Source organism: Myotis daubentonii, chromosome 18 (genome assembly GCF_963259705.1).
Source record: "Myotis daubentonii chromosome 18, mMyoDau2.1, whole genome shotgun sequence".
NCBI lineage: Eukaryota > Metazoa > Chordata > Mammalia > Chiroptera > Vespertilionidae > Myotis > Myotis daubentonii.
Window position 1 is genome coordinate 36,631,962 of NC_081857.1, and position 275,805 is coordinate 36,907,766.

At 47.2% G+C, this 275,805-nt stretch overlaps 6 protein-coding genes, 1 non-coding gene and 2 pseudogenes across 28 annotated transcripts; 4 read left to right on the forward strand and 5 right to left on the reverse strand.

Moving 5' to 3' along the window:
* Positions 1 to 38,209: 38,209 nt before the first annotated feature.
* Positions 38,210 to 148,107, reverse strand: LRIG2 (leucine rich repeats and immunoglobulin like domains 2). Of its 8 annotated transcripts, none has more exons than XM_059674829.1 (22): positions 147,740 to 148,107; positions 144,613 to 144,690; positions 128,616 to 128,713; positions 116,218 to 116,369; positions 108,042 to 108,099; positions 63,606 to 63,671; positions 61,572 to 61,646; positions 61,261 to 61,395; positions 60,597 to 60,740; positions 60,338 to 60,481; positions 59,682 to 59,825; positions 59,333 to 59,476; positions 58,164 to 58,244; positions 57,185 to 57,256; positions 56,981 to 57,049; positions 51,276 to 51,439; positions 50,496 to 50,816; positions 49,008 to 49,289; positions 47,269 to 47,718; positions 46,497 to 46,646; positions 44,643 to 44,933; positions 38,210 to 43,221 (listed from the first exon to the last, which is right to left on the reverse strand). In XM_059674829.1, the coding sequence occupies exons 4-22, from the start codon at positions 116,333 to 116,335 to the stop codon at positions 42,995 to 42,997; spliced, it is 3,135 nt and encodes a 1,044-aa protein (XP_059530812.1). In that variant the 5' UTR covers positions 116,336 to 116,369; positions 128,616 to 128,713; positions 144,613 to 144,690; positions 147,740 to 148,107; the 3' UTR covers positions 38,210 to 42,994. The 8 variants fall into 8 exon arrangements, with proteins under 8 accessions (XP_059530812.1, XP_059530810.1, XP_059530811.1 ...); XM_059674827.1 differs by lacking the exons at positions 144,613 to 144,690; positions 147,740 to 148,107 and adding exons at positions 123,906 to 123,997; positions 129,221 to 129,628; XM_059674828.1 differs by lacking the exons at positions 144,613 to 144,690; positions 147,740 to 148,107 and adding an exon at positions 129,221 to 129,628.
* LOC132220990 (small ribosomal subunit protein uS2-like) lies at positions 76,378 to 80,145 on the reverse strand (annotated as a pseudogene).
* Positions 116,210 to 116,372, forward strand: LOC132221494 (U1 spliceosomal RNA). Its single transcript, XR_009450023.1, has one exon. It is a non-coding gene; the product is annotated as a U1 spliceosomal RNA (small nuclear RNA).
* Positions 148,108 to 149,522: 1,415 nt separating the features above from the next.
* SLC16A1 (solute carrier family 16 member 1) lies at positions 149,523 to 188,481 on the forward strand. Of its 6 annotated transcripts, none has more exons than XM_059674838.1 (7): positions 149,524 to 149,694; positions 159,456 to 159,615; positions 175,185 to 175,445; positions 180,380 to 180,523; positions 181,154 to 182,017; positions 184,787 to 185,072; positions 186,786 to 188,481. In XM_059674838.1, the coding sequence occupies exons 3-6, from the start codon at positions 175,229 to 175,231 to the stop codon at positions 185,053 to 185,055; spliced, it is 1,494 nt and encodes a 497-aa protein (XP_059530821.1). In that variant the 5' UTR covers positions 149,524 to 149,694; positions 159,456 to 159,615; positions 175,185 to 175,228; the 3' UTR covers positions 185,056 to 185,072; positions 186,786 to 188,481. The 6 variants fall into 6 exon arrangements, with proteins under 6 accessions (XP_059530823.1, XP_059530821.1, XP_059530819.1 ...); XM_059674836.1 differs by lacking the exon at positions 186,786 to 188,481 and adding an exon at positions 160,211 to 160,316 and having other exon boundaries at positions 184,787 to 186,725; XM_059674837.1 differs by lacking the exon at positions 186,786 to 188,481 and adding an exon at positions 162,842 to 163,011 and having other exon boundaries at positions 184,787 to 186,725.
* LOC132221469 (U2 spliceosomal RNA) lies at positions 177,247 to 177,425 on the reverse strand (annotated as a pseudogene).
* Positions 188,482 to 217,900: 29,419 nt separating the features above from the next.
* Positions 217,901 to 231,443, reverse strand: TAFA3 (TAFA chemokine like family member 3). 4 transcript variants are annotated; one of them, XR_009449774.1, is made up of 6 exons: positions 230,627 to 231,443; positions 228,213 to 228,328; positions 227,433 to 227,582; positions 226,470 to 226,594; positions 224,220 to 224,939; positions 217,901 to 218,396 (listed from the first exon to the last, which is right to left on the reverse strand). XR_009449774.1 is itself a non-coding variant. In XM_059673407.1 (6 exons), exons 3-6 carry the CDS (start codon positions 228,325 to 228,327, stop codon positions 224,928 to 224,930), a joined length of 402 nt encoding a protein of 133 aa, XP_059529390.1. In that variant the 5' UTR covers position 228,328; positions 229,503 to 229,560; positions 230,627 to 230,759; the 3' UTR covers positions 222,264 to 224,927. The 4 variants fall into 4 exon arrangements, 3 of the variants coding, with proteins under 3 accessions (XP_059529390.1, XP_059529389.1, XP_059529388.1); XM_059673407.1 differs by lacking the exon at positions 217,901 to 218,396 and adding an exon at positions 229,503 to 229,560 and having other exon boundaries at positions 222,264 to 224,939; positions 230,627 to 230,759; XM_059673406.1 differs by lacking the exon at positions 217,901 to 218,396 and adding an exon at positions 229,503 to 229,620 and having other exon boundaries at positions 222,264 to 224,939; positions 230,627 to 230,716.
* Positions 231,444 to 233,870: 2,427 nt separating this feature from the next.
* On the forward strand, positions 233,871 to 239,108 carry PPM1J (protein phosphatase, Mg2+/Mn2+ dependent 1J). 4 transcript variants are annotated; one of them, XM_059673347.1, is made up of 10 exons: positions 233,871 to 234,241; positions 235,568 to 235,682; positions 236,191 to 236,481; positions 236,766 to 236,878; positions 237,131 to 237,215; positions 237,744 to 237,862; positions 238,066 to 238,129; positions 238,282 to 238,389; positions 238,504 to 238,599; positions 238,784 to 239,108. In XM_059673347.1, the coding sequence occupies exons 1-10, from the start codon at positions 233,916 to 233,918 to the stop codon at positions 238,880 to 238,882; spliced, it is 1,416 nt and encodes a 471-aa protein (XP_059529330.1). In that variant the 5' UTR covers positions 233,871 to 233,915; the 3' UTR covers positions 238,883 to 239,108. The 4 variants fall into 4 exon arrangements, with proteins under 4 accessions (XP_059529330.1, XP_059529331.1, XP_059529329.1 ...); XM_059673346.1 differs by having other exon boundaries at positions 233,873 to 234,241; positions 236,194 to 236,481; positions 238,504 to 238,655; XM_059673345.1 differs by having other exon boundaries at positions 233,874 to 234,241; positions 238,504 to 238,655.
* Positions 239,109 to 241,562: 2,454 nt separating this feature from the next.
* Positions 241,563 to 247,684, forward strand: RHOC (ras homolog family member C). 3 transcript variants are annotated; one of them, XM_059674319.1, is made up of 5 exons: positions 241,563 to 241,741; positions 244,750 to 244,913; positions 245,444 to 245,564; positions 245,870 to 246,000; positions 247,031 to 247,684. In XM_059674319.1, the coding sequence occupies exons 2-5, from the start codon at positions 244,758 to 244,760 to the stop codon at positions 247,202 to 247,204; spliced, it is 582 nt and encodes a 193-aa protein (XP_059530302.1). In that variant the 5' UTR covers positions 241,563 to 241,741; positions 244,750 to 244,757; the 3' UTR covers positions 247,205 to 247,684. The 3 variants fall into 3 exon arrangements, with proteins under 3 accessions (XP_059530302.1, XP_059530301.1, XP_059530303.1); XM_059674318.1 differs by lacking the exon at positions 241,563 to 241,741 and adding an exon at positions 243,499 to 243,622; XM_059674320.1 differs by lacking the exon at positions 241,563 to 241,741 and adding an exon at positions 243,509 to 243,530.
* Positions 247,685 to 248,079: 395 nt separating this feature from the next.
* On the reverse strand, positions 248,080 to 271,785 carry MOV10 (Mov10 RNA helicase). Of its 2 annotated transcripts, none has more exons than XM_059674317.1 (20): positions 271,428 to 271,785; positions 259,352 to 259,525; positions 258,849 to 259,084; positions 258,392 to 258,650; positions 256,640 to 256,774; positions 255,808 to 255,976; positions 254,934 to 255,088; positions 254,498 to 254,674; positions 254,257 to 254,404; positions 253,641 to 253,799; positions 253,305 to 253,408; positions 252,841 to 252,938; positions 252,528 to 252,744; positions 251,343 to 251,460; positions 250,955 to 251,146; positions 250,611 to 250,685; positions 248,998 to 249,123; positions 248,827 to 248,915; positions 248,491 to 248,612; positions 248,080 to 248,404 (listed from the first exon to the last, which is right to left on the reverse strand). In XM_059674317.1, exons 1-20 carry the CDS (start codon positions 271,559 to 271,561, stop codon positions 248,313 to 248,315), a joined length of 2,979 nt encoding a protein of 992 aa, XP_059530300.1. In that variant the 5' UTR covers positions 271,562 to 271,785; the 3' UTR covers positions 248,080 to 248,312. The 2 variants fall into 2 exon arrangements, with proteins under 2 accessions (XP_059530300.1, XP_059530299.1); XM_059674316.1 differs by having other exon boundaries at positions 258,849 to 259,111.
* Between the last annotated feature and the right edge of the window lie 4,020 nt (positions 271,786 to 275,805).

Sequence of the window (275,805 nt, forward strand, 5' to 3'; positions counted from 1 at the left end):
GTCAGCCGGACCGCCTTTGGGCTAATTTGTCTTCCTCAGCATCCAAGGAGGAAAACCGGCCTCGTTGCTCAGCCCTCAATAAACATAAAATTCAGTCTGGAGAAGCAGAAGCAGAAGCAAGCAGCGGCCCTGTCTGCCCAGCGCTCTGCCTGCTTCTCACCGAACCTGATGGGTGGCTGCACGAGCAAACAGAAACCATGGCACTTCGTGGCCCTCGAAAGGCCTCGTTCTGCGCTTTACCGCCCCCTGGGGATGGTCAGCAGCGAGCGGTTCAGGGGAAGGAGAGGAGAACCGCAGAGACCTGGCTGACGAAAGGCAAGGAGACGGAGGGGCGGGGAGGGGCCAGCTGTCCGCGTCCACGGCATCCCCGACCCTGCAGTTCTCACTCGTTCTCGTAGCTCCCAGCCCTCCGGCCAAGCAGGATGCTCCTCACTCACAAGGCAGGAAGCTGCGGTTCAGAGAGGGTAACCAACGTGTCCAGGCCGCACAGCCAGTGAGGGGCAGGGCCGGGTTCCGCTCGACTTTGTCCCGGAACGACCAAGCCTGGGCGCTTCCCAATCTGTCAGGCAGCCCGGGGCGAGGGCCGCTCTGAGCTTGACCTGGATCCGAGCGACAGATGTTTGGGTCCGTCTGCCTGCCCATGGCCCCTGGCGCTGGCTGACCCAGCCACAGTCCTTGCTGAATGGGTGAAGGAAACATCCGCTCCAGCTGACAGTCAAGCGGGCAGCAGGCAAAGCCAATGCCCAGACGCCCCAAGCCGGCGGCCGCGCCCAGCCCGTCTCCCCCGGAATCACGAAGACTTGGCTTTCCTGAAGCCCTCCCGCCCACCCCGACTCCTGGCTCATCTTTGCTCCTCAGTGCTGCTCTCCCTCCAGTTGCCGCCTTTTCTACTCTTTCCTTTCAACATTTCACAGTGGCCGCCTCCTCTTCTTTCCTGTTTTCTTTCTCAATCTGTTTTTATGAATATGTTACTAGTATTAATATGTAATAAATATATTTTTATTGATTTGAGAGAGAGAGAGACAGGGAGGGAAGGAGGGTGGGAAGGAAAGAGAGAGAAACATTGATCAGCTGCCTCCTCCACGCCCACTACCAGAAATTGAACCCACAGCCCGGGCATGTGCCCTGACCGGGAATTGAACCCGTGACCTCTCGGTGCACAGGTCAACGCTCAACCAACGGAGCCACACAGTTTCTTGTCCCTCTGCCCCAGCAGAGGACTTGCTAGACGAACTCTCCCCAACTCTGCTAAGCCCTAGAGCTACCCCCTCCTCCAAGACACTTCTATTTCCCAGGAAACAAAAAGGGCTTCCGCACAAGAAATGAACTTAGAACTGAGGAGTCTTTGGAGGCGATGGGGTAGGGAATCGGGGAGAACGTCTTCGCTGGGAAGCCCTGCAGGTGCCAACAGGAAAACTAGTCCCTTCGGAGGCAGCGTCCAGACGGCACCCTGGGCTTGTTCTAACCACTAGGCCAGGCTCCCCGAACTCTGCCCTGTGTCCTTGAAATTCCCGCGGGGCGAGCTTCGCCTCTGCGGCAGCTGCCGATCTGGCTGTTACCTGCAAAGGGACACGGTACCAGGCAGCCGGGGTGCGTGCCGAGCTGGTGCAGGATGTGCCTGCGTCCCGGCCGGGACCACCTGGGAGTCAGGCTGGGCCTTCGGGGAACAGAGGCCACGCCTAGTCCCGCCCTGGGAGCTTCCCGGCCCAGGGCAGGTGCCTGGCGACTCTCAAACACGTCCACATGTTGGGTCCCTGGAAGCGGGGTTCTGCCATAACCAACCCTAAAATGTGAGCCTGGCTTTGGAGCTGGGCCTGTGGAGTGGCTGCATGAACGGATAGATGGCTGGTGCATGAACACTGATTTTAGAAAGAGCGTGGCACGTCCTGGGAGCTGACATGGTGCTGGAATTGCTGCAGCACAGGGTCCGTGTGGATGGGCTTGCAGAAGCTCCCTTCACTCAAGAGTATTTACGGGCTGTTGGCTCCTGATTCGACGCTGCCTGATTCGAGGCTGTGGGCAGGGGCCCGGACCAGTCGCTGAGGCTGGGCAGGTAGCTGACAGGACCGGGCACAGAAGTGCTGCCTTCCTCAGGGATCCCCCCAGCTCCCCTCCTCACTCTTCAGTGTTTCGCAGAATGTCCCCCCCAAGCTCTCTGACTCGACCTCCTCATCCGTGCCCATGGCCCCCAAATCTGTATTTCTGGCCCACCCCTGCCTGAGAGCTGGTCCCACACAGACAAGGCCTGAGCCTGCTGGGCGGCTTGTGACGCTCGCTGGGTGTGCGGCCTGATGAATAGCTCCATTCATGGGAGGGCGGAGGGGCCTCCTGGGGAAAGAGAACGGGGAGGCGGAGGGGAAAATATTTATGTTTCCACTAGCGGGTGGGCAGTGTCATTATGATTCCCTGGCTCCCCTTGAGATCTTTGGCATACTATCTGTTAATCTATATATAATACCTATTTATCATGACTGTACTATCTCATCTATTCATGTATTATTAATGATTAATGAGTATATTATTAATAATGAAGGAGGGAATGAATATATTCATTGATACTAGTGATAATACATTAATATACTATCTAGTTATAATAGAGTATCCTATGTGACCGGCACAACGGTGGGGGTGGCAGTGTGCAATGCAGGGCTACGTAAAGCATCAGGGTGGATGTGGGCAACGGCCAAGGTCTTCCATGGGGAGCCCCCAGCAGAGGGTACCCCCACTCATTCCAGAGATAACCATTGAGCACCGCCCTGTGCTGGTGCTCCTGTGGGTACCGGGGCTGCTGGCTGGGCCGAGGCAGAAAGCCCCGCCCTCCTGGAGCTTGCCGTCTCCTGGCCTGTCCGTCTACTGGCCGTCTCTGGGGGTCCCTGCCCAAAGGCAAGGCACCCCGTGCTGACCTCGCATCCCTGCATCACCCAACATGCTGCGTTTGTGCTTTTCGTCTGTTTGTGGCACCTGTGCCCCAAGTCTAAGCAAAGAGCGCCCTGCGCATCTCCCGCGGCGCCATCCATCAGAGCAGCAGTGACTGCGCCTGGCACAGAGGAGACGCTCAGTAAATGTTTACCCAGTGGACGAGGGAAGAGGTGGCGGTGGAGTCGGCCTGGATGCAACGGATGCCCCAGACCTCGGGAACCGTGCTGTCATTATCCTCCTCCTTTCCTTCCCTCTCCCTCCTCCCTCCTGCCTCCTCCCTCCTCCCTCCTCCTTTCCTTCCATCCCTCTCCCTCCTCCCACCTCCCTCCTCCTTTCCTTCCATCCCTCTCCCTCCTCCCTCCTGCCTCCTCCCTCCTCCCTCCTCCTTTCCTTCCATCCCTCTCCCTCCTCCCGCCTGCCTCCCCCCTCCCGCCTTTCCTAAGGCCCTGGCTCTGGTCAGTTTGCTGTTACACTGCCATGTGGCAGCATCAACCACATCACTGTCCCTGCCCCTAAAGGTCCCATCCAGGCCTCTCGAACCCACGCTGCACCCTGCCTTGGCCGCCTTGGCCTGGCTCACCCTCACTCTGGGGGCACCTGCTCAGCATAAAGGCGTTTCTCAAGCAGCCTCCTCCCCCCGCTCCCGCCATGACACCCCCCCTCCCTCCACCAGGGGTGCCGGACGCTCTCTCACCAGAACCGCCAGCTCCTCTCACTTAGCAGTGGGACAGCCTCCTCCAACATCATTCATTCCTTCCCTCGTTCACCCGTCCATCCATTCTACTCCTCGCCTCGCTCTGGAAAGCGTTTCCACCGCTGACAAAGACGTAAGGAAATGACAAGCCGACCGGCCACCACTCTCAGCTGTGCAGGTGCTCACTGCACGCGAGCACACGCCGAGGGGGAAATGGGGCTGAGGCCAGCCTGCCGTCCGCACACCGGGTCCTGCAGCCCGGCACAGCCGACACCTGCCTGGAGGGGCTGCCCTTTCCAGTTTGCACAGTCTTCCATGGCCAGGGTGGAAGGGCAGCCGGGTCATTAAGATGAAAAAGCCCCCCTCCCCCCATCGGCCCCCCTCCCCCCATTGGACATGTGTCCCAATCCCTGCCCAAGTGTGTCCCCGGGAAGGAGAGAGCCATCGGTGACTTCCGAGACACAGCCATGAGCGAAGAACAACGGGAAAGGGCGAGCTGGCTGCTCTGGGGGAGAGAGGAGGATTTCCGAGGCGCCTGCCGCACTGCCTCGCTCTCCGGCTGCCTTGGCCTGGTTTCCCGTGACACTGGGACTGGAGAGGACAATCAGGTGCGGAAACGCTCAGGAAGGTAGAGGCGGCGCCCGCTCCTCCTCGCGTGTTGAAACGTCAGCCTCCCCGGTTCACGTGACTAGATTGGCACTGGTCAGTGCTTGGGCCTGGGCGCTGGCCCCGTCCTGCCAGCATGGCTCCCAGGTGGGCGCGGGACTGCGGTGCTTGCTGGCGACTTCCCTTGCCACCTTCCTGTTTCTGACTCTGGTGTGAGGTCTGTGGGAGGGGAGACCGGGAACTGGTTCGATCCCATAAGCTACAAGGCTCTCAAGGCTGAAAAGAAGAGATCTGTGGCAGGTCCCCAGCCCGCCCCGGCCTGATCCCTCCTGCCTGGCTGCCCTGCACGTGGCCAAACAATTCAAAAGAGCTTTCGCTTGAGGATCTAAGAGTCGATACCGCGGCGTGCATCTCATCCCAGCTGACCTCATTTTATTGACATGATGATAACTCAGAGCTAGTCGAGATTTAACTCACCGATGGGTCTCAGAAAGGATAGGAACCGTCTTACTGGCACAAGCAGCTCAGATTAAGAATGGTATCAATATCTTGCTTTGTTCAGTATGTGTAATGCCTGGGGATAGCTATTACGATAAACCAAACGATGCTTTTGACCTAAGCCCACATCTTGAAAGACCGATGGGCACAAGAATGTATGAACAAATGTAATCCACAAAAATGACAGTCTACCATGAACTCAGCAGGTGTTTCTGGAAGGCGACACAGCCCCTCCCCTGCCTCCCCACCGGCGAACGTGTCTGGCTTTGTGGGTGAGCTGCCTACCCCCACAGAGAGCTGGGATGAGGGAGGTTCCCACACGGCCACCTTCCTGGAGCCTATCCCAGGATCTCTAACTTCTGGGGGTCCCCACCCAGCACCCCCACCTGCGTGCTGGCCGCCTGCCAGCCCTCAGAAGCCCGGGGCCACCTCTGCTTCTACAGCAGCTTCACCATTTCCTTCGGGTATTTTCGCAACATCTCTGAGTCTGTTCGCTTACACAGTGAGGCTAATACTCCCTCCCCGATACACTTCTTTTGAGGGCTTTTTGGTTTTGGTTTTGAGTTCACATATGTCAAGCACTTACGGTACCTGTCATATGAACAGATCCTCAATAAATTACAACCGTTATCAATCCCAGCAGAAACACGAGGGTAGAGGGCAGGGGTTAGGATCCGGTCCTCTCCTCTGTGCTCCTTCCCTGGGTTGGCTGGAACTCAGAAGCTACGGCAGAAAGCGGCGTCTGCCTGCTGCACGCGGTTAAGGCCTGTGTGCGGGGCTCGGGCAGGGACGGCTGCGTGTACTCATGTCGCCGAGGGGCTAGAGGCTGAACACGCCTGGGGAAAGGTGTCCGGCTCGGACCTGCATGAGCAGGCGAGGCTCCAGGAAGAGTGATCTTCCTCAGTAATAAAAGGCTTTTTATGTAGCCGAAGCTGGTTTGGCTCAGTGGATAGAGCGTCGGCTTGCGGACTGAAAGGTCCCAGGTTTGATTCCGGTCAAGGGCATGTACCTGGGTTGCGGGCACATCCCCAGTGGGAGATGTGCAGGAGGCAGCTGGTCGATGTTTCTCTCTCATCGATGTTTCTAACTCTATCTCTCTCCCTTCCTCTCTGTAAAAAATCAATAAAATATATATTTTTTTTAAAAAAAAGAAAAGGCTTTTTATGCAGATGGGGCAGAAGACACACCACCACATTTTTCCCATCCGCACCAAAGAAAGGAAGTAACCTTTCAGAGAGCAATTTAGTGACAACACAACAAGCACAGGAAGGGAAGAAGAGCAGGCCCCTGCCCAAGCCCATCTCGGGGCAGACTCCCACGGGGCCGTGCCTAGAGGAGGAGAGCCCCGTGCAAAAGGAAGGAGGATGCTGGGCCCGAATGTTCTGGGGTGACTCCCGGTACCACCTCTGGAAACTGAGTCAGAAAAGCTGCGTGAAGGCCTTGGAGTCAGGCGGGCTCTCCATGTGCAAGTCGAGGCAAACGTGAAATTATTCGGAAGAGGAGCCACGCCCCTCAGAGGATGGGAAGCCCACACCCCAAAGTCGAACCCCCACGTAAACTTCCCTTGTCAGTGGTGAGAGAATCCCTGAGTGAGTCCGGATCCCAGACTCTGCCCATCATTAGCTTTACAAGGGCCAGGGATCCAACCAGGAGGACACGCGACAGGCTGGCAGGAGGAGGTCCGAGGAGTCTTGGTGCCAACCCTGCTGCAAACATCAGGATTGCTCCCACCCGGATGGAAACCCAACTCAGAGGAGTGTGAACAGACTGGGAGATGAACGGGCTCCTGAGAAGAGATGGATGCGGGCGCAAACACCGTCTTTCAGGTTCCCTGGAGCTTCCCACCGCTCAGCGCTGCTTCCCTTTGCACACTGGCTTCCTGCTCTCCAGTGAGATTTGCCCGGCGCCTCTACACGGGAGAAGACGGCTGCTCGCAGCTCCAAAATTCTCCAGGGCCTCCTTAGCCAACACAGGGCAGAGCCGCTCTACCCGGCTCCCACATCAATGCCTGAAGCAGATCGGACTGGCTGGGCTTGAGTCATGTGCCCAACTCTATGCCAATCACTATGTCAAGGGCAAGAGGGCTGCTCTCTCTGGCCAATCTGAGGACAGGTACCCTCCCCGCCTGAACCACGTGGAATGGGTTCCCCAAAGGAAAGTGTGGTTTTATTTCCAGAAGAAGCAGGAGGTAAGCTGAGCAGGCAAAAACAACCAAAGTCCTCTACTTCCGGTCAACTGGCGAGTTCCATTTCGGAGGGGGACAGATTAATACAATAGATCCTCTCTCTGCTGGAGTAAATCCTAGGTCTTCAGAGAGGGCCAACCTGTTGGCCTTGAACTGGAACCCAGGCTTCCATGAAGACTGCAGAGCCCTCTCCCCACCCACTGCCTGCAGGTACTGGGACCTAGCGTGAGGCAGTCTGCAGGGAACCGGCCCCGTGCCGCTCAGGGACAGCTTGTGGGTAATCGGGGCCGTCTCCGCCTTACGTTCATAAAGAACCAGAGAGCCTGACTTCCTGACAGGGCATCCTGCGCCCCCACCCGCACCCCCAAGCAAATTCCCAGCTCCCGAGGCTGCCCTGGGCCCTCTCTCCTCCTGAAGGGTCAGAAAATGTCTGTTTACTAAACAGACTAGACGTTCCTCCCACCCCCCCCCCCCGACAGCGCAGCTAGAGGAGGTCCTTGAAAGATGGTGGTGAGGCCTCCCCAGCAGGCAGAAGTCAGTACTTTGGGAAGAATTTGAAGGAAAGGTGCCTCCCTCTTGGTGGTCTGTCCTTCAGCCGAGGAGAGCTTCTTATGGGACCTGGATGGGGTGTTCCAGAGACACTTCCGTGTAAACAAACACCCACAGCCCATGCACACCTGTTTCCCCCTGAGCTGTTAAGTACTGACACTTCCTCTTCTGAAAAAACAAATAAATAAATAAAACAGGAAAATTCCAAAGCCAAAGGAAGCCAGCTCACTCATTTGCTGAACAAGACTGGAGACAGCAGGCCTCGGAGATTCCGGCCCCACAGTAGCAAGGAATGAGCTCGGTAGGTCGCCTACCCTCTCCTACGTGATGCTATGATGGCAAACATTCAGCAAGGTATTCCCTATTGTGTCCTAGATGCCCAGGGTGGGCAGCCCTGGGGGATTCCAGAAAAATAGAGTGTGCTGTTACAGCCGAGGCACGTCCACACCCGGCTCATATGTTGAAATCCTAACCCCGGTAACTCAGAACGTGGCTGTGCTTGGAGATGGGGTCTCTAAAGAGGCGATGAAGATGAACTGGGGTCACTAGGGTGTCCTTATGAGAAGAGATTGGACACAGACAACACAGACAGAGGGAAGACATGTGACCACACAGAGAGAAGGGGGCACGCTACATAAGCCAAGGAGAGAAGAAACCAACGCTTGATCTGACACCTTCATCTCAGGCCCGTAGCCTGCAGAATTAGAGAAAATAAATGTCTGCTGTTTAGGCCACCCGCCTAGGGTATCTTGCTATGGCAGCCCTCGCAAACGAAGACATGTGCTTTACCACCAACAAAGCCTTTTTTCACTTAACGTTCACAACGATCCAGGTGAGTCGAGACTATTACTTCCCTTTACTGAGGCGGAAACTAAGAAGCTATGGGCTGAAGTCACACTGCTCCTGGGCTGAGTCCAGCCTTTCTGGCTTCCGGTCCCGCCTTCACGCCAACGGACTTGCTTCCTGTCCGCAAAGCGCTCGGTGCCGTTGTTGCCATTGTTTTTCTGCCCATCGGCCATTTAGGGGCGGGCTGCAGTGGGACCGCTCACCTGGAGAGCGGCTGTGACCGGCTCTGGCTCACACAATGAGTTGGTGGCAGGAATGGTATCACAGGGGCTCCTGGAATTCTGGGTCATGGTTAAGCGATGATGTCTTACATCTCCTGCTCACTCAGCCAAATCCATCGGGTCAACAGCTTCCATGGGGCGGCTTTGTTCCCTGCTCGGAGCAGCCACCGGCCACACCTCTAAGGCAGCCGAGCCCCTGAAGGGTCCCCGTGTGTGACAGGCCTCAGTGCGGGGGGGGGGGGGGGGGGGGGAGGGGGGTGTGCTTTGTCCCTGAAGGAGCTGCTTTCATCAGTCACCCCTCCTGGGAGGAGAATGAAACAGGGAACCCGCTTCATCTGGGGTTGGCTTTCAACTTAAATTGGTCACATCGTTTCCTGAAAATATTGATTGAAAAGTTGCAATCGAAGCAAGCGAAGGAGCCAGACCAGCAAATTCCAGTGGTTTAGGCTCTTTGTCCTTTTTGGGAGTGGGGTGGATGTGCATGATACAGTAGTGAGCGAGATTTTTTCTTTATATATTTCTTGATTTCAGAGCGGAAGTCAAAGAGAGAGAGACAGAAACGTCAGTGATGAGAATCATTGACTGGCTGCCTCCTGCACGCCCCCTATTGAGACGGAACACAAAACCCAGGCATGTACTCCAACCGGGAATCGAACTGTGGCCTCCTAGTTCATAGGTCAACGCTCAACCACTGGCACTCAACAATCCTATTACCCATTTCTCCCCTTTGGCGTACCTTCCTTGCCCATATGCACATATTGTATTATCATTTAGCATCAGAATATAAGCACATTTCCAAGTCGCCGCATCACCTTCGTGCTAATCCTTTGAGTGGCCTCGTAACATCCCTTGGAGTGAGAGAACCATCCTCTGCACGCCACCCTTTCCGCAGTCATTTAGGTTGTTTCTAACGTTTCGCTTCCCATGAAACATCCCCATGTAGTCTGCAGGGCGGCGACTCCGCTGGGACTCTCTGGTCTCAAGCAGCGGCTCCATTTACAGGTGAGCACCCAGGAGTCGTCCCCCTGCCCCCGCCGGGCCATGATGACTGATGGAGCGGTCAGCCTGGAGGAAAGGTGAGCGGAAGGGAGCCAGCGAGCGGAGCCGGGTGTGACCATCCATTTCCTCACCGTCTGTGCTGCCTCTCGGGGACCTCGGGCAGCCGCTCAGAGGCACTGAGGTGGGGAGCAGCCTGTGAACACGGAGGGTGACAGAGGGTCCAGAATCACCTCCTGCAAGAAGCAGAACCAGCAGCAAGCTACCTGGCAGGAGGCTCGGTGTCCTCAACTCCTCCCTGCCCCTGGCACTGGGCTCCTGAGAATCAACACCCAGGATAGTGGGGGGACCTACCAGCTAATCCCAGGATCCCCAGCAGAAGAAAAACAGTGCGTTGTGCTCATTTCGTCAAGCTCCAGTCTCTCCTGGCATAGTCTCTGCTTCTCTGCAATTCTGCCCGAGGGGATAGAAGTCCCAACCCAAACACAGCCCAGGTACCACCCCCCCCTTTTCCCACCCCCCCATCCCCTCAGGCCCTGCCGAGGCCAGAAATTCCTTGTGGCTCTGGGGACTCCTCACCCTGGACCTTCTCGCCTGACCCTTTGGGAAGGGCACCCCGTGGAGGAGAACTGCTGGCAGCTTTGGGAAATGGAAACGAGCAGGAAGGCAGAGGATGTTCCCGCTGCATCGAAAGCCAGCTCCCTTTGGACGCCATTCAAAAGACAAGCATGCTAATGCAGTCACCGCAGGCCAAGTTCCTTCATGGCCTGCTGGGTACTGCATCGGTCCCGCCCTCTTAGGATGACTTGGGTTTTGGAGCCTAGGGGCTGGGAAGAATCCAATGGAACCTTTTCCACCCTTCTCTTCATGGTCAGTGCCAGGGTCACTCGGGCTGGCCTTGACTGGTAATAATGGAAGAATCCAACACTGGTAGAGTATTTATTGTAGATACTGCGCTAAATGCTTTACATAAAATATCTCAATACTACCACAACCCTATGAAGAAGGGATTATTAACCCTGTTCTGTAGATGAGAAAATTAAGGCTCAGAAAGGTCAAGTAACTAACCCCAAGTCACAGTGGTGAGTGGCACTAGCTAAGACTCAGATTCAGGCCGGTCGACTTGAGCACACGGGTGTCCGGCTAGGGGCACCCTCGCCACACCAAAGTAATAATAGTAATAACTGACCCCTTAGTGCGTGCCGGGCAGTTTGCTAAGGCATTTGCTTACATTCCTTTAACTCGTGAGTGAGGGAACCGAGGATCAGAGAGGTTAATTCACTTCTCCAAAGTCACACAGTAAGTAAATATGATGGAGACTGTTTTCCTCTAGAGCCCAGTTTCTCCTTCTTGTAGAATAGACTCTCATTATTAACCGAACATGGGGCTTTCTAGAATTAAGACTACATTCTGCAGGATTTGTGGAAGCGAGGTGTTTCAATGGGACTAGATTATGGGTAATAAAATGTAAGCAAAAATAGGATACACAACTTCCTTCTCTCCTTTCCTCCTTCCTGCTGGTAGAATGCTACGTGACAGCGGGAGCTGCAGGAGGGCCAGCCTGAGCTCTGACATGGCCAAGGCCACAAACAGCAGAGCCACAAGGTAGAAGGAGCCTGGGTCCCCAGGGAGGCCATGGAACCAAGTCAACTCAGCACTCAAAGTGACCTCCTCTGCACTTTTACAGGGAAGAGACATGAACGCCTAGCTCACTTAATCCATTATTGTTTGGGTTCTCTGGCATTTACAGCCAAACCTAATCCTAATTAGCATAGTGGTGGAGCTGGAATTTAAACCAGTTTGACTCCAAAGGCCACACTTAACCCCCATGACATGACGTGCAGTTCTACTGTAAAAACCCTCTGCCTACTTGGGTTCATCTCAATCGTTTCCTTCCCTGCTTGGGGAGAGTCATTCAATAAGTACTTTTCAAGTGCCAGGCTCGGTGCTGGGGGACAAACCGAGAATATAAATATGAATAAAGCTTGGCCAGTGCCCTCCAGGAGTTGGCAGTCCATCTTGGAAGACAGATGGCTAAGCTAATAAATAAAATACAGCGCAGTGAGCCCTGGGGTAGAGACAGGAGCCAGATGCTGTGTGAGCACCGAAGGGGAGTGACTCACTGCCCGGGGCTCAGGGAAGGTTTCAGGAAGCGCAGCAGCTGATCTGGACGTGCCAAGTGGCTGCGAGAAAGTGTGAAGTGTGCTTGGTTCTCAGGTCCCGGCCATGTAAACCGCTGGGCTCCAGTGACCACCTCTTGCCTGGAAAATCAACCCACAGTCCTCCTTCTGGAACTTCAGACTCGAATCTGCAGCACTAAAGGCCTCCCTAACCCCTTTGGCAATCTAGAGCAGCGGTCGCCAACCTCTCGGACCTCACGACCCCTGGTCTAGGCTGTTTCTGCTTCCTGGGTCCAGTCCATGTGGGACCAAGACCCACCCCCTCCCAGCGACAGGGCTGGATAAATAAAGACTCTCGGCAGGGCTGTGGAAGCCAGAACGAGTTCCGTCCATAATTACTCTGCACTTGGAAGTGGTGTTTCCAATGTGAACTTTTTACCCGCAGTCCTCACGGTAAGGCTGCTGTCACTGTTAATAACGCCCGGACCCGCTCTCTCTGATTGGAGACAATTAGAATCACCGGAGATGGCAGCCGGGGCAGCCTCGCCGCTAATGAGGGCAGCTGGTGTGTTGGCGCTGGCTGACTCGCCCCTCGATGGAGGGGCTGGACAGTCTATCCCCCCCAGGGCTCCCCACCCCTCCCACTGCCTCCAATAGCTCTACTCCACTTTATTTATATATATATATATATATATATATATATATATATATATATATATATATATATTTTTTTTTTTTATTGATTTTTTACAGAGAGGAAGGGAGAGAGATAGAGAGTTAGAAACATCGATGAGAGAGAAACATCGATCAGCCGCCTCCTGCACACCCCCTACTGGGGATGTGCCCGCAACCCAGGTACATGCCCTTGACCGGAATCGAACCTGGGACCTTTCAGTCCGCAGGCTGACGCTCTATCCACTGAGCCAAACCGGTTTTGGCTCTACTCCACTTTAGACCAGGGCAAGGAATCTGCTGGGGAAGAGAGTATCTCCTGATAACGAGGCCAAGCAGCACTTCCCCACACTCAGCATGTGTTTACGAAGCAACTACTACGTGCCAGATGTGGTGCCGGGAGCAGCACGTACTAATGAATGAGACACGGAGGGAGGCGAGTTTACCATGCAGTGAATGAAGCTTAAGCCGCAGCCCCCCCAACCCCACCCCACCCCCACCCTTCGCACGAGTTCTGAAAGGCGCCCTAGCCCTGTGCTCACCGGGCCCCATGTTTGTGTAAACATTTCGGTCAAGTCTCTTGCCACTCAGACCGGGTCCCACTTTCCCTAGGGTAGGCGGCTCTGAAGAGACCACAGGCATGTGTGGAATCTGGCTGAGGGAAGTTCAGTTGGGTTACAGCTGGGTTTGTGTCTCGTGGGCTATTTCAGGTGCCTGGCAGCCCCTCTGTGTACAGTAAGCGCTTGCTAGCCACCTCAGTGTGGAAACGACTTCCAGGAATCCTCCCACCGCCCCTGGTTCCGACTCACCTGGCCTGGTACCAAGGAGCAGGGCCAAGGATCCCATCAGATGGGAGAGAGCCCCGGGGAACCCGGCCCTGGAAGCGGGTGGGGAGCGGAGGAGAAACAAGGTTCGGATTGTCCAGAGCCAAGAGCTGGCCTGTGGGAAATTCCTCCCGTCGTCACGCGTGTCGGACCCTAAGGGCAGGATTCCGTTCTCGCAGACAGGCTGTATACGAGGGACGCCCAATCATACAGTGACACCACTCTACGCTGAGCTTCTTTTTCCTTTTCTGATGGGAATTATGCCAACCATGCCACGGGGCGGATCAGACAGAACGCGTAGGTTTGCAGGGTACAAACTGCTGCAGTCCCAGAACAGCAAGTGTGTCTGGTGGCGAAGTCGCATGTTTTATGCATCCATCCCAACCATCAATAATAAATATAATTTTTTATGATGCGGAGGAAAGGCTTCATTCTCTTTCCTTTCTCGATATAAAAAAATATTACAAAGTTGTCATATGAAGGTAGTGAAGGAATATTCAGCCCCAAAAAGATGCAGAGGAAAGTGTTACAGCAGCGTGCGAGGCCATTAATTAATTAAAGTCATTCTATTATTACTTTTCTGTATTTTTGTGACATTTGTGGTATTTTTCAGCTTTAAAAATTTGTATAGTTTGTTGCCATTTCTTTTCTCAATCTAAATAAAGGTCCACTTTCAGTACCTACGTTTGTTTTTGTCATTTCGTATTTTCCTCAAAGAGGGCCCTTCAAAATGGCTACGGTTCTGTTCCCACAAGACCTGGGCTCAGCCCTGCAGCACACCCACAGCTCTTTATTCCTTGTTGTGGTCTAACGGAGAACTCTGTTGCCTTTACCACATGCGTGGCCAGTGCCCACTGCATACCAGGCCCTGAGCCAGGGGTGGGCACACAGCAGTGGATGAAGCAGATCTGAGACCTTCCCATGGGAACACAGACATCAAATAAACCAAATCATAGAGGTTGCTGTGGGGAGAGAATAGGAGAGGGACCTTCTTATAGGAAATAATATTTCAGCTGAGACACACAGAATAAGAGGAAGAACAGGCTATGCAGAAAGAGCAACATGAGTGAAGGCCCCGAGGTGGGAAAGGCTTGGTGCATTACAGGTATTCAGTAAATATCTATTGAATGAATGAAAAAGGTAAATATTAGGATTTGGGCTGGGCCACAGTGCATACAGGAGAGGCACTGAACCCTGGCCAGAGGCAGTCAGGAATGAAGGAATGAGGAATAAGAACAAACTGGTCAGGTTAGAATTGACTCCCTGCGTTTCAGGAGGAGGAAGAGCATGTGCAAAGGCCCTGGGGTCAGAGGGAGACTGGAAAGCAGTGCTGCAGGGCTGGACCCTCGGGGGCTGGGTTGGGGGAGAAAGGTGTGGCTGAGGGGAGGTTGAGAGAAGGAAGAGAAAAGAGCTGCGGTACAGAATTGGTCATTGATGAGGCTGGATAGTAAAACCACGGCCAGAACATAAAAAGCCTTATAAGCCATGGCAAGATCTTGGGCCTTATGTTGGATACTATGGTGGGGTGGTTTTAGGTAAGGAAATAACATGCTCTGATCCTATCTTGTTCAAAGACCTGGTTGAAGGTCAAGAGAGGACTGGATGAGGGGCAAAGCAGGAAGACCAGTAAGGGAGCTGTTAAGAGAAATGTGGGCAAGAGAAGGCGGTGGCCAGAGGTAGTGGCAGTGGGGGTGGGAAGAGGTGGACAGATCCAGAGAGTTCTTGTGTACAAGAGGGTTTCTTTCCAGGAACGGGACTGCCTGTGGCCTTGGCTGTTGGTCACCCTTGGCTGCCTGTCTGCTGACCCCGCAGACCCTGCCTCTCTCCTAACTTCTCATAGGGTTTGGCCCTTCAGCCTCGTAACCAATCAGGATCTTTCGGCGCCTCTTCTCCCTGGTCCAGTCCCTTCCCAGCTCTGCCCCTGGCGCTTTCCTCTGCCTGTGAGACCTGGAGAGCCCGCCCAGTGACAAGTGACCCAGCTCCCGCCAGCCTCTCCTGGGAGGGCAGACAAACTTGCCAAACTGCTGTTCTCAGACTCACCACCCTCTAGGCTCCCTGCTGCCCCGTAATCATCTTCCTTGTGTCTGTCTGGGTCCACGTGTGTGTGTCCTATGTGGGTAGTATGTGTGTGGCATGTTTACGTTTCTCCACCCTCACCCCGGGGGCAGGGACAACCACGTGTCCCTGCTGAATCCCAGTGCCCAGCCCAGTGCCTGGGACGTAGCAGTTACTGGGTAACTACTTGTTGACCAACGGGCTGACCTCCCACCATCTGGTTCTAGTCTCGCCCTCAGGCAGAGCACCAGGGGTGAGGCTTCAGGTTTTCTGATCACAATCCTTTCCCGTCTTGCCTCCCTGACGCCGGCCTCGTGCAGCATGAATATTAATTGCCAGCGACTCCTCAGTCCTACATCTGGGGTGTATGCTTTAGGGACACCCACCAGGCCCGCTAATGCCTGCAGCCGCCCTGAGCCTTGACAAGTTTGCAGGGGCTGATGCCACATGAAATTCAAAGTAAACATTTACTTGTTTTATCTAAGGATAAACATTAGTTTATGCTAAAATTCAAAAAAGCCGCTGTCTGGGTTTTCCGCCTGCAAAATTGTGAGCAAGCTCCTCCCAGCTGAGCGCACCCTTCCCCTGCCCTGCTGGGGGGGCCCCCCGGGCGCGTGCTGAGTGTCTGCAGGGCCCCCGGAGGCACAGCACCAGGGCAGTCCATTCACCGCGTGCCGACTTCACTGGTCAACTTGGCAAAGGCGAGCCCAGGGCGGGTGGGGAAGTAGAATCCTTTTTTCCCCCCTCAGTTTCCTGTCGGGAAGGTGAAGGTGGCAAGAGGGAATCAGCAAGCCATTGTCCCCCCAGGCGCTTCTCATCCCTGGTGCTACTGTCGGGACAATGCTTTGCACCAGCCGAACCCACTCACTGCAAGACATTCATCATCCCCATTTCCAGGTGCTGAGTGCTAATAGCACCCCTCAGTCATTGTGACAATAAAAAAGAAAAAGCCTCCAAAATCTCCCCAGGAAGCAACGCCACCTCAGGTCAAGAAGCTCCGAGACCTGTGTGGTTGAAGGCAGGTTGGGAAAAGTCCCTGAATGGCCCTACTTCCCCTGTTCTTCTTTCTTTCTTTTATTTTTTTTTTTGCATATATATTTTTATTGATTTCAGAGAGGAAGGGGGAGATATATATATATATATATATATATATATATATATAGAGAGAGAGAGAGAGAGAGAGAGAGAGAGAGAGAGAGAGAGAGAAATATCAATGATGAGAGAGAATCGTTGATCAGCTGCCTCCTGCAGGACCCACACTGGGGATCAAACCCACAACCCAGGCATGTGCCCTGACCGGGAATCGAACCGTGACCTCCTGGTTCACAGGTTGACACTCAACCACTGAGCCCCGCCAGTGGCTCCCCTGTTCTTTCCGTCCGGGGTAAACGCCCCTTTCTGCCCCTCATTCTTGCTGAGCCACATCCAACATGACCTTCCCTGGGAATACAGACAACAGCCTCTCCATGCATCATAAATACGTCCTCAGTGAAAAATACCACTGACGAGCAGGCAGGAGGTCTCAGCAGCACATTCACTGAACACTTTGCCATGTGTTATGTCTCATCATAGCACCACCTTTAATATGATTGACTCTCAGAGCTGTTACCGGACATTTCAAATCTGTGTGTGTGTCTCTGCTGATATTACAGACTCCTAGAGGGCAGAGCCGTGTGTGGGGCCCCTTTCCTTGGGGGAGAAGATAAGGTGGGTGCAGGTGCAAGGTCAGAGACCGTGTCGGAATGTGGGCTGAGGATGAGAGGCGGTGAGAGCCAGGCCCGGGCTGAGGGGGCAGCTGCCCACGGGCAGAGCTGACAGGGGAGAAGGTGCCCTGGGTCCCAAGACACCGCTCTGAGGAATGAACGCCCGTGGGGCGCGGGAGGAAAAGCAAAGCTCGATGAAGGGAAAGGGAAGATGAAGGGAAAGGCGCCGTGTCAGGGCTGTGGGAGGCATGGCGATGCTGAGTCATGGCACCCACAGGGAGGGAACGGCCACTGGGCCAGGAGGCAGGGCTGAGCGGAGGCTCCGTGCCTGCTGGGAAGCCTGCGGGGACCTGTACCCCCACGCTGCAGGGCCCAGGGAGCCAGGGAGCCAAGGCGAGAGCGCAGCTCGCAACAGTCTCACTCTGGCAGGTATGATGGTCTCACCACCATGCTGTACACATGAAACCAATACAGAATCATGCTGCATGCACACTGTCATTCTTTTTAAAAAAGAAAAAGTTAAAGTCAAGAATATGTAGATAATTCAGCAGGCCTCAGAGCTTGAATGGAAATAAAATTGCATCATCAAAAAAAGGGGGAATTTCGGAAGGGAAGGGAAAGGAAGGGAAGGGAAGGGAAGGGAAGGGAAGGGAAGGGAAGGGAAGGGAAGGGAAGGGAAGGGAAGGGAAGGGAAGGGAAGGGAAGGGAAGGGAAGGGAAGGGGAGAGGGGAGGGGTGGTGACAAGAAAGGATGGCTTGGCATAGGAAGCATCCATAAACCTATCTACTCACATACATGTGTCATCAGTCCATTTGGTTATTTTTTCTGACTATGTCTGCGTGTTACAGGAGAGGCAGAAACCGTGCTGGGGCAGCCCTAGAAGAGCCATTGGCGATGGAGTGTTTGAAGGCAGAGCCAAGCCCGGTCTGGGTGGCAGAGCACGGGACCCAGGGGAGGCCTTAGACTGGTACGCAGGGAGGGGGGAGAGGGGGAGGGAGAGACTGCTCTCCTGGCAATTTCACCCAAAATGTGAACTAGCTCTGACCCTTTCGCGTCCACACAGAGGCAGGCGGTGGGTCCCAGCCCCTCCTGAGCCTCTTGCAGAAGGCAGACCGTCTCCATTGCTTCCCACACCTTCCCCTCCAGTGATGGCGAACCTTTTGAACTCGGCGTGTCAGCATTTTGAAAAACCCTAACTTAACTCTGGTGCCGTGTCACATATAGAAATTTTCTGATATTTGCAACCATAGTAAAACAAAGATTTATATTTTTTATATTTATTTTATATATTTAAATGCCATTTAACAAAGAAAAATCAGCCAAAAAAATGAGTTCGCGTGTCACCTCTGACACGCGTGTCATAGGTTCGCCATCACTGCCCTAGAGCCACAGCTCCAGCCTCACGGGCATCTGAGGGCAGGCTCAGGAGAAGGAGGCAACAGCACCGAAGTGTCCAGAAAACCAAACAAAAGTCTCCTTCATTCCAAGCACGGAGGTCAGTAATAAAAAAGCGTTTATCGCCGATTAATCTACAGCAGAGGTGAGATGGGGGGGGGGGGGGGACCTTAAACTCCACAGCGAGCACTCTTCCTTTTTACAATCTTGGCAACAACAAGCAGGAGACAGAGCCCATTTACAAGGACCGCGAAAGCTCGTCTCCTCGCTGACCCGAGTCCTCGCCATGCATCGCGAAGATTCGCATCGTCATAAATATCCCTGATGAGCAAGCAGAAGGCTCTTAATTGGTTCCGACTCATTTCATGGTGGAGGAAGCCGGGGGAAATGCCCTGAATAAGAATAAGAGGGTGAGGGATCTCCCAGGAGGGGATTAACATCGAGTCTTCTATCAAAATGATGCTCCATGTCCGTGCTGACCTGAGCCGGGAAAGCGCTGGCCAAAGGCCACTGTGAGCACGGTCTCCCACTGGCCCAGGGCCTGTCCTCGCTCAGAGGTGCCAACCCCTTGCAGTGGAGTTTTGTGGTGGTTGATATTGTTGAGGAAACACTACCATAAGGAGATCAGGGAGACGACTGGCATTTATTAAAAATTAATTGCAGTCCTAGCCGGTTTGGCTCAGTGGATAGAGCGTCCGTCCATGGGCTAAAGCTGTGGTCGGCAAACTGCGGCTCGCGAGCCACTTGCGGCTCTTTGGCCCCTTGAGTATGGCTCTTCCTAAGCCTTAGGAGTACCCTAATTAAGTTAATGACAGTGTACCTACCTATATAGTTTAAGTTTAAAAAATTTGGCTCTCAAAGAAATTTCAATCGTTGTACTGTTGATATTTGGCTCTGTTGACTAATGAGTTTCCTGACCACTGGACTAAAGGGTCCCAGGTTCAATTCCGGTCAAGGACATGTACCTTAATTCCCTCTCGCACAGGGTGCATGTGGGAGGCAACCAATCGATGCGTCTCTCTCACATTGATGTGTGTCTCTCTCTCTGACTCTCCCCTTCCCTCCCAGTCTCTCTAAAACTCAATGGAAAAATTCCCGGGTGAGGATTAACAACAACAACAATTGCAGAAACCCACGCATATATGGTCAATTAATTTACAACAAAAGAGCCAGGAATATACAATGGGGAAAGGACCGTCCCTACAAGAAATGGTGCTGGGAAAACTGGACAGCCCCACGCCACACAATGAAACTGGGCCCTCTGTTCCACCATGCACGGAAATCAACTCGAGGTGGATTAAAGACTTAAACATAAGACCTGAAAGCATATGGCTCCTGGAAGGAAGCGTAAGTGATAAGCTCCTTAACATCTGTCTTGGCAATGAGTTTGGGATTTGACACCAAAAATGCAAAACGAAACAAGTGGAACTACATCAAACCAAGAAGCTTCTCCACAGGGAGGTATCCACAAGATGAAAAGCAGCCTCCTGACTGGGAGACGATCTGTGCAAATCATTTGTCTATCTGATAGGGGGTTAACATCCAAACTATAGAAGGAACCCAAACGACTCAGCAGCAACCAACCCAAGTGTAAAAGGGGGAGGAGATCTGAATGAACGTTCTCCACAGAGACATGCACATGGCCAACAGGTGTACATTGTTAATCATCAGGGGATGCAGATCAAAAGACAAGAGACGGCAGGTGTTGGCGAGGCCGTGGGGAGAAGCAAGCCCTCGCGCACGGCTGGTGGGAATGGAAATTGGTGCAGCCATTCTAGAAAGCAGGATGGAGGTCTCTCGAGGCATTAAAAATAAAACCACCCCAGGACCCCGCAATTCCACGTCTGGGTCCTTCTCCAAAGAAAACAGAACACTATCTCGAAAACCCCTATGCACCCCCGTGTTCATTGCTGCACTATTGACAGTAGCCAAGACGTGGAAACAGCCTACGTGTCCATCGACGGATGACGGCGAAAAGAAATTGTGATACAAATGTGCAATGAAATATTATCGAGCCATAACAACAAATGAGATCTTGCCATTTACCACAACACAGACAGACCCCGAAGGCATCACGCTACGTGAAATAAATCAGAGAAAGACAAATACCATATGGTCTCCCGTATATGTGGAATCTAAAAATAACAGCAACAACAAGACATAAGCAAGCTCGCAGATACAGACGACAGTGGGAACTGAACAAAGGATACCTCAATCAGAGGAGCGAGGCGGAGGATCACTCACCGAAGCGCTCGGACCCCAGCAGCAAGAATGAGGCTCTGCTTCCCCCCTGCGCCCAGCAGCCGCCTGCTCACAGCCAATAAACCCCGCCACAGCTTTCCCCAATTTTCTCCTAACGCCGAATAAAAACTGGCCTCCCCTTTGTCTCCCAGACTTGTCTAGGGTTTGCCATCGTGGGCTTGTCCCGTATTGCAATGCCTCTGCGCTACCTGAATAAACTCCGCTTGGCTAAGCTAAAGACTCTGTTATTTCATTGTTAAGGTCCACAGCAGATTGGTGGTTGCCAGGGGCGGGGGTGGAGGGCGGGCAAAAGGATGAAGGGAGTTGAAAGTTACAAACTTCCAGTTATAAAATAAATAAGTTATGAGGATACAGTGTACAGCATGGGGACTATAGTTAATAATACTGTATTGCAGATCTGAAAACCGCTGAGAGAGTACACCTTAAATGACCTCATTATGAGGAAAAAAAATAATTTTCTGTGACCATGGCGATCATTTCCCAATATATACAGCTATTGAATCATTACGTTGTACAACTGAAACTAAGATGATGCTTCGTGTCCACGATACCTCAATCAAAACACACGCTTTACTAAATACTTAGTAAAACCCTATGCGTATCTTTGCAGCACTACTGGGCACGTGGTTGGCCACGTGCAAATTCCTAGCTGCACGCACCGTGCCACACAAGGAGGCTTTGTATGGTGCAATATGAAGAGCGCTCCTCCATGGGAAAAGGTCAGTAGCTGGGTAACCATGAACAAACGGTGGTATATTCGTACAGTGGAATACTATTCAGCAATAAAAAAAAAAAAAGATGGACCACTGATCACACAACACCGTGGATGAGTTCCCAAAACATCCCGCTGAGTGGAAGGAGCCTTACGTAAGAGAATACGTACGCTAGTGTATGGTTCCTTTTCTATCACGTTCTGCACTAGGTGAGCTGGAGTCGGGGGACTCTCCATGGGGGTTACCTCTGTGGTCGGGGAGGGGGGGGACCTTCTGGAGTGAGGGAAATGGTCTGTGTATCTTGGTGGGGGTTTGGATTACACAGGTGTTTGCACTTGTCAAAACTCAGCAAACGTACGTAAGACGCGTGTATGTTATTGTATCTAAATTTTACATCAGATGGAAAAACTAAACAAATATTGAACTCCGGCTAATGATGTGCGTGCTGAAGTCTTTAGGAGAAAGTGTGCTGATGTCTACGATTTACTCTGAAGTGCGTCGCTAAAACAAAACAGATTCGAGGATGGATAAAGGGATAGAGAGATGGAGAGGTATGTGGAAAAGCGATTTTAGTAAGTAAGGCCTTCATGGTAGGACCTAGGTGGTTAGTAGACAGGTGTTCGTTGTAAAATCTTTCTAATTTGCTGTGCGTTGGAAATTTTTCACTCTAAAATGGAAGAAATAAGAGTGATGTGAAACCTCCCCCCAAAAATGCAACCATTTATTGGGTGCCTCGCTGTAGTCGGTGTTTTACATGTTTTCCTAACCCTCATATTATCCTGATTTTACTGACCAGGGGGTCAACACACAGGAAACACGGCCCAGGGTGGAGGAGTGCTCCTGGCCCTTCCTTCTCGAGCGCCCTCTGGAGGCTGGGTCTTGGGGGGGCAGGCCCCGGCGCTTGTATTTTGGAAGCTGCCCCCTCAGTCTTCATTTTCTGCGCTGGCTTCCGCTTAACCTCAACAATGCAGAAAAGTCTTCAACCACCGGTTCATCACCACCACCCCAGAGATTAACTGAACACCTACTATGTCCAGGGGATTCAAAGACATATACACACAGCCTCTGCCTTCCAGAAGCAACCAGAAGGCATTTGAGATCTTGCTTCCCAACAATGTTGTCAGTTTCGCTCAAACTCATTAAAAAAACATTTTTTTTTAAAGCAGCAACCAGAGTATCCAACCCAGCCTGGGGGACTGGACGCTCTGTGACTTGGGCGCTAACCTTGGGCAAGTTACTCAGCTCTCAGGCTTCATCTATGAAATAAGGGCTTGAACTAGGCCACCCCTCAGGTCCCCGGCAACCCTCCTGGCCCTGTGACTCGAGACCCACAGTGACTTTGCAGGTCAGCAGCTGGTCTGGATGGTGCAACACCTTAGGCTGGAACTGGGGGTGTTGTCTCACAGAGAGTGGGGTCTCCGCAGGGCCTGGCTGATCTGGGGGGAGGTGCAAACGCGGGGCCTGGAGGGGGACACAAGGGGACAGTGAGGAAGGAGAGGGCCTGCAGGGGGGTTAGTGTCCCAGGAGCAGAGACAACACCGAGAAAACAGTGTGACTTTAGCTCCTGGGAAGCGGGGGTGCTACGCAGGGGCAGCGTGTGATAAGACGCTACCGAAGGAAGGCTCATCCACGTATTTGCAGTCGTGGAAGAAAACAGCGGCACAAATAACCACTGATGGCAACACGCTGCTATAAAACTGTGTGGCGGACTCCAGGGTACCTTGCGTTTGTGGTTTTAGGGCAGCATTCTGAGAATGAGGGTCCTGGGAAGGACCTCGGGGACACGCAGGGGGGCAAGGGGAACTGAGGGGAGCAGGGCTCAGCTCCCTCTCATACCTGAGAGTTTCAGATTTATCTTGAAATGAGAACTTAGACCTCAATTGAACGACATCAATTAATCACAGAAATGAGTAGCCAGGCAAAAGGCGTCAGGAGCGGGAGCTGGAGGATAAATAACGTGCGGCACACGCCTCCCGCAGCTCAGAGAGACGCTGCGCATCCACCGGTGAGGGGCCGGCTCGGACAAAAGCCGAGAGTCTCGGGAAGAGGGCGGATTTGGGGTCGGCTGTGCCTCAGCCCCAGGAAATTACTGAAATGGTCTCACTTAGTGCAACACGCGTGCGCAAAGCACTTGGTGGTCTTAGGCCCAGTCGTGAGTCAGGCCCAGTGGGGCTCTCGGTCCAGACTTGCTTCCCTCGGCAGGCCCCAGGCCCCACCTGCTTGCCCCCAGCCTGGTGGCTGCCTCCAGGGAGCGTGGAGTGGGACAGCATCTCTCCCCACTTTGTGACCGGGTACCCTCAACATTCAAGGACTCTTCTCCCTAAAACTGGACCAGGATCACAAAACCACAAACTTGGGGAAGTCACACAGATGACGGGGATTCTCGCAGACACAGAGTTTTGGTTGGATCCCCTGGCTTTGGTCTCCTTCATGGGAGGTTGATAATAAATCCTGCCCTCCACATTTAATCCTAAATGGTAGCATTAATGTTCTCTTCATCCCCACCTGACCTTAGATGCCCTTGAGCAGGCGTAGGGAACAATGGCCTGTATAAAGCCCGAGAAATCATTGGGTCTGGCCCGCCAAGGTGTTAGGGGTGAGTTAATTAAATGTTTGAATAAACATAGCAGGCTGATTGGTAAGCTGATAATTGTGTATGGCCTGTAAATGATGTTGTAAATATCCAAATGGCCCTTGGCAGAGAAAAGGTTCCCCATCCCTGCCCTAGAGGCACAGCTCTAGCCCAGCCCTGGTCTCAGGTGTCCCCTGACCTCTGTCCCACCTGATGAGGGCTCCCTTTGGGACTTCCTCATAGCTGTGCCTCACCCACGGCTGCGGGCGTGACCTCACACTGTGCCTTCTGGTCACCTAGCCCTGCCTAACAAACCATCCAAAACCTAAAGGCTGAAATAAACCATCACTCACTGCCCCTGGTTCCTGTGGTTGGGAATTTGGGAAGGACTGGGCTGGGCGGTTCTGGCCTAGCGTCTCTCCTGGGGTTGTAGTCACATGTCAGCTGGGACTAGACTCGTCGGAAGGCTCGGCTGGGGATCCACTTCCAGGTGGCCACTCACATGGCCGGCTCTTGACCGCGCACTCAGTTCCTCTCCGTGGGGTCCTCTCCATGTTGCTGCTCAGTGCCATCCTGGCAGATGCCCTCCCCCAGAGCAAGAAACCCAAGAGACCAAGCCAGACGCTGCGACGACTTCAGGGCTTAGCCTTGAATGTCCTACACTGTGCCTCCTCCCTTATCGTCCTGGTCACACGGCCAGCCCTGATTTAGTGGGCAAGGGGCCACCCAAGGAAGCAAGATGGCTGGAGGTCACCTTGGCAACCGGCCCACCACACTCTAAAGCAGCGGTTCTCAACCTGTGGGTCGCGACCCCTTTGGTGGTCGAACGACCCTTTCACAGGGGTCGCCTAAGACCGTCCTGCCTATCAGATATTTACATTACAATTCATAACAGTAGCAACATTACAGTTATGAAGTAGCAACGAAAATAATTCTATGGTTGGGTCACCACATGAGGAACTGTATTTAAAGGGCCAGAAGGTTGAGAACCACTGCTCTAAAGGCTCAGAAGAAAAGGACCAGGCTCAAGCATGAAGTCACTTACAACTTAACTGGGGGGGGGGATCTTGCATACCTGTACATATACTACAAAGAGGCTGAATAATAACAATGATGATGATGAAAAGACAGTACAGGCCCTGGGATGCAAACTAGGTATTGAAAGAACAAGACGGATCGAGGCTCTGCCCGTTTGAAGCTTGTCATCTAGTGAGAAGGACAGTTTTCGTAGCATAACTGCCCTTGGAATAAAAGCCCATCTCCTTACCCTTGCCATTCTTTTCCGCTGCTGCTCACCACCTTTCTCCCTGGGCTCCCACCACTCTGGCCTCGTCCGCATCCCGCCAGCAGACCACGCTCCCGCCTCCCTGGGGGCCTTTGCCCTGGCCGTTCCCCGGAATGCTCTCCCGGTCTTCCCAGCGCCAGCGCTTCCTCACCATTCAGGTCCCTGCACTTGGCTGCCACCTGGTCTTTCCCTGAGCGGTTCTCTTTCTCCTCCCCCAACTCGAATGCAAAAGCTGCGTGAGAACAGAGACTGGGGATGCCCTCACTGGCGTCTCCCGACCTGCAAGGTGAGTGGTGAGTGAACGGGAGGATGAAGTGCCCGCTCTCTGACCAGGCTGTAAAGTGTAAAGTGGAGAAGGTCTCCCTTCTGGAATGTGGTCACCGGGAGCTCCAGGCCTGTGGCTTCGCCGCCCTGCGGTCCCAACCTCAGCCGGTGCATCGCAGACGCAGTGTGAGATGGAGCCGCGCTGGCTCCTTGATGCCGAGCCAGGAGCACGTGTCTGCCTCCCAGGATGGTCCACGTTCGTGATGCCGCCCAGGCTGACTGTGTGACTTGCGTCTGTTCCCTGGGCGGGCCCTCAGCTCCCGGCCGCCTCGGCTCGGCTCCCCAGCTTCTCCCGCCTTCCAGGGAGGGGCCATTCCGGCCTGTTTTGCTGCCCTTGCGTTTTCAGCTCTCCTGGCCTGAAATATGGAAAACAGTTTTTTATTAACACCTCGGCTCTCCTGCCTTTCAGGAGAAACAACACGACAAACAGAGGCGTATTTATTTTGAAAATATGTTTTTTCATCTGGGAGCAAATGGACGCTGCCAGCCTCCGGTCATTTCACCTGCTGCGGCCTGTGATGAGCGAGGCCTTTCTCTCTGGGTGGTGGTGTCAGCGGATGGACTCGCGCTCCACACGGATGTTTTTGTCTTCAGTTAATGAAAACGTTGCCAAGCCTTCCGTTCGGCCCTCGTGCGCAGCAAGGCGGAGCCGTGGCCTGTGGCACTGATCCGCGCTGGCAGGCGGAGTGGGGGCGGTCACCCTATTAAATATTAATCTAAGAGGGCATCAGGCCTGTGGGCTTCCACCCCTGAGGCCCCGCTGGGAGGTCACAAATCAATGCCAGAGCGCCGGGCCGCAGTCAGCAGCAGGCGCAATCGTTCGGAACTGTTACTTGTCAGTTAGTCTGAGCAGAATTGTGGGAGATCGCCCTTAAAAACTGGGATGAATTACCCGCACATCTACCGTGGGATGGGGTGCTACCCACCATGTGAAACTGAGTCTTATAAATGATGAATGGGCCAGGGCCAGGCGGCCCACATTCATTTCAAAGCTATGAGCCAGGTTAACACAAGCACTGCAGCCTGCACTTCTGATGTTTTGAAAATCTGCCTCCACCAGGGATGGGGATGAGGACTGAGTTGGCGCTCAAGTCTCCATGCCTCCATTTTGGGGGGAATGTGGAAGCTGCTGCCCACATACTCACCTTCCCACCCGCTCCCTGCTCCCGTCACTGTTAGCTGTGTCTCGATTACTAAGTCGTTTTAGCGGGTGCCCTTGCTTGGCAGACTTTGAAGCTAGGGGGAGCACTCCTATGTGTGTTGAAATGTGTACCCCCCAAATAAGTTGAACCCCTAACCCCTGCGACCTGTGACTGTGACCTGACTTGCAAAGAGGGTCTTGCAGATGTGATTAGTTAAGGTGAGGCCATACTGATTGGGTGGCCCTGCACCAAGGACTGGTGTTCTTGTGAGAAGCGGTGAGAGACATCAAGACACACGGGTGCTCCCTGGGATGTGGAAGATGGAGGTTGGAGTGATGTGTCTACCAGCCAACGAAGACCAAGGATTGCCGGCAACTCCCGAGCCAGGAGGCCAGAAGGGACCCTCCCTCCCCTGGACCTGTCAGAGAGGCCTGATGACACTTTCATGTGGATTTCAGCCTCCTGAACCGGGAGGACGCATGTCTATTGTTGTGAGGCACCCGTGGGTGGTATTTTGCTATGGGCGCCCTGGGAAACGGATGCACATGCTACTCCTGGCCCTTCTGCTGACCCTCCTCACCGGCTCTGTCACCCGATTCCTTTCCTTTTGGGGGAGGTCACATACAGTGAAACCCCAACTTGCTAGAAGGCTTAAAAAGTGGGGAGTCAGGCTGGGAAACAAACCTCATTGTATGTCAAACCTTGCGTATGATTTTTTATTAAAATATATATTTTATTGAATTTTTAGAGAGGAAGGGAGAGGGATAGACAGTAAGAAACATCAATGAGAGAGAAACATCAACCAGCTGCCTCCTTCACATCTCCCACTGGTGATGTGCCCGCAACCAGGTACATGCCCTTGACTGGAATCGAACCTGGGACCTTTCAGTCCGCAGGCCGACGCGCTATCCACTGAGCCAAACCGGTTTGGCATGATTTTTCAAAACATCTCAGCCCCCATTCTTCCTTAGCAGAGGTCAGTGAACATGGTAAGATGGCTCTTCGATGATGGAGATGTCACTCTGTCTCCAGGGCCATCACTTGGAATTCAAGTCTCCCTGGCTGGCTCCACCGAGGCAGAGAGGACACAATGTTGGCATGAGTTTGTACTGACCCCAGCACATACCTGGGAAATTGAATTTTTATTTTCATATTCCTAACCTTTTGTCGCTTCTAAAAGTTGAATGTAATCAACAAATAATGACATTAACCTGAGGGTTCCAGCTAGGTCAGTTTCTATTCATTGAGATGCTCCACCATTCTGTTGTCTTGAGATAGCTATGGGAAGAGATACTGAACTCCGGGTCGGGAAACCTGGGCCTGAATTCCAACTCTGCTCATGCTCACTACAGGCTTGGAAGGTAGGTATAATTAACCCCCCTGTATAATTAGCCATCTCCTCTGCCACCTCCAAAGAGACCCATTCAGGGAACCAAAAGCATGGTTTATGCTTGGCCTTTGTTTTGCTGAGTGGAGCACACCAGCCAAGGGTAGAGATGAACTGCTCAGGGTAACCCAGGGAGTTTCAGGATGTTGTGCAAGTTAAAGAGGGGGAGGAGCAAGTTGATGATTGCCCGGGAAGAGGCACTGGGAAGGGGAGGTGGTAGAGAAGACGTCCTGTGCAGGATGGGATTTGGTTTCTATTGTGGGGCGTGCGGTCTGGGTCTTCTTCCCCATCTCCCCCTCGGAGCAATGGAGGCAAAAATCCCAACCTCCCAGGCCTGCTGGGTGGATCACAGAAGAGGACACAGGTAAGACATCTGGCACATCTGGCCTCCTCCCTTCCCCTGTTGAACGAGAGCCTACTGTGCTTCTTTAAGAAGACAAGAAAAAGGAAGAGCAAACTCCCAAATCCACATGCTGTTTAATGATCAGCTTTGACCTAATTCCACTTCAAAGCGTTCCCTTCCTACCTCCCACCTCCTCCCACCAGGCTGCCAAGCACAGAGACGACATGAAAACTTGGGCCCGATGGGCGCCGGGAACGTTAAAGCCTTTGAGAAAACAGCTGTTTGTTTGTTCCTGTACCATGTTTCTGCCCCTGTCTCTTTGGATGACAAGAGCCTGTGGGGAAGAAGAAGAAGGTTTGCACTTTTTATAATCGTCTACGCACGGCTCTGGCGCCCTCGTTTCATGCCACAACAACGCTGAAAAAAAAGCAAAACTGCGTTTCAGAGACTAAGTGCTCTGGCCAAGAGGCACATGGCAGAAATGGGGCTAGAACCCAGGTCTTCTCAGCAATTTCCTTGCCTTTCGCTGTCTCTGGTAGCTTGTATGTGGAACCACTACGGCCTCGGTTAGGATGCATTTGGCTGCAAGCAGCAGAAAGCCCAAGTGCCCAGGGGCTGGATGCTGCAGAATCAGCGTGAGCCCGGGCTCTGGGCTATCGCTGCCCCTCCCTGGCTGTTCTGCTCCGTGCGGCGACTTCCCTGTCAGCCTGGCTTGGCTCTTGCCAAAATGATTCACTGCACTCCCAACTCGGCATCACCACATCCCGGGAGCAGAGGCAGGGTCTCACCCTGCGCCTCTTTTACGAATTAGGAAGAATCTCTATACGCAGCCCCAACGAACACCCCCGTGTGCCTCACTCTCTCGAACGGGAGCAAACTTGTGGCCGGCATCTGTCATATTTGTGGTCACTCTGGCTCTTTTGAACGCTCATCCTTTGTTGGGACAAGTTTGAAATTATAAGTTCCACCTTCCCAAGGTGGAAGCCAGATTTGGCTCTCCCTGTGTTAGGACAAGTTTGATCATAAGCCCCGCCTCCCCAAGGTGGAAGAGAGACTTTGCTCTCCTGGCACAGAAATGGGGCTTCTACTCCGGAGTTGGTGATGCAAGGACAAAAGTACAGAGAGGCGGCCCCTCCTCTCCCGCTCACACAGCCCACTTCTCCGTGGTTGTGGTGGTCAGCCTCCCGGCACAGGAGCAGCGGGAAGACAGCCCACAGCACCAGAACTTGGTGGCGGGGGTGGTTTTCCTGTCACCTCTGACCTGTGGAATGGTTTGGGCCAGCCTGGCTCCCGGCAATCCCCATGTCCTTTCAATAAACCTCTGAAGGGCTGAATCACCCAGAGGTGGCCTGTTTTTGCAGCTGAGAACCTGACTGATGGACACACCCTCCCAGAGCACAAGGCTGGACCCGCGCCCTCTGCTGACCTGTGCACACCTGAGCTCCCAGCCAATGGGTGGCAAGAGAGTTGGGGTTACACCAATCAAGACCAGCTCTGAAGATCAGGGGGAGGTCGGCTTCCCAGAAATCATAGGGGAACCTGTGGGAAACGTACGTAATACTTAGACAAGCCCGCAGCAAGGGACAGGGCTCGCCGCTGTGCGCAGGCGCCCTGCGGCCGGCAGGAAGCTGTGAGCCCTCAGCCGTGGACCCGACATGGACCGGCATGAATCCCGCAGCCTCGGCCTAGCCAAGTTGTTTCTCTCCTATAACCCTGCTGGCAAAGAGCCACCTTGGGCTACCGTGAACTTCTTGAATTTTTTTGACAGGGGGTTTCCCAAACTTGAATACCACGAAACGCCCCCTCCATTCATGGGACTCGGTTTGGGAAACACTTCCTATGCTCTTCCGTCTACTTGCCAATGGCTTGACTCTCTGTTTGGGGATCTGGCCAGGTCTTGAGCTCCAACTCAGAACCACCATCTGAGGTTCTGGCGCCAGCGCTCTCTCCGTCTGACTGGACAACTGTCAGGTTCTACAGAGACGTGGAACCAGAACAGAACTCTGTCCCCACCCTTTCTCCTCTTCGCCTTCCTTCCTGAGCTGGTACATTCCCCCAAGAGGAGACTCGCTCGTGGTCCATCTTGGTTTGCTGAAATGAGCATAGTTAACCATTCCACCATCTCTTCCCTCACTTCGGAATAAACAGCCTCCTCTTCTCGTTAGCAACTCAAGCAGGAAAATGCCTACCCCTCCCGGGGCTACCTCCCTGCCCTGCGCCTGTGACAGACCCCGCTCGCCCAGACGTGATCCTGTAGACTCCGGATCCTTCGCAACACAATTCCCCAGGCAGCTATTATCCATCAATCAGAGCTGGCGTGCCAGGTGAGACAGTCCTACTTACCATCAATGACCTAGTTGATTAAATAGCTAATGTGTTTACTAGAAAAGCTCTGTTGGGTTTCAATTTCAGCTCCCTTATGGAACCTTAAACTAGAGTAGTCTCTAGTTACATCCTATCTACCCCAGGCCTTTCAGGGGGGGAGAAGGATCTATTAGAAGTCTACTTTGGCATAAGAACTGGAATAAGACTGCCAAGGTCAGCAAAGCTTCTACCAAGAATTGTTCTAGAGCATTGCCCACTTCCCATTTTGCTCTGACCCAAACCCACAGAGGTATCTGGTGAGCTGACTCGGCCATAGACAAGAGCATCTGAGGCTACCAAATAAATGGCAAACTACCCCAGGAAGATGCATCTCCGGGCAGACAGCAATTGGAGAGGCCCACGATGTCCCCGGCAGCGGCAGGGTTTTCAACTTGGCCTGAGCCAATGGAACCATGTGCAATGGAACCATGGGCCGTGGACAGACTGATACCTTCAGTCAGATAACAGGCTGCTCCAGTTTCTTCCTCTCCTCCCCCGCCGTCCCCTCCACGCTGATCACATTTCCTTGGTGATTTTCATGCTTAGTCAGTAGGTCTTAGGGGACAAGTGCGTATTCCATAGGGACCTTGTCCGCATACACTGCTCTGTGCTAATGTTATCCTCCGTACAGTATCCTCCTGCCTGCCTGCCATAAGCACTTATTAAACACCTATGATGTGCTACGTGGTGAGTCCTACTGTGGAGAAGAACGCCCTTGAACTCTGGAGCCACGGAGGAAGGTTGTCTATTAAACAAAGATTATAGACAGAAAATTGTTTTTCTGACCAGCAGGAAACTGTTTTTTTCGGTTGCTTCCTCTCTTCCTTGGGTCTTAAAAGAGCTGAAACTGAGTTTGGAGAAAATGGAGAGCCAGGCAGCTAAAATGCAGGGATTCCAGGGAATTCTGCAAAATAATGAAAAGCCCCCATAGGGCAGCCGTGGGGAAACTACGGCCCGCGGGCTGGATCCGGCCCGTTTGAAATGAATAAAACTAAAAAAAAAAAAAAAAAAAAAAAGACCGTACCCTTTTATGTAATGATGTTTACTTTGAATTTATATTAGTTCACACAAACACTCCATCCATGCTTTTGTTCCGGCCCTCCGGTCCAGTTTAAGAACCCATTGTGGCCCTCGAGTCAAAAAGTTTGCCCACCCCTGCCATAGGGTGAACATAAACCAGTTCTCCATCCAGGACACTATAAAGAGGGTGCAGCAGAACACTTTCTAGCCTCCGCTGATCGCCAAGGACTATTTAGTTTTATATACATTAACTCCCCAAGTCCCCACAATAACGCTATGAGTTAAATGCTTTTATTAGCATCATTCAAAAGATGAGAAACAGAGGCACAAAGAGGTTAAATGAGACCTGGCCAGGCCCTGACTGGTTTGGCTCAGTGGATAGAGCATCGGCCCGCAGACTGAAGGGTCCCAGGTTCGATTCCGGTCAAGGGCACCAAAAAAAAAGAAAGAAAAAAAGAAAGGAGATACCTGGCCAGGGAGCTCAGTTGGTTAGAGCATCATCCTGATATGCCAGGGTAGTGGGCTCCATCCCTGGTCAGGGCACATACAAGATGCAACTAGTAAATGCATAAATAAGTGTAACAACAAATCTCTCTCTCTCTCTCTCTCTCTCTCTCTCTCTCTCTCTCTCTCTCTCTCTCAAATAAATTTTTAAAAAAGAGAAGTAAAATGACTTGCCCAAGGCCAGCAGCTAAAAGTGGTGGAGGTGGGATTTGAACCTATGCAATCTCCCAGCAGAGTCCTAAGCTACCTGAAATACATACAACAAACCAATATATACAGATCATGGATTGGAATGGGGTGAGTTGAGTAATACCTGGATGGAGTTTTTTGTTTTTCTTTTTTTAGCCCCAGACTTCTATCAGATAAAATAGAAAGGTTATAAATGGGAAGCTCAGAGTGCCAACCCTCCCCGCTTCCCCCTTACAGGCCAGCCACTCCTCCAGACACACCTCTCTAGTGCCCCTGACACAGCAGACCGGAGCCCCAGGGCCTGACGGACAGTTTTCAAGGCCTGAGTGCCAGATGTGGAGATGCATCTGCAGGGGTCCCTCTGTCACTAGCAAGCTGTACCTTTGACGGGGAAAGCACATGATGTAATTAGTACCTATTGCAGCATTGCTGCTGGTCCTAGAAGCCTGAAGCCCAACTCTTAGACTGACCCTTCTGTCCCTTCATTGTTTTTGCATCAGTAAATATTTACTCATTCACCAAACAATTGTGAGCACCCCTCCTGGCCAAGCGCCAAGTACAGAAGCCCTGAAAACACTAATTTGAATTCAAGAGCTGCCCCCAAGGAACTGGCTGTTTGCCGGTAGAGACAGACAGATGGGGAGAGTGGGTTTTAGGATGCAGTGCCCTAGGAGCAAGCCAGGGAGGGCAGCCCGCCCTGTCCCTCCTCCCACCCTGCCCTTCCTTCCCCTGAGGGTTGATGAGCAGCAAATGAGATCACACTGGGAAAGTGCTTTGTAAACAGCGGAGGGTGAGAATGGGGTGTGTAGGGAGGAGGGGAGGGACTTACAGCCAGGAGCTGTCCTCCAGGTCTGGAGACCTGTGCAGCCAGAGGGCCAAGCTGGCGGCCCAGTCCGGCCGTGAGCCTGGGCGAGGCCTCCTGGGCAGGACAAAGCCCGAAGCTCTGGGCTCACCCTCCCAGCAGGCCAGGCCCACACCTCGCCGCCCTGGCCACGCTGCTCTGGGCTCGGTGGTGGCAGGAGCCTGAACCCGTGTTAAGCTGCTTGGAAGTAAGTGCTTGTGCAGCCCCGCACCGACCCGACCTCCTCCCATTGTCCCACGGAAGTGACAAAGGCCAGTCTTCCCCCTGATGCGAAGCCGTGAATTCCCTTATATAATGAGATCCCCAAGACAGGGTGGCCCGGTGACGCCGGCCACTGCCATTCTCTGTGCTGAGGCGCCACCTTGAGGCCAGTTCTAGCTCAAACAAAGGTGTAGGGATACTTTACAATTTGCCTGGCAGGTGGAAACAAAGAGGAAAAGATGTTCAAAGAACTAAACGACAAGAAAATGGCAGAGGAGCCCTAAGAGGACCCCAGCAGTCCTTTCACCAACTCCCCTGATGCTCGCTGATCAGACAGTAAGAGCTGAAATGTCTCAGCTTCTTGGGGCAGGATTTCCTCCACGTCCAGGGACCAGAGTGAGAATGGCACCTTCTCACAAACCGAAAATCTAGACCTGAAGAGCAAACATGCCAAGAAAACCCTCACTTGCCCTGCCGCTCAGACCCCAACCCATCTGCTCTTTACCCCAAAGTTCCGTCGCCCTGGCCAGCTTGGGAAAAGGGGTTTTCTGTGGATAAGGCCTCCTTTGGGGGAGTTCGCAGATTCTGCTTACAGTTCTGGAACTGGCTGCCCTACGCTGAGCATGAACACACATTTTCATGCGCCATTTATTTAGAAGTAGCTGGAATGGTTCTACAACGGCATCAAAGATACGCCAATGGTTCAAATCAGCATGGAGTTATTTTTGCCTGAAGAAAATCCAAGCCAGATGGTAGCAGCGCATCAAGAAGAATATGCCAAGCTCCCAAGCTCCCAAACTGAGCAAGGAGGGTTTTTTATACATCCTCTTACTTTAGGTTTTTCTGTGCAACCCTTTGCCAGGCCGGCGATTTAACTTCCTCCTCCGAGGCTTAATGAATTGTTATGTGTAACTGGAAAACAAGGTCCATAAAATATCCAAGCTCTCACTGCCCACCCAGCATCCTCGTTCACACTGCTGGGGGGCGGCAGCTGTGTGCAGTACCCAGGGAGTGACCAGAGGTGACAAGTCTTTGCCTGACAGCGGCTGCTGGCCCCTCTCCAGACCAATGACAATTCAGACAAGGGGCTCCCTTTACGGGAACCCTGAGGAGCCTGGGGAAAAGTAGAGTGCTGGTTGGATCTATTAAGAAGCTACAGCCGTTCCTTATGCATGAAGTGCAGTCCACTGACTGGCCATAGGGCCCAGACAAGTGAGGTTGCCGTTTCCTTTGCCCATACTCCCAAACAAGTTAGGTTTCCTGAAACGGAAGTGTTTGCTCCTCCAGTAGAAACAACTCCACTGATGCTCACAGCAGTCTTCCCATGAGATCTGGACGTGAGCATTAGCATCACTGCAGTCTTGCAGAGGAGACAGAGTCTAAAGCAGTGGTTCTCAACCTTCCTCATGCCGCGACCCTTTAATACAGTTCCTCATGTTGTGGTGACCCCCAACCATAAAATTATTTTCGATGCTACTTCATAACTGTAGTTTTGCTACTGTTATGAATCATAAATATCTGATATGCAGGATGTATTTTCATTGTTACAAATTGAACATAATTAAAGCATAGTGATTAATCACAAAAACAATATGTAATTATATATGTGTTTTCCGATGGTCTGAGGCGACCCCTGTGAAAGGGTCGTTTGACCCCCAAAGGGGTCGCGACCCACAGGTCGAGAACCGCTGGAGAGATTGAGTAATTGTTCTGTGCGCAGAGCAGCCAGGATTTGATTTCGTGTTCCGGTTCCAGTTTTCCAATGCCGCCATCTCTCTTGGCATGAAGCCAACATGGGAAGTACGGAAAGAGTATTCTGAAAAGCAATTCAGTTTGCTACAACCTTCTGCAAGAATTCTTACAGAATCACTAGGACTACACTGTAATGGTGGAATCTGTGGGCCAAGGTGGACCCTCAATCAGGAACAATGCTCATTGGAAGTCAGTTCACACAATACACATTTGGGGAGGCTCAGCGCTTCACAATTAAACTGAAAGATTTCCCAGCTTTGCTTCTTAGCCTCGCTCCTTTCCTTCAGGTCCCTGTAAAACCCCACACCAGTGTTTGGGGGGGGGGGGTGAGGACGGCCCCCCGCCTGGAAAAGCTATGGCACCTCAGAGCTGGAAGGGCCTCCTCGAGCCTCTGATGACAGTGTCAACGCTCTCTTAGCAGAGGACACCAAGACCCAGCAGCCAAGAGCACACGGTCAGTGAGTGCCGCTGGTCAGAATCCCTGTCCCTGACTCAGAGCTGAACTGAAGGCACTTTTCACTTAATCATAGTTTCAGGAGATTGTATCTTGGTTCTAAATAAAGCCCAGCTGGGAACAAAATCTCCAGGGCTACTCCTAAAGTGACTTTGGGAAAACTGCTGACATTCCTGTCTGGAGATGTGCTGGGGAGGGGAAGAGGGCCGGGGACAGCAGGGGAGGAAAGTGCAAGGCTCTATTCCAAGTGCCCATAACAACAGCCAGTAGCAGCCAAAAGTCACCTCGTGCTGAACTGGGCACTGTGCTAGTACTTACTCTGCAGGCATTAGCACATCGAATCCTCTCAACAACCATGTACAGTGGGCATGAGTGTTTCCACTTTACAGATGAGGAGACTGAGGCACAAAGCTCCTACAGAACTGGCCTAAGTGCCCCACAACTGGTAAGAGGTCCAGGTAAGAGTGGAGCCCAGCGGTTCCTAAGGCAGTGCTCTGACCCACTGACTTTAATCACCATGCGCTGCGTGCAGGGCCCAGGGAAACTCAAATTCAGTTCTGGCTGAGCATAGGGAACCCTCAGACACCAGCCAGCTGTCCCAGCACAAAGCTGCAGCCAGGCTACCAAAAGGGGAGGTCCACCGCGGGGGACAGGTTGGGGACCTGGGAGTTTAGTTTCTTGATTCTCCTGCCAAAACTCTTAGGCGTGGGGAAGGGGGGGCAAGTGAGGGGGAAGGCAGGAAAGGAGAACAGCAATAAGGAAGCAAACAGGACTGTCTAGAGGGGACAAAACAGGTTTGTTTTCTAAACCAAAGGTCTTCTAAAAGGCACACCCTGCCTTCCAGAGCTACTGGAAACACTACACATTCTCACATTCCTCCACCTCCCTTGGTAACCATTTCACTAACAAGTCTTGCATCTGCTAGGACTTAAATCAGATGCAAGAAAGGACTTCTGGGCAAAATGAACCAGTCATCTCTGTAAAATGGAAGCCCTTTTGTAAAGGAAAGGAGGAAGAGGAGGGAGGAAAGTAATGAGCCGCCAGCTCTTGGGCCCCCTCTACCTGAAAGCTGTGCAGAGGAAGGAACATGGCCACAGACCTTCCATGGGGAGACAGGAGGGAGTCTTCACACTTCTTACCTCCCTAGGAACCAAAGGCTTTTGTTCTCAAGGACCCTCGGGGACTGGCACACACTCGGCAGGTGGGGCAGGCGACTAGAAAAGGAAAGAGGAAAAGCTGGTGCCTATGGAGGAGTGGGGCCCTGGAGGCAAAACTCGTGCCAGCAGGATGCTGCCTTCCCCCAAATCCGCAATTTACAGTGAGTCTGTACTTCTCCACGTCAAGTTCTCCACCCTGCACGTGAATCTTAGCTGTGAGCTCCGTCTCAGAAGCACTCACCCCAGATTACATGCATGAGCAGAGAGGTTACATGCATGAGCAGGGGGTTACATGCATGAGCAGGGGGTTACATGCATGAGCAGGGGGTTACATGCATGAGCAGAGGGGTTACGTGCATGAGCAGGGGGGTTACATGCATGAGCAGGGCCTGGAAGCAGCAGGAATTCAGCTGACGACGATCCTAGTGCTCTACACTGTTTCTGGGTTGGAACAGACCCGAGCACTTGTCTCTGGAGCTTGACGAGAATAAATAATTCAAGCTAGGCTCCATCACGGCCGACCTCAACCACATGCCCATTGTATTTGAGACGGAGGAATTCACATTGGCCTTGATGGAGGATTTTAAAAGGACACAAAATTAAACGACTTGATCCAAATAACTCAGAATAGCCAGTGACTCCACATATGGGATTCTACTTATTGATTTAAAAACCTGTTTTCTCCTTGGAAGAGAACAAAATAGGAGCTTAAAAGCACTTGCTCCAAACACCTTGCTCCTTTGTTCCCAGATGCACTCAACCTCCAGTCACTTATGCTGCAGACGCACGTTAGCTTCTTGCTTTCTGGGCAGCATCATTCAGCGCTGCGGCCGCCTTTCGTTTAAACTTCTATGCAGCTGGGGCTGTGCAGTGTCGGAACTGCAAGCACACCAGCCAGTGTGTCCATCTCTGCAGTGCTTTTCAGTATAAAAGGCTCCGGCTGGGGCCAGAAGATTGTATGACTCAGTCCAAAGAGCATGGGCTTTGGAGCCTCTGACCTTAGGCAAATCCCACAGCCTGGGGTGTAAGAAAACTATCAACCTGGCTCGGTTATCAGAAGGTTGTATTAGCTTGCTCAGGCTGCCATAACAAAACCCCACAGATGGGGGTGTAGACAACAGGGTTACTTTTTCACATTTCCGGATGCTAGAAGTCCACGGTAATGTCGGCATGTTTTTCCGAGGCCTCTCTTGCTGGCCTGCAGATGGCTGTCTACTCACTGTCCTCTGTGCAAATGCAGGTCTGGGCTCTACACTCTCCCTTCTTACTGGGGGCACACAAGTCAGGCCGTAACAAAGACTACGTGACAAAGTAAGGGGAAGAAGCTGTGCTTGGGAATCATGAAGCGTAATGCACCATTTCGTCCTGTACTTGAGGCAAGAAAAGACCAGAAAATCATAATGTAGTTTAGCTTTATTGAAGACATATCACAGTAGACAAACAAGTAGACAAACACATGCTTTATAAAATATACATTCTCGTGTGAGAAAATATAAATAGATACGAGGAAAGGGCCACACTGAACAACTTGGCTTACAACTCTCTCAGGGACATCTAGTACCAGGGCTGCTCAGACTGACATCCTCTGATGGGGGTGGGGGAAACACAGGTGGAGCATAGTGGGAACATAGAAATAGTCTACGGATCAAGAGGCCACTTCCAGTAGCTAAGGGAAATTCTAAGAGCAGTTGACCACATGATGACCAATTTCTCTTTCAAGACAGTTACAGCTGATAATTATACTCCTTACACCTGTTTTTCACCTTCACCCCACCCGTTGGTGAAGATTATTAGGACTGATAAACAATACAAACTTGAGGGAACAGGTCCAAATATTACTCTTAAAACACACACACACACACATACACACACACACACACACCCTTTAGTACCCATAAAACCTTCAGATGACTCATGGGCTTTCAGGTGTTGTTTTGATAAGAGCAGCTTATAATAGATCTCTCAATTCAGAACTTGTTATTTTTGCAACAAACAAGGCAGTGTCCAAAACAGAAAGAAAATGAAAGCTGACTGATGTTGGTGTAGCTTGTACTCCCCCAAAAAAGGTTAGAAGAGCAGGAGGGGGAAACATCTGCCAAACTGAACTGGAAAGAGACCATGTAATAGAAAAATGAAACATTCCTTGCAGATTGCCAAAAAACCTTAGCTCGACTGTTTCACAATTGCCTGTCATCTGCATCAGGAAGTAAAATATGAAATGGAAGACGTAGCATAAAATGACAGCAAATTTACCTCTGTAGCTCCATTACCCTCTTGGCATTTCTGTGGATAGTCAAGTGATTAGAACAGGCCACCACACACTTGAGTGAAATACTCGGTATAAAATTAAACACTACAATTCCAACCCCATTCTATATGGAGCCCACTGATAAGAATAGGGATCAAAATTAAATATAGAGTAAAAGGGAGGGATATAATACATGATAGGCTTTAAACTTTTTATTATGGTATTGCTGTCTGTGTTAATTACTAGTTACAGATTTCCTCAGAATAAGCCCACTTTCATGTTTTCAGCCATTAACACAGAATAGGCCAAAACACAAAATACTTTAGTTTAAAAAAATTCTTAAGTGCTCTATACTTTATATAAAGGATTCTGAAGGGCACGGTTTTTCTGGAGATTTCCAATGATAAAATGAAAGTCATCTTGCCCATATTCCATCTCAAGACAGAAATTTCCTCAAAGTTATTAGCAAATGATTATTCAGCTTCCGTGTGTGCTTTTCCCCCAAAGGCTGATCATTCCAATTGTCAGGTAAATCTAACAGTTAGGTTAGCAAGTGAGCGTATATGGAACTAGAGGCCTGATGCACGAAATTCATGCAAGGGGCTTGGCCCTCGCAGCCCGGGCTTCATCCGGAAGGTCCTTCGGCTGTCGGGTCTAATTAGCATATTATGCTTTCATTATTATGGATTACTGGCCAGTGTATTCTGCATCTCCTGTAGCTGCTGCCCCACTGATATGACCCAGGTCCTCTGGAATCAAAACAGTGAATCTCATAGGACAACCATTTAAAGTAATTAAAGACTTTTATCCTATCTCCCTTTTCTTAGGAAAATGGCTCAGTCTAAGCTGCTTAACATCTTAGTGTTTCTTTTACAACCTCCAAATGGGTAATGTGAAGGCAACTGTTTTTAAACATGAAAGTTACCTTACAGAGAAACATGCATCCTAAGCATTCTGAGATGGCACCTGGAGGGAAGTGCACGTGGCTGGGTCCTCGGAGTACTGTGCCTTCTAGGGAAAGCACTTTAGAAGCTGCCAAGGACGGAAAGCCAATGGCTTGGGTGTGGAGCCTGTGCCAGTGAGGCTGGAGTTCAAGGACAAGGCTAGTTCTTCCAGGCAGGCCTGAAGAATCGGTCTGAGGGGTACCAACACATGAGAGAATTTATGCATCGCTCCTGAGAGGAAGTGGTAATTGGGTCCCAGCATTTTCGTTTGCCTGGGTCAGCCACAGCCCGTATTAAACTGGCAACAGGCAGACATTACGATGGAAAGAAACACTGCTGAGCCACTAATCTGGGTTATAGTAGAGAGTTAAATGCTGCTTGGTCAAGAAGAGATGCAATAATGAAAAGTTTCAGGTATTCCTCCTAAGATTAGAATTTATTAAATTCATTATCTTCTTTAAAGACCAGGGGTAGGCTATTCACATTTAAACAAATTCCTGACTAGTATTTAGGTAAGTTTTTTAGTTATGTACCAGCAGACAAGCTAGGGATAGCTGAGAGTTGACAAAACGGAATCCCTGGCCATCAGGAGACAGACTGATACTGCAGAGAATGGCCATTGCCAACACCACGGCAGCACCATGTAGCCATGTTTCCTCGGGCACTGGCCCAGCCTGTTTTGTCCTCTCACACGTGAGAGCCAATGCTCACTTGCAGTCTAGCTCTGTCTCCACCTTTTTCACTCAAGAAAGTCTATCAGCATATGAGAAAGAGTACTGTCATTATTGGGATAACCTTGAACACAACAGAAAGGTCACAAACTAGTTACAAATTAGCGGTGGCACACCCTCCAACTGATTCAGATTCTGTGGAGTATTCCAACACCAGCGCTCAGACCTGCTGTGCTAGAGCGCACTGGTGCTTGTCAATGCAGTCCAGTGTCCTTGTTTACTGACACTGTTTAGAAGCAGAATATTTCTTCCCAGGAGTGTAGCTTATACCATTTCTCCTGCTATAGAGGAAGTAAGTCTGGCTCAAGTCAGAGTAAGCAGCATCGCTCTTGTTCTACTTAACAAACATCTCATGAAAGCAGCTTTTTATTAGAGTAGCATAACCCTCCTTGGTTCCTGGAGGGATCACAGGTTCATAGAATGTTACAGCTGGAAAGGGCTTCAGAGCATCCATAAAGCGCCCTCATTTCATAAACAGGCTGAGATGTAAAGGGACTGGGCCCTGATTACACAACTAGTAAGTACAGGGCAGGGAATACAATCAGGTCTCTTGATTCTAAGTCAGTACAAATTATACTACAACCTAGTGAGCACAAATTGAAGGGTGGGGGAGGGGGGGAAGATATTTAAGAAGTTCAAAGTGAAAATGAAGAAAGGCTGATAGTTTAAAAAGGGAAAAGAGAAAGGCATGATGGTACGAAACAGCTCAAGAGGTGCTGCTGCCTATGGGAGATTTAGGATTGAAAACAAGCATTAAATTCTAGCAAAAAGCTAAGAACTTATGTGAGTTTAGAACCCCTGAAATGCACAATGACTTATTTTCACTGAAGGGACAGGTTGTGTAGTACATAGCTAGCTAGCACTTACAAGATGTAGAGGACAGAGTCTGACCGCCTGCCTGCCTATGTAAGGAAATCTGAAAGCACAAAGAACTCCAGTCCATTCCATTCCATTAGTGTCAAGTCCTTTGTTTACGTAACGCTATCAGAAATTCAGGAAAACTTTTAGGCTTAAATAATCCTTGTACTTAAACAAGGACCACTCCAAAGCTTTATAGTGTAAACATTTCTGCATGTCCTTCTACTTCCAAAAGCCCTTTTCCCTTCTTAAGATGCAATGTGCATTGGTAAAAGAGACATTATAAAAAAACAAACAGAAAAGAAACAATCTTTGGTTTCCTCGTCAACTAAATCCTTTGTTGAAAGAAGATATTCCCCAAACGAGTTTTCCTTTATTTACGTACATATGGCGATGACAGGACTGCTAGTGTTTTCAAAGAGCCTTTCTACCCTAGAAAGGTAATAGTGTCTGGCACTTGTAAACAGGTGGCAAATGAGTAGATGTATGAACCTTTAGGTACGAAGTGGTTAATTACACCAAGACTGTTCGTGTGCACCCAATCACTAGGTACCCTGCCTCTACACATAGACTTCTTAACAAATACATTTTTAAAACTTTAAACAGCCTTTAAAATCACTAAACCAAGATATATACAAAATCTGTCTGTGGTCTGAGAAGCTGCTGTCAACATTATAACTAGATGTCATATATAATTTTGGCATATCAAAAATATTTACATTGCAGCCAACACTTACGGTCAATGAATACAAAAAATTATTTATAAATGCACATATATTTACAATGAGATTCCAGGGTGATAGGGATCCCCTTCTCCCCCGCCCCCCAAGGAAAAAAATGATTCACATGAATACAAAACTCCTTGACCTGGTAACAGCTGGTCAAGCCTGGGATACTTGCCAAAGACTTTGAATATCAAAGCCTCAACGACCAACGACCGGCTCGCTAAAACCTGCTAAAACCACTGACAAATCCCCGAACACGTCCAAGCAAGGACCAAAGTTATTTTTGTTCTTTGGAAGGCAAAATAGATTCTGTTTTCTCAGAATCATTCTGCGGGTTGAGACAATCAGCATGGTAAGCAGCAATGAGACTCCTCCCAATATGCAACACACCCGGGCATATTGCCCCGGACCCTCAGGAAGCACATCTGTCCTGTACCGTCGTCCTCTGCCCCTGCGGCACACTGTCTAGTCCATGTACCCAGGTCTGTCAGCCATTATCTTTTCTTTGTCAGGTGTAAGCCCAAACAAATGCCTAGCCCACCTTGGTGTGGTCAAATGTAATTGTAGACAAAGAGTGAAGCAAATGCTGACTTTGGGGTTTCTTCTGAACTCTGAGGTAGTAAATACAAAATTAATGAATTTGGGTCTTTGCCCAGATTGCATCCTAGAATATTTCATGTGCCCTCGCTTCCCTCTTGAATGTTCCGAGTCCTACTAAAATCAAAAGCGTGGTCGTGCAACCTGTGACAGGGTGTGGGGGAAGTGGAGCAAGCGGCACCACTCTCCGCCAGGCCCTCGTGCTGATGGGGCTGTGGTGCCGCAGGGACGGGCTGCTGGGAAAAGGGAGCAGGAGGCAGGCCTAGTTCTCCGCTCGTGTTCCACAGAGGCCGCTGCAATGTTTCTGAGAATCAAAGACAAGAATCGTCAGTGGCAAATACAAGTTCAAAATTAATTTCCTAAAGCTTAATTTTCTTTAACCCAAATCCTCAAAGAAATAAAGATGCCCAATATTCCTGTATAAGGATGCTGAGATCAAATATATACTTGCCATCTTCTTAGCAACACTAAAAAAAGAAACAAGACGAAAACTGGAACTATGGTCATGCAAACCCTTCTATTCAAACTTAACCAATTATTTGCTGAATCCATGCGATATGTCTCCTACTTTTGCCTCTTGTTAATGATTCTGCTGCTACAAAATTTGAGAACAAAACTCTTTAGACACATGGAAACAGACTAAGGGACTAATAGTATTCACACTGTAATGGAATGCGTAATAAAAATTCAGAGAAGCCATACCGGGTGGGGCAAAGGTAGGCTTACAGTTGTGAGTACATGAAACCCAGGATTTATTCGTTTTATTATTTATTAATTATTGTATTACTTTCATTAGGAACAACTGTAAGCCTACTTTTGCCCCACCCTGTATGTTTTTAAATAACAATTAAATGCCTATGTTTTAAAAAACTATCTTAAAAATAAATGATTTCCCTCTGGCTTCTAGCATTCTAATAATTCCAACAATAAGATAACCAAAAGCAGTGATTTTAAATCAGATTGTCCATACTCTGAGTTCAAAAGTGTGCATCTCTCATTCTCCTTATTTATTGCAAGGTAAGCTCTCCCCAAAGATCATTTACTGAAAGTTATGTTAACTTCATGGGGATGCATTTTGGAAAAAGCTTTTTCAAATATTCTGGAAACAAATGCTCAGAAATAAAATTTTTAAAAAACCCATGTGAAGAGTAAACGCCAGCAAGGTTTCTCAAGCTTTATATGCATACAAATAAGCTGGGGTCCAGTTAAACTAGACTCTGGTTCACTGGTTCACTGCTTTCCCACTGATGACTCTGATCATCATACCTCACAGACAAAAGCAAACACCTGCCAAGTGATGCTGGCATTCAGTAATTACCTGATAGTGCAGCAACCAAATAAAGCATTTAAAGTTTCCTCAGCAAAAACCTTCATCAAATTATATCCTTAGCACTTCAGATCTCCATCATTTAAGTAAGATGAAAGGAGAAAAGTAACACCTACGTGAAACTTTTTAAAAGCTGTTGCTATATGGCTTCTGAATTTTTAGAGTCGTGGTATTGCTATTTCCACAAAAGCTGTTTTCATCCAAAAGATGCAGACTTCTCTGTAACTCTAGTCTCTAAAAATCTCTTGCTCTAGTTCATACCATGTAATAGCAGCTAATGACTCTATTACACCAACTGGACTGCTGCTTCCTGTCAAATAAGAGTGCTAACTACATGACAAAAAAAATCAAGTAGGTGAAAGTGAAAACAAAATGAACAAAAAAACAGTGCCCTTTACCACTGCTCATCTGTGTGGAGGCAAGTGTCTTCTCATTCACCCTCTCGTGGTTGGTGGGAAAGGCAGACGTCTCTCTATCTGCTGGTAATACCAGGCTCTCCAGCGTTGTGGCATCTTGGGAAGGATGTGCCAGATAAGTCTCTTTGGGCATCTGGACCATGAGGCTGGACAGTGTCTGATCTAGAACATCCTCCTCAGCAATGTAGGTATACGGACAGTATTCTCGTGTCCTGGAGTAGATGTTGGCATTGTCATAACAATCTGAGCAGATAACCCGGGTTCCAGAGCCACCTAGGTCAACAGGGGATAGAAGCCGAACAGCCTTCAGTTAAGGAACCAGCTTTACCATCATCAGTTTTCTCCAACAGTTGCCGTCATTATCATCAGAACTGGCAATTATTCCACATTTACTTTATAGACAAGGTGAAGTTTGAACGTCTTCTGTCAATTAACTGTGTAATCCTCACAACATCCCTGTACGGTGGGTACTATTATTTCCCCATCTTCCAGATGGAGTAACTACAACACAGGGAAGTTAAGTAACCGGCCCAAGCACACGGCCAGAGTGAGGAGCTGAAATCTGAACTCGGCACTCTGGCTCCAGCTCGTGCTCTTAACTAAGCCATCTTTGTCCAGCCTGGATAAGGTCATGCTCAAATCAAGGGCGCCAAAACAAGGCTGGCACTGTGCTACAAGACATGTTTGGCTTAAGCAAACTGAAGCAGAGAACAAGGAGTTATGATCGCTTCACTTCACAAAAGCCCGTATTACTTTCATGAGTCAAGAGGTTAAGCAACACTAGCTGCGGAAAGTACCCCTGAGAAAGCCAAGAGTCCTGCCCAACAAATATGTGTTTGGCAGAAGTAAAAGTAACAGTGAGCTCCCTGGGCTGTTATGTGCTTTGAAAACTGAATGATGAAAGAGAGTGAGGAACAAAGCGCAAGGTACTTAATTCACGATCAAGCAACAAAATTTTAGAGCTGGAAGAAATCGAAATGTAATTTTGTTTAACCCAGAAAGCAGTGTTTATTTCCCACAAATTTCAGAGTGAAGGCTTTACATATTTTTTTAAAGGCTAAAAATACCCCCTTTTTCATGGAGAACCAAAAAATCCAACTTGTCAATTACATACAGAAGTTCTGTCAACACTCAGCATAAAAAATCTCTAGAAATGAAATAGACCTTTCATTTGTATAGGACTTGAAGTACTACACAGATTTGCTGAAAGAATCTGCTAAAACTTGAGGAAACTGCTTTATAAAATAGTTTATTTTAGCTACAAGGAAAATAAAGCTCAGATGTTAACTTGTTCATGGCCACAGAGCTGGAAAGAGGGACTAGGAATCAAACCCGATTCTATCCCTTCATTCACCTTCCTGTGGGAAGGACGGAATGGGAAGAATAGCGATGTTGAGAAGGTGGGTTCGATTAGGGAACATTTCATCTCTCTGATATATGCTGAAAAACATCATCACCGTTTAAACTTTAGTGACTATATACCTGTCAGCAGGAGAAACAAACCTCCCCTAAACATGGTCTGAAGGATGTTCACGCCTGAAATCAGATAAAAGACACCGAAAAAACACTTCCAGGGCTTCTCCTTCCCACAGTAACACTGGTGTGGGAGACTGTGCGAGGTAGTACTCTCACTCCCATTAGGATGTGTTTCTCCTACCTGTCAGGTGACTTTCTTCTGTTTAAGACTTTAGTCAATTTTTATCCTATTTTGCATGGGGCCAAATGTTTTGAGTATCTCTTTTAAAATACTGCTTCAGGTTAAAGGGCAAAACTAGACACTAAAAAATAAACTCAAGCGGGTAGGGCTGCAATGTAAGCATAACGAAGAGTCATTACCATCAGTGCCTTTGTGTAAATATCCATTGGCAGGAGGCATGAGCTGCTGATGACTGCCTGCCTCAGAGTTGCTGTAGCCTTCCTGTGGCTCAGACAGAGTTCCTTGGGAAGACAAGTAGCTGGGAATGTCTGCAGGCAGGTTAAGCTCCTCTGCAAAAGAGAAATCTGTATGTAACTCACAAATAAAGTTAGGCAATTTAAGCCAGTGCTCAGAAGACCACTGTATAAATGTGTTCCACTTGGATTCTATTGGCCAGGAAAACGTTTTATGTATACCTAGGAACTTAAAATTTCCCCTAAAATCATTTCTCACTAGAATTTCCCCTAAAATTATCTCACTAGACTTATTCTCAAAGCTTCATTGTAATAGTATTACCAAGAGGAACAAAACCTAAAGTCGGAAATCTTATCTGTGGGTACTTTCACAGTCTATGGCTGCAACTCCTCTCACAGAATTTCAGAGTGAGGAGTATGAAAGACTGATCAGTCATAAGGGCTCCTCTTCCCTACAGAGAAACTACAATGGAAATGAGCTGTAGGCATTAGAAAAAGAAGAGTAAACTTGTAAGGGAGTGTCCACAAATTCTTAAAACTATTTATCAGAGAGGTTCTGTTATATCAAGGAAACTGGGTATTTTAACAGAAAAACTCTTCCTTCTACCACATACTAGTATAAAGTAACAAAGTTCCCCAATTTTTATACTTTACAGTGAATTCTATACTACACTCCTGACTGAAGTACAAGCCAAAGGTGTCAACTGGTGCCACTCACCTGTGTTCGTAATACTATAGTCTTCATTTTTCCTTCTCATGTGGTAAATAACAATGACCCAGATCAAAGAGGTGCCCACAACACAACAGACCACAACGATGATGACAATGCCAACTGTGGTCCAGCCATCGTCTTCATGCCCAATGCTACTCTGGGAAGAGTCACAATTGGGGGATGAGATGACATTTAGGTAAATGTGACCACGTTCTGTTCCAAGAGTGTTAGACATAATGCAGGTGTATTTCCCGGCATCTTCTAGCCCAGCATCTACAATGATGAGAAGCTGGTTGGCTGCAGCAAAGAAGTGCCGTTCTGTCACCAGCAGTGGTCCATCATCTTTGGTCCAGTTGAGGCGAGGGGCAGGGCTCCCTCCAGCTATGCACTGTAACACTGCAGTTTCACCTCGTGTTACTGTCTTGTCCTCCAAGGGTCTAATAAATGAGGGCGTCTCTAACAGAGAGATTATATAAAAATCATATTAAGCAATTTTATTCCTTAAATCCTATTGGATTAATGAGGTGAAAATGAAATAGGCAATTTCTTATACTCATGGAAGGATTACAAGTTAGTATTTCAGAAAAGCAAAAGTCTCAACAAATCTAAATCTTATCTCAGTAATTCCACCTTGGGCAAGCTATCCTAAGCTAAGGAATTCAAAAATTTCTACACAAAGATATTTATTATAAAATTAGCTGTAATTTTAAAAATAAAGGGAAGATCTAAAAACCTAGCAGGAAAATGACTAATTAAATTACAGTACACAGCCACATGATATTCTATGAAGACCAGTAACAGGGTAACCCTGTGATAAATATTAAGTGGGGAAAAAGCAGGTATATATAACTACATAAAAATGAGTTTAAAAAAAAGTCCAGAATATGACAAAATCTTTAACAACTGTTTGAGTGACTTTCCCTCTTTTATTCTAATTTTCTGTGTAGCTAATGTTTTTAAACACAATAAACTTATTTTTTTTATTATACAATAACACAAACCAATAAACTTTTAAAAACCTTAACAACTAAGGGAATAGAGAACTAAAAATAGAATTTCCCAGGGAGTAAAGTCCATAAAGAAAAGCATTCTCATAAGAAGAAACAGGCCTGTCAGGAGAAATCTTTAGGGGAAAGACATTTTACAGAGCATAAAATTAAAAGGAGCACACTGGATGGAATACGGGAAATACGGGAAATCTAACTAGAGGACAGGTCATTCTGTCTGTATTTAAAAAAATTTTAAATGACATGGAGGGAAAACAGTTAAACTGTTTCAAGTTCCCTATAAAATAACTGAAACTCATGTGTATGAAGCAGGCACCGTACAGAGGGAGATATAATAGGATACACTTAGGGCCTTGAATTTTCATTTCATGTGGTAAACCTCTCTAAATCCGCCCTCAGCATTCCCCCAGATTTCAGCTACCTGATCCACTAATGCCCTAGGCCAGTGGTCGGCAAACTGCGGCCCCTTGAGTGTGGCTCTTCCACAAAATACCACGTGCGGGGGCGCACGTACAGCGCGATTGAAACTTCGTGGCCACACTGAAGGGGCCAAAGAGCCGCATGTGGCTCGCGAGCCGCGGTTTGCCGACCACGGCCCTAGGCTGACATAACCTTGCATAAACTGACAAAACAAGGTGATGAGATGTAAGGATCACAGCTGAAATATCAGACTTTTCTTGTCGTTAAGACTAATAAAAAGGCTGCTACAAAAGCTGGGACCCACGACAATAAACATACCTAACACTGTGAGTGAGGCATTTGCTGAGAGGCCTCCTGCTATGTTTTGTGCCATGCAGCTGTAGATCCCCATGTCTTCTATCTTCACGTTTGCGATGAAGAAGACATCGTCCTCGGGCATGACATGCATTCGTCTTTCTCGGGCTGCAGGAAAGTCAGTCCCGCCATCTTTCTGCCAGGAAATCTGAGGTGCAGGGTGCCCTTCTGCAGCACATTCTAATCTGGCCATGGCACCGGTGCGAATAGTTAGATCCATTGGGGTTTTCAGAAATGAAGGCATCTCTGTTCCAAGAAAGATCACCAAGAAAAAGTGGGTGAGGGAAAACACACACCAACAGGGAGAACCTGCTAGGCCAAATGACAACTGTCATCATGCTGCATTTCTTAAGGAAGACATGCTCTCTGGACGGACAGTAAAAGCAACTTGAGAGGCCATCTTTTCTCTCAACCTGAGTATCTGCAGCACAGTGATCTCACCCTTCTAGAGTACTGATGGGGACAGGGAAAGCAGATGGCCACAAACCTTTCTGAACCCCGTATTTTAGAACCTGGTATTTACTGACTTCCTTACTTAAGAGACTAAACGGTGCTTCTCACACTAACCTCTATAGTGCTGTCAAAGGAACTGTATGATAAAAAAAAATTATGCCTTCAAAAATCTCATAAGACAACACACAAGCAAAACGTAAGTATATCTTTTGAGTGCACAGTCTAACATGTTGTAGTTATTCAATCTAATGGGCAATAAATAGATCAAGCTATTTTGGAGAAGTTTTTTATAGCCACAGTGAAGACAGCATTAATTTCAACAATGGTTGTGTGTGACTATATTAACACATTGTTTGCGGGTAGTTTTTATCGCGCGCTAACAGGTGGCGCGGTCCATTTTTGCTAATTTTTTGCGCAAATGGCAACGTTCAGTAAAATTACGATAACTTTAGTTTACGTATTTATACGTTACCCGCATTCTACCGCTAGTCTATAAAAAACGTATTAATACGTGTCCCGCGCTCTACTACACTGGTAGAACGTATAAATACATAAAACGTGTAAACACGTTTCCCGCATACAATGTGTTAAGACAATGATGATGATCATTGGACCTAGAAATGTGCTAAATACTCCGCTATTGAAAGGCCCTGTGAACAATGCCAGGAATAAATTTCATAGTTCTCAAAAAAGAATTATGGTCTGGAAAGAAAATGGAGAATTTCAAAAGAATTTTCTCAAAAGCATAAATAACAGTATAAGCAGCTTCTCTCCTGGGGACATGGAATTCACATTTACCCCTCAACCAATGACCAATCAGGGATAGGAAATGGACAAACTGACAATCCAGTCTATACATGATCACAATCCTAAAGACAGAAACAGTAAGATCCTCCTCAAATGTCAGGTTTCGCCTAATTTTCTTGAGTCAAATGGTTCAAAATGGATGTGGAAAATCCTCCCAACTACAGAAAACTATTAGGGTACATAATTCCTTACCATTCACAGTCAGTTTGGCTTTATAAGAATAATTAGAACCAAAGTGATTAGTAACGATGCACTGATATTTTCCTTCATCTGTGAAATTCACATTGAAAAGATGTAAGACACTAGTATATTCCAGAGCTTCTCCAGCTTGCTGTTGAAAACGAACAAAATTCTCAATGTCAGCATCATACAGGATTTCACTGTCTTTGCGCCACACAGTAGACATGGGTGAATCACTGCTGCTCACTGCAGAGCACGTCAGAGTCACGTTCACACCTCTGAGAGCAACTGTGGTTTCAGGATGTCTTCTTATCTGTGGCTTGAGAAAATCATCTAAGGGAAAATAATAGGGCAGGAGACAAGTCAGTTGTTTATTTTTGCTTCTACAAATTCAATTTTAAAACAAATAATGTAAAATTGTGTGTTCTGTTTACAAGATGGCATATTAAGATTGAAAGAGACTATAGAGCTAGAATCCAATGCCTCGTTTAAAGATGGAAGAATGAGGCCCAAAGGGTCAAATGACTTGCTCAGAGACATGTAAGTCAGTATCAGAGCCTGGACCAGAACCCAGGTTTTCAAACTTCAGGGTTTAGCACTCTTCCCACTATCCCTTACTGACACTTATGCCTAGAATGTACTTCCTAAGCATAAGCAGTTAATGGGAATAAAAGAAAAACATATATTAAAATTTCAAGATAAGTTCTTAATCCTATAACCATCTTTATAAAAAATTCTATTGTTAAGATATAAGTGTGTAATATAGAAAATTTAAAAGACAAAAATACGAACCACAGACAAAATCCTTCAGATCCACATTCAGGATGCTCTGCCCTGCTAGCCACTCGGGGTGTGCACAAGTTGCATTCACGGAATGTTGAAAGTTATTATCAACGAGCCATTGAAGCAGCCACTTCAAATGGCAGTCACAGAGCAAACTGTTTGTGTTCAGAATCCTGTAGAAACAAAGAGGGAAAAGAGTGCTTTTTACTTTTCATTCTAAGTTTCTTCAAGCATTAAAAGCTGACTAGGTACCTATGCATTTTTCTTGCCAAAATAATGTTTAACCTGAGTCTAACCATGAGAAAACAAATTGAGACGGTCAGCCTGAATTCCTCAAATACTGTGTCATGAAAGATACTAATGGGGAGGAGGGGCCGTTTTAGACTAAAGGAGACTACAGAACCATCACAACAAAATAAAACGAGGGATCCTTGACTGGAAAAATAAATCTACCAAGAACATTTTCTGACACTGGGGAAATTTGAGTATGCATATTAGATATTATTTTATCAATGTTAATTTCACTGGGTGTGACAACAGTGCTGTGGCAATGTAGGAGAAGATCCTTGTTTTATAGGAAATACATGCTGACTGATATTTAGAAGTGAACTGTCATGATGTTTCCAACTTACTTTCAAATGGTTTAGCAAAATTGCAGTGTGTATGTATATGTATCTATCTCTGTGTGTGTAGAGAGATAGACAAAGATGTAATGGGAGAGAGAGAGAGAGAAGGAGGGGGTGAGAGAGAGAAATAGATAACAAATTTAGCAAAAAGTTAATAATTGGTGAACCTAGGTAAAGGGTATTTGAATGTTCCTTTACCTTTCTTTAAATCTTTAAGGTTTAAAATTCCCCCAGAAAAGTTTAGGGAAAAAAGCTTTATATGTTGGAGCATAAACACATCTTTGTTGTGGAGAATATAATTTTTTCAAATTACTTCATCAAGACTGAACACACTTCAGCCTGTGGCAATGTGTGCTATAACTTAAACTAAGAAACTTTGAAAAATCATTTGTGGTCTATAATAGGCCTATAAAACATACAGTGTGGGGCAAAAGTAGCTAAAGTTTTGAGTGTGTGAAACAAAATTTATTCTTATATTAATTATTAATTATTTGTACTATAACTGTTAACCTACTTTTGCCCCACCCTGTATATAAAAAAAAAAATCAGTGTTTTCTTTTAATGGTCCCTCATTTACTTTTAAAGTTTGGTGTAAAGTACCAAAGATCTATTCCAAAGAAGTTTCAGTCTTTAAGGATATATCAAAAGCCATGTTTTATCAAGGATAATTTTAATTAAGCAGGCCAAAAGTTACCTTATGCATTTAAGAATTCTTATGTTACATTCATTCATTCATTCAATCATAGAGAAATACTGAAGTCTACAACATGCCAGATATTGTAGGCTGTGGGAATATATCCTTCACAGAGCTTTTGTATTTAAGCCAAGCAAAAAACAAATAAATGCAAGTGTAATGTCAGAAAGTAAGTGCTATCAGGAAAAACAAAGCTGGGCAATGGCCCTGAGACAGCAGCTACCAGTTTAGGTAGAGAGGTCAGGGAAAGGTTCTTTGAAGAGATGACATTTGGACGACGACCCAAGGAAAGTGATAGCAAATAGCAAAAAGACCTGTGGTTAAGGGTGTCACAGACAGAGGAAACTGAGGGATAGAGACAGAATGAGGTCAGAGAGCTGGACATGAGAGCCAGTCCATGCAAGTGCTTTATAAACTGAGAACTTGAGTTGTTTTTTTCCTTGTGTGTGATGGGAAGCCACTGGACGGTTAAGAACAGAGGAACGATGTCTGATTTACGGTTTCTTCGGTATAAACTGGACCCATGAGGCCTGGACTAATTCCGCTACTTACATTAGGCAAGATACTGCATGTCTCCAAAATCTGTTTCTATCTCTGGAAAATGGGACTGAAAGTGCCTACCTCAAAAACAATTTTAAATAAAGTATTTAGCACAGTGCCTGGCCACAGAAACCACTGAATTCACTTTAGTTCCCTTCACTTCTATTTCTCTGCATCGTTCTACCTGTTGCATGCTAACGGACCCTGCCCACAAGTGCCTAAGAGAGTACCCGGCAGTCTCTCAGTATGAGGATAGATACCAAAACATTAGCAGTCCTTGGCTTTAAGTAGTAGAGATTTGGGATCTTTCTCTCCCTTTTGGTTTAACGGTACTTTCTAATTTTTCTACCATGATAATTTCAATGCAAAATATTTTCAATTTATATGCAACTCTCCCCTCAAATTTTCACAAAGTATTGTAAACAATATCAAAAAAAATGTAGAGTTTTAATAAGTGTTGATGTAAAAAGTATTATAAATATGACCTAGATTTAAAGTAACCATACACCAAAAGGTGGCAGGTTCAATTCCCGGTCAGGGCACATACCCAGGTTGCAGGTTCCATCCCTGGTCTGGGCATGTGCAGGAGGCAACAGATCTATTTCTCTCTCTTTCTCCCCACTTCCCTTCTTCCCCATCTCCAACCCCTTCCTCTCTCTAAAATCAATTTTAAAAAATTAAATAAAGTAAGCAAAACTTCTCAGTAAAAAAAAGCTGTAGTATAGTTCCTGCATTAGCAATTTGTTCAAATCAATTCCCATATTACTAAAATGACTCTCTGAAGAATGAACTATAATATGTGCTTTCATCTACTACCTAAATTACATTTTGAACTGAGCTCATATACAAGAATTAAAAAAAAAAAAAGGCCATTTAAAAATTCTGGCAGAAAATAACTAATGATAATTACCATAACGTTTTATTTTTAATATTATTTATTCAATTTTTTCAATGTGCCAGGCTCTGTGCTGAGCATCTCAAAACTCTCCCAAGTTTACTAATGTGTTGGGGGGTGAGAGGAGAGGGGTCCTAATTCCTCATGACCTATAAGGTACTACATCCTACATGCCCTGGCTCTTGCTTATTAACTCCCTGACCTTGTCTCCTCCTACTCCTCCCCTGCTCTTATCATCCAGCCACACCAGTGTCAAGCACAAGAAGCAAGCTCCTACCTTAGGGCCTTTTCAATTGCTCTTCCCTGTGCCTGGATGCCCTCTGGCCAGATTTCAATGGTTTGCCATTTCATCCCTAGCTCAAATGCTCTTTATCTTCAGAAAGCCTTTTCTCTCTACTTCATATAAAATAGCAATCCCTGCCACTCTACATACCTTTGACCCAGCTTTGCTTTTCATCAGAACATTTATTACCTGATAATATAATACACTAGAGGCCTAGTGCACAAGATTCATGCACTGGGGGTGGGGAGGTCCCTCAGCCTGGCCTGCGCCCTCTCTCATAGTCCAGCTTGAGGGATGTCCACCTGCTGGCTTAGCCCGGTCCCCCTGGGGCTAAGCTGACAGTCGGAAATCCCTCTTGCAGTCCGGGCTCTCACAGTCCAGGACCCATCGCTCCTTACTGCCTGCCTGCAGCAGAAGCGGGAGAGGCTCCCGCCACTGCCACTGTGGATGCCAGCCCTGAGCCTGGCTTATGGCTGAGCGGCACTCCCCTGTGGGAGCACACTGACCACCAGGGAGCAGCTCCTGTATTAAGCGTCTGCCCCCTGGTGGTCAGTGCGTGTCATAGCAACTAGTCTTCCCCCATTCAGTTGATTTGCATATTAGGCTTTTATTATATAGGACTAGAGGCCCGGTGCATGAAATTCGTGCACGGGGTGTGTGTGTGTGTGTGTGTGCGTGTGTGTGTGTGTGTGTGTGTGTGTCCCTCAGCCCAGCCTGCACCCTCTCCCATCTGGGACCCCTCGAGGGATGTCCGACTGCCCGTTTAGGCCCGATACCAGTGGGATCGGGCCTAAACGGGCAGTCAGACATCCCTCTCACAATCCAGGACTGCTGGCTCCCAACCACTTGCCTGCCTGCCTGATCACCCCCTAACCACTCCCCTGCCAGCCTGATCGATGCCTAACTGCTCCCCTGCTGGCCCGACTGCCCCTAAGTGCCCTCCCCTGCTGGCCTGGTTCCCCCCCAACTGCCCTCCCCTGCCAGCCTGGTCACCCCTAACTGTCCTCCCCTGCCGGCCTGATTGCCCATAACTGTCTTCCCCTGCCGGCCTGATCGCCCACAACTGCCCTCCCCTGCCGGCCATCTTGTGGTAGCCATCTTGTGTCCACATGGGAGCGGCAATCTTTGACCACATGGGGGCGGCCATCTTGTGTGTTGGAGTGATGGTCAATTTGCATATTACCTCTTTATTAGATAGGATACCGTTTATTCAAAATTCTGAATGTGTACTCCTGTAGGATAATATAATGCACTATAGTTGGCAAAAGCCACTTATGACCTTATATGAATACTAGAGGCCGGATGCACCAAGATTTGTGCAAGAATGGGCCTTCCTTCCCCTGGCTGCCGGCACTGCCTTTGCACCAGCCGGAGCCTCCTTTCAGCCTTCCCACACTGCCCAGAGGCCCAGAGCAGCGCGGAACACCTGTGTCATCACCATGGTGATGACGCTTTCCTGTCCCATCCCGCCCCTGGCCACTCGGCGCCTGTGTATGCAAATTAACCTGCCATCATTGTTGGGTTAATTTACATACTCCTCATTGGCTGGTGGGTGTCATGAAGGTATGGTCAATTTGCATCTCTCTTTTATTAGTGTAGATATCCACTGATTCATTGCCTATCTTCCTTACTAGAATTTATTGTAATATCCTATGAAACAGAGACTTTGCCTTGAACAATGCTTTACATAGAAGATGACAATAAACTCCTTGAGTGACTAAATTAATCTCATATTAAACTCACCAGCCCTAAGGAAGGTGCTATTGTCATTTTAAGTAGGAAAACAGTCTTAGGCTAATCAGTTTGTCTGATGTCACATAGCTGTGAGTAATGGAGCAAGAATCTGAACGCAGGCAGTTTGAACTAGCACACTTCCAATGCATCTCAAACTACCTGGTGAAGAACCGGTTCTTAAAATTTCCCATCTGTTATAGAGCAACATTATTATAAAGTTGAGCAAGTGTCACAGTAATGTCAAACTCTTTTAAAAGTTTTAAAACACATTTCTATCCATATCCCATCATGAACCAGTTCTGGTCTACAGACATTCCTTTAAATAGCTTTCAGGTAGGGCAAGATAAATATTATTGGCCCTTGATTCTAACCACTGGCCGAACAGTCGAATTAGTTACCACTCCACCCCACCCCATCCCAATGAAATCTCGAAACCATTAAAAGCAATTTTTTTTTAAATCATGAATGAAAAAAAGGTATAATATGTATTTTTCTATAACAACTATATGCAGTTTTGAACATTTCAGTAGCTTGGACAGATCAGAGACATCCTTTCTGACCATTATATTGAAAGTGCTAGATCGTCTCCAAAAAATGACATAATCCCGAAGTGTAACCCACCCCAAGGTGTAAGGATTGGATACACGTTTCTAATAATCCAAAAAGAAAGGGGGGAAGGGAGGAAAGGAACAGTCAGGTATACATAAAGCACAAGAATCAGTGCCAACTATAAGCACAGGCAAACTGAGGTCCTGGTGCCACACTGCGCTTTTCAATGTTGGGTTATTTTTAAATTATATCCAGCCACTAAAATAACTGCATATTGACACTTTTTCCTGCCTGAATTGTGTGCTTTTGAAAACATCTGGGTCACATTCATCTCACTTTAGTACAAGCATGGATAATGATCTAATTGATAAAAAAAATACTTCAGTTACGTACAGTTCTTTCAAGCGAGTCTGAGAAAAAGCATTTTCTTGGATAGACATTATAGCATTGTTGTTCAAATCTCTGAAATGAAGAGAAACAAAATATTATTAGTCACCATTTCTATAATTAAGTTCTATAAAGACTTTAAATAGTCATGAAAACCTCTGCTAATAGCAAAAATTATTTATACAGTAGAAAAACATGCAAAATACTTACAGATGCTCAAGGGATTCAAGACCAATGAATGCTTTCTTTGTAATTGACTTAATCTGATTTCCTTGTAAGATTCTGAAATACAAACAGACCTTTCTAATAAAGTGCTCCACTAAACAAAATTAAATTCATTAAATCAAACATTTACCTATAAAAGGTGAAAATAAGCTAAACATGCATTTTTATGAAAGCTGCAAACATTTATGACTAACCAATGCTTAGCAGAGAATGAAGGTCTCTATTAAGATGTGAGAACTCAATGAGGTACCTGTGAACGACCCTCCTGACCACTGACACACAGGCAGTTTTCATGTACGAAACTGAATGACAGTCCCAGTTTCTCCCTTCTTAGGGAAAGATCACCAGGTCAAAGAAATTCAGACAGGTGTGAAGCCTTGAAAAAATTCTCATGGGAGAATAGCTAAAATCTTACTTGAGAGAATCCTCTCTTGTTAAATTACCCATCAATCTCACATGATTAAGTAGATTACTGGTTCAACTCTTGTTTCTCAGTGCATTTTTCCACTTAAACAGAAATTCTAGTTCCATAAACAACTTTTCTTTATGTGCCCATAGGAATGCTCTTTTGTTAGAAAGTGCCCCACCACAAAAAAACAAAATTTAGAAAAAAAAATCTCAAAACAAAGAAACTTAATAATCAACCAAGTTTCTTCCTTTAGCCCTTGCCAGGTGGCTCAGTTGGTTGGAGCATCGTCCCGTACATAGAAAAGGTTGCAGGTTTGATCCCCAGTTGGGGTGCGTATTGGAGCCAACTGATTGATGTTTCTCTCTCACACCAATGTTTTTCTCTCTAAAAATCAGTAAAATCATATTGGATTTTTTAAAAAGCTTCTTCCTTTAGTGAATAAATCAAAAGGCTCAGACCTCCCAGCCACAGCAAACAGATATAATCCAATCACATTTACAATTGGTTCCTGACAATATACCCTCATAGATATACATAAATATTTTAAATACATACAATTTAGTAAGACTTGTGAGTCCAGCAAAGGCTTCACTAGCATCTTCTATGGCCCATGAAATTTCATTGTTTCTTAAGTTTCTAAAAAAATGTCAGGGAAAAACAGGCTATATTAGTCAACGTGACCTTTATAACACTGAGCACCATTCTGGCATGGCAATGATAATTTTTATCTTTATTTTACCAGTTAAGTTATGATGAATAACTCTTTTTTTAAAAAAGGAATATCTCTGATAAGCATATAAAAACTGATCCTCATAAGCTAAGAATTAAGCTGGCCTTAATAAATTAAGCAACCTGCTAAGAGTATCAATCACACTAGCTAATAGCCACTAGATGTGTTAGCATATGAAAAGTTATAGTCAGGATCCTGCAAAAAGCAGGAGGATTTCAAGATACAGGAGATATAGCCTACAAATCTGATGCAGACTAATGGGATTTCTGGGCGATTCAAGCCTTCCCCTGGGCCCTTAACCTAAAATGGCTGACAAAGAGTAATGTCCTCTCCTCGGCAATTAAACATGTCCCCTGGGAAGCAAGTATGATATACCCATGTGCTTAGGGGGAATCACTGTTTTCTTTAAAAGGGAAAGTATGGATCTTTTAAAATCCCCTGCTCAACTCTCAGAGGAAATGCAACTGCACCACACCATGTCCTGATGGAAGAAATACCAGTTAAAGGTGATTACTTGCTTCCTTAAGTCGACTCATATTAAAGCATAAAGCTTTTCTCTTTACAAGACATACATAATATCACTAAGGAGATAGGAAATCACTCTTCCCATTTAGCTATATCTTTACTTGAGGTGAAAGCTAACAAAGCTCATTTTAATTTTCTAAGAAATAACATGGTTCAAGGTCAGAGGAAGAAGAAAATGTGCGTTCCTGACACCAGCAACTGTGTTTTGTTCCACAGTAACGGGCACAAGAGGTGCTTTGTTGTGTAGTTGGTTAAGTCGGTATTAAAGTATAGACAGAACTGGCTAGAGATAAGTAAGATTTAGGCATGGGGATAGAGACAAGTAAGACTGTCTTCCACTGAGGCATAGAACAGAAGAACCACAAAATATTACCATGTATAAATTTGCAGACTGATTCATTGTTTTATTTGCTTTACTACTTTAAAAAAAAATTAGCAAAAAAGAAAAAAAGAGGACAGGTGTACTTACAGTGTCTGAAGATTGGAGAGAAACCTAAATACACCGTCGGCAATGTGAGTGACTCTGTTGTCCCCTAAATTCAATCTCTCCAGTAAGCTCAGACCCACAAAGGCAGATTCATCCAGGCGGGTCAACTGGTTATAGGACAAATCACTGAAAACAGGATACATGAAAGGTAAGGAATTCACTCTATTTTAATTCAACTTTCATAGGCTAATTCTATTTACATGATAAATTTAGAGCTTTCAGCAAGCTTCTAACAAAGAGGGATGTCAGATTTTATTACTGGCCGTGGGAATGATTTATTCCAACCTGCTCTAGCCTCAGAGGCTCCGCTGAAATGCCAACCAACACTTACAGTTCAGACAGTCTTTGGCAGAACTCCCATGCATCAGGGCTGATCCTTTCAACAGCATTCTGATTCACATAGAGCTGTTGTAACATTCGCAAGCCATACAACCACCCCTTGTTCACTTCTGTAAGGTTATTATGCTCCAGTTCTCTGCAGAATTAGAGAAATAAAGGAGAAAGTATGTTTCATAACAAGCAGTGCAATAGGAAGATTCCAAAACTCTTCATTAAGTCTTACTCAAAGAAACATATACCTTTCTTCAACCCAAGTGAGCCAACGAGTTCTATTCAATAAATATTTAGATCTTACTTAAGATTTAGTGCTAGAAGGTAATAAGACTGTCTAAAATATCAGATCTATAAAATCAAGACACCAAGAGGTATAGTATACCTATTCTGGGTAAATTCTAATGAATTTCATCAGCCAAAACAGTAAAGGAACATGAACTATTTAGAGAAAATGTTCATGAGAATGATGGCAAAAATGCCAGTTATTTAATAAAACTTACAGAGCTTTGTGTATACTTATTTCACATCAGAGAAGGGAAAAAGAACTAATGTACCTAAGTATAACTATCGCAGCTATCCTAGCTATTTGACACTAAAAAGTCCCAGTCAGACCCCCATTCCTAACAGTCTCCTATGCTAGTTCATAGTACTTACAATTCTTCCATGTTATCCAAGCCAAAAAAAGCGCCATCCTTAAGTTTGCTAATTCCATTCCGCTGCATTTTTAAAGACTTTAAGGAATCCAGACCTTGGAACGTTAGACCTTCCACAACTTTAATCCGGTTTCTTTTAAGTTCCCTTTAACAAAAACAGTTTTACAATTACAAAACTGGTTTGCTGATTTGTTCTAATCATAATTAAAAAGGAAAAGACACTGTAAGAAAAAAATGATATAATCTATTCAGTTACTCACAAGAATTGGAGGTGAGGTAGCTTGAAGATCTTGGGTGGAATCATGCTAATTCTGTTACGGTTTAACTTTACCACTAATAAGGAACTCGATAAATTATCAAAGCAACCAGCCTCCAAAATGGTTATCCTATTATTACTCAAATTCCTAAAATGAAAAATGATTAACAAAAAATTAGTGGAACAAAAATTCTACCAGAGGAAAGCTGCCCAAAGTCTATGACTGAGCCCCAGCTCTACCACTAGGCAGTGAGCACAACTTTACAAATCATTTAACTGCTTTGTTTCTTCAACTACAAAATAAGGATAATAACTACTTCATTTGGATTAAAACAGTATGTGTGATTATGCTTGTAAACTGTAAAACACTAATGCACATGCTAACTATCATCATCATTATATAGGTTAAGCTGCTATTTAACAAACTACTCCTAGCTATATTTTACAAAACTGTTAATAAACACAATCCAGAATTTAAAATTATCCTGGATACTTACCAATATTTTCTGAAAATAATGCACTCTTTCTTTAAGGGGAGAGAGAGAAAAAAAAACATTCCCCCTAACCCCAAAAAACTGACCGTAGGTTTGATTCACGTAAGCATATCATAATCACAGTAACAGAAATGCACTTTAAAGTAAATCCAGTTTAAACTCTATTTCACTTACAGGTATTTAAGCTGCATTCGAGGAAATGAAGCTGTCTTGATTTCTGATATTATGTTTGAACTGAGATCTAAACTCTCGAGAGCAGGGTAAAACTGGAACTCCTCTGCATTTATTTCTGCGATTATATTATGGACTCTACAAAACAAAGATTATACTGAAGTTACTGCCAGTGATCCACCCAAGGCCACAAGAATGTTAAATAATTGGGATCAACAATAAGGGTACTTACAAAACAAAAAAAACCCAACAAACAAAAAAATCTGTATACTATTTATAATTTCAGTAAAAGATCTGAAATCTTATTTACTTACAATGACAATGCAGTAATATTGGAGGTTGGTTCTCCAAAATATGGGATTTCTGTTAGTTCATTATAATTCATTTTCCTAGTCAGAAGGAAAATAAGATTTCAAAGTTTAGTGAGAGAAATGTTATGTCTTCAGTTCTGGTTTACTGCCTAATACAGAGGTTATCAACCTTCCTAATGTCACAAATACAGTTCCTCATATTGTGGTGATCCCCAATTTCATTGTTACAAATTGAACATAATTAAAGCATAGTGATTAATCACAAAAACAATATGTAATTATATATGTGTTTTCCGATGGGCTTAGGCAACCCCTGTGAAAGGGTCATTCAACCCCCAAAGGGGTCGCGACCCACAGGTTGAGAACCGCTGGCCCAATACATATTCTTTAGGACGGGTGCCACATCTGAAAGAAGCCTGAATGACTCAGAATGAGTTAGACTAAATGTCTTATACTGAGAAATTAGAGGTTTTAATAAGAAATGCTTTTTCATGGTATATATCTATGACTGATCTCAGTATTTAAAAGGTTAGGAAATATTTTGCACATTAAATATTTTTAATCCCACCAAGAGTCTTTGAATAGTTATGTTTATGACAGCTGATCTGGGTCCTTCTTAAACAAAGAAAGAATAATTAACACAGCCATATCCATTTTATATATTTATGATGGAATTATAAATTTTAAAAATACAAACACATGCACATATGTGAAAAAAATACATATATATTTTAAAGTTATTCTAAGTAGGGAGAATTGCTTGAGAATGATGAAATTAACCAACCCAGAGAGAGAGAGACTGTGCTTAAATTTTACAGATGGCATGACATGTCACCATCTGATCCCAGCAGCTCTTTAGAACAGATCGTCTCAAATGTTTTTGTAGAAAATCTAATATAATCACATCCCATTAACCTAGTTTTCAATCAATGAACAACCTCAACAATAAAAATACAGGAAAAAACCTGAAGCAAAAGGCCTCCAAAGAACCCACTGAAGTTACAAAGCCCATGTAATGAAAGCTCATGCGCTTCCAACTGAAGCATTTTCACATCTTTCCTCAGTGCTGCTCTCAGCTAATAAGCCTATCAATTGTCTATTCACTCTGCAGAAGAACAGAAACATTCACTTCGAGACAGGCAAGGAGAGAACGCAGGAACAATGAGTGCACAACTTACCCTGTCAGCAGGAAACTAAAAAGAAAAATAAATCTGAGGGTTCTAGGGGTGTTTAAGGTAAAGGTACAATAGGCTCGATACTTGTGCCTCTGGGAACATTACAATGCAATAACTGATATTAATAATACCTATTTTAGAAAATTTCCTCTAAAGAATACATAATAATACATCTCAGTATTTAAGGAAGCACTTCAGTAAAGTGGAAAGTTGAATTATTAACCATCACATTCCAAATGATACCAACAGTATTATATTTCATGTAAATCTACTTTAGACATGATGCTCCCATTTTAGATGAGTCAAGACATAAAAAAAAAAAAAAAAAAAGCCCTGGTCGGTGTGGCTCAATTGAGAGCACGTGATCCCATGCACCGAAAGGTTGCTGGTTCGATTCCAAGTCAGGGCACATGCCCGGGTGGTAGGCTCAATCCTCAGTAGGGGGCATGCAGGAGGCAGCCGATCAATGTTCCGCTCTCACATTGATGTTTCTCTCTCTCCCTTCCTCTCTCTCTAAAAATCAATAAACTATTAAAACAAAACAAGACAAAAAAAGACATAAAAAAGAGTTTATACAACAGAGAATTTTAATGGCAAAAAACAAACCCAGCATATTTACTCTCAAAAGAGGAAAAATCTTACTTTTGGCGCTAAGGAAGACTGTTTCTACAGTTTGCAATTTAGGGTTGGTGATCCCTACCCAACCCAATGGCACAATGCCAAGAGTTTGTGACAATAAAGCTAAAGATGTCAGTTTATATTTTTAAACAATGTCTTTTAATGTAAATGTTTTTCCTTCAAATTTTTGACAGCATTTCTAAATCATCTCGAATTTAATGTAAATTTAAGTAAAATAACTTACACTTCTTGTAATGTCTGAGATTCCAAGCTGATGTTCCAGTTAGACAACCGATTATGACTCAAATCCCTAATAGAGGACAAAAAAATATTCGTAAGTTAGTGTTGGAAAGCAGACTTAAAGAAAAAAACTAAAATAGGAATCTAAAAGCCCTATCAAATGTAAATTTGAGTAGGAAAGACAAAAAGAATGTTTATAAAGGATGAATAAAAATTTACCTTGTCTCCAGCCATCCAATTTCCCTCCCCCACATCAACAAATGAAAATATCACATTTCTGTGTAACTCATGGACATCTATGCATGTATCAGAAAATTTTTATGTAAGTGGTAGAATAATTTGCACCCTACTTTGCCCTTGCTCTTTTCTCTTAACAATACATTTTGTAGATCATTTCACAGAATGTTATAAATTTCTTCATCCATTTTAGTGATAGTTTACTTTATTATAATATACTTTACTTTTGAAATAAATATATACTTTTTAAAGTAATATAATATAAAGTAATATGTACTTTTTAAAGTAATATTTACATAATATATGGTATAATATAACACTGTACTATACTATATCACACTTTAGCTGAAGATAAACTTGTAGATTTCACAAGTCAAGACAGTGAGCTTCTATATTAGAATTGGGGTTGACCACATCCTTGATAGAGATGTGGTCTTCCTTTAAAAAAAAAAAAAAAACAATCTAGCTTCAGGGAAGGTAAATTTATCTCACTCCCAATTATGTAGATGATGATGGCAGTGGCAGCAGCTAATGTTTAAGTGCCAGACACTCACTCTTCCATACACTTTATACATATGAACTGCCTAATTCCACACAACTTTATGAGGCAAACACTCTTATAATCTTCCCTTCCTGGTACAGAATGGGCAGAGATTAATAATTTGTCAATCTAAGGTCACATAGCAGATAAGTGAGGAAGCCATAAACTTGAAATCTCACTTCTAGCAAATAGTTTATTAAATATAGCAGAGATTTCACTAAAATTAGCCATTAGTCTAAATATTTAAATAGGCTTTAAAAAATTCGCCTTGATGCTTCCAGGCATCTTTACAAGACTGAGGTGGAATCCAGCCCACACAAGCTGTCTGCCCAAGAGATTCATTACATATTACAATATGGCTAGTAATAGCGGCACACCAGAGAAACATTACAGATCATTTTATCTCGCTCTGCCACCCAGGCAGTTGACAGATGCATGCAGGTTTGAACAATGTCTTTATCACGGAATAATTTGTTCTCTGCTAGATTCATGTCTGTCCATCTATAAAACCAGTCACCTTCATTTAAGAGCTTAACTTATACCATAACATAACTAAGGCTAGATCAAACCATCACTTTTCCACAACTGTTCTAAAACCTTTATTCCAAGATACCTGGCGCCAGGTATCAGCTAAAAAACACTCATAAATGGAGAAGAGTATTGAGAAATATAAGGGAAAAATATATGAATTCGTCCCACATAAAAATCTTATATTCAGAAACTTGATCCAAATCATATTTGCTACTAAACAACAAACACAAACACACAATTTCATACAATTGAAAGATGCTTATTTATTACAATGTATCAACTGAAGGAGAAATACAACTGTTCTAATTTAAGTTAGATATTCCACATTCTGCTACAAGGTGGCTGGTCTGGTAAACAGAACTAGTATTATCTGTATAGAAGACTAGCACACTATGGCTTAATTTTACATCACATGCTTGCTGAAATTTAATTTTTTTTCTTTTACAGATTAATGACAGTGCTTCTAATGCCTTTCTAAACTCTAATCTCCCTGGCAGTGTAACTCTTGACTGTACCCATCACTGACACCTGGACATAGAAAGCAATCAAATTAAAACTCAACTTGGTATAAAGTTGGTAAACTCAACATGGTATAAACCACTTTGAATTTAGTATCAGCAAAAACCGTCCAGTGTCTCTACTGGGGGAAGAACAATTTTCTCAGTCTCTTTAATGAACTCCTAAGGCATTTCAATGGAACCCAAAGGATACCTGGGACTCTTTGGAGCCTCTCTACAGAACAATGTTGTCTTAAAAATATATGCTTCATAGGTCAGACCCCATATAATGAGGTTCTCTGGACCCTCCTGCAACGAATCCACATTACATCAATTAAAAATCACTAAAAGTGAACAGGAATATACTCCCAAAGTAGTATTATCGTAGAAAGCAACTAGTATAAATCGGTGTAGCTGTTTAACTTATCAAAACACTAGATTTCTAACTAGAATTATATGGGGTGATTTCAGCATCATGTATGTATGCAAACTTGTACTGACCCATGTGCCAGGCACTGTGCGAAGTGCTAGGATTACAAATACTGTCAATGTTACTAACCTTTATGACTTTTTTGAAAGCAGTATTTATAGTACTAAGAAGTGTTGTCACTCCAAAACTGTAAACATAAATTCAACATCAACTCCACTATGACCCTTCACTGGAAACGTGATTATCTTTCTTTTATAGCTAAATTTCACCCTGGAATTTAACTATATGACATGTGCATATATGAGTGTACAAACACACTCCTGCTCTCTATGGCATGCCTTTCCTATTTCTTTTTCTTTCTATTTTTTTAAATAAATTTTATTTACTGATTGATTTGAGAGAAGAAGTGAGAGGGAGAAATGGGTGAGAGAGGGAAGGAGAGGAGTGGGGAGACGAAGAGCGAGGGGGGAGGGGGGAGGGGGGGAGGGGGAGGAGGGGGAGGAGGGGGAGGAGGGGGAGAGGGGGAGAGGGGGAGAGAGAGAAAGAGAGAAACATCAATCTGTTGTTCCACTTATTTATGCATTCATTGGTTTCTTCTTGAATATGCCCTGACCAGAAAGAGATCAAACCTGCAACCTTGGTGCACTGGGTCCTATTTCTTTTTTTAAAAGTACTCCCAAAAGGCTGAAGAAGACTGATTCAAAGACTTCAAATATCAGATATAAAACTCTTAGATTAAGAATTTGGATAATTTTGAAAAAAATAAAGAGAGAAAAGAATTTAGGTAATTTTTTAAAGGTCTCTCACTATTCTTCCCAGTGGCCAATCATTAATTCCATTTACTTTGGATAACTTAATACTAGTTTGCCTGTTTGTTTTTAAAGCAAGAGTACTGAAATGGAAAACTGTCTTTCAAAGATTTTTTCCCCTTTGACATATCCCTAAAATATACTAAAAAACTTGAAGTAATCTATGCTTGATAAACATCACCTAAAGAGCCCTAGCCGGTTTTGCTCAGTGGATAGAGCGTCAGCCTGCAGACTGACGGTCCCAGGTTCGATTCTGGTCAAGGGCACATACGTGGACTATAGGCTCGATCTCTGGTAGGGGGTGTGCAGAAGGCAGCCAATCAATGATTCTCATCATTGATGTTTTCTCTCTCTCTCTCTCTCTCTCTCTCTCTCTCTCTCTCTCTCTCTCCCTTCTTCCTTCCTCTCTGAAATCAATAATTAATATATATATATTTTTTTTAAATCACCTAAAGAGTCTAAAGCTGTGTAAGAGTCAATAGTCTTTCCCTTATTTTTTAAATACGACTAAATATTTATGGATATAATGTTTGGAAAGTAAAAGTTTCAGAGAAGGCCTTATCTCAGTGTTGTAAACTCAGCTCCCACTCATGTTAACCTACAGGGATGTATCTGTAATAAATGATGAATTATTAAGGTTCTTGATATCATGTGGAGCCAGAGGTGCCATTAATGTAGTCATTTAGTACCATCAGGGCGTAAATAATTTATAGGATGTACAGAGCAATCCCCACAGTCTGAGGAGAATCGTTCCGCAAGCTAATTGCAAAATCTAGCAGCAAGGAGATGTAGGGGTTTTCTTCTCCCCAGTCCAAGATACATTTTTGAGTCATCTGCAGCACTGATAGGCCAAACTGTGAACTTCAACAATAGCAAAACTTCTTTAAAGGAGCCCTTTGTAAAGTTAAAAGATAAGGACATATTGTACCCAACTGAGTATGATAATGCTTCATGCATTTATCCAGCATAATTTGCCTTCTTTTGTAAAAATGAAAACCCATCTCATTAGAGTCTATCTAGCATAATTTACTTTCAAAAGAAATACTCAGGATTGTCATTCTGATCAATTACAGTACTGTGATTTAATCGGCTGATGATCATGAGTACTACTCTTGGAGTGCACTAAAGATAAGGATTGCAAAACAACTCTTAAAATTGTCTTTTAGGTTTGCTTTTTCTTTACCACTAAGCACTTTATACCAAAAGTCAGCCCTTCTATCTGTAACAGCGCTGCTTGGTATTGTCCTAGATTTGTTACTTCTAATCAATTGTCATAGCTAGGAAACCCCAGTGCATGTTGAAATAGGAGTAAATGAAATCTGAGTCTGAGAGGCTCCTTTATGAATAAATGCTTCCTGGAAACATACTTGTTTTTTGGGTGAACTAGAGATGGCTGGAAACATTAAGTAAATATATTTAGGATAAATAAGATTTTATTAAAGCATAATGCTATTCCAAATTAAACTTTCTACCCTTCATCTGTACTACTTATTTGTAATACACTGTATAACACTTCCATGAATCCAAAAAGTTGAAGGTGGTAGGAAGATGAGAGCATTCATTTCAAGAATGAGGCATGGTTTATTTTCTTCCATTATCTTTCCTGAGTTCTCAATGATTGAAAATATACAACCACAAAACAGGAAATATAAATTCTACAATTACATTTAAGAATAGAGTTTTGCATGCCCAATTCTGGGACCTTGGGCAAGTCACTTAACCTCTCTAAACTTCAGTCTCCTCTACTGTTAAAAGAGAATAGCAAACCTCACTGGATAGCTTAGAAAATTAAAAGGTATAAGCAAAATGCTTAGCATACAGGTGAGTGTGTAAATAGTAAGTTATCGTATAATACCAGATTTGAAATAGAATTATGGCCCAGTATAATCACCTTTTCTGAGTATTTATCTATTGTACATGCAGCCATAATCCACTTCCAAAGGTAAAATCTTAATTGATTGGAACTACTCCTCTACAATATATTAAAGTAATAAGCTAAATATTGCTTCTGGATTCCAATTTCATGAGCTTACTTCTTCTGTTTACCATTTCCCCAGACAGACCAGGATAAAGAAATATATTAACATCTTTAATGCAATGAAAGAAAAGCACATTGTACATGCTTCGAAATGATTATTGGAAGTGAAACAGTTTATTAGAATAGTATACAAGCCCAGCACAACAGACATTAGATCCTGCAAACATGGTAGTGCATCTCCCTTCCCCCCAAATGTGCTTTAGACATTTATCAGTAGGTCTGTCTATTTTAAAGAAAACTGGTGTTTTTGCTAGTGCTTAGAAAGATGGGTATGTGAAAGCCATCCACAATGCCTTTGAAGTATCCCAACTTTAGAAATGCATGTCTGGTACACAGGCTGGAACGAAGTTGTAGACTATTAAAAACTCCTCAAACTACAGGTCTAAGCCATAATGACACTCTGAAGTCAACTGATTATTCAATAATACTTAGTAAATACCTAATAGATGCTGCAAAGTCCTGTTAAAAACAAAGATGATCAGCCCTAGCTGGTTTGGCTCAGTGGATAGAGCACTGGCCTGTGGACTGAAGGGTCCCGGATTTGATTCCAGTCAAGGGCACATGCCCTGGGGGCGTGTAGGAGGCAGTGATTAATGATTCTATCTCATCATCGATGTTTCTATCTCCCTCTCCCTTTCTCTCTGAAATCAATAAAAGTATATTTTAAAAAACAAAAACAAAAAAACAAAGATGATCAGAATAATGAAAAATTATTTGTGCATGCAAAAGTTTTTGTGAATTTTGGTGCAATTAGACAAAACATTCCAGATAGTGTGAGATGGGAACTAGAGTAAGTAACTTAATGTGCCCATATTTCGAGAAATTTTTAAAGATGATCTTAAAATAGCCCTAGCTGGTTTGGCTCAGTGGATAGAGCCTCCAGACTGAAGGGTCCCAGGTTTGATTCCAGTCAAGGGAACATGCCCGGGTTGTGGGCTCGATCCCCAGTAGGGGGCGTGTGGGATCCTCATCATGTTTCTATCTCTCCCTCTCTCTTCCTCTCTGATATCAATAAAAATATATTTTAAAAAGAAAGATGGGGAGAGAAATCAACCAAAGGACTTGTATGCATGCATATAAGCCTAACCAATGGACACAGACACCAGGGGGGTGAGGGCATGAGTGGGGTGGTGGGGGGGCAATGGGGAGGATAAGGACACATAGGTAATACCTTAATCAATAAAGAAGAAAAAAAAAGATGATCTTAAAATACAAATAATTACCTAAGATAATGCTCAGATTCATTCACAATGTTTACTACAGAGAATGAGGTACCCTAAAAAAAAAAGAAATCACTTAATAAGATATGAGAGCCCATCCGGGTTAAGCATCAACCCAGGAACCAAGAAGCTGTCAGTTACCGGTCAGGGCACATGCCAGGATTGTCAGCTCAATCCTCAACAGGGGTTGTGCAGGAGGCAACCGATGGATGATGTGCCTCTCTCATTGATGTTTGAATCTATCCCTCTTCCTTCCTCTCTCTAAAAATCAATAAAACATTTTTTTTAAGTTTAAAATATATATTAGAGAAGCAAATGAAAAAGAACTGCTTTAATTGCTTTGAAAGTTTCTCCTCATTTCCCTCAAAAGACATAGCCACACACTTTCTGTAGTTAATTTACTGCATTCATTCAACTATTATTTTTTAGTATCTACTGCTGGTCACCATTCATATACAGCAGCGATTTTCAACCTTTTTCATCTCATGGCAAACATTAACTAATTACTAAAATTCTGCATCACACCAAAAAATACGTTGTATTTTTTGCCGATCTGACCAAAACAAAAGCATAATTTTGATTCATTCACACTGGACAGCTATTGTGTTGATTGTTGTCATTTTTTTATTTGACAATCTAAGGGAAAAAAGGTCAGTGCCCCTGGCTAAACAGTCAGGTATTTCATGTTTTAGAAATTCTTGGGGCACACCAGTTGAGAATAGCTGATCTACAGCAATGAATAAACATAGAAAAATCCATGCTTTTAAGCTATATTATAATCTACTGAAAAGAAGACAAAGTAAAATATGTAGCATATCAAAAGATGATGCCTTCTAATGACAAAAATAAAGCCACAAAGAGGGTCGGGGATTTCTCTGGGAGAGACAGGTAACCGGCAGGTCCTGAGATTCTTGGGGAGCCTGTTAAAGAAGAACAGAGGGCATAATGAGACCGGTGCTCATAGTCTCATGGCAGATACTGGTTGGTACTGAGCATCTGAGGGTTAAGAGCAAAGAGGGGGTGAGGAATCTTTCCAGGAATAAGCATGGTTCTTTATTCTGGAGTACAGACTTGGAACAGGGTGGCGTTATCCAAAGCAAGAAGTTTCTCTTGATTTCTGCTTATGGAGGCCTAGAGGCCAAGAGAGAAGAGGCCTACCCCATGCTGAGCAGAGTGAATCGGATTCTAACCCACTGTACTAGTATGCTCAGCCCCATGGCCAATCTCACGTCTCTGTAAGAAGTATGGTGAAAATATGACACAAATGAAAGGAAGAAATGGAAAATAAAGGTAGGTACTAACAATTGAGGTACACATGAGGGACCTTAAGTGGAAGGAAAATTTAATCTGTATCTTTTTTTAAAGGACTCATTTTCAGTTCACCACCTTGTGGTTTGAAGCAATTAAAGAAAAATTTCAAAGACCAAATATTAGAACAAAAGATGCTCCTATAGTGCTCTTATCACTTAGGAAATTAGAAGGCTTTCAGGAGCTCTGTGCCAGGAACCCAGGGCAGAGACCACAGTGCACCCTCTCTTGGTGTGTGGCCATACACCCCCTTATAGCAAAACAATATACAGGCAAGGCCACTCAGGTTTGCAGGCTTCCTTCTACTCAATCTTGTCAAGTTCCAAAGCAGTAGTGGTCTAAGCAAACACATGGTTTCACCCTTTCAGTCAACTGGTATAACTGAATTAACAGACAATACCATCTCTTACTCCGAGCCTCTCTTGAGGGATTAGTATTGAATTTCCCTCATTACAAAACCATTTACCCATTCCTTTACCCTCAGCTGTTATTGCTCCATCTCTGCATTTACACCCAAACTCTTCCACCTTTGGATAGGACATCAGGTACAGGTGCTGGTCTAGATTACAAACAGCAATACCAATAGCAAGTATCTCCCCCTCAATTCACTCTATTCAGTTAGTGTAAGGTTACAGAGGTTCAGAACTACTGAGCTATTTTTACTACCAGGCAATATATTGGTATTCATTATTAACCTCAATTTTGGTAGATGGGGTGCAGGCACAATCTACCCAATTAGGCATTTAGGAATTCTGACCCAAAGCTTAAAAATATAGTTTCTTGCCCTGGCTGGTTTGGCTCGATGGCTAGAGCGTCGGCCTACGGACTGAAGGGTCTCAGGTTCGATTCCGGTCAAGGGCACATGCCTGGGTTGTGGGCTCGATCCCCAGTGTGGGGTGTGCAGGAGGCAGCCAATGATTCTCTCTCATCATTGATGTTTCTCTCTCTCCCTCTCCTTTCCTCTCTGAAATCAATAAAAATATATTTAAAAAATAAAAAAAAATATATATATATATATATATATATATAGTTTCTTGCTTAGGAATCATTACTGTTTCCGGCACCTGTATTTGCAGCCATAATGCTATAACCACTTCAACAAGTAGGGGAAAAACAGTTGAGGTGTACGGAGAAGAAAAAAGTAGTCATTATGCCAGCACACTCCTCCCTTGGTAAGAACTGCATCATCATTCCAGCATCCTTCCCCACTCCCTCTTCCCCATCTCCACCAGAAAAAGAGGCCTCTATCTAGTGGGGTCACTTCTTTAGCACCACCTGATGATGAATGTGAGCACACTAACAGGAAGGTATGTAAGCCAGTCCTTCCCATATCTATCTCTTCCCTTTAAGACAACCAATGTTTTAACTGCCCAGTCCAATTCTCTATCAAACTGACCATCATTTATGCAGACCAGGGAATACACTTTTGCAGCTTGGCCAGTGTGGCTCAGTGGTTGAGCATTGACACATAAACCAAGAGGTCGCCTCTTAGATTCCCGGTCAAAGCACATGCCTGGGTTGCTGCCTGATCCCCAGTAGAGGGTGTGCAGAGGCAGCCAATTGATGATGTTTCTCTCTCATCCATGTTTCTCTCTCTATATCCCTCTCATTTTCTCCCTCTCCAAAATTAATAAAAACATGTATTTAAATTAAAAAAAAAACTAGTACAGCAGGTCCTCAAAAAACATCATTTCTTTATAGCATTGATGAAGTGCCATCTACACTAATAAAAGAGAAAAATGGTAATTGGCGTACGACGATACCCTTTTCATTGGCTAATCAGGGCTACATGCAAATTAACTACCAACTAAGATTGGCAGTTAACTGCCAACAAGATGGCGGTTAATTTGCATATGTAGGCACAATGCAGGGAGGCGAAAGGGAAAGCAGGAAGAAGCCCCCTGCCACTGACAGTGATTGGAAACCCAGGGGGGAGCTAAGAGCTGGGGGGCAGGGCAAAGGCAGCTCTGGGGCCGCCTTTGCCCTGCCCCCCAGCCATGATCGGAGAATCAGGTGCCTTTGCCGCCCTGGCCAGTGATAGCAGGAAGTAGGGGTGGAGCCAGCGATGGGAGCTGGACACGGTCAAAGCTGGCAGTCCCGGGAGCTAGGGGTCCCTTGCCTGGGCCTAAAGTGGAGCCCACGATCGTGGGGCCGCTGCAGCTGCGGGTCCCCGCTGCCCAGGCCTGACACCTCTGCCGGAGGTCTCAGGCCTGGTCAAGGGGCCGATCCGGTGATTGGTGATCGGAGGGTGATGAGGGCCAACTCCTCTGGCCGAGGCATCAGGCCTGGGCGGGAGGCTGAGCTGGGGATTGGGGGGATATGATGGTCCCCTTGCCCAGGCCTGAAGCCTGGGTCAGAGGTGTCAGGCTTGGGCGGGGCGTGGAGCAAGCGATCAGAGGGAGATGGGGGTCCCCTGCCCAGGCATGATTCCTGGGCCAGAGGCCTCAGGCCTGGGCGGGGGCCAGAGCCAGTGATCGGGGGGAGATGGGGGTCCCCTGTCCAAGCCTGACACCTCTGGCGGAGGCGTCAGGCCTGAGCAAGGGGCCGATCAGGTGATCAGAGGGTGATGGGGGTCTACGCCTCTGGCTGAGGCATCAGGCCTGGGCAAGGGGCAGAGCCAGCAATCGGAGGGGTCTGGGGGTCCCCTGCCCAGGCCTGATGCCTGGGCCAGAGGCATCAGGCCTGGGCTGGGGGCAGAACCAGTGATGGGGGGAAATGAGGGTCCCCTGCCCAGGCCTGACGCCTCTGTCAGAGGCATCAGGCCTGGGCAAGGGGCAGAGCCAGCAATCGGAGGGGTCTGGGGGTCCCCTGCCCAGGCCTGATGCCTGGGCCAGAGGCATCAGGCCTGGGCTGGGGGCAGAACCAGTGATGGGGGGAAATGAGGGTCCCCTGCCCAGGCCTGACGCCTCTGTCAGAGGCATCAGGCCTGGGCAAGGGGCCGATCCTGCGATTGGAGGGTGACGGGGGTCAACGCCTGAGGGCTCCCAGTATGTGAGAGGGGGCAGGCTGGGCTGAGGGACACCCCCCCACACACACACACACACACACCCTAGTTTATATCAATTAGCCTACAGTAAAATTGGTTTTATCATCTGTTACTTCACCACGTTCCAAGAACCTATCGATGACATTAACTGAGGACTTACTATACTCTAAGGAGGATACCTGTCTGCCCACTATTGAGCATTATGGGCTGTAAAGTGTATTTCCTGGTCAGCATAAATGATGGTCAGCCATCCAAATTGGTACAATTATCTTCTGTTCTGGTTCTTTTATAGCACTCTGATCATTTGCATCTACCATCAGACAAGCAAAGACAGTCCACAGTCAGTAACTATTCCTGCCAGGACCCATTTGTAGCCGCCTAGGGCTGTATCAGTATCACATGCCAGCTACGTTCAGGGCCTTCACACCCAGGAATGTGCCACATAGCCATCTGCGGTGTATCTTTCCCCAGCAGACAGAAGAGAGCTTACTGGCATTTTGAGCTCAAAGGGTGCAAGAGGAACACGTGTAGATGCGGCCCATCTTGCACGGCTGCAGTGCCTCCATATCCACCCATTTCACAGACCCAGGTGGCCATCTCAAGCAAGCACACAGGGATATTTACTTGTTGAGTCCAATCATCTTCTGAACCTGGAAAGGGTCTGATGGTAACCAACATGTCCTACTTTAATGCACCCCTCAAAGTCTCACAGTGATTTCCACAGGACTATCTGTGTTCCATATGGGCAGCCCTTTAATAAGCCAGGTTTTCATTGCTTTTCTGCCTGACCATATACTCAGACCACTGGCCATTGCCCATGAGTCAGTAAAAACCCAAACATTGCCCTGGTGGGTGTGGCTCAGTTGGCTGAGCCTTGTTCCATGCACCAAAAGGTCACCGATTCAATTCCCAGTCAGGAGACATGCCCAGGATGAGGCTCGATCCCCAGTAGGTGGTGTGCAGGAGGCAGCCAAGGGATGTCTCTCTTTCATATGGATGTTTCTCTCTCCCTCTCCCTTCAAACAGGATGTTGTCTAGTCATCTTGGAACTGTCATCCACAAACCAAGCAGCTCCTTTCGGTCACTTAGGAGCTGTTTGTAGGACACTGCCCAAGGGACAATAGCATCTAGCAGCTCCTCACACAGTTCCAAAGTCAGTAGAGGGGAAGAGGCTCTCTGCTTGTGAGCATCTCCTCCTTGCGTTCCCCAGGTGGCATGATCCTGCATAAACCATTTCCGTTTTATTATGGAAATTCCTGGGCACTGTCCTCCCTACTGGAGTGTTATCTGACATTATGCAAGACGTCATGAGTATTTCAGGTTTCAAGATTATTTTATGACTTTTAGTCACGATGGTGGTTTCAATTAATGTCCAATAGCAAGCCAATAACTGCCCTTCAAATGGAAATGCTCTAGTTCAAAGTCCTAGGAGTCGTTGCCAGTAGGCACTCACAGGCTTTTGCCGTAAGCCCAGCCTACCGTATGCATAGAGTTATCCCACAGAGAATTTGTCCATACCAGCACTCCAGTTTCTACTCTACACTGTGTAGGCTGGAGCAATCTTACTGGTTCCCATTTAGAATGTCCAACCAATATTGCCTGAAAAGTAGATTTACATACCTTCTATTCTACAATATTGAGTAGAGAAAACATTCCCCAGTCAGACAGTGTCCATCTCCATAACCACTTCTCCTACAAACTTGTACCTTACATTCCTCACTGCAACCTCCTTTAAGACATTATTAACAGGCTTTAGTTTTACAATACCAGGTAAGGATAATGTTCCCCAGCCAGACTTAATGTCCATTCCCACAATATATTCAGATAAAGGAGACATAACTTCTTTAAATAAAGTCTATTTACATTCCAACTTTTGCCCAGCTGGCATGGCTCAGTGGTTGAGAGTTGACCTATGAACCAGGAAGTCACGGTTTGATTCCCAATTAGTGCACATGCCCAGGTAGCAGGCTCGATCCCCAGTGTGGGGCATACGAGAGGCAGCCAATCAATGATTCTTTCTCATTGATGTTTCTGTCTCTCTCCCTTCCTGATATCAATAATATATTATGAAAATTGGAATGTTTAATTTATATGTATATTAATACATGTATATGTATACATGTAAATTAAACATTATGAAAGTTGGATTATGTATACATATAAATTAAACATTCCAACTTTCATAATGTTCTCTCAATTACATCATGGTTTCACCAATGGGTTTGGTACCACGGTATAAGAGGTTCCCATATTAAGGAATCCTGAAAATGTCTCCAATTCCTGACCATTGTACCCACTCTTGTGCAAGAAGCTTTGGATCCCCACCACCACCATCACCACCCTCATGAGCTGAACCAAGGGAACCTGGCCCTTTAGTCAATTTTTATCTAATTTAATCTGCCTTACCAATGCCTCAAGAAATTGCTGGTCAGGTTTCTCATGGTAACCTCTGCCTTTGGGTTTTTAAATTTCTCCAAACTGAAGTAAATAGAGCAGACTTATCCGGGGCTCTGTAATGTTGGAGAGCCGCTTGGCCTGCTCAAACTTAGGTAGTCTTATATGAAAACCTTTGTTTTTACCCTCTCAATGTCTGCTTTATTCACCCCATTTTTCTTTTTTTAGAAACCGTTTATTTGCTATCAATTTTATTTCCATTCTGTTACGAGGCCACGGGAGAACAGCTTAAGACACTCAGTGGCTATTCCTACCCAATTGGTGGCCTGAGCATGGGGGCTGCCGACAAGTCCTCAGTGGCAGGCTGAACGCTTCTTCAGCAGGAAGCTGCGCACCTTCACCTGTCTGTGACCTCCATCTGCAACCTCAGGCTGAGCAGCAGTGAACTCGGGAGCTGGAGCCATCCATTCACCCTGAAATTCCTCCTTGGTCACAGCCTTTCAATCTCTTCACGATCTCTGTAAAGGTCAAGATCAGGCATGACCTCCCCTGGGTGTTCGCAGACGGTGTCATGCATGTGCAGTACTTCCTAGGGCAGCACACACCACATCAGACCCATTGAGGGAGCCCCCGTGTGTTGCAATGTCCTTCAGTGCAGAGAAGAGTCTGTTACACAGACCAATGGTGGGCAAGTTAACATAAGACGCCTCTGAGAAAGGCTGGTGTCAGCCCTGGGATCAGTAACAACCAGAAGTCTCAGCTTCCAAAGGCTCCCTGGATCTGGTTGGTGAAGGTTCCAGGAGTGAAGTGGCCGGCAAGAGGAGCGGCTCCAGTGGCAGCAGCAAACTTCAGCGCAGTTCACGGACCAGTATTCCTGGACCATATGACACTGACATCAGCGAAGTTTTCAATGGCAACAGTGGCACCAGCAGTTGACAGCAGAAGCTTCTCCCAGGTTCCCTTCAGATTTATGATGCAGATGCCATCACTCTTCCTTTGTGGATGTACTGTTCCATCTAGTACTCAAGGTTGGTGCCACCAAAGTGGGTTCCTGCTGCAAGCAATTTGAGGACAGCCTCTTCTTTCATTTGCAGGACATCAAGGGGTCTGAGCATTGTGAAATTTCCCTTTAAGTTACCTGGGAACCAAGACCAAAGCCAAATGGGCCCTTCCCTGGGTAGCACAAAAAGACTGCTGCATTTTTTAAAACTATTTTTATTGATTTTTAGACAGAGAGGAAGGGAGAAAGAGAAACATCGATGTGAGGGTGCACATCAATCAGTTGCCTCCTACATGCCCCTCCAGGGGATCAAACCTACAAGCAACCCGGGCATGTGCCCTGACTAGGAATTGAACCGGCCACCTTTTGGTGCACAGGATGACGCCCAACCAAGCAAGCCACACCGGCTAGTGCCCACCATGGCTTTTAAGGAGGAGAGAGAGGGAAAGCGAGAAACATCAATGATGAGAGAGAATCATCAATCAGCTGCTACTACTAGAGATAGAGCCTCAAACCCAGACATATGCCCTGACTGCAAATCGAACCCTGACCTCCTGGTTCATGGGTGGACGCTCCATCACTGATCCACACTGGATGGGCTCACCTTCTTTCTTAATAACCATTTAAACTTTTCTGCCTTGCTAAGACCAGTCTACTGACTCTGTCCATTGCTTTTCTTCATTCTCTTATTAATTAACCTAATATTTTTATTAGCATCTATGAAACCCAGAAGCAAAGCTGAGAGAGCAAATTCACAAGGCTTCCCCAACTATCCCTTGGTTTTACAGCAGTTGGGACTCTTTTACATGGGGTGTCCATGTAAAAGAGTCCCCCTTAACCATAGCATTTACCATGAACTCAGTAACAGGCACATTCAGCAAGTGCCTATGGGATTATCATAAAGATAATCCCACAAGGTTTATACAGAAAACATCTACTTCATCTGGGGTGCTCCACTTGACATTTATGGGGGAAATGGGCAGGCAGTCCCCTTTCTCAGGGTAAACAGATCTTACAGTGGCTTTTACGAAGTCCACCAGGCTGGCTGTTCCCTTGGGAATGACCCACTTTGTGTCTGGATCACATATAGCCATCTGTGATTGTTCCATAACGAGCTATAAATCCTGCATCAACCCAAACATGCTCTTTCCCCCATTGTGGCATTTAAAACCAGATACTGCTCCTAAATCAATCACTCTCACAGAACATCTTACTAAAGGATGTTCTTCAGAAAGCTATATGATCCACAATATGAAACAACTTCTTCACACTATACTCCCTGGTTTCAAATAGTATCTTGGTTTTGCCCTTACCTCACACCAAGTGCCTTCTTAGTGACCAGAAGTCTAGAGGTACTTTCTGTTGTCCTTACCTAATTTTTCCCTTGGGGTTAGTGGCCAAAGCTCAGACTCACTGAAATTTGAGTTTGGTCTAGGATCAAGGTCTGACTCAGCACACTCTTTTAGTTTCATTTTAGCTATTACAGATAATAGCCAAGGGATTGAACCAATGTCCTGGTAATTGGATCCATCTCTAATCTCCATTGGAGACTTTTATGTTTAGTACCTAAGAGCAGCAGAGCTACTGCTTCATACCATGGGCAACCAAATGGCCAACGAGGAATCAAAGGTTCCACATTACCCACTCCTTTATCCTTTTATCTTTTTCCCCAAACTACATTTCCATGAGCCAGGGTCATTCTAGCAAATCTCACTTATGTGACACCAAATGTCCAGGAAAAATTCCATGTTAAAAGAAAAAAATATCATTTGTTAAAACCCAGTAAGGAAGACCTTATTCAAAGTGGTGCCCTGATATGTAATCTAATGAAAGCTGTGGACCAAATTTTAGGTGAGTGACCAAGGAGATATCTAGCAGCTGTCTGAATGTCTCCAAAGCCCATCTAACTAACCAAAACATCCAGTTTATTCCAGGTTTTTCAGCCTTCTGAGGGTCCCTAAGTCCCTAGACAGCCCCCAGTGGAGGGCAAGGAGCCCAAATTTTAAGTGACAATAGAGACGGGCAGGGAAAAAGGTCTGGCCTGGTGGACAGAGGAATGGAGGAGAAAGGGTTTGGAGGGAGACATATCAAAGGACTCAAGGGAACTAGAGGAAAGACTGAAGGTGGTATGAGGAGAAAGGAACAGCTTCTACAATGGGAAGGGAGAGGTCTTAAAGGAGCCAGCTTGAAACGGCAAGTTTCCCCAAGAGGCCAGTGAAGTTTCATATTATTCTCAGCAAAAGCATGCCAACAGTGATGGAGGTAGACAGAGTTGGTGGAACAGGGGTTCAACCAGAGAGAGAGCCAGGAAGAAGAGTCTCCCAGCCCAGTTGTTACTCTTCAAACAAAGAAGCCTAGAACTCTAACCCATCTTTTTTCAAACAGCTGCTTGCTTGGGACTCTAACCCAGCCTGTGTTTATCTAGGACTCCATCTCATCATCTGGAGCAGTGGTTGCCAACCTTTCGGACCTCACGGACCACCAGTGGTCCGCAGACCACTGGTTGGCGACCGCTGTTCTGGAGTACACACAGAATCTAAGAATCCAATCAGTCCTTACCAGCTTCCACGGACGTTTGTCCGGAGCAATGGTTCAGGATTCGGACTCACCAATGGATCCCCGATCCATCAGTCAGGAGGAAGATAAAGGCTTCAAAGGTATGCACTTTTAGGGTCCTGGGTGAGAGGTCTGGGGGTCCAATGATGAATCTGATCCTATGGGTGTTGTGGCACACAACTGTTAAAGGAAAATAATATTCAATGATACTTGTTAACGCATGGTAAGAAAGACCTTGGGGAATGGAGAGCTAGGCATAGGGACCACTGCAATGAAATTTTTTAATGTAGGTAGGAGACTGGGCTCAATGCCGAATGCTGCCTGTGTATATGGGAATTTAAAGCTAAGGAGCAGAGTTGGGTCAGTGGATAAAAAATACTAAGAGAAAACATCAGGGGTAAGAAGGCTTTAACTAAACAGACCTAACAGGATTCTTGCTAAAAAGTAAAATAAAAAGGTCAGAGTGATCAGACATCACCTGGGACATGGCACAGGGAAGGACCCCAATCCAATATCGAGGATAGGGGCTTCTTGCTAAACTGACGTGGCAGGGTTCTTGCTAAAATTGCATTTTACAAGGACGTGCATAGATGGCCAAGGAGAAGGTTCAGGAACCTGGCTAAACTTTGATCAAGCAAAAAATGTTTATCACCTGTTTCTTCCTTTACTCACACACATAATACTTCTGATGCCAGATGTGTGAGTTTTTTCTCTTCCCCACACCAATCATTTCTCCAACACCAGCCAGATGTCCTGCAATTCAATGCAATTCCAACACTAACTACAGTTAGTGCAGACCTCACTGAGTAAAGGCTCAGTCCCACAAGACGGCATCCCCAGTTCAGGCACTAATCACAGGTAGTAAGACCCCATGTTACCCAGAATTTCTGTCCAACTTGGCTACAAATCCGAGGTTCCCATGACCCCGTCATTAGACTCAATCACCTGCACAGCTCACAGAACTCAGAGGAACACTGACATTCACTGGTTTATTATATATATAATAAAAGATACGACAAAGGACACAATCGGCAGGTGAAGAGATACACAGGGTGAGACCTACAGGGGTCCAGTAAAGGAGCTCCTGTCCCTGTGGAGGTGGGGTGCACCATCCTCCTGGCACGTAGATCTGTTCACCAACCCGAGATTTGGGGATTTTTTTAAAAAAATATATTTCTTTATTGATTTCAGAGAGGAAGGGAGGAGAGATACAAACATCAATGAAGAGAGAAAATCATTGATTGGCTGCCTCCTGCATGCCCCCTACTGGTGATCGAGCCCACAACCCAAGCATGTGCCCTTGGCTGGAATAGAACCTGGGACCCTTCAGTCCGCAGGCTGACGCTCCATCCACTGAGCCAAGCAAGCTAGGGCAAGATTTGGGGATTTTTATGGCGACTTCATCACATAGGCACATTCAACTATTAACTCAATCTCCAACCCTTTTCCCCTTCCAGGATGAAGGGGAGAGGGGCTGAAAGTCCCAAGCTGCTTATGACAGATCGGTCTTTCTGGTGACCAGACCCCATCTTGAAGCTATCTATCCAGGAGCCAACCAAGAGGTGTCTCTTTAGATCAAAAGACACTCCTATCACCCAGGAAATTCCAAAGGATTTAAGAGCCTTGTGTCAGAAAACAAGTTCAAAGACCAAATATTAAAAAGAAAGAAGCTTCTAGTACTCTTGTCGCTTAGGAAATTACAAGGGTTTCAGGAGCTCTGTGCCAGGAACCAGGGGCAGACATATTTCAATATCCAGGATTAATAAATTTTGTCCACGATCTTTTTGATGATGGCCACAAATTTGAGCATTGGAGTTTGAAGCACTAATATATTTAAGCACTGCATGTGTTTGAAAATTACACAAAGAAACCCATGTGCATCGGGTGGATTTTATAGCTGAAGGCAACTTACGAAGACAGTTAACGTGCCTCAGTTTAAAACAGCACAAGCCCACCTTTTAAAATGTTAAGAGTTGTTCTGCTTTTGTAAGACTTCCCTCCAATTACATTTCTACAACAGAATTGCTCTCCAAGGCATTTCATTTCAACTGAAAAATGTCAATTTCATTCCGGAACATTTAAAAATTTTGAATGTCATTTGGCTTTAGGAAATTTATCTCAATTAAACAAAAATCATACCTAGACACAAAATACATGTTTCTTACATAAAACTATTTCTAATTATTGTTTACCTACCAATGGCTCATCTTAAAAAATGGGGCATATTTATTTCAATTACAGCTAAATGAAGTTGTGTTGTTTTGAAACCTGCACCAAATTTATTCTATCATAATCAGTTAGCTGTTCCCCGAATTTTTTAGAAAAAGGCACTTGCTGCATTACAAAGATGCTGTGCTAGGTTTAAAAAGACTATGCTGAACATTGATATAAGGTTTTAAATTTTATTTGCATCAAGAGAACCAAACTAGCTACCGGTGTCACATATTAAAGGAACAGAAAGCATTTTATTATACTGCACACCTACGCTATTACAGCATTTGGTTTTTTAAATAACTTCATTTTCTCAAGGAATTTATGAGGCAGCTGTCTTTCCCATCTATCCTAACCTATTTGCGAATGTGTCAACAACCTCCGGGGCAGAGAGAGAGACCTTCAATTTGCACACTACTTTCCACTGAAAATCCAAACAGACCCTCACATTTAATTGCACCTCAAGCTATTCTTTTCTGTGACTCTTTTTTGGAGACAGCTGTACCGGAAGTCCGCCAATTAATAAATGAATGACTCAGTTAGAGGCAGAGAAATAGCTGTACACTGGAGGCTAAGAAGGCCCATCGCTTCAGCATTTAGTAGCGGCTGTGGCTCCTAATGCCCCAGGCTGCCTCGGACCCATGAGCTCCCCAGTCAGTGCCACGACACAGGCCTGTCAAAAGCAGCGCTCGGCAGGGAGTCGCCACAAGAATTCAACCAATCACTGCGCTTGCTTCTCATACATAAACAAAGAGGGCTGCTTTTGGGATGCTCTGCCACGAGAAATGCACCTGAAAACAATTAAAACACAACATGATCCTGGAAAGAATACTCCTTTTCTAAATAATAAAGGTATCTGTCGGGGTAGGACTGGCTCTCCGACCACATTTAGTTTTAACCTTGTAACCTATCAAAACTGCAGCACAGAAGGAGCCAAAATGCGAACGAGGGACAAAAGGCAGCCGGTGTCTTCGGCGGTCGTGTTTCTAAAACCCACACGCCCGGGACCATTCGAGCCGAGCACACACTGGATGAGGCAGCCCAAAGTGGGCGAGGGCCGCCCGCCCCCCGCGTCCACAGTCAATGCGGGTGCCCAGGCCCATGGAGCCCTAACACCCCCGCCGCAGCTCCACAGCCTCCCGGGCCCCGGGAACCTTAACGCGGGTCTCCATGAGTCTCCAGAACCTCCGCTGCAGGTTTCTGAGCCCCGTCCCCAAAGTTCACAGCATCCTAAATGGCGTTTCCCTTCAGAACCTGGGCTCCCGACCGCGCCCTCCGACCAGGCCTGCTCCCCACCTTGGAAGGGGAGCGCCCCTCTCCTGAGACGCCCCCACCCCCGTTCGGCCACTCTACTCACAGGCTGGCGGCGTCGGGGGGCAGGGGGCTCGACAGCGCCCTCCAGCTCGGCGCGGGCAGTTTCCTGCGACTGCAGTCCAGCAGAGGGCTGCGGCAGGAGCAGGGCGCGGGGCAGAGGCCCGCCCGGGCGGCCGGCAGCAGGAGGAAGGCCTGGGCGAAGAGAAGGAGCCGGCAGAGGGGTCCGCACCGACACTGCAGCAGCGGCGCCTCCCGGACGCCTCGGGGCGCCGGCGCCATTTTCCTCCCCGACCTGGACTCGGCCGAGAAGAGCCGCCAGTTGCAAAGGACGGCTTCGCGGAGACGTTCGTCGGCTGCACGACCACCCCGAGCCCTGCGGTCGCCCGTATCCTCGAGACAGGCGAGGGGCGGACACAGCGAGGCAGCGGGGGCGGCGACCCAGGACACACCGCAGCAGCCCTACAGACAACGCTCCCCCCCCCGCCCCGCCCCGCGACGCAACGTCTTCACGCACGGGAGCCGACCAATCGGTGCCAGAGGAAGGGATCGCGTCGGAGGCGGGACTCCGTGGAGGGGGCGGGGCCGGAAGCAAGGAGGTCCTCAAGGAGGACTTTCGGTGTCTGGGACTGTGGGGCGCCCTTCCGTGGTTCCCGCACCGTTCCTCCGCAGGAGGGCGCAGTTGCCCCTTAAGAGGGAGCAAGGAGCGCCGGAGCGCTGGGAGCTGGAAGTCCCGACTTGGAGTTTATCTGCTACAGCAGCGGTTTTCAACCCGTGTGCCACAAGAATTTTTAAAACGTGGAATACCTATTTAGCCAGGGGCACTGACCTCTTTTCCCTTAGATTGCCAAATGACAGCAACCAACACAACAGCGCTCCAGCGTGAATGCCCAGGCTTGAACCTTAAATATATAGGTCATATAAGAGAGTCGCATCTTATTGGTCACCCCGCCTAAGCTTGCGTCTGATTGGTTAATTCTTTGGTACCAGAAATCCTTATAGACAAGTATAGGCACTTGATTTTCTTTGTAAGTCACTTTGGAGCAAAATGGGTAGGTAATTACTATTATAATTATTTGTTGTATACCAATCAAAATTATACCTACTTTTTGTCAGATTGTCATATATATATTTTGGTATGCCGCAGAATTTTAGCAATTAGTTGATGTGTGCCATGAGCTGTAAAAGGTTGAAAATTGCTATACTAGCCCTAGCCGATTTTGCTCAGTGGAGAGAGCCTCGGCCTGGGGACTAAAGGGTCCCGGGTTCATTTCTGGTCAAGGGCATATGCCTGAGTTTCGGGCTTATCACCAGTAGCGGGTGTGCAGGAGGTAGCCGATCAATTATTCTCTTATCATTGATGTTTCTATCTTTCTCCCTCTCCCTTCCTCTCTGAAATCAATAAAAATATTTTCTTAAAAAAGAAAGAAAATTGCTATACTATATCGTTATAGAAAATAGTCTTTTATCTTCTCTGGGTTCTAAGAAAGGGAAATGGCAGAGGGACTACCTTCCAAGTCACAGACACAAAAAGGATTCTGGGGCCTCCATCTGGCCCCTAAGCCTCCAGAGCCCAGCTGGGGCCTCCTCTGCACCCTCCTACTTGTCTTCAGCTGCTATAGTCCTGCAGGTGCTGACAACTCCGCTCTAACAGGAATCATGTCGTCACTATGGGCAGATGGAGCACGGACCATCCTGAAGGCAGAGGCCCTGTTCATTCATTCATCTGTATACCTCCAGTTTCTATTCTAGCTTCAAGTTCAATAAATGATGGGACAGCACCTGCAAGGCACATCTCTAAGGAAAATACTCTTCTTTCCTCTGTTTTGGAGAATGCTATCTTATATACACACTCACAGAAAGGCAAACAGAACATGTAGATAAAGAGAGTGTTGAACAGTCAACAAAGTGAAGGCTGGGTATGAGGACATGTTTTATTTATCCTGAAGCAGAGGCCATGGAAAGCCTACTAGGAACAGTGATGATCAACCCACCTTATGCTCACTCAGCTATGTATTATATCCAAGATTATGAATAAGACTTTAGCTTTTATACTTTTCAACGAGCCTTTGCATCTGTTACTTTGTTTATTCTCTCAATGACTGTGAAATTGGTAAGACAGTTATTGCTGAGGAGGAAACAAATTCACCCGAGACAGGCTGGCTGACATGACTATGGGTTTCCTGATTCTTCAAATTAAAAACCTGCAGGTTAAAGAGATTGGCAATGCCTAGGTCACGGGATTGTCCTAGAAAGTAACTGAAATCAATCTTTCCATGGTAGGTTTAGAGTCACAATTATACTTTTAAAACTCTTTTTCTGTTTTTTATCTGGAGAAAAAAATCCAAAAGAATCTTCAGGTAAATGATTGGAACCAGTAAAAAGGTTCAACAAGGTTATGACTACAAGATCAACATACATCAATGTTATTCTAATAAATCATCAACTATAATATATGTTTTTTCAAAGCTAGCATATGCAATAGCAATAAAATCTAAGATACCTAGATCAAACAAGAAGAGCAAGAGAAAAAGTATATGGAGAACACTACAAAATGTTATTTAAAAGTATTTTAGCCCAACCGGTGTGGCTCAGTGGTTGAGCATCCACCTATGAACCAAGAGGTCACGGTTCGATTCCCTTTCAGGCCACATGCTTCAATTGCAGGCTCAATCCTCAGTGTGGGGTGTGCAAGAGGCAGCCAATTAATGATTCTCTCATCATTGATGTTTCTCTCTCTCTCTCCCTCTCTCTTTCTCTCTGAAATCAATAAAAATCTATTTTAAAAAATAAAAACATATTTTTTAGAAAGTATTTTTAAAAAACCTAAGTAGATGGAGCGTTATACTATGATTTTAGACTGAAAGAATTATTATTATAAAGGTATCAATTCTTTCAGGTTGCTTTGTAGATTTATACAATTCCAATAAAAATTCCCAATGGACATGGCAGTGCAAGGACAAAATAGTAACCAAGATACTCTTGGGTAGTTGGGGGGGGGGCGGCGGGGAAGGCGAGGGGGGGGTGGATGGGGGGGCGGAAGGGGGGAATGTAGAAGAACTTGCTTCACCAAATATCAAGATAGGTTTTGAAAGCTATAGTAATTAAAAAGTATAGTGTCTCCAAAGCATAAGTTTAATAGACATTGGGTGCATATCAGAGACTTCATGGGACATTTGATTTATGGCGCAGGTGGAACTTCAGAGCAGGGGAGAAAGGACAGGCTTTTCAATAAATGGGGCTGAGATCATCAGATAATCATATGGAAAGAAATGAAACTGGATCCTTTCTCACATCACATTCAAAAATCAATTCAAGACCTAAACATGAGAGGCAAAACCATGCAGCTTTTAGAAGAGAATTAGTGAAGACTGTCTTTTTCACTTTGGAGTGGCAAAGGATATCTGAAAAGAGAAAAAAATCATTAACCATAAAAGAAAAGGATAAATTTGAACAGATTAAAATAAAAATTCACTCACAAAAGACACCACAAAAAGATATTTGCAACGTACATAACCAACAAATTACCCAGAATTTGAAGAAAAAGAAAAAAAAGGCCTACAAATCAATGAGATAAAGGCAAACAACCCACATTCACCTGGGAATGAGGCCAGCATTGGAGCTCATAATTCTAGGTGGTGAACAGGAGTGCTGACAGTGCAGCAGGGAGGAGCCAGGTGTCAGCAGAACAAGTTTGATATGAACCCCCTTTTGCCTAAATATAGGCCTGAACAGGTATGTACAATGTAACTGATTGCGGGAATAACTGGGCTGATTTCCCAACAAACCATGACCGCATGATACACCTCTCTCTCTCTCTCTCTCTCTCTCTCTCTCTCTCTCTCTCACACACACACACACACACACACACACACACACACACACACACACACACACACCTGGCTCCCTCCCCAGCCTCAGCATAATCTCATTTTGGGGTTGAAATGCTGACTCCATTGTGCACCCAACAAACCAGCCTGTCCCTGTGCGGCCTGAGCTTCTGAGCTAACTTGTTAGTCCCATTATCCTTTATCCTTCTAAGACTGGGAGAGAACGTGCTGTCACTCTGGATGAGGCATTGTGACGGTTTAATAAGCTCTTGGGAACCTCGGGGTTTGATTATTCTCAGCAATCAGCAGGCGCAGTCGTGCGTGCGTTTCTGGGCCCTCCAAGCTCACCCTGTTTGCCACCTTCCAGGCCTGGAATGTACCCACAAACTCTTTAGCTGAGTGAAAGCCCAGGGAACTGGCGCGCATGCCGGCACATGCACGTGTGTGTATGCGCATGCCCAAGAGAGAGCTGAAGGCCAGAGGCCTCAGGGTTGTCATTATCTCCAGGGCAGAACCTTCCAGTCCCTGAAAGGGACCCTGGTGCTCTGCCAAACTGCCAGACTCTCATTCTGAATAATGAAGCTCTCACTGATTATCCTGATGATGTCCCAGGAGACCCCACCCAGGGAGGCCCATCTGCTGTCCCTGCAGCTCCCCCACCTCACTTCCCCAGCATAATGCACATCCCCAAGGGACCCTGCTGAGATGACAGTAGCGGTTTATTAATTGGACTAATGAGAGGCCTCCTGGCAGGGAGGTAAGAGAAGCCGGAAGAGTGAGAAGGAAGCCGTTGAGACAGGAACATCCTGAAACACAGGAGCTCAAGACACCTTCAGACTGGAACCAGCAGCTCGTTTTCTGAGAGTCTGAGGCCAGGGCAGGCAGGGATTTGGAAGATGGTTTTATGAAACTTGTATTTTTTATAGGAAACATGCTAATATTTCATCAGCAAATTGTAACAGCCTATGTTCCAGGCATTTCACTGTTACATGTACCTATCTCCGTTAACCTTCACAAGGGTCATGAGATGGGAATCCTTACGCTCATATTGCCCATGAGAAAACTGAGGCCCAAAGGGATCCGTCCAAAGTCACACTTGTAATAAATGACAGAGCCCAAATTCTTAATCACAGCCACTGCGGGGAGTGGTAGGAAATGAGGCTCCAAGCAAACATAACTGAGGCATTAACTGAGCATCTTCTATTCCAGGCGGAGAGAGCTAAGCCCTTTAGAGGTAGCAGCACCTCCAACCCTATAATACAAGTAGGCTGGTTTGCCCTAGCTTACAGGTAAGGAAATATAGGTTCAGAGAGGTGAAATAATTTGCCTAAGGCCACCCAATTAGAAAGTGTCAGAGCAGGGATCTGCTGTCCACCTACCTGAGTCTTACCCTATTGTATTGCCGCCCCTAATCTCTCTCTGCCCTGAGGTCCTGCAGGCCTCTTGCATAAGAGCAGAGAGCTGCACGGGGCCTCTGGTCTTGCATAAGAGGAGAGAGCTCCAGTTAAACCTAAGGGATCAGGACTGGGTGAGACTTCGCCTGTGGACCCGCAGCCTCACTAAGTGCGGAGGACCCGAGGCGGGAAGCTGGTCATGCCCGCAAATGCAAGGCTTCCTTCAGGGCCACCTCTGTCTGGCTCACTCCCCTCTCGAGGCAGAGGCAGGAAGTTTTCCTCAATGCTTTAAGATTTAAATTATTTTCCTGTCAGTGAGGCCACTGACAGCTGCGTCCTTCCTGTTTGTCTTCCAGAAGCAGGTTCCAGCTGACCAGCCACCGGGAACCTGCTGCTTAAGCAGCTAGTAATGGACTGCAAAACAGCCGGCCGAGGGCCTGCCAGGCAGGGGTCAGCGCCCTCCTGGGACCGTGGGCCAGGGAGTAAGGACACCGGAGCACAGCTGACCTGCGCACACCCACTGGCCTCTGCTCTGGGCTTCTTTTGTCTTTTTGCAAAAAATAATAATAATAAATGCTTGTCTGCAAGTTCAAACTGTGCAGAAGAATAAACAGTAAAAAGTGGAACTTCTCCCAGGGATAGCCACCGTTAACTATCTGTTGTCTATCTTCTCATACCTTTTTTTCTACTAAATCTTGGTAGAAATATGAGTTTACACTTTTTAATTTTTTATTATCTAGTACAAATGGGATTGATATGTTGGTCTTTAATTTGATAACTAGCTCTCCAAAATTGTAGACCAATGAACACTCCCACCAACAGTGTATAAAAGGGCCCATTTCTCCCATCCCAGCCAACAGTGACTTGCTTTGTAGTAAAAAATAAAAATTAAAAATAAAAATGCTAGTCTGTAAGTTGTAAAAATGCCTCTCCCACTCTTTCCTTCTGTTCTTTCCCTTGCTTTCTATTTAAACTCGCAACGCCTGACCCACGCACATTACACAGAACTCCAGAGGTTTGCCCGTAAACAAGGGGAGGGAAATTTATGGCTCATCAACTGGGATGCACAGAGATGCAACGTTATCTATAAAAGGTGAGGAAGACACGTCATACACATTTACTAGAGTTCACATGGACAGCTCATTAGCCAGCAAAAAAAAAAAAATGTATGGTCGAGACTCCTTGCTAGGTTTGGGATCTCATTCAAACCTCAGATAGTCACAGTTAGAAAAAGCAAGCATTGTCTCCCCATTTTAGAGATTATAAAAGCAGACTAACAAATATGGGTGTTTGTCTAAGATCACAGTGCTAGTCAAAAGCGGAACTCTAAATCAACGTTCTGTCCCTTGTACTACATCTATAACTTTTATATGTGTTTAAATACAGGGTGTGTGTATAGACATAAACGCTAAGTGTAATTTGTGAACACTTGGATCACACCCCATTTTCTACCTATAGATAAATACTAGGCGTGATTACCTTGAGTACAATACAGTGTGTATAAAAGGTGGTAGATGGTGCAGGAGACTCTAAGAGGTCATTTAAAAACAAAACCTCAGTGAATGTCACCTTACAGGCCCTGACAGATCCCTTACAAAAGTGTGAGAGATCGATCAGAAAGGATTGGGAAATGAACTATAAATTAATCTCTTATAGTTATGATTCTGGGACAAACACTGTGTAAAATGAGTTAAGTGCAAGGGATTTTGGAGTCAGAAACACCTGGGTTCGAGTCCTATCTTAGGCACACACTAGATCCGTGACCTTGGACAATTAAATTAAGTTCTTTGGGCCTCAGTTTTCTTACCGGTGAAAAAGATAATATTCTCTACGGCATAAGATTGCTGAATGGATGAAAGGAGATAATGCATGTAAAACACCTTGCAATGTGCCTGGAATATATATGTCTCCATAGTGTTAGTTACTGTTAATTTTAAGTATATCGTGGGGGATAAAAAAATATTAATACTTTCCCTCCCACCTTCTAAATTCTGGCTGGACTGATCATCAAATTAACAGATTAACAGGAGAAAATCCAAGTTTTAACTCATGTGCATGGGGAATTCACATGGAAATGAAAATTCCAAAGAGAGTGAGACAACACTGGGGATACGAGACAGTTTTGGACAAAGGAGAAAGAGGAAGGGAATGAGGTATTCGATCTGAGAAGTGAGCATGCGCGCTTGACGGGAAGTAGAGGACGAGCACACGGGGCAGGAAAATGCCTGCTGGTGACTCGGGAGCTAGGGACACAGGGGCGTCTAGCTGATGGGCCCTCTTCAGAAGCCCTCTACCTACCCAGCTCAGTTCAAATTAAGCTGAGTTGACACCCTAAGATCTCCTTCCTGAAGCAGTTTCTCTTTCCAAATCTCTTGGGCGGGAAAGGGGAGAGGGTCAAAGGTTCTTTCTGAGTCTCATTTCTTAATAAACAGCTTAAATCAATGTCCCCCAAAGCAGCCTTGGTGCCGGGAGCCGGTCCATGCTTGCTGTTTCAAGGGACCTGGCATATATGGCATACTGTTCTTAATATGTTTGCTCACCTTCTTGGCGCTGTTTTTTAACCAAGGTCACCTCTCCGAGAAAGGTTGAATCCCCAGGTAGGGATTTTCCCCTGAAGTTAGGGAGGGAATAAAACCCCTCAACTAAGTGCCAGGTGGGTAATTAATCCCTTTAACTACGAACAATCATGCTTAAACTACATAATCTTTTCTCCCTGGAATGGAGATAAGAAACGCCCTAACCTTTGTAATAGAGATTGATAGGATTGAATCAACTGGTATAAATACAGTTGTAACAAGACAGAAACACACAGAACTCAGAATCTAGAGACAGAGACAGAACTCAGAACACAGAACTCAGGAGAAAGAATTCAGAAGACAGAACCTACGCGGAACCTGAAGATGGAGGAGCTTCGCTGGAGAGAACATGGCAAGGGATCCTGGACTGAACCTGACTGCAGAGCTTGGCAAGAGATCCTGGCTAGGCTGCTGATGAACTGAACACTGTCTCTGAGTCTTTCCCTCTTCGCCGACTCCGTCCACACCTTTGGGGACCCCTGGACCTGCTGGGGTTGGACCCCGGCACCTTGGGTGGCAGAACTTTGGTCCCTTCAATATGTTGGCCAAATTCTTCCTATTTGTTTACATTCAACATAGTTCAGCTACATGCTCTCGTAACTATGACTGAAGACGTGGCAATAATGAGAGTAAAGCAACGGTCCTCAGCCCAGCTGCCCACTGGAATCATCGGGTGAGCTGAAATCAGAACACTGAAGTCTCGGCTACTGAAATCACAATCTCTGAGGAGCTGAGAATCACAGGATTAAATAGAGGCTGCCATGAGTGTGACGTTTGGGAGGCTACTAAGAACCAACGAGCCTGGCCAGCGTGGCTCAGTGATTGAGCATCGACCTATGAACCAGGAGGTCACATTTCGATTCCCAGTCAGGGCACATGCCCAGGTTGCAGGCTTGTTCCCTAGTGTGGGGTGTGCAGGAGGCAGCCGATCAATGGCTCTCTCTCATCATTGATCTTTCTCTCTCCCTCTCTCTCCCTTCCCTTCCCTTCCCTCTGAAATCAATACAAATATATTAAGCCCTAGCTGGTCTGGCTCAGTGGCTAGAGCGGACTGAAGGGTCCTGGGTCTGATTCCAGTCAAGGGCACATACCCAGGTTTCAGGCTCTATCCCCAGTGTGGGGTGTGCAGGAGGCAGCCGATCCATGATTCTCTCTCATCTCCTGCATCCCATGAATGATTCTCTAAGTTCTAAGTGCTAATTACTCATTGTTGAACTTGAACAATGACCAGGTTTCTTAACCCCCAAATCTCTAAGGCAATCCCAGAGAGGCAGGCGGCTATTCTCTCATTGCAGCTGAGTCCCCAAGACTTTGCTGCAAGGGAAGAGGACCGAGAGGAGACCTTTGAAAGAGCTTCCAGATCAGCCTTTGCAGTCTCGGTAACTAGGTCATATCTGAACAGATCTTATAGCAGCTTTTCTGTTCTACATGCAACCATTTTGAAGTTTTTCCAAATCCATTAACGTCTGGGCTCCAAACAGCCTGATTTTTATTTATTTATTGTTGCTTGTATAAATAGTTTTATTTTTTAAACTTTTCATTTGTTACTTATTTTTCCCATAAAAATTTAAACAGCACAAAAAGGGAAAATTAAGTAATTCTTTCCACAGTCCTAACTTCAGAGGTCACGGCTGCTTACCGTGTCCTATATTGTCCCTTTCCACATTTTCCGTTTTAAATTTCAGCTTTATTGAGATGTAACTGACATATCATTAACTGCCTACATATGTAAAGTTTACAACTGGGTGAGTTTTGACACATGCATATACACCTGTGAAACCATAACCATGATCAAGATAATGTACCGCCCAGCCAGTGTGGCTCCGTGGTTGAGCATTGGCCCATGAACCAGAAGGTTAGGACTCGATCCCCAGTAGGACGCGTGCAGGAGGCAGCTGATTGATGTTTCACTCGTCGATGTTTCATCTCCCTTCCTCTCTCTAAAATCAATAAAAATACACATTTTTAAAAAGATAATGTACCTTTCCTTACTCCCCAAAGTGTCCTTGTGCTCCTTGTAATCCATTCCCAACACCCACCAACTCTATCCACAGGCAACCTCTGATCTGCCTTCTGTCACTACAGATTAGTTTACATAGTCTAGAGTTTTATGTAAATTAAATAGCACAACATGTTTGTTTTTTTTTAGCCTGGCTTCTCTCATGTGATATAATTATTTTGCGGTCCATCATGCTATTGTGTGCATCAATATTTCATTCCTTTTTATTGCTGAGTAATATTCCATGGTATGGGATGTACCTCAATATGTTTATTTATCATTGATGGACATTTGAGCATTTCCAGTTTTTGTCTATTACAAATAAAACTGCTCTGAATGTTTGTGTACGAGACTATGTAGGGGAGGTGGGGGAGGTATGCATGGGAGGGGATAAAGGTGATGGAAGAAGATTTGATTAGGGTGGTGAATACACTACACAGTGTACAGATGATGTGTTGTGGAATTATGCACCTAAACCTTTATAATTTTGTTGACCAGCGTCACCCCAATAAATTCAATAAAAAGGATAACAAATACATAAATAATCTTTAAAAAAGATAATGTCGACATATAGGCCAATCTTATTTGAATAACTGTTAAACAAAAACAGCAACAACTGTGAATGACTAAAGAGGGAATGTGGCTAGAGTGATAGTGGTAACATGTGAGCTAACATTTGCATAAAACCTTAAAACATCAAATTATCTAACTATTTACAAAGAAGAATCATAGAATTCACCAGTCCAAGTTTCCACCTCGTACAGACCCAACTCAAATGTCATCACTCCTGGGAGGAATCCAGAGTGAGTCACCAGCTACCTTAAATACACTTTGTAAGAAACTCTGAAACACTGTCAAGAAACTCCCTGAGGGCGGGGACTTTGGTCACTGCCACATCCCAGCACGCAGAGCCTGGACACATGCACACACACTTTTTTCCTAAGCAGCTCAGTCCATTCTGGGACAGTTCTAGGTATCAAGTCTTTGCTGATACTGATCAACATTTTTGTCCTAATTATACCCCCTAGCCTAGAGCCATATTTTCCACATGACACTAAAAATATTTTTAAATGCATATCCTGACTCTTAACCATTTGTGTTAAGGCACAGTTTAATTTAGGACTAAGGAGGAACAGAGTTTGCCACCCCAAAAGATGCCTCTTTGGGATAGCGATTATTTTAAACTGGCTATTTTTAAGAAACAAAAGGCTCAGAAAAGCCTATGACCTCTCCCCTAAATGCCTAAAAGAATTTAGATAGAGGACCTGCTCCAGGACCATACAGAGCCATACTGACCTGGTCATTCTTCAAAGCATATGGGTGGGAACATCTGCCAGATCTGTGTACAAACCTGAATTATAATTGTATGATTTAGGACAAATGCTTAATCTTATGCCCCAGTTCCTTTGCTTGTGAAATGATAGGGATAGCTATCACACAAAATTATTGTAAGACTTATATATGAGAGCCAGGCTGGTGTGGCTAAGTGGTTGAGTGTCAATCCATGAACCAAGAAGTTACTGGTTCGATTCTCGGTCAGGGCACATGCCAGGCTTGTGGGCTCAATCCCCAGTATGGGGATGTATGGGAGGCAGCCGATCGATGATGTTTCTATCTCTATCCCCTCTCCCTTCCTCTCTCTAAAAATAAATAAAAACTTAAAAAAAAAAAAAGAAATTATATGAGAAAATGTATTCTAAAGCCCCTTGCACAGTGTTATCACCATTGAATATCCCACAATTTTTAAGGATCTTCCTAAAGAATGGCACATCAATCCATATACAGGGCTCCAGAGGGGCCACCCAGGGGCGAGTTCTTTCCTTTTTTTGTTTGTTTGTTTGCTTGCTTGTTTTTAGCAGTTACACTGGAAATAATGAAGCCCCACCTCAGAGACTGTCATAGGGTTTTCTTTTGAACCATCATCCAAAAGCTCCTACCTGTTCAATTTGTTTCTAGATTTAATTCCAGGATATAATAATATTCTTATTGGTTTGGAGTAATTATTCCAAAATAACAAGACTTTTTAAAATCTTAACCCTACTATGTAATTCATTAAATTTTGCTCCCAAGTTTGTCATCTACAAATTTAATTAAAATGCTTTCTTAAGTCCTTGATAAAAACACCAAGTAGAATAGGGTCAAAGTCCCTGAATCAGTTCACATTGACACAAGCTATTCAACCCATACAGCCCAGCAAACAATATTAGAACCTTGTCACATCTTTCATCATTTCCTCAATGATGTCAACTTACTCTGTAAATGTCTTGCTAAAATCAAGACAGAATGTAACTATGGCATTGCTCTAATTTACACTCCTAGTAACTTTATCATAAAATAAAATATAGATAAATTGACATGAAATAGTTCCAGAAAACTCATATTCATTTCAAGTGTCAACATCTTTCTTTTTGAAGGGTCCACAAAACAACTATTTAAATCACTGGAATTTTTCCCCCCGTGATCAATATCCTACTTCCTGGTATGATTTCTAGAACCTGTCATTTTCCCATTCATGACATTTATAATGTTTTAATGTTTCCGTCTGACACCCTTATATTTTTACCACAACTTCTCAAGAAGAAATTTTTAAATATATTTTTATTGATTTCAGAGAGAAAGGGAGAAAAAAATGGAAATATCAGTGACGAGAGAGAATCATTGATCAGCTGCCTGCTACACCCTCTTTTACTGGGGATAGAGCTTGCAACCTGGGCATGTGCCCTGACCAGGAATCGAACCATGACCTCCTGGTTTATAGGTCAATGCTCAAATACTGAGCCACGCTGGCTGAGTTAAAGTACTTTGATTTTAATAGAAATAGATAACCAGCATATATCTGGGGGCTTACAGATAAAATTATCCAAATGTGGTTATCTGAAGATACAGATATTGGGTCTCATGTAGACCCAAAACCAACCAAACAACCCAATTTTTATCCAAAGGTATCTCCTTCGGTTGTGGGGCTTGGCATCACATAGATTGCCTTACTCTGTACATGAGGATGTTTGGGAAGAGCCAGAGGGTCTCACTGCACTCCCATCTTCACCCCACTCTTCATCTCCCCTTCTCCCACCCTCTCCTCCTCCTTCCTTCCTCCACTCCAGCCTAGCTCCTTTGGGGCAGGTTCAGCAATTTTCCAGGTCTGGCCCTGAGGGTATCTCCCCAGGAATCCTATGCTCTGCAGGAATCCAAAGGGTGAGAGTGCAGGGGTGTGGCCCGCTGGTGGCCAGCTCCAATCAGAGCTGGGAAGGGGCAGAAGCAAGGACTACGAGGAAATGGGTCACTGCCCCAGGCTGGCAGCAGCAACTGCTGTGCTTGAGCTTTTCTTCTCAAATCTTTGCTCTCTTCCTGACCCACATGAACCAGCTCCCAAGAGCAATAAAATGGGGCAATAAAGAAGCGCTGACTCACATCTGTGGGGTAAGAATTCCCTGCCAAGAGAAGAAAGAGGAAAGACCCAGTGCTTTCATGGGGACAAGAGGAACACGCTGAAAATTAGATTTTTTAAAAATATATTTTATTGATTTTTTACAGAGAGGAAGGGAGAGGGATAGAGAGTTAGAAACATCGATCAGCTGCCTTCTGCACACCTCCCATGGGGGTGTGGCAGCAACCAAGGACATGCCCTTGATCGGAATCAAACCCAGGACCCTTCAGTCCGCAGGCTGATGCTCTATCCACTGAGCCAAACCAGTCAGGGCCGAAAATTAGATTTTTAAAAGGTCTGAGACTTGACCAATTGCCCCTGGATGCCTCCACACCAAAAATTTGCCCCCCCCCCCTTTTTAAATCCCTCTTCCTATTTTAAACACTCCTTCTTTTCAAGGTGTGGTAAGAATAAGAAGGGGGAAACCATGGTTGCAGAGCCAAATCAAATGGGAGCTTGGACTCATGGGAGCTGGTGGAGATGCTGGCCGAACCCACTGTTGGGGTTTGGCTGGGTCCTGGAAACACCCACTGAACGGGCTACTTCTTCCTTCCCTGCAAACCAGATCCTAAGAAGAGTCTTCTACTGCCTGAAGTGGTGACTCTGTGACCTCTTGGCCTTGGTCACGTCTTCTCTCCACCCCAGCCCCAGGGACTCTTCCTCTTTCCTGGACAGTTCCCAAGTCCCTAGTGTAATTTATCTGTCGGCAGCAGAGGGCGAACTGGCCCTAGAGGAAGACCAGGTCAGCTCACCGCCCTGTGGCTGGGTTGCTAATGACTTGCAGCTCCATCAACATAAAGCTTACTCTTCACAAAGGAGCATTGTCACTAAGCATGTTCCTTTTCATTCTTGAAATCTCTACTGCCTTAGTTAGCTCTTCCCCCTCCCTCCTGCCTTCATTCTTGCTCTCTACCCTCTCCCAGCCTCTTGGAAGCAGCAGGAAATGAACAAGGTCCACAGTGGAGAAAAACAAACCTCACGGCCCTGCTGAGGGAGACTGCAGGGAAAGGACCCAGTGGCAGTAGCAGCCGCGGGAGCTGAAGGCAGGTGTGTGTGTGGGGGGTGGGGGGGGGTGGGGGGGGTGTATCCAGTATAGCAGTGTTCTCCAAACTTTCCTAGAGAAAATAATCGCCTGGACACTTGTTAAAATACAGCTTCCTGGGCCTCACCCAGGAATTCTGACCCAAGGCATTCATGCGGTCAGTGGTGGACCCCATTTCAGCAGCACTGTTACACATCAAATGCGCTGAATAGACTGTGAGGATCTGGTTAAGGGCTTGCTTGGATAAAATCCTGATAAGATGAACTCACCCAGAAGAGTCAGTCCAGACCCTCCTAAGTCCAAGCCAGAAGGTTTCATAGGTCAGTCTATTGCTGCTCCCTCCCCTTGGCAACTGAGCAGAGAATGTATCAACCCAGCATTGTTTGGAGGAGGATGGCTGTCCACTGACTGATTCTTCATCTCAGCTGTCAGGATAATCACAGAAGGTGCCCCCTACACCTCTGGGCAGATGTAGATTCTACCTATGTGACCCCAGCTGTGTTCGACAGCTTGTGCCCAGAGCCTCTGTCTCCTCCTCAGCACCCTGAACACTCAGAGCCTCTAGTCACAGACTTGTGGAATGAGCTGATTAGCCTCAAGAGCAGTGGTTCTCAACCTTCCTAATGTCACAAATACAGTTCCTCATGTTGTGGTGACCACCAATTTCATTGTTACAAATTGAACATAATTAAAGCATAGTGATTGATCACAAAAACAATATGTAATTATATATGTGTTTTCCGATGGTCTTAGGCGACCCCTGTGAAAGGGTCGTTCGACCCCCAAAGGGGTCGCGACCCACAGGTTGAGAACCGTTGCACAAGAGGTTCAAGCACTCAGAGGCACTTAGAGCCATTCAAGGACAGCCACTCACTTCTGTTCATGCACCAGAAGATAACGAGACAGAGAAAAGTATCCATGGACACTTCCTACCACCTCCCAACCCCATTTATGACATCGTCCAAAACCGAGGGTTCGCTTATCATCTTTTTTCACTCTAAGTTTCTCCAAATGGCATGACATTCAATTCAACAATCTTCGTCTGAGCACCTACTCCATCCACACCTCGAATTAGACACTGGGCATGTATATTCGCTGATACACCTAGTCCTAGCCCTCAAGGAGCCCTGGTTGATTGGAGAGACAAGCAAATATGTAAGAGCAAACGTACAGAAATGCAGTAAGAGCACAGCATGGAGATAGCAAAAAGCCCGCAAGGCCATCAGAGGGCAGGGAAGGCATCCTGAAAGAGGGGGCTGCACTGAGATTTGAAGGGGGGAAATATGAGTTCACCAGGAGACAAAGGGGCAAGGCCAAGAGAAGTCTTGGGGTCTGAAGACATTTGGGGTGATGCTGAAATGCAATGAAAAATGTTAGATGTCAACTTTAAAATGTGTAAGTGAGTACATGGTTTTTAAAACTCTTTTAGAAAGAAGCAGGAGAAAAACAGTTCTGGCTAACGTCATTTCTGTCAGCAGCAGAGGCGGAAATCTACAGGGGCTGTGACTCAGAACCAGACTCTTCCAGGAAAGGGCCAGACCAGTCTTCAGCTTCCTCTTCTCCCACTTCCACCCCTGCTCTCAGCGAGGAACACCACTTACTCACGTTGGAGTCAAACAGCCTCAGGTGGTTGCTGACTCACTTCTGTACACATATACGTGGGTACCGGTGGTAATTGAAATTAGTGGGTAATGGGAGACACTTCTGACTCTATTGACCAGTGATTCTCAAACTTAAAAGTTCATGATCCCCTTTGACTCTAAATAATATAAACTCTTGCTCAGCCAGCGTGGCTCAGTGGTTGAGCGTCAACCTATGAACCAGGGCGTCATGGTTCAATTCCCAGTCAGGACACATGCCCAGGTTGGAGGCTTGATCCCTAGTAGGGATGTGCAGGACTGCAGGAGGCAGCCGATTGATGATTCACTCTCATCATTGATGTTTCTATCTCTGTCTCCCTCTCCCTTCCTCTCTGAAATCAATAAAAATATATAAGAGAAAGAGAGAAAGAAAGAAAGAAAGAAAGAAAGAAAGAAAGAAAGAAAGAAAGAAAGAAAGAAAGAAATAAAGAAGGAAAATAATAATAAACTCGTATACCTTCCTTTAACATGAGCTGAAACAAGTTTGGGATTTAAATATATGTTTTCAATTTATACTGATTTGCCTCTGTGGGAAGACTTGGGCTCCTGCAGATAATCATTCCACCCTGTTATTCAACCTGCCCCAGACCCCATTCCAACACACACTTCTTGGCTCCAAGCGTGAGAGGGGCGCATGTGCAGACCACCAAAGATGGGTAGAAAGAGGTGTGAGCCAGACACCCGGCAGTATTTAGGCCCAGTGCCTGCAGAGATATGTGGTGCACCAGGATGGGGGTAGGGAGGAGGTGTAAAGGGGCCGGAAGCGGAGTGATATATAACCAAAGGAGAAGAGCAGGGGCGGGGCTGGAGGGAACAGCTCCAAAAACGTCAGTGTTCTTCCCAACTTGGAGAAATAGAGGCAACAGACAGATCAGAGATTTAAGGCTGGGAAGGTGGGGAAGGATTCTTTTTTTTTTATAATTTTTTTTTTTATTGATTCCAGAGAGGAAGGGAGAGGGAGAGATAGAAACATCAATAATGAGAGAGAGTCACTGATCGGCTGCCTCTTGCAGGCCCCCCCACTGGGGATCGAGCCTGCAACCCGGGCATGTGTCCTTGACTGGAATCGAACCCAGGACCCTTCAGTCCACAGGCTGATGCTCTATCCACTGAGCCAAACCAGCCAGGGCGGGAAGGATTCTTTCAAGGATTTCTATTTTGTACCTTTCTGGTGTTCCTCTGTTCCTTCCCCCCTTTTCTGTAGTTAGCTTACTGTTTTGTGCTATTAAAATTGATCTCTCTTTATTTCTTGCCAGTCCATCTTTCCCCTTGTTTGGCTGACCACTATCATATACTAAAAATATCTGAGGTCTTTCTAGTTTATTTCAATGATTACTTCTCAGAGATAACAGACTTGAAATTCATAAGAAAGTGTGAATTATGCAAGTTGTCTAATTCTGAGCTTCTTAAACCAATACAAAATGGTAGTTCTCAAGACTTTTAATAAATGGCCTTTATTCAACACCTGCTAAGCCAGAAATTCTCTTTAACATATTCTATCTCAGATGGGACAATCCTGCGAAATAACTATTTAATTCCATGAGATGCAGAAATTATACAGGTAGTGAGGAAAGGCAGGAATTGAAATCTGAACGTGACCCTCTTCTGAATCCTCCCTCCCACACTGCCTTCAGGACTGAACTGAAACAGGCTCTAATTCCATCAATTGGCTAAAAGCTACAGGCATCATCCTCAAGGCAGAGAACTGCCAGTCCAACATCCTACAGGCAACATCCTCAAGGCTCTCTCTCCCTCCCTGTCTCTCTCCTGCCACCCCTTCCTCTCTCTCGTCTCCTCAGGTGCCCACTCTTCTGTTGCAGCTCCCTCAGCCATCACATGGCGCTCTCTAAATGCCAGACACTCAAGCATTCTAACATACAAGGTTGGAGCAGGGATTTCCAGTGGTGGTCCAGGACTTCTGCTAACCTACAAAAAGGACTGAGAGCTGTTCTCTCCATCTCAAAGAAGCCGCATAAAAACTGTCTTTTTAGGCTACTACCATTCCTTGGTTTTTGTCTGGAGTCCCATCAACTCAGTGCAGTAGGCCTGGTTGTCTTATGGGAAATGGAAGTAATTAATAAATGATACTTATCTGGTAGGCTAAAGCCTGAAACATTAAGATCCACCCTTGAGCCCTAACCAGCTTGGCTCAGTGGATAGAGCATCGGCCTTCGGACTGAAGAGTCCCAGGTTCGATTCCGGTCAAGGGCATGTACCTTGGTTGCAAGCACATCCCCAGTAGGAGGTGTGCAGGAGGCAACTGATCGATGTTTCTCTCTCATCGATGTTTCTAACTCTCTATCCCTCTCCCTTCCTCTCTGTAAAAAATTAATACAATATATTAAAAAAAAAAAAAGATCCACCCTTGAGCTCAGCTGGCATGACATGGGACCTTTGAACCAGGAGGTTATGGTTTAATTCCTGGTCAGGGCACAGGCCAGGGTTGCGGGCTTGATCCCCTGTGTGGGGTGTGCAGGAGACAGCCAATCAATGATTCTCTCTCATCAGTGATGTTTCTATCTCTCTTTCCTTCCTTCCTCTCTGAAATTAAAAAAAAAAAAATTTTTTTTAAATAAGATCCACCCTTGAGAGCTACTTAGCAGTGAAAGGTTAGGACTTGCAACTTAATCACCAGTAACAAAATCTTAATCTGAAGCATCAACTCCTTCAGTAAACTGCTACTATGTTAGAAGAGAAAGGAATGGATTGAAGAACTGATTCAAATCCTGAGTCTGTCACTTGTCATCAGTTATTGACCAAATTACGGAACTTTTCTGTGCATCAGCTTTCTCATCTATGAAATAATAGTTGCTATCTCATAGGATTGCTAACTGGATGCAATGAAATCATGCATTTGAAGTGCAAGATGCCTGACCTAATATCTGCTTAATCAACGCTCTTAACTTTTTTTTTTTAAAGGACCATAACCCAAAGTTGGTGTTTGACTATGACACAGGCACATCTCTTCCTCCCCCATCTGCCTACTGATTATTTTCTTTTTTTTCATCCTCAGAATTATGAATGTTTTGGATGAGGTTGCAAATGCCTGAAACAAAAGCAGAAGGAAAGTGTAGGCTGGGTCTGGAGGGCATGTGCCAATCTCTTCACTCTGAATCACAGTTTAGAAGGCATTTGGGCTGCTGGCACACAGGAGGAAGGTGAAATAAAGGCCCTGTTTTCAGGAAGCTCAACCTCTAATGGGGAGTCAGGAATCATGCTTGGGAAAGACTCACCCAAATCAGACTTGGGTAAGTATAAATACTGAATATGTAAGTGCTAGGAGGAAAGTTCTCCCTTTCACAGAATTTGACACAGAGGTTCACTGTGGGTGACCAATCAAGGAAGACTTTGTGATGCTCTGCCATTGTTAGCAGGTATTAGGCAGCTAGATATTAGTAAAGGGAGGGAGCAGGGGAAACAAGACATTATTCAGCATAATCTACTAGGGGACATAGGCTTGCATCCCTAGGAAGTCTGAGCTTCACACACTCCCCCAGAACTACCTTCCTTCCCCACAGATCACTGGGGAGGGATAGAACAATAAAAGGGAGGTGAGCACATGCACAGTAGGAGCCACAGTGGCCACCACAGAGGCCTGTCAGTCTCGCCTGGGAAAAGAACAGGCTGGTTAGGAGGTGGACCCATCGGAAGGCCACGAAAGCTTCAGAAGTTGATTGATCATTTTGAAAAACTTCTTGGTCCTTCCCAAGCCCAAGATAATATAATCCCAGCTAACGAAGAGCTCTCCTCCCCGCCCCCGTCCCCAACACTGGCTCATCGTGTTTGTTTGCATGTTCTCTCTGAAGTGGCCATGTGGCTCTGGCAGTCCCCTGGGGCCTGGGGCAGACGGCTCAGGCTCCAAGTGCAGGCCTGGACACAGCGCCAGCCCAAGTGCAGCTGGGCAGGGAACACAGACTAAGCTAGCCGATGGGGGAAAGGTTGAACTGAACTAGCCTTGACATGGCACAGAACTCTGGATACTGGTCCTATTTCTGGCCCTGACGAAGGCAAGATTGGACTTTTTCCATGCGGGATGGACGGAGATGGGACACTGGGACCGCGGGGGCACTCCTTTGATTTTGCATCTGGTGCCACAAGTATATCTTATCACCAGGCCGCATTCTCCCTTGTGGGTCCCCGAAAATGCTTTTCTCACAACACTGCAAGGGCCCCACTTCCACCGGCAACGCCGTCACCCTCACTCAAGCACCTGCTCCTTTTATCTCTCCAGTGTGTGCCCTCCACCACTGCAACTGCCACAGAAACTGCCATGAAGCACTACTTTCATCAAGTTGCTTGCTTCTAGCTGAACATCTGTGATACCTATGGAACTAAGCGCAGACCTCACATAACCTCGCCAATGTGAACCCAACTTACCACCCATTTCTCTCTGCCTACACCAGATTGCTCACTACTCCCCTGAACTCATCTTCAGCTTGGGTTCCTCCACATCTTTCTTTATTCTTTATTCTCTATCTCAAATGCTGCTCCTTCCTTTGGATCTTCCCCCAGTCCTCTAACTCCTTCAACATCCTTCAACCTGGGCTCTTATCATTTGCTGCCTGGGGGTTAAGGTTCTTTGTAAATTTTTGTTTTGTTTTGTTTTTTTGTTAACTAGCTACCAGATTGTTAACTCCTTAAGGGTAGATATCTTACTCTGTTGTCTACCAGCACTTAAAATATATTGCAAAAATAAAATAAAACAAAATAAAATAATAGACTAGAATAGAATAAAATAAAATAAATTAAATATACTCCAAGCCCTGGCCAACTTTCCCAGTGGTTAGAGCAGTGACCCTCAGACCAAAGTGCCTCAGGTTCAATTCCCAGTCCAGGGCACGTACCTCGCTCGCTTGTATACTTCGAAAGTGACAACTGAATTGCACCATAGCTGAATAACCCTTCCTGCCCCCCTCAAGACTGCACTCATATTTCTTCTCCTACCAATACCTCTCCAAGTGAAACGGAATTGCCTCTTCCTATTTTACCGAGCAGGCAACTGAGGCCTGGAAAATAAAAATCATTGGTCCAGAAGGGGTTAGGGGTGTGAGTGCAGCAGAGGCCAATATAGAAACGTCCAGATCCAAGCATCTCAGTGACCCTCTGCTTGTCATTCTCCTTTAGTCTCTCTCTCCTCAAGGCTGTGGTGACAGCCTGGAACGGGTTAGCAAATGCAGGTCTCTAGGCCTGGGATGAAGTAATAAGTCTCTTTAACTCTCTCCTAAGAGAGAATATTTTTAAATAAATGTGGATTTCAATTTATATTCTTAAACAGATAAGCAAACAAAATCACAAACGGCTGGAACTTTGATTCTCCACCAAGATTTTGTTTTTTCTTTTTCCACCAAGAATTTTTAGAAATGAAAAGAGGAAAGTGAAATTTAGCCTCAGAGAAATTTACTGCAATGTAAAAATCATACAGACCTTTAAACTTCAATGTTTTTATTCTCTGGCCATACCCTGGCCAGTCTGTCTCTGCTGTTTCTCATCATACTAATTGCTTTGCCTGAAAGGCAAGTAGGGGTAAATATAGCAGCAGTCTCTCTGATGTTACATTCTCTGACCAGGTCTGAACATGTCCTTGACACTGTCCCTTCAAAAGGAAAGAGGCGAGAAAGTATGTCCTTGCTACTGTATATAAAGAGAAACTCCTGTTGCCAGCCATTACGAGGGTACAGGGGGATTGGTGAGTAATAAAGAATAAAAATAAAGAAGTGAAAGTTGCTAATAATTTGTCAGGTTTCCTGTGTCTGGCTGTCCCTGGCAGGCGGGCCAGAGCCAGACCCAGTCAGTCAGCAGTATTTACTGAGGTGGAGGTGGCCTGCTGCCCTGCACTGGAATTCACACGTGGTTCAACTTCCAGTTCTGCCTGTTGCATTTTGAAAAGTGTCCTGCCTAAAACGCTTTGTAGTCACTGAATGCGACTTTCTCCTCACTCTTTCTAGTCTCTTTTTTCTTTACACACACACACACACACACACTAGAGGCCCAGTGCATGAAATCCGTGCACTCGGGGTTGGGGGGGTGCCTCAGCCGGGCCTGCACCCCCTCGCAGTCTGGGGCCCTTGGGGGCTTTCTTTTCTTTTCTTTTTGCTCATTTGTAATTTATGCGTGAAACTTGATTTAGATATATTATGAACTCTAAATTACCCCCAAGTAAAATATGTTTGGCAGGTTAACTGTGATTATTTTATTTCCAGTGTCTAAGATAATGTCTCAACTCTCTTTTAAAAATTTTACACCTCCTGGCCAGTGTAGCTCAGTTTGTTGGGCACTGTCCCATGTACCAAAAGGTTGCTGGTTCAATTCCTGGTCAGGGCACATACGCAGGTTGCAGGTCAGGGTATGTGCAGGAGGCAACAGATCAAAGTTTCTCTCTCACATCAACGTTTCTCTCCCTCTCCCTTCCTCTCTTTCTAAAAATCAATAAAAATGTATTTTAAAAAATAATAAAAAATAAAAAATTTACACCCCTAATGTAAAATTTAAATTAGGCACCACCCATAAATATGTAATTTATATATGTAAAAATTATTTATAGTAATCATATTTATAAGTATAATTTATAGCCCTAGCTGATTTTGCTCAGTGGATCAAGCATCAGCCTGCGGACTGAAGGGTCCTGGATTCGATTCCAGTCAAGGGCACATGCCCAGGTTGTGGGCTCAACCCCCAGTAGTGGGTGTGCAGGAGGCAGATGATCAATGATTCTCTCTCATCATTGATGTTTCTCTCTCTCCCTCTCTCTTCCTCTCTGAAATCAATAAAGATATTAATATATATGTATATATATAAATTTATACACACACTTCTTTGTCTATTGCTTTATTTTCTTGTGATAGTACTCCTGGCTTGTGTGCTTACCTGTTTGAAGACAACTAGCCAAATTAACAGAGCAATTCTGTGCTAGGAGTTAATGTATACATTAATGTACATAAAATCTCTCACACAGTGCCTAGCATATGCTAGTTGCTCAATCAAAGCTAGGACCCTTAATCTCCTCCCCCTTGTCCATAGAAGAGGACAGGGCTGACCCAGAAGAGTTTCAATTTGTAAGCATCTGGCTTAGGAATGTTGGAGCTAAAAAGTGTTAGATATTATTTCACCAATTATCATCTTAAGACAGGAAAACTGAGGCCCAGGGAGAGTAGATTGTTTAAGAAAGGTTACAAATCGACTGAGTGGCTAAAGTAAGTATCCTAATGAATTCTTCTAAACTTCCACTTATACCTCTGACTTATTTTTTTTAACCCCTCCTGATTCATCTCTAAACTAATTAAAATAACTAGTCTTTAGGTTAACTGTCTTCTCTTTATCCATCTCTTAGTGTGTTTCCTTCAGAACTTTAATTTTACACCTAGATGTGCCTGTAGAAGTAAAACTTCAGGGGAGATAGACATGAAATAAAATCCTATATAATAAAAGCGTAATATGCAAATTGACCGAACGGCGGAACGACTGGTCGGCGAGCAGGCGGCACCAGGCCAGCCAAGGTGCGTGCCAGCGGGCAGAGGGAGAGGATGGCGATCAGGGGGCAGTGGCAACCAGCAGCAGAGGGGCGATTGGGTGGCAGGGCTAGCTAAGGGACCCCACCCCCCCCACCCCCGTGCATGAATTTTTGTGCACCGGGCCTCTAGTCTTTAATAATACAATTAAGTACTGGGCTGAATGCATTCTGATTCTTCCAAATCACAGCACGCAGAGTGAACAGCAGGTATGGTTTATTATTATTATTATGATGATGATGATGATGATTAGCATTATTACTATTATTAACATCATCATCACCACCAATTTGGCTTCCATGTGTGAACTGGGTCTTAACGGTGTGTTTTTTTTGTTTGTTTGTTTGTTTTTCCCCATCCCTCCCCCACCTTAACGGTGTGTTTTAAAGGCCTGAGCTGCTGCTCTTGCCCTGAGGGAGTAAGGCAGCACCCAGGTGGCTCCTCAAAGCAACACCCAGGTGGCTCCTGATGCTGAACCCTTTGTGACAGGTGGGGAGGACTTTTGGAGGGAAGTCCCACCCCAGCATGCTGCTGGGTGGAGCTGCAAGAAAAGCTTAATTAAATTCCTTCTAGAAAAACAGAGCTCCCCTGTGGCATTCAAGCGCAATTTAGAGAGGCCAGAGAAATTCACAGCCTGGGGCCCAATGTCTGCCTGGTGCTAAACCAACCAGTTTACAAAGCACCCTGAAAGGTAGGGGGTCGCAGTAACAGGCAGGTTTTACAAAGTTAAAGGAAACAGAAAGAAGGTGGAGAGGAAAGAAAAGATAGACGCTAGCACGGCTTGACAGCTGATATGTCCTGGAAACATCTCATATCTCTCATCTCTCTTTTCCAGTCTCCCCGATAATAAGATTTATCTCCATTTTCTAGAAACAGACACTTACAGGCCAGGCATGTCCAGGATCGGACAGCAACAAAGTGGCAGAGCCAGCTGAACCCACACCCTTTGATTCCTTACCTTGTGAGTGCACCTTCCACAGCCCCACATGGGGAAACTGAACCCCAGAGTATTTTTCCTAAATTAAATGTATTGGGTAACATTGATTAATAAGATTATATCTGTTTCAAGTATACAATTCTATGATAGATCATCTATATATTGCATTATGTGCCCACCACCCAAAGTCAAATCTTCTGACCCCTTTTCTACCCCCACCCCCAAAAATGTTTTACATGATCAGCAAGGTCGAAGAGCTACTAAACAGCCGGGCTGACATCTGCCTGTGATTCAGATCTCAAGCTTGTCTAACAAGGTGTTTTGTTTGCTGATGAAAAACAAAAGTGCAGTGGAAGAAAAAGAGATGACACACATAAATTTACTGATTTAGATGACATTTGTTAACTTGGATTGGGGGTGTGGTTTGCCGAAAGAGGTCCCTAAGCTAAAACTTCAAAAACACTATGAAATCACAAATCAAATGAACAAATAGGGTCTGAAATGAAGTAAATCCAGGAGGCTATGCTGATCAGCAAACAAACCCAATATTTCTCTTCATGACCTTAATCAAGTCTCTAAAACAACTTAATTTTTTTGAATAATGTTCATAATACAAAATTCAAAAGATATAATATGAAAAGTCACTTTCTCTCCCTCCTCTGACCCCGAGCAAGCCTGACCCCCCATGAAGGATCCAGAAGACCTTGATTCAGCCTGAACAGTGAGGTTTCTAGGTGCTCTTTACATGGTCTGATTTGAGAAGTGTGGAAAGATGCAAAGCTTTGTCTAAAATAGATCTGCACAGGTCTGGCACCACCTTCCCCTTGGACCTAACAGGAAATTCCTCCCAGCGAGGGATAATCCTTACAGTAAGCAAAGATGGGAACGTTACTTCCAGGACTACACAGGAAAAGGGTAACTGCCAAACTCAACAGTTTTACCTAGAGGCATTTCTGTTCAACAACGTAACTACCATCTTTTCCTGTGATGTGTTCTCTCCACTCTCTTCCTCAAAACAAACAGCCTTCTGGGGAAGCTCTAAGGCAAGCATGTCAAACTCGAGGCCACTGGACCGCAAGCCGCGAGTTTGACATGTTTGCTCAAATCTGACTTCAGGATTTGAAGTGTACCTCATTTTTCCCATGGCCCCACATTTTCTCAAAGAGCCAGCTTGACACAAACAAGTTTTGCTAATGGGTGAAATGTGAGGAATTTACAATTGAATGGCTTTCTCCTTTCCCCAATTACCCTGTTTCTCACCTCTCAAGAACATAATTTATGAAGACTCAGCCTTCGCTCCCTTTGGAAAGAAACAGAAAGAAAAAGGTGGAGAAGCTCTCTGAGGATGCTACCAACTCTCCACTGTTAATCTGCTCCTCTTTAGATTTACAATCGAAATAGCCGAGGGGGTAGAGTTTACACCTGTTTTGTCTGTGCCTTTCCAAGACCGAACTAAGGCTTTGCCCAACTTGATAGCTCTTTTAAAGATTCTGCCCTGTTTGTACTTGTCTTTGGCAAACTCCTCCAACAACATCTGCCCGGGCAGTTACCTTCACTTCTTAACTTGCCTTTGGTCTCTATTGAAATTGTAATTAGGGGCCATTATCTACTCCTGAATAGGCACATTCAAATGCCCCTTCTCAGTCATTCCTGACTCCCAGAGAACCCTATTGAATTTATTACTACAAACCACACCCTAAGGGTTGGTTCTTTTTCTTTCTTTCTTTTTTTAATTAAAGATTAATTACACAACAGCATAGCAACATTAATACAGTTCTAAATAAAAGGCAGGAAAAGTCACCCACAATGCCCACTACCCCCCCAAAGATAAATATTCATATAGTTCATCTTGTAAAATGTTATGCAACATTTGAAAACAATGAGATAAATCTATAGGCATGAAAAAAAACCCATAGTAATTACAAAGTGAATAGCATGTTGAAATCTGTGTACTTATTGATTTGTGTACTTATGAAAGTCTATCAAAAATATAATGACCTAGCCAGTGTGGCTCAGTGGTTGAGCATCAACCTATGAACCAGGAGGTCACAGTTCAATTCCCGGTCAGGGCACATGCCCAGTTGCAGGCTCGATCCCCAATGAGGGGGAGGGGAGTGCAGAAGGCAGCCAATTATTCTCTCTCATCAGTGATGTTTCTATCTCTCTCTCCCTCTCCCTTCCTCTCTAAAGTCAATAAAAAAATTTTTTTAAATAGAATGGATAATTAATTTCATTTTATATTATTCATAAAATGAACTACTGTACAGCAATAAAAATGAGGGAACTATTGCTATGTGCAACGTGGAGAAACTTCACAAAAATAACATCAAGGGAAATAAGCCAGACACACATACAAAAGAATACATACTCCATGATTCTATTTCTGTGTATTGCAAAACTATCCTCTTGAGGAAGGAAAAAGGGAGCAATGATTGGGAGGGGACATGAAGGCTTTTGGGGTACTGGTAATGTCTATTTTTTTTACCTGGGTGGTGGTGATATGGATGTGTTTATTTTCAGCATTTCACTGATCTGTGTACTTATGATTTGGGCACACTTTTACTTGTGTGTTATACATAAATTTAAAATTAAGAGTAAAAGACACATGGGAGATGTATTTAATTAACAACTCAATGTGTAGTTTCTGATTTTGAATTAAAGTTTTACCATTTTGTCATTTAGGATTAGATTTACTATTGATTCGTAGTAAATTATCTTTATTATATTTAAGTATTTTCCTGGAGTTCTTGTTACATGGGGATTTAACTAGAATGGGTGCTAAATACACTGTAGGGATGTGGGGGAAAGGGCATTTTCATGTACTGCGATTGTAATATATAATGGAAAGCAATCAGGCAACATCTATTATTTTAAAAACATTTATACCCTTTGGCCCAACAATCTCAGTTCTAAGAATCTATCCTATTGAAATAAAACCACGAGTTTCAATAAAACTATTGAAGTATAAACATGGTGAAATACATGTACAAGGATATTTATTAGTGCAGCGTTGTGACAACACACAAACTGTAAGTACTATGCATGCCCATCAATAGGGGAATAGCTGCAAAAATTATAGTACATCCACATTTTAGAAGATCCAAAACTAGGGAATGAACTGGTACTCCACCAGCTGATTTAGAGAGATTTTACACAAGAAATTGTTTTAATTAAAAGAGGCAAAATGTAGTCACTTTTCAAATGACAAAAATATCTATATTGAGTACGTGTGCATTTGTGATTTGTCTATATGTGATTATATGAGCATGGAGAAAAGTGTTAACAGCTAGGGTGCTAAAATGATTGCTAGAGGTGTAAGAGCTGGTGGGGTGACAGAGGAGGAGGGGAGAAGAGGGAGTGAGTCAAGGGGAAAAAGAAAACAAGAACCAAAGGATTTTCTGAAAGCTCTATATGAGACAGTAATCTATCACAGATGAAAAATCAAACACAGTCCAAGGGGCATTATTAGATTGTCCTGTGTCCAGATCAAAGGGTGTAATCATTGCAGTGTACTTTCCGCGGTTCAGATCAAACGGACATACTGTATCAATTTTGGGACACCACACTAAAACAAACAAAAAGAAATAATGGTTTTTCTTGTTATAAGAGGGATGGTTAAGAATCAGGAAAGCTGGGTTCCAATTTCTTTTCAGCCACTGACTTAGCTGGGTGCCCTTGGCAACTTACTTAATCCCTCTTGTCTCTTCATGTGTACAAAGGAAATAATTATAGTTCCTATCTCTCGGGGTTACGGTAGGAAAGTTATATACGCAGGCCAGGACTGGCATCTAGAGTAAACTCAATAAAAAGAATTGCTGTTGTCCTTGTTACTAAATATTCATTGTAAGATTAGAATTTACATATAAGGAGGAAAATAAAAACAGAACCATAATCTTGCCTTCCAGAGTTAACTGTGGTTAATTTTCAAGTGTTTGTGCATTTAATTACTCGATGTGATTTGAAAAATCATTGCAAGACCTGGTGACAGCTTATTGGGATGCATTACCAGCCACCGAATGTGTGAAGGGTTGTGACACAGAGAGGCGTAGACATTCTCTGAGGCGCCAAAGAGCCTCAAGAAGCAAGTGTTACAATGAGAGCTGTCCAGCACCGAGATGGGCTGCCCGACTCCATGGGGAGCTCCTTCTTATAACAAATAACAGTCTTGGCTGGTGACCATTTGTCAGAACTGCCAGTATTGGACGAGAGGTTAAGCTATTTAAAACTCTCCCTAAAGCTAACATTTTATGATCAAGAAACACTTGCTGAAGGTACACATACATTAGATTCACCGCCCTCTTAAGACAACCAGTGTGGTTCTTGCTATAATACTGGGTGGGAAGGATAGTTCTAAATTCATCCCGTGAAAGTCAAGAGGAAATTCCTGGCATAGGCCAGGTAAAGGGCCTCTCCCTCATACAAAACTAAGGACGTGCAATTCCACCAATTAATCTAATTCCATGTGGAGAACGAAATCAAAGAGAGGGGTGGGCCTGAGAAAGGTTTACATTTTACCTTCAGGTGCTGTTTGTCTTCTTAATACTCATGGTCTCTCCCTGGAAAAAGGCCCTGATCTGGCAACAATTCATAGTAACTCCTCAGGGGCAAGGGAAAAGAACAAACAAACAAACAAACATACAGTCACGTGGCCGGGAAGAAACCTAAGAACATGGTGTTGGTGGGGGAGGAGGCCAAAGGCCTATGCAAGAACCACCCAGGTGCTTTTGATGTTTGATCAATTATTATTATTATATTAGGCTTCCTGCTACAGATGTAGCTACAATCTCTGTAACAGGATGTTTAAAAAGATTAAAGAGAAGCTGTAGTGGGGTCCTGAGGTGATAAGAGTCCCTAGTATATGTATTTTTGGACGTTTAGAGTATAAGTTCCTGTACATTCTTAAAATAAACCATTTATTTGTTATTCTGTTTTTTGTTTTTTGAAGAAACAAGTAAAATTTGTATTTCAATATGGCTGCTTCCTGCCCACAGTGATAGAGAAGTAACAAAGCAAAGAGAGGGTGGCGGTGGTTCGGTCATGCTGGTTTTTCATCAGCTTTGACTTGTGTCCCTATACTAGGTAATATCTTATCCCTACCTTAGAAAAATGTTTGGATTTATTTAGATTAAACTTGTTCATCAGAAAATGGATTATTCTATTTTGGAGAGTTGGGTGGAATTTGTGAGCTCAATGACTCAATGTGAAGTTAAAGAAACAAACAATTTTGGGTGCCCTCTCCCTCCCGGGAGCAAGCTCCAGCCCTTCCCGTTCCCCTCCTCTTCCCCCACAGGCGCATGCCTCCTAAACTCTAAGGGACCCCATGAGACTGACAACCAGGGGAGCAGTGGCAGCAACAGCTCATCCCGGGCTAACCCCCTGAACCTGTCTCCAAGGTACTCTTTCCTCTGACTTCTCAGTGAGCCAAAGCAGCCTCACCTAGACTCATTTCTTCCCCAGAGCATTTCTAGAGAGCGAAAGCAGCCCCGCCTAGGCTCTCTCCTGTTACTTCTTCTACCCTAAACCCTTTCTTGCTTCACTGTCTCCAGCTTTAATAAGTATACTCAAAAGGAAGGAGGGAAAGAAGGAAGAAAGGAAGTAAGGAAGGGAGGGAAGGAAGGCGGGAGGGAGGGAGGAAGGAACAATTTTTGGTAGAGGAGTCTGGAATTGAAGTTGGTATGGGCTGAACTGACTTAGGGTTAGAGGAGTGCTCTCAAACACAGGGAATGACTCACTGGTATTTAAGACTTCCTGCCATGCGGGCTGCTTATCTTAACTCACACCATACATTTTCACTGGGTATCCAATAATAGCATTTGGAGGCATGTTCTCAGAACTTCTGACATTAGTTATGAATAAGCTGCTTGTTACTTTCAATTCTTTTTTCTAGCAACTTAGGCCAATGTCTAGTGTGTGCTTGTACACTCTCTCTCTTTAAAGACTCTCTCAGTGTATGTATCTATTTATTTATATATTTTTCTGAAATGTTTTGTCTTTGAGAATAAGCTGCAGACATGATGCCCTTTCCCCCTACTTCAGTGTGTATTTCCTAAAAACAAGAACAATTCTCTTTCATAACCACAGTATAATTATAAAAATTACGTCAATACTGATTCAATAGTATTACCTAAACTACAGACCTCATTCAAATTTTGCAATTTCCCCAATAATGTCCAATATAATAAAAGAAAATTACAGACCATGTCGTACATTCAGTTGTCGAGTAACCTTGTTTCAGTCTCCATTAACCTGGAATAGGTTTTCCACACTTTGTCACCTCTCATGACCTTGGTGTATTTGAAGAGTTACAGGCCAGTGTTTTGTAGTGTTTCTCAACTTGGGCTGTCTGTTATTTCCTCCTGATTAGCTTCAGGTTATGCATTCTTAGCAGGAAAACCTCAGTGGTGTCCGGCACACAGCATCAGGGGTTGATTTGTCCCATTACTGTTGAAATTACCTTTCATGACTTGGTTAAGATAGTGCCTGTCTGGTTTCTGCACTTTAAAATTACTATTTGGGGGGAGGGGAGGAGCATTTGAGATCTCGCTTCCCAGAATATCTAATCCATTTAGCTCAAACAAACTCTTAAAAAAATAAAATTATCATTTTTTTCATTTTATTGTTAAAAAGTAGTTTGTGGGGAGACTGTAAACATTTTGTTCCTCATCAAACTTCATCCACTAACTTTAGTACCCATTAATGATTCTTGCCTGAGTCAATTATTACTGTGATGATTGAAAATGGTGATTTTATAAGTCTATAGTCCAGCGGTTCTCAACCTGTGGGTCGCGACCCCTTTGGCGGTCGAACGACCCTTTCACAGGGGTCGCCTAAGACTATCCTGCATATCAGATATTTACATTCTGATTCATAACAGTAGCAACATGACAGTTATGAAGTAGCAACGAAAATAATTTTATGGTTGGGTCACCACATGAGGAACTGTATTTAAAGGGCCAGAAGGTTGAGAACACTACTATAGTCCCTTCTATATTTTTTAGTTGGCATTCTACTGTAAGGAAAATGTTTCTCTTCTCCATGAATTTGTTTGGCTACTTATTTATACCAGTATGGACTCATAGATTCCTGTTTTATTCAATGGGTCATAATTTGTTGTTGACACTATTTATTATGACGCTCAAATTGTCCCATCACATTTGTCATTCTCTTATTATTATTATTTTTTTAATTCTCACCAGAGGATACATTTTTATCAACTTTAGAGACAGGGGAGGGAAGAGGGAGAGAGACAGAAACATCGATGTGAGAGAGAAACATTAATTGGTTGCCTCCCATATGCATCCAGACAAGGGACTGAACCTGCAACCTGCGTATGTGCCCCAATCAGGAATTGAGCCTGCAACCTTTCCATGCACAGGACGATGCTTCAATCAACTGAGCCACACTGACTAGGGCTTGTTATTCTCTTAAATGATCTGAATTAACTGTTGAATTCAGGGAACTCTTGAACACTATACCGCAGAAGCAGCACAGAAATGAAAGGACTACAATCCCATCCCAAGCAAATCATCCAAGATAAAGAACTCCCTCATGATTTTCCTGGCTGGTGGAGACACAGGAAGCCTGGAGAGCTTTCAGTGTGAAGACTGCCCTGGCCACACTTGATCACAATGACTATTGTCTCACAAGCTTCTTAGAATACCAGCATCTGGGTGTGGATGTTTTTCCAATAGTGCTAATAGACAGGTAACCTTGCCTGACTTCTCTTGTTTTCAACTGCATGCATCTGAAGGAAGGCTGGCCAGGTTAGTAAATTAGTCTGTGGGTATGAGCCTGAAGGGTATTAACTAATTTCTGCATAGAATAAGCCCAAGAGTTAATGACTTTGATGTCATTATGCCCTTCCCTGCCTCTTGAGCTAACTAGTCACAGACTTGTTACCTTTGAACATCTTATTCCTAAGTTGGTGCTTTAATAACATGCAGTTGAGATAAAATCTCCTGATTACATGAAAGTGTACATTGCAAGACAGGTAATTCTGAATTAAAGCCAGAGTATATTAAATCTTCAGACTACAGACAGTGACAACAGGCTGTCTACTGTGGTTACTGAAATTGTTTCCTTTACTAGAATGCAGGCCTCATGAGAGCTGGAGCTTTGTTTTGTTTATTGCTCCATTTCCTGTTTGACTATGCCTGCCTCATAGTAGGTGTTCAAAAAATATCAGTTGAATACTTACCTAGCAAGGGAGATACCGTGGTCACAAAGGCGGTCTTCCCAGAGCAAGGTTTATCCATTGCACTCCAGATGTGCTGGCCCTCGCAATTTCCCAAGGGTGGGAAACTCGACTGCATCATTTGTGGTAGTGGGGGACTGTGTTCATGCTCTCCTCTGAAAAAAAAAATGTTAAACATATCAAAATGTTTGGTGGCATAACATAAGGAAATGAGAAATTATTAAATGAGCCCTGGCCAGGCAGCTCAGTTGGTTAGAGCGTCTGCAGGAGACACCAAGGTTGCAGGTTCGATCCCACATCAAAGCGAGACAAGAACTATTTACAGAGCCAACAGGTTTCCTCAGAATGGCCTTTACACACCTCAGAAATTTATAGATAACTGGATCATTTAAGTACACTGTGTGGGATTTTGTTCCAAAGGGAAAAAAAAGTTAAAACAATTGGAAAACTGGAACACTGCAAAAACACTTGGAAGACTGGAATTTGATTCAGATCATAGGAGAATGCATGTAATGGTTCAGGCACCTTTAGGTCGAAGTTTTTATTTGCTAAAGGAGCTGAATCATGAATTCTCCCTAAATGTATAGGAGGACAAATTAAAAAAAACCCACAGAATTTCATGTAAATGAATTTGCTTTGAAAGGGCTAAGAACCCTGTGCATGACCACCTACAGTTGACATCTAAAGAGTATGAGGTAATAGATGTCTATTTGAAGCCAGGACTGCCTTGTAGGAATGGGAAGAGAGCATGGCAAATGTCTTCCAGTTAATAGAGAAAGACGTGATATTACTTGGAGCTCCAGCAATAGAAGACAGACTACAAGATAAAGTTCAAGAAACTAGTGAAGCATTGAGAACAGCCGGTCTCAAAGTATAGGGTTCTTACTGGAGATAAACATGGAACAGCTGTTAGTGTGAGTTTATCATGTGGCATTTTCACAAAACCATGAATATGGTTGAACTTATAAACCAGAAATTAGACAGTGAGTGTGCTGAACAGCTGGGGCAGCTTGCCAGAAGAATTAGAGGGTCCTGTGATTCAGCACGGACTGGTGGTGGATGGGACCAATCTATCTCTTGCACTCAGGAAGCATAAAATACTATGGATATTTGCAGAAACTGTTTAGCTGGATTGCATTGTCATATGGCACCACTGCAGAAAGCCAGGGAAATAAAGCTGATAAAAATCTCACCTGAGAAACCTATAACATTGGCTGGTGGTGATGGTGCTAATGATGTAACCATGATACACATGTTGGATAGGAAACGTGGGTTAAGGAGGAAGACAAGCTTCAAGAAACAGTGACTATGCAATAACTCGATTTAAATTCCTCTCCACGTTGCTTTTTGTTCCTGGTCATTTTTATTGTATTAGACTGGCTACCTTTGTACAGTATTTTTTTTAAAATAAGAATGTGTGCTTTATCACATCCCAATTTTTATATCAGTTCTACTGTTTGCTTTCTCAACAAACACTGTATGACTATACAATATTTGGTTTACTTCCCTACCTATTCTGATATATAGTCTGGAACAGCGTCTAGATCCACATGTATTACAGATTACAGAACAAGCCCACTCTCTATTGAGACATTAGTGAAAACCATCAACTAAGAATTAAAACTTTTCCTTACTGGACGCTTCTGGGTTTCATGGGTCCTATTTTCTATATCCTATACCTATGGATCCTATATCCTATAGTCATGGTTATTATAGTCACTGTAAAGATGGCTTTTAGAAATTCATTCTGGGACCTGGGTCAACCATCTTGTACTTGGAGATCTATTACATTCCATTTGTATTTTCTCTGTTTTATGGAGGGATTCTCTGGCCATTTGGGGGCTCCCAGAATATGTACTTTGTATTTTTTCAGCTATCAAGTGGTTGTTTGGTTTGCTATATCCTCATGGTTGTTACATGTCTATTTCTTGATATTGTGAAGAAAGTATTTGACAGACAGCTCCATCCTACAAATACTGAAAAGGCACAGCTTACTGTCCTGGTTGGGTAGCTCGGCTGGTTGGAGCATCATTCCAATACGCCAAGGTTGCGGGTTTGATCCCTGGTCAGGGCACATATAGGAAGTAACCAATGAATGCATGCATGGGCGGAGCAGCAAACCAATGTTTCTCTCTCTCTAAATTAAAAAATAAAAATGTTGAAAAAGAAAAGGCATAGTTACGGGAACAAATTCAAGTATCAAGTGCTTGGACTCCATGCACAGGTAACAACTGTTGTTCAGTTGTCACCCTGGTCAGGAATAACACCCTTGACCCCAACATCTTCAAGAGCTATAGTCCTGAGCAAGAGGCCATTGTAGTCCATAACTTTTGCCTCATCCCTTCTCCAGCAAAGCCATGTACACAGGTTCTCATGTGCTCCATGGGCAACCTATCAGGTAACTGACAGGGAGGGTTGAACTTGTCTTGTATAATAAACGAAAGGTGCACGAATTCATGCACCAATGGGGTCCCTCAGCCTGGCCTGTGGGATCGAGCTGAAACTGGCTCTCCAACATCACCCAAGGGGTCCCTGATTGAGAGAGGGCTCAGGCCAGGCCGAGGGACTCCCACCAGTGCAAGCTGGGGCTGGGGAGGGACGCAGGAGGTTGGCTAGCCAGGGAGGGACTGCAGAAGGGCTCCAGAGGATGTCCAGCCCACCTCACTCAGTCCCAATTGGCCGGACCCCAGCAGCAAGCTAACCTATTGGTCAGAGCATCTGCCCTCTGAAGGTCAGTGCACATCATAGCAAGCAGTTGAGCAGCCTTAGCATATCATTAGCATATTATGCTTTGATTGGTTGAACGGACGACCGGACACTTAGCATATTAGGCTTTGATTATATAGGATGTGGTATACCTCAGCGTAAGGTTCCCTGTCTTAAAGAATTCACCACATCCAAGAACATCCATTTCTACACCCAATGCATACTAGACCTCTGGTCTAAAGTAATTACACCATGATGAGTAATCTAGATTAATAACAAACTTATCCTGTCTTCTGGCAACATGAGGTAGTTTCTCAAGAGCATTATTTAACTGGGTAGAAGTCATTGTCATTAAACAATGATTAGTGGCATGATGTGTTTTTTGATATTCATCTCTACTACCTTGATATACTTAGTGGTGTAATGATTGAACACTAAAGTATTTCCCTTTTCTCTTGAGTTCTTTCTCCTTAGGAAACAGACTGCGATATGCATTTCAGAGTCCAATTTCCCTGCGCAAATGGAACCAACATTGCGGGAACATTATCCAAATGACCATCAACCAAAGCTTTGACAAGACATTTGAGGCCATGTTTTGCTAGATGTTGTTTGGGTTGCTTGTGCTTTTCTCTGTATGCCACAATGTGAAAGTCAAATGTCCAGTGTGTCCTTGACTCTGTTATGGACTTGGGGGATACTAGATTGTTGATATCTGGATTTAGATCTAAGGGAATATATGATGCATCTAAGGAAATATCTTGGAAGTCACACTACTTGAACTCCATTGGCCAAGTCGCAATAGAGCAGTAGCCGGCAAGGCTTGGTGATGAGATCTTGCACAGAAGCCATGAGTTCTCCGTGCTTATGTAGGTGCCCCCTAATATATTCAGCAACAAACACAATGCACAGCTGAGATCAATATGAAAGGAGTGAATGTCTCCTTTCTCAGCTCTCATCTTGATGAACTGCTCAGTAACACCAGATTCTAAGTCAAGTCAATCTCAGGAAAGACGTGTACTTTATTTACTGAGCTTATTTCCACAGCCACAGTTGGTATAGTTGTTGAGAGAGTCTCTATAGTCTGCTTACACTGCTGGGATAATTTGCTTATGGCACTGCTTGTTACTTCTTTTAAGCTCGAGGAAAGTGATGCACTATTATGTACTTCCATAACACATCCTTGATAGAAAGGTAAAATTGATTTTAGCCCTTCAAAGTAGCCATCTGTTGCAAGGACCACAGTCGCGCTATCAGTCCATTCTGAGGTTTTTAGTACTGGCGGATAAGTAGATATCAAGGTCCTGTGAACGAGTCACTGATGGAACTGGAAGTCACAAAGTTCATCTGCGATTTGACAGTATCAGCAAATGCAAGGAAATGGCTATAAGTCATTAAACATTCTTGGTTTGTATAATGAGATTTTAACATAACTGAAGACTGGATGAAACTTAGTTCAAACTCCCCAAAGCCGCAATCCAGTGAAGCTTTTTGTATGGGTGAAGCTGATTTTCTTTATAATTTCTTACACACAAATATGCTTCTCAATAATTGTCATAATGTCTAGACAAGAGAGACAACTTTTGATTGCTTGTGATACAACTTCCTTTAAGCCTATATCACATTGCCATGCTCTGGCTGTTATTGCCCAGTGCCTGCTGCTATGACAATAGCAGTGAGATCAAGGTCTGAGAGAGGATATAAGAGATAAATATTTGATAGTATAATTCTGATGGAATCAGAGTTAATGTTGGTCACAGATTTTTGAACATGTTTATGGTGGTCAAGTTTAATTAGAGAGATTTGAGGCAAAGCTCTACTTTGGTAGAGAGTATAGGAGACTTTAGAGGCTTTTTGTTTTATTTTGTTTTTAAATATATTTTTATTGATTTCAGAGAGGAAGGGAGAGGGAGAGGGAGAGGGAGAGAGAGATAGAAACATCAATGATGACAGAGAATCATTGATCAGCTGCCTCTTCCACATCCCGCACTGGGGATCGAGTCCGCAACCTGGGCATGTGCCCTGACCAGTAATCAAACCGTGACCTCCTGGTTCATAGGTTGACGCTCAACCAGTGAGCCAAGCTGGCCAGGCTAAGAGTTTGATCAGTTCTATTGATCTGCTTGGTTGTAACTGATAACTCCTCTGTTTCCATTGTCTTCATAGGTTGGGTGTCCCAATACCAATGCTTCATATTAAGAGTAGTAAGGAAGGACAAAGAGAGAAAAAGTTATAGGCAGAGTCTCACAACCAAATAAATTAATCTTGAGTAATTGAGAAATAATTGCTCAACTAGAATACCTTTTCTGTGACCTGTGCCTCTTGTTCTTGGTAGATTCTCATATGTGACTTGACTAGGGATTGAACCCGCAACCTTGTATATCGGGACAATGGTCTAACCAACTGAGCCACCTGGCCAGGGCCCGTTTGAGTTTTCTTGACTGGATAAGTCACACTGAGAGAATGACCTGCTGGAAGCACCAAGAGACAGTTCCTAAAATGAAACCAACTAGAACTTCCCAAAGGGAGATGGACAGCCCCATGGCAGAGCTCTTAGACTGGGGGTAGGGTATAAAGACTATACATTGGGTTATCTACAAGGCCATTTCCTTGGAAGGGTATAATGTCTTGTTAGCTTTCCTGGGACTATCAGAAAGGTCATTTAGCACGATTATCATTGAAATACTAAAACTAGGATGTAGAAAAATATATAACTTGGTCAATCAGTATTACCAATCTCATTTTGTTCTCCAATCCTTGTCTTCTTCTTATGGTTGAGGGTGTGTGTAGGGCATTTAATTTTGCTGGCCTCCCTTCTATAGACTTTTGTGGGTTCAGCAGGCTGAAATCACACTGACATGAGAAATTTTAGAGTGGAATATGGACTTTGCTCTTGAAGCAGCAATTCTATTGGTCATGAATCTACGTTTCTATTTAATGAAATTAAGCGGAGTATTGATGGGACTTCTAGAAAGACAGCTTACATAGCTGTAAAGAGAGTATGATCCCTGATGGAGCAAATGGTCAGTGAAGAGCAGATGATGCAGCAGGCACCTGGGAAAAGCATATAATTTCCAAGTAGGAAGGGGACAGCTCAGAAGGGACATAAACCATTATGCCTCACCTGTTTTCTCCACTTACACTAAAGTAAGGAGGTCAGGGTAATTCTGGCATTAATTGTGATAAGCCCTGTTCTTTTGATGTGCATTAAAATCATACAGAGGATATAACTTATTACATTGGTAAGATGTCATAAGAGGGGTGGAAGAAAACTGTTCTTCAACTTCCCTCAGCCTAAAACAGCTTTGTACATTACTGTTAACAGAGCTTACGGGGCTATAGCTAAAATAATCATATATTTCACAAACTGAAAAATTTCTGCATGTCACATAGGCAAACTCATGGACATGGATTTACTTTCACATTCTTGAAATAGTAATTCATTAAGCTCATTAATAAAGGATTCAGATCTATCACTTAAATATTAAAAAGTAAGATTTAAATTAGGGTCAGACTGGGTTATCTTTTCTTTTTCAGTTCTGGGTGGTTTTTATAGTAATCTACAATGGGATTGATACAGAGACATGGGAGTGAAAAAATTCCTGCTATTTTTTTCCTTTTGCCTTTTAATCATTAAGTGAGCTTTAGCCAAATGATTCAGGAGGTTGTCTGCCAAGTAAAGACCAACCCTTCTGAAATTTGTCCCCAGCTTTTCCTAGACCTAGGTAAATGCCCAACGGCACAGTATCTTCTATGACTCTCCTAATATCACTGATCAACTTGGAAAACATTCTGAGAGGTGAACCAAACTGTGTCCATGTTCTCCCATGAAGGAGGCTAGCAAAGGGGAACTGAGACCTCTACTTTAAGAGTGAAGGCCATTGTATGACAACTATGCTTTAATTTTTTTAAAATGCTGTGGTTACTTAGAAAATCTGAAAACACTAAAGAAAATATTACATGAATTTGGTTTGTATGGGATCTTCAATTTTCCATATTAAATAAAATTAAAGCTAAAAGAAAAAGAGTGAAGGCCATATTCCATTCACAAATGTTTCTATTGTTTCAGCCTAGTGAACTTTTACCCACAAAAGTCTTTCTTTGAACAGTCTGATCAAAAACAAGGTCTTTAAATTTTTTTTAGATTGTTTGCTTACAGTTAAACCTTTAGACAGAAGGCCAATTCCCCATGGTTTCAAATAGGTTAACTTTGGACTGAAGAGATTTTTTTAAAACTCCGCATCTTTCAAACAGACACCTGAATGGTGCCAGTAAGCATGGCTTTATCTGCTCTTCTGAAGTATTTCCTATGTCCCAGAGGACATCTCAGGGCTGTACTTAAGAGAACAATGACTAATCTTCGCCCAGACCTGAAGTGAGGAATGCAGCTGGTTGAGTAGTGGCCTACAGATTTGGGTTGCAATGGTTAGAACTGCAGGTAGAAAAGGATAGGGAAAGTAAATAGTGCCATGTTAAGTGTGCCTCCACATTCCTATATTAACTTGGAGCCTTCTTGTGATTCGTGCTTACATTTATCTGCTGCTTTTTCAATATAGGGTCAAGGGTGGAGTTATAAAGGAAAAATAATTACTAGCTTAAAAGTCTCATACTTGGAGAACCTGAACCAGGCCCTTCCGGAGCTGCATGCCCTGGGCTCTACCCAAGTAGACCCTCATCTCTGTGACTTCCTGGAGAACCTCTTCCTGATGAGGTGAAACTCATCCAGAAGATGGGCAACCACCTGACTAACATCCACAGGCTGGCTGGCCCCCAGGCTGGCCTGGGTGAATACCTCTTCAAAGGCTCACCCTCAAGCAGGACTAGGAGCCTTTGAGAGGCCCCTCTGCATTCCCCTGGCGTCTGGCTTTTACCTGAGCCTCTCCCCCGAAACTACCAGCCATTCTTTTAACCATCCTGAAGCCCTCTCCCATGCATTGGACCAAATGAAACAATAAAACTTTTTTGCAAAAAAAAAGCCTCATTCTTACATTTAGGAATGTTCCTTTCCTGGGCTTCCTCGAGAAAACTAATCCAGTTCGATGCATAGTTTGTTCAAGTACTTCTTTAGTATTTGAGGACCCTTAAAAAAGAATGAGGACTTTTTAGGGAGAGAAAATGGGTGGTAGAACCAAGAGAAGAGCCTTTTGTAAAATTATGTTTGAAAAGGATTATTTTAACTTCAAGCTGTTGGTAAAATTGGCAGATTGATTTTTGTAATGCCACACTTACAGTTCAGTAATGTTTCCAGAACTCCTGAGTATTTGGAAAACAGTTCAGGGACTAGATATACATGAATCAATAGCCATCAAAAAGCACATGCACTTTGCTCCTTACGAGGTTGAAGTGCGCTCACACAGACATTCAATTGTGTTTAAAATAAAGAGATTAAGTGTCGTGAGCAGAGATACTGATAGCAGACTGCAGAGTCTACTCAGATGATCTAGAAAACCATGCAACTTGGCTGGAGCTACTTAGCTCCAACAATAACTTTGTTGGATATTAACAATGATTAAATACCACTTATTGAGAACTTATTATGGTCTACTGGGCTCTATTCTATTTAGCAGGTATGAATATTATTCCCAATTTACAGTTGAGAAAACTAAGATATAGATTAAGTAACCTTACATGCTCTGATTGACAGAAGCAAGTTCAAACATACCTCTATCAATACGTAAGTCTTAACTATTTTGCTTTATTACCCTATATTCCAATTCTAATGTTTTACTGATTTTTAAAAAAATACAAATCTGTACTTCTCATTGCCTGATAAAGAGCACAGGGAACTATGTAATATGTTTTAGATCTACTATTTAATCTACTATGTATACATTTAAAGAGTAAGCTTCAAATCCTGGCCAGGTAGCTTAGTTGGTTAGAGCATTGTCACCATATACCAAGGTTGTGGGTTTGATCCCTGGTTGATTCTTGGCACATACAAGAATCAATCGATGAATGCATACATAAGTAGAACAACAAATCAATGTATCTCTCTCTCTCTCTCTCTCTCTCTCTCTCTCTGCCTCTTCCTCTCTCTTTTTTAGAAATCACCCATTTCCCACTTTGATTCAAAGGTTTGATAAGCATACTTTCATGTCAATGAAAGAACTGTTCAAAGGACAAGGCTTTCATTGGCAATCTTTATGTTTATTTTAGTCCACTAATTAGTTGTTAAGTTACAATAATTTAACCTATTTATATTTAACCTAATTTACAAATAACAATACATATTTCCTTACTTTATCCCATACAAGACCAACATGATAGGAAAATCAGAAACAACAGAAAATGCTTTGTGACAATAAAGTTTTTGCTAATTCTGTCAAAACTGAAATTGTACACCCAACCGGCATGGCTCAGTGGTTGAGCGTTAACCTATGAACCAGGAGGTCACAGTTCCATTCCAGGACAGGGCACAGTCCCAGGTTGCGGGCTCAATCCCCTGTGGAGGACGTGCAGGAAGCAGTTGATGAATGATTCTTTTTTTTTTATTTTTAATATGTATATATTTTATTGATTCTTTACAGAGAGGAAGGGAGAGGGATAGAGAGTTAGAAACATCAATGAGAGAGAAACATTGATCAGCTGCCTCCTGCACACCCACCACTGGGGATGTGCCCTCAACCAAGGTACATGCCCTTGACCGGAATCGAACCTGGGACCTTTCAGTCCGCAGGCTGACGTTCTATCCACTGAGCCAAACCAGTCAGGGCTGATGAATGATTCTTATCTTTGATGTTTCTCTCTCTCTCTCCCTCGCTCTTCCTCTCTGAAATCAACAAAAATATATTTAAAAAACAACAACAAAAAAAACCTGAAATTGCTTTCTATACCACACAATTCTCCACTTTATTTATTGAGCTTAGCACAAAATAAGTTTTGGTTATTAAGAAAGATTAAATCTTCTCTTTATGCAAAGATTTGTCCTTGTTAAGAATGTTTAAAAAATATATCACTTCCTCAGGTAAGCCCAAAAGTGGAATTCCAAACAGACTTAGAAATAAGTATACAGTCTTCCAAACTTATTCCTTTAAAGGGGAAGAGACATTTGGGAAGTGCAGGTTTGGCCATGTTTGTTAAACCATCAGAGACAGTTTAACCTAGTAGTCAAATACATTAACTTTGGCCTGGCTCAACTCCAGGTTCTACCACTTGCCAGCTATTTGACTTGGTGCAATTATATCAATGCACAGTGCCTAGCATCTAGTAAGAGCTCTAAAAATAAGAGCAACTACTGTGTACTAAGCATCATTTTATGTTACCCACTACATGGAGACTTAACATGCTGCCTCATTTCTTCTAACAATGCTATGAAGGAGACACTTTTATTTTCCCCAAATCACAGATGAGAAAAATCACAGAAAGATTAGGCAACTGGCTTAAGTTAACAATTAAAGAAAGATATACTAGTACACAAATCTGATTCCAACCCAGGATCTCAAACACTGTTGGGGTCCAGCCCCAGCAGGTCCAGGGGTTCCCAAAGGTGTGGACGGAGTCAGCGAAGAAGGAAGGACACGGGGACAGCGTTCAGGTGATCATCATGGCGAGGTTCTCTTTATTGTCCTATTACATCTATATTTATACTATTTGATCCCATAAGCATGCCTCTATAATCACATCATGGTATGTTTTGGGTAATGTTCTACAGTTCCTTGTTTCTTATCTGACCTTTGCCAAAAATCCTGTCTCTATCTAGTTCTGTTGATTTTATCTTGTCTAGGTTAATCTCTGTGTTCCATTACAGGGGCTATTCCAAGGTCACTGCTCTACTGATAGGCTACATGGAAGTGACTGAAGGAGATTATCCTACCCAGTAAAGGTTATGTCCTCCCAGCCTTGCTGCTTGCCTTTCCTGGGACTGCCCTGTGTCAGTGGGTCTCCAGGGGTATAGGCTTTGGTGCTTTCGCTGGTGGGCAGACCCCTGGGGATGTGGGCCCAACAAGTCCCAAATTTATTGCCAACAGTCTTAGTCCAAGTTCTTCATAAGTAGTACATGGTGTTTCTGTAACACTAGGGGGATTTACTGATTTATTCTCTTCCTTAGTCCTGTTAACCCCTAACCTGGGGAAACAACTTTTCTCAGGGAAGGTGTCCTGGTTAAAACACATAGCGCTTAAGAGGGGGAGCAAACATATGTCATATATGCCAGGTCCCTTGAAACATAAGCTGTGCAGATGGTTCTTCCCTGCAGCGACTGCGTCAAGCAGCAAGGGTGGATCGGCTTCCAGCAAAACACAATTCTATCTGCCAGTCCCTGAATATAGACAGAATCCTCACTAAGTCTGATAACTTTACAAGTCTGAGTAGGAAGGAGACTGACCCCCAGCCAGTCAGGGAATTTCCAGAGACCCCAGGAGGTCCTCCGTGGTATGGTCTTACCTTGTTGATTCATCAGGCGAGGTTCTGGACCTCAGTCCTATAGGCTCAGAAATCCAATCTGTAAACACACAGACAGTAGATTCAGCTCCCACAGTGAACTCAAGCTCCCACAGACTGGTATTCAAAACCAGGCTACCAGTTATGACTCATAATAAAATTTATGAATAGAAAGCAATATAATGGCCAAGGGCCAACACATTCACGTCCTGTGACCAGCACTTGTTAATCAGATGGGAAGAGTAGGTTGCTTGCAGAGCGTGGCATGAGAAACGAGGGAGTCTGTTTTATGCTCTGAACGCTTGAGAGAGGCACTCAACCACCTCCAAAGCAGCCTGTTACCTGCCTCCAGCGCTGAACAGGCCAGTGCAACCTCTGACCTGCAACTCTTGGTTAAACACCAGATTTGTCTCTCAGCTGCTCTTTCTCCCCACATTTTCAGGGCTGACCAGCTGTGACTCAGATATGTTCTTTCTTGTGCTTAGGATAACTTTTTTTTCAGGCGACAGCATATTTCCTTTTCATGAAGATTCTGACAATATACTTTGATCCATCATGTATTGGCTTTAAGGCTGAGGTATAAAAGGGCACTTTAATCTCAGGTTCTGGGAGGGGAGCCCTCTCACGGAGGCCCCACAGCAATGACAGTGGCAGAAGGAGACAAGACCCTCTGGTGGAACTGCCTCCTCCTTCCTGAAGGTGTTGCTGACTGGCTCTCCACCTTCAGAAGCAGACTGCAGCCATCGGTTTTCGCCCATCTACAGAAAATGAGCGGTACCGCTGCTTCCGTAGCTACTGGAGACACACTGCGTGGAGGATTTGTGTGCTCTGCAGACTCCCTGCAGTGTCAGTCTGGGGGAAATCAGTGCACACGGTGCGAGGGGATTTTTCTTGGCTTCTGCAGCTGCAGCAACAACAGTGGTTCCTCTCTCATGCAGAGCTTCCAGATGCCTGGGAGTCTCCTGCTGATAACAGCATGGTATGCTTGGAACTAGTGAAAGAGAAGATTGGAAGCCCTACCAGTGAGAGCAGCCAAGACTTAGAGGAGGGCAGTTACCCCCACAACCTTTGGGGCAAGGGTCACTGCAGAGCTCAAAGCCCAGGAATGGATGCCTCACTGCCTGTGGGTGCTACCTGACAGCCGCGCACAGCAGACCACAGGGAAAGAAAAGAGTGAAAAATTCCTCTCCTCTCCTGCAGGGGAGGGCTTTACACACCTTCAGGGGACAAGCAGAAGGAAGAGGGTCCTGGGGAGCAGAATTTTTCCAGCTGCCACACTGAGAAGGGACAAGAACTAAGCCCTCCCTTTCCAGGCTTACCTTTCCTAGTTCCCTCATGCAGGATGGAAGGAATCTCAGGATCATTGGATGGAGCTGATTATGCCCACAGCCTCTCCCTGGAAGATCTCTGGATGACGCTGGGAGAGAACGGTAGAGCTGATCAGGGAAGTCAAGCTTCAGTTACTGATTCTCTTCACTGGAGGCCAACCAGAGAACTAGACAGTCAAGTCCACTCACTCAAAATATCACTTTTACCATATCCTTTCTCTCTCCAACATGCATACATTAAATGATGCTCCTACCAGTGTTCAGGGGTTAACCAAATAGGCAGCCTTGGCCCCTTTATGACTCCAGATTCTTGCAAAAAGCTTGTGTTCTGAACATTCCTTTCTGTGTACTCCCCTTTTGATTGGCCCTACCCATTGAAGTAGATTCCAGATCTTTCTCCTGTATCTTTGGCTTGGTTCAAGCCTCTGACCTCTCCACTGAGGAGTCTAAAAGCAGGGAGATGGCCAAAATAGGCAGTAGGGAAGAGCGCAGGCATTCCTAGTACATCTGCTCAGTCTCCCAGCAATCCTGATGTCAGCGAACCTCTCAAGTTTACAGGCTTGGGCCCGGGACAGAGGCTCCCCTTGCTCACTCACTGGGAGACACGGGGTGGGGCAAGGTCTCTCGGAGGCCGTCTGCTGAGTGCTGACAGTCGGAGACACTGCTGTTGAATGTGGGTGTTCTCCAATAGTCTGTTCTGGATACAGTTCCTCGGAGCTGTTCCCTGGCACCGTTGGACATCTTGCCCTTTCTCTTGTTGTCACTGGCTCTCAGGGGAGTTGCCTTTCATGGTTGCCACAGGGAACTCCTGTTGTTGTTGTTGTTGTGAGAGCTGGCACACAGAGTTGAAAGACTTCCACAAAGCCAGCTACCACTCTGGCCAGACCTGCTTGACTGATTCCAAATGTTGGTTGAGCTCTGGCATATGCTGTGTACCACTTGACGATGTGAAGGGAAATGAAGATGAATAAGAAAACAGGTTCTCTCCTGGAGGAAGCTACCTTCTACTGGAGACACAGGGGCAAACACAAATCACTGGAATTAAAGGTGAGGACAGAAGGGCAGGTGGCAGTTACACTCTCTAAACCTAGAAAAGTTGAAGGAGAGCATTTTCACCTAACGCCATTTTCATCAGACGCCTGCTGATCTATCTCCTAGGGTAGTTTGATTCTGTTTTTGCCTAAGAAGTCAACACCAAGGTTAAAAAAAACCAATACTGCCCTAGTTGGTTTGGCTCAGTGGATAGAGCATCGGCCTGCGGGCTGAAAGGTCCTGGGTTCGATTCTGGTCAAGGGCACATGCCCAGGTTGTGGGCTCGATCATGCAGGAGGCAGCCGATCAATGATTCTATCATTGATGCTTCTCTCTCTCTCTCTCTCTCTCTCTCTCTCTCTCTCTCTCTCCCTCCCTCCCTCCCTCCCTCTCCCTTCCTCTCTGAAATCAATGAAAATATATTAAACAAACAAACAACACTTATAAACGCCCTGTCCAGTGTGGTTCAGTTAGTTGGAGCGTTGTCCCATACACCAAAAGGTGACGGGTTCGATCCTTGTGCATAAGGCAACTGATTGATGTTTCTCTCACACATCGATCTTTTTCTCTCCCCTGCCCCCTCCAAAATCAAGTAAAAAACACGCACGGGGCCCTAACCGGTTTGGCTCAGTGAACAGAGCATTGGCCTGTGGACTGAAGGGTCCTGAGTTTGATTCCAGTCAAGGTCATGTATCTTGGTTGTGGGCACATCCCCAGTGGGAGGTGTGTAGGGGGCTGCTGATTGGTGCTTCTTCTCTCTCATCGATGTTTCTAACTCTCTATCCCTCTACTTTCCTATCTGTAAAAAATCACTAAAATATATTTTTTAAAACACAAACGCACGGGGCATATGTAATACTTTCAACAATAAAGGTGAAAAAACCACACACACACATAAAAAACAACAGTAACATATTAAGCACCATAAATACTTTGTAATGCCCTATGTGCAAATAAGAGGAGTTTAGTATGTTATAACTCTCTTTTAAATGGATCTCTTTTAAAATAATAAAATGGGTTAACTGTCATTCGTCTTTCATAGCAAGAGAATCAGAAATTGCACATACCTTCCTTCTCCTTAGGCCAACTAACCAGAGAACAGACAGGGTTCAGTACCAGAAATAAAGTTGACTCATACTCAGACTCTCTCTCCTTTTAGAACACACTGAAGAGTTGGAATGGATAACATTCATTCTCAGAGGGAAACAGATGAAGTTGCCAAGGGAGAGAAGGTAGGGAGGGAGCAGGGAAAATGAGGTGAAATAGGAGGCAGTGGCTATTGCACTGCCTTTGACAAAGCCCTTAATCTCAGAAGAAAAGGCTGTTCAAGAAAGACTTTCCAGCCAGAATGATGGGGATGCACAGAAGTCACATTATGTCCTGGGGGATGAGATTAAGTCTTGTGACAACATGAAGAAATACATATTTGTGGTCTGGTACCAGTCCAAGGACCACAGGACTAGAAAACTTAAAAATAAATCAGTAAGAGTACAGGCTCTAATGTATAGAATCAGCAGCAACAAGAGGAAGATGACCTTCCCAAGGCAGGAATCGCATTGGGTGCCACAGAGTAATCTCAGGTCAAGAGGTGAGAACCTAAAACCCAGGAGATGGACCAAGGTACGTGAAAGCTCTGATGGGACAAGGACATCATATATTTCCTATAAGTGCATTATGAAAATAATGACGCGAAGGAAAATAGGACACGAGAAGTGCCTACAGTGGGCTCTGTCGGCTTTCTAGGTAAAAAGGTCATTTCATCGTCCAGTGAATTCTTAGAACCATTTTTCGTATCATTGCCCTTCCACTACTTATAACTGTGACTTGCCTTTACCTACTAATGAAATATTCATGCTTGTTTTTATATAAACTATAAACTACTGGAGGGCAAAGATCATATCCTTATACAGGCATACCTCAGAGATGCTGCAGGTTCAGTTCCCAACCACCACAATAAAGCAAGTACCACAATTAAGTTGAGTTTTTTTCTTTTTTTGCTGGTGGAGGGTGTTGCCTACAGTTTGTAAAAACTACAATGTCTGTGAAGCTCAGTGAAGCACAGCACAATAAAACAAGGTATGTCTGTACCTTTGTTGGCAAGTAGTCCAGTGCCTAAGAAATATTGCTTGTTTTGATGTTTTAGCTGCATTGGACTTCAAAGTCAACAGCTACAAGGGCTGGCAAATCCATAGGTCTGGTCAAGAATTTCCATGAGGCAAGGCAACATTTGGCAATTACAAGGGCATTCCGGTGAAGTAAAGAGTGTCAGATTTTGCAATAGTTCTGCAAATAAGATAGATTTTCGGGAGTGGCTGGGTTAGCAGAAAAACATGTTTTGAGTGGTAAAAAGTTATCTGTGTTCTCACCTTTACAAATCATGCAGGATATAATCCCTGCCAGATTTAAACAGGAAGGACTGACAGTACTAAGTTTTCTTAGCATTACATTAGCATTATGCTAGGTATTGTACATACAGAATATTTTTTAAAAATATATTTTATTGACTTTTTACAGAGAGGAAGGGAAAGGAATACAGAGTTAGAAACATCGATGAGAGAGAAACATCGATCAGCTGCCTCCTGCACACCCCCGACTGGGGATGTGCCTGCAACCAAGGTACATGCCCTTGACCGGAATTGAACCTGGGACCCTTCAGTCTGTAGGCTGACGCTCTATCTACTGAGCCAAACCGGTTAGGGCCATACAGAATATTTTTAAAGGTAAGATTCTATTACTACCCTTAAGCTTAAAATCTTAACAGGAAGTCAATGTATATATACATAAAATTAACCAGAGAACGATGAGTGTCAAATTTACAAATTTAATACTACAACAATGGTGCTAGGAAAGGTGTCCTAAAGATGGTGGCCTTCAGATAGGTCTTGGAAGTCTCCCAATTTTTGTAGGTCTTTGCTCCTCTAAAGCTTCACAAAGTCCTCTCTCCTGTGGACATCTGAAATATAATACAGTTTTCTGCTTTAATAGCACCTCCTTCCACCTATTAGTATTTCAAGATAGCATTTCATATATCTAGTGTAACAATGTGCTTAGCTCTTAACCTCACATTCCTCTAGCCCAGTGGTTCTCAACCTTCCTAATGCCGCGACCCTTTAATACAGTTCCTCATGTTGTGGTGACCCCCAACCATAAAATTATTTTTGTTGCTACTTTATAACTGTAATTTTGCTTATGAATCGTAAATATCTGATATGCAGGATTTATTTTCATTGTTACAAATTGAACATAATTAAAGCATAGTGATTAATCACAAAAACAATATGTAATTATATATGTGTTTTCCGATGGTCTTAGGCGACCCCTGTGAAAGGGTCGGTGGACCCCCAAAGGGGTCGCGACCCACAGGTTGAGAACCGCTGCTCTAGCCTCTGAGCTGAATCAATAACCCTAACTTGTAGATTAAGCTTCACTCCTATTCAAAAATTCAAATTCTTCCTGCTAGAAAAAGATGAGATTAGGTCATTATTTCAAAGCATCAAGTCTCAAAAGCAATCTAGCTTTGGGGGGTTCCTGCCTTATATTTCTATTCCCCCAGAACTAGATTTCTTGCTGGTAACTTGTCCTGCCATGAATAGAGTTATAGGTCCCAACACTATATCTTGTCACTGGGGCCTCTGGTTTCTATGGCCAGCTGTTTGGATGCCAACGTTCTGTGAACTTCCATCTGTTTAAATCGTCTGGTATCTATCTAGATCCACACCCTGAATCTTGGGTTCATTTTGGACTTAAAACTTTCTGCATGAGCCTCAGGGGAGAGTTTGCCACCAGAGTCAGAGAGGGCAGGACATTGGTAACCTGAGGGTCTCTTATTTCAAATGTTTCTGGCTACAAGGCAAGAGCAATTAAGGGGGCAGCTCTGTTAGGAACTCACCAACTTGTCTGTGATCCAATGAAAGAGCTATTTTGTGAGAAAGGTTTAATACAGCGTAAAATGGATTCATAGGAAGTCAATGTGTATAAACAGGAAGTCAATGTGTATAGCAATGTGACAACCATCAAGACACTATGTGTCTTAGAATTTTTATCAGATAAGATGGGGCAATGCATGCAAAATACCAAGCCATCAATACATATTAGTTCTCTTCCTTTTACATATAGATTTTACAGTCCACAAAGTGAACTTTAAACTCTCCCTAAAACTTGCTGAATTGCATATTTCCCCCAGAGCGGTGACTTGCCCTTTTAAGCAGCACATCTGAAAAGTTGCAGGGCTGAGAGTCAGACTCAAGTCTTCAGAAACCACACCCAGTTCTCTCTCCCCTAAACCGCAAGCCCTTCTTATTGGGCTGTCTTAGATTTAAGACTGTGATGGCTTGGATTAAAGTGCTAACAATGGGATGGAGATCAAGGAAGAAAGGGTGAGTGAAATCCTGGGTGACTGAGCTTCTTAGGGCCACATCATATATGCCTATTTGTAAAAACAAAAATCTAAACAAACAAACAAAAAAAACACAAAACACCAATACTATATTTCAGGATACATATATTTTCGCATTTTAACATCAGAAATTGAGACAATTGTGTTTTCAGTTGTTTACACTGCTCAGCTGTTGACACAGTTGCTACTGTCTGCTCATCTGCAAGTTTGGTTGTTATTCCTGGTAGCATCATTGAACAACTAAAACCCACAGACATTTCAGTAAAAAAAAATCCCTTAAGCCCAGCTGGTGTGGCTCACTTGGTTGAGCGTCACCGTGAACCAGGAGGTCACAGTTCGATTCCCAGTCAGGGTACATGCCCAGGTTGCAGGCCCGGTCCCCAATTTTTCTCTCACCAATGTTTTATCTCTCCCTCCCTCTCCCTTCCTCTCTAAAAAAAAAAAAAAGAAAAAAAATCAATAAAACATTTTTAAAAAATTACTTAAGCACCATTTATGCAAGAAATAGGAATCTTGGTTGATGCCTGAAAACCTTCAATTGACACCTGGAAGATCAAGAAAATACCAGCCTCAAAACTTGCAGAATAAATGCCACAAGCTTGGGAAAAAATCCCAGAAAAAAACGGTGGCACCCTCCTTAAGGAATGGAGCATCACCAGGGCACGCTTGAGGGCACAAAGGGTGATACTGTATTGAAAATAGGCATCTATGACTCAGAGTTGAAGTTACTCAAAAAAGACTCTGACTGTGAGGACATTTTGGACTACCTTCACTAAATTATTTCCCTTGTATTGATGTACCAGTGTGATATATGATAAAAAAATCAATGTTTAAATAGACCCAAATAAGCCCTTTAATAAGGGCTGAGCAATAAGAATGCACTGTGCCATAGATTAGCTTGCAGCATTATTTTCTTTCTTAGTGCCATACAAAATAAGGCTGTGCCCTACAATGGTTGGTATCTTAGATTCAGTAAGAATGGTAATATTGTATTTGTATAAATGCTTCACAGCTCATATAGTTAACTCATTTTGGTCATCATAATAACCTTGTAATATTAGGAGCAAAATATTAGCCCAAATGTTATCGATGGGAACGGTATAACAGATTAAATAGTCCAAACAGCCAAAGAATCAGGATAAGGACTCATACCTCCAAAATAAGCCTAAAATCTCCCTTTCTCTCTAAGATTTCAAGGTTTGTATCCATCCTAGTGCTACTGTTAAGAGAAAGAGAGAGAGCGATCTGGTGAAAATGAATATAGTAGTTCGGGATGAATATTGAAAACGCCTCCCTTTTGGCAAGGAGAATGGTCAGGGCTTTAACAACTCACTATCGCAAACAGCCTAGGACTGTGCCCTAGCACATAAATGGTACTAAATAATCGGGGTTATATTACTCAGGGTAGTTAATACTGGCTGCCCCAGCAGTCAAACCCTGAATTTTGGTGGCTTAACCAACAAAATGTATGTCTCAACATGCCATAAATCTAGCACAGGTTGGCAGGTGGTGAAGACTGTAATGCTCTACTACACACCTTCACTCAGTAGCCAAGACGACGCAGGATCCACCATCTCTTAGAGGTACCCTGTGGAACATGTCACCTTCGAGGTTGCTGTGAGGGGGAAAGAAGGGAGTTACATCAGCTTTTAACTTCCTCAGCTTGAAAGTAATGCAAGTCACTTCCTTCACAGGCCATCAGCCAGAAGTAATCACATGACCTCAACCTAACTGAAGGGAGGCTGGGAAAAGCAGGGGAGCAATGGAAGGTTTGATGAGTACTGTCTATACCAAAGCAGTCCTGTAATTACACCCTTGAGGGCAAGAATTTACTGATATTCCCAATTACCTCGAATTGTGTCTGGCCTTTAGTGTTCACTAAAAATTATTGAATCAATAAATCAATGAATAAATGGCATGTGAAGCTGATGTTCCTCATTTCAACTATGAACCTACCCTGAAAAGTTCCTAGATCAGATTACTCAAGGTCAGGTTAGTATTTCAGAAACATCTAGAGTTTACAAGAAGGTATTTTGTAAGAATTTATTTGGAGTTGGCAAACTTGTTCTCGAAAGTAATTTGATTACATGAACTATTTTCCTTAGGATCTTAATGACTTTTTATTTTTTAAATTGATTTTAGAGAGAGGAAAGAGGGGGGAGATAGACAGATAGAGACAGAGATATCAATGAGAGAGAACACCGATCGGTTGCCTCTTACATGCCCTGACTGGGAATTGAACCCACAACCTTTCTGGTGCATGGACAATGCTCCAAGTGAGGCATACCAGCCAGGGCTTAATTTTTTTTTTAATGTTTTGGTTGAGGAAACATTGATGGTTCAAACATTCGTGTGCTGACTCCTGTATACCCCATACTGGGGATTCAAGCCCACAACCCAGGCATGTGCCTTGACCAGAAACTGAACCAGTGAGTTCTCCGTGCACAAAATGGCACGCAACCAACTGAGCTACACAGGCCAGGGCTTATTGATTTTTTTGACTAAAATACGGGAACACAAAACACTCAACTCAAAAGCCAGTTTTGATTTAAAAAAAAAATTTTTGTTTTTTTAATTGATTCCAGAGAGGAAGGGAGAGAAACATTGATAAGATCAGTTGCCTGCTGCATACCCCCTACAATCTGGACACGTGCCCTGACCAGGAATCAAACCGGGGACCTGCTGGCTCATGGGTTGATGCTCAACTACTGAGCCACACCGGCCAGGCTCATTTAAAAATGAAAACAGACTGCAATCTTCATAGAAATAGTTGCTTAGGGAGTTCAGAACAACTTTCCAAGATGATAAGAATTTAGATTGCAGTGATGTGCAAAGGCAAGCAGTAATCAGGCATGGGGAACTATACAGGATACTAGTAACCAGGAAGAAACTGATGTTTCAACTTAAATCCAAAGGATAAGGAGGATTTGTCAGTGGAAAAGTGAAGGGAAGAGAATTCCAAATGGAAGGAATAGTTTGTCCTCACAACCCCTACTATGGAGTCACACAGGATTACATAATTATATAGCTGGATAAGTGGTACAAGAAAGTGTTCAAAGGACATTAACACGTAGTTTAATTAGGACCACAGGCCATATTCCTTACCTTTTAGGGCAGGACACACACTCTTTCCTGACCCAAACAGCAACTGAGGCCATCACTCCCATAGCCCATCAGGCACACCCAATAGCCAGGAGCTAGACTGACGTGACAGATACACACAGCCTTTCCGAGTGCAGGGAACGTGCAGAGCCTAAATGCCGTTCATGCAGGAGGAGGGTGGGGCGTAGTGGTAGGGGAGGAAGCTCATCGCTGAAAGCCAAGTGCTAAAAGCAGCTTCGTGTGACATTTCTGTCAGTAGTCCTTCCTCCCTCGCTGTGTATGACACACATCAGATGTTCTGGTTTATGATTTCAGCTTCAGAGTACACACCCTTTGAGATCCAAGCTCATGTATCTCTTCCTGGCGTGCTGCCTGCTCATTAGCAGAGCTTTAAAGCTCAGCTGAGAGTGATAACCAAATGCCAAGAAAACAGGGACCCCTTTCTCATACCCTCAAGGAGGCATGGACTCTGGTGAATTGGTTGTTTTAGGCCCAGGTACCTATTCTCTACTTGCTAGAAAGAGACAAAGCACAGGCTACCAACTTCTGTCCAGATGCCAGAACCATGTCAGAACACAAGGTCACATACTGCTGCTGTCTTCCCCCATCTGGATCAGCCCAGAGGACAACCTACCCTCTTTCCTTTGGAGGAACAGTATAGGGTAACTCATAGAGGTCCCAGGTACGCACTGCTTTATCCGTTAGGTGGTCCAGACCTAGGAGGGCCAAGTCTGCCTGTTCATACTGTGTTTACTTCCCCAGGTAGTTAAGGTAGAAAAACCTTATTTACAGGGGAGATAACAGAAGAAGGCCACGATAAGCTTTTTGCTTCTTTGATCCAAGATTACAGATCCTGATTTGATTGAGATATCAGCAAATGAAAAGATACCATTAACAATCTCCAAAAAATTAAAAACTCCTGTAGTTCTAATCATTTAAAAATATATTACTTTAGAGATTTCCGGTAAGTATTGGCGCTAAAATCTGTTACTTCTTAAAAAATGCTGGGTCATATAACTTCTTAGATTACTTCCCCAAGTTATCTCATGTTACTATGGAAACTATTATAAAATAAATGTCAAAGGGTTTTCTTTAAAGAAAATTACGATGACAAAAATCTGTTATAATCGAAATGACAGCAATCTCTTTATCATTGGGTGCCCACATTTAAATGAGTTTTGTCGGAAATCTTTTCATAACCAGGTATTAGACCCAATTCTGGGTGGTTTGACTGATTGGCTGGCTTTGGAAGGAGCATGCTAAAATTAGTAGTGAGGTTATTTCAGGGCCTCTTAGTCCACATTATTTCTCAACTCCCACAAGTTTATGTGTTACACTTAGGAAATGTTTAGGGCAAAGTAGCCCCCTGGTAAATTCATTCATTTAGCCTACAGTATTCAAAGAAAAACTACTATATTCATTTTATTCACGAATAAGACAAGATTCCTGCCTTGTAATATGTAATTTAGTAGAGACGGTTATACACTAGACTGTGAGCTCCAAAGTCAGGGTTTGAGACTCTCGATTACTACTTTATGTCCAGGGTGTCTGTCTCAAAGTAGAAGCTCAATAAATATTGGTTGAGCGTATAATTGTATGAAGAAATATGTACCTGATGTTACCTTTCCAATACAAGTGTGTACTACATTCTTTGACAACCACATTTTAATTGTAGATTAAAACTACATCAGACATTTCAACATCAGCCATCAATAACTCAGATTTTGCAACCTTTCAGTGCACAGGATGACGCCCAAACAACGAAGCCACACAGGTCAGGGCGAAACATGCATTCTTTAATAATACATCATTTCCTGACATTTTCCTAAAGTTTGTTTTTTTTCATGACTGCATTTGTAATCACCTAGAAACACCACAAAAACTCACCTATTATTGTTAGAGATCTAAGTTTTTTATAGTCTTTATTTTAAATAATACTTTAGTGAACTGAACAAGCTTGTACAAGAATAGCTGATTATTTCCTAAGGATAAGTTCTCATAAGCAGAATTATTTCTACCAGCAATATATGACTGATGGTTTCCAGACACATTGAGGGTAATAAAACTGGTTTTATAACTTAAAGAAACTTTTGCCAATGTGCCACATGAAGAACTCTTGAGGTTCTGGGCTTTAGAATTTAGAGAAACCCTTATCGATATCCATACTTGATTACTGCATTTTCCTGTATTTTGTTTTGGTCACTTGCACTTCCTTTTTGGTTAAATATTGATTCCATTCTTTTTTTTAAAATATATTTTATTGATTTTTTACATAGAGGGAGAGGGATAGAGTGAGAAACATCGATCAGCTGCCTCCTGCACGTGTCCCACTGAGGATGTACCCGCAACCAAGGCACATGCCCTTGACCGGAATCGAACCTGGTACCTTTCAGTCCGCAGGCTGACGCTCCATCCACTGAGCCAAACCGGTGCTGGCTGATTCCACTCTTGTGCCCATTTTCCCACCTGTTCACCCCTGTTGTTTTTGAGATACCCCAAATGCCTCATTATTTTTTATGGGAGTAGATTTTACAAGGTACCCTGCATGTTCCCGGAGATTTGTTTGTTTGGTTGGTTATTTAGGAACAGAGGGAGAGGGAGAAACAGAAACATCAGTAAGAGAGAAACATTATCGCTCAGCTGCCTCCTGCAGGCCCCTGCTGGGGATCAAGCACACAACCCAGGCATATGCCCTGACCAGGAAGGGAACCAGTGACCTCTAGGTCACTGAGTCACACCAGTCAAGCCTTGGAGACAAACATGGATCTAAACAGTAATGGTTTCTTGGAGTCAAAATGATAAAGGGAAGATATTGGAATTCTAATTATTCTCGTTGGGGAGGTGAAAGCTGAACTGTGGAATTTACTGCAGCACAGATTCTTAAAGAGTTTTGCCAGAAAAATAAAGACAACCAGATAAAGTGGTTTTACATTGAGCAACTCTATGCAAAATGCTTATGACAGTGCCTGGCACAGAGGCTGTGCTGTGTAAATGTTAGCTGCTATTTATCATCATTTATTATCATACATTGACACCCACCACTTTGAAATAATCAACACATTTTTATTAGCCATATAGGTAGACCTACCAAGCAATATGTATACCAAGAGAAGAAACAATTTGTTTGAAAACCGAAATGATTTTTTCCCATTAGAAGTAATATAAATAATCTATTCCAGATCCCCACGTGATTGCATTTTAACTTTTTATAAAATACTTTTTTATTGATTTCAGAGAGGAAGTGAGAGGGAGAGATAGCAATATCAATGATGAGCATCATTTATTGGCTGCCCCCTACTGGGGATCGAGCCTGCAACCTGGGTTTGTGCCCATGACCAGAATCTAACCCAGGACCCTTCAGTCTGCAGGCCGACGCTCTATCCAAAACCGGCTAAGGCTTAACTTTTCTTATACACAGAACATGTCTAATGTACTGTTTAATCTATAAACACTTTAAAAACAAAAAGGAAATGATATGTACAATAAAAAAATGAAAATTTACATACACACTAGAACTTTAATGTTGACAGCTATTAATGACTGAATATGAAAAGGAGGGATATTATTGTTTGGAATGGGAGTCCCCTTCCATAAAAACGTCAGGTAGCTGTTCTTCTGGGGTTGTCTTTTGTCTCTTTGCTCCACTAGAACTTGCTTCAGGCTCACTGAGCCTGTCTCACTGAAAACCTATCCAATGATGTTTGTTTATGCCTGTGTTTTAACACGTGGCCTGAAGTGAAACACTGTATTGTCATTGAAAAAGTTTATTGAATGGTTGCTACTTCTTTGTCAGGGCGATATTTCTCAATAAAACTTCGCATTTCTCACCATTTTCCAAGCATTTCCTTGATTAGTGAAGTAGGAAAATCCTCCCTTCCCTCCTCTGAAGAGAGTTCCTCAGCTGCTGTTTGTTGCTGCTTCCTCTGAAGGTCCTGGAGTTCCTCGGTGGTCAGCTCAGTGTTGTGGTCCTCCACCAACTCCTCCCCATCATCATCATCATCCAACTCCAGGCCATGGACCTGCCCAGAGACACAATATCCTCCACAACACACACAGACTCATCCCCAAAGACCTACAAGTCTCTTTCAGCAACAGACTCAGCCCACAGTTTCTTCCAGGTTGATTGCATGGTCCTGAAACACACTTCCCTCCATGCTTTGTCTCTGAGCCTTAAGCAAGTGAGGATATTAAATTGCTCCTTCCAGAACTCCCTGAGGGTTAGTTTCAGAGGTCACCTCAAAACATCTCTGTAACAGTGCCTTTGTGCAGAGTTTTTTTTCTTTTCCTTTTTGTTAATTCTCACCCGAGGGTATTTTTTCATTGATTTTTAGAGAGTGGAAGGGAAGAGGAGAAACAGAGAGAAAGAAACATTGATGTAGACACATTGATTGGCGCATCCCAACCAGGGTCGGGAACGAGCCTGCAACCTAGACTGGAATCGAACCCAGGACCCTTCAGTTCTTGGGCTGATGCTCTATCCACTGAGCCAAACCAGCCAGAGCTGTGTAGAGTTTCTTAAAATTAGAAATGACCTGCTGGTGCATAGCTGGGTAAGAGGAGTTGTGTCGGGTGGCTAGAACCTAGGGGTGATGAGGCTGTACTCCTCTACCACCTCGGCCTCCAAAAGCATGGAAGGTGGGCAGGAGCATTATCTATTACAAGTAACCTGAGTGGCAACTGTTTTTCCTGGAGGTATTTCTTCACACTTGGAGCAAACACTTGAATCCACTCTATAAAAAACTGGCTGGTTGCCCAAGCTTTGCTATTAGCCCTCTTCATCACATTCAACTTATTTTTCATGACATTATTTTTTTCTTGAAAACTTGTGTGTTTTCAGAATGGCAAATAAGTAGAGGCTTCAATTTAAAGTCCCCACTTGCATTCCCACACAATAACATCAAACTGTCCTTCTTGGCTGTGTCCTGGCAATGACTTCTCCTCCCGGGTGATGCAGGTCCTCTTTGGCATTTTCTTCCAGAAGAGGCCTGTCTTGTCACAATTGAACACTTGTTGGGAAACAAATCCCTTGGCCTCTACATATTCTTGAAATTCTGTCACGAAATTATCAGCAGCTACTTTGTTAGAACTGGCAGTCTCCCATGGCTCCCTACACTATGAATGCCACTTTTCTTAGATTTACCCAACCACCTCTACTGGCCTTAAACAAATCACTTCCAGCAAATCACTCGTTCCAGGGGTGTCTTTCAAGTCAGCATGCAGCATCTTCACTGTTCCTGAGCCACACCAGGCTTGAGGTGTAACTGTTCAGGAGTTCCAACTCCCTGCTGCTGCTGTTGGGCGAAGGCCAGAGGTCCACATTATCGCACTGAAAGATCTCACAACATGGAATATAGACTCCAGATCACCCAGAACATCTGGAATATAGACGATCTTAAACCTTCTGGTTTCAGAGGCAGCTTTCATGGCCAAGTTTTCATAATGAATATTTAGCTCTACTAGGGGTAGAAGGAACCCAAAAGAGGGTCTACCTAAATCAAGATGGCCTTCTAAGTCTATGGATTAGTCGCCTATAGTATTAAGTTATAAATTATAATTTCATGCATATTTGGTGAGAACTAAATGATGATTACTTTCTTATGATTCCAGACAATACTGATTTGACCTTGGGCAAGTTACTTAAACTCTGTATCTGTTACCACTGTATCTGTACCTGTCTGTAAAATGAGGTTTATAGAATTTTATGAGTAAATGAGTTAATATGTATAAAGTGCTTAGATCAATGCCTGGCATATAATAACTACTTCCTAAATCCTAGCTATCATCAATTTATCATTATTATAATTAGTAGTATTCACCTACCCTCATCTACCCAGAATACTAAAGACAGGAAGGGAGGGAAAGAAAGAAGGATGGAGGAAAGGAGGGGAGGGAAGAAGGGAAGCAGGGAGAAATAAAAAGGAGGAAGGCACTCAGGGTTAGCCAAGGTCAAGGAGGTAGATGAGTCTGGCAAATATGTAAGACCATGCCTAGAAAAAATGCTCGCTAGGAAAGATCCTGCACAGTGATGTAGGTTACAAAGAGCATAGGCCAAAACTCCCCTGTGCCAACATACAAGGACCAGGAACCAAGTCACATCACATTGAGGAATGGATTGGGGGCATGGGCACTGGACCGCCACAGGTAAAGAGAGCCTGAGGCAATGCGTTAAAAACAAGTTACTTGTTACCCATATGGATTGTTTTGTAAACTTTAAAGTCTTTCAGCATTACTGTAGGTTTATCCTAATTTTTTAGTCTACCCCCCAAATCTTGTGCTTTTTAATCTAAATTGACTTTAGATAATTATTTAAAAACCATGTAAATGTGCCTTATTATCAAAGTCATGGCAAATACTAAAAAATGTGATAAACAGTACATACAGTATGCTTCCTTGAAAAATATACACTTGTACATTAAAAATTCTCAAAAAAAACCCAAAAAAACCCAAAGAAGCAGTAAAAATAATCCTTGACCACCAAAATGTATCAAACTCACAAAAAGCCAGTGAGTGGAAAAAATCATTTTTGAGTAATTTGTCATACTGAGGAAATTTTTATTGCAACCAACTTGTTTTTCTACCAAATTCTGTTGACCAAATTATCTCCTGCTAACAGAAAACCAGGGAAGCCAACTGATTAGGATGCCAAACTGCAGGCTGGTGAGATTAAGTGAAAGGTCAAAACAGGGCAAAAAGAGCCTGGGAGAAACAGGGAGGGGCCAGGGAGGGGCTTGGAGTGCATTGCATCTCACCAACTTGGATCAGTCTTCCTCTAAAGCAGTGGTTCTCAATCTTCCTAATGCCGAGACCCTTTAATACAGTTCCTCATGTTGTGGTGATCCCCAATTTCATTGTTACAAACTGAACATAATTAAAGCATAGTGATTAATCACAAAAACAATATGTAATTATATATGTGTTTTCTGATGGTCTTAGGCAACCCCTGTGAAAGGGTCATTTGACCCCAGAGGGGTCGCGACCCACAGGTTGAGAACCGCTGCTCTAAAGAATAGCAAATTCATCTTAGATCCAGCCCTTGGGAAGCAGCAGGACTACACTTGACACAACATGAAACCAGAGGCAGATATTCTGAATGAGAATTCTCTACTTTAAAGAAACAATGTTTTTAGAATCGGCATTATCTCCTTTATCCTAGGCATCTGCCTGCCAACTTTTTTCATACATGGTACAAAATCAAATTTCATTTTCCTTATTAAATTATTATGAATTATAAATGGAGGAGTGCTCTTGATTAAGTATGATTGTGTCAGAAATAATGGAATAATTGAGAATGTAAGTGAAGCAGTGGAGTTCCAGAGAAAAACTTTGTCATTTATTATTCTCCTTTCCACATAAAGTGATTATCTTTCACAGCTTGAATCATAACTAGCTGCTATGAATTTTCAAATTTAAATTTTCCCTGCTTATCCCATTACTAATTTCTGAAGCTATAACTCTTACCTTGAAATCTTCAGAAGTTTTGCTCCCTGAGCCAGCTTCTGAACAGCAGATTACCCACACCTCATCCAGTCTATCAACCTTTAAGAGAAAAAAAATGAATCTCGGGAATTTTGTGACAAAGCCAAAAGCCACTAGAGAGCAAGCACCATGCTTGATTTTGAAAGACCCCATAATGAAATACTTTTATTTAAAGATTTCACTTGTTACAGTAAAAACCTGGAGATCCAGTTCTTCTGATCATGCCATTTATTAGAAGAGTGGCCTTAGAAAGTATGTCAGCCTCTCTTGGCCTTAATTTCCATTTCTGTAATATGTGGGGGATATGCTAAATGATTTTAAATTTCCTCTCAGCTCTAAATTTCTGATCCTATGCTTACTAGTTTATTTCTTCAATGTCTCATGGATTAATCAGAAAGAAAACCTGGCAGAAAAGCAAGAATGTTACCAGCATCATTACATCCTTTTTGCCAGCTCACCCGCCCTGTTTCTACTTTTTAAGCTAAAAACCCTAGTGTTGCTCTTGATCTTTGCTTCTTATACACTTAATGGAAAATTGTAATAATATTAATTTGTAAACACTTATAGAGTGCTTTCCAAGTTTTACCAATCATTTTTGCAAGTGTTATTTGATTATCACAACAGCTCAGGCTGGTAGATATTACCTTCAATTTACCTGGAAGGAAACTGAGGCCCAGATAGTTCACTGAATTAATTGTCTAGAGTAGCACAGACAGTAAGCTATGGGAACAAGCCTTCTGATTCCAAAGCCTATACTCTTTTCACAACAGTACAGTTCCTACTAGGGGCAGATCCAGATTTTGTGAGGCCTCGGGCATATATAATTTTAGATACCTTCGAGAAAATACAAAATTACAGTGTACACTAGTAAGATCCTGTGAACAGATTGTTAGGACCCTTTCTCAGGGCTGTATCAAGTGAGGGGCCTTTTAGGTTAATCTTTAGAATTTAGTTTTATGGTTTTCCATGGTTATACATTTATTTCGTGCTTACTGTATGCCAAACACTAAAGTAGATACTAATTTTATTATCATAACAACCCTATGAGGCAGGTACTATGCTTGTTTGACAGCAGAGAATGAGGCTCAGATGCCGGGAGCCGGTCCATCCTTGCTGTTTCAAGGGACCTGGCATATATGGCATACTGTTCTTAATATGTTTGCTCACCTTCCTGGCGCTGTGTTTTAACCAAGGTCACCTCTCCGAGAAAGGTTGTTTCCCCAGGTAGGGATTTTCCCCTGAAGTTAGGGAGAGAATAAAACCTTTTAACTAAGTGCCAGGCGGGTAATTAATCATTTTAACTACGAACAATCATGCTTAAGCTACATAATCTTTACTCCCTGGAATGGAGATAAGAAACGCCCTAACCTTTGGAATAGAGATTGATGGGATTGGAATCAACTGGTATAAATACAGATGCAACAAGACAGCAAGAGACAGAACTCAGGAGACAGAACTAAGAAGAGAGAACCTACAGACAGAACCTACACAGAACCTACAGACAGAAGAACTTCGCTGGAGAGAACATGGCAAAAGATCCTGGACTGAACCTGACTACAGAAATTGGCAAGAGAACCTGACTAGAACCTGGTGACTGAACCTGGCTGGAGAACCTAGCAAGAGAACATGGCTACTGAACTTGGCTGGAGAACCTGGACAGAACCTGGCTGGAGAACCTAGCGAGGGAACATGGCTACAGAACCTGGCTGGAGATCCGAAGCAGAACCTCTCTGGAGATCCAGACCAGAACTTGGCTGGAGATCCGGGCTAGAGATCCTGGCTAGGCTGCTGATCAACTGAACAGTGTCTCCGTGTCCTTCCTTCTTCGCCTACTCCGTCCACACCTTTGGGGACCCCTGGACCTGCTGGGGTTGGACCCCGGCACTCAGAGAGATAAAATGAGTTGCCTAAGGACACAGAGCTAGTACGTGCCAAGTTGAAACTACTCAGGAGATCTGGCTCCAGGTCCATATTGCGAACCTACCACACTATGCTCCCTATGTCTTCTTCTGAGGTTTCCTGGGAATCATCTCATTTCCATTACACAACCACAGTTCAGGCTCTGATAGGTTCAGGTCTGAACCAGTCCTAGTTTGTCTCCTTAACTCAACTCCCATATTATCTATCCTGAATGCTGTTGCCACCCTAACAATCTTAAAGCACTGCTGTTCTAAGTCCCAGTCACAATGACCTGAGTGCCTTCCCCTTCTCAGCATTTATCAAGGGTAAAAAGCAATTACTGCTCATAAGCAGTACTTGACCATATATTCTAAACTGTCTTCTATTAGCCCGGCCAGTGTGGCTCAGTGGTTGAGCATCACTCCATGAACCAGGAGGTCACTGTTTGATTTCTGGTCAGGGCACATGCCGGGGTTTCAGGGCTCAATTCAGTAGGGGGTGTGCAGGAGGCAGCCAATCAATGATTCTCTCTCATCATTGATGTTTCTATCTCTCTCTCCCTCTTCCGCTCTCTGAAATCAATTAAAAATATTTAAAAAATTGTTACGCTATCTTCTACTACGAAGTTGAACTGTCTGTTGTGTGTAAGAGACAGAACACAGTGGGTGGGAAAAACACACATGGGAGCTCTCAGAACTGGATCCTTCAACCCCACTCCACCACAATCTCAGGTTCTTCATTTGCAAAACACTTAAGACCAACCCCAGAGGGCTGTTGTAAGAATTAAATGGAAGGGGTGTGTGTATAGGGAAGGGAAGGTTGGGAAACACAGCAACTGCTCATCAGATGCTGGTTAATTTCTGCCTGGCCCAATCTCCCCAAACAACTTGGAAGCTCTTGAAAGGCAGGGGCCTAGGCGGATACATTTTTGACATTTCTTAGAAGTCCTGGACATCACAGACACTCCGTAATTATACACTTTGATATCTGGTCTTGCTCAAGAACCTACAATGGTTCTTATGACAGAAGCAGACCCTGGACTGGAGTTGGCCACTTCCTAGCTGTGTGACCTCTGGAAAGTTACTTAACCTCTCTGAGCCTCAGGCCCCTTATTTGCAAAATAGCGGTAGTGAGACAGTATAGTACGAAGCTAGGAAACCCCTCGGCAAGTAGAATGGGGAAACTGAGACAGACAGCTGAACAAACGGACCGAGCAATGTGCAGCCAGATACACAAGGTCACCTCACTGGCGGGGACATCTAGGCCTCCGTCCTAGCTCAACTCCAGGCCCAGAAGAGCAGCAAAACACAGGACACCAGGACCAGCTGCAATGATTCAGGACCCTGGTGCTGACCAGTCCGTAGGGACCAGGACCCTGAAAGAGCACCCCTGGAAAACTGGTGAATATTCTGAAACCCTCCCGAGACCTCCCCTAGAATTCCCGCCAACAAGAGAGAGAAAGCCCTGGAAACAAAGGACCGGGCGCATGGTGGCCTTTCCCTGCCCCCTCTCCTTCCCCACAGGCGGGCCGCTCTCTCCAGCGGTTCTCAACCTGTGGGTCGCGACCCCTTTGGCGGTCCAACGACCCTTTCACAGGGGTCGCCTAAGACCATCCTGCATATCAGATAATTACATGACGACTCATCACCGTAGCAACATGACAGTGATGAAGTAGCAACGAAAATAATTTTATGGTTGGGGGTCACAACATGAGGAACTGCATTTAAAGGGCCAGAAGGTTGAGAACCACTGCTGGTAAGCGCTAAGGGTCCCCCGGAGACTTGCCAGCAGGGGAGCACTGGGCTAAACCCCTGAGCCTTTCTCCAAGGCCCCCCCTTCTTCCACTGCGCAGTGAGCACCCCCCTGCGGCTTCCTCCATCCCGGGCCTCTCCTCGCTTCGCTGTCCCCCGCTTTAGTAAGGGGACGCTCGAGACCACCTGGACTCACGGGGTGCCATTTTCCCGGCACCACGGCAGGCTGGAGGGGCGGCCTGCCCCGGACCAGGCCCCCATCCGGGCACAGCAATGCCCGCCTGCCTGCCGCCCAGGGTGGTGAGGACGAGTCAGGGGAGCGGCTAAGGCTGTCACCCGCCCTGCGGAGCTGCCAGCTAGCACGACACTCTGTCCCAGGCGTCCGGCGCCCACGAACACTCGGCCCCTCCGCACTCCCCGACGTCCGTGTTCCGGGCGCACACTCCCTCCCTCCGGGACCGGCGTGGTGGCCCTCAGAGCCGCCCGGCTCTCCCGACTTCTGCGTGTAACGCCCACCATGCCTCCGATGCCACGGGCCAGGCTCTGTCGTAAGAAAGCGCCACGGATCCTCTCGCCAAAGCCACCACAGCCCCGATGAGGTCGGTTCCGTGACGGCCGCCGCGGCAGAGAACAGGAAACAGGCCCTGCGGGCTTGAATGGCTTCCCGGAGTCACTCGGCTCCGGCCAGACCGCAGCCAGGTAACCGCCCTCGGCTCTCCCCGGGCCCAGGTGCGCCCGCGCCCATTCAAACCCGGCCAGGCCCTCCACGTCCAGCCGCCTCCCCGCGCCTCTCCCCCACCCCCCTCCCCCAACCTGAGTCAGGCCCCCGGGGCGCGCCGCCTCCGTCCTGGGCGGCTTTTCCCCTTTTCTTCGTCAGAAGCCGGGGGTGAGGCCGACGTCCGTGTCCAGCGCGCGTGCGGGCCGCCACGGACTCCTCCGACGGTGGAGGGACGACTGGGTCCGCGGGGCAGCGTGGCTGTGCCGGCGCCGCGGCGCGCGGGTCTCGCGGGGCTGTGGGTCACGTGCCGAGGAGGGGGCGCCGGCGCGCAGCGGGGTGGGGGTGGGAAGCGAGCGGGCGGGAGCGCGCGCCGGCGCCGGGCAGCGTGTGGAGGCGCCCGCGGCTGTTGGAGTGGATGTACCGGGGGGGAGGGGGCGGCGGCCGGGAAGGCCGGCTCCGCCCCCTGTGCGCATGCTCCGGCCCCCCGCCCCCCCCCCACGCCGCAGGTTATAAAGCCGCCTCGCCAGCCGAGCCCACAAAGTGCTGGCGTGCGGCGACGTGACCGGCCGGCCGCGTGGGTGCCCGCGGGAGCCAACGAGGGAGCGGGCGAAGGACGCGACCGGGCCCTGGGCCTCGCGAAACTCCAGCCTCGCCGCCGCGTCACGCACACGCTCGCCGCCGGAGCCGCGCATAACGGTTAGTTGGGTCATCGCCGGCGGCGCTGGGCGCGGACCCCGGGGTGCCCTGGCTGCCTCTGCGGATCGGAGGCAGCCCCGGGGGAGCGGCGGCAGCCTCGGGGGAGCGGAGAATCTGGTCTCCGGTTGGAGGGAGGCGGCCCGGCGGGGCATCGTGGCGGCGGGCAGCCGCGTGGCCCCGGAGCGGTTGGGGAAGGAGACCTTGAGGCGCTGGGGACAGCGCCTCCCCGCCGAGTGCGGCTCCGCGGTCAGGTGCCGGTCACCGGCCTGGCCGAGAAGTTGGGTCGTGGTACCGGTGACCTTGGGGAAGTGGCTGCCCCGCTCGCCTTCAGGAGGCTCCGTAAGAGATGCTTTTGATCTGAAATAAAAACAGGGGGGACGACGTGGGGCCGGTTCGCGAGGCGCCTTCCAGACTCTCTCGGCCCCATGCCGCTCCCGGGAAAGGGGCGCGGGCGGGAGTTCCTTTGGGCTCGCGGCGTGCCCGCCCCAGCGCTGCGGCCCGCCGGTCCCGGTCCCATCTGGTGGCCTGCGGGGGAGCTTTGGGGCTCTGCGGTGCTCGCCGCCAGGGCGTGACTGCGGGATCGCGTGGACTTTGCCGAGTGACGGTGCTGACGGGCTCTTGGTCATTCAACCTGTGGCTGCAGGACGGCCGCCCTGGCGCGCGGGGTCCCCGCGGCGGCCCGTGGAGAGGAGCCTGAAGGATGGCGGTGCACGGGGCCCGTTGCACGCTTTTTGTTCCAGTGCATCCTCTCCTTCCACGTGCCTGTGAGCGTCTCGCTGCTTTGTCACGACTGACTCGGTGCGACCAGCAGTTGCTAAAACTAGTTTGCAGTTAATTAATTCATCTTCACAAACGTCTTCACTACTTGGGCCGAGTTTCCAGCGTCTGCTTATAACGGTAAAATGTATACAGGCTACTTGATCACAACCGGTTTTGAAATTTTTTTTTTTTCTTTCAGATTTTCTGGGGTGTTTGTTTTTTTTAAAAGTGTGTACAGCGCCAATGCCCTGATAAAATAAACGTGGGATCGGTAACTACTGGACTGTTGTGATAGGGCGAACTCTGAATTGTGTGAGTTTGGAAAGCCTGTGAGCAGGAATTAGGCATTAATAATTGTGATGTCCGCTCACAGCCTGCCCGGAGAGGTGAAGGAGAGAGTTTATGTATCTCCAGCTTTTTAGTTGAGCATTAAACGGTACCTATAAATCCAACTCTCACACCCTGGGGAACAATTTGCCTTCAAATTGCCATGCATTAGGTAAAGAATTGAAGACATCCAGCCCTTTAAACAGGTAATGGGTATTACTTAGAAGTTGATCATACTTCAGTAATTAACAGTAAAGATGCTGTTCTTTCATAGGATTGCAGTGACTTTTGTTAAATATGCAAGTTTATGGTCGAGAGCATTTTGTGAGATTTTAGTAGCTGAATAGTTTTAAAGGTTCCGCTGTAAGCTTAACACAATAGGCTATAACATACCTGAACAGATTAAAAAGGGTGGAGGGGTGAGACCACCATAGGATGAAACCAACAGATTAGTGTTTCAATTATTTACATTATCTTTTGGCTGTGTAAATATTAACTCGTATAATATAAACTCTGGAAAAGATCTTAATGAACACTGAGGTTCCCTTATACTGCAGACTAGAGGCCTGGGGCATGAAATTCGCGTACTGGAGTTGGGGGAGGGGGGCCTCTAGCAGTCCTGGAGCTCTTGGGGGGATGTGCGATTGACAGCTTAGGCCTGCTCCTCCAGGGCCTAAGCCTGCAGTTGGCCATCCTTAGCACTGCCACAGGCGGGAGCTGTCCTCACCAACTCAGGGCTTCTGGCTGAGTGGCGCTTGCCCTGTGGGAGCACATTGACCACCAGGGGGCTCTCCTGTGTTGAGCATCTGCCCCCTGGTGGTCAGTGGGTGTCATAGCAACCAGTCGTTTCCCCATTTGGTCAATTTGCATATTAGCCTTTTATTATAAAGGATAGGATTAGGAAACTGAGGTTGGAGGGTTCGTGATGTGTAATCTTAGTTCTGAAATCTTGTTAATGGTTTGGTGGGAATTACGTATTTTGACTCCCATTGAATCAGATTTGCATTCCTGAGCTTTCTCTAAAATTATAAATATGGATATAAATTATTTCATACTGAAAATTGGTATTTTGGGTAATAACTTTTCCCAGCTTATGTCCTCCTTTTCCATTGTGTTTTCAATCCACTTCATAATTTGCATTCCCATGCAAGATTTAGGTCCCTGTAAATGCCTACATGGCCATTCATTCTGGTTTTGTTGCAGATGAAGAGTTTGAGAAAACCAGATGAAAAAGTTGTGAATTTTTATGTATTCAGCAATTTGTTATTGGCTACCAGGCACTATGAGAGACTTAGGATATAAGATTTCCTTTCAGAGCTTTATTCCCATTCTAAAAGTTTTCAAACCATATTTTGAAATATGTATTTCTTCTATCCCTATCTAGTAAATTCTTGTATGCATAGTAATTGTTTATTAATTCATATCCCTTGAAGGAGTCTGAAAGTTATTATGCTACCTTTGATCCTCATTATCGCAAAGAACTAAGTTGTTTGATTAGTAACAAACCACAAAAGTGTATTAAAATTGAGTATTGTTTGTCTAGTACAGCAATTTTCAACCAGTGTGTCGCAAGAGGCACGCTGGTGTGCTGCAAGAATTTTTAAAAACATGCAATACCTGACTATTTAGTTAGGCACACTGACTACTTTTCCCTTAGATTGTCAAATAAATAAAGGGCAACAGCTAACACAACAATAACCATCTAGGTCAGTGGTTCTCAACCTTCCTAATGCCGCGACCCTTTAATACAGTTCCTCATGTTGTGGTGACCCCCAACCATAAAATTATTTTCGTTGCTACTTCATAACTGTAATTTTGCTGCTGTTATGAATCATAATGTAAATATCTCATATGCAGAATGTATTTTCATTGTTACAAATTGAACATAATTAAAGCATAGTGATTAATCACAAAAACAATATGTAATTATATATGTGTTTTCCGATGGTCTTAGGCCACCCCTGTGAAAGGGTCGTTCGACCCCCCCCCCCAAAGGGGTCGCGACCCACAGGTTGAGAACCGCTGATCTAGTGTGAACAAATCAAAATTATACCTATTTTTTGTCGGGTCAGCAAAAATGTGGGGGTTTTTTGGTGTGCCACAGAATTCTGGTGATCAGTTTATGTGTGGCATGCGATGAAAAGGGTTGAAAATCACTGACCTAGAATGAAAGCATTATCCATCATCACAACTGTTTTTATTTTTAAAGATTTTTTTAGAATATATTCATAGACATTAAAGATGTATCAAAAAGAAGTCAAGATCGCCGAAACCGGTTTGGCTCAGTGGATGGAGCGTCGGCCTGCGGACTGAGGGGTCCCGGGTTTGATTCCGGTCAAGGGCATGTGCCTGGGTTGCCGGCATATCCCCAGTGGGAGATGTGCAGGAGGCAGCTGATCGATGTTTCTCTCTCATCGATGTTTCTGACTATCTCTCTCCCTTCCTCTCTGTAAAAAATCAATAAAATATATTAAAAAAGAAAAAGAAAGGATTATTACCTCAAAATACACCACAGTTAAACTTAGTCTTTTTTTTATTTCTGACAATATATATAAATATTAAGACTATGTTGTCATTGAGATAATTATCAGTTCCTTTATTAGAAATGAGTTTTCAAATGAGTGCTTTATTTTCTTGGAAACTACAGTAATTGTTAAACCACTTCTCTTCCATCTTCTCCATTAAGTAGTTTTCTAGGTGACAGAGTAAATATACACAATCATTACACACAATCATGGTAGACTGATAATAAGGATGTTTATTTCTAATCTGCAGAGCAAGTATTTCAAACCTGAAGTACATCGACCTCTTTAGGGTCCCCCTTTTTGAGCAAAACAAAGGCCTGCATCTAATGTAGCAAACTTGAAAACACAATTTGAGGCAATTTCAAACACATTTGCTGATGCACCCAAAAGAGGGCAAGAAGATCCCCAAGTCAGTGAAGATGCCATTGTTTTTGTTTAAGTTATATGAACATATAGTTCCTTAATACAAAGAAAAATCATTCTGCCTGAACTTGTGAAAATTATATGCTCCTTTGCATTTTGTTCCCTCTCATGTTTGAGATAAAAGTCAATGGCCAAAGATTTACATAACCTGTGACATCATGATTACATAAGGCTGTGACACAATTCTGTGTGTGTTGCATCACAGGTTCTAGTTAACTTCACTCACATCAGTACAAGAGTTAGGAGCAGGAGTCCTTCTGTGGCTCTTTGCCACGGATTCCTTTGCAGTTTGTTCAAACGTATGGGCTCCTTGTCAGAATAATGTTTTTAAATGCATAAAATAAAATACAAAGGTATAATTGTCCAATTATCTTAATTGGATATTAAGTGCTTTTGAAAATAACAAATTAGATACGATCTTATAGTAGGTCTACAGTAATTTTGAACTAGTAATCATATTAAACAATTTCAAGGTAGCTGTAGCCACGTTTGAGGATATAAAAAATGTGTTTTCTGTAGGTGACAAAGGCACAGATACTGCTAATGCTGCTATGGTTTGTTGCCTGCATTCACAGTTGAAATTAATTCTAAACTTTACTTAGAGGCTAATTGAAAGATCTTTTAATATAATTTTTTACCCCAACCAATTTCACAGACCCCTTGAATTCCACCCACAATAGAGTACCAATCAATGATCAAATATATAACTTATAATGCCTATATATTTTGAGGAATTTCTTTTTTTTATAAAGGCTAAGTCATTGTAATCAAATCAGATTCAACAAAACTATGAGTTGTTGTGATTAGCAATAGGGTAATGGTGGCAACTAACAGAGCTGTATCCTACTTCTGCATAAATGATCAGTAGCACTCTTCAGTAGATGTGACTCCTGCTGTCATGGTATATACTCTGACCCTCAAAGAGAAACACCATTTCCATAAGATCATTATTGTTCTTTTGATCACTGCTCTGCATGATACTGTCAAGTAAGAAATGTCCAAACCTGTCAAGAATTTTTATGAGTTTGAGCACAAAACAATGGACAGGGTTTGTTTAAGGCAAAGATAAAATCTTTTACTAAAAATGTTATATACTTGGGGCATGACCATAACCTGCCCAGTTAGGAATTTATGATCAGATTACCCTACGAGATTACTTTCCATAGAAATCTTTTTTCATCCACAGTGCCAGGGCTCAAACTTGTGGCCTATGCTAGTCTTCCTGCCATACAGATCTAAACTAATAAAAGAGAAAAATGGTAATTGGTGTACGACGATACCCTTTTCATTGGCTAATCAGGGCTATATGCAAATTAACTGCCAACTAAGATTGGCAGTTAACTGCCAACAAGATGGCAGTTAATTTGCATATGCAGGCACAATGCAGGGAGGCGAAAGGGAAAGCAGGAAGAAGCCCCCTGCCACTGACAGTGATCGGAAACCCAGGGGGGAGCTAAGAGCTGGGGGGCAGGGCAAAGGCGGCCCTGGGGCCGCCTTTGCCCTGCCCCCTAGCCATGATCGGAGAATCAGGTGCCTTTTCCGCCCTGGCCAGTGATAGCAGGAAGTAGGGGTGGAGCCAGCGATGGGAGCTGGGCACGGTCGAAGCTGGCAGTCCCAGGAGCTAGGGGCCCCTTGCCTGGGCCTAAAGCGAAGCCCACGATCGCGGGGCTGCTGCAGCTGTAGGTCCCCGCTGCCCGGGCATCCTGCAGGGGCAGGGGCAGAGCCCGCGCGATCGCGGCGCCCCCCGCTGCCACTGTAGGTCCCCGCTGCCCGGGCTGGACGCCTAGGCCAGAGGCGTCAGGCCTGGGCAAGGGGCTGATCCTGCGATTGGAGGGTGATGGGGGTCAATGCCTGAGGGCTCCCAGTATGTGAGAGGGGGCAGGCTGGGCTGAGGGACACACACCCCCGCCCCCACACCCAGTGCACGAATTTCGTGCACCGGGCCCCTAGTCCATTATAAAATGATCCTACTATCAAAAAGGAAAAGAGAGGGCGGGGGGGGGGGGGAATTGCAGGGAAAGAGCATGGAAAAAAATACTCATTTGCCAGGGCAAATTAAAGGAAAAATAAAGGTATACAACTTAAAAAGGTAACTTGAAGCCATAATTATAGCAGACTTAAATCAATCCAGACAAATACTAAATGTGGTAGGCACTAGAAAGTCCTGAGTTTTTGATAAATGACAAAATCAGAGCTGGCAGCATATTACAATACAGACTGGAGAAGTGGTATGGCAGTGATAGAAGGTAAAAGGGCACTGCACCAATCGTGGCAGCAACCTAAACTGGGTAACAGTAATAGGAATGGACACAAGAGATAACAAAGGGGAGATGGTTGGAGGTTACTTGCATTTGGTAGGGCAGGGACTCCACTGGAGAAGTATTAACATGACTTGGAGATTTTAAACCAGGTGCTTGGGAGAATGGTAGAAGAAAAGACTAGGTTTGGGTTATAAAGGGAAGTTGAGAACAGGCAGAGAAAATTGACCTTCAAAAGCAACACGTAAGTTTGAAATGCCCAAGGTAATTGGGAAAGATCATTTATAAGAGGAGTCAATCCCTATCTTCAAGGATTTAAAATCTGTAATCTGGTTACAGCTGGAGATCTTCCCCCCCAAAATAGTGTCTCAATCATTTGCATTAAAGCACACAAACTTTAACTTGCCCTTCCTCTTTATTAAGTCATTCTAGTTAATCAATTAAGAAGAAATGTTAGAATTAAAGGCACAGTTAAATTATTGCCATTTGCAAGCCACTAATAAAATAATGGAGCTAGGGCATTCTGTTAATACAACAGAGTGAAGGGGATAACCAAACATCATATGCCACACCGTGTGATAGAAATACACACCACCACCTATGAATTATCTTTGCCCTCTCCCCCACCATCCCTTCTCTCAAGAAATCAAAGCTGAACTGATCTAAGCATGCTCAAAGTCTTCAATCTAGCTACCCATCTGCAGGAAATACAGATGCGAACCTGGGACATGTTAAAACTATACCAGAAGGACACGTTCAACAAAATCCAGAATGAGGGAAACTGCAGGAAAAATAACCTGGTTCCTTCAACAAATAAATTATGAGGAAAATAGAGAAAGGAGGTACCTTTACTAGTAGATTAAAAGACATACCAACCAAATGTAATGTGTGACCTTGTTTGTATCCCAAATAAAAAGAAACCAATTATTTAAAAACAATTTAGGAAAATTTGAACATCTGTTTATTTGGTGATGCTAATTTTTAAAGGTGGGATAATGGTATTATGGTTATGATTTTTTAAATAGTCATATCTTTTAGAGATATACTGAAATATTTGTAGATGAAATAGGATTTGCTTTACAATAATCCAGTAGGAGTTGGAGGAGGGTTGAGTAGGTAGGAGTTTCATCCATACTCAGTTGTGCTTGAAATTTGCCATTATAAATTGTTCGGAAGGAAAAAATAAAAAGCATCACTATCAATAACATCAACAAAAACAGAGGACAGGAATGGATTTGAGTTTTATTTCCAAGCCTTACAATCTGAGCAGCCCTGGGCTAGTCATACAACTTCTTAATGTCCCTTTGGTTAAATGGAGACAAATACTACCTAATAAACTCATAAGCTCCTATTTGTTTAAGCTAGAAACCTGAGAGATTTCTAATTTTTATTGATTTGAGAGCAAGGAAGGGAGAAAGAGAAACATCGATTTGCTATTTCACTTATTTATGCATTAATTGGTTGATTCTTATATGTGCCCTGACTGGGGATCGAAAACGCGATCTTGACATACCTGGACGATGCTCTAACCAACTAAGCTACCCAGCCAGGGCTGGGAGATTTAACTCCTGGTTTCCCCAGTTTCCCACTTCCAGTCCACCACTGAATCCTGTCTGTTTCCTCTCTCTTCCATTCTTCCACTACCATCCAACTTACCTATCCCTATGGTCTTACAGCACTCCAATAGCCTCCCTCCAACCCACATTGTGTAGCAGGGGTGGGCAAACTTTTTGACTCGAGGGCCACAATGGGTTCTTAAACTGGACCGGAGGGCCGGAACAAAAGCATGGATGGAGTGTTTGTGTGGACTAATATAAATTCAAAGTAAACATCGTTACATAAAAGGGTACGGTCTTTTTTTTTTTTTTTTTTAGTTTTATTCATTTCAAGCGGGCCGTAGTTTGCCCACGGCTGGTATAGAGTGATGTTCCAAAAATGCAAAGTCTGAGCATGCTGACTCCAGCCCCACTTACAACCCCATAAACTGCTTTCGATTGGATTTAAGACCAGAGTGGCTTCTTAAAATACTTATAAGGCTTTCCACTATCTGTTAGTGTCTACTTATCCAACTTCCCATCTCACCCCATTCTCTCTGCTCCCTCTTTAGGTTTGGTAAAATTCTTTCAGGTTTTCCAGTGCACCCTGTACTCTGTAGCTCAGTACTTGTTTGGGAATGCTCTTTCCACCATCACTCTGTGGCCTACCTAGCTCTGGTTTATCCTTCAAGTCTCAGGCTAAATAGCATCTGCTCCAAAAGGTCTACTCAGATCGCTTCTATACATACTAAGTTGGGTGTCTTGTCACACCTACACAACACAATATTTTTTCCCATAGAAACCTGTACTTCCTCTGTCATAACAGTCAATAATTGTTTGTAAAGAGTACTTGTAATTATCTATCCATATATATAAAAAGCCAACGACCAGAACAACCAGTTGCTATGATGCCCACTGGGGCCAACAGGATCAGGGGCCAGCCGGCCAACCTCCTGTGTGGTCCCTTCCCACCCCCCCCCAGCCCCACCCCTGGTCAGCCTCTCCCACCCCGATGGAGGGCAGGGCAGCTGGCCAACCCTCCTCTGACCCTCCGTGGCTCTTCCCCCCACTTGGCCCCACTCTGATTGACCCTAACTCATCCCATCGGCCTGCAGCCCCTCCCCCCAGCTGGCCCCGCCCCTAATTGCCTTCCCCTACCCCCATGGTTGGCCAACAGCGGCTAGCGAGCCACGTGCGGCCTTTGGCCCCTTGAGTGTGGCTCTTCCACAAAATACCACATGCGGGCGCGCGTACAGTGCGATTGAAACTTTGTGGCCCGTGCGCAGAAGTCGGTTTTCGGCCAGGGCGAGTCTATTTTGAAGAAGTACTGTTGATATTTGGCTCTGTTGACTAATGAGTTTGCTGACCACTGCCCTACCCCAATAGGGGGCAGGGCTGGTGGCTAACCTCCTGCAGCCCCTCCCCCTAGCCAGCTCCGCTCCCAGTCGCCCCCACCCCCACTCCAATCGGACAGGGCAGGCCAGCCAACCACCCATGGCCCCTCCCCAGCCGCTGACTCCTGATTAACCCCCAACCCCATTTGGGGGCGGGACCAGCCAGCCCACAGCCCCACCCCCCATGGCCATCCCCATCCCTGATCAGCCCCCACCACCCTGATGGGCCTGGAGCCCCTCCCCCCAGCCATCCGGCCCCCAATCACCCTGTCTCCTCCTCCCAACAGGCCCAGCCCCAACCCGCTGATTGGGGCCAGGCCAGCCGGACCCCACCCGTGGGTGCACTGGGCCTCTACTGTATTTATAAAATGTATATGTTGTCTCTAATCCTCAAAACTTAAGGTGTTTTTTATGTTAAACTAAGTATAGAGTTAATTTTTTCTATGAGTGAATAGTTTAACTCAGATTTTTGCAAGAAAATAAAAGGCTTTCTTTGTTTCATCTTTTAATGAATGGTAATCTTCTTATTTTCCCCATTAGGCTTCAGAATACTGGAAGAGAAGTAGATTCTAGCAGAAATACCACCTGTTATATTCAAATACTCATTTATACTCGAAGTAATATAAAGAGCACAATCCTAACAACACATCTATTTGTCAATTTAATCCAGCCACTCTGTTTCTTCAGATTCTGGAACAAGGTAGGTCATGTATTCATAATTTGAAATGGCCCACTTAGGTCTTGATTTGTGCAATATATTTTTGTTGAAAACAAATATGAAACAGGTATTCCAGAATACAACCTGGAATTGCTGTGCATACCTTCCAACTTCTAGACAAAATAGATAATTAATCTGCTACTATAAGAATATTACTTTTCATCTTGGGTGTTGTGTTTAATAGCTCTTGGACTTCCTTTCCTCTCTCTCTCTGTCTCTCTCTTAAGTCCTAATTCACTAGGAGCAAAGTTAAACTGGAGATTTATGTTTTTCATGCTATTTTCCCTTAAGTCTACTTACTCTGAGATAAGGGGCTGTAACCCTAGTAATAAAAGATGCTAACTTGGGTTTCATCACTAAACTCTGTTCTCAGAGTTTTGACGATTGTCAACTGAAGTAAAAATAGTTGCTAGTTTCTTCAAATTTCTTTATAATAAACATTTTAACAGGTATTTCATAATTTTTCATGAAATCATGATCTTCAAGTTGAATTACTAAAGGGAAAAAAAAAATATATATATATATATATATATTGTTAATCCTCACCTGAGAATACTTTTTCTATTGATTTTTAGAGAGAATGGAGGGGGAGGGGGGAGTGAGAAAGAGAAAAATCGATGTGAGAGAGATTAATTGGCTGCCTCCCACAGACATCCTGACCAAGGCTGGGGAACACAACCCAGGTACGTGCCCTTGGTCAGGAGTCAAACCCACAACCCTTCAGTGCATAGGCCAATGCTCTACCATTGAGCCACACCAGCCAGAGCAGGAGAAATATTTTTGGTGGAATTTGAGACATTAATGAAATATTAAAAGTAACCCTCATCAGGGAAACCAGAACCTGAATTGAGAGTTTCTGGATATTATTGGGACCATACTTCTCCCTTCTATGCCTTTGTATAAAATCATATTTGAATGAATAGATGCCAAAAATCATTGTTTTACAAGAAGAATTAAGAGTGTTACAGTCTGGCTGGCATGGCTCAGTGGTTGAGCATCGACCTATGAACCAGGAGGTCATGGTTCAATTCCTGGTCAGGGCATATGCCCACACGTGGGCTGGATCCCCATTGTGGGGCATGCAGGTGGCAGCTGATCAATGATTCTCTGTCATTACTGATGTCTCTCTCTTTCTCAATGTTTCTATCTCTCTCTTCCTCTCCTTTCCTCTCCTAAATTAATCAATCAATACATATATATATTATTTTTAAATGTTTGTTATGGATTTTTTTTTAATATATTTTATTGATTTTTTACAGAGAGGAAGGGAGAGAGATAGCCAGAAACATCGATGGGAGAGAAACATCGATCAGTCGCCTCCTGCACATCTCCCACTGGAGATGTGCCCACAACCCAGGTACATGCCCTTGACCGGAATCAAACCTGGGACCCCTCAGTCCGCAGGCCAACGCTCTATCCACTGAGACAAACCGGTTTCGGCTTGTTATGGATTCTTATTATTGAACATGACTGGCTGAGATTGACAAAAGAGGATTAAATAAATATATATACATGCGCATACACACACACACACACACACACGCATATATATTTTCACTACCTTAAGTTTGCATATTAGTTTAACCATTTGTAAATATGATCAGCTTCATCATTTCTCTATACTACGTATAAAACTTTAATCTTCAATTCTAAAACAAGAAAATTAGGATTGCCCTGACCGGTTTGGCTCAGTGGATGGGATGTCGGCCTGCGGACTGAAGGGTCCCAGGCTCGATTCCGGTCAAGGGCATGTACCTTGGTTGCGGGCACATCCCCAGTGGGTGGTGTGCAGGAGGCAGCTGATTGATGTTTCTCTCTCGTCGATGTTTCTAACTCTCTATCCCTCTCCCTTCCTCTCTGTAAAAAAATCAATAAAATATATTTTTTAAAAAAAGAAAAGAAAATTAGGATTGACATTTGTAAAATGTGGGTCACAATAGCAACATAGAGGGCTATTGTAGAGTATTAAAGTTAATATAAATTCATTGGAATTGTGCATCAAACAGAAATATAAACGAGTAATTCTTACTTACCTATTAAGTCTTGGGCATTTTGTATTTTTTTATGGAATTTAGTTGTAAACAGCCAAAGTCTCCCATGTTTGTCATTCATTGAAATAGCTTGCCTGGCTTTGTTCATGAATAGCAGAAGTAGCTCTAACTACTGATATATTGATATATATATAAAAAGCTAAGTGACTGTCCGACCAGCCAGTACATATGACGCACACTGACCACCAGGGGGCAGATAGTCAACGTAGGAGTTGCCGAGCTATGATGACTTGGCAGCCGCGGTTCTCAGGTGATGCACCCCAGAACCAGAGAGAAGGGAACCCAATTACTCGCAGGGCCACGTGATTCCACCTTCGGCTGTGGGTTATGTTGTTGATATTAAAATATTTCTTCTAATTAATTTCCTTTCAATGTGCACAAATCCATGCACTGGGCCACTAGTCTATACTAATAATAGAGGAATATGCAAATTGGCCAGGATGCCAGGACGCCATCACAGTAACAGTAACGACCAGCAGGCTGCCTCGGGCAACAAGGTCAGCAGCGGGGTTAGTGACATATGACCAAACGACTGAACAGCCGGCTGCATGGGGTGATCAGGGGTAATCAGGCCGGCAGGCAGAGGCGGTTAGGGGTGACCAGGGGGGAGCAGTTAGGGGCAATCAGGCTGGCAGGTAGGTGAGCAGTTAGGAGCCAGCGGTCCCAGATTGTGAGAGGGATGTCCGAGGGTTCCCGGATTGGAGAGTGCAGGCTGGGCTGAGGGGACCCTCCCTCCCCGTTGCATGAATTTTGTGCACTGGGCCTCTAGTATTGATATAAAAGTGATGCCCTATAGGAAAACTTAACCATTTCATTAAACAAGCCAGGAGTATTTCTGATACATGTCATTTGGCAGTGGCACTAAATTTCATCCTTTGGTAATCTTTCTCAGTGCTGGGTCTTTATCCCCACCTATCTCCAATTTATTGGCAAATTGGCTTTCCTCATCTAAGCAAAAGTAGCTAATATTTAGCAAAGGTCCTGCATAGAAAGCTGTTCACAAGGTAGAAAAAAAGAAAAGTGTCATACTTTAACAATCTGTACAGAAGACTGCAGTGGACAGAGGTGGTAGAAAGGCTAGGAATTGGGGGGTATTAGTAGCTTATGTTGGAGAACCCTCCACCTCCAACCTCCGAAACCTGTCTGTCTTGTTTTAGGTGGTGAAAGGGCTCTGAGATCTAACAAACACCCTCCATTTCATCACCTGTCCTTTGGCACATGATATATTTACTTGAAACAGAGTGTCCTTTTCTAGATCACAGCAGAAATGAGGACAGTTACAAATGTTAGTTTTCATCTGTTTCATGGTGCTTAGAGCTCCTGACAAGTATGTATTATGAGCTTTATGGTTGGGAAAAGCTTTGAATAAATTCATGGCTCGGGTAGAAAATACTCTTTAAGAATACATATGGTATTTAGGACGATAAGAAAATGTGAGGAGGACTACAGGGAATTCTTAAAGGAAAGGAAATATTAGTTATTTTGTTTTATAATAGCAGTTATACAAATCTTTACAATTTTTATCAAACTATTAAAATACATATGTATGTAGTTTAAGTAGACTTAAGGCTTAGTCCATTCTATACCATCTCTTACCACCCTTTCCCATATTCATATGCCTTTTCGGTAATTAATACATCCTAGTCACTTTTTAGTCACTTTTGTGATCACATAGAGTTAATGGTTTAAAACAACAGCCATTTTCTTTTTTAAAAAAAATATATTTTTATTGATTTCAGAGAGTGAGGGAGAGACAAAGAAAGAAACAAACATCAGTGATGAGAGAGAATTATCGATCACCTGCCTCCTGCACGACCCCCAGTGGGGTCGAGCTTGCAGCCCAAGCATGTTCGGGGAATTGAACCGTGTTCTCCTGGTTCACAGGTCAATGCTCAACCACTGAGCCACACTGGCTGGGCAGAGCAGCCATTTTCAAAGTGTGATTATGGACCACTCCAGGACCTGAAGACTTTGGGACTGGAGTCCTTGTAACTAATCATTAAGAAACAATCACTTACCAAGTTTTAGTGCAGTATCAAAGAATATCCACAATTATCTGAAAAAACTATTAAAATACTTCCTTTTCCAACTATATCTGCTTAAGGTAATTGTAAACCAAAAGTTTTGAGATCTGTTGTCTTAAAAAGAAACACACTATATCATTTACTGGTAGGATGGTCTGCCCATGTAAATAATAAAAAATCTGCAAATTATTGGTAACTAAAATAATGATGTCTTTAAGGATTATAAATATCAGCTAAATAAAAATAAGATCCAGAATCAATTTTCATATAGTCTGAAAGATAGACCCAAAATCCCGCTTTAAGCATTCTGGTTAGCAAACAGTTAAGTTCAAGGATAATACAGTATATTTGAATTCTTGTTATGTGTGTTGGATTTGATTGGAATGATAAGGGAGATACAAACAGTTGGAAGTTTGTAGAGCCAGGTTTACATATTTTTAGGTTGTTTATATACAGTTTGATCAAAACTATACATTTCATAACTGCCGATTGGCTAGCCAGCTACAGTAGTTCTATTCACTGGTGTTTTCTGGTTTGTTTGTTTGGTTGGTTTTTTAAAAAAAATTTTTTCTTCACTCTAATCAGTTTCAAAATGAAAAAGACTACAAAAGAAAGTAAGGTTCCTTGGACCTTGAATCTAGGAATCTACCTTGGGGAGGTGGTTCTGTAAGCCATGACACTGCCAGTTATAAAGCACAGTAGACTTGCTACTTTAGCAGAAATAGCTTCAGTAAATGGGTCTTTCTGGATTTAAATGTTTCCAAGTGAATTTCAATCCAAAAACTGGTATGTACTTAGTAACAAATTCTTTTAAGATTATTGATTTTAGATACTTTCTGCCTCCCCCTCTACACTGCCTAAACCACAGATATTTATTATCTCACAGCTCTGGAGGCTAGAAACCTGAGATGAAGGTTTGAGCAGGGTTTGTTCCTTCTGAGGGCTGGATGGAGATCTGCCCCATGCTTCTTTCCTAGCTTCTGGTCGTTTGCTGGCAGTCTTGGCACTCCTTGGCTTGTAGAAGCATCACCCAGATCTGTCCTCATGTTCACAGGGCCTTCTCCCTGAATGGGCAGAGCATGGGGGGTATGGAGCACGACTTTGACTTTCCGGATTAGTTTACTTGGACAATTCCTGAGTTATGAGAAAAAGAGAGAAATTAGGTTCTCTAAAAATGGTTTTTTCACCACCATCATTGCCAAGGAAAGTTAGGGTTATTGTTTCCCATTGTACTTTTATGAGGCAGATTGATGCACTTTGTCATCAGTTGTTGTTTTTTAATCTCCCCATAAAATACATAGCTAATCTAATAGAAAGGCTGCTATGCTCATTGTGAGGATTAAAATCTTAAAGTTTAATCTCTTAGCCTCTGGACTTGAGGACTGCCTCTTCTCAATGGACTTTGAATACTGTACAAAAGGACCTGCTGTCATAATTTACTTCTTGAATGAACCCTTTTGTTTATAGCTGAGATTTGGTCAACTTAAAAGAAAATAATATGTTTAGATAATGATATTACACTTTTTTTTTCTATTACATACCCTCAGAATTTTGAAATTAATAAGGACAGCCATTTGTCAGATGGTGGCAGATTGTGTTGAATCCCTGTCTGGTTTTTTGGAGTGTGTGTGTGTGTGTTTTGTTTTTTCAAAATTCGATGTTCTTATTTCTTACACTTCTTGTTTGCTTCTGAATCTTTAAAGCTTTTTGAAGTTTTAAATCTAATTTTGACACTATGGAATAAGGTATTATGAACTTGATGAGGCAAGTCTTAGTGACTAAAAACTGTTACTGCTTTAACTGCCTGGGGCAAATCATAGCTGGCAGTTAAGCTCAAGGTTTAATCATGTCCAGCATGTGTTAGCTGATTGAGTCAGTTTGACGTGTTAAATAGCTCTACCGTCTGTGTGTCTCCCTCTATGTGTAAACATTCTGAGGTGAATTAATCTTTTTAGTGGCTCTTTGATTGGAAGATTTCAAGTGCTTTTCTCTTTATTCATACTTAGACGAAGGGAAAACTCATAAAATTAATGCCTGGTATAGTTCTATTTAATATAAATTTAGAATCCAGACTGTCTCCCTTAGCAGAACTGAGCTGTTAGCTTTTTTATTGTAAGGGAAATTTTAGGAAGTTTCAACATATAAATATTTTTATCCCACCTGAATCCAAGGACAGAGACCTTTAATCTTTAAACTGGGTTATATTTTTAAGGGAATTATTCTCCAGATTTTCAGATTCAGATGTACCCATACCTAAAAATCATCTCTCCTAAAAATAAATGCCTGAAGTCTTCTGCTTATCCTTTTCTCTTTTTTTATTATATATACATTTTTATTATTGATTTGAGAGAGAGAGAATTATTGTTCAACTACTTCCTGCATGACCCCCACTGGGGAATAAGCCCGCAACCCGGGCATGTGCCCTGAACAGGAATCAAACTGCGATCTGGTTCAGGGGTTGACGCTCAGCCACTGAGCCACATTGGCTAGGTTGCTTCTCCTTTTCCACTTTGCTTTATCCAAAAGCCCTTACCTCCACTACAAAATAAAGTCATAGCTTTCATCTATCCTAATTCTTACTGTGGTTCACTGCCCCAGGCTATAAAAATCTCTATTCTCCCCCACCCGAAAAAGAAGGGAAATTTCAGAGTGCATAGTCCCAAAGGAAAAAAGTCCCATGATAGAAATAAAAAAAAAAGGGGTTAGGCAGGACCTTATTCCATATGAACAACAATCTCCTTCCTTCTCTATTTTCTAAGTTAGAATTAGGTTTAGATAGTGCGATAGTTATCACAGGAATGTTTATTGACATTTATTTCAATGAAAATGAGGTATGGCTTTGACAGAAATAAATTTTGTTTGATTGGTTTAAAAATGGACTGTCCAGCCCTGGCTGATATGGATAACTTGGTAGAACGTTCGCCTGTACACCAAAAGATCATTGATTCAATTCCGGTCAGGCCACATGCTGGGGTTGCATGCTCCATCCTGCAAGAGGCAGCCGATCCATGTTCTACTCTCACATTGATGATTCTCTTTCTCCCCCTCCCTTCCTTTCTCTCTAAACTACTCATTATGATACTATACAGGTGGATCCATATCATTATAAATTTATCCAAACCTATAATGTACAATACCAATAGTGAAAGCCTAAGGTAAACTATGAACTCTTGGTAATGATGTGTAATATACTGATATGCATGCTAGGAGTAAAGCTTACTCATCAAGACTACAGTTCCAAGGAAAAGAATATTATTTTAGGTTGTGACACTGTTGTCACATAGGGAACAAGCTTAAGGATCCTCTGATGGGCCAAGTACCTGAAATCAGGACAAGCCAGCAATTCTGACTATGCAAACTGTACTTTTTTGACAACTGATATGCATTTCTAGTGAGGTTAGCAATTACTTGGAAATGTCTACTCATACTGATTAAACTTCTCCTAAGAGGAAATAAACTTCTTTCATATTCTCTTCTCCCCTAGGGACTTCAGCTTTTCATGAGCCATCTTGTTTGTATATGGTCATGTGCCACATAAAGACATTTCAGTCAACGACAGACTGCAGATATGACAGTGGTCTCATCCTATATAATAAAACCTTAATATGTAAATTGACCAAACAGAGGAACGACCAGTCGCTATGACACGCATTGACCACCAGGGAGTAGACCAGGGGTGGGCAAACTTTTTGACTCAAGGGCCACAATGGGTTCTTAAACTGGACCGGAGGGCCGGAACAAAAGCATGGATGGAGTGTTTGTGTGAACTAATATAAATTCAAAGTAAACATCATTACATAAAAGGGTATGGTCTTTGTTTTTTTTTTTGTTTCATTTCAAGCGGGCCGTAGTTTGCCCACGGCTGGAGTAGACGCTCAACGCAGGAGCTGCCCCCTGGTGGTCAGCCCACTCAGCCAGAAGTTGGGCTCACGGCTGGCGAGCACAGCAGTGGTAGCAGGAGCCTCTCCCGACTGCAGGGATTGAGCCTAAGCCAGCAGTCGGACATCCCCAAAGGGGTCCCGGACTGCGGAAGGGTGCAGGCTGGGCTGAGGGACCCCTCTTCCTGCCCCCAGTGTATGAATGTCGTGCACCGGGCCTCTAGTAAGATTATAATGGAGCTGAAAATTCCTATTACCGAGTAACATCATAGTCATCATAAGATTGTAGCACATTACGCATGTTTCGTGAGCTGGTGTTAACAAATCTGCTCTTCCAGTCGTATAAAAGTATACCACATAAAATTAGTTATGCATAGTACTTGATAATAAACAACTATGTTACTGGTTATGTACAGTTGACCCTTGAACAACACAGGCATTAGAGCAGCCGTGGGCAAACTATGGCCCACGGGCCGGATCTGGCCCGTTTGAAATGAATAAAACTAAAAAAAAAAAAAAGACCGTACCCTTTTATGTAATGATGTTTACTTTGAATTTATATTAGTTCACACAAACACTCCATCCATGCTTTTGTTCCGGCCCTCCGGTCCAGTTTAAGAACCCATTGTGGCCCTTGAGTCAAAAAGTTTGCCCACCCCTGGTCTAGAGGCACCAACCTCCCACATAGTTGAAAATCTACGTATAACTATAGTTACTTGGGTTTGAACTACATGGGTCAATTGAAAAATATCTGTTTATAAGTGGACCTGCTCAGTTCAAGGGTCAACTATATTTACTATACTATACTACTACTTAATGTTATTTTTGAGCATTCTCTTTCTACTTATAAAAAAACTAGAGGCCCAATGCACAAAAGTTTGTGCACTTGGCGGCATCCCTCAGCCCAGCCTGCCCCCTCTAACAGTCTGGGAGCCCTCACAGGATGTCCTACTGATGTCCCTGTGGGGAACGGGCCTAAGCTGCAGTCTGGCATCCCTCTGTGGAAGGCAACTGGCCGATCAGGTACATAGATACTTTCTGAAGGCAGCACAGACTCCTTCCTTATTTCTGTCCTCTGTGGTTGGAGAATAGGGGACTAAAAGGTGGAGACAGAACTGTGTCCAGGCCTGGGGCTCTTGTAGGCAGCAGAAAGAAGGAGAGGGCTGGGGAAAGTCTAGACACGGTTTTCTTCCATTATCCTCCCTTCCTCCGGGCCCCTCGCTCTGTTCTTTTCTTGTCATGGTGGACGCTTGGGCCTCAGACTGACAGGAGCCCAGCAACGGTAGAGTTCAGCCCCCTCACTTCTCAGCTGAACATACAACCGCCTCACATTCCAAGTGGAGCTGTTTTCAAGTGGCTAAAGTGCTGGCAATTCATGCCTCCCGGCCTTTCCCCTCTTGGGTTTCCTCCTTGGGTCAGTTGCAAACTTTACGGAGACACCAAAGCAACTCTGCCCTGAAAGGTCTGCACTGGTCCATGCCCAGGCCCAGCCAGGCATTCTTCCTTGAGGTCTCTGGGTCCACGGTCTGAGCTCAGGGAGGTCACCCAGAGCCTGTTTCCCCGGACTGGTGGGGCAGTGGGGCTAGCTTGAAGAGCTGGAGGAAGATGGCAGAGTAAGAGTTGGTATGAACCAGCGCCTGCTTAGCCAGACTTCCTAAGCTCCCCACTGGGCCCAGGCTGGGCCTCTTCCCCACACCAGGAGGATCCCAGCTGAGGTCCCCTCCCTGCACCCAGCGCTCTCCTCCCTGTTCTACCACTGGGGGAAGGGAACAGCTCACCTGCTCTGGACCCTGCCAACCTGGCAGGCTGAGGCACAGGCGGTGCAGCCTAGGGTTCTGGTGGCTGCGAGCCTTCTCCCACTCCCTGAAGCGTGGGGCGGAGTTGCAGCAGCTCACAGCCGCCCCTGGGCACCATGCATGGAGACACTGCTCTCCACTGAGCCACCATCCGCCCGGGACCTGTGGGGGTTGGGGTGGCCTCGGGTTCCCACTGGCCCTACTGAAGCCAGACTTGGCTTGGCTGGCCACCCCCGCTGCCCAAGGGCTGCACTTGCCCCATGGGCCTCATCGCCCTCATGAATCGCCATGGTCTGGCCATCCCATCCCAGGAAGTGGCCATCCTGATCACCATGGCTCACTCCCCGGTGCAGTTGGGCCTGCCCAGCAAGCATGTAGGCAGGAGCTGGGCCTCTGAGGGGAAGGAGGAGGCATGCGCGGGCCAGGGCAGAAGTGGGGAACTTGGCGGTTTAAACACAGCCCCTCCCCCATGTCGTGCCGGCCACTCGCGCTGCATTCCCGAACCCCTGGGTGCTCCTGCCCAGCACTGTGCTCTCGGGCCTGGGGTGGGGATGAGGGACCTGGAGCTGCAGCCTGAAGGCAGCCCTTGCTGGCTTGGAATCACAGTGATAGATCAGAGAGGGATGCGGGATGCCAAATTCTGCCCCTCTCTCTCTCTCTCTCTCTCTCTCTCTCGGAGAGGGCCCCACATGTCTCCGGTGGGCAGGCGAGGGTTCGGGCAAGGCAATCGGCACTGCTTGCCTTCACCCCACCCCCCGCCCGCCCCCGGATCGCACACAAGGGCCTGGATGGCGGCTTGTGCTGTCCTACCCTGCCTGCAGTATGCAAATTAGCCACCATCTTTGTTGGCGGTTAACCACCATCTTAGTTGGCAGTTAATTTGCATATCACCCTGATTAGTCGATGGGAAGCATAGCGAAGGTATGGTTAATTACCATGTTTGTCTATTATTAGATTAGTTTGTTGTAAACCAGTATACATGTTAAGCCTGCAGCAGCATGATACATCTAGTTTGCTGCATTTCTTAATTGTATCATTTTATCTTATGTTTTTTAATTTCATGTTATTTTGTTCATCATGGCCCCTAAGTGTGTGGAATCCACTGCTAATGTTGCCAGTAAGAGGCCAAGTAATTAAGGACTAGAAGGTGGGAAATCAGTGATGGTTATTGTTCACCAGTCAGGCATGTCCCATTTCAGCATAGCTGAAGAAAGACAACAAAGTGATGGAAATGGTTGAAGGATCTGCTTCATCAAAGGCAATCAATCTAAGAGAAAATTCGAGAAGAACCTATATCAGACAAGGAGAAACTTCCAATAACCTGGATTGAAGACCAGACACAGAAGTGTGTCTCTCTCAGTACCATGACAATTCTGGCCAAAGCAAAAATTTCGTTTGTGATGTTGAAAAAAAGGCTGGACTACAGTGTTGAATTTACTGCTAGTTCTGGGTGGTTTAAACAATTCAAGAATCGTTATTCCTTCCATAATGTAAAAGTGACTGTTGATGTGAGGAATTTTTGGAAACTTGAGATAAGCTGATTGTGGAGGAAAATTACTTGCCAGAACAAATATTGAATATTGCTGAAACCTCCCTCTTCTGGAAACGGATGCCTAAAAGGGCTTCCATCCATAAGGAACCCAAGTCAGTGCCAGATTTGAAGGCTTTTAAGGATAAGATAGCAGTCTTGCTTGGGGGCAATGTTGTAGGTTACACATTGAAACCCTTTGTTATCTGGCACATTGAGAACCCCAGAGCCTTCAAGCATATCAATAAGTGCTCATTGCCAGCATGCTACAGGAGCAATAAGAAATCATGGGAGACCCAGCTTCTCTTCCAAGATGCCCTTTTGAGTTGCTATACCAGGGAAATGGAGAAGTACTGTTTGGAGAATAAAATACTTTTCAAGGTTTTGCTTATTATTGAGAATGCTCCCAGGCATCCTCCTTCTATTGGTAATCTTCATCCCAATATTAAGTGGTGTTTCCTGCTCTGAACACCATCCCTCTGATCCAACCAGTGGACCAAGGAGTTATAGTGCTGTTTAAAGTCTACTACCTGAAGACTATTTACTCAGGCTATTGCTGCAACTGAGGAAGACAGCAATGCTGGAAGGATTACATCTATAACTGCATCAAGAACCTTGCTTCGGGGTTGGGGGTGATGTTACCAAGGAATGTATGAATGGCATATGTAAGAAGACAAGAGGTTCATTCATAACTTAAAGGAATTGCCAAGGATGAAGAGGTTGCAAAAATTCCACAAGGCTGTGGTTGAGATGACAAACACCTTTAACCCTGGTGTGAATGAGGATGACCTAACGGTGGTTCTGGGAATTGACTGAGGGATTATTAGAACTGGGACATGAATGTATAGCTAAAGAAGCAAGTGAAAAGAAAGCTGCAGAAGAAAAAGAAGAAAGAAAATACTTAAGAAAATTCACAGTGAAGGGTTTGGCAGAAACTTTTGCAGACCTCAACAAACTCTTGAAAAAGTTTAAAGACATAAACCCACACTGAAAGGCTTTCATTAATACAGAGGAATGTTCTGTATTAATGGTACATTATCTGCTTACAAGCAAATCTGTGATTTAAAAAAAGAAACAAGCAAACCACCATGGACATATTTCTGAAAAGAGTGACACCTGCTTAAGAAGAGCCTCAGGCAGGTCTTTCAGGAGATATTTCAAAAGAAAGCGTTATCATAGGAGATGACAATCCCATGCATGTTAAACCTTCCAGTGGGACATGATGAGGAGGTGGAAGACAGTAAAGGATATTATGACTGACCTGTGTAGATCTAGGCTAATGTGTGTATGTGTGTCTTCTTTTTTTACAAAAAAAGTTTAAAAAGCAAAAAAAAAAAAAAATACTTTTAAAAATAGGAAAAATCTCATAAAATAAGGATATAAACAAAAATATTTTTTGTATAGCTGTACAATGTGTTTGGTTTAAACGAAGTGTTACAAAATAATGAAAAAATTTGAAAGTTTATAATGTAAAAAAGTTATAGTAAGCTAAGGTTAATTTGAGAAAAGAAAAAATTTTAATAAATTTAGCGTAACCTAAGTATACTGTGTTTATAAATATAGTCTACAGTTGTGTAGGGTTAAAGTGGTTTGCCATCTCAACCACAGCCTTGTGGAATTCCTGGGCCTTCGCATTTACTCACCTTTCACTCATTGATTCACCCAAGAGCAACTTCTAGTTCTGCAAGTTTCATTATAAGTGCCCCATACAGATGTACCGCTATCTTCATAACATTTTTACTATACCTTTTCTATTTAGATATGCTTTAATAGACAAATACCATTGTGTTAAACAGCTGCCTATAGTATTGAGTACAGTAACATGCCATACAGGTTTATAGCCTAGAGGCAATAGTCTATACAATATAGCCTAGGAGTGTAGTAGGCTGTACCAGGTATGTTTGTGTTGGTGCATTCTATGATGTTTATACAACGATATCACCTAAGGTTGCATTTCTCAGAATGTATACCCATCATTAAGCGAAGCAATCATGACTGTTATTACCTATGTATGTCTGTAAACAATATATTATTGTTTTGCATGATTAAAATTTTATTAAATGGTATCATACTACATGTGTCTGTGGATTTTGAAAATAGTGTTTGGCATCCACTACATCCTTTTTCCTAGTGTACTTTGCTATATTGCCCTGGCTTTAAAGCTAAAAACTACATTTTCCAGGTTCCCTTGCAACTATGTTTCTGGATTTGATTTGAATTCTGCTAGTCAAATGCATTCTTGTGACATTTGCGAGGCAGAATCAGAACAGATGTCTCCAGGTCTAGATACTGGCTTTGAGATTTTGAGAGGCAGGATATGTAGGATCCATTTTTATGGTGCTGTCATGTGGATTTAGAGCTAACAGCAGATGTTGGCAGCCCCTGATTGGTGACTTCCTTATTTTGATGATTATCTGATTTTGGCAACTTATCTTACTAGCTTTCTACTTGTGGCAATAGTGATATGATTATGGAGTTAAAGGCTTTCAAGTTATAGAAAGAGGATCAGTTTCCGGTGGCGTAAGAAGTGCTTTGGAAAGCTTCATGGGCCCAACGGAAAAAATGTTGGAGTCAAGAGCCCATCAAGAGTGAGAGCTCTGGTAACAAAATACTGTTCTTTTGGGTTGGGATGCTAAAGGGCTGTGCTGTAGGACGAAGGATGAACTGGAGGCAAAGCAGTCCTCAAATGAACTGCAATCTAAAACATCTTGATCCTAGAAATATATCTCTGGAGAAAGATAATATCCTAGGCCTCAAACTCTTAGTACAGAGAAACAAATGGATGGAAAACACAGAAGAGAAGGAGTAGATACCATGGGAAGGCCCTGCCCACATTCAGTTAGAATCTCAAAGGAAAGAGAGAATAGGGAAAACCAATATTTAAGACACAGTGGCTTAGTTTTTCAAAATTGATGAGAATTCTGTTTTGTCACTGTGATTATATAATCTGTATTTTCTCTTTTTTTTATCATTTAGCATGTAGATCCTTTTCTTAAAAAAATAATTTTTACTTCTTGAAGTATTACAAAGAGTATTACATATGTCTCCTTCCCCCGCCTCCTTGACAATCCCCCTGCCTCCCCTACCCCCTAGTGTCTTGTGTCCATTGGTTATTCTTATATGCATGCATGTAAGTCCTTCGGTTGATCTCTTAACCCCACCCCCCCAAGCCCTCCCCAGGCTTCCCACTTTTGTTTGACAGTCTGTTCAATGCTGCTTTGCCTCTGTATCTACCCCTGTTCATCAGTCTATACTGGTCCCCATTATCTGTCCCAACCTCACTGGAGCCGTCCTGACCTCACTGGGGTCATCCTTACCTCACCGGGGCTGTCCCGGCCTCACCGGGGCTGTCTCGACCTCACCGGAGTCATCCCGAACTCACCAGGGCCGTTCCGACCTCACCGGGGCCGTCTCGACCAATCTGTATTTTCTTAATAGTTTTTTTTTAAGATTTTTCTCTATCTTGTTGGGTTTCATCATATGTAGGTTCATATTATTCATCAAGTCTATATCCTTAGCTATTAACCGTTGAAAGTTGTCCTTTCCCACTCTTATCTTTTTCCAAAGTCCCATTAGATGTATGCTTGATCCTCCCATTCTAAACTCCATGTTTCTAAACCATTCTCTCATAGCTTCAGAATAAAGCTCTCCGCTGAATTCTGACTTTTTCAGATCTATCCTGCAGGTTTACTGTCTCTTTCCAGCTGTGTTCAGTATGCTAGTTAACCTATTATTAATTTCATTGAGTATACTTTTCATTTCTAGAAGTTCTGTTTCAAATCAATTAGTCTAATTAATGTTTAAAGTGCTTTTAATGCCTTACTGCTTTTAGCCATTTAAATATCCATATCCAAGATCTGTAGTGCTTGAGTATCTAATCCAGCTATGCTGATTGGCTTAGCTTCACTTACGGTTAATTGATTCTTGATGTGTTTTGAAATTTTAGATTGTCGGTTTATATTTGGCAGGACTTTGCCTATGGGAAATCTTTGCTAGCAAGATCAAACATAATATATCTTTGAAAGAACAGAGGTTTCCCACAGACATTGCCCCGCCAAGCATAAGCTCACACAGGCCTGTAATACCATGGCACTAAGACTTTTTGTGATAATGTCCTGAGAAGATAATGTCCATTGGACAAGTAACATTGAAAAACAATTCCGTTATTTGAAAGCTTGGTGTAAAGGGTGGAAGTGTTTGTTGTTGGCAGTGGTGGGTGGGAGTGCTTTATTGCTGACATAGCTGACATACTGTTTTAATTTTATATCCTTCAGATACTCGGATTTGAACTGCATTTTGGAATTCATCTACCCTTAAAATGCCACCAGCAGTTGGCGGTCCAGTTGGATACACCCCCCCAGATGGAGGCTGGGGGTGGGCAGTGGTATTTGGAGCTTTCATTTCCATCGGCTACTCTTATGCATTTCCCAAGTCTATTACTGTGTTCTTCAAAGAAATTGAAGAAATATTCCATGCCACCAGCAGTGAAGTGTCATGGATATCCTCCATCATGCTGGCTGTCATGTATGGTGGAGGTAAGTACCCACAAAGGCCTGCTGTTTTAATATTCATAAAGCAGACAGAGGCTCTGTATTAGGTCACTTTTTTATGTCTCATTCAGTGAGGTGTTTTGAAATGTCCTTGCTTGAAGCTTTATGTTTAGAGTCACATTTTCATTCCTATTAGCAATGACAACTTTTGCTGTTAGTTCCATAGTAGTCTGAAACAAAAGAGAAATTGTGGTTTGCTACTACGCAGTATCATTGAGCTTTAAAAAGCTCTCAGAAAAATGACACATGCACAAGTGATTTTTTTTATTGTTCTCCTCTAGACTCAAAATATAAACAAAGATTTTTTTTTTTTAATTGATGTCGGGAGAATTAAAATAAATCGAGTTAACTTGAATAGCTAATTCAGAGTCTCAGAAAAAACACTTTTCATGGTGTTAGAATTAAAGAAATGAATAAAATCTCCCTCTGGTTCCTTGTGATAATATAGTCCTAAAAGCAGTTCAGCTGTACCTTAAGCTTAAGTTTTGTCACCCCTTCCCTTTCTGTCTTCGACATGTGAAGGAAATGTGAAGACTAAGTTACTGCTTACTTAATAACATCATTTAAAATATTGTTTGTTTCACTTTGGAACACCAAATCACAATTTAACACGTACAAGTCAAAACCTACCATAGTACTGAAAATATATAGGTACTTAGTAAGCAGAGATTCTAAAGCCAACTGTACTTATTACTGAGATTGACAGTGTCTCAAGTTGCTAATTTAGGCAAGCTTTCACTTTTGATAATCTTATTTTCGGTGGCTGTTTAGTACCTCAGATTATTTTCATATGTAGCTCTTTTTTTTTAATCTTTATTATTGAGAGTACTAGAGGCCTGGTGCACGATATAAGTCTTTGTTTTACTATGGTTGCAAATATCAAAAAATTTCTATATGTGACACGGCACCAGAGTTAAGTTAGGGTTTTTCAAAATGCTGACATGCCGAGCTCAAAAGGTTCGTCATCACTGGCTTAGGCCCACAGGCATAAGCGGCAGGCAAATATCTTTAGTGCTGCTGCAGAGGCGAGAGAGGCTCCCGCCATCACCGCTGCGCTCGCCAGCCATGAGCCTGGCTTCTAGTTGAGAGGCACTCCCCCTGTGGGAGCACACTGACCACCAAGGGGCAGCTCCTCCATTGACCATCTGCCCCCTGGAGGTCAGTGTGCGTCATAGCGACTGGTTGTTCTGCTGTTCAGTCAGTTTGCATATTAGCCTTTTATTATATAAGACTAGAGGCCGGGTGCACAAAAATTTGTGCACTCGGGGGGGAGAGGGGGGTTCCTCAGCCCGGCCTGTGCCCTCTCACAGTCTGGGACCCCTTGGGAGATAACCTGCTGGCTTAGGCCTGCTCCCGGGTGGCAGAGGGCAGGCCCAATCCCTAGGTGCAGCCCCTGGTCAGGCTCAGAGCAGGGCCGATTGGGGAGTTGGGGACCCCCTCAACTGTCCTCCCCTGCTGGCTTGATCACCCACAACTGCCCTCCCCTGCTGGCCATCTTGTGTCCACATGTGGGCGGCCATCTTGTGTGTTGGAGTGATGGTCAATTTGCATACTACCTCTTTATTATATAGGATTCTTGGTTGAGCCTGAAGTCTGTCCTAGCAGTCAGTTACTGACCCAGCACCTTAGAGAGACTTGATCCTCTGAAACACTGGGATATTAAAAGCTTTTATTTCTTCATGCATGTTTACTATGTGTATATATACATGTATTCATATGTATGTAGATATGTACATACATACTTACCATAATTTGAATTTGGGTTCCCTGCAGCGAGAGCCTGTTCTGTTTTTGCACCATTCCCGAGGTACTGCAATACCAGGTCAATGCGTGGAGTGGACGGAGCAAGCTCCTATTCCATCTCTTGCTCCAAAAATACATTTACTATAAGGTCCTCAGAGGACATATCACATATTAAACTTATAAGAACATACTACTCTTGATCTTAGCCAAAAGGCCTGTTTTTTTAATCTTATAACACCATGCTGCGATTAAGAATAGTACTACTAGAATAAAGTAACTGCAGAATCTTCCATAGTATTTATGGAAATAGAATATGTTAACATATGATCAATAGTATTTTCTGAATATATACATTCTATATACCGTATGTTTTTAAAAATAGACTTACTATCTTCTAGGGCAGGGGTGGGCAAACTTTTTGACTCAAGGGCCACAATGGGTTCTTAAACTGGACCGGAGGGCCGGAACAAAAACATGGATGGAGTGTTTGTGTGAACTAATATAAATTCAAAGTAAACATCATTACATAAAAGGGTATGGTCTTTTTTTTTCAATAGTTTTATTCATTTCAAACGGGCCGTAGTTTGCCCACGGCTGTTCTAGGGAGACAACTATACAGTAAACGGAATAAGGTCATAATTTACTGTGCGGATAGAATAGAAATATGATTTGTATGTCTTCTGCTTTATAAATATAGAATCATGTAATGGGAAGAAAATGAGCCGGATTTGAAACTTGGGACACACCAACTTTGTGACTTGCATGTTACATTATCCCCTTCCCTACAGCTGCATTGCAGTGACTCTTTCCTACTTACAGTCATCTACCTTCACCAGCCAGACGGGTTATGGTGTTATGTAAACAAAGCTGTCATTTCCACAAGTTCATGTCCATGAAGTAGAGACATAAGTATTCTTATAAATATAAATAAATGAAATTCAATGAGTGTCACTCAGTGTGTAATCAGAAAATACTGTTAGTGTATGTGAGTTGTGTTATAGCTTTCAAACCATTGTTTGCTTTGGATAAGACTTCCTTATAATTAAGACAAATTTGGAAATGAATTACAGATTATACCTATGTGTAGCAAATAAGAAGAGGCCATTTGATTTTTGTATTAAAAAACTGATACATAAAATCTTTTTTTTCCTTGATCCTTAATATTTCACTTTTTATTTGGTTCCTTCACTCACATTAAAAAAAAAAAAAAACCCTGATTTTTTTTTTTGGTATGTATCTATTCAGCTGAAGAAATTTAATCTGGTTTTCTTAGATAACACTCCATTTCCTATCTTCTTGAGGCATTACACCAAAGGATATTTTGACCATTATCTGAGTTAATTTTCTCCTACAAGCTTTTTTACTCACAGTATTGGCTAACAACACAAAACAATAATATAGGCAAGGAACCAGGTTAACTCTCTAAAAGTCATAATCAGTTCAATACCTGAGACATCTAGATGTCATTGGGAACAGTTCTGTTTTACATTTAGCTGTCCTAATTACAAAACTTTAAACTTGAAAAAAATAATTACGTACTTTGTCTGCTTTTTTCTTTTTTTTTTTTTAATATATTTTATTGATTTTTTACAGAGAGGAAGGGAGAGAGAGAGATAGATAGTCAGAAACATCGATGAGAGAGAAACATCGATCAGCTGCCTCCTGCACACCTCCTACTGGGGATGTGCCCGCAACCCAGGTACATGCCCTTGACCGGAATCGAACCTGGGACCTTTCAGTCCCCAGGCCGACTCTCTATTCACTGAGCCAAACCGGTTCCGGCTGTTTTTTCTTTTTAAAAAATATAAACCACATCTACACTAATAAAACACAAAGATGCTAATTGACTGTACCTTTGCTACGCCCCCAAGCCATGCCCACCAGCCAATCAGAGCGACTATATGCAAATTAACCCAAACAAGATGGTGGCCAGCAGCCATGGAGCTGGAGGAAGCTAAGCTTCCCGCCTGCTTTGGCTGGCTGTGGCCTCCGCAAAAGGCAACAAAGTTTCAATTATAGAAGCTAAATAAATCCCAGATACCTGCTTCCAGCCAGCCTCCACTGGGAGCTTGGGTGGCTGGGGGCCGTGGCCAGCCTGCAAACAGCCATCAGCCCCTCACCCAGGCTGGCCAGGCACTCCTATATAATAAAAGGATAATATGCAAATGGATACTAACAGCAGAACGATTGGGAATGACTGGTCAACTATGACACACACTGACCACCAGGGGGCAGATGCTCAATGCGCTTCCAGAGGGGGAGCTCTGCTGAGCCACAGGCCAGGCTGACTGCTGCCAGTACAGCGGTGGTAGTGGGAGCCTTTCCCGCCTCCTCAGCAGCGCTAAGGATGTCCAACTGCAGCTTAGGCCTGCTCCCCGCTGGCAAGTGGACATTCCCCAAGGGCTCCCGGGCTGCCAGAGGAATGTCTGACTGCCAGCTTAGGCCCAATTCCCAGGGAGTGGGCCTAAGCCAGCAGGTGGTCATCCCCCGAAGGGTCCCACACTGCAAGAGGGCACAGGCCAGGCTGAGGGACACCCCCCCCCCCCCCGCCAAGTGCACAAATTTTTGTGCACCGGGCCTCTAGTTTATCATATGTAAATAATGCTCAGAAATCATATCATCATATCTGTGTGTCTGTCCAAAATTTAAAACAAAGTAAACCTACAAAATATATGTTGGTCGTATCCTAGATACATCAAGAAGCTTATGAACATCCATTACCAAGGTATTTCCAGCCTGTTCTGCCGTATAAGAGAAAGATTAAGGATCTAGTCATTTATATTTTAGTAAAATTCCATCCAGAATATCCAGATACAAAAGAAAGCAATATTCTTACCATTACCTTTTGTTGTATGTTTATTTTGGAGGACTTGTCACTTAGTGTCATTAATGCAGTGGTTCGCAACCTTCCTAATGCCGTGACCCTTTAATACAGTTCCTCATGTTGTGATGACCCCCAACCATAAAATTATTTTCGTTGCTACTTCATAGCTGTAATTTTGCTAGTTATGAATGGAAATGTAAATATCTGATATGCGGGATGTATTTTCATTGTTACAAATTGAACATAATTAAAGCATAGTGATTAGTCACAAAAACAATATGTAATTATGTGTTTCCCAATGGTCTTAGGCGACCCTTTCTTCTGTGCCACTAAATGTTTGGTCCTTTCTTAGGTCCTGTCAGCAGTATCCTTGTGAATAAATATGGCAGTCGTCCAGTCATGATTGTTGGTGGCTGCTTGTCAGGCAGTGGCCTGATTGCAGCTTCCTTCTCTAACAGTGTACAGGGGCTTTACTTTTGTATTGGAGTCATTGGAGGTGAGTTGCTGTTGATTCATTTTTAAATTCCTGTGATAACAGGTGTTCACTGTTGAACGAATAAATGAGTTGAGATTATTGCATCCCTTGTCCTAAGAATAGTCCATAGTAGTAAATGTGTCTTTAATTTTCATCTCTTTATTAGAAAAGTATTTTTATATCTTTGTGTTTTGTTTTTGTTTTAAAGAAAATGCTTATTGACCACTCTTGTATTGACCACTTTTGACTTAAGAATAATGCACGAGCCTTGGCTGGTTTGTTAAGTAGCTAGGGCATCGGCCCCTCAGACCAAAGGGTGAAGGGTTCGATTCCCTGTCAAGGGCAGGTACCTTGGTTGCAAGTTCTCCAGCCCCGGTAGGGGTGCATGTGGGAGGCAACCAGTCAGTGTGTCTTTCTCACGTCAGTATCTCTCTCTCTTACACAGATAGTAAGTAATGATACTGAGGTTTGAAAGCGCATAGTCTGGTTTTAGAGCTCACACTTTAAACCACAATACAGAATGTCCTCCAATAACGAGGATCTTTGTCTCCTTCATTACTTACATGTTTATTTTATTTGTCTGGTTAAGTAATTCCAAATATCTCTCTGACATTTGTTACAGTATGTGATTCTTTTTCCCCTCTTTCTTAGGTCTTGGGCTTGCCTTCAATTTGAATCCAGCTCTGACCATGATTGGCAAGTATTTCTACAAGAAGCGGCCATTGGCAAATGGACTGGCCATGGCAGGCAGTCCTGTGTTCCTCTCTACCCTGGCCCCCCTCAATCAGGCTTTCTTCGGTATCTTTGGCTGGAGAGGAAGTTTCCTAATTCTTGGAGGCTTACTACTAAACTGCTGTGTGGCTGGATCCCTGATGCGGCCAATAGGGCCCCCCCCAACCAGTGCAGAGAAATATCAGCCTTCAGAAGCCATTGAGGAAGCTGGAAAGTCTGGTTCAAAAGTGGCAGGTGATGCAAATACAGATCTCATTGGAGAAAACCCCAAAAAGGAGAAAAAGTCAGTATTGCAAACAATTAATCAATTCCTGGACTTTTCCTTGTTCACTCACAGAGGCTTCTTGATATACCTCTCCGGAAATGTGATCATGTTTTTCGGACTGTTTGCTCCTTTGGTCTTTCTTAGTAATTATGGCAAGAGTCAGCATTACTCTAGTGAGAAGTCTGCCTTCCTTCTTTCCATTTTGGCTTTTGTTGACATGTTTGCCAGACCATCTATGGGACTTTTAGCCAACACAAGGTGGATAAGACCTCGAGTTCAATTTTTTTTTGCTGCTTCTGTTATTGCAAATGGACTGTGTCACATGGTAGCACCTTTGACTAACAGCTATGTTGGGCTCTGTATTTATGCTGGAGTTTTTGGGTTTGCATTTGGGTGGCTCAGCTCGGTATTGTTTGAAACACTGATGGACCTCGTTGGACCCCAGAAGTTCTCCAGTGCTGTGGGATTGGTGACCATTGTGGAATGCTGTCCTGTCCTCCTAGGGCCACCACTTCTAGGTATAGTATGTCTCCCTGTCTCCACGGTTCTGTTAATATAAAACAGGCACGAAGATTGAGAAGAGGTTAGAAAGCAGAGATCACTGAGCCTTTTGCTGGGGGAGGGCAGGTCTTTCTCATTTCTGTGTCCTCGGTACTGGCACAATTCTTCGAGTAGCATCATTGCTCAAATACAGACTTGAGTTAAAATGAACCATCAAGCTGAAAGGAGAGTTAAACATTTTTAAAATGATGCTGTTTCTTAAAATGTTTTCTCTTTGTAAAGCTTCCATGCTTATTGTAAGAAAACATGTAAAATACAACACCACCTCTAAAGCACTGGTGGTAATTTCATTTTAATAATGGAGTTTATTTTAGTAGTAATAATTAAAGTAATAGTAGTAGTGGCAGTAATAATAATAGCTACCATGTAAGCTCACAGTGCACTGTCCTATATCTTATATCTCACCAGTCTATGAGGTAGGGACTGTTAGAGTTCCCACTTTGTCAGTGAAGGAAGAGGCTTTTAAAAGTGAAACAATTTGCCTGTATTACACAGCTAGTAATTGAGTATGTAATTGGGAAACTATTTCCTAAAGTTATTAAATGTTTCATCTTTTAAATCAATACATAACACATAGTAAAAAAAAAAAATTGGCTCTTTCTGAAAAGATGTAACTCCTACTTCCTTCCACGATACCCAATCAGTTGACCAATCTTGTCAGTTTTCACTTCCTAAATTTCTAATCTATACACTTTCTCCGTATCTATATATCTCTTATCCATAGTTCCTATCTGAGCTGCTCCAGTAGCCTCATAACTGGTCTACCTATATCCACTCTAGCCAGCCTTCAGTCTGTTTTCTACTCGACAGACAAATGCAAATCTGATATTTCAGCTAATTGGAACTCTGCAGTTGCTTCTCATCTTCTTAGGGTGAAGATCAAATCCCCTTATGTGGCCCACAGGGCCCCTCATATGGGCCCTCCCACCTTTCTCTTCAGCCTCATTTCCTACCTACTGGCCTGTGCTCTCCTCCAGCAGCCTGGCCCTTCTCCCTTCCCCTCTTGCCCCCTGTACTTTCTCCCACCACTGCTTTTGCACTCACTGTTCTCTGCCTGGATCCCTACCCCACCCCCTCTCTGCCAGATAACCCCTTCCTCCTGTCAGTCTAGGCTTACTAGTTTACTCTTTAGGAGAAGCCTTCCTGACCCTACCTACTGGTCCTACCCCCTATTTTCTGCTTTCAACCCTCCTAGTAGCACTGGTCACAGTTTATATGATTACTTGATTAACATCTCTCTCCTCCACTAAACTGTAGATATTATTTCCTTTGCCCACCTTTCTCCTCGGGGCCTAAGAGACCCAGTGACTGGTGTATGGAAAGGCTCAGTAAACACTCTGAGTGAATAATGCCCTGAGTTAGGAAACCATGTAGCAGGGGTGGGGAACATTCTTTCTGCCAAGACCCATTTGGATATTTATGGCATCATTTGTGGGCCATACAAAATTATCAACTGAAAAATTAGCCTGCTATATTTAGTCAAACATTTAACTAACTCACCCCTAATGGCAGGGCCAGACCTAATGATTTCACCAGCCTTATACGGCCCGCTTGCAGCTGGACGTTCCCCACCCCTGCCATATGGAATCCTATATTTGAATTGGTTACATGAAGTCCTTCGTAGGTGTGGAGTAGGGTTTTCCAGTTTATTCCTTGAGATGCCAATTAGATGAGATGCTAATGAATTTTACTATAACAAGGATTTCATGGCCAAAAAAAAAAGTTTGGAAACACCAAGTTAGATTTCTTTACTGCAGGACCTTGCAGAGCCTTTGACATGCTAACTTGCATTGTGCAGCTTTAATAAGAAAGAATAAGATATGCCATTTCCCAAAACTATTTGGCTTTGGAAACACCAGGAGGTATCCTGCAGCACAGAGGTTATCGTTGCAGTTTCAGTCACATGTCCTGGGTTTAAAGCTAACCGTTAACTAACTCTGTGACCTCGGACAAGTTACTTAAGTTTTCTGTGCTTCAGTTTTTACATTATACAATGAGAATGATGGTAGAATCTGCCTGCTGCGAGGAATAAGCACTGAGAATGATGCAAAGGTATTATTAACGTTTGGTCATTTTTTTTAGGACAAGTCTTCATAGGAATGCTTTTTGGGAAGTGCTGATGTCAGAGAAAGAGCAGGAGTCTGCCTGGGAGACTGAAATTAGCTCTGTGACCTTGGGCAAGATTCCTAAACTTTCTCTTTTTTTTAGGTTTATTTATTGATTTTAGAGAGTGAGAGACATCAATTTGTTGTCCCACTTATTTGTGCGTTCATTAGTTGACTCTTGTATGCGCCCTGACCAGGGATCAAACCTGCAACCTTGGCGTATTGGTACAACACTCAAACCAACTGAGCTACCTGGCCAGGGCTCTTAAACCTCCATTGTAACTATTTTTCCCCCCAATATGTATTAAGAAAACTGATTCTAGGTGATCTCTAGTTCTTTCCCAATTCAAATATGCCAAGATTTAATTATTTTCAAGTTGTTAAAAATGACAGTATGCAAGGCCAGCCAAAATCAAGCATGACATCATAAACAAAAGGTCAGACCACTTTTAGCAGTTTCTTTTTAAACTAATTTGTCACCTGTGGGCTATTTGAGAATTGGGTTGACATCTTTCTGAGTAGGTCCTTGAGTTTTATTTAGAAAAGGATGTTACTTTTATCCACATAACTGTTTACTGGTTGGTGTTTTCAGTGTGTTTTTTTCTTTTTTGACACCTTTAGGTCGTCTCCACGACATTTACGGAGACTACAAATATACATACTGGGCCTGTGGCATAGTTCTCATTTTCGCAGGCATCTATCTCTTCATTGGCATGGGCATCAATTATCGAATGACTGAAAGAGAAAAATCGAGGGAGCGGGAAAATGACAGTAAAGAGGAAGAGGCCGGTGTACAGGTTGAGACGCCAAAAACAATGACCAACACAGCGGAATCACCAGAGCAGAAAGGCACCGAAGGAAGCCCCAAAGAGGAGGAGAGTCCAGTCTGAGCCTGTGGGGCTGAAGGGTAAACGGAGCAGCTTGTGACCCAAGATATCTGAAATGTTCTACTGGCCGTAATCTCCCAGTGGTGCTCAATGCAAATAGTGGACATTCGTGTGGAAATCCTACCAGGTGTTCCTTGATGGAATTTTTGTTTCACTCCTTACCATTAGTCCAAATTTAACATGCCATATCCTTTGGGGAGGGAGTGGTTGGCAAAGAATGAAGGGAGAAGTCGGGTATTTTTTTTTTTTTAATCTTAGCTTTTAACAGTGTCATGAAGATTATAATATGTGCCTTAAGTTTTAGTCTTTAGAATCTTCAAGGATCCTTAACTTTTCAAACCACGCTGCTGAATTCATCTATTTTAAGTGTTCCATTACAAAGAAAAATAACTTGATCGAAGCAAATCTAAAATTTAAAACTAATCTTGCTTCAGTGTTATTTGTAACATATTGTCATACATTATCACTGAAAGACTGAATAGAAATCTTGGCTGAAAGTTGGGGGTTTTCTAGAATCCTAGCTGAAATATTTTCCTAGCATCAATATTTGCCTGGCATGTGTACCTGCCTGCTGTATATATAGGAAACTTAAGGCATAAAATTTTGGAAATATCTTGTCTTTCTAGACACATTGTACTCATCAACACCCCATCTGGTTTCTCTCCTTAGGATGTTTATTAGAAGTTCTTGATTTTATTAAATAACTATTTCTGCACCCCTTTTCAAAGACATATTTTGAGTGCTTATAGATCATTGTCCCTTTTGAGATCACTTAGTATTTTTTTTCCACTGTAAAAGTTAGTATTAAAATATGCAAAACTATATGTTTGTGCCCCCTTAGTAAATCCAACATCTCTAATTAAATGTAGACAGATATTTCAAACAGCAGCTGAACTCAGCTTAGGTTTTTCTAAAACTCAGTTAAACCATGAGACTTAGAATCTTTTTGTTACTGTTTTACCTGGAATTTTCCCCTTTGGTTCATAGCGGCTCCACCATATCTACGTCTAGCTTAGAGCTGTGTGTGAGGTTCTGGCTCTTTGTGTGCTTCATTGTTTTTTGTTGTTGGTTTTCTTTTTCTTTTTTCTTTTTTTCATGTTTGCTGGTTTAAAAGAGCCAGAGATTTGGCCCCAAGCAAACATATAAGGATAAGATTGGAAGGGAAGTTGCTGAGTGTTTTTAGTTCAGTAAATAACTCCTTTTTTTCTGAGAAGTTTCTTAAAATTATGTTTTCGTTAGAATTCTTGGACACATTCGTAAGACACATTTTCTCCACATAAACCTAAAAATTTTGTGACTCATTTCACTTATTTGAAAAGTAAAGAAATGGATTTAGTGTAAGGATAGAAGGGAAGACAGACCAGAATGAAAATGAAATATTTTTTAACCTAATATCTTTTAAATTGAGGTAGAACAATGACATTCGGTGACTTATATATTGTATTAAATGTATTTTAAAATATTGTTGTAATTGACAGAGTGAAAGTATAGATAAAAGCCTTGTGTAAGAGGCTGGCTTTTCCAAATAAACTTTTTTTTCCTTTTTTTTTTTAGAAATGTTTCTTCCTCCAAATGTTTTATTTGAGGAAGACATTACTGTCTTTATTTTCATTATTAAGATCCATTTGACCCTTGCTAATATTAAATTAAATCATTTGGCTTATGTGCTTTGAGCTTTGTGTATGTGGCTTATTTTATTTTAATTTTTCTCCTTTCCTCATCTTTACTTAAAGGCTAGCAAGAGAGGAATTTTGAAACAACCTCTCTGAAAGCATCCAGAGGAGTTAACCGTAAAGACGTAATGAAAAGCCCAGTCCTCCGCCTGAGTGTCATGACGGATGGAGGTGGCGTTTATGGGAGAAGCTTGTGACTGCTGGCAGGCTTGGCTCTCGTTTGGAATCTGCCATTTTCCATGGACCCGAGTCCGTAACTTCTATATGCCTCTTTCCCTTCTATAATAACGAGGATCACTGTCAGTGAGGGGACAGTAAAGGAAATGTCGGGAGGGGAGGGGAGGAAAGATAGCTGAAGAAGATGTATAGGAGTCTTTTCCCCATCCCAGTTGCTGAGCTACACCCACACATAAGCCCCTGCTTATTGGTCTTTGGTCATTCACTGCATCTTGTTAGTGAAGGGAAGGGTTTACCATGCAGATTAACCAGCACTTATTAGCAGGACGGGTTCTGAAGCTGCTGTATTCAGAAGCAAGGGCTAAACACGGGCTCAAAACCAGACCCAAAGCTTTATCAACCCAGTCCAACGCTGACTTTCTCCCACTGAAGACACAGGCTTAAGGGATTGCATTAAGATCAGCTTTGGTAACAGCCGACACTAAAACGCACTGGGCCTACTCTGTGCCATCTATTGTTCACAAGCAGCTAGTCCTCTGTTACAGTGTTGCCTTAAATAATGAGGCAGCTAGGCTTTCTGATCCAGTCTGTTGCCAACTGCCCTATGTGGGAACTAAGTTTATTTCAGTTCACACAGTTTCAGCGCTGCTTTTGGAAAAGAGATGTACACACAGAGTACCTGCCTATCTCTCTTTCCTCTGCCCACTCCCTCCGAAAGTCACAGAGGGACCTTGTGCAGCTCTTCCACAGCGGTAGTGCCCAGAAAGCCGCAAGAGTCGCACTGAAGCAGGCTCCCAAGTCAAAGCTGAAAATATAAATGTCTGGGTTTTACCTTCCCTAACAAATGGTTCCCAGTGTAATAAACTTCACAGTCAGTGTGTCCCCTTCCCCTGTACAGCCCCCACCACACACACACACACACACACGCACGCACTTTTGAGTTAGAAAGATGAGGAAAAGTTAACAAATTTCCACCTTTACAACATGGCTTGTTTTAATAATCAGGGCATGCACCCGCCTAGAAGATGTGGAGAAAGAGGTTCATGATAGGCTGTGTCACTATGAAAATTCCTTCAATACCGGGCAGGGAGGCACAGCCCACGCTTGCCTCACTTGCCCAAATGTGAGCAGTTGAGCCAAACTGCTTCAGAGTTCAGAAGCATCTAAAGGGGTTGCAAGTACACAGTCCTGAAATGTGTTTGAGCTTTAGAGTTTTAGATTCGGCTGCCCTTTCCTCCACTCAGTCTGGGCTATAGTGACAAACGCATTCATATGAGAGTGACTGGCAGAGTATCTTTCTCCTTAGTGCAGCAGCAGTGATTTGCTTACTTTTTGCTAACTTACTAGAGGAGGCTGGGATAGTCTATTGGCTGCTTAACAATATAGGCTACCAAGGTTCAAACAAGTTATTTAGTCTCCCTACACATCAGGTTTTTTCTTCTGTTAGGTGTTGATAAGAATGAGTATTAACCTCCCTCAGGTTGTCACGAAGGTTAGTGGATATGTGACATCTCATGTTAAGCAAGGGCTTAATAATAAGTGTAAGCATCTTACTATTTTAAAAATCAAGGAAAATTGATACTTGAGAAAAAATGAGCTCTTCTAACTCCCAAAATGGATCCTTACTTGGAGAAGATAGTGTGCAAGTGACTCTTAAAGATAAGAATAGCCCTGCTGTGGCTCAGCTGGTCAGACGTCAGCCTGGGCACAGAAAGGTTACCGTTTCCCAGTCAGGCACATGCCCGGTGGAGGCACGATCCCTGGTAGAGGGTGTGCAGGGGGCAGCTGATTGATCTTTCACTCTCACACTGATGTTTCTCCCTCTCCCTTCCTCTCTCTCTAAAAATCAATAAACAATTCTTTAAAAAAAAAAATAGCTAAATGGTCAAATTCTCCCTTTTGATCAGTTTCTCCCTTTAGTCTAAAAGGGGATCGTGAGCCCTGAAAATACATTCTGCATATCAGATATTTACATTACGATTCATAACAGTAGCAAAATTACAGTTATGAAGTAGCAACGAAAATAATTTTATGGTTGGGGGTCACTTTAACATGAACTGTATTAAAGGGTCGCAGCATTAGGAAGGTTGAGAACCTCTGGCTAAATGAATGGATGAAACTAACCACTCACAAGGTTGGTGCATGTATGTCCAGTTCTTTAGGAAGGTGGATTCTCATCCCAAAGGTCTTGTTCTTTCTACTCTTAACTAGAAGCCCAGCGCACGAAATCACGCAGCCCCGCACACCTCACCACGCTCACAGCCCTGCCCACCCACGCCAGTCTTTGGTCGATACAGCATTAGGGCCTTATAGTATGCTGCCTCCACAAGGAAGAGATAGGTGCCCGACTAGCAGGTAAACTTCCTCCCTCCATATGTGTGATGATTCTAAAAGAGAAGACATTTAACTAGTAACGGGTCTTGATTCAAGTTCTTTTCCCCTAGCAGTGTTCTTAAATGCAAATTGAAAGACTTATGAGGTTTTCCTTCTCCCTATTACATTGATAATATGATTTAAATGATAAATTGTCATCGTTTGGTGGTTGAATAAGTTGGTATACTATATTGGCAAAGCAGTTTCATAATCTGTCAAGTACCACGAATTCACATCTTTTACTTAGAATTCCAGATTTGGGCCTAGCCTGCAGCTCAGTTGGTTGAAGCACCGTCCTGTACACCAAAAAGGTTGCTGGTTCAGTTCCTGATCAGGGCACATATCTATGTTTCAGGTTTGACTGATGTTTCTTTCTTTCTCAAATCAATAAATTAAAACAAAAAAAACTCCAGATTTGGAACTTATATAAGCAAATTATGTCACCCTGGCTGGTTTTGCAAAGTGGTTAGAGCATCAGCCTGGAGACTGACGGGTTCGATTCCTAGTCAAGGGCACGTACCTCGATTGCAGGTTCCCCAGCATGTAGGGGCACATGCAGGAGGCAAACAGTTGATGTGCCTATCTCATGTTGATGTTTCTTTCTCTCCCCCCCAGCCTTCCCCCTCCCTTCCACTCTCTCTAGAAACCATTGGGAAAAAATCCTTGGGTGAGGATAAAAAAAATAAAAGAATAAAATTGTCTTTGAAATTATCAACTTATTTGAAAAATCCTCAAATGTGTATCAATAACTATTTAAATGGATCCTTATAATAAAACTAGAGGCCTGGTGCATGGACTCATGCACTGGTGGGGTCCCTTAGCCTGGCCTGCAGGTATCAGGCCAAAATCAGCTCTCCGACATCCCCCAAGGGGTCCAGGACTGCGAGAGGGTGGTTCTTAGGTGACGCACCCTGGAATCGGGCTCCCTCTTCTCTGGTTCTGGGTGCATCACCCAAGAACCGCAGCTGCAGCTGCCAAGTCACCACAGCTCGGCAGCTCCTGTATTGAGCGTCTGCCCCCTGGTAGTCAGTGCATATCATAGCTATCGGTAGAAGCGTCTGCCCCCTGGTGGTCATTGTGCGTCATAGCAAATGGTTGGACGGTTGCTTATGCTTATAGATATAGATATATTACATAAATGGATCCCTATGAGGTAAACATGGAACAATGTTAAATGAAAAATGATCTCTGGCCAGTGTGTTCAGTGATTAGAGTGTCAGACCATTCACTAGGCCAGTGATGGTGAACCTATGACACGTGTGTCAAAGGTGACACGCGAACTCATTTTTTTGGTTGATTTTTCTTTGTTAAGTGGCATTTAAATATATAAAATAAATATCAAAAATATAAGTCTTTGTTTTACTATGGTTGCAAATATCAAAAAATTTCTTTATGTGACACGGCACCAGAGTTAAGTTAGGGTTTTTCGAAATGCTGACACGCCAAGCTCAAAAGGTTCGCCATCACTGCACTAGACAGTGATTCTCAACCTTCCTAATGCCGCAACCCTTTAATACAGTTTCTCATGTTGTGGTGACCCCCAATTTCATTGTTACAAGTTGAACATAATTAAAGCATAGTGATTAATCACAAAAACAATATTTAATTATATATGTGTTTTCCAATGGTCTTAGGCGACCCCTGTGAAAGGGTCGCGACCCACAGGTTGAGACCCGCTGATAGGGTTGCAGGCTCAATCCCCAGCCCTGGTTAGGGCGCATGCAGAAGGCACAATGGATGTGTCTCACATCGATGTTTCTCTCTCTCCCCCCACCTCCCTTCCATTCTCTGTAAAAAATCAATAGAAAAAATATATATCCTTAGGTGAGGGTTAACAAAAGAAAAATGGAGACACAAATTACCATGATCTATGTCTATACATAGTAGAACAAATGCATGGAGTGAAAAAGACAGACAAATATGGTAATCGTTTTTTGAGCATAGTTTTTCCTGTATTTTCTCCATATTCTAACTTGTATTAATATGATGGTTATTTTTATACTAAAAGACAACATCTAATGTAGCACATACTACTGGTTTACAGAGGGAAGAGACACTACACTTGGTCTAGAAAATGAAGTTGAGGATTGTACAAGCAGGTTACTTTTTCCTGCTGCTTCAAGAGTTGCCTCTGATGAAAGGGAAGTGATTGTGACATGAACTAAAAAGCACAGTGGTCTCAAGTCAGGATTTCATCCTTCAGCCGCAAGTGAATGTTTAACTCAGGAAACCAGAGTATTCAGCAGTTACCCGAGTCAGTGTTGCAGTCTGAAACGTAACTTACTGAAATCAGCATCAGAACAACATACACTGGTGTCACACACACACACAGCAGGGGACGGATTTCCTCTCCCCAGCTACCACTTCTTCATTTGCCAACCAGCATTTATCGGACCCTTACTATGTCCTAAGCACTACTCTCGGCTTTGAGAATCCAGCCATGAAAGAAACACAGTATGTCTCCCCATTGTTAAACCAAAAAGGCCAAATTGCAGTCACTTTCCTTAAGTCACCAAACAAAACTCAGTAACTAACCTGATTACAGTTTCAGCCTCTCCCAGGAGTAGAATTTTAACCAAATCCGTCTGGAATTTCCTGATCAATGCCTTTGAGGTGATCTGCCTGATAAGACCTATGGCCTTCCCTAACCAGGGGTGGGGGCATCCGGGCCAGGCCCTGTGAGGCCTGGGAAGTCATTTGGTCTGGCTTTACCAAGGCATTAGGGGTGAGTTAATTAAATGTTTCACCAAATTCAGCAGGCTGATTTTGAAGCTGATCATTCTGTATGGCCCAAGAGTGATGTGATAAATATTCAAATGGCCCCTGGCAGAAAAAAGGTGGCCCACTCCTGCCCTGAGAGGTGTCCTTGCCTGAAATCCAGTCTTTTAACTTCTCAGTCCCACCCTTTTTCTGCAAATAAAACCTTTCATTTTGTATGGCTCATCTGAGCACCCTTCCAGTTGTTAGGTAGGATCAATAGCTCAGTAAAGCCAATTAAACCTTTAAATCTATTTCACTGAATTTTGTTTTTTTTGTTTTTTTGTTTTGTTTTTTTTTAAATATATTTTATTGATTTTTTACAGAGAGGAAGGGAGAGGGATAGAGAGTTAGAAACATCAATGAGAGAGAAACATCGATCAGCTGCCTCCTGCACGCTCCCTACTGGGGATGTGCCTGAAACCAAGGTACATGCCCTTGACCGGAATCGAACCTGGGACCCTTAGGTCTGCAGGCCGACGCTCTATCCACTGAGCCAAACCAGTTAGGGCGAATTTTGTTTTTTAACCCCATGCGTCTCACACTCTGGTAGGGGAAGGCAGTGAACGGTCAGCAGTAAGGAAAACAGTTTTCAGGCTAGAGCACTGGCTATAAGACAGCCTCCATTCATTCACCTAAACAGTATTTCATGGAGCAGCTTGGATGTGCTGGACAGAGGACATAGCAGTGAACAAAATCCAGTTCCTAGCACCCAAGGCTTCCAGTCTGGTGGGGAACAGTATATACGTAGGAGGTGCCGTGATGGGCAGTACGTGAGGAAGTCGCTAACACAATTTCTTTTCTTCTTTATAATAGATACTTTTAATCCTCATCTGAGGACATTTTTCCATTAATTTTTTTTTAGCTGGTAAGAGAGAGAGAGAGAGCCCTAACCGGTTTGGCTCAGTGGATAGAGCGTCGGCCTGCGGACTCAAGGGTCCCGGGTTCAATTCTGGTCAAGGGCATATACCTTGGTTGCGGGCACATCCCCAGTAGGGAGTGTGCAGGAGGCAGCTGATCGATGTTTCTCTCTCATCGATGTTTCTAACTCTCTATCCCTCTCCCTTCCTCTCTGTAAAAAATCAATAAAATAGATTTTTTTAAAAAAAGAGAGAGGGAGGGAAGGAGAGGGGAGAAAGAGAAACATCAATGTGAGAGACATCAATTGGTTGCCTTCCACAAGCACCTTGACTCAGACCAAGGATGGAGTCTGCAACCAAGGCATGTGCCCTAGACCGGGAATCGAACCTGCGACCTTTCGGTCCACAGGCCGACACTCTAACCACTGAGCCAAACTGGCTAGGGCTCTAACCCAATTTCAGGAGGGCCTAAAAAGAACAAAAAAGATATTCTTGAGCAAGTTAATTTCTGTGAGCCTCTTTGGTAAAATAAACATAATAAAATTTGTGAGGACTAAGCATGAAAGCACGCAGCATGCTATACACTGCATAGTAGTATACTGAGCACACAGTAGTTTTAAAAATAAAATCTGAATCTGCTTGAATATTCTGCAATGCAGTCAAGCAAGTGTCAGTTAAATCATCAACCAGAACAACAAAGAAGAAGAGATGGCAATATTTGGATAGCTCATCAGTTTACAAAAGCCTTTCAAGCATTCATGCAAAATCCCAGGTGGGTGGGTACAATAAGAAATACTGACCCTTTAGCTGGTCCTTCATCCTAGCAGGCCACCTCCCCTGCTGTCAGAAGAATGCAAGGCAAGACTGCAGTCAGCTCAGTGGGGAGAGCTGAAGGTGTAGTGGTTGGAAAGTGGAAACACAAGAATGGAAGAGACGGAATCCTGGGTAATCTTGAAGGGTGAATAATGACCAATCCCTAGGGTCCCACACCAAAATGAGCAAAACGGTCTTGTCCCCAACAAACGCACAGCCTTACAATCCCTTTCCTTGTCTCTGGAATTCACAATGTGCTTGCCTCACTTGTGGATTTCCTCTCCTAATATGCTTTGCTGATTCCAGAATTAAAATTTGCATTCCCTGAGCTTACTCTGGCCAGGTCCCAAGAGGAAGTGGCCAGCAGCCATTAAGAAGCCAGGAGGGGAACTGGGCTGGGATTTAAAAATCACCTGGGGTGCTAGCAATCTGTACGGGCACAAGGACCAAGAGAAGGTTTAATGGTGGTTGTCATTGTGGGTTATTTTTTCCTTTCTCCGAGTTGCTTTTTTTCCCCTTGAGGCCAAAAGAAAAGGGCCTGGGTGCTCCTGTGTCAGGCCCTATTTATATATTAGAGGCCCAGTGCACAACATTCATGCACTGGGAGCAGGGGGAACCCTCAGCCTGGCCTGTGCCCTCTCAGTACAGGACCCCTGGGGGATGCAGCAGTGTACCAAGTGGCAGGCGGCCAAGGAGGAGCCCGAGTCGGGCCAGGCGCCACGCCACTGGCTCATCACGGCCCACTGCACCTGCTGCTACCACTCGGTAGTGCTGCCATGGAGTCAGGAGAGGCTCCCGCCACTGCTGCTGCACTCGCCAGCCATGAGCCGGACTTCTGGTTGAGCAGTGCTACCCCTGTGGGAGCGCACTGACCACCAGGGGGCAGCTCCTGAGTGGAGCGTCTGCCCCCTGGTGGTCAATGCGTGTCATAGCAACTAGTCCTTCCCCGTTCGGTCTATTTGCATATTACCCTTTTATTATATAGGATTATTATATAGGATAGATGCTCTTCAGAATGGGAGCCGTAGAGGCTTTTTGATAACTTTTTTCCTTTTAAATCCCAAGTACTGTCTTGCTTCTCAAATGCTAAGAACGAGCAAGAACAGGCCTGAGCTACGCACTTTGGGGGGGCTCCTGAACTTCCACTGGCCCCCGCCCTTCCCCGTAAACTTCAGTTGTCCAAATGTGTGGGTGAAACAGCTTGACTGCTTCTCCTTTCCATCCCTCCTGTTCTCTTCCCTGCCACGGCTTTGTTTGTAACAGCCTCCCCACCTCGGCTCTCACACCTCCCATCTCACCTCAACAGTGCTGCCAAAATGATTTCTCTAAAAAGGCCAAATCTCTCGGCTGCTTTTATCACTTTAATGAAAGCAATAAAAACAATAAAGCTCACCTAGTCATGTCACTCCTCTCCTTAAAATCCTACTGTTTGAGGATAAAGTCCAAACTCCTTAGCTTGACCCACAGTACCCTCCCGATCTGCTCAAGTACACCCCTTGGGTTTTATCTGGGCCGGTCCTCAGCCCACACCCTGCTCTCCAGCCCAACTGAATGTTCAATCCCAGGTCGCTGGGTACAAACTCCATATCCATTACTAACTCTGAGTCAGGGAGGTTCCTTCACCTCTAGGCATCAGTTTCTACACGTGTAAAATGGGAATAGTAATAGAGCACCTTGCCCGGCCGGTGTGGCTCAGTTGGTTGAGCATCGTCCCATGCACCAAAAGGTCTCTGGTTTGATTCCTGGTCGGGGCACATGCCCAGGTTTCAGGTTTGATCCCAGGAGGGGGCATGCAGCTGATTGATGTTTCTCTCTCACATTGATGTTTTTCTCTCCCTTCCTCTCTCTCTAAAGTCAATAAAAACATACTTTAAAAAAAAAAACTTTTGAAAAAGGACATCTTATAGCATTGCCATGAGGATTAAATTAAGCAAAGTCTATAAAACCCCTAGCATAGTACCTGACACATTATAAAATGCTCGGTATTATTATTACCTCTGCCATGGATGGCTCTTACACTATTAAAGGATAACTTTCAAAATGGTAAAATCATAATTCTCAAATAGATAAGGTTAACATGTGTACATAACTCATTACTTAAGGAGGGAATCAGGGAGATTTACAACTGTTTCAAATGAGAACTGGACTTACAGAGATTCATTCTCTACTGCATTCGCCCTGCCACGAACAGGAACAACGCGCATCACACACCAGCCCCGCACAAGTTATCAAATAACCCAGCCAAAGGCCGCCACTGTGCAGCCCATACAGAACCGGGTCCCCTGAGCCCTGGATGGACACAGCACGCCCCTGAAAGGACGCCCAGCCATCCTCTGCCCATCCTCTTAACGTCCTTCCCGCTTTGTTCTAGAACCTAGCGCCACAGTGGAGTGTCCTCATTTGTTTGCTTCTGTAAACCCTGCCGGACTGTGAGCTCCCGGGGAGGAGCAGAAACACCACGCACAGTGAGAGATCCCGTTTGATTCCAGGGACTGGGGAGCTGACGCTTGGCCTGGGCCTAGAACGAACGGGCTGCGTTTCTCAGAGAGAGCCATGCGGGACCACGATCGGCGGCGGGCAAGTGCTAGACAGCGTGCCGGGCCCTGGGCGGGGCCAGGAAAAGAAGGAAGATGTCTGGACTCTGTTCTGTTTCCTGGAAACTCTCATCTGGACCATAAAAGGCTAACAATGCTTACAGCACAGTGTGATGAGGGCCCTAGAAATCCAGAAGACACACTTCAAGGACTTTGCCAGGCCCGGTTTGATGAAGGCTGGGCCTTTGCTGGCAGACAGCTGGCAGTGAGGATTAATGTTTGATTCCCTCAAACCTCTGGCCGTGGCAGCCCTCACAGTAGGCAGAGGGGACCCCGCAGCATTCGCAAAGGAGGACTAACCACCAAGGAAACTCGGGAAAATGTGCTTTCCCTTGGAACCTAAATTCTGTGAGGCAGGGAGTATATCTGAATATGCTTGTTATGTGACAGCACTCATTTGTGGAATATATAAAAAGGAGGGAGGGAGGGAGGGAGGGAGGGAGGGAGGGAGGGAGGAAGGAAGGGAGGGAGGAAGGGAGACGGACGCACTGCTGGCCTGCTCAGTGGCCTCAGATGCAATCACACAGAGACTGGTGTCCTTTGAATGCTGAGGCACCAACCAATTCCTTCGGTTTCTTTGGCTCCTACTAGACAAGCCCTTGGCCTCTCCTATGCGTGCAGCTCCCGATGGGAAAGCATATGCTCAGCAGACTGGCAGGAACGTCCAACCGAAGAGCCGGCCACACTCCACCTACTCTGCTATACACACTCGGCCGAGACGTCCATCAGGCTCCCAGGAACGGACGAGATCACACCAAGTTCACCAAGGTGGTGCCACTGCAGTTGGCCGCCTGACCCATGGGCCTGGTGACCACCACCTGACCATCTGCCAAGCTTTGATTGGCAGAAATGTTTCTCCAAACACCGCGCATCGGGGCTGGCAAACCCTGGCCCAACCACCGGGGGTCCCGGCCTGGTGCTCAGACACCTGGGCTGTCTCAGCTGCCGCCCTGCCCCACACGTCCCCTCTGGGTCAGCCCAGCCCCGGGGACAGTGCCAGCAACCTGAGCTGCTTGTGCTTCTCTGAAGGGGCAGACGCCTTGGGAACCGGCTCAGGACCTGCCCTGGGACCAGCCCAGCCCCTGCCTGGAAGCCGCTGGGCCTCCTCCCACACCTGGCGCTCACCCACGGGTGGTCCGCGGACACTGGTGGCCCGTGAGGTCCGAAAGGTGGGCGACTGCTGGCACACACGATACACATTCCCCGAAGTGTGAGGGGCTGGCGGCTCTGGGCTCAGCTGGGTTCAGAGTCCGCTCTACCACGCCCTGGCTGTGTGGCTCTGTGACTCGGTTTCCTCATCTGTAAAACACGGATAATATTCGTTGTATCAGCCAGAGCTCAGTGCAGGAAAAAGTGATACAGGGGGTTAGGCGCCCATGGGGCGGTCAGGGTAACAGGACAGGGAGGATGGGGAGGCTGGGTCTCGAAGACCTGCTCCGTGGACCTGGGCAGGGGAGGAAGGTGGCATCCGGAGGCTGCCTCTGGCACTGCTGTGTTCCGGGATGCGCTGACGTGGCTGTGATCTGGGGAGCGGCTGGGGTGGGGTGCACACTGGACGTGGCTGCAGGAGACCAGGCCCATCTGAGTGACCCTGCTTGCCAGAGGGAGCAGCCACAGCAGGAGGAAGGGGTCGTGGCTCCCTTCCACCTTCCAAATCCCAGGGGTCTCAGCCTGGGATCACAACACGCACCAGCACTAGAAGGAGTGGGTCTGGCACACGCAGCTTTAGCTTCTGCCTCCAAAGGAAGCAGGAATGGAGGCTGGTGCCACTCAGCCCCCTGAGGGTGAGTCAGTCCCGTTTGTGCCTGGAGAGCACCTCCCAGTCCCGGGCTCCCGGCACGTGCTCAGTGAAGGTGGGCTTCCGGGAACGTTTCAGTGACTATGGCTCCATGCCTGCCACGGATCAGCACCGGGCAAGGCCCTAGGACAGACGCCAGCGAGCAAGACAGGGCCCTCCCCTGGCGAAGTGATGAGACTTGGGAGCAGAGAGCGGAATCATAAAGGAAGGGGGTCACCCTGACCGGTTTGGCTCAGTGGATAGAGTGTGGGCCTGCAGACTCCAGGGTCCCAGGTTTGATCCTGGTCAAGGGCATGTACCTTGGTTGCGGGCACATCCCCAGTAGGGGGTGTGCAGGAGGCAGCTGATCGATGTTTCTCTCTCATTGATGTTTCTAACTCTCTATCCCTTTCCCTTCCTCTCTGTAAAAAATCAATAAAATATGTTTTTAAAAAATAATAATTAAAAAAATAAACGCTAACTCAACAACAGCATCTCCTATAGACTCCCTGTGTATGTCTCCCCCAAATAGCCTTTAAAAAAAAAAGGAAGGGGGTCACTGTCAAAGTGTGTCATACACTCCAGGGGAGCTCAGAGGGCTGTGAGGACAGAGCGGGGCCCGGGCCAGTCTTGCGGAGGTCAGCGGTAGCTTTCCCGTAGCAGTGGCACCAGAGGCTTGAAGGAAGAACTAGAAATTAACCGACTAAGCAGGGGGACGGGTGCGCGCGTGTGTGACCATGCTAAGTACCACCGAGAGGGCGCACACACTTTTATACAGACCCCCGAAAGTTGAGGGGTGCTTGGCACTTCCCACAAGTGGCCAGTTCAGCCAGGCGGGTACACAGAGTGGTGGGCAAGAAAGGAAGCGGGCGAGGAAATGAGGGCCACGGAGACGTGTGGGATTGACAGGCCCCTGAAGAATCCGAGCTCTGCCCTGTGGGCAGCGGGAGCTGGAGCGGGTACTGGGCAGAGAGAAGGACCACCACCCTGGTCTCAGAAACACCACTGGAGGCGGCGGTGCGACAGGCTGGAGGAGGGAGGGACCGCAGGCCATGCCTGGAGGAGGACGAGAAGGCAGAGCACCTCCCGGGGAGTTGAGGGGGAGGCAGAGCGAACCCAGAGGAGTGGGAGGGGTGCAGGGAGGAACCCGGGGTAGCTGCCAGGTTTCAACAGCAGGCACGCCCAGAAGGGTGGGGTCCCTATCTACTCCTGGCACTGGATCCCGGGTGGCACCCACCCACAGGCTCCCCGCCTCTGGACTGAGTTCACAAAAAGCCCCTTCCCTCCCATCAACTTCACGGCCCGCGTGCAAGAGCCAGGAAGGCTTCTCGCCTAAAGGAGCTTTAACTGGATGACCGCAGGCTCCGGCCGGGGTGGGGTGCAGGGGGGGCAAGGAGAAGGAAAAAGCTGTGGGCGCACAGCCTGCATTCAGGGCCTCTCTCCTCCCCCCCGCCTGGCAGACTGATCCCCTCCTCCCTCCCCCCACGCTAGGAAAGGTCTAGGGGACATGAGCAGAACCTTAGGCCAAGCCCCTGGCCCCTTCCTCTGTTGCAACAGGCAGCCACCTGGCCTCCTCCTGCTCTGAAAGTTCTGTATTCCTCCTGCTGTGAGATCCAGGTGAAGGGAGACCCCCACCTACACAGGACATGCCGCCTGCCAACTAGGAGATTTAGTCCTTGGAACCAAGGCATCTTCCCAGAGGCTCTTGTCAGCAGGGACATTGCCGTCCTGGGTGACATTAGCTGGCCACCCCTTCCCTGTCACAGTGGTGCAGGCACATTACAGGACTGCTCTGGTCTGAGCTGAGAAGAGAGGCCTGGAGTCCGTCGAAGGGGGTCCGGGCATGGGACAATGATGATAGAAACAGCCTTTCCTACGGACTGAGCACTCTGCACTCCTAATGTCCAAACCTTCATAACCCTGCAATGTCATTACTGTTCCCATGTCGCAGATGATGAGACTGAGGTCCAGTCAGGTTAAGCCATTGGCTCATTAAAGGTCACATGGCTACCAGGTGGCCGAGCTGGAAGTTTAACCAGCCCAGGCCTGACACCAGTGCCTTCCGCCTGATGGCCACGTGAGGCACGAACAGTAACTGCCCTTCCGCTCTCCTACGTTCTTCTGGCTGGTCCCACAGGCACGTAAACGTGAGACAGATCAACGAGAGAAAACAACCGCACTGACGACATAGGCCGTGTGGGGGTTCCAGAAGGACCTGCGGGCTGAGAACTGGTCAGCGGTTAAAGCAGCTCATATGCCATGGAGGCCGAAAAGCAAATACTGGTAAATAAGTGTTCGCCGGGCCATCTTTAGCAACGGAGACACAGGGCAAAAGACAAACAGACGAAACAATGGGACGCAGGAAGATGTGGTCAGAGGCCCCAGGAGGCCCCTCCTCTAAGGGGAGCCTGAACTCCCTTCCTCTCGGTGATGGCTGCCTTCCCAGAGCCGGCCCTCTCTCAATTCCTTAGGCAACGAGGGGAAGGTCAGAGGGTTTTTGTCTGAGTCTTTTGTTTCATAAAAATAACCAGCTTAAAATAATAGCCCAAGAGGCATATCTGGGGGTGACAAACTGCTTCCCTTTAACTACATGGTCATGAAGTCTAGCTCCCTGAACCCCCAAACTCCCTAGAGTCGCCTCACCCAGGTGTTGTTCTCCTACGTCTCTCATGGTCATTGGGCTGGGCCTAGGCATCGCAGCCCCGGGAACGGCAGGGGTACCGGCCAAGGCCAGGCTGCTGAGGGGGGAGGTCTGCTGGGGAAAGTCCGGACAAGGGCCGGGGCTCAGCCAGAGCTCTGTGAGGCTTCGTCCTTGGTCTCCTCTGCCCAGCGGGGTCTCCTGGGCTTGCTGTTCCTCCTCCCGGTCTTCCCCTGCCCTGGGACACCGCCCCGGGCCTCAGCCTGCTGCCTCCCCGCGCCCCCCCACCCCCAGGCTCCCAGCGGGGGTGCGTCCCACCAGCCCTAATGCTCTCAAATCCCCAGCGAGAAGCCAGGCCACCCACCGAGCTCATTCACGTGCAGCGGCTGTCCAGTGACCAGGGCAGCAGGAGGGGACAAGACTCCAGGCCCCTGGTCACGGTCCCCCCTATGGGGGAGGGAAAGCAATTCTCCTTTCTGAGTTCTTGGCTGAGACCCCCGGAATAAAAGACAGAATAATTCGAGAAAAACCAACCTGAGAGCATAAATACAGACCTCATTCATACATGGGAGGTACCCAGGAAAAATGAGGTAACTCTCCCAGGTGGCCTAAGGCAGCAGCTTTTAAACACCATCTTCAGCTAAAGACCAGAGAAAGGAACGGGGAAGGTGGGGGAGGCCTGTTAGGGAAGGTCACCGGGAAAAGCGGTAAACGGGTAAGGTCGGTTTAGAGAGGCCAAGTCCCTGCCTTCCCCAGCGATAAGATTCTCTGGTGACTTAGAGCCACCTTCCTGCTATAGAAAGGGAGGCCCCGCAGAAAATAAGATTTTCTTTATAAAAGTATGTTTCCCTGTCAAAGAGGAATCTCCGCTCCGTTTTCAGAGCTCCTCCTGTGCCTGTCGTTTCTCAAAATAATCATGGTGCCCAAGAGGCGTGTTTTGGAGTGGCATGTTCTGCTACCCTGAACCTGGGTGTCCTGCCACCGCCCAGGCAGCTTTCAGGAGGAAAAAAAAATGTTCTGATCTAAAATGAGACCAATGGTGTTCCTTGGGTCACAAGATTTCTGCTGGGCTATGCCCCTGGGCACATCTTCATGACACCAGGTTCCCGAGCAGCAGGAGTGGGCAGCGCCAGGGCCAGGCGGCGGCCGGCCATGAGCCCAGCCTCAGCAAGGCGCTTAACTACCACCAGAAGGCCGGGGATCCACAGACCCACAGGAAATCCCCAATACACAGTCCCGCCGGGCCAGGCTGAAGGCCAGGGCGTCTGCCTCCTCTTTCAGACTGGGGGCCCCTCTGTTGGGGAAAGGCAGCTGAAGCACTGGGCTGCTTGCTTCAGGGCTCCCTGCTTGGGAGTTCCAGCCCAGGCCTGGGAAGCCGGAACTGCTCCTCCCCGCGCCCCCTTCCACCCTCCCACACACTCCTACACACATTCACTCCCAACACAGGACACAGGCACACGGCTGACACCTCAACAAACAAGCACTGCCCTCCCCCGCGCAGGCTGCCCTGACATACATATGCATGAACTTCTCAGGGCTGTGTTCCCAGTTGCCAGAGGGATTTCACACGGACCTTCAAGGCTGGACCACACAGGAAACCTGGAGAGAGGACTAGCCTGGGAGCAGAGAGGGCGTTCTGCTCCTTCCTCTCCCCCCAGAAGGCCTCCTCCCCATCTTCCTTACAATCCGGCCTCCCCAACACGATGCGAGTGTGGAGCGCCCTCGTGTGGCCGAGGCCGGCCCTGCAGCCTCGCCGCCGGGATCCCAGGCTGCCCTCCTCCTGGGGTGCCCTCTTCCCAGAGCCCTGGGCCCCGCTGCCCCACGGGTGTCATGGCTGTGCCACAGCCCACGCTCACTACTACCAACTGGCCTGCCTCCAACCTAGACTCCCTCCTTCTCTTATCTCTCTTTTTTAAAAATATATTTTTATTGATTTCAGAGAGGAAGGGAGGAGAGGGAGATAGAAACATCAATGATGAGAGAGAATCATTGATCGGGTGCCACCTGCACGCCCCCTACTGGGGATCCAGCCCGCAACCCGAGCATGCGCCTCGACCAGGAATCCAGCCAGCGACCTTCCAGGGCACAGGAAAACCGAGCCACACCAGCCAGGGCAATCCTGAATATGTTCCAACTTATATTTTAAGATACAGTATTCTGTGCGTATAAAAGACGCTTTTCACAAACTGTTAGTTATAAAACATGGTGTAGTTAACAGCCCTGACCCTGCCACCCAACAAGAGAGCTGAGACATCTCTAATAACATGTCATCCTCTTCACCGCTATTTCCCCCTTCGATTCTGTCAGTTTTTGCTTCATATATTTCCCTGTTATTAGGTATGTGAAGATTTATAACTGTGCTATCTTCTTGCTCTATTGAACCTTTCATTTTTTTTCTTTAATCCTCACCTGAGGATATGTTTTTATTGATTTTAGAGAGAGGGAGGGCGAGAGAGGGAGAAAGCGAGAGAGGAAGAGAAACATTGACCGGTTGCCTCCTGTACTAGCCCCAACCAGGAATCAGACCCGCAGCCTAGGTATGTGCCCTGTAACCTTTGGGTGCACGGGACGACGCTCCAACCAACACAGCCACACCGGCCGGGGTGAACCTTTTAGGAATACGTAATAGCCTTCTTTGCCTCTTGTTACCTTGTCTGGTTTAGAGTCGATTTTGTATGATATTAGGACAGCCACCCCTGATTACTGTTTGGATGGGATATCTTTTTCCATCCTTTCACTTTCAATCGATTTGTGTCTTTGGCTTTAAAATGCGTCTCTTGTAGACAACGTAGAGCTGGGTCACGTGTTTTTATCCATTCTGCTCATCTATGTCTTTAATTGAAGAGTTTAATCCCTTTGCATTTCAAGTAATTCTGATAAAAAGGGATTTCTGTCATTTGACTGAATTGCTTTCATTTTACCTCAGTTCCTCACCAGGGCCTCTCTGCAGGGCTGCCTCTGCAGCCTCAAGACAGGGCGGCCGGCGTTCCCCAAACTCTGAGTGTAACCACGATGGAAGCCACGGCGCTGTTTTATGACCTTCTCTCTCTCTCTCTCTCTCTCTCTCTCTCTCTCTCTCTCTCTCTCTCTCTCTCTCACACACACACACACACACACACACACACACACACAACACACCATCTCTTCTCCTTTATTCTGTTTGTTAGACATGAGTCACTAAATCAGCCCGCCCTGGAGGGAGGGACTAAGACTCCACCTCTTGAAGACAGGAGAACCAAAGACACGGGAACATGTTTTGAAGTTGCTGAGACTCTCTCACGGTCTCCCCTGTCACCGCACCCCGCTTCCCCAGGGCCCTGCGAGGTGAGGTGCGAGGTGTGCAGGGCAGGCACTGAGGCCCAGGGAGGCTGAATGACCTGGCCGTATCCTCACGGCTGGTATGTGAGGCTGGAACCCATGAACCTCCTCTCCTCACCCCCACCCCAGACAGGACTCCCTCTACGCCCTACTTTTTGTACCACTTTCTCTTCTCTCTTCCACCTCTGGTCCCCAGGACGATCCTGCGAAGTGTATCAGCGATTGCTAAACATCAAGGAGCCCAGAGAAAGCTGGGTTCTGGTCATGGCTTTGGCACAGCTGAACTGTGTGATCTTGGGGAAATCCCCTCCCCTCTCTGAGCCTCCTTATTCTTCTCTGAAGGATGTTAAAGGATTCACAGTGTAAAAATCCATAAACAGAAACCTCGTTTGAAATGAAATAGGGAGGCCAGAATGCGGAGCTCTGACGCCCTGTGTCAATCACAACGCACAGAGGGGATACCCTTGTAACAGCTCTTCCCAACTTCCTCTCCCCCCGCTGCGCCCCCCTGCCCACAAAAGAGCCTCCCCCTCCTTTGTTTAGTGGACTTCTGTGGGCCCGCCAGGGTCGCATGCTCTGGATTGCAATTTGTTGTTGTGCCCGAATAAACCCATTTTGCTGGAGAAATAGCTGACTGACTTATTTACGCTCAACCATATTCAAAGAGGATACAACGGCAGCTCTCACCCTGGTATAAAACGCACCTATGTCAAAGGCTTTACCTCATCCATCAACGAGGACAGCCAGTTCTGAGGAAAACACACAGAACCACGCTCTTCGCGGCCAGATAAAGATGCTGAAATACATGTACAAATAGTTGCAAAACTGGAAGCACTGCCAAAATCAGTCAATAGCCATAGGAACCGGTTGCGAGCCGATTGTGGAATGGTCACAATGAGCATTTCTTAGAAAGGAACACACTGCTGTACTATCAGCTTTTTTACAAGTTAACTTCCACCTCCACGGAGTTGTGAAATAGCCAAAGCCGGCAAAGATAACCTGACGGATGAGCTAACCAGGCCAGGACTCTCACTTAATCTCAAAGCCTCGCAGTTTCCCCTTGCTGGGATAAAAGCATGGGCGTAGAGCCCTGATTCCTTCCGGCTCTGAAATTCTCTGGTCCTCAGCCTCGGTCGGCAGGTGAGAAACCCAAGGCCCAGCTGTGGTGGCATAAGGGGAGGTGTCTCCATCCAGGGCCCCCACGAGGGTCTGCCTCCTGCGTTTCCCCTTCCCTCAGCTCCACCCAGGAAGATAAACACACCAGAGACTTTTTTTTTTAAGAATTGAGTTTTCTGACTCCTCCTCTTGTCCTGGCCCAGAGGTGGGACCCTCTCACATGGACTTGGTGGGAGTTCAGAGCGAGCCCCAGGATACGCCTCAATGGTGTGCGGATTATTTTGAACTAAAGGCAACGGAGCCCCTGCAGGCTCAAGAGAAACCTCTGCCCCTTCCCCCCTTAACTACGTAGAAGAATTTAAATTAGAAGACTGGCCCAGCGGAAGAGCTGACCAGAAAGGACTTTTTACCTGGCTATACGTCAGGGTGAACTGTTAATTCTGAACCCGCTCTCTCTGTGCAATGGCCTTCTGAAGCCCCAAGGTGCATGGCCTCATCCCTGTTTTATACACAAGCCCCCCGCTCTGTCTCTGACCCTCTCATGGATGCGGGGTTCCCACACATATGCATGGCATTAAACCGGGTCATTTTCTCTTGTTCATCTGCCTCGTGTCTTTTATTAGAACCATGAAGGTGGAAGAAAGTCGTTTCCTCCCTTAACGCCTGACGTGTGCAACGAACAGCCCACAGTCAAAACCACCCGCATTAGCAAAGGCACTCGCGTGGACAACAGCCTTTCAATCCGTGGAGGGAACGCCGCAAAAGGCAAAATTCAGGATCGATTCGGAAGAACTGACACGCAGCCTTACTCAAGTGCATGCGGCTTGAGCAGGAGAACTTACACGCAGCGGTTCTCAACCTGTGGGCCGCGACCCCTTTGGCGGTCCAACGACCCTTTCGCAGGGGTCGCCTAAGACCATCCTGCATATCAGATAATTACATGACGATTCATAACAGTAGCAACGTGACAGTCATGAAGTAGCAACGAAAATAATTTTATGGTTGGGTCACAACATGAGGAACTGTATTTAAAGGGCCAGAAGGTTGAGAACCACTGATTAGTCACCGGCAAAGCAGCTGCTCCCCCTGGTGGCCGGTGGGAAGAAGTCCACCCCCTCCCAGGACAGGGTCTCTTTTTCACAGAGACCCTGGGGAAGGGGGTTAATGATAAAAGCACATGGCGGGCCTCACATGGACCTAAGACCACCGCGCCCTCACTTCTGTCCACTCGCCCTTCAGACTCCTCCACTCACACCTGCCAATCCGCACTCCAGCTCCGCAGACAAGACGTACAGGCACGCAACCAGCTCTGCATGGACAGGGCCTCTGAGCTGAGCCTTCCCAAACCTCGTTACCTACGAGTTTCCTGTGCAGAACTGAACGCCCCAGCATTGGAGCCACACTCCCAGCTGTGTTCATACTGACCCCTCCACTCTCTCGTGTCCCCTGATATGACCTCAAGAGCCTGGTAGCATTTTTAATACTTAAAATCAAGGACTGGGGGATACATCCTAAAATGCCCTGATCTGCCTTCCCATGACCGCACGAGTCCCTCGGCAGGCCGGGGTCACACTAGGGACAGGACACACAAGTCCTCGACCCGAAATGAGGGCCCTGGCCACTCCTCCCATCCTATTCCTGGACCACACAGTCCCCCACCCTGGGCCTGGGAGGGGCCACTTGGTGCTCTTCCTGACACTCGCCGTCTGTGCTCCACACCTACCCTGTGCAAAAATACGATGACACCCGCGCCCACCACTGAACTGAGTGAAGACATTGTTTCAGCCTGGTGGCCACTGACACGGAAATGCCTTTTTAGCTCTAACTAGTTCACGGCAGGCGACCAGAGTAGAACAGCCAGCGTGGTTTATGAAAGGCTGATCCCCCACCATAGGCAGTCATCTCTTTTTGCTGCAGAGCTTCAAGGGACAAAATCGCATGTGGGCAAGTGGTACTGCCCAACCTCACTTAAACTTCCGCCAAAACTTCTTCCGGAGACTCCGAGCCTTTCAACCAGCACCCATGGGGCGGGGAAGGGGGGGGGGCGGTTGGCAGGGGGGGGGCGGGGAGGTCCACAGTCACGTCCCAGGCACAAGCAGGCTGGGCTAAGATGCAGCTTTCTTTAGCAGATACGTTAATCTCTGACGTCTGAATTGGAGCTCAACACATGTAGCTGTTCCACAAGGGCTTGGAAATAAGTCAACAGGCTTAGCTGTATGCTTAGTTGCATTAGGGGGGATTTAGGCTGCCGTGAGAGTAGCTCGCAGTAATGAACAGCTTCGGCCTCTCCCACTGGGATGCTGTTTTCGTCCTGTGAATCCCTTACACCGTCCACCCCATTCGGCGGTGAGGATTCTGTCCAAGGAACCAACGCCCCTCCAGGTGTCCCGGGGACGCTAAGCCGAAAGGGATCTGACACGGGACATTGAAAACTGCTGGGCGGGCTGCAGCAGAGGGATACCTCCCGGACGCCACAGGACGGACGCCCTCCGAGGCTGACCCTTCCAGTCTGCTGTCATGCACACACTACCTCACTATCAAGGAACTTAGGGAAGTAGCACACATACATTCTAAGAATAGTATAAAACCTATCCTGCTGTTTTTCCGTGAAATTCTGGCTTTTCAAACAGATTTTGTATCAATGTGTGCTGCTCTAGCCTTTTTCACCCCCTGCTTCATCAGGATTGGGTATTTTCATTGAACATTTTTCTAAATTTTTTATAATTAAGAGACATTTTTATTGTAAAAAATTATTTTTAAATCATCATAGAAGACACCCTGCCCAAGGAAAAACAGTAAATGTATTTTTTTAATTAAATGCCATCACACTAGGAAGAAAATTCTTAAAGATTAACATTTTCCCTTCCACTTGTGTAGTAGTCTATTCTTTTCGTGTGAGTTGTCTCTTCACGTTTGTTGCCCATCTACTCAGGGCCTGTTTTAATCATAAGTACAAATGAGGTATTACAAGGTGTAGATTTTAACCCTTTGTGACCTCTTAATAATACAAGTATTATTTCATATGTCTTTCCAAACAGGTCCTTTCTTTTTATGTCATCCACTAGTATAGGACTCTAATCCTCCTGTATAATAAAAGCCTAATGTGCAAATATAAATGAATATCAGCCCATCAGCTTAGTTGGTTGGTTAGAGCATTATCCTGATACACAAGGTTGCAGGTTCCATCCCTGGTCAGGGCACATACAAGGCTCAACCAAAGAATGCATAAATAAGTGGATCAACAAATCAATGTTTCTCTCTCTTCTCTCTCTCTCTCTCTCTCTCTCTCTCTCTCTCTCTCTCTCTCTCTCTCTCTCTCTCTCTCTCCAAACAATTAATTTAAAAAATTTAGAGTGTATATGAATGTCAAATAAGCACATGAAAAGATACCAAACATGGTGTTTCTCATCCATGTCCCTAATTTCTGAAGTGAACACTTGCTTGAAATCTTCCTGAGTTTGCAAATAACTCTAAGGTTACCTGAGGAGACCACCTTGCACCATGTCCAGTTGTTCTCAACCGTTAAAACAGAAATGTGAGGGGGGTTTGTAAGATTGAACGGAAAACACTAGAGGGCACTGTATCCCCTTTGGTTTGCAGTAAAGATTTGTGTGCGGAAATCCCGTTTCAAACCATGTCTTAGCGGCGTGGCTTTAGGTCAGTCTTCCCAGCCCCTGGGTTCCAGCTTCCGCGCCTGCAGAATGTGGGAGGCTGGCTCTGTAATTTCCGAGCTCCTGTCAACTCTAAAGCCAGGATGACATGTGGGAAAACATTAAAAGTCATACCTGCTTTTCCTACCACCTTCTCCAGCTCCCTCAACCTGGTTCCTCTCCGCACCTTCTCTATTGATGTTTTTCCAGCTAACCAGCTTGGAGGCACTTTTGGCCTTTCTCTCGTAAGCACTGTGACTTCTAGAAATTTGCTGAACCTGAGCTTCGGGTTCCTTATTTGTTATATATATACACATACATATACATATATATGTGTATACACACACATACACACACACATTTCTTGTTGATTTCAGAGAGGGAGAGGGAGAGATGGAAACATCAATAATGAGAGAGAATCATTGATCGGCTGCCTCCTGCATGCCCCCAACTGGGGATCGAGCCCGCAACCCGGGCATGTGCCCTTGACCAGAATCGAACCCAGGACCCTCCAGTTCCCAGGCCGACGCTCTATCCACTGAGCCAAACCAGCTAGGGCTCAGGTTCCTTATTTGTTAATAAAATCTACTTCACAGGGTGGGTCCTGAGGATGCAGGTGAAGTGCTTAGCATAAAATCAGTCTCCCCAGCCGCCCCCCCCCCCAAAGAAACACCCTGCTAGCTATCAGATACCCTGTCGCACATTCAGTGCCCACAAACATGTGGCCCCTCTGTAGTCTCCTTTCTCCGTGTTTCCAACTCCCCCCCTCCCACCGCAGCCCTTCAGACCAGTCTTGCCACCTCTGACTGGCTCCTTCCCCGACTTGTCTGCACCCGCCCCATTCGGCGAGGACCAGGCCCGCTCCCCACAGCGCCTATGAGGCCGGTTCTGCAACAGGACACTGGCCCTGAGGGTCTGAGCGCTTCCCCGAGGTCACTGGACCCCAGAGCGAGGCCACAGCAGCTCGTCCCGCCCCCGGTGCGCCCGTCCATTCAAACCCGGCCCCGCCCTCCATGTCCAGCCGCCGCCCCGCTCCTGCCCGCGCCCCGCACCTGAGTCAGGCCCCCGGGCGCCGCCTCCGTCCTCGTCCTCGTCCTCGTCCTCGGCGGCCGTTCCCTTGGCTCCGGCAGAAGCCGAGACTGAGGCCGACGTCCGCGTGCCGCCGCGTGCCGGTCCTCAAAGGCTGCGGGGCGCACGTGGCGGGGCGCGCGGCCGTGCGGGAGCTGCCCGCGAGGGGGCGCGCTTCCAGGGGAAGGGGCCGCGGTGCAGGGGACCCACCCGCCGCGCGCACGCTCCGACCCGGGGGCGGGGCGGAGGCGGGAGAGCTGCGCGGCGTGGGCGCGGCGTGGGCGCGGGAGGGAGCGCCGCCGCGTCACGCACACGCTCGACGCCAGAGTCGCGCGAACAGGTCCGGTGGGCGGCGGCACGAGCGAGCGGGCCCCCGGCCTCCGGGTGAGCAGACGCCTTGGGCGCCGGGGAGGGAGGCGGCCCCGCGGCGGGTAGTGGGCCTGGAGGAGGGACCGGGCGGAGGTGCGCGCGGAGGGCCGGGGGCCCACCGGCTGTGCGCATGCTCCCACCCGCGGGCAGAGACCCTTGCACACCCATGACGCTGCAACTGCCTGAGCCACCGACTGAGCCACCGACCAGGGCTCATTTATTTATTTATTATTTATTATTATAATTATTATTTAATATATGTGTATATATGTTTTTATTGATTTCAGAGAGGAAGGCGGAGCGAGAGAGAAAGAGAAATATCAATATGAGAGAGAATCATGGATCGGCTGCCTCCTGCAAGCCCCACACTGGGGATGGAGCCTGCAACCTGGGCATGTGCCCTTGACCGGGAATCGAACCATGACCTCCTGGTTCATAGGTCCATGCTCAACCACTGAGCCGCGCTGGCCGGCCGTAAGTACTTATTTTTGTTTCTTTGAGAGCCGCATTCTGGTGAAAGGGAGGTGAGTGTGACCTGGAAGAGCAGAGCACGAGTGGCCTCAAGTCGCGATTTTTTTAAAAAATATATGTTATTGATTTTCTATAGAGAGGAAGGGAGAGGGATAGAGAGTTAGAAATATCGATGAGAGAGAAACATCGATCAGCTGCCTCCTGCACACACCCCTATTGGGGATGTGCCCGCAGCCAAGGTACATGCCCTTGACCGGAATTGAACCTGAGACTCTTCAGTCCACAGGCCGAAGCTCTAGCCACTGAGCCAAACCGGTTAGGGCTCAAGTCGCGATTTTGCTGGGACTGGACAGAGCTGTGGCATGTGGAGTCCTGCCAGCCACCCCCCACACACACTTCCTGGAGGGAAGCCTCCTGGGGACAGCAGGCTCCCCTCCTGTTGGTCATTCAGATGCAAGTGAATGTTTAACTCAAGAAGGCAGAGTGCTCACCAGTCTCCCACATCACAGCGTGGCTGTGGTTCTCCAGCCTTCCCTTAGGGAGATGGCGTCAGAAAAACAGAAGACACGGGAAGCAGGGCCGCCCCACTAGCTCCAGAATGACTCGCACTGTCAGCTCACCCTTCAGATTCTCCCCAGCTCACCACCTGCCAGTCAGGACCGCAGCTCCTGAGCAGACGTGATTTACAGACCTGTCAACCACCTCCCTGTCCACAGGCTATCTGAGCGTGGGCTTCTCAAATCTCCACCAGCCGACGTTTCCTGTGGAGGTCCCACTGCCTGGGAATTTGACTCCCACTCTACCTGGCCATCCCGAGTCCCCCACTCTCCCAGGTTCCTATAAAGCCTCAAGAGAGAGTGGATGCATTTTAAATGCTTACAGCCAGTGGCCGGGGAAGACATCCTATAATGCTCCGATCTGGCTCCCCATGACCAGTTGAGTCCTTCAGTGTAGCCGGGGCCAGGCCAGGGCAGGAGTCCTGGCCCAAGTGCGGACCCTGGCCACTTCCCGATCACATCCTCCTGCACCGCCTGGGCCTGGCTCCCCGCCTTCTTTCTGCCCAGGGTCAGCCACTGATGCCTTTTCCTGGAACTCTCTGCCTTCACTCCACATCTGATCTGTGCAAGAAAAGATGATAGAGCGTAAGCTCACCACTGATTTGGACGGAAGCCCTGGTGACTATTTAAATGGAAACACATTGATAGCTCTGAATATTTCATGCCAGGTACATTAGAACAACCAGCATTACTTATTGAAGGCTGATCACCCATCATGGGTATTAATACATCTTGCTTTGGTGTCAGCCCCAGGGACATTAGCTTCAAGGAACAAGGTAGGAGGCTTTGGGTACTTTGGCCTCAGGAAATAAATCTCGCGTGGATGGAAGGTGTGGCTTTGGGGTGTCATCCAACCTCCCTCTGGTTTGTCAAAACTTCTCTTTTAAAAAAAAATATTGTTATTGATTTCAGAGAGGGGGAGAGAGATAGGAACATCAATGATGAGAGAATCATTGATCTGTTGCTGGGGATCGAGCCCACAACCCGGCATGTGCCCTGACCAGGAATCGAACTGGCCACCTTTTGTTGTGTGGGACTACGCTCCAACCAACCAACCAAGCCATACCAACCAGGGCCCTTTATTACTGAGAATTATGTGCCAGATACATTCATTTCCTTTCTTAAGATGGGAAAACATGAAATGACTTGCCCAAGGTCATGCACAAAGTGGGACTGAACACAGATCTGTGCCATCCTCTGACTGTGGTCCCAGGCACCCCTACACCTGGCAGTTGCCTGAATTCCTGGCACACGCAGGGGCTCCCTAAATGTTCCTGATGTGAATAATTCTTAAGTCTCTGTCTTCTGCCATGATTGCTCAGTCCAGTCCGATGCCTACCACTAATGCAGGACATTCCAGTTAGTTGCCCCAAGGTCACTGCCACTGAATGTATCTTCTCATCCAACTAAATGTCCTTCTTCCTCAAAGGTTCCATTTCTCCTCATCATACCACCATTTTCTAGCCCCCAAGCTAACACTCCTACAGTTTGTACGTTATCATTCCTCAGCCCTCCCCTCTCCCACCCCATACGTGATCTGACATCGAGTTGGATGGCTTTTCTCTTTGAAGTGACTCTTGGGTTTCCATCTGCTCCACCTCTCTGACCTTAGCTGTCCTCCCCTGAGCTCATGACCAGCCTCCAGTCTCAGAGCCCGTCCTCTTGAGGACCCGTCTCCTCCCCTGTCTTCTTAGATCCTTAACCACACGCATGCCCAAATCCACAGAGCCAGATGGTGGGCCACATAGATTGTATTTTATGATGAAATGATATGCTTGTTTAGGCTTGGGTTAGATTGGAGTTGGATCTGTCTCTTGTTTGTTTGGGGAAAGGAGATTGGTGGTTGCACGTCAGCATAAGTAAAGTATAAAGGCATGCCCTCCAGAACTCATCATGCGACAAACTGCCCTGTTGCCCAGATCATAGCGTTCTGCCTTTTACCTCTGACCTCCCACCATTTGCTCCAAGAATCCAGTTCCTATTATTATAAACAAATAAGTAAATAAAAAACCCTGCTGTTCCTGTGTATTTTGCTTACTTATTATGGTTGTTATTCATGGCACGTTTTCTAGGCACAAGAAATTGCATAGAATAAGTATTTCTATGACTTTAAAATGTAAGCAGGAAATAATTCTATTAGTAATTGAAAATTATAAACATACTGGTAAGAACCAAGTTGGTTGCTACAGGGACTACAAAGATTTTGAAAGGTAATACTATTGGCTTATTGCAGTGGTTCTCAACCTTCCTAATGCCGTGACCCTTTAATACAGTTCCTCATGTTGTGGTGACTCCCAATTTCATTGTTACAAATTGAACATAATTAAAGCATAGCGATTAATCACAAAAACAATATGTAATTATATATGTGTTTTCCGATGGTCTTAGGCGACCCCTGTGAAAGGGTCGTTTGATCCCCAAAGGGGTTGCAACCCACAGGTTGAGAACCTCTGGCTTATTGGGTCAGGAATTATTGGACAATTAGATTTGGGGAGGTGGGGAGTAGCTACCCCCTCATCCTTAAGAGATTCCTACCTCCCAACCCAGGGGATACCTAGCAGCTTTGGAGCCAAGCCACCAGGAGAAGGGGAACGAGGGTCTGTGAGTGGGAGTCCAGCGAAGAAAGCAGGTCTGTGCACCTCTTGGGACCTTAAAACCACTGGTCCCCTCCAGCCCGCACTCTCCTCTTCTCTCTCAAGACCAGAGCACAAGCAGTTTATCTGTCAAGATATATGAAGCCTTTGCAGACCATTATGGAATTTACACAAATCTGATGATCTCCCACAGTGAACAATTACAGTAAGTTCTTCCAACAAGATTAGCATCAAATAGATTCGCTGAATGTACTGCCAGCAGCCTTGGCCAGTGACAGGGAAGGAGCAGAATCAACACAGGCCTGTGTGCCTTAGCCCTTGCCTTCATTCTCCTTTCCCCTTCCTGCTCTCTGAAACTTCTAGATCTTCAAAGGTGGAGGCGTGGGAATCACACAGGCCATTCATTCAATGATCGGCATCCACCAGGGCAGAGTTTCGTCTGGTCCCTACCACATCCTGCCCTGCCCTTCCCTCCTGCCAAAGCATGAGCACCCTTCATTCTCTCCTCTCTTCCCCGCAGTTCCTGCCCACAGGGGAGTCATAATTGAACCAAAGGTTCTAACGGAGAAGAAAGTGATTTTTCCTCCCAGAGTTCAGGGCGTGGGTTGGGTGTGAACTGGCCAGTAATGGGGTGACTCAGAAATGTAATCAAGATACAAGTCTAAAGCCATCCTCCCTAGGAGTCACCTGCCCAGTGTTTCTTTCCGCACCGGGTTTTTAAACCTCTCCTTACATACAGGAGAGCAGGACTTGTCATTAGCCATGACTGTCAATCTTCACCATCCCCTCCGCTGTGCCAAGTGGTGCCACAGGCCTTCCTCTCCTCCACCCTCCCCACAGCCCAGCTGGGGAGGTGGGCTGTCACCTCTCTTTCACAGAAGGTGAGGATGAAGCTCAAATGACACTGAGCTGGGCTGAACCCCATCCAGATGGACCCGGCCCAGGCCCGGCCCACAAGCCCAGGCCATTCACCTCCACATACCCAAGGCTGCCACTTGGAACATCTGCATGCCTGGCAAACAGGAAGCACCAGAGAGTGGGAGGCCCCAGGAGCAGCCCTGGGCAAATGACCACAGGGTAGGGCAGCACCGAGACCCCCTCCCCAACATACACCCCCTCTTCCGCAGCAGACAGGGCTCCACTGCCCACCGCGGTAACTGGCTCCATGGGGGACAGGCACTCTGGGAGGGCAATGGAGAGAGCGTAGCACTTGGTCAGGACCTGGTATGAGACCGTGGAAAATACTTAGCGAAAACCTGGGTTCATAGTGCATTTATTCAGCCTTTTGAAAATGTTGGCTTTTAGGTTTATTATCCTAGTTGAGTGACCTCAAACAAACCACTTAACCACTCTCCGTTCCTTCATCAGACATTTCCAACGCGGTGTGCTGGGTACACAGACGTAGAGATGGCCCTGCCCTGGGAGCTTCCAGCCCAGAGGGACAGCCCCCCCACCCCCCCGCCACACACACCCTCCACCATCACCCCAGATCTGTGCTGTAAGAGAAGCAAACTCACGATGCAGAGAGGATGCACGGAGACTCCTAAGCCGGGTTAGAGAGCCAGGAAAGCAGGAAAGGGTGCCTGGAGGAGCTGCCACTGCACCCGAGGTGAAGTAGCAGTTAATAAAGGGAACAGCATCTGCGTGGGGGAACAGCACACGAAGAATTAGGAGTGCAGAGGAACCAGAGAAATGGGTGCTGGAGCTGTTTCCCATGGTGTGTACCTGGGACCGTCCCTCCCCCAGGCGGGATCTCGGTTTTCCCACTTCACCTGTTCTCGTCAGCAATTGGTATAAGATTAAATAAGATAACGATGCCTGGCCAGCATGGCTCAATGGTTGAGCTTCGGCCTATGAACCAGGAGTTCACGGTTCGATTCCCGGTCAGCACACATGCCCGGGTGGCGGGCTTGGTCCCAGGGTGGGGTGTGCGGGAGGCAGCTGATCCGTGGAGCATGGAGTGGGAGGATCAGACCAGTAAACAGGTAATTTTCACAATCACATTCCCCCTCACAGCAGCCACGGGAGGGGCACAGGGCTGAGACTGTGGGTCCCGATGTATAAATTAGGACATTAAGGACTAGAAAAGAGTGATGACTTGCTCAAAGTCACAGCAGATCATGGGGGTGCCAGGACCCACACTAAGGTCCCACCCTGACTCCAAGCCACTGTCTTTCCACAGAGACAAACCTTAGGCCAATCCCTAGGGTCAGAGTCATAATAAGGAAGCCAGGTGGGCCTCAGACGGGGGAGGCGGGGAGCAGTGGCCCTGAGCGCCCAGCAAGAGCCCCCATGCAGCCGAGTTGGAGAGAACAGGCAACTGAGCTTGGAAGGCTCTGGTCCTATTAGTGTGATTATTCGTTATTCACACGAAGTCCTTCACTGCCTGCAGCCCTGCAGTGCAGCTTGGCTCCGCCTTTCCCAGACACGAATAATCTGCTCTGAGAGGAAAGAATGCATCCTTGGACCCCTTTGTCATGCTGGCTCCCTCCACTGGCTCCCATCTGCTGCCTTCATGCCTGGAAATAAATAAAGAGACAGAGGAGGCTAAACAAACCCTCTGCCCGTCTGAATATCCCATCTGGAAATACCCTCTCCAGGCGTGGCTCACCAAAGCCTCTGATAAAACCCAAACAGCTGTGGGTGGGGCTTTCACTGTCCCTGCTGTATGAGAGGCATCAGTAATCCTGCCCTTCGTCAGGCAGAGCCAGATGTTGGGGCTGGCGGGCGGGGGGCGGGGCCTGTTGGGGAGCAGGGATGACAAGAGATTAGCAACCTCTTTCCCAGGAGTGAGAGGCACACGTACCCAGGAGCAGTGGGAGGATCCCAGGCCAGGGTCAGGGGAGTGACCGTGGTTCCCTTGGCCATTCATTCATTCATTCATTCATTCATCCACCTGCCAGACGATAACTAGGCACCAGGAACCAGGCACTGTGCTCAGTTCTAGGAAACAAGATTAGTGAGACACAGTCTTTGTAATCAGGGCCTTACGGTTCAGGGGGGAGACAGACAGGCTAACTGAGGAGTGAACGGAATGTTGTCAATCTCTGCACAGTGGGGAAGTGGGGACACTCGGAGGCCATGGCCTATTCTACTGGCGATGTCATGAAGTAGAGCTTGGGAAGCAAAGGGGGAAGAAGGCATCCCGACATTAACAACGTTAAAGTCAGCAACGTTTGTTGGGTGTGCGAACATGCCAGGCAGGATTCTAAGGGCTTTACAACGTATACAATCTTTCGCTGAATGCTCACAAGGGCTCTGTGAGGTAGTTTTACTGCTATCTCCCTCTTACGAGTGAGGCCCAGTGTGGCTCAGAAACTTGTCCGGTGTCAGTTTGGGGATCTGAATGGGATTTAGTGGCCCTGGACTCACTGAAGTTTGGAGGTGGGATGTGCCTTCAATGATGAGGCCAGAACGGTAGGCCAGGGTCAGGCCATGAAAAGTCTCAACGTCTTGGCCGAGCAGCGTGGCTCTCATCCCGCTGGGCGGGAACGCATGGCCTGCTTCTCGCTTTCCAAGATCGCTTGGGCAGCATCGAAGCCGCATTGGAGGCAGCAAGGCCAGGAGGCCAGTTAGGAGGACATCTCAATGGTCCAGGTAAGATAGAATGAGCTCATGACTAAGTCGGCAACATCAGCAATGGAGAAGACTTCGGCACCAGGAGACAAAATGGACAGGAACATCTGACCAGCCAGGGGAGAGAAAAAAATATGCTATGCAGAGTCACACAGGCCTGAACGGGTGTCCTGGTCATGTTACTTACCGGGCTTGGCAAACCGCCCCTTCAGTTTGTGAAATGGAGATGAAAAGTGTAAAGTGGAGGTGAACACGTGAGCGCCGAACCCGCTGGATTCTAACTACTCTAGACCATGCTTTTCCATGTGAGTGTGAGCGCCTTGAGGGCAGGTACCCAGCGAGGTGTTCTCTGTATTGCCAGCACCTGGCACTGTGCCTGGAACACAGCGAGTGCATCTGAGGTGTTCATTCAAAACAACGTGAAGCAGCACCTGTCTCGATTTGCGTAACCCTAGAAGCAGATCCTGAGACTGGGACTCCTGTGGGAGGTGCTTTATTTGGGAGGTGACCCCAGAAAATGCCAGTAGGGGACGGGAGAGCGAGACGGGTGCCCTGTGGCAACACAACTGCACCTCCCTGGAGAACGTGGGCGGGGGAGGATAAATGTCAGTCACCCCAACGGAAGCAGGAGGCGGCTGGGCCTTTCCCCACCGGCTCCTGGCCCGCTGGTTGAGGGCTGCCTCTGTGGACATCGATTCTCCTGCATTCCCGACCCGCCCAGAGCCCAGGTACGTGCGCTTCACGGTGCAAGGAAAGTCCTCGGGCAGCAGGATGCCAATGCTGGCACGCAGACATGAACGCCCAGGGCGACAGAGAAGCACCAGCAGCGCCTCTACAGGAGTCACCGCTCCAGCTCCAAGTGCTGGTTTACAGTAGAGTCACACGCTAGCCACATTAGCCACGCCGGCAGAATGCAGTCGCTCCAGCACGCGAAACGACGGTGCTGCTTCCACAAATTCATGGCTTTTTGAGAAAAAAAAAGAAGAAAAAAAAAGGAAGGGGGATGTTACCGATTAAAAGAGACTTAGGAGATGTATCAACCAAATGCAATATGTAAACTTGGGATCCTCATTTGCATAAGAGAACTGTAAAAAGACATGTTTTATACAATCAGAACAAATTGAACATGGACTGAGCAGTGGATGATATGGAGAAATTACTGTTAATTTAGTTGAGTGCGATTATGCTACTGGCAATGTTTGTTTGTTTTTATTCATTTATTTATTTTTATTTTTATTTTTAATATATTTTATTGATTTTTTACAGAGAGGAAGGGAGAGAGATAGTTAGAAACATCGATGAGAGAGAAACATCGATCAGCTGCCTCCTGCACATCTCCTACTGGGGATGTGCCCGCAACCCAGGTACATGCCCTTGACCGGAATCGAACCTGGGACCTTTCAGTCCGCAGGCCGATGCTCTATCCACTGAGCCAAACCGGTTTCGGCGTTTTTGTTTTTGTTTTTTTTAATATATTTCTTTATTGATTTCAGAGAGGAAGGGAGAGAGATAGTTAGAAACATCGATGAGAGAGAAACATCGATCAGCTGCCTCCTGCACACCCCCCACTGGGGATGGAGCCTGCAACCCAGGCATGTGCCCTTGGCCAGAATCAAACCCAGACCCTTCAGTCCGCAGGCTGAAGCTCCATCCACTGAGCCAAACCAGCTAGGGCTGGCAATGTTATTTTTTAAAGTCCTTGCCGAAACCGGTTTGGCTCAGTGGATAGAGCGTCGGCCTGCGGACTGAAAGGTCCCAGGTTCGATTCCGGTCAAGGGCATGTACCTGGGTTGCGGGCATATCCCCAGTGGGAGATGTGCAGGAGGCAGCTGATCGATGTTTCTCTCTCATCGATGTTTCTAACTCTCTATCTCTCTCCCTTTCTCTCTGTAAAAAATCAATAAAATATATTTTAAAAATAAATAAATAAATAAAGTCCTTATCTGAGATTTAAAAAAAAAAAAGATGCAGCAATTGTGGCAAAATGTTAACAGCTATTAAATCTAGGTGATGAGTTTGTGGGAATTCATCATTCATTATGCTCTTCTGCCTGCCTTTGTGCTTGTTTGAAACTTGATAAGGGGGCGGGGGGGCGGAGGGGACCCCAGATTACCTTGGTTTGAATCCTGGTTCTGCTGCTTTCTGGCTGAGTAAACTTGAACATGTCGCTGAAACTTCACCTGCAACTTAGACTCGTAACAGTGTATAATCCATCCGATTGGGGGAAGGATGAAGTCAATATCACTAAAATGCTTAGAACAGTGCTCAGTAAACATCAGCTATTACTTGTCCATTAAGAGCCAATTCCAGTGTATGACATGCAGGGGATGCTGGCCTCTGGACCGGTCACATCTGGCTGGGCCCGTGTGGTTCTGCAGGAGCCAGGCAGCTCTCCCCAAAGCAGGAGGCTGGGAGTGGAGGGGAAGCAGCACTCAGGAGAAGGAAAGCCTAGCACTGGACAGACAACGCATGTGACGGGCAGGTGTGACTCCCTAGTGCCCTTCAGGGCCAGGGAGGAGGCAGCATCAAACCCGGGCAAGGTGGAGGGAGAGTGAGGCAAAGCCTCGAGTCGCAGGGCAGCCCTGGGACCCACAGGTCTGGCACAGGACGCACCCGGTGTGCATGCCATTAAGGAGGCCCTGCCGATGCTGGTGTCCAGAGCGAGGCTCGCGTGAATCTCATGGCTCTCCTCCCGGAAGAGGGTTGGTGTGCAAATTTCAGAGGGCTGTTTCACAGGGCCGAAGCTGTATCTTTCTGCCTCACCCAAGCCTCTGAAACCAAAGGAAGCATGAATGCCCCACCCTGGAAAAGAGGCTTGCGTTTTAGTTCCTCTCTGGGGCCCGAATCCACTTCAATTAGAGAGTGTGGAGAAGCACATTTTTTTTTTCCTAGCCTCCCTTAAAGGTACGCGCTGCTTTGTGACTCAGTTATGGCCCAGGGGTTGCAAACCAAAGTCTGGCAGGAGCCTCTGGGAAAGCGTGCTCTCTTCTCACTGCCTGGAACCTGGCTGTGATTTCCGGAGCTGCACCGGCCATTTTGTAACCATGAGGCAAAAGCTAAGAGCATTTCAAGGTGTCAATCCATTGCTGGACCTAAATTAACAGAGGCACCGGCCCACTTCCAGAGATCCTGATAGACAAGAAAAATAAACCTATTTTTTAAACACCTCTTTTCTCTGTGTTGGTAGCCACGCTGTCTGTTTCTTAGAGTTGAAAGAATTCCTAAGAGGGCATCTCATTAGCTACAATAATTATCAAAGCCATGAAGAAAATATAAAGAGAGATCACTACAAATTAGACATTATTTTTATATTCTTCTCTGTAACTGTATATTTAAAATGCCCTTCAGTAAGCATGTATTTACATGGCGATCAGGAGGGAAAGGAAAATTGAAATCATTCGAAAACAACAAACTAAACTTGCAATACCCAAGGCATAGAAGCAGCTTGATCCACTGTCAGGAGACAGACCCGGATATGACTTTTGACGTCCAATCTCCTTATCTATAAAGCGGAGATATTTCCTAAGTATTTATTTCATATGGATCTTGTTAGAATGAACCAAGGCAGTATTTACAAATATACCTGGTGCTGAATAAAGATGCATTTTTGTGCTTCTTATTAAAATAGGAATTCAGATGCAAGTGGCTGGGGTTAGTGCTTGTAAGGAAGAAAGATTAGGGGTGGGAGCCTGCACCACCAGCCTCGGGCCACACCCCATACTTCCGGTGCCTATTGTACCTCATCTTGGTCTCTGCTGACCCTGTGCAGGGGGCAGCCAGCCACTTCATTTGCCTCCGAGAAGGAAAATTCCCACACCAGCTCCCTCTCTCTCCCTACTTACTCCTCTCTGGAATCAGGTCCTGTCCTTGTTACTTTATCACCTTCATGAGGCCTGTGTATCATTGAGGTTATTTTGCAGAATTCCCGGCGTAGCGCCCTTCCCCTTGCTATCCAGGCAGCATTTCAATGGCCCTCTCCCGCTCACTGTCTCTCTCTCCTCTCCTCTTTGTTCTGCCTCTCAAGGGGCTAATTACCATTCACAGACATGTTCTGTACGGTTATATCTTCAACGTTAAAAAACGTGGATGGCAAGCGAGGTCTCCAGTCTGAAGTTTCTCCTTTGAAGTCTTTTAACGAGTCACCAGGGACAGAAGGCACGGAAGCAATGTCTGGAATACGGAGTCAGGGCCTGCAAGCTGCTGCTGCTGCAGAGGAAGGGGTGCCCCGTCCCAGATGACCCTGGAGGAGCCCCCTCTGGTTTCCTCCCGTGCTTGTCTGGAGGCCTCTACAAGAAGGATGGAGCCTGCGGACAACCTCACCTACAGAGAGGTCATGGCCTCCCAGACGCTCATAGCTCCAGCGACACACAGCCGCGCCCCACCCTCACCCTCCCACCCTAGGCATTTCCCCACCGCTCAGACACGACACAGATTCTGCTCCAAACCCTCACATACAGGTCTGTGCCCCCACTCAGCCCACCAATCACAGATACGCCACAGCAATAGCTGTTTCCTGCGTGCCTGCTGCGCAGGAAGAGGTTACACACTTTGCTCTCAATCCATGACCCTCATTCTGTACCAGGCAGGGTCCTTGTGCCCAAGGCTACACTGGGAGATGCTAGCCCAGGCCAGCCTCCCTCTGAAGTCCAAGCTCTTCCTACCTCCCCACACCTGGAACAGGCTGGGGGTGTCCCCACTCAGCTCCCTCAGGAGCACGTGTCCCATCCCCGGGCAGCCTGACCACCCCCCTCAGCTACAGCAGCCCTGGCTTGCTACTCCCCAACTCTATTTCTGTCAACTTCTCTGCATCCAGTGTTTGACATTCTCTGGTGTTTTCTGACCTTAAGACAAGCATTAAAATTTTAATCAGCAAATTATAATGTTCACTGAGTTCATGACTTTGGTAAATGTCACCAGTGAAGTTCACCCCCCCCCCCCCCCCCCCGCCCAACCAGTCCCTACCCCACATTAATGAAGCCTGTGTCATTTCCAGGAGGCCTGGGGCGGGAGGGGGGCGGGGGGGGGGAGATGCAGAAGGACTGGGATGGGGCTTCCCGTTAGCTCAAAGCCCAGCAGCTTGTGGGCACAGCAGATGGGCACAGGGCCGGAGCCCGCTCCCTCCCGCCCAGGTACAGTCTCAGGGGTGGGGCGTGGAGAAGCCCACATCCTGGCCTCCGGGAGGGCAGGCTCTTCCTGTCTGACTCTGCTAAAGCTGTCTCATTTGTAGCCTAAATAATTCACTCCCCGACCTCTCAGGGAGCATTAGAAGGAAAACAAAACCCGACCCAGACCTCCTGCTCAGGTTGCGGCTGCACGGGAGGCAGGCCAGGAGGCTGGGCAGAAGACCTAGGCTGCGGAGATGAGAGCTGGCCGCCTTCACAGGTCCACTGGGGCTGGCAACCTTCCGAAAGCAGCTTGGGGCCTGGTTCTGCACAGCACTCAAGCTAAGAATAGTTTTTACATTTTAAAAAGTTCTTTTTTAAAAAACAAAACAAATAAACTAGAGAAACAGCAAAGGAAAATATACCAAAGAGACTTTTTGTGGCCTGTGAAGCCTAAAATAGTTATCACCTGGGCCTTTCCAGAAAGTTTGCTAACCCTGATCCACTCCCCAGCCTTGAAGGTGATGACCTTTGACCTACCCCTTGACCACCTCACCCCGGGACGACTGTGTGCAGAGCTTCAGTCGCTTCAGTCGTCAGAATTCTGATATTTACAGTCTAGTGAGAAGCTGGTATCATTGTTCAGCCCATTACCCCAAACAAAACAAAGTAAAAACAAGAACATAAACCCTGGAGTGGGATGAACAGTCTTAGTCCTACTGCACAGGGTGGGAAGGAGGGAGGGAGGGAGAGAGGCAGGCAGGGACTGAGACTCAAGCCCAACCCATCGCCTGAGGGTCAGAATTCAGCACTGTCCACCCCTCTCCGCTGGTACTGACACCCCTCCTCTCCAGGCCCCCCACACTCTGCATCCCAGCCATCCCAGCTGAGCCCAGCAGTCACTGAGGCTGGAATTCTCTTACTGATGAGCTACCCAAGTTGCCTGGCTCTCAGTCCCTGAAGCCTGTGTGTCTACCAGGGAACCCTGGGCAGAGGTTCTACACAGCCCAGCAGGACCTTTGAAGGGCTGACCAGCCTGGACCCCACCCAGACCCTCTCTTAGCGCCCGAGAGGTACAGACTAAGGATTCTGGAAGAGATGGGTCAGAGTGGGCAGCAGGGCTGCCAGCTCAGTGTCGCAGCTGTAACTGGGCTCGGTGACTCTGGGCTGTCATGGGGCCTGAGGGCAGAGTGGAGATCCAGTGGCCCCACATCCAGGTGTGTCGGCAATCTGGATCATTTCAGGGAGGAGAGCAGTGACCTTGGTAAAAAAAAATTCCTGCTGTAGAATCTCCCGAGAGAAATGTTGCTGCTGTCCAGCCAGGTGTTTTAAGGTTCCTCTTCCAGAGATAAAAGCAACATGGGCCCAAGCCGGCTTGGTTCAGTGGATAGAGCGTCGACCTGAGGGCTGAATGGTCCCGGGTTCGATTCCCGTAAAGGACACATGCCTGGCTGTGGGCTCAATCCCCAGTAGATGTGCAGGAGGCAGCCGATCAATGATTCTCTCCCATCATTGATGTTTCTCTCTCTCTCCCCCTTACTCTCTGAAAAAAAATAAAAGCAACATGGAAGGCCGGTGGCAATCCCACATCCAGGCCAAGTGAAAAGGTCAGTAGTCAGAGTTGGAGGCCCAAGCTGTGAGACCTTGGGCAAGTCACTTCACCTCTCTGGGACTGTTTCCTCACCTGCTCAAACAAGCAAAAACTCAAGGTGTTTGGATGGCGGTGATTTGAAGGTCCGGTCCATCCCTAGCCCAACAACAAACAGGCCAAACCGGGCCCCACGTCTGCAGAAGCTCCGCTGGAAAGTTTGGCTTCAACTCTGCGTCCCTTCCGCAAGTCAAGCCAGTCCCAGGCAAAGGCTGTGTAGCCAGTCTGCAGAGGGACACATGTCTTCCTTCAACACGTTAGCAGTTCACTGGGGATTTGGACCCATGTGAGGGAGAGAAGCGGTGGGTGGTCAATGTGACCTCTTGTCTTTGTGCCCTGTGACCGGGGAGTGGCTGCAGAGCTGTGGGAGTCTCAGCCCTACACCCCCAACATGCCCACAGCCTATGGCCCAGAAGCCACAGTCTGGTACCACGTGCTTATGATCTAAAGCGTCTTTCGTCAATTCTCCGACTTGACTGGACGCTCCTTGAGGGCAGGTATTGTATCGTGACCTTCTGCTGTGTCCCCCAGGAGAGCCCAGCGCAACACTAGGTCTGTGGCTGGAGGTCTGTCCGTATCCGCTGAGCAGCTCAACTGAAACGCCCCTGGGAAAGGGAATGCTGCCTTTGACCTGGGGCGTGTGTCCAGGTAAGCGAACCTCCAGACTTGCCGGCTGATAACTGGATACCATGCTTCCGTCCACGGCTCAGTCAAGCTGTTCTGCCGAGGCCATGACCCCAAGAATTACCGTGTCACCTAGAGAGCAAGTGAGGGTAGAAGGTTAGAGAAGGGAACGAACACTCCCAGGATCATGCAGGTCATGCGGGTCATTGCTGTCGTCCCTTCCCAGCCTGGGAAAGCGTGGCAGGGTGGCCCGTGCAAACATAAGCCAGGCTCCTCTCACCACACAGGGTGCTTCCGATTAGTTACCGAAATTGCAGGCACAGAGATCCGCAGCCCTACAAACCCAACCTTAGGAAGTGACAGGCTGGGCCTGGTGGCTTCGTTGGTTGGAGCATTGTCCCACACACCAAAAAAGGTTGAGAGGTCAATTCCCAGTCAGGGCACAGACCCAGCTGGTGGGTTCCATCCCCAGGGAAGATGTGGATGGGAGGCAACCGATCGAGGCTTCTTTCTCACATCGATGTTTTTCTCTCTCTCTCTCTTCCTTCTTCTCTCTCTAAAATCAATTAAAAAAAAATATCCTTGGGTGAGGATTAAAAAAAGATAAAGTGACAATGTTACCAGCTCTGTGGGGAGGCCTCCCTCTCTTCTGGTCTTGAATATTCTCAGAATGGCTGTCTCCTTGCCTGCCTGCAGATAGGAAGCTCTTCTTTATATGGGGGCTGTAGCTCCCTCTGTTCTGTGCTCTGAAAATGTTGCTCATTCGGAACCCTGAAGGCAGCCTTCCCTCCTGTGTGTTTGTTTGTTTGTTTGTTTGCTGTGTGTGGGAGTGACCGGGGAAGGCAGAAGCAGAGTTCTGGCTTGCCCCACGGTACCATCATTTGTACAAATGGCGATGACAGAGCTACGGACTGGTTAACCGTGACCCTCATGGACTTGCTCACGAGTCTGATAACATCTTCATTACCGCTTGCTCTGTGAACCATGAATTCTCCCGGGTCACAGCCCGGCAAGGCAATTTGGCTAGCAGTGGTTCTCAACCTTCTGGCCCTTTAAATACAGTTCCTCATGTTGCAACCCCAACCATAAATTTATTTTCGTTGCTACTTCATAACTGTCATGTTGCTACTGTGATGAATCGTCATGTAAATATCTGATATGCAGGATGGTCTTAGGCGACCCCTGTGAAAGGGTCGTTCGACCGCCAAAGGGCTCGCGACCCACAGGTTGAGAACCGCTGGGCTAGAGGAAGGCAGGTGTGAGCCATGGGGAGCTGGGAATCCTGGGAGTGTGCGGCGGGGTCTGTGGCAGGGGGTGCCGGGCAGAGTGGCTACAGTAACGTCCCCTCTGAATTATCTAGATAATTGCCTCAACTCTCTGCTTTGTTCCTGCGGACCTGCCGTTTTCCAGGTGGCAAACTCGCTCCAGGCAGAGGAGGCAACCAAGGCAGATGACGCATCAGGAAGTTTGCTCAGAAGGACAGGGGCCCTGGCTCCAGACCCCAGAGTCAAGACAGACCTACCTGGGGGACTGTCTGGGGCTGTGCCCACATGGTTTGCAGGTCCCTCCTTAGGACACCGACGTCTCCCAGGGCTCCTGCGCCCCCTTTTCGTCCCAGGTGAAAGGGGAGCGGGAGGGGGTGAAGCTTCCACGGGTGGGTACCTTGGTGGTTTTGACCTTGTGTCCCCGGCTGCAGCTCCACCCCGACAGGTCCGGCAGCACCTTGCACTCCTCCCCCGGCAGGCAGGGCTCCATCTGGCACCACCACCTCTGCAGGACGATGGAGGCTGTGGGATCAGAGCAATGGGGCAGCGCTAAGCTCTCCGGAAGTACAGCGTGCGGTCAGGGCAGGGGGCGGGGGTCTGTGTGGGATGACGTGCCCACCTGCACACACCCCTGGCTTGAGCCCTGCAGTTCCCTGTCTTTCCCCTACTCGGGCTGCCCAGAAAGGCCCGGGCACACAACCGTGTCAACCTCAACCCACTGACCCCGGCATCTCACCAAAGACAGTGTGGGGAGAAGGCAGGGGGCTGGTGTCGAAGAAAAACCTTCAAGCTGAGCCACCAGGCCATTAGCAGAGAGGCTCAGTCCCAACACGCCCCTTGGTGTATGTGAGCAAGTGTGCGAGCCGTTCAGAGGGGTCCACAGAGCAGGCGTGCACAAGCAGGTGGGCATGTTTATAGTGTTGCCACTCGAGCGTGAGAAAATGAGCATGGGTGGGGCCTGGGGAAGGGAATAGGCCAGGAGTGAAGGACTGTGCAGACGGGGGACTCCCACGTGCCCATGTGAGAGGGGGCAGAGGTCCATGTGGAGGAGGCCTGGGAAGGAGGCCAGGAATGCAGGAGTGAGCGTGAGGTGACGAGTCTAACAGGAGGTGAGAGGATCCGTGTGAGGGGGCGCGTCTGTGTGTGCCAGGCAGTGGGTGCCAGCCGGAGGGAGGTTTCTCATCTATGAAATGGGATGGTCACGTCTGCCCGCCCCCGGAGGTTGCCCCATCATCTGAGAGCTGACATGGAAACCCTGAGATGAGTAGGAAATTGTATCCCCAGCAGATGGCGAGGCTGAAAAGACAGACCTTCTTATCTCTCCCATCAGGCCCTCCCGCCAGTCCGGCCTCCCACTCACCGTCCACGCAGGAGGGCTTTGCCCGCGTGGTGCCAGCCACCTGGCCGGAGGAGCAGGAGCACTTGACCGTCTGGGAGCGCTCCTCGATGCGGTTTCGGTTGCAGCAGCGGTGAGAGGCCGTCACCTCGCAGGTGCCCTGCTTCACGGGGACTGGAGGGACCAGCAGAGGATCAGGGGGCCAGCTCAGGCCTGTGACCCTGCTCTCCCCCCCCCCACACCTGGGCACTCCTCCACCCCTCCTCCCAGCTCAGGGGAGGGGGAAATGGAGGAAACCTCCCTGCTGCCTCCGTGCTCCTGTCCTTCCTGCTTCCCTAGTGAGGCTACACTCATCCCACTCCTGGCCTCGGGCAGAAGATGAAGTCCCACGCCAACCCACACCTCCCGGCTTCCTGCAGGAGGGCAAGGGCCCGGGGCTTACAATGCGTGGGAGGGATCATCCGCTTACACAGGCTTTACCATCCCAGAAGGAAAACCACAGAATTAGGCCAGGAGGCTAGACTTAAGCCCCCACCGGGGGCCTCTCTCCCTGCAGAACACCTTCTGGCCTGAAGGGGAAGGTGAGAATGGCGCTGCCTATGTTTTCGGGCAGGACAGCAGAAGGGGCGGCGGGGAGGGGGGCGGTTTCTTGGGTGAAGAGCAGAGGAGGAGCCATAACCCCTAGAATCTGTGGGCTTTACTCAGCCTCAGAGGAGATCTGCCTGCTGTAGATCGGGGTGGGGTGGTGTCCAGCTCTCCAGTATCCTGGGAAACCTCTCCCCAGTCCCACCACCTCCCCCAAACCTGTGGGAGTTGGAGGCTGCACGGAAGCCGAGGCCAGGAGGGTCCACAGCCAGACCAGGCAGAGTGCAAGCAGCCAGCCGGCCGTGCTCCAGTTCCGCGCGGCTCTCTCACGCATCCTGCAGAGAGAAGCGCACACCTTGCTCCGACTCCAGGCACAAGCGACCCCAACCCCAGCGCCTCTCACATGTGCACTAGGAGGTGGGTAGGGTGCACACCTCGTCCCCAGGCATCGCCCAGCCTGGCACAAACTCACTGTAGAAAGTAGGGAGTGCTTTCCTAGCTGAAAAGGGAGCAGCAAGGGAGACTGTCCTGCTGGAACACTTTGTGGGGTGACAGTTAGGAGGGACTTTGAAGGGTGAACCAGACAGGGTCCCAGGGAGGGCTGTGACATGGGAGGAACAATAATGCTGACTCCCAGTTTCGGAGCACTTGACCCAGGCACATCCCAAACAGGGTCTTGAATCCTCCACAGCTGTCCTACAAAGTCGAATTACTTGGACCTATTTTACAGATGAGCAAACTGATACTCAAGAAGCCCAGATACACACTACACAGTCATCAATCAAGGACTGGCTAAATGGTTCGGGGAGCATTGTACAAATGCAGCCCCCTCCAGGCAGCTGGGGAAAAGAATGGGTAAACACTTTATGTGCCAGGCATGCAAAGATCTCTAACGATAATCCACCATTAAGCGGGGGCGGGGGAGCAAAGTGCAGGACGGTGTGTATAAAATGTGTAAAAGGGAGGGAGTATATGTGTGGTTCAAATAGGCATAAGCTAGCTCTGAAAACGTTCAAAACAACCTGATAACGTTGGTTGTCACCAAGAAGGGGAACTGGTTGGCTGGGAGATAGAAAGGTAGAGAGAGACTTATTTTTGTCCCTGTCCCTTTTACATGTTGGGTTTTGAACCTAGCAATTCAACTTAAACAAATTTAAATTTAAAAAGGAAGAAATGAAACGGAGGCTAATAGAAGTCAAGTGACCTGCCCAAGGCCAGGCAGCGTGTGGGTGGCACAGCCGGGGAGCCCAGAAGCCTGCCCCATTCCCACTGCACCCCCTTGCTTCTGCTCCCCTCCCCTTTCCTTCTCCTCCTCCATCTTCAATGGTTCGGGCCTCCCAAATCCACCCCAGAAGATGGGCTAGAAATGGAGAGAATCCCAGGGAAGCAGAGGCACAGAGCCGGGAACAACAGAGGCCAAACCCAATGCCAGGACCTGGCTGCTCCCTTGGTAGGGTGCTGGGTCTCCCTACACCCCATCCCCCCACCTTCAATGACCTCCTAACTCACCTTTATTGGGCGCTTTCAGCTTCTGGCTGTTCATCCACTGGCCTCAGGCTCACTCTACCTGGACGAGTAGGAAAGATGCTTCAGGGGCTGCAAGGGACCGAGGGAGCCACTGGCCCTTCTGAGGGTGAAAGGGGGTGGGCTGAGCACTGAAGCAGAGCCCAAGATGCCCGTCTCCCCTGTGCCTGGGAATCTGCAGCGGCCCTTGCAGGCTGTGGGAACGTGTAGGGTGCTGAGCCTCAGAAGAGTAGCCGACAGGATGCTGCTCAAAGGGGCACGTGGGACAGGCCCCAAGGTCCCGAATCCCCTTTGCTTCCACCTCCTACCCCCTCACACCTGCTTCCTGGACTCACCCGAGATGGCTCAGCTGACACCCTCACCCCCATTCCCACTCCAGGGGGCGAGACGGGGTCCTCCAGCTCTCAGCCTCAGAGGCTCCAGCCCCAACAGCTTCTCCGTTTCTTCCTAAGACCTCGCCTCCCCCAGCCTCCAAAGGGAGGTGGACGGAGGCAGGAGGATGCGGCTGGAAGAACACACACCTCTGCGTCCTGGGTCCCCCGAGTGAGAGCCCAGAGAAGACCCAGGGGGCAGAGGGCGCGGTGGTGCTGAGACCCTGGGGAAGGGGTGCTCTGGGGGCAGAGGGCGCCCCACCTTCTAGGGGGACCTCTCCTCTGAGGGGGTACCTCCTCTCCCGGCCCCATCAAGAACCTTCCCTTTCATCATTACAAATGCAGCTTCCTCTTCTCCCAGGGAGTCCGCATCCCATTTCTCTCTGAGCTGCCACACTCGCCAACCCAACTGTCCTCTCTTTCCCATGAACCCCAAGACCCAAAAGACGTGGCGGGGGGGCATTTAGGCTGGGTGTCCCAGCATTCTGTTCTCTCCTTCAGAGAGAGCTGGAGAAAGAAGCTTCTGGGATTTGCTCTCGGGCTTCCACACGCCTGCCTCAGTTTCCCAACCCGCCCCCCAGCCAGGCTATGGCGAGGCAGAGTTAGCAGCCAGCGTGCCAGCAGGGGGTTGACGATGGGAACCACAGACCTTTAACCTTCCCCTACCTCCCCCTCCTCCCGGTCCCCGCGCCCACTCAGTCCGCCAAATTCCGAGCCCCGTCCCTGGGACCTGCCTACCTGTCCCACGGCGGTGCCAGCGGCCGGCTCGGGTGCTGTCTGGTCCGGGGCCCTGTGACCCTCACCAAGTGGCTGCGTCCCCAAGGCGGCCGGGCTCCGACCCAACTGGCAGCACCGCCATGTCGGCCCCTCTCTGCGCACTGGGGGAGCTCGGCCCGCCCGGCCAGCTCGGGGGAGCTCAGCCAGGGTCCCTCCGAGGCTCCGGCCCGCAGGCCCGGGAGCGTGCAGTCGCCGCGCCGCGTCCTCCGCGCCGGGGGCCGCCCCGGTCCGCCAGCCCCGCGCGGGCGCCGCCGCTTCCTCCGGGGCAGCGCGGATCGCCGCGCACAGCGCCGGGTCCGGCGGGCGGCGGGCGCAGCGGCCCCTGGCGGCCCTGGCAGGACGAGGGACGGGAGGACCTCCGATTTCAGTGGTTGGATCAGGGTGAGCATCCCTCTGCAGGCTGGGGTCACTCAGAGCGGTTCCTCCAATTCCCAGGGATTGCGGCTTCCCGGGGTGGGGGCGCTGAGTGTGATTGCGCAGACCCTTGGGGCTTTAGAGCCTTGAAGATTCTGTGACTGCATTGTCTAATACTGTAGCCACTAACTGTTATGTAGTTTTAAAATAGAAATAGAAATCAGCCCAGCTGTGTGGCTCAGTGATTGAGCCTCCACGTATGAACCGGTTGGATTCCCGGTCAGAGCACCTGCCCAGGTTGCAGGCTCAATCTCCAGTAGGGGGTGTGCAGGAGGCAGCCAATCTATGATTCTCATCATTGATGTTTCTCTCTCTCCCTTCCTCTCTGAAGTCAATAAAACTCTGTTTAAATAGAAATAGAAATCAAATAAAATTTAAAAATTGAGATTCTCATGGGCAGTCACCACATTTCAAGTGCTCAATAGCCACTTGTAGCTAGGGACTCACTCCTGTATTGGGCACAAAAGGTAGAGAACATTCTCACCATTGCACAGAATGAGGGATGTGAACGCCAATTCGGGAACCAAACTCTTGAGACCCAGTTTCTTCATCATAAAAATTGCGACATCATTGCAATGTTCTAATCTTTGCAGGGTAAGATTTTGGAGGTAGACAAATGGGAGAAGCTGGTAGTCTGTCATTTTTGTCTCTTAGGAGAAGGGACAACCCTCTTAGGTTAGGAGGGCTTTGGGGTCAGGGAAATGGAGAGGGGAAAGGCAAGGGGGGAAAGCTCAATTCTGAGCTCTGAGCCACTGCATGTAGCCTGGATGAAGGGGCCTTAAGGATGCCCAGCCCCCGCCCTAGCTGAGGCCTGACACTGAGTCTCATTTCTTAGCTGAAGAGAATATCTCACAAGTCTGCTTCTTCACCCCTCCACCCCGCCCCCCCCCCCCCAACACACACACACTCTCCTTTTTCTTCTCACTCTCTGCTGCCTCAGGGAGGAGTAGAGGTGATGGCCTTCTCACCAGGTTCTGGGGCAGTCTGAGGAGGAGGAGGAGGCTGATGATGCCAAGAACAGGAAGTGAGAGATTCAGGGAGTAGAGAGCCTGAGGACTTGGCTATGGTCAGCAGGCTGTTCTGGAGCCCAGGAGAGCTGTTGACATCCCTGCTGACCATCTGGTGCTGGAACTAGGGCTCCCTGGGCCCTGGCTCTGTGGCCCACTTGCAGCCACACCCTGCTGGGTGCTGCAAAGCACAGGGATTGGGGAGCTGGGTGACACAGAGAAGTGGTAAGCAAACTGCCCCAGAAACACTGAATAATAAAAATAGCCAGGCTGTTATATTTTTTTCTTCAGCCTTTGGCTTGCTGCTTATGCCGTTGATCTGAGCGTTGGTTCCACTTTTTCCTCAAACAGGAAGGAAATGCCCAATAGCGGTAGCATGTTCTTTATCCACATCGCTGCCTGCGCCACTCTCTGTGCCTAAAGACTGATTTTCTTCTTCTTCTTCTTCCTTCTCCTTCTCCTTCTCCTTCTCCTTCTCCTTCTCCTTCTCCTTCTCCTTCTCCTTCTGACTTCTTTTTCTTTGGCTCTCTCTCTGGCCTGAGTGCGGGCATGATTACAGAAAGTCTAAAAACCTGAATGACCATGATGAGATTTTTATTTGAAAGCTACTCTTCTGGGGGGCACAGTTTAGCCCCTGAACAGAGAGGATTGTGGTCAGGAAGCACACTGCCCACAAAGCCTGGAGGTGGAGTCCCAACTGTGACCTGGGTGCTAGTGGCCCCTGAGGGCTACCCCTGACTTGCAGTGGGGCCACCAGGGCCTTGTCTCCATTTGGACCATGGGTGGGGTGGTATGTGTCCCTGGAGGCCTAGTGATCAACTACCGGATACCACTGTCCTCCTGCCCAGGCAGGAAGGTTAGCCTGGCCTCTGTCTCCCCCTGATGGCAGGTACAGAACTTGTTCAACATCCCCGGACTGCTCTCAGCCACTGCCTTAAAAGGAGGAACCCCGCCCCCCCCTTTCTTCCCAATAACCATTCACCTCCCTCTTGACCCTTCCTCGCTGATCCCCGCAAACCAGCTTGGTTTGGGCGTCCCGGGGCTGACACGAGTGTGAATCTTTCATTGGCTGCGTGACCTCTTGGGGCAAGTCATGTAAAAATGACAGGAGCGTCATCAGTAAAATTAAAAAATAAAATAAAACCCATTTTGAAGGGTTGGTGTGTGGTATCAATGGCCTAGTATATGGAAAGTACTTTGTAGAGGGCATGCTAAGTAGTGAGTCCTCAATATGGTAATTATTGTGGCCATCATTACTGCCGCGGCCGGGGGTCGGTCCCTGAAAAAGGCAGTGGAGTGGGAGTGGCCACCACGCGCCCAGATCCAGGTGGTCCTCGCGGAGCCCGGGAACTTGCAGCTCCTCCGTGCAGGACGGTCGGCTCCCGCCTGCGTGCTCACCACCCCCGCAGCACACCCCGCACCCGCTCGCTCGCCCTCACGCCCGCAGCCCCGATCAGAGGCGCTGTCACACCAAGTGCTTCACACCCCGTGGTCCCCGGAGCGGTTGGCTGCTCTCCGAGTTCACCAGCCCCGCCCGCCACCCTCCGGGCAGGCCGGCCCGCGGCGCCGCGGGCTAGGAGACACCCCGCTCCCGTCACAATGGGGAGGTTCCGGCCGGGGTCGGCTCCAGAGCGCGGCTGAGACCGGGCGGCCACTCCCAGTCCCCTCCTCGCCACTGCGGCCGGGTCCTTCCCCAAAGCCACGGAGGCGGGGCGCAGGCCGCACGGGAGGGCAGCGCGGGGAGCGGGTGAGGCGGTTCCGGGAACGAGCGCCGCCCCCGCGAGCCCCATGGGGCGGGGCCACGGCCGAGGGCGGGGCCGGGCGGCAGCATGCTAAGCCGGGTGCGCTCCGCCGTGGCGCACCTGGTGAGCTCGGGGGGCGCCCCGCCCCCGGGCCCCAAGTCTCCGGACCAGCCCGAAGCGACCTCGCTGCTGCCCGCCGCCCCTGCAGAAGCGCCCAGGAGCCCCCCGGCGAAGGCGGGGAGCGGGAGCGCGGCGCCCCCAAAGACAGCGGAGGCTCGAGCGAGCTTCTCCCGACCGACCTTTCTGCAGCTGAGCCCGGGGGGGCTGCGTCGCGCCGACGACCACGCGGGCCGGGCTGTGCAAAGTCCCCCGGACACCGGCCGTCGCCTGCCCTGGAGCACGGGCTACGCCGAGTGAGCGTCCCTGGGGGCACCCTAATTAGGCTGGGAGTCCCACCCCACCCCCTCCTCACCTCGGCATCCCGGGAGCTGGGGTGCGCCCCTCCCCACCCCGCCACGCCACGCTCGGTGCCAGCAGCCCCCTTTCCCCAGACCCCTCGCTGTCCCCCGGGCTGCGGGCCGCACCTCTCCCAGCCCTTTCTCCAGCCGGCGCAGCCTTCCTCGGGACCTCCCGGGTGGTTGGCTACCCTCACCGCGCCGCCTCCGGCACCTGGTTCCCTCCTGGAGCCCGGAGGTGGAGGACCCCACGAAGGATGAATTGGCCCGTCTTCAGTCCGGCCCGGACTTTAATGACTAAGGGAGGACAGGTTTCAAGTAGCGGAAGCCTCTTTTAACAGAGGAGATGGCGGCTGCGAAGACCCGCTCCCGGACTCCCCGACCCCCGCGCCCCAGTTCCCTGTCCCTCTTCTCGTTCCCCTCCCCCTCCACACCCAGAAATAGCCCGCGACACCTGGCGGCCGTGGCTTCCCCTGGGGCGGGCGCGGGGGGCCGCCGGGGGAAGCGGAGAGTCCCCTTTGAACGCCCCTCCGCGGGTGGATCGCGCTGGCCTGGCGAGGAGGTGGCCCCGGTGGGAGCGGGTGGGAGCCGCCCGCTGGCTCCCGGGGGATGTGTCCATTTCATGCCTGTGCTGGAGCACTGAGGGCGATGAGGGTGCTGATCTCGCCCAGGGAGTGGCAGGTGGGCCCGTGGCCGCCCCGCCAGCTCCTTAGCTTCCTATTTTGGAAGAGTTGATGGTTAGGGGACTCCGGCGAAGGCCAGGTGGGCTTCCACCCCTGCCCTATTTCAATTCCTCTTTCCGGATCTGGGCTGCATGCAGCACTTCCTCCTCGCCAGAGCAGCCGAAACTTTCACTGGTGGTTTTAGGATACGGGTGGGTGTGCCCATGAGGGTGGGCTGCTGTGGACCAGGCACTAGCAGAATTGATTGGGTTTCAGGTGGGAGGTAGGGTCTTGACAGGCGAGGAAGTAAAACCTCATGCTCCCAAAAGGCGCCCCCCACCCCCAGCACCCTTAGGGATGCCCACTTAGCCAGGGATGGGGACCTGAGGCAGACAGGTGCTGCTGCTGGCCTTTCTGTGAGGTGGTGGGGCCCGACACCCAGACAGAATTCCCTGTGCCTCGCCCTGCCTCCCTTCTCCTCCTCACTCTGGCCTGGATCCCAGGTGGCCTTGACCTTTCTCAGCTTGGCCAGCAGGCCAGAGAGAGTGTGTATGTCTAAGGTGGGGGTTATTCCAGGACCCGGTCTGGTGTCCAACCTGATGTGGTCACTCTGGCCTGGCAGGGTCATCAACGCTGGCAAGAGCCGGCACAATGAGGACCAGGCTTGCTGTGAGGTGGTGTATGTGGAAGGTCGGAGGAGTGTGTCAGGGGCACCTAGGGAGCCTAGCGCAAGCCAGGTAAGCCCCCAACAACCCCCCCCCCCCCGCCACTTCCTAGCCTCTGGAGGGAGACAGGGTGACACCTCTGCCCAGAGATTCTAGGCATCTGCTTTTAAATCGGAAACGTGCCAAGACCTACCTCTTACCTCCCTAGCTTTCTGTCTTCTGGCCCAGAGTCTTTATCTGGCATAGATTCTACCACGTCAGTATGAATGTAGTTTTCCACTTAAAATGTAGATGCACGCGCACTTATGGGTGATTTAATTAATCACCAATGCTTATTTTTGCATTGGTAATTAATTAACACATCCATAAATACGTGAGCATCCTCTGAGTTTGGCTTTTTTGATGCTTGATTTTCTGATACAATCTAGGCCCTTGGTCAATGGGTGAGTAAATCTAATTTTCCTTTATTACCAAGCTCCGACCTCCTCTCTAATGTGTGCGTGGATGCCCAGAGCAGGGGCTTGCTGGTCTCCCTGCATAAAACACACCCACCCATCACTCATCTCTACGTTTCCTCCAGCAGGGACTCTGCTTCTACTACTGGGGTCTGTTTGATGGGCATGCAGGGGGCGGAGCTGCTGAAATGGCCTCCAGGCTCCTGCATCGCCACATTCGGGAGCAGCTAAAGGACCTCGTGGAGATACTCCAGGACCCCTCTCCACCTCCCCTCTGCCTCTCATCCACCCCGGGGACCCCGGGTTCCTCGGATCCCTCTCACTTGGTGGGTCCTCAGTCCTGCTGGCCTTCACAGAAGGAAGTGACCCACGAGAGCCTGGTAGTGGGGGCCATTGAGAATGCCTTCCAGCTCATGGTGAGTGGGTGGCCAGGGCCAAGGGTCTGCTAGGCAGATAGATTCTCTGGTCAATTCTGTGTGGGAGTCAGGTGGCCTGAGGGGGGTGACCCTGAGAACCTACAGTACCTTTGCAAGCCTGATCCTTGGGTCAGAGGGGAAGGAGGAGGGGGCATTACACCCATGTCTTCCCTCCTCTCCTCCAGGGCAGCTTGGCTGGGCTGGTTTCCTTTGGATGGAGCGGGTGGCTGCATGCCTGGAAGCTCTTCTTCATCCTCCCCCTTTGACTCTTCCTCTCATGACAGGATGAGCAGTTGGCCCAGGAGCGGCATGGCCACCAAGTGGAGGGGGGCTGCTGTGCTCTGGTTGTGGTCTACTTGCTGGGCAAGGTGTACGTGGCCAATGCAGGTGACAGCAGGTATGGGGGCCACACTCTTTGGGGTGGGGGAACAGAAGAGAGTGAGGTGGCGGGTGTTAAAAATCAAAGACTGGAGGAGATCAGGAGGGCTCACAGACAGAAGGAAGGGCCTGAAAGAGCCACGTGGGGAAGAAAGATAGGGGTGTGGATGCTAAATCCTAAGGGTCACTGTAGGGAAGGCCTGGTCTTTCTGGAATTCTCCACAAGGGGGCCGAAGAGAGCCGAGCCCCAACCTTTCCTTTCTCTGGGCAGAGCCATCATTGTCCGGAACGGTGAAATCATTCCAATGTCTCGGGAATTCACCCCGGAAACGGAGCGCCAGCGTCTTCAGCTGCTGGTAAGTGTGAACTGAGCTCCTGACTCCCATTCTTTGTTGAGTCTTGGGCCTGTTTGTACCCTACATCCTGAGGACTCCCCCTCCCCCACCACACAGACAGCCCCTTACAGAGGAGTGCAGAGCGGAGCTGGTGGCTGGTGGAGGACGCAGCAGGAAGGAGCGTGGGCTGATCCGTGCTCCCACAGTGGCCCCAGCTGAGGAAGGAAGTGGAGGCAGAGTGGGGAGGGCCCTGAGAGGCAATGTGGTTTAGAGCTTTAAGTCCTGGCCTTGGAGCTGGGATTGAGTCCTGGTTCCAGTGCTTTGCTAATTGAGTGACTTTGGACAATCCCCTTGACTTGTATCAGTAGTTCCTGCCTTAAGGGTTGCAGTGAGCAGTAAATGAGTTAATACCTGTTCATATCAGACAGTGTGTGGCTCTAGTAAACTCCACTTAAGGGTCTGCCGTAATTAAGATCATGTAGACACCAGGCCTTGCAGGAAGCCTAAAACCTCTGGCCCTCTGCTCTGTCTGGCCACTCCCGACCCCAGGGCTTCCTGAAGCCAGAGCTGCTGGGTGGTGAATTCACCCACCTCGAGTTCCCCCGCAGAGTTCAGTCCAAGGAGCTGGGCCAGAGGATGCTGTACCGGGACCAGAACATGACCGGCTGGTAACACTTCCCTCAGAGCTGGGCCAGTTCCCATGGCAACGCAATCAGTCCCTGGCCAACGGCATGGTGGAAGCTGGAGGCTGGGCCAGGCTGGGAGCTGGGGGGGATGTGGCCCTTCTTAGGGGTTTGTGTGAGGAGCGTGGCTCCTAGGGGAGAGGGGCTTTGATGCCTGGGTGATGCCTCCTCTGCTCCCCCCTCCCCAGGGCCTACAAAAAGATCGAGCTGGAGGATCTCAGGTTTCCTCTGGTCTGTGGGGAGGGCAAAAAGGTAAACTCCATGGTAGAGGTGGGAGAGGGCTGGAGAACCCACCACGAGTTGTCTAGGGCGGTGGAGGTTCTCCCTGAGGGCAGGGGTGGGAGGGGCCCCGTTTCAGAGTCTGGGAGACGGTTTTGGCAGCACCCCTGCCTCCTTTTACTCAGGCTCGAGTGATGGCCACCATTGGGGTGACCCGGGGCTTAGGCGACCACAACCTCAAGGTCTGCAGTTCCAGCCTGCCCATCAAGCCCTTCCTCTCCTGCTTCCCAGAGGTGAGTCGTAGGGGCGCCTCCTTCACCTCACCTTCCCTCTTCTGGGGCTCCGGCTGGCTTTCGCCCCAGTTCCCTTTACCCCCAGGCTCCCTCCCCACCCTCTTTCCCCACCAGGTACGAGTGTATGACCTGACACAGTATGAGCACTGCCCCGACGACGTGCTCGTGCTGGGGACGGATGGTCTGTGGGATGTCACCAGTGACTGTGAGGTAGCTGCCACTGTGGACAGGGTGCTGTCGACCTATGAACCCAATGACCCCAGCAGGTAGGGGTTGCCTGGGCAGTGAGGGGTGACAGTGGGGAAGGAAGGGGCCAAGGGAAGCAATGAGGGCCTGTGTATCCGTCTTCCCATGGACATGTTGGTACATGACTGTGCACGTGTGCTCCTGGCAGGTACACAGCTCTGGCCCAAGCTCTGGTCCTAGGGGCCCGGGGCACCCCCCGGGACCGTGGCTGGCGTCTCCCCAACAACAAGCTGGGTTCCGGGGATGACATCTCTGTCTTCATCATCCCCCTGGGGGGGCCAGGCAGTTACTCCTGAGGGGTTCAGCCCCTGACCCTCCCACCACCATCCCAGCCTCTCCATGCTTAATCCTCTCCCAACCCAAATTCTGAATTTGTCCCTCCCCCTGACCTTCTTTAGTGGCAATTTAACTGAAGAAGGGGTGTCCATTAGATCCAAAATTACAGTTACTGGCAAATAAACCAGATGGATAAATATGTGTCTTTATTTCTTTGAATAGAGCTCGAAAGGTAACAGAAAGTTCCTTGGGGTGATAGAAAGTATACCAGAACAGTCCTGGTGTACAAATATTTCATCTTTGCCCACTTATTTCTACCCCTACTCACACTAAAATGTAATGTTCCCAGTTCTGTCTTCTGCCCTTTGCTCTTCCCACTCCATGCACTCTCATCCCTTCTGTGGCCTCATCCATCTGCTGGTGTCATCCAAGTCAGTATTTCCAGCCCAGACCTTTCCTGAGCTTTAGATCCTCATGTCTCCGTCGTCTACGGAACATCGAGGCACCCCTCAGGCACTGCCACTCAACATGCCTCAGACTGAACTCACCACTTTCTCCACAAACACGTGCCTCTGGTTCGTCATCTCAACAGCTCCAGTTGGAAGTTGGTCTTGGAATTGGTCACCATGGCTCCCGTCTCTTCCTCATCAAGCTAACCACTATTTTTGATTATCTATTTTAAAAACATTTCATATTTCTCCACTTTTTTCTACCCCTGATGTCACTACCTTAGTTCTTTACTGCATTAGCTTCCTAACGCGTCTCCTATCTCTGCCTCCAGGCCACTCCCGTTTTCCCTAAGATCCCCGGGACATAACAGACAGAGTGTCCTTTCTGCAGAGTGAATCTGAGTTGGCGATTCCCTTGAGAGAACATCTCAGTGGCTCCTTCCTGCTATTTAGAAGAACACTCAGTTCTTGAGTGTGGTGGCATACAAGGACCTTCATGATCTGGCCACTGTTTCCTCCTCTAGCCTCACCTCTCCCCACCACCACCCTCTTGGGGTTTCCTTTCCGTGACTGTGGGCCTGTGGTCGCTCCAACCATTTAAAATCTACACATCACCTTGAACACTCCACCTGTCCTTCAGGGCTGGGTGTCCCACAGCCCGTGCATGCCCCACTACAGTGACTGCCTCCTTGGATTACTGTCCGTATTAGGAGTTGGTCTGAAGCAGCCGCTGAGAGCCAGAGTTCTAGGGCCCTGCTGTTTCGGTTCTGGCGCCAGACCAACACTAGCTCAGTAACCTCAGTGAGCCTCAAGTTGCTTCTCAGTAAAATGGAGATAACAGTACTACCTCATAAGGCTGTTCATGTCTATAGAGCCAGGCCCATGCAGTAAGGGTTCAATAACTGTTATCTTTAAGTTGTCTGTATTCTGAACTTAGACTGTAAGTTCTTTTTTTAAAAAAAAATATTTTTATTGATTTCAGAGAGGAAGGGAGAAGGAGAGAGAGAGAGAGAGCTAGAAACATCAATGATGAGAGAGCATTATTGATTGGCTGCCCTCTGCATGCCCTATATCAGGGATGGAGCCTGCAACCCAGGCATGTGCCCTAACCGGGAATCGAACCATGATCTCCTGGTTCACAGGTCGACGTTCAACCACTAAGCCATGCAGGCCGGGCTAGCCTGTAAGTTCTCTGAAGGCAGCGATTGATCTAAACTGAGCACATATCTCTAAGGCCACACTCACGGCCTGTGGACCAAAGTGCTCGGACCTCGGCTTCTTTATTTATTAAGTGTGGGGTGCACTTCAGATCTTAAAAGTCTCTGTGGCTTCTAACATTCATTCATTCTCTCAGCAAGTATCTGGTGAAACCTACTGTGCCCCACACGGTGGGAAGGGACAGGTTGGAGGAGCATGGGGCCAGCATGGAGCCGAACAGCCCCAATGTCTGAATTCTTGCTGAATCACACAGAAATAGCAAAAAACGGAGGCAAGCCCCTTGGCTTCTCTGAGCCTGGGTTTCTTACAGGCAAAAGGGCGTGTGTATACTTAACCCGAAGATCTATATGGTGCGTAGTAGGAGGGCAGAGCTATGGAGTGTACCCGGCACAAGCTAATGAAATGCCCTCACCCTCCATCCGCCTCCTCAGCCACCTTACAGGGAAGGACACACACTGTGCAGTAAATAAATACCCAAAGCTTTCCTGTGGCTCTGGCGGCACAGAGATCATACTCTCCGGGTGGGATCTGAACTCCCAGCGGGGGAGCCGGGTTTCCCGGAGCGCCTTTGGTGGGTGGGGAGGTGAAATTGGACTCATGCAAAGTCCAGGCGAGGGGGAAGGACGGACCTCGTGAAGAGGACCGGTGGCCCGGGTCCCAGAGATTCTGAGAAGTTCTCAAGGCTGGGGGTGGGGGTGGGGAAGACCCTGGGCTGTACAGACTCCGCCAAGCGCCTAGGAGCGGAGGGGGGGCCTCTCCGCATCCCCTCCCCCCGGAGTCCCGCCTCCGCGGGGTCCCAGGTGGTGCGGGCGCGGGAGGCTGGGCGGCCACGGGAGGGCAGCAGCGGCCGTCTCCCGACCCCACCCCGAGAGCCTCGCAACTTCCCCGACGCCGGGCCGCCCCTGGGGGCTGGGCTGGGAGCGGAGCCGAGGGCCCCCGGGAGAGGGGCCGCCCCGCCCGCCGCCCACTGCTCCCGGCCCCGGCGTCGCCTCCGCCCCGGGCCACGGTGGCCCCCGGCCCGGCCCGGGACAGGCGGAGCCCGGACCCGCTCCTCCCCGGCCGGCCCGCCCCTCTCCGGCGCGGCGCAGAGGAGGGCGGGGCGGGGCCAGCGGGTCAGTCTGCCTCCGGCACCGGCCGCGCAGCTGAAGGCGGCCGAGCGGAAGGTACCGGGGGCCGGGGGCCGGGGGCGCGGGCGTCCGGGGAGAGCACCGTCCCCCCATCCGCTGGGCCGGAGCTCGGGCCGCCGGCTGGGGAGGGGGCCTGGGCCCGAGCGCCCGCCGCCTTCCCGCCCGGAGGACGCGGCGTCTGGGTGTGCGGGGGTCCGGCCGGCTCGGCCCTCCCCGGGCTGCAGCCAGGGCCCCGGGACCTGCCCCGCCGGGCCCCTCCCTCCTGGGGTCCGAGCCCGAGTCCTTTCCCTTCCCGTCCCGGCTTCCCGGAACCTGCCCCACCGGGCGAGCGGTCAACTTGGGTCTCCGCGAGGGAGGCCCAGCTCAGACCCGGCGGCCGGGGAGGACCTGGGTGGGGTGGGGTGCGGGTGCGGGTGCGGGTGCGGGTCCGGGCCGAGGCCCGTGGGAGTGGGATTTTCCCCAGGCGGGGCCGGGCCCTGGCGGGAAGAGGGGCGGGGTGTGATCTGCGGGGGCTGCCACTGCTCTGCGGGGTCTGGACACCGCCCTAGACGGCTCAGGAGCCACCGGGCGGGAGGCTGGGGGAGCAGGAGGGATCCAGCTCCTTTGTGCGTGTGTGTGTGCGTGTGCGTGTGCGTGTGAGTGTGCGTGTGTGTGACTGTGAGTGTGTGTGTGTGTGTGTGTGTGTGTGTGTGAGTGTGAGTGTGTAAGGATCTCCTTTCTTCCAACCCTCTCCCTCCCCCTCCCGCTTCCCAACTTGGTCTGGGCTGGGAGACCCGAGGCCGAGCTCTGGTTTTAAAGTTGAGGAGGAGATACCGGATTCCTGCCCTGGACCTCAGGGTGGCCGGCGGGGAACGGCGGGCCGGGTCATCTGGAAACGGAGAGAATGAGGACGGGGTGGGGGTCTGCCTTGTCTCAGGGGAGGCCGCAGGAGTTCCAGGCTCCATTCCTGGCGGTTTCGTGGCCCCTCCTAGGGTCTGTGCGGCAGTTTCTCGGGGGCTGCTTCTGTTGGGGAGCTGTTGTCCTTGCCCTCTTGGCCTTAGTCCTTAGAGTCCTGGCCTGGGCCAGCCGGAGCCTCGAGGGAAAGGCTCCAGGCCACTTAACGTATGCCCTGGCCCCACCGCCCGTGCCACCCAAACTGTCCTGCTGGGGGCGGGCACTGGCACGCCGAAGCCTGAGCCACTGGTGATCGCCCTCCTTCCGTGTCCGGGCTGCTACCCCAGCCTGTTCCCACCCAGCAGACCGATGGAGCTGGGGGCAGGGGGCCGGGGGAGTTGGTCACCTGGGAGCTGGTCACCCTTTAGAAGGATGGTTTCCATTTTTGGAGGCGATCTGCTGGCATGGGGAAGGCCCTCTTGCCTGTCTTTTGGGGTGTCAGGGAGAGCCCCCTTCCAGGCGGGGAGAGTGTGGCTGTGTACTCAACTATAAATTCTCTCTGACTCATATCTGCTTCCCTCATCCCAGCTTGTGTGTGTAGGGGAGGGAGGCCAGGACCCCGCTGTCCGAGATAAGCCTTGGGCTGGAATAACTTTGGGCTGGAATATTCGCTTCCTACGAGGCAGACCAAGGCAGGGCTGTGAGGTGGTGGTGTGTGGGGAGAAAAGGAGTTCAGCCCAGTTTGACAGGATGTGGGACAAAGAGAAAAAGCTAGGTTTTGGGCAGAGATCAGGTTACCATCTCCTTCTTTCTTGATGACTCCTTGCCTGTTTTCTGCTGGGACTGGCCCTCATTTGTCTCCGTTTGGGGGAGCTCCTCCCAGCAGCAGCCCCAACAGTCCGGACTCTCTCTTCCTCTAGGCCTGCCGCCTGGGAAGTTCAGCCGGCTGGAGGTCAGCTCCTCTCCCCAGGGGGGCAGGAAGTGAGGCTCAGCTCAGGGGCAGGGAAGCTGGGAAGGTGTGATGAACTGTGCAGATGCTCACTGGTGTGTGCTGGGGCGTGGGGGGGGGGGGGGTGAGGGGCGGGGAACATGGAAACCCCAGGAAGCTGACTCCTCGCCCTGAGTCACAGGGAGGGGTGGGCAGGGCCTTGGGTGAACTGGCTGGACAGAGGGGAGGAAGGGGCTGTTCCGCGGAGTGGGTGGAGGTGACTCCCTGGTGGATTATTCTCAGCCGCTCTGCTGCGGTGGATGCGTGGCTCCCTACAGTGTGGTCATTGTCCCCGGCCTGAGGCTGAGTGACCCAGTGTGGCTGCCAGGCCCAGGAGGGAGGGGGGAGGACGGCAGGCTGCCCGAGTGTGGGCTGTGGGCACCGTGGGGACTGAGCCGCCTTTGTGTGACGGGCTTTGGGAACCGGGCTGGGGTGGGCCAGGGAAGTCTGCTGGCCGCTGCCACTGCCCTCTGTCTGGGTTTCCCTCCCTCTGCTCCTTCCCACCTCGGGGATGATACGTAGACTCGATGGGGTCACACAGCCCCGCTTAGAGTGCCATCCCTGTCGTGACCGCTGAATGCGTGTTTGAGCCTCACTTTCCTAATTTGTCGAAATAGCAAGCTCTCCATTTCCCTCCCAGGCTTCTGGGGACCGAGGGAGGTGACTTGTCAAAATGCGCCCCCAGTTTCCCTTACCCACCTACCACCTGGTCGCCTGTTCTTCTGGCCCGTGGCCTGGGAGAGGAACTGCTCGATCAGTGACCGGGTGGGCATGACTTGTGCTGGGTCAGGGACAGTGTGTTCTAGATGGTATCAGCGTCCCGGTAGCAAGTGGAGTCTGGCTCTTTGGCCATGTCCCTGAGCACCCCCTCTAGGTGTCCAGGACCCCAGTGGGTGAGTGGATCCGGTCAGAACTCATGTTGTCTGGCTCCCACGTGGCTGGGTTTTCCACCTCCCACTTCTGTGTTCTGACCCATGGGGGGAGACCTGTCCCTGACTCCGAGATAAGGAATTTCGAGCCCAGTTGCCTGAGCAGTTGGTTTTTAGCAAAAACATGCCTGCGCAAGCCCCTTGCCCTCCTTTTGCGGGATGCTTTGGCTTCCCGGAGGTCTTGGGGGGCCCAGAGAAATGCTTTTGGACTTAGGAGGCCTCTCCCCAAATCCCCACTGCCTCTCCCCTGCCAGCCCCAGCCATGGCTGCGATCCGAAAGAAGCTGGTGATTGTGGGCGATGGGGCCTGTGGGAAGACCTGCCTCCTCATCGTCTTCAGCAAGGACCAGTTCCCAGAGGTCTACGTCCCCACCGTCTTCGAGAACTACATCGCGGACATCGAGGTGGACGGCAAGCAGGTGAAGGAGAGCCCCTTCCCACGGCACCGGGGACCCCGCCCAACACTGCACCCAGCATGTCCTTCACCACCAGGGCCGAGCTGCACTCTCCCTGCTGGCGCCAGTGACAGTCAGGAAGTGCAAGTGCAGCCAGGAAATCTAGACGCACCTCCCGGTTCCCTACACAGGGACCCTTCGCCTCTGAGCTTCATGCTCCCCCAACTGCAAAACGGGGGGGGGGGGGAATGATAAGGCCTCCTTCAAAGGGTGGTTGTGAGGACTCAGTAAAACTGACGCTCACAGTGGCGTCACAAGCAGCACAAAGATGAAGCGCTGATGAAAGATGAAGCGCTGATGTCTCAGGATTTTTTAAAAACTCACCTAATTGGTGGTGGGTGACAGGGATCGGCACTGTTCCTGGCACGGAGCAGGTGCGCAGTGGATGTTCATGGAGCCTCCAGGACCGGTGGCTTCCGCGAGGACCCCTCGGTGGCAGGGTGGGGGTGTGGCTAGGGCCCTCGGGCTGGCTACTCACCGGCCCTGTGTGTCAGGTGGAGCTGGCCCTCTGGGACACAGCTGGGCAGGAAGACTATGATCGCCTCCGGCCGCTTTCCTACCCAGACACTGATGTCATCCTCATGTGCTTCTCCATCGACAGCCCGGACAGCCTGGGTGAGGGCCTGGAGGGGGGGCCAGAACCCTTCGGAACCGACCAACCCGAGGTCGCTCTTGTCTTGGCTGATTTCCGCCATCCTAGGCGGCGGAGGCTGTGAGGAGGGGTGCGGGGGCTGTTGGCTTCCTTCACCGGGGGAACTCTGGCCCTTAGGAGGGCTCAGGGGAGAGGTTTTGATCTGTAAAAGGGACTGTCATGCTGAACACCCTCTAAGACTCTGCTGTGGGGAGACGGGGGGCTTCAGGGAGGGGGGCTTTCTCGGCTAAGTGGAGGCACCAGCACCTGTTGGGTCTTGTCTGTGCAGAAAACATTCCTGAGAAGTGGACTCCGGAGGTGAAGCATTTCTGCCCCAACGTGCCCATCATCCTCGTGGGCAACAAGAAGGACCTGCGGCAAGACGAGCACACCCGGAGGGAGCTGGCCAAGATGAAGCAGGTGCGTGGGCGGCCAAGCTGGGGCTGAAGGGAGCCTTTCCAGGGGACTGCCCTGTTAGCGGGGTGGTGGCACCCGCCTCCCACCCTGGTGAGGGAGAACCAGAGGGGTAGCCATCGGAGAATGAAGTGACTTGTCCAAGGTCACTTGGCATTCTGGTTTATTCGTCTGTGGTTGGGGCTATTAAGAAGAATAAGAAAATCCATTGTAAGTGGCTGAAAGGCCCAGAGGGAGGGAGCTGGCTCATCAGGGGACCTGGTAAGGGGATCTCTAGCCAGGATTCATTTACCCCAGAATAAGGAGCATGGACTACCCCAGTGGTTCTCAACCTTCCTAATGCCGCGACCTTTTAATACAGTTCCTCATGTTGTGGTGACTCCCAATTTCATTGTTACAAATTGAACATAAAGCATAGCGATTAATCACACAAACAATATGTAATTTATGTATGTGTTTTCCGATGGTCTTAGGCGACCGCTGTGAAAGGGTCGTTCGACCCCCACAGGGGTCGCGACCCACAGGTTGAGAACCGCTGGACTACCCTGAGGTTTCAGATGGGACAGGTGTGGTCAGGTCTGTGTTCAGAACGTTACTCCGGCAGCCACACAGCGAAGGTTGTAAGAAAGTGAGCATGGGGGCAGGGAGGTCCGTTTGGAGGGGCTAGATGCCTATTCAGGTAACAGAAGGATGTAGCGTGGGTCTAGGCCAGTGGTCAGCAAACTGCGGCTCTTTGGCCCCTTGAGTGTGGCCACGAAGTTTCAATCGCACTGTACCTGCATGCCCGCACGTGGTATTTTGTGGAAGAGCCACACTCAAGGGGCCGCAGTTTGCCGACCACTGGTCTGGGGCGATGGAGAGGATTTTAACATAAACGTGAGTCTTGGGTCGCTGGTCCTGCGGCGGCAGGGTGCCGAGGCTTAGGTGCTTTGCGGGTTAGGGCTGGAGATGTTTCTTCTAGTTACTGCACTTAAGGGTGTGGCAGAGATGCACCTGGCCACCAGCTTCCCTTGACTTCTCACCTTCCATCCTCCAGGAGCCGGTGCGATCTGAGGAGGGCCGGGACATGGCGAACAGGATCAGTGCCTTTGGCTACCTCGAGTGCTCAGCCAAGACCAAGGAGGGGGTGCGGGAGGTGTTCGAGATGGCCACTCGGGCCGGCCTCCAGGTCCGCAAGAATAAGCGCCGGAGGGGCTGCCCCATTCTCTGAGACCCTCCCTCCCCCACACACAGGCCTCTCCTCCATCCCCACCTCGAGTCCCTTCACAGGGGCGCAGGAACACCCCCAAGCCCCATCCTCTTAGGGCTCCGTGCTGAAGGCTCCCTTTTCCAGTTCCCTCCAGCCCAGGACTGCATCGGGCCTCCCAAGGCCCCAGCCCCAGTGGTGGTGGCAGTGGCGGTGGCGGCCGCTCTCCCTCCAGGCACTCTGGGAGCCAAGGGCTGTGCCCCGCCCTCCTGGAGCAGAGTTCGGCTGCCCGGGTGTAGGGTGGGGCTCTGGGTCCCTTTGGCCTTCCCCGGAGGATCATCACACCAGCACTTTATACACTCCTGGCTCACGTGTCTGGGGAAGGGGATTTGGAGGATGGAACCCAGAGTCCTGGGCCCTGGTATTTCTGCTTTGGGCAGGGGCCCTTTTCTGGCTGTACCTGCTGGGGGGCGTGAATAAAAGGGCCACAGGCTTCAACATGTATATGAGCAGCTTCCTGTCTTTCTCTTCTGGTCTCTGTGTTGGCCTTGAGCCTGTAGTCCCGTCTCTCCTCCTCTTTTTCTAGTTGCTAACCAGGCCGGCCCCTGTTTGCAAAGGCAGGACTCCGGCAGGCAGGGTGGAGTCTAGGCGCAAAGGATGAGGTCATGCCTGGCTCTGGGCCTTGGGGGCGGGTGAGGGGAGTGGTCTGGACCAGAGGCTAAACTTAGAAGCTGTGGGTGGCTTCCCTGCCACCTCCCACTGGGTTTCCTCCCCTGGTCGTGGGGGCTGGGTTGGTCTCTAGGGGGAGGTGGTATGGCCTTGGGTAGTGTCCCCTCTTCTGTGGGGTCAGCTTGGGGCTTTTGGAAGCAGGGACCAGGCCAAGAAGACATGGACGCGTCTGCATAGAACAAAATTTAATTTTCAGTTTTTCTTCCCCCCCTTACCCCACATTGTTAGCAGCTTGTATCTTTCTTCCCTGCCGGGGAGCGGGGGAAGGGCTTGGGTTGTAAACTCCCTCCCCCAGCCTTCCTGTCCCTTGGAGGGGCAGTTCGGCTGGGTTTGGGTGAGGGGCAGGGTGAGGGGCGGTTAAGGCCTAGTTGGTACACAAAGGCTGAAGGCCGGCTGCATCTCTTCAGTGCTCATTTCTCCACTCGGGCTCCACTTGCAGGGGCAGGTCGGCTTCACCCTCCAGATCCTGGGAGAGGTAGTCGTGACTTTCGGGCCCTGGAGAGAAAGGAGGCGAGCTGTCTTCCTTACCTCCACCCCAACCAGCACTAGCCAGGACCCGGCCTGCCCCGGCCCAGCCATACCTGAGGTAGAGATGCTGAGCTTGCTCAGACCTTTGAGTAAGTCCTGTTCGTGCTGCGGGTCCACTTGGTCAGGGAAGGGGCACCCGGTATAGCCCCCATGGTCTCTACAGAAGTCCAGGAATCTGGGGGGGGGACGGGGAGGACAGGGACACTCACACAAGCGTGCCTGGCTGCGGGGCACCAGCCGGGGCCTTTGGTCAAGATGCTTAACCTCCGAGTGGCAGGTAACTGAAATGGGGGTGCTGCGAGGTGGACAGGTCTGCGATGAACTGGGCCACAGGAGGGAGTTTTAAAGAGACAGCTGCCCTGTGGGGTGGGGGGCTTGGGGATGCTCACGCCTTCCAGTCGGAGTCATGGCCCAGGAGCAGCGGGTTGCCCACCACGATGAGCAGAGCCTTGGCCCGGGTCACAGCCACGTTGAACCTCTGGAAGGGAGAAGTGCTGGCGTCACCGGAGGCAAGGGCCCTGAAGAAGGACGAATTCCGGCCCCCCCGCCGGCCCTCAGACCTTGGGGTTCTTGAGGAAACCCAGGTTAAAGTCCAGATCCAGCTGCACGAAGCTCTGGCTGCTCCGCACCGTGGAGATGATGATGACGCTGCGCTCTTGGCCTTGGAACTCCTCCACGGAGCCCACCTAGAGGGAAGGGCGGCCTGAGACCAGGGCCACGGAGGCCCAGCCCTGCCTCAGGGAGCTGGAGCTCCAGGGGAGGTGTGGAGAAGTCACACGGCAGCTGTCACGGGGAGACAGCGCGTGCTCTAACGGGGATGCCCTGGAAGCTGCTCCAGTCACAGGGATGGGGGCTGGAGAGACTTCTAAGTACAGAAAACGTGGGCCCTGGTCCGTGTGGCTCCGTGGTTAGAGCGCTGGTCCTCACACCAGAGGACTGCAGGTTCGACCCCTGGCCCCACTCGGGGTGCATGTGGGAGACAGCCAATCGATGTGTCTCTCTCACATCGATGTTTCTCTCCCCACCCCCTTCCACTTGCTCTAAAAATCAATGGGAAGAAAGATCCTTGGGTGAGGATTAAAACAAAGAAAAAGAAAACATGGTAACTCAGAAGTGTTTTTCAAACTTTCCTGAAGATAATCACTAAATACTTGTTAAAAAAATACAACCCATGTCCTGACCGGTTTGGCTCAGTGGCTAGAGCGTCGGCCTATGGACCAAAGGGTCCTGGGTTCGATTCCAGTCAAGGTCATGTGCCTTGGTTGCACACCCAGGGGGGGGGTGTGCAGGAGGCAGCTGATCGATGTTCCTCTCTCATCGATGTTTCTAACTCTCTATTCCTCTCTCTTCCTCTCTGTAAAAAATCAATAAAATATATTTAAAAAAAAATACAACCCAGACCTCCTGAATCAGAAGTTCTAAGAGAGAGGCCTCTAAATACTTCTTGAAATATGTTTTTTATTGATTTGAGGGAGAGAAGAAGGAAGAGGGAGAGAAGATAGAAACATGGATGGGCTGCCTCCTGCATACTTCCTACTGGGGATAGAGCCAGCAACCCAGGCTTGTGCCCTGACCAAGAATGGAACTGATGACCTCCTGGGATGATGCCCAACCAACCGAGCCACACTGGCCAGGGCAAGGACTCCAAATCTTAAAGCGCTGGTTCCAACCCTGGCTGCATACGAGATCACCTGAGGAGCTGGAAGCCATCCCGGTGCCCTGGCTCTGCCCCCAGATCGCTGTGCTAATTGGCTGGGTGGGGCGCTGGCACAGGCAGTGCCAAAGCTCTCCAGGTGATTCTTATCTGCAGCCAGTGTTGAGAAACGTGGCCTGAGAGAGGGTGAAGCTACTGTCCCAGAGGGAGGAGAGGGCAGCGGGACAGTCACATGACGGGCCAGGCAGGCCGGGGAATCTGGACTTTACTCTTCGAGCAGAGGCCTCCCGCCAGCCTAATCATAAAAATGGTGTGGGCTGTTTGCGAAACATGCAGGCACCCTGGTCGCACCCCGAGCAGATATTCAGAAGTGAGCGCTTGGGGAGAATCCTAGTCAGGGTGGGATGGGCAGGGGCAGCCTGGAGCGGCAGGGCAGGAGCCCGAGGCTCTCTGGGACCGGGGAGGAGAGGGGCACAGAAGGCAGACAGAGAGCAAATGTGGAACAGTGGTCAGTGTCACCTTCAAGTCCTTGATGTCATCCAGTCCCCGGAGCTGCTTGTCCAGCCTGGTGATGCAATTACGGATTTTTTCCACCTGGAAGATGGGGACAAGGGCCTTTCTCTCACCCCATCACCCCAGTGCAAGAGGGACTCGGGCAGGAGGCCAGGGAGCTGGGAGGCACACAGGGAGGGGCAGCTGGGAGGCACACTGGGAGGGGCCGCCGACCTCTGAGCTTCCCAGATACGGGGCGAGCAGAGGCCTGAGCTCCGGAACCTCCACCTAGTGGTCTGCCCAGGAAGGAGGTACCAGGGTGTGTGTGTGTGTGTGTGTGTGTCACCCTCAATGGGAACTGAGGGCCTAACCTGCTTCCGGTACGGAGAGATGACGCCCACATTTCGGGGGCTCAGGCGGCCTCTGCCCTTCTTGGAGGAGGAGATAAGCAGCTGCTTCAGGTACGAAGTCACCGTGGCAGCCTCTTCGGGGTTGAAGAAGGAGGGGCTGTTGCCCTCACGCTCATCCTTGCCCATCACACCGTGAAAGATGATGGGAAAGCCCTGGACACAGTCAGGGGAAACCCTTAGCCGGGCTCTCTGCCCCCCTTCCCTCCCCTCTCACCCCAAACCCTTCCAGGCACTGTGGGCTCCCAGGCCCCCAGGCCAAGGGTACGAAGGGACAGACCCTTGGCTTCCACTCAGAGCCACTTCCTCCCCTGCACCTTCAACGGGAGGGAACGGGGCGGGAGCCCCTCACCTTGCGAGGCAGGCCCTCCCACTGGCAGAAGCGTTCCCGGTCCACAAGGTTGGCACAGGGTTGTAGCTCCCGCTCATAATAGAGTTGGTTAGGAATGTCCAGGATGGTGGGGTGAGACCTGGAAGGCCGGAGGCCGGAGGGAGAGCAAGACCGGGAACGGATTACTTCCGCCTCGCCCGCTCTACCTGCTCTGGGCTCACACACATTATCCTCCTGCCTTCTGTCCACTGGATAGCAGGCTCCTTCACCTAAAACGTCTGCTGCTAGGACCGTCAACCACAGAAAACAGAACCACATGTGGTTCCAGAGAGGATTCGGTCCAGGGGTTTCAAAGACCAGCCAAATTTAAAAGAAGAAAACAAGACATCAGAAACCCATTCTCAGGTTTCAATTTTGAGGAGGAAGGACAACACACACACAAGTATCATCTACTATCACCGGTCTCTGATGAGATAATGTGTTAAATCCCCAAACATAAGAGATACACAATAGCCCTAACCGGTTTGGCTCAGTGGATAGAGCGTCCGCCTGTGGTTAGAAGGGTCCCAGGTTCGATTCCAGTCAAGGGCATGTACCTTGGTTGCGGGCACATCCCCAGTGGGCGGTGTGCAGGAGGCAGCTGATCCATGTTTCTCTCTCATCGATGTTTCTAACTCTCTATCCCTCTCCCTTCCTCTCTGTAAAAACTCAATTAAATATATTTTTTTAAAAAGAAAACCAATACACAATAGCTAACGTTTATTTAATTCTTAGTGGGCTCCTCTAAGGCACTAAGGACTTGGGAGCTCGTCTGAGCATTTCAGATGTATGAACTTATTGGTGAAAGGAAGGGTGGCTCTTTAATCTAAATACCAACAAGGTTAATAAAAACTACATGGTTCCTATTTTTCTAATTTCTCCTTGGATTGCCTGGAAACTTCATCTGGGACCCGCCCCAGATACATCTGAGTGTCTGGGAACCACTGACCATCCCTTAATGTGCAGGTAAGCAAACTGTTCCAGAGCAAAGCTGCTTGTATGGCTACACAGCCACGGAGTAGCACGGCCGGGCCCAGAGAGACCGCGACCTGGCTTACAGCCTCTCTGCTACACAGCCTCTGAGCAACAGGCCTGCGGACGGAGCCTCCAGCGGGGCTGCAGAGGGCGTGAAGGCGTGGGATCGCGGGAGGAGGGAGGGTGCGGTACCTGTAGTTGCGCAGCAGCTTGGTGATGAACTGGGGGTTATAGCCGTCGGGGCCCTTCTTGTACAAGGCGTTGTAGGTAAGCAGCCGCTCCAGCAGGGAGTACCCCAGCCCGTGCTTCTGGGCCAGCGGGGAGCGCAGCACAGGCCCCAGCTGCCGAGGGTCTCCTGCCAGCACCAGCTGTGCTCCTGGATCGCCCGAGTCCTTGACTTCCATCAGCCCTGGGAGGCAAGGTCGCGCGGGGAGAAAGATAAGTGGTGGGACCTCCCCGGCCCCACGGAGGGTGGCACAGCCGCAGCCCACCCTGAGCCCCTTACCTGCTATGGCCACCAGACTCTCGGGCTCCATGCAGTGGCCAGCCTCATCGATGAAGATGTGTGTGAAATGATCGATGGGAAACTGGGCCGAAACCAATCTGGGAGGTGTCAGGCCAAGCCGGGGTCAGACCCAGGGACCCGACCGCCAAACCTCACCAAGCTGGCCCCTCCCTCCACTCCCTAGCCTGCGACCTCTTTACTCATATACACTATCAGGAGACACACATATGCCCGGCTGGTGTGGCTCAGTGACTGAGCACTGACTCATGAACCAAGAGGTCACGGTTTGATTCCCGGTCAGGGCACATGCCCGGGTTGCGGGCTCGATCCCCAGTTGGGGGCGTGCAGGAGCCAACCGATCTATGATTCTCTCTTGTCATTGACATTTCTATCTTTCTCTCCCTCTCCCCTCCTCAATAAAAACATTTATTTTTTTTAACGAGATACACATACACACTTCCCACCTGCTGGCAGTGATGAGGGTGGTGATTAAGACTCGATATTCCTGCAGCTTCTTCTTAGCAGGAAACACGAACTCCCCCTTAGTTGCGTCCCAGTTGCAGCAGGGCTGTAGGTGTGAAGGGAGAGGGCATCGGCATGGCGCTCTCCGCTCTCACCCTCAATCTTATTCACCTCTCATTTCACACACAGGGAGACGGAAGGCCAGCTCGGGGTCCTGGCCCAGGCGAGGCTCCCCAGCGAGGGTGGGAATCCAGGTCACCTAGTTTCCTGGCCTCAGTGTCTACCCCGAGAGCCTCCCTGCACGCTTCATCCTGTGGCTCCTGCACTTCCCCAGGTACCTTGATGTCCTCAGGCACCATGCGGATGTCCCTGCTGGGGGCCAGGAGCCGGTAGATGGAGCTGGGGAGGTGGGTGCGGAGCCGCTGACAGAGGAGGTCAGCTCCTGAGTTGGACGGAGCGCAGGCCAGGACGTGGGCGTTGGGCAAGTGTTTCACCACCTGGGGGGACAGGGATGCGCAGTGTGGGAAGCAGCTGCCAGGTCTGGGGGGTTTGTGTGTATGTGTGTGTGTGTGTGTATGTGTGTGGGAGGGGTAGGTGTAAGACTCAGTCCTGACAGTGATGCAGGCGGCGCACTGTGACATCTGCCTCCCAAAGCTGAGGGAGGTAGTGACACAAAAGGCAAGCTCTGACCCCCAGCCTCCTCGCTAGTCCAAACAGCACATCAAATGCTGGAAAACGTGCAGTAACTAGACAAGTGTGTGATGACGGACCTGGGAATGGTGACTCTGAGAGTCGTGCAGTGCACAACCTACACCACCATCTCAACAGCCACACTGACCCGTGATGCCCGCCCGCTTAGGGGCGTTCAGGAAGCTGGAAGGAACCAGAATCCGGGGGCAATTGCATGGGCCTGGGGGGTCCAGGTGTAGGCCCAGGTCTTTGCTCAGGCCCCACCTGCTTGATGGCTTCCACCAAGGTGACAGTCTTGCCGGTGCCTGGAGGCCCAAAGATGATGTAGGGGGCTGGACGGGTGGTGCCCATAACAATATGCTTCATGGCCTGGAACTGCTCTGGGTTTGACTCCAGACTCCGGTCATACAGCCTGGCAGAGGGTCAGGAACATGAAGTTATCCAGCGTCCGAGAGGCACCCTGGACTCCATTCTCCAGGCCCAGAGACCCAGCCCACAGTCTCACTTGAACGTCACATCTGAGGGCAGCTGCGGGATCCCACGGGAGGCCTCAGGAAAGAGTGTGGGCCACAGCAGGTGGCGCCCCGTCAGCTCCAAGGCACGATGCTGCACCCGCAGGGGCTGGCGGTTGAAGGTGAAGCTCACCTTGAAGGTCAGCCCATCCACAAAGCGGTCCAGGAGGCTTTGGGAAGGCAGAGAGGCGGGGAAGACTGCCAGTTAGGAGGGTGGGCAATTCAAGGCCAGACTCTCCCTCTACCCCGACTCCACCCCCACTTCCCAAGACCTCTATGCAATCCCTGCAGGGGAGGGAGTTTGCTGAGGCACTTTTGGGTCCCCCTGAAGAAAATTCCTCCTATCTGATCCCTGGGATCCCAGGGAGAAGCTGGCCTGAGAGATGTCTGTAGACCCTTCAGGCAGCTCTGGGTTCCCCCAACACCCACCTCGGGGAAAAGCTCAGCTTGACACAGTCCAACTCCACCCTGTGCACAAAGCCCTTGTAGGTGATGGGGTCCTTCTGCTGAGTCTCGGAGCACAAAACGGCAAACAGGTGGTCTCCCCGGAGCACTGAGGGGCGGCTCTCGGCCACCCCAGGAACCTATGGGGTGTGAAAACAAGTAACATTCTATCTCAGGGAGGCTCACCCAAGAGCCCCCTTCCACCCCAAGACTCGGGGGACTTTGCCTCTTTCCCCTCCAACCAACAAGTGCAGAGTCAGGGGACCAGGGAAGGGCCAAGTCTGTCCAAGCTGCTCAGAGATGCTAAGCACAGGGATGCTGGACAGCCTCCCATGCAGGTCTCAGGACTTGGGAGCCAGATCCCCAGCCTGTCCAGTTGCCCCCTTAGCTGGCTCAGTTCGTACTCTGCCTCTAAAATCTCATTTACAACTCAGTTCCTGCAGGAATCTCGCTGATCACCCTTAACCCCCGCTTCTCACCAGGGCCCTTCCTCAGCACGTGTGTGAAGAACCTGTTCTCACAGAACTCTGGGCTTCTGTGGGCACATTCAACATCTGAGAGCTGGAAAGAGCGCCAAGAACTACCTGGTCCGCTCTGTGTTTTTCAGATAATACAATGCAGGCCTAGAGAGTGAAGGCCACATAGCTGATGGCAGCTATATCATAGCTCCCCACTGCCTTGCTCTGACCCTCTTTCTGGGCACAGGATGCCCACGCTGCCCCCTGCTGAGCCCTCGGGAAGGGGGGGGGGGCAGAAACATTTTCATCCTTCCTCTTGTCTTGCCCAGCCGGCAGGAGCAGCATTCTGCCCACAGCCAGTGGGCCGGGCCCCCATCCCCGCCCCCGATCCAAGCCCCAACCTCCAACATGAGCAGCTTGGGGTTCTGGGAGACGGAGTCCAAGTTCATGGGCACCGACTCCAGGTCATAGTGCCGGATGTCATGCTCCATCTGCAGCTCTTCCAGGTGCAGCAGTAGCTGGAATTTCCTCTGGTAGTTTCTGCACTTCAGGGATGTCTCTAGCTGGGCCCTAGCAGTGACGGTGTGGGGGGTTGGGGGGGCAGGAGGAGGATGGGTCAGGTAGCCCCCATGCCCAGGAGCATCTACCCTCTCCCATCTGCAGCTCTGGGACTATGAAAGCATCAGGAATCCGAGAAACTAGAAGGACCCTGAAGAAGGGAACCCTGGCTCTTATTCCCTGCCGCCCCGCCCCCCCCCCCCCGCCCCCCCGCCCCGCCTTGAGTGGGCACTGGAGCCCTGGGCCTGGAACATACTCCTCTTATGACCTCCACCCTCACCTCGTTCACGTGTCACTCCCTCTCCAAAAGGCGGGGACTGACCGCCCTCTGCAAAGCGGCACAACCCATCCCCTCCCTTGCCCTGCTTGAGCTCTGGCTGAGCTTTACGTTAGCTCTTCAGAGCATTCATCACTCCATGAAGTTATAAGAGAAACGGTCTTTTGAAGAAATGTTAAGATCAATGCTCATTTCTCCCCCGACTCATATAGGCACGGCCCTCATGTGACAGATCCACCTGGAACCGTGCCCTGCGCATGCGCAGTGCGTGCTGAGGAAGGGGAGGCATGAATGGAGCAGGGGAGGCTGCAGGGTGGGGTGGCTGCGGCGCGTGGGTGGGAAGAAGCCAGCGGGGAACAGACTCAGAGAGCGTGAGGGTGCAGAGGACTGGTGCTTACTTGATCTCAGCAATCTCCTTTGGGGCAGTGAAGATACTTCTTCCCTGAAGAAGGGTGGGGAGCAGACGCCGGAGGCACGAGGGCGGGTGGTATGTCCCCAGCACCAAACTTAGCTCCAGGTCATAGCCCTTCGCACTGGAGGAACGGGGAAGAGAAGCTGTCGCAAACACCGGCCCCTCACTTCAGAGAGGCGAGCGCACCCTTCCCTGGGGGTGCAGGAGCCCTACACAGTACCACTGCGGAAAGGGGTCAGCAGCCTTCGCCCAAGGAAGCCTAACTCACTAGGTCACGAGGCTGCTCACCCCAAGGCTGGTCCATTCATTCTCAGTTCTCGAAAATGCACGATACTTGAAAACTTAAAAATATACATGTACCCCTGACCGGTTTGGCTCAGTGGATAGAGCTTCGGCCTGCAGACTGAAGGGTCCCAGGTTCGATTCCGGTCAAGGGCATGTACCTTGGTTGCGGGCACATCCCCAATAGGGAGTGTGCAGGAGGCAGCTGATCGATGTTTCTAACTCTCTGTCCCTCTCCCTTCCTCTCTGTAAAAAATCAATAAAATATATTAAAAAATACACACACACACACACACACACACACACACACACACACACGTAAGCATGTAAGCTCGGCCGGTGTTGCTCAGTGGTTGAGGGTCAACCCATGAACCAGGAGGTTACCACAGTTCATTTACTGGTCAGGGCACATGCCTGGGTTGAGGCTTGATCCCCAGTAGGGGGCGTGTAAGAGGCAGCCAATCAATGATTCTTTCTCTCCCTTTCCCTTCCTCTCTGAAATCAATAAAAACATATTTTAAAAAATTTAAGTATATATACGTAATACATATACATGTACATAACAATACACATTCATCAGAAAATAGGTAATAAAAAAATAAGTAAACAGCATTCTCACCATCCAGGCATAACCAATGTTAGCTTTTTGGTATGTAGCTGTCCACACTTCTTTGTTAATTTGCATAATACACACATATTTTTAACAAAAAGAGCACAATGGTCTATAGTTTGCTTTTTTGGTGACAGTATTGTGTGAACATCCAGCCACGTCTGATTCTATTATTCCATTCACAGTAAATGTTGAGAAAAGGGAAATTTATGGAGGCGGGAAGCAGATGAGAGGATCCTCAGGACCGGGAGGGAATGGGGAGAAGAAGGGTGAGAGGACAGGTTCCTTTTGGGGATAAGGAAACGTTCTAAAATAGATTGTGGTGCCCTAACTGGTTTGGCTCAGTGGATAGAGCGTCGGCCTGCAGACTGAAGGGTCCCAGGTTCGATTCCGGTCAAGGGCATGCACCTTGGTTGCGGGCACATCCCCAGTGGGGGGTGTGCAGGAGGCAGCTGATCGATGTTTCTCTCTCATCGATGTTTCTAACTCTCTACCGCTCTCCCTTCCTCTCTGTAAAAAATCAATAAAATATATTTAAAATTGATTGTGGTGATGGCTGCACATGTGTGTGAATATTCAAAGAACCACTGACTCGTACATTTTAAACGGGCGAACTGAAGGGCATATGAATTGCCTCAATAAAGCTGTTAAAAAAGGAGGGAGATGTGTGTATGGGGGCTGCCTAATAACCCACCACGGAGTGGAAAAGCCTTAACATTTTTTCACACTGTCCGCGTATCGGCAACTTTCTCCCTGAAGGAGTTCAGAACTCACAGTGAGGAAAGGGGGCCCACACTGCCGCATCGGGGCCCCCCCAGCCTGGACTGGGTTGGAGGGAGAAGTTACCGGTCAGGTCTCTGTCCTTCCTCAACCCGGGCGGTCACGAGAGGGTTTCCAGTGATCCGGGCCCGCTTGAAGGGCGCCGTGGGCTTCAGCTGTGCGGCCAGGGCACTGTGGGCGACGGCAGCCAGGAAGCGGGCAATGTAGAAAGTGCCAGCTCCTTCCGAGCCCGGCTCCTCGGGGCCCAGCAGCTCCCAGATGACCGTGGCCGGGAAGTAGCCCACGAAGCTGGTCTGACAGTGGACGAGGAGCTCATAGCACTCACCTGGGGGAGCGGGCTGAGTGAGTGGGGGGGTGGTGGGAGAGGGGTCCCCCACCAGCACCCGGGCCCTGGAAACTGCCCCACAGGGCCCCATCCCCAGGCAGGACCCACAGGACAGCACCAGCGTGGTTCCTAAGCACCAGCCCTCCCTCGGGCCAGCCCCTGCCCACCCGAGGCTCATTCCTTTGGAAACCCACTCACCGGGGCCCAGTGAACAGGGCAGCTTTTGGTCCCCTTTGTAGAATTTAAACTGGGGGGTCCGGGAGAGTGGAAAGACGTGGGTGAGGGTGACGGGCTGGGTTCCTCCATTCTGAAGCCTCAGGGTCAGCATCTCCTTGCGGTTCAAATCCAGGCGGATCAGGAGCTGCCCATCCTGGGTCTCATGGAGCCCCTGGACTTCCACGTCCACCCCATGTTTCCCTTGAAGATACTCAGCCCTGGGGAGAGTAGGAGTCAAGGAGGGGCTGGGGCGGGAGGGGCCTGGTTGGATGTTGCCCTCAGGGAGTGGCAGCTGTCCTGGACAACCGCTCCCCCCCCCCCCCCCGTCCCCCCTGACCAATTAGCTCCTTTCCTACCCTTACCCCCACTTCTTAAAGGACAGCCTTACCCCAAAGGGAGGCAACTCACACTTTCTCAGCCAGACAGCTTCCCCCAAGCCCCACCCGCTTACACACACACACACACACACACACACACACACACACCTGTCATGGAAGATCTTGGCAAACAGTGATTTGTGGTGGTATGTGCTGGTATCGGACGTGTCGGTCCAGCGGTCCAGTTTGAAGAACCTGACCCGCTTCTTGGTGACATAGGCCAGATTGGCACTCTTCATCCCATACAGCATGGAGGAGAAGCCAGGGGCAGGTTTCCCAAAGCTGCCGGAAGCAGAGGAGACTGGGAGGTGAGGGAGGGCAGGGCCAGGGGGATGCAGGAAGCGTGCTGGGGAGGGTGTCTGAGGATCGCTCTGCTGCAGGACAGGGCCCAGGACAGGGACAGACTCAGGCTGGGGATCGTAGGACTTCTCCATGTTTTAAGGAAAGGCAATGGGACTCTCTGGGACAAACTGACAGTTTTAAACAGCAGGTGTGTACGTGCGTTCCCCAGGAGGAAAGTCCCATTGTGGCTGTTGATTTTGAGGACCAGGAGGGAGAAAGAAACGAAGGTTTTCTGGGAGGAAAACTACTGGGGACCAAAAAAGATACAGCCAGCCCCACGGGAAGAACGAAGGCTAAGGGGAAGCCAAGGAGTGGATTCCGAGGATGGGCCTGGGGTCCAGCCTGAGAGGGAGTGAGAGGGGTCAGAGAGACAGAACGGGTGTCCGGTGGGGGCGGGCAAGGCGGCTGATCAGACAGCACTTTTGCACCCGAAGTCAAAGCGCGCAGGTAGAACCCAAGCAGGAAGAGAAAGGGTCCTTGTCCAGAGATCACATAGCTGGCTCTGTGCCTGGAGAAGGTGAAGACAGGGAAAACTGGTCAGAGGAGCAAGAACTCAATGTTCTGTGCCTGAAATTCGGTTTAGTCAACACAACCAACGCTTACAGAGACCTGCTATGTGCCAGACACTAGCCTCTGGGGCTCAGAGCAGCAAGAGCCCCAGGCTCGCCTCGATCCCAGCCCACCGCCTGGGGGCAGCGAGGGGCTTTCAGGGCAGCACTGAGCCCAGCCTGGGGGCAGACGTGGGTGTTCACGAAGGTCTCCCCAGGAGCCTACGTCAGGAGCTTGCGTCAGGTGCAAGGGTGCGTGCCAAGTGTGCACTAGGTGGAGGAGTAGGCGAGAGCAAGGGCGGAGGGGCTTGCCACTAGCCGCCTCCCTTCAGGTTACTTCACCGGAGTCTCAGAGCCTCACTTTCCTCCTCTATAATATGGGGACAACGACAGACTTACCTGGCAGGGCTGTGAGGGTTACCCGAGACGGACACGGCCGTGAACCACTGAACCCAGTGCTTGGCACATAAGGAGACCTCGGTAAGGTATAAGGTGCGCTATGATTAGTATCACACACAGTCTGGCTGTACTAGGGTGAAAAGTGCAAGGGAGGGAGTGGCAGGAGGCAGCAGAGGTGGGCAGGGACCAGGTCACACATAGTTCTGCAGGCCTGACCTTGACCCCGAAGGCCAGCAGTCCTCCTCCTTTACTGGCACCCAGGAGCCAGAGGGCATCCCCACATGTGACATACTTCCTGGGCATATTCAAGATCTGGACAGCTCACCACCCTCCCTCGATGCTTTCTAGGGAATGAAAGCAAATCCTCGCTCATAAGAACCATGGTGATCCCTGTTTAACTATTAAGGCTGAATCGGCATGCTCACCCACTAGCGCATCGTGAGAGAATTTACAGTCACAGACGTTTCCCTGGTGCCCCCTGCCTGTAACTCTGCCCTTTTCCTTCACCCCAAATAAATGAGAATGTCATGGTGCAGAAAACTTTGAATCAGCTCTGACTTGGGTTAAAAAGATAAGGCATCATTTGAAAACACAATAGAAAATGCGCTCAGTAAATGCTAGCTATTCGTATTAGTACCCGTATTAGTAGTGATAATGGTAACTAATGGTTAGCAGCAGGAGCAGAAGCAGCAGCCACTTACTTTCAGCCCGAATCAGAGGCTACACTGTGGTTACAGAAGCCCCGGGTTGGTGGGTTTTAAGCAGGGGAGTGGCAAGACCAGATGTGCATTCCACATCACTCTGGCATCAGGATTGGAGGGCAGATTTGCTGGAGGCAAGACTGGAGGCAGAAGACCAGTCAGAAGAAGGCCATTGCAACAGTCCAACTGAAAGATGACCAGGGCAGGAACAAGGCAGTGGTAAGGAGAGAAAAGGGGCCAGATCTGAAAATGCGGAGAAGGTAAGGTGAGGAGGATTTGGTGGTTGTCTGGAAGGGGAATGGAGGCTAGGACAATGCCGAAATCAGTGGGGTGGCTTTAGGGGGTTTCCTGAGGTAGAAGGCAAGGACAGGAGGAGAAGGATGCTGGAGGGACTGACGGTGACATTTGGATTTGGACATGCTCAGTTGGAGATTCCAGTGGCAGGTGGCTCTGGAGATTCAGGCCAAAGTCAAAGGAGAGCCTAACATTAGGGTGCCCCCAGGCTGCAGATACAATCAGTGTTTAGGATCTCTCCAGGTGGTGTGAGTCGTCTGAGAACAGTGGGGGCCAGGACAACCCAGGGAGGAAGAGGAAACAGAGAAGGAACCTTTCCCCTACCCCCACCCCCGGAAGGAGGAGTATCAGGAAGAAGTCTTAAAATCAGGTGTCAGCCTCCAACGCTGTGGAGTCATAAAGGGGCCGAAATCAGGAGGTCACCATAAACTTTCACCAGGGCTCCTTGGTCAGTGAGTCATTCAGTTCCATGGACTAAACACAAACTCAAATGCAGATAGAAGCCAGGCTCCAAAGGTAACTATCTCTGCTGCCCTCAGCCGCAGGCACCTGTACAGCGCCATTGTTGAATCATTAGTGTAAGGAGGAACGGCCCTCATCTCCAGACAGATGTTCCCAGCAGGGGAGGCAGGCCCAAGCTGGCCAGATCTGGCTTTTGAGAGAAGCCCAAATCAAAATTTTTATGTGAAATCGCCTATTTCTGGAAACTTCTGTGTGGGCACAGGGGCAGGAGAAACTTAACTTTGCAAGTTTTACAACCTCTACTGTGGGTGCTACCATCACAACACTTCTCAAATTATTCCCCATGTCTGATACTACTACCCAAAGTCACCTATCCCTGCCTGGTCTAAGGTGGCAATCATAAAAAAAAATGTTTGTTTGTTTTTTAATCACAAACTTAGTACATACTGGTTGGAAAAAAAGCCCCAATTCTTGTATTATATATCTAGTCACCTAGATTTCTAGGGAAAAAAAAGATAAACAATAGGAAAGTTGAGTATTCAACCTTAAAGAATAAATCCAGATGACCAAAAAAGTATAAAATATGCTTCAAAACTAGAGATGCAAATTAAAGTAAAAATGAGATACCATTTACTCAGCCGGTGTGGATCAATGGTTGAGCGTCGAACTATGAATTAACAGTGGTTCTCAACCTTCCTAATGCCGTGGCCCTTTAATACAGTTCCTCATGTTGTGGTGACCCCCAATTTCATGGTTACAAATTGAACATAATTAAAGCATAGTGATTCATCACAAAAACAATATGTAATTATATATGTGTTTTCTGATGGTCTTAGGCGACCCCTGTGAAAGGGTGGTTCGACCCCCAAAGGGGTCGCAACCCACAGGTTGAGAACCACTGAATTAGGAGGTCAGTTTGACTCTAGGCTCGATCCCCAGTAGGGGGCATGCAGGAGGCAGATAATCAATGATTCTCTCTCATCATGGATGCTTCTCTCTCTCTCTCTCTCTCCCTTCCTTTCTGAAATCAATAAAAAAGAGAGAGACAATTTTATTTCCATCAGACTGACAAAAGTGGAAAACTAGTCATCACATGTATGGCTGTCAGTATATATGGAAAAGTGAACTGTCAGACACAGCTGATAGAGAGGTGAAGTATTACAATCTCTGGAAAAACCATCTGGCAATATCTCCTAACACTAGAAATGTAAGTATCCTGTAACTCAGGAATCCCATTCCTAGGAATGTACCCCCTGGAAAGAAAAGTACCAGTGTATAAGGACATATGCACAAGGATGCTTACTGCAGAGTCATCCACAATGGCCAAGAACTGGAAACAAAATACATGCCCACCAATAGGGAGATGGCTGAATAAACTATAAACACCCACTTCCTGCAATATTGTGCAGCCATTAAGAAGAATGCACCAGCCCTGGCTGGTTTGGCTCACTGGATAGAGCGTCGGCCTGGGGACTGGAGGGTCCCAGGTTCAATTCCGGCCAAGGGCATGTGCCTTGGTTGCGGGCACATCCCCAGTGGGGGGTGTGCAGGAGGCAGCTGATTGATGCTTCTCTCTCATCGATGTTTCTAACTCTCTGTCCCTCTCCCTTACTCTCTGTGAAAAATCAATAAAATATATTTTTTTTTAAAAAAAGAAAGAAGAATGCATCACACACTCAAGTGTCTATAACTCAAAAGGCTGACAATACTACATGTTGACAAGAACACGGGAATAACAGAACACGCATGCATTGTGAGTTGGAATATAAACGATGCAATCGTGTTGGAAAGGGTCTGGAAGTTTCATGTAAAACTAAACACACACCGTAATTTTCTGATTTTTTAATGAAAAGTATAGATTATTGTATTATGCTGTGAACTACATTAAAAAAAAACAATACAACTCTAACATCTAATGTGGACCTAGGACTGGTAACTTATTCAACAAGTACTTGTTGGGAGGATGTGGCTTAGTTGGTTGGGCATCACACGGATGCTGGTTTAATTCCTGGTTAGGGCACTTGCACGGGTTCCGGTTCGTCTTGATCCCCCATAGCGGGTGTGCAGGAAGCCGCTGATATATGTTTCACTCTCACATCAATGTTTTTTTCTCTCTCTCTCAAATCAATTTTAAAAATATATATATATTTTATTGATTTTTTTACAGAGAAGAAGGGAGAGGAATAGAGTTAGAAACATTGATGAATACTTTAAGCAATAAAAAAAAAAAAAAAAAAAAAAAAGAAACATTGATGAGAGAGAAACATCGATCAGCCGACTCCTGCACACCTCCCCCTGGGGATGTGCCCACAACCAAGGTACATGCCCTTGACTGGAATCGAACCTGGGACCTTTCAGTCTGCAGGCCGACGCTCTATCCACTGAGCCAAACCGGTTAGGCTCAAAACCAATTTTTACAATGTTTTAAAAAAATTTAAATCATTCCAGACTGTTATTTTATACATGAAACAGATGCCAATGCAAACATTAAACTGCTGGCTGGCACACAGCACCATGTGCAGTGGCCTGGGATGTGAGGTGCCAGGCGATACAGACCGTCTAAACTCGGACAAGCTCTATAAAAGAAGAAAAAGCAACAAAAGGGAATTAAATATATGAAGACATGGCCACATTACTTTTACTTTTTATATTTAAAAATTATTATTATGTTTAATGGTCACACTACTTTCAGATGGAGTCGTAGCCAACAGAATAAATGAAGGCGGATTTAAGTGATAAGAGCTTTATTAAAATTGCTGGGAAGTTGTGAGCAGCAGGTTCAGGAAATGGGCAGGAACTAGGGAAGGCTGAGCAACCTCCCCTCAGAAAAGGTCACAACAAAACAACGAAGACCAGCCCTTAAGACTTCGCTGTCATAACCAAAAAAAGAGGTTAACACATTAAGCGCCCAGCCTGTTTTGTTTTCCGGACGGAAAGTACAGTGTCAGTCACTGGTGACTGACTGGGCGCTTAACGCGTTAACCAGCCTGGCTGGGTAGTCAGCTAGTTAGAGCATTGTCCTGATGCACCAAGGTTGTGGGTTCAGATCCTGGTCAGGGCACATAAAAAAACAACAACCAATGAATGCGTAACTAAGGGGAACAACACATGGATGTATCTCTTTCTCTAAAAACCAATAAAAAAAGTTTTTAAAAGAAAGAGGTTAAGCAATGTGCCCAAGATTTCCAACAAACAAAAGTGGCAAATATTACCTACCCTCTGACCCAGCAATGCTACCCCTTAGAAAAAGGGAAGTGAAAATATAAGTCTACAAAACAATCTGTACAAGAATGTTCATAGCAGTTTTATTCAAAATAGCCCTAAACTGAAAACAATGTCTGTGAACAAGAGAATGGATAAACTGTGATTTGTATTCACACAAGGAACATTACTCCGTGATACAAAAACAAACAAACAAATAAGAACAACACCCGATGGATACACACCAAGTGGTTGAATCTGTAAAAGAGTACTAGTATGTGTATCCATTAAGTGAAGTTCTAGAACAGGCATATTACCTCAAAACTCATCAGAGCAGCGGTGGCTTCCGGGTGGGTGTGAGGAGATAGGGAAACTTTCTGGAGTGACGTCATGTCCTACATCTTGACAGGGGGTTGTACACAGGTATATGCATTTGTTAAAACCCATAGAATGGTTTACCTAAATCTGTCCGTTTCATTGCATGTAAATTTTACTAAAAAAAAAAAAAAAAAATCATAAACAATTTTGGAACTTATAGTTCGTGCTGAAGTGAACTGATGTCTGTAACTTACTTTGAAATGAATAAAAAAAATAAAATGTTGGGCAAACCCCCAATGATGCATTAGAGGTGTCCACCAGACAATTAGGCGTTATTTCCAGGACGTGCTGTTGAGTAAGAAAATGTGTGTAACATGACCCCTTTAAAAAAAATAATAAAACAACCACCAAAAAAATACCCTGGTTGGTATCATGAACTAGCTTGCACGCATAAAGAGATAAATGAGCCCTGGCCGGTTTGGCTCAGTGGGTAGAGCGTCAGCCCGAGGACTGAAGGGTCCCGGGCTCAATTCCAGTCAAGGGCGTATGCCGGGGTTGTGGGCTCGGTCTCCAGTGGGGCGGCCTTGTAAACGCAGAGACCTAAAGTAACCACAAAGATGATCTGAAATGAAAACTTTTAACTAAAAGTAGTTTATGGCAGGGTCGTCATGTCCTAGACTAGATTCTTCCCTGACAAAAGTCAATCTTTACCTTGAGGGGGCCCACCAATGACAACAGACCTTTGGAATGTCAGGATAACGCCCTTTTCCCAGACCACGCTGGGAGAGACCATAAACCTGCTCACTGTTATGGTTATCACCTTAATCCTTGACTGCTAACTATCCTGTTATCACGTTAATTGTTGGCTGTCCTGTCCCCACCTATGTAAGAGATGTAAGTGTCTATCATTTTACTGTTTATCTAATCCCAGAGGTTTCCCCTGCTTTGCTTTCTCCCACCTCCCTAATCTGTCACCAAGGGATTTCATGGAACCCACTTGCTGCCTCTCTTTGGATTGTAATATATAACATTAGGTGCAAAACTGCCTTTCTCCGTTGACACTGATGAGCAAAAAATGGTGTCTTTTTTAAATTTGCATTTTCCCCTGATGATTATATAGTTGGAGGACCTTGCCTTCTGTTGAACAGTCATTTACGTTTCTTCTGTGAACTGCCTGATGGTATCGTTTTCCCAAGCTCTGGGAGCTGGTTCCTCCTTCACACCCTCTCCTAGTTCACCTCCTAAATAGGCAAGAACTATCCTCATGAACAGAAATCAGATCGGGCCCTCCAATTTATAACGCCACCGTCTACAGGATTAAGTCTCATGTTTTCAGATGGTACAGTTAAGTCCTCCACGTAACGATGATGATGCGAACACAATAACATCAACAATAGAAAACACCGAGAACTCACTGTGCGCTGCTCTGGGCACCTACGCACAAGATCTCCTTTAATCCTCACAATAACCCTTTGGGGTAGCAACTATTGTCATTCTATTTTAGAGAAGAAAATAAGGGACAGGTTCTCACCCTAAGGGTGGACAATCCATCCTTAATGACCGACTTTGGCCCCTGCTGTTTGTTGAGTGAACAACTATTCTTTTTAGACTCCGTCCAGGAAAGAATAGGAGCCAGAGGAGGAGTATTTCAGAACCTAGTATCAGAGTTGGAAGCCATCTTAAAGGGACATCTCATTCCATGTTTTTCAAACTCGGGGTTGCAACTCTCATTGGTGGGTCAAGACCAGGGTTTTTATAAAATTGAAACAGAGTAGAATTAAAAGCAGCAGAGGGCAGGGAGTGAGGCTAGGTATTGTTTCAAGGACACATATTGTTCCCTGAAGCAGGGTTTATCAGGCCCTGAAGTAAAATGCATTTTTTTTTACTGTGGACAGAGATCCAAGTACCAAGCCATTCTCCACGCCAGGAGCCCCAGTGATCTTCCTAAAACCCTGATTCTGTCGGTCTCCTACTTTGAAACTTTGTGCTTTCCTATTTCTGTTAAGATTTAAAAGAAAACAAACCAACCCCACAATGTCTCTCGGCGGGTCCACAAGGTCCTATTCCATCCAGACCCTGCCTCCCTCTGGCCTCAAGTCACCCCAAGACTTTGAAGGGGTTACTCCCTCTGTCTGGAATGCTCTTCCCTGCCCTGCCACCCCCCCACCCCCCCACCCCCGCATCTGCTAACTCCTGCTTATCTCTCAAGATTCCATTCAAACATCACTTTATCCCAGAAACCTCAAATTCCTAGACTAGGTCAGGCCTGTAAGGTATACACTCTCAACGCATAACTAGGCTTTTCCTTACAAGCACTCGTCACAACAGTCATTAAATAATTATGTTTAATCACCGCCCCCTTCCTTAGACAGTTAGGTTCCTTCCGTGTATGCATGGTGACTCACGCAAGTAGCACCTTGCTCTCAGGAGGCATCCGGCCAATATTTGTTGATAAAATAATGAGTCTCCTGCCCGAGGCGAGAAACTTTTCGGGGCACCAGGCCCTACTCCGTTCTAAAATGACAGCCACAACTCCCAAAGCCCGAGCAATATGCCACACAGGAGGAAGGCCTTACCAACCATCGCTCATTTTGGTCTCACGCAACCCTGAGAGAAAGGCATTTTTCACATACTTCAGGTAGGAAAACGGGAGAGATGTTAAAGAGGAAGAAACAACACACCAAGACCTGAGGGCAGTTTCAGCCAATACCAGGAATGTGACCTCAAACCAGCCTGGAATTTCCTGATCAACACTGGTGAGGTAATAGGCCTGATAAGACCCCTGCCGCCAGCCCTCCGGCCCCACCCCCCAAAGGTGTTCCAGCCAGAAACATCCTTTCTTTTCTTTTGCTAATAAACTTTCTTGTCCGGCCCAGTTCCTGCCCATGAAACCTTCCAGTTTGTACCACTTCTTGGAGGGCTTTTGTCTTTACAGGGATGCGGCCTGATTCAGGGATTGTTCAATAAAGCCAATTAAATCTTTAAAATGTACTCGGTGGGATTTTCGTTCTTGACTAGATTGTTGTTCAAAATCTATGCCACTAGATTTGCACTCCAGCTGTATTGCCTGGTCTACACATCTGCCACTCCTTACTAGAATACTGTCATAGTAATAGTGATAATGACAGGAGAGAACCAGCTTGTACTCTGATTAACACTTGCGTGATGATGTATGTTACTGACAGCCACCTGGGCTGCTGTGGGTCAGAACAGGGTTAGAAACGGGTCCCTGATTTCAGACATCGATCGTCCCCTCTTGACCCACGCTCCACGCTGCCTTGCTCCACGCCGGACGGCAGAAGGACCAAAGTCTCTCGTCCAGAGCACAAGCTGGTTACCTATCACAGTGTCACTCAGGAGGTGTCTGTCGCTCCTAAGGGCAGCATTCAGCTATGGTCTTATCTATACGGTGCAGCTAGGGCTTGGCCAGAATGCTCATTCCCTGTGCTCTTTAATATTTCACAAAAAATAATTTTTCTACATTTCCTATAACACTCTTTAATTATTTTCTATTGCTATAACATTGTAACACTCTCCACTTATTTCCTATCATTATCACTATTACTATGACAGATACACTATTTATTATTTTTAAAAATATATTTTGATTGACTTCAGAGAGGAAGGGAAAGGGAGAGAGATTGAAACACCAATGATGAGAATCTTAGATCAGCTGCCTCCTGCATGCGCCCCACTGGGCATCAAGCCCACAACCTGGGCATGTGCCCTGACTGGGAATCGTGACCTCCTGGTTCATAGGCCAAGGCTCAACCACTGAGTAATACCGGCAGGGCTGGAATACACTCTTTAGAGGCAGGAACGAAGGCACAGGCAGAGTGCAGAGTCTCCTTAAGTAGGTTTCCTAACTGAATAAAGAGATGGGAAAAAGAAAGAATTGGGAGCAGAGCATGTTGTAACATCCTAAAATAATCCTGTTGGAAAGGGCCAATTCCTAACAGTGTAGGAATCTCCCTAGAATTCCTGACAGTGAGGGGTTGGAGGGGACACGGGTGACAGGAGCTATACCTCTCCTACAGTCTATTGTCTTGTAGATCAACTATATTAATTCAGTTAGGTTCCACAAGCATTTAATGAGCTTCTACTACATACAAGGCTCTCAGGGGGGGACTGCCGGGAGGTGCAAATAGGATGAAAAACCTGTCCGTGTCTTCAGAGGATCTGACGCTCTGCTGGGGGAAGACTGCCCCTACCAGCTCTAAAGAAGGCGAAGTGTAATCCTGCTATAACCAGGGTGTGAAGGAGTTATGAGAGCCCCTGGGAAGAAGCACTGAATTCCCACTGGGAGGTTGAGGGTTGATGTCACAGCATTCCAGCCTGGGCTTGACAGTACTAATTAGAATCCAACTCTCCACCTGGAGTAGGGAGCCTGAGGGGGGCATGTCGGGTGAACCTAATTCCCCCTTAGGGACAGAAGTGTAATTCTTTCCACCGTGAAAGTCTTTAAAATATTCAAGGTCAATTGTTCCTCCCATCAAGGCAAACATTTTTTGGGTTTCTTTTGACTGGGTCTCACAATTGACTATGAATCAACTGAGAACTTTACTCTTCCTCCGCCTCCTCCAAATACTAAAACTCTATCCTTCCAAGCCAGGGTCAATGCCACTTTCTCCACTGAATTCTCTTGTATACCGTGTGCCTACCACAGCTTCTATGTCTCCCCTGGGATCATACATTTCCCATCCTTATATCACCCGAGGTGCCCAGTGTAGTGAGGGGGCACAAACAGGTCTCATCTTTGCTGCTTTTTCAGATGTTGCTCAAGCCTGTAAAGGTCCCTCTTAAAAATGTGACACTCACACGCCAAGGTTGTGGGTTCGATCCCCGTCAGGGCACATACAAGAATCAACCAATGAATGCATAAAGAAGTGGAACAACTCGATGTCTCTTTTTCTCCCTCCCTCTCTCAAAAATCAATCAATAAAAAGGGTATCACCCGATATTGAAACCAATATTCCAGATATAATCTGGTCAATATGGAGTCACTACCCCTCCCCCTAATACATATTTCTATTAACACAATCCCACACTTCTTTCACTCTTTCTGCAGCCATACTGGCCTTCCCTCTGCTAAAATCCAGTCTTTTTCAGGTCTGTTATTAAGCCTAACCCCTTATTCAGTTGTAGAAGTCTTTACACTTATCCCTGTTAAATCGTTTCTTGGTTTTCTGCAGCCTATTGATAGAGGTGTTTTTGCAGCACAATTCTACGGCTGGACAGAGTGAAGTCTCTTTGATTTCCACTTGGATGGCAGCAGGAAAGGCGACCAAACAGCCTTCAGCCACAGGATGGAAGGGGCCGCCTGGGGACTGGCCTGGCCTGGGTCTCCATGGAGAAGCCACAGGTGCTCACGGAGGTTCGGCACGTATGTAGTTGGTGCCTTTTCTCCTTCCGAACTCCCTGAGGTTCTCCCTCCTACACCAGCTTTGGGGGGTAGGGGTGGGGGTGTAGGGAGACATAGGGGACCCTGAAGCAGCCCCTCAACCAGGGGGCGGGGGTGCCATGCAGCCCGCGCCGGGGCTCGCCGCCGCCACCAGGAGGCTGCTTCCCCGCGCGTGCGCGACGCCCAGACCCCCACCCCACGCGCCCCTCCCCCGCCCAGCGCTGTCCCCTCGCCCCCAGGAGCCGCGGGTGCCCGCACGACCCCGCCCCGGGCCGGGCCGCCAGGGGGCAAGGGATGCGCGGGAGGCTCTTCGCGGGACGTGGGCGCAGGGGTCCGCCGGGCGGGGCGGGCGGGGCGTGGGCACCGCGCGGGAGGGGATGTCCGCGCCGCCCCAGGACCCGCCGAGCCGCCGCGGGAGCTGCGTCCCCCCGGCTCGGGCGGGCAGGGCGGCCCGGCGCGGGGGTCGTGGCGGCGAAGTGGGCCCGCGATTTGGGGCCAGGGAGCGGGCCGGCTCGTACCTGGGCTTGAACTTTTGGTTATAGATGGTCCGCAGGCACTCGCGATCCGTCTCCTTGTCCAGCCCCTCCGCGAGCAGGAAATTCTCGAAGGCTTGGCCGGTTTCCCGGAGCTTCCGGCAGCTGAACTTGGGCATCGCGGCGGAGGCGGCGGCGGCGACGGCAGCTCAGGCAGAGGGTCCGGGGAAATGAAACTGAAAGTCGCCGGCGCAGCAGCAGGAAGTTGGCTGCCCTAGAAGAGGGTGCAGCGGGGGGAAGCACCCTAACTCTGACTCTTGATCCTGCAGGGCCCCCCTGTCCCCACCAGGCTAGCCTTCTCGCTCCCTCTCCTACCTGAGCTTCCCTGCGGGCTCCGTCCTCTCCCCTCCCCCCGCCCCATTAACTCTTTCCTAAGGAGCCTGCCCCTCCCTCAGGGCCCTCCCCTGGCCCCGGCTCCCTCCCCTGGCTCCCAGCCAGACGAGGAACGCGGCTACCGCCTGGGGCCCCCGACCGGTCCGGGAGGACTTCAGAGCCCGAGCTGGGGCCACTCCCACGCCCAGCCCCGGGAACCCGGGAACCCGCGGATTCGATGGGAAGCCGAGAGCAAAGGGCAAGGGCTGTGACCTGGGTCGGCTGCAGCTGGGCTGGGGCAGCTCCCCCAGCACCTCCCCCAGACAGCCCGGGACACATACCAGCACGGAAGCGCGGCACGCCCCCCTCCCCCACTTTCCCTTCTCGGGCTTTCAGACTCCGGGAGGAAGGCGTCGGAGCCGGAGAAGTTGGAGGGCAAGGACCAAGTGTCTCTGAGATAAAGGTGTGTACGTGTGGGAGGAGGGACAAGTCACTGCTTTTCTCTGCTACACAGGCTTGGCTACGTGGGAAGGCCGGTGATCCCACTACACCTCGAGCCATATTTTTGGACAACTAATTACACTCCAGTCTGTATTGCTCTTTGGGACTGTTACATATAAGGGTTGTCCCAATCATCAAAATCACTTTCTGAGTGCAAGAGACTGCGTTAGGCAATAAATAGTTAATAGCTACAATATCAGTACCAGGAAGAGAAGTAAAAGACCAGCATGCTTCAGAAAACGACTTAAGACCAACGAAAGGGTTCGGGGCTACCACAAGAAACAGAACACAAGCCTCTGCATCTTCTGGCATCACATAAACACATACTAGAATGGAGCCAGGATCATCCAAGTCATACAAAAACATTTCAAAGTCAGTCCCCGTAGGAGGTCACACTCTCAGTCTAACCTGGTGTGAGCAATGTCCAGACCCCAGGTGGTGCTCCAGCTGGGCTATCCCTGTACCTTTCCCCAGGCCAACAGCCAACTAAAGCCAGGACAACAGGCTTTAGCAACAGGAAATGCAAAGTCAGTGGGAACCAAAGCTAGAGGGACGGGGCAAAGGTTGCTTTAAACAATTGATTATTCAACGTAGAGGAAAAAACTGGGAAAGTAGCCAAAAGGATTTTTTGCCATTTTCTCCCGTTATCTGACGGTCCTCAGAGTAATGAAGAGAGTGACTCCTCCGAAATGCTTTGCTACTCATTTCAAAGACCTACCACTCACCTTACTCAAATCCAATGTCTGACTGCATTTTGATGAGCAAATGGATGGTGTCCTCATTATTCTTGGTTACATAACCTCCTCCCTGTCTCTGGTTAGGCCTATTTCCTGGATGTCCTCAAAACACACACAAATAGCGACAGTACAGTACTGTCATGTTATGTAGCTTTGCTCATAATGAAACCTTTCTAAACCAGTTTCATCTGGAAAAAAACACACTTCACACGCAGTTGTAACTATTTTCAAACTAGTTGGCTAGATGTCTAGAAGGGTCTTCCTTTCCACCGTTCACATCTAGCTCAGGTCTCATTTCACTCTCTTGAGGCCTTCCCCAAATTCTTCTGCACTTGTAAGAAGCTGACTTTAAAGCAATAAGATTGATTTTAGTATGGGTCCCAAATAGCACCGAAGGCCATCTGAAAGTTAACGTTGCCTGATGATGTTACTGGAATAGACATATAACTTCACAAGATAACTACTTGCAAGATTGAAAGCTTTGTATTTTCTCATTACTCCAGTTAGCATGGGTTCTACAACTGTTAATTCTCACCCAAGGATATTTTTTTCCATTGATTTTTTTTTTTTAAGAGAGAGTGCAAAGGAGGAAGGGGGGAGAGAGATCATGTGAAAGAGACATATCGATTGTTTGCCTCTGGCACGGTCCCTGACAGGGGCTGAGGATAGAACCTGCAACCCAGGTACTACCCTTAATGGGGAATCGAACCTGACACCCTTTGGTGCGTGGGCTGATGCTCTAACCACTGAGACACAGGCCATGGCTACCATTCAGCATATGAATGTTTTCTAACTTTATGTATACAAACTAGACTGTACTCTCCAAGGCAACAAGAAACAGCCCTTAAACTGAAATGCTGAAATGAGTCAGCCTACCGTAGATCAAAGGAGAGGCTGTGGCAAATACAAATTGATCCTCATTACTTGCGAATTCTGTACTCACAAATTCACCTACTCACTAAAACTTATTTGTAACCTTGAAATCAATACTTGCAGGACTTTAGCAGTCATTCATGGGCCAGTCCTCGGGGGAGGGGGCCGAGTTGCCCGCCCAAAGTGCCTGTTACCAGCTGTCCTATCTTGTTTTAGCTCATAAACAAATGTCCTTTTCGTGATCAATTTTGTGATCACATTTTTGTCCTTTTTGTTGGTGATTTCATTGCTTAAAATGGCCCCCAAGCCTGCATAGTACTTAAGTGCTTGCTGTGTAGGATTTCAAAGCACAAGGCTGTGATGTGCCTTACAAAGAAAATTCCTTTATATACACTCCAGGCATGAATTATAAGTGCTGCTGGCCATGAGTTCAACATGAATGAATAAACAATGTATGTCAAATAAGCTGATTTAAATAGAAACACTTATAGAATAAGATTATGTACTGACCAGTTTAAAGAAATATGACCAGAAGCTCACAGGAACCTAACTTTTTATTCCTCTGAAGAGCAATTTTTCAGTATTTGCGAATTCATTGTTCACTGGTAACTTTATAGAACATAACTACTATGAGTTAACCAGTCAACTGTACATTCATATACAAAACAGATGCTTTAAAAAAAGAAGTATATTTATTGATTTCAGAGACAGGATGGGATAGGGAGAGAAACATTGACCAGCTGTCTCCTGCATGTGGATCAAGCCTACAACCTGAGCATGTGCCCTACTGGGGGAATTGGACCAGTGACCTCCTGGTGCATGGGACAAAGCCACAGCAGGCTGGGCATAACAGAATGCTTTTTGAGACACTGGATTTGAGAAGTGTGAGATTGATTTCTTCCTTCAGGTGGCTTAGATCCCGTCTTTTTATGTATAGCCTGTCTGTTCAAGGGACAATTTTAGTTCAATTTATTTTAATGGACCATCTAGTTTTTTGTGTTTTTTAAAAAATATCTTTATTGATTTCAGAGAGGAAGGAAGAAACATCAATGAGAGAGAATCATTGATTGGCTGCCTCCTGCACGCCCCCTACTGGGGATCTAGCCCACAACCAGGGCATGTGCCCTTGACCGGAATCAAACTCATCAAACTCGGGACCCTTTAGTCCACAGGCTGACACTCTATCCACTGAGCCAAACCAGTTAGGGCTGGACACCCAGTTTTATTCTGTATTTACCAATCTTCCTTTCTTTTTTTGATTTCCCACATAGTAGGTAGCTTGGTAGTTCTATATAAAATTATAAAATCAGAAATTGGCATTCAGGTATGTATGTCTTTTGCGAGTTTGGAGAGAATGTGTCAAGGTTTGCCAAGTACCTCATGAACCTAGATGAGTCCAGCATCAAAGTTCTAGATTATAAAATAGAGAACAATACTGGAACCAGGCAACTTACAGCACAGCTACACAGGCTCAAATGAAAGTCATCAGCAGTGTAATTTCAAATCCAAATATAGGAGTGAGGCCTCATAGAAAACTGTTTTATCCAGCTTGGATATCACAGGTTGAATTCAACAGCGTGTGATAAAATAGACATATTTCAAAGCACATATTCTGTTGAAGGAGGTTGAGGAAGTCAGATCTCAGTAGGACTTGGCAAGGAGGGTTGACTTCCTCCCAATTATACAAGTAACCAAGAGCTTTAATGGTCAAGAGATAAGTTCTTTTTTTTTTTTAAATATTATTTTATTGATTTTTTACACAGAGGAAGGGAGAGGGATAGAGAGCTAGAAACACCGATGAGAGAGAAACATTGATCAGCTGCCTCCTGCACACCCCCTACTGGGGATGTGCCCGCAACCAAGGTACATGCCCTTGACCAGAATCGAACCTGGGACCCTTCAGTCCGCAGGCCGACACTCTATCCAATGAGCCAAACCAG

Excerpts from the sequence above, each read along its gene's own strand:
- PPM1J (XM_059673345.1), top strand. The coding sequence starts at position 233,916 with ATGCTAAGCCGGGTGCGCTCCGCCGTGGCGCACCTGGTGAGCTCGGGG. Across the intron at positions 237,216-237,743 it reads GCCAGCGTCTTCAGCTGCTG|GGCTTCCTGAAGCCAGAGCT; the intron begins GTAAGTGTGAAC and ends TCCCGACCCCAG. Across the intron at positions 238,390-238,503 it reads TCCTCTCCTGCTTCCCAGAG|GTACGAGTGTATGACCTGAC; the intron begins GTGAGTCGTAGG and ends TTTCCCCACCAG.
- SLC16A1 (XM_059674838.1), top strand. The coding sequence starts at position 175,229 with ATGCCACCAGCAGTTGGCGGTCCAGTTGGATACACCCCCCCAGATGGA. Across the intron at positions 180,524-181,153 it reads TTGTATTGGAGTCATTGGAG|GTCTTGGGCTTGCCTTCAAT; the intron begins GTGAGTTGCTGT and ends CCTCTTTCTTAG. Across the intron at positions 182,018-184,786 it reads CCTAGGGCCACCACTTCTAG|GTCGTCTCCACGACATTTAC; the intron begins GTATAGTATGTC and ends TGACACCTTTAG.
- TAFA3 (XM_059673405.1), bottom strand. The coding sequence starts at position 231,054 with ATGCTCACCCTGATCCAACCACTGAAATCGGAGGTCCTCCCGTCCCTC. Across the intron at positions 227,583-228,212 it reads GCAGCCTCCAACTCCCACAG|TCCCCGTGAAGCAGGGCACC; the intron begins GTTTGGGGGAGG and ends TGGTCCCTCCAG. Across the intron at positions 226,595-227,432 it reads AAAGCCCTCCTGCGTGGACG|CCTCCATCGTCCTGCAGAGG; the intron begins GTGAGTGGGAGG and ends CTGATCCCACAG.
- LRIG2 (XM_059674826.1), bottom strand. The coding sequence starts at position 83,952 with ATGGCGCCGGCGCCCCGAGGCGTCCGGGAGGCGCCGCTGCTGCAGTGT. Across the intron at positions 59,826-60,337 it reads TTGGATAACATGGAAGAATT|AGAACTGGAGCATAATAACC; the intron begins GTAAGTACTATG and ends CTAATTCTGCAG. Across the intron at positions 58,245-59,332 it reads CTCTCCAATCTTCAGACACT|AAACTTAAGAAACAATGAAA; the intron begins GTAAGTACACCT and ends ACATTTTTTTAG.
- MOV10 (XM_059674316.1), bottom strand. The coding sequence starts at position 271,561 with ATGCCCAAGTTCAGCTGCCGGAAGCTCCGGGAAACCGGCCAAGCCTTC. Across the intron at positions 254,675-254,933 it reads AAGCTGAGCTTTTCCCCGAG|CCTCCTGGACCGCTTTGTGG; the intron begins GTGGGTGTTGGG and ends GCCTTCCCAAAG. Across the intron at positions 248,405-248,490 it reads GCTCAGCATCTCTACCTCAG|GGCCCGAAAGTCACGACTAC; the intron begins GTATGGCTGGGC and ends CTTTCTCTCCAG.
- RHOC (XM_059674318.1), top strand. Across the intron at positions 245,565-245,869 it reads CGACAGCCCGGACAGCCTGG|AAAACATTCCTGAGAAGTGG; the intron begins GTGAGGGCCTGG and ends TTGTCTGTGCAG. Across the intron at positions 246,001-247,030 it reads AGCTGGCCAAGATGAAGCAG|GAGCCGGTGCGATCTGAGGA; the intron begins GTGCGTGGGCGG and ends TCCATCCTCCAG.